At 32.8% G+C, this 288,358-nt stretch overlaps 2 protein-coding genes across 5 annotated transcripts; one reads left to right on the top strand and one right to left on the bottom strand.

Annotated features, from left to right (window-relative positions):
- Positions 1 to 132,118: 132,118 nt before the first annotated feature.
- LOC118185623 (PHD finger protein 12) lies at positions 132,119 to 211,053 on the bottom strand. Its single transcript, XM_085812541.1, has 15 exons — positions 210,878 to 211,053; positions 210,551 to 210,732; positions 197,278 to 197,350; positions 190,956 to 191,205; positions 180,329 to 180,443; positions 175,685 to 175,817; positions 168,805 to 168,975; positions 162,864 to 162,998; positions 156,019 to 156,553; positions 152,507 to 152,596; positions 149,667 to 149,795; positions 142,797 to 142,892; positions 139,680 to 139,762; positions 137,415 to 137,630; positions 132,119 to 135,440 (listed from the first exon to the last, which is right to left on the bottom strand). Exons 1-15 carry the CDS (start codon positions 210,923 to 210,925, stop codon positions 135,231 to 135,233), a joined length of 2,466 nt encoding a protein of 821 aa, XP_085668667.1. The 5' UTR covers positions 210,926 to 211,053; the 3' UTR covers positions 132,119 to 135,230.
- A 2,537-nt stretch (positions 211,054 to 213,590) lies between these two features.
- Positions 213,591 to 282,158, top strand: Osbp (oxysterol binding protein). Of its 4 annotated transcripts, XM_085812540.1 has the most exons (14): positions 213,688 to 213,748; positions 222,419 to 222,505; positions 224,427 to 224,567; positions 231,873 to 232,078; positions 241,348 to 241,601; positions 244,300 to 244,468; positions 247,991 to 248,078; positions 248,205 to 248,346; positions 249,604 to 249,867; positions 255,323 to 255,568; positions 264,505 to 264,822; positions 271,377 to 271,546; positions 273,530 to 273,750; positions 278,406 to 282,158. In XM_085812540.1, exons 3-14 carry the CDS (start codon positions 224,443 to 224,445, stop codon positions 278,549 to 278,551), a joined length of 2,349 nt encoding a protein of 782 aa, XP_085668666.1. In that variant the 5' UTR covers positions 213,688 to 213,748; positions 222,419 to 222,505; positions 224,427 to 224,442; the 3' UTR covers positions 278,552 to 282,158. The 4 variants fall into 4 exon arrangements, with proteins under 4 accessions (XP_035211365.1, XP_085668666.1, XP_035211373.1 ...); XM_035355474.2 differs by lacking the exon at positions 222,419 to 222,505 and having other exon boundaries at positions 213,591 to 213,748; XM_035355482.2 differs by lacking the exons at positions 213,688 to 213,748; positions 222,419 to 222,505 and adding an exon at positions 213,753 to 213,883.
- The last annotated feature ends 6,200 nt before the right edge of the window (positions 282,159 to 288,358 follow it).

The raw sequence follows: 288,358 nt of genomic DNA, 5'->3' as shown, positions 1-288,358 counted from the left end.
TAATCATTTTGTTCCAAAATTATTTTCACAAATATTTACTAGGTGTTTTTGTTTAGATGTCAAAACGGGATTTTCTGCAAATTTACTTTTATCAGTCAACGAATGTGAGTGAATATGGGGTGAGGAAAGTGTTAATGAATCTACAGTTCAACGGTGATACCAAAAGTTTCGTCGTGGAGAATTTGACCTGGAAGATCAAGAGCATCGTCGACACTCTTCAGCTGTTGATGACGATGATTTGAAGACTTTAATTGAAACAAACCCGTGCATAACTGTTCGAGAGCTTGGCGTAAGCAAAACAACGATTTCTGATCACTTGAATCGTATAGGAAAGTTAAAGAAGCTCGATAAGTGGGTGGCTCACGAATTGAAGCGAAAATAAAAAAATCGTCGTTTTGAAATGTCGTCTGCTCTTCTTCTCCGCAACAAAAACGACCTTTTTCTTGATCAAATTGTTACGTGAGATGAAAAGTGGATTCTCTCTAACGACTGGCGACATTCAGCTCAGTGGTTAGTCTGCGAGGTGCCTCACGAACTGAAGTGAAAATCAAAGAAATCGTCGTTTCGAAGTGTCGTCTGCTCTTCTTCTCCGCAACAAAAACGATCTTTTTCTTGATCGAATTGTTACGTGCGATGAAAAGTGAATTCTCTCCAACGACTGGCGACATTCAGCTCAGTGGTTAGTCTGCGAGGTGCCTCACGAACTGAAGTGAAAATCAAAAAAATCGTCGTTTTGAAGTGTCGTCTGCTCTTCTTCTCCGCAACAAAAACGACCTTTTTCTTGATCGAATTGTTGCGTGCGATGAAAAGTGGATTCTCTCCAACGACTGGCGACATTCAGCTCAGTGGTTAGTCTGCGAGGTGCCTCACGAATTGAAGCGAAAATCAAAAAATTCAAAAAATTTTATTCTTACCGGTATAAATAAACTTGTATCTCATTAGCAAAAATGCATTGATTCGGCTGCTGCATATTTTGATTAATAAAATTGTTGGTTAATCTTTGGAATATTGTAACAGGTAGTTTGGCGACATTTTGGTAAGGCGATAAAGGTTACTAGCTAGGACTTTATCAGTATACATGGATAAAGTCAAGAGTGTGCGCAAGCGATTTTTGTGCATTTCTGGGATGTTTTTTTTAAGTGAAAATATGTCGACGTGTACATGGATGATACCGTGTATGTGCAATTCTTAAAAACGCGGCAAGCAGTGCGCGATTCTGCACTTTCTCCCAATTTCGCACCTAATCTTTTTCATGATTAAGCACTTTTGTTCCATAAAAGTTCTAGCATAAGCGTAATTCGGCTAGCAGATTGTTGGGAAAAAACGTTGAGTTAAAAAAAAAAAAAAATGCCTGTACTTCGTGAAAACAAAATGGCGTCCAAACAAAAACTAGCAAGTTGCTGTAGCAGGGTTGGTCGCCAAAGTTTCGCCAAAAAATCGTCATGTTACCATAATCCAAAGATTAGCCAAATTGTTTTTGAGTTGAGTTATGATACTTTAAAGATGTAGGTTAAAAACCTGCATTATTTTCCGGACAACCTAATATGTTCGAAACTACAAATATTATAGTCAAACAATATTACAGTCAATGTTCTATATTTTGAGATTCGTCAAAGGTTCTTTTACCACCATCCTTCGTGTCTGTAATACTTTTTCCAAGACTTATCAATACGTCGGTACGCAATATCAATTAGGAGTTTAGTTAGTGTGCTATCAATACACATTAAACTCCATAAATATAAATGTTTGACTCAGGTACGCCAAATGTAGGCCCAGAAGATTAATTGTAAAATTGGACACTTAATTTAGGAATCACACACAAATCAAAGAGCGAAAAGCTTGCATTTGACTCTGTAGATATTTTTTGAAAGCAGGAGTAACGAAAAATGAGCAACGCCCTCGCCGGGAATCGAACCACGGACCTCTGGAATACGCGCCCAGCTTGCAGACCACTACACTACGAAGACATGCTAAGAAGGCGGGAGAAATACCTTATAACTCAACTAAACATAAAAATGTCAGTTCAGGAAATATCTGATATTAATTAGCAAGCATTTCTATGTATATCATTATAAAAAATGTAGCCCACCAGCGGCCGAGCGGTAAAGTCGCTGAACACTGGTAGTTCGGTCCGAGGTTCGAATCCCGCGAACGGGCTGGCTGCATGGGTGTTTTCGTGGTTTTCCCCATGTGTAACGTGTATACGAGCCAGTTTCCCTTAGAAATTCCTCCACGAAGGCATCCCCCCAGGCAGATAGCCCTAGTGTGCTTTGCCATAATTAAATACACCAACTAAAAAATGTATTTTCTGTTTTTCAAATTCAAAATTTGATTTATATCAAATTTAAAAATCAAAATTTGATTTTATCAAATTTCCTTACTCAGGAAATTTTACAGAATTTTTGTTATAAGAAACGCTGGCAGGTTTCGGTGTTATCATATTGGCAACCCTTTTGCATGCATCAAAAAGGAAAAATATGTTTACTTTAATGAATGTTTTGTACGACTTTTAGGAACATTTGATTCTAAGGTAATACAATTAATCAGCATTTGGAATAAAATAATAAGCATTTAGAATTCTAAAATAATAAAATTTAATGAGAGAAGACACCCATTGTAGAAAAGAGTTCGCACTTAGAGCCATCAAATTTGAATATACATAGTGCTCTACCGTAAAATGTACACTTGGAACCCGACTTTTGAATTTATAAATTATTTTTGTTTACTAATATTTTGGGCGAATTTAAGAAACTTCTGACCGAAAACTCACAGCGATTTAAAAGTTTTTCGTTGTTGCCATTCTTCAAAGCGTAATTGTAATTTTATCAGAAAAATCAGCAATATGAAAATAATGTCACCACCTGGCAAACCCAATATAGTATTTTTCTTTCAAATTTAATCAGATATGAGTGTAATTGGATATGTGTTGCCACCGTCCGAGTTAAAATATTTATCTTTCACGCCGCAGTGTATTGTCGTTCGGCAAAGATCTTTGCTATTTCTTTTAAATTTATTCTGTTGTTAATTAACAAACTAAGCGACATAAAAGCAATACTCATTTCAGTTACTAGCTGGAAATATTCATTATTTCTTTTTTTAATAACTATTTTAAGCAGTTAGTTAATAAAAGTTTAGTTTTATGAGAATAATATTAATTTTCTTGAATTATTTACTTGCTGGCAACTTGTACACGCGCGTATTTTCTCATTTTATAAGTTCTTCAGACACAAACGATACTACGCCACTTATGTTCGAATTCTTTCTTATTTCGGGCAATTCCGTTACCGGAACGAACATATGAGATTTCCGCCCCCCCCACACACACACACATACACTGCTGCCGTCGCCAGACCCCAAGCAAGACTCGTTAACTTTAAATGATACCAGAGAAATAAATGGATTTATCAACGCTTTTCTATCTTCTTTCCCGACTTGACGTTTCACTCCCAAACGAAGGAAAGTATTTTTTATTCTTAATTTAATTTTGCCTTTAGGGAATGTTCTAATGAGTGACTTCATGTCAAATCATAATTCACGGTGAGTTTTGAATCCACAGATCATGCAGAAAGTCTCCTATGGCTAATGCCCCCCCCCTTCTCTTTGTATGAAGTTTGCACGAAAAATGATTTGATATGAAAGTTTAAAATTTCCCCGAAAGTTGAAGATATAACAAGTTGTATTCAAATCCAAAATGCATTAGATATTCATTATTCCAAATATCGAATTGATTTGGAAGTTGCAATAAATCCTCAAACTTCTTTAAAAGCGGTGATGTTTAACGCTTCTACAATTAACAAATCCTTAAAATTTATAAAGGTTATTCGTTTTATTCTAGTATAGATTTCTACTCATTTGCTGTAATCAATAAAAAAAAACTATTCTTTAGTTAAAAAATATTCGTTAACACTCACATTTTCAACAGCTCTGAAAAGCAGTAAATCCTTAAATTTAAAGTTTATATAAGAAATATTAATTTTACTCACATATAAATTTTAATTCATTTGCCGTAATTACTAAAGGAATATTCTCCAGTATTATTCGTTAACACTCACATTTGCAAAAGTATTGAAATACAGATAACTTTGAATGTCTCTGTATGGACAAACAAAATTTCACACTCAAATTGGCCAAGGGCTCCAAGCACATATATATACTTATTTAAAGATAGTTCAAAAATATTCTAGGACGCATGTGTATACACTCTGTCACAAAAGAAGTATATGCTATAAGGTATTTCTTCCGCCATCCTAGCATGCCTTCGTGGTGTGGTGGTCTGCACGCTGGGCGCGTATTCCAGAGGTCCGTGGTTCGATTCCCGGGGAAGGTATTGCTAATTTTTCATCTCGCCTGCTTCCAAAAATACCTAATATCTCTACAATGCACACATAAGAAATCGAGCCACAATCACGAAACTCGGCAGGAATGTAGTCTGGTAACAGATACGGAAATGATTTAAATTTCGACTTCAAATGAGACAACAGTAAGCGCGCTAGGTGCATATGAGATGCGCAGCTAGGAGAGTTAAAAGCATGATTTCTCCTGCCATACAGATATTCAAACGAATCCGTCGAATTGGATGGGCGGTATTGTGATCAGAGATGCCTCTTAGATGTAACGAGCGACTGTACGAACATTTCTTTGAGAATGGGCATACAGTAGGCCTCAAAGAAGCAGGTTGGTCGCACAAGCGTATCAGCTACCATCTCGGTCGGAACAATATGGTAGTTGTTTGTTGTTGGTAACAATGGATTACGGAACGGATAGTCTACCATCGCGGAGGGTCAAGGCGTCCAAGGAACACAAATGAGCGACAGCATCGCGCAATCATAAGACCCAAGGACGTCGCTAACATCGATACGACGCAATTTACCACATTCCTGGCATCTGGTCATATCAAAGGAAACCATTCGGATACGATTGGCCGAAGCTGGTATATGCTGCCGACGTCCATCAAGGCGCCTTTCACTGACACCACATCATAGGCAGTGTCGATTGGAGTTTTGCCGAGCTCGGGCAAGCTGGAGTATGACCGACTGGAGGCGTGCGATTTTCAGTTTCAGTGCTGATGACTAACGCACACATGTGTGGGGGCGACCAGGCCAGCGGTCCGATCCAGCATTTGTTGTCGAGCGGCATACGGCTGTTACCCAATGTGTGACAGTGTGGAGAGCGATTTGTTGGGAAACGTGATCGCCTCTAGACGTCCTTCAGGCACTAACTATGAGGGCTCGCAGTTACGTAGACGACATTTTAACGCCGGCTGTATTACTTATGCTATCAAGTTGCCCAGGTGCCATATATCATCAAGACAACAATCTTCCACATACTGCGCGATTCTCCCAACAAAGGGATATAACGCATTCCGGTGGGCGTGATGGCAAACCGCATATTGAGTTAATCGTTGTTAATGAATTTTTCTTACTGCGCATGCTCAATGGTCTACCGTTGGCGTGGGAGGAAATACTGGCGACAAAGGGGCATAAGCAGCCTGTTCGTCATGTAGGTCTTATCGACTGTTTACAACTATAATACTACGGAAATTTGTTTGTGGTTAATGTATTTGTGTCAGTTTTATTTCATTTTGGTTTATTTTGTTCATAAACATTACATTTAATATCAATTATTTATAATAATTTCTTTGACTTTAATTCAGTAATTGAAACTGGATTTATTTCTTAATTTCTTAAAGCATATACGAACTGATTGTATGATAAATACTCAGTTCCTTTTATTCCTCAGAAGTATAATCAACAAACATTAATATATCTTATAATGTTTCTTGTTTTGGTAATCCTTCTTAAACAAAAATTTGCGTAGTTTACAATCGATATTTATACTCTATTTAATGAAGCAACTTACAATCTAACAAAGGTTTAAACTAAGTTTTAAAACTCCAAACTGTTTACGCCCAGATAACAGAATATCAACCATATACCGTAGTTATCTTCTTTTAAAATTGCGTCAAAGTCGTTAATTGAGCCAAATTCTGTTCTAGGCATGTGCAGTATACGAAATTGGTTTAACATTGATCAACTGAATGTGCGGTCTGCCATTACGCTTCCGGTAGCCTTCTAGGTCACAAGACCACTCGCCAATAGACCACGTTTGAGACATGCTTAAAAGGTAATTACAGTCGTCAGTGATATTGGGGAATTAACTGCCCAGTTGCAAACAATATGGCATGATCTTCCGCAGGGGGTCATAGGACTTACTAGATTCGATGCCACGCTTTGTTTCGGCTCATATAGCTGCCGAGGTGGATATACCACTTACCGAATTGTAACCTTTTTTCATGCAATAACTTCTTAATAAAACGGTCTTCTGTTTTGATTTTGTAATCATTTGTTTATCTACACTATATACATTTTATGCTCCGTGATAGTAGTTTGTTTCCTTCTGAGTGCACATATTTTTTGTGACAGCTGTGATTTGTTGGCTGTGTGTATATATGTTACCGTGAAAGACCGAAATTGGAGAATGTCGACTTTCACCGGAGAATATCAACATTTACCAAATACGTCGGTGAAAGACCGAATATTTCACTACATTCTTGTATATTCGGACCCTCACCGGTGTATGTCGACAATCACAGATATGCTCTGTTGAAAGTCGAAAAGAGAGGTCGTAAAGTGCCGTAATAGTTTAAGTTGTTGCAATAAATAAGATTTGAATCACATAATTTAGTAAGTTTTTTATTACTGTTGTTTTATTTTCTCATTTAGAACGTACTGTATAATTAAATAAGTTTATAACTTCTATTATTTTCCTTTCTCATTTTGAATGTATTGTGTGTTTTAGGTTCTCATGTTCTTAAGTTCTTATTTCAAGTCTCAAATGCGTTTATTCGCGACTGAATAACGGGGAAGAAAATATAATATTGTTATATGTTCAACATTCACCATTAGTACATGGTGAATGTCGACATTGACCGGTGTAAGTCAGAAATAAGAGTATTTGAAAAATATTTCGGACATACACCAAGAGACTATGTGAATGTTGACATTCACATGTGAAAGTCGACATTCTCCAGATTTCGGTGTTTCACCGTAACATGTACACACACAGCCTAGCTGGCTGCAGGGTTTTAAACACATACGCGTGATAACCGATTTCATTCTGTGCAATAGTTTTAATAGTCAGAATACAAACAATCAAAGTTTCTGGCAATTATTAATAGGATAAAAGCTTCACAAAATTGTAACTTATAGCAGTCCTTTTAACACATTTCTTCAGTTCTAACAGTAGATTCAACTTTTGTAGATGCAATGTCATAGTTTTCTGACATCGAAAAACACCTAATAACTTTACAACATAAAAAGCTTTTATTTAAAATAGATACGAGAATGAAAGTATCGAAAACAGAAAAATAATTTATCGCATAAAAGAGTGGGATTAATAGATTAAACATATATTTTATAAAGCAAGTAATCAATATATTTGATAAAGCAATTAAATTAATAAACTTCGCTATTTAGGCGCTCCGCGCATTTTTTATTCGTGTATAAATCTGTAGATGAATTCTGTCAATAGAACTATTGAAATCTATTGTTCCGTTAAAATGCAACTTTTATTCTTAAATATTAGAATTAAATAAATTTATAAACTATTTTTTTTTCCTTTCAATCCAGTAATTATGATATTCTTAATGCATTGTATAAGTATACTGCGGGAGGGAAAAATGGGACAGTTCTATATCTCCCGTTCTCCTCAGCCGATTCAAACTGCGTGACAAAATTCAAACTGCATTTTTCATGTCGAAAGCGCAACTTGAGATATATATTAGATTTATATATAGCGTTGTTCTAACATGGGTATTTTGACACAAAATCTGGCATTTTCTGAAATAACATACCAATTTTTCTTTTTTTCAATATTTCTATTCAACGACTCAAATTATGCCTAGATATTAAGGTTTGTAAAATTTAGTGCGAAATTTACGATGAAATTCAAAAATTTATCTTGGCGCAATTTTTTCAGTTTTGCGCCAAAAAAAAATCGCATCGTTCCTACCTTGCCATGAAATTACATTGGTTTCCAAAAGTTGAGCAATAAGCGGAAAACTGCTAGGAACTCAAAAAGCAGAGAAGCAAACTGGACGAAACATAGTGATAATATTTACTTTATCACTTGTACCTTTAAAACACAAGAAAAAATTATACATTTTTAAATTATACATTTAAAAATTTTTTAAATTGATTACTTAACCTATTGTTCCCATTAAATTGTCTTTTTTTCGTTCATTTGTAGAGTCATTAGGTTAGGAAGCAGAAAAGATGAAAAATCTGCAACCGCCTTCGCCGGGAATCGAACCACGGATCTCTGGAATATCGGCCTGGAATGCCTTCGTTACACCACGAAGGCACGTTAGGGAAGTGGGAGAAATTCCTTATAACGTAACACACCACTCTTCTACCAAATTTAAAAAATAAATAAAAAAAGGGACTAAAACGAAAATATGAATTGTACAGATCCGCGTAATTCCCTTTAAAAGTCCCTCACTCCTCGTAGGTTAGCTCATGGTAGGAAGAAAATAGAACGCAATACCTCAGAATGTTTGAAACTTCATGAGCACTGGGCAGGGGAAAAAACGGCCAATGGACGACCAGAAGCGCTCCCTGGGGTGCCGTTGACACGACTATAAAGCTATTACGAGACACACCGTCCACTGCTGGCAACCCAGGACTAAAGAGACTATTTATCCCTGCTGGTAACCTAGAAAAAACTCGAACGTAGAATAAAGAATAGGTAGAGCTTGTTGGAGCCACCGTTCCTTACGAAAGGTAAAATAAAAGACTGAATCCATTAAAAAGATTGAATCCGTTAGAAAATGAATAAATATACGTAGGTTTGGAAATGTAATCAGAAATCTGCAAAAGATTTATAACCGGGAAATTAACACTAAAATGGAAACGCAATAGGATTTACGATGTTCGAATGGCTTATGTCCATTAGCCTCGGTTTCTTCAACATATATAAGTGGGGGCTATTTTCATAAATTAGAATGTTCTGCGGAAAACCTTCCTCTTGTCCATATCGAAAAGACCCCAACTTGGGTTTACACATATAGTACAGTAGTGTTCAAACTTTTTCGATTTACGATACTCTTAGAATTAAAAGGTTCTTCGCAGAATCCCATTCCACCTTTAGAAACATTTATCTTAAAATAATATTTAATGTAGATCAATATGTTATAGGCACTATACGTAAAGACAAAAAAAGTAAGGAATTTTTTATTAAAAAATTTTACCGTGAAATTAATGCAATTTATTGATCAATAACAAGCGTTTAACTCTTGCTCTAGGTGTCATCTATCCTTGCATTATATTAAGGGGACTCATACACCTTAAAACCCATAAGATATTCGAATAGGTGACTGTTGCAAGAATTGAGATAACTTATTTATTTTAAAAGCAATTACTTCCAACTTTTTACAGCTGACTACATAATATAGCTGCTTTCTGAAATAGTCATCAGAAATTTGTGTTGCCACAAATATTTTGATAATTTAATCCGCTTTGTGACAACATTTTTCGTCATGTTTCCACCTTGCGCGCACAGTTTAAAACATTCTATTACATAATTTAATTCCATATTTAATATATAGCTTTTAAAAGATTTGGAAACTACTGTGAACCTAAAATTCTAAATATTTCATGTTCAATTTTTATTTTATTTGGAGTTGAGTTTATAAAATGTATTTTATTAACAAAATTTGTAATGTTTTCCTCCATAAAATTTTTCAATAGTAAAATATTTATCAGATTGTTGGTTCCGTTCGAAAATAGTGCCCATATAAAGAATTCCATCAAATTTCAAGTATGTACCATTAGCCATTTTTAAAATATCACGCGCGCAAGATGGAAACACGGCGAAATATTTTGTCACAAAGAGGATTAAATTGCAAAAATATTTGTGGCAACACAAACTTTCTGGTTACTAGTTTCGAAAGCAGCTATATTATGCAGTCAGCTGTGAAAGGTTGGAAGTAATTGCTTTTAAAATAAATAAAATATCTAAATTCTTGCAACAGTTCCATATTCGAAGATCATGAGGGGTTTTTAGGTGTATGAGTCCCCTTAAGCGACTGCGGTGTTACGTTTTTCTTAACCGTCAAGGTCCAGCTCTACTGATGCTATCTCCATTGCATTTCATATTCCGCCTTCAAATATTTTCTGTATTTTATTTTTGTTGCCTCATACATGGAGAAGGATTTTAACTTAAATGTTCTTACATCACACTTAATTGCTCCGAATATCATTGAAAAAGCTGGGTATACATTTATGTATATGTTACGGTGAAACACCGAAATCTGGAGAATGTCGACTTTCACCGGTGAATGTCAACATTCCTATAGTCGCTTGGTGTATGTCCGAAATATTTTCCAAATACTCTTATTTCTGACTTACACCGGTGAATGTCGACATTTACCATGTACTAATGGTGAATGTTGAACATATAACAATATTATATTTTCCTCTTCGTAATTCGGTCGCGAATAAACGCGCTTGAGACTTGAACTTAAGAACAGGACAACCTAAAACACACAATACATTCAAAATGAGAAAGGAAAATAATAAAAGTTATAAACTTATTTAATTATACAAGTACATTCTAAATAAGAAAATAAAATAACAGTCATAAAAAACGTACTAAATTATGTGATTCAAATCTTATTTATTGCAACAACTTAAACTATTACGGCACTTTATGACCTCTCTTTTCGACTTTCACCAGATTATATCTGTGATTGTCGACATACACCGGTGAGGTTCCGAATAGACAAGAATGTAGTGAAATATTCGGTCTTTCACCGACGTATTTGGTGAATGTTGATATTCTCCGGTGAAAGTCGACATTCTCCAATTTCGGTTGCTGTGTATATCGATATGGAAAACTTCTTGATATTCCGCATAAATATGCAATCAAAAATTTAGGAGATGTTTTTGCTTAAATTTTAACATCGAATCTGTTCATATGTCGATAGGTGTTTGCTTTCCTTCACCGGCCAGCCAGGTTGGATTCATCGTAATAGTCGAACGGATTTTTAGCCAGTCATACTTAGATTTTTTTTTCTTGGCAAATATTCTCTTACACTTTCCTTCAATAGAAAACTAAACTAAATGTATCTTTATATTTTTCGGTTAATAAACACTAGTCAACTAGAGTGAGTTAGACATAGTTTTCTTTCCGAATTCTCATTTTGAGCTTTCGGAACCCTAGGTTTGATTAGTGGTAGTCTCCAGTTTCGAGAAATATAGTCTGAACACGAATAATATAACAAAACTGCCGCGATGTTTCCAAATTTCAGAGCAGAGATTCCCAGCCTTTTCTTAGCATCGCTTTAAAAATGGTTTTCTTCATCGACCTCTTTCATCTCTACTTGCTTGTACGAAGTAAAAAGGAAGTATTGTAATCGCGAAAGGTTTCATGCAGCATATTTCAACGAAAATATCCATTTTGACCGCTTTCGAACGCTATTTAACGATGTTTTTGCGTGATATCTGTACGTAAGGACAGAATAAAAGACTCGTTTCCTCCAAAAAAATTATAAAACTTCTTTAAAATTAGTTCTGAAGAGAATTTTTCGTGGCGTCTGTACGAACGTATGTACATACGAGGGTACATACGTGCACACGTATCTCGCATAACTCAAAAACCAGCAGCCTCCGTTGAAATTTTTTATATAGGACTGCTATAACATGTAGATCTGCACCTCGTATTTTGGTTGCAATCGGTCGCACCAAACATATATAAATATATATATATATATATATATATATATATCCACTCTGTTACCCGGCTCAGTGACCTCAGTTTTACTCATATATGTTTGTAAATTGTACATTTTTTGCTTTAAAAATGATTGAATTATGTTGTTTTTATCTTCCGGTTAAGGTTTCTATGCCCTTAGTAAATCTGTGTGCAATATTTTTAGAATTATCAACAATTTTAAAGTTGTTTAAGTGCCGCTAAGCCTTTTTTTTTTACGGAGGCACATTGATTGTTTACATTTGAAACAGCAGACTAGTGGATTTGTTGCCAATCTAGAGAAACTTAGCTTCGCAACAACAAAGATAACGCCTTCATTTATTATTGCCAATTAAATCATAATTAATCCTTTCTGGAATTTTTTCGAGGAAATAAGCGTTTAAGATTTACTTCGCAATTTTTAATACAGATATTTTGAGTTTTTATGTATTTTTGCCTTCTCGCGAAGTGAGAACTGAATTAATTGAATGAGAAATACTCAATCATCTGTAAAAAAATGTTTCTTTTTTGTTTTGTTTTCTTCATTTCTTTTATACATCATTGTGGCTTTATTATAGTATTTGAATAGAACATGTGGGAACGATTAGAGATTTCTATTCTTTAAATGATATAAATTTTGTGCATTATGAGTTATAATATGAACGAAATATAATACTGTTAAGTGAATCTAGCGCCAGAGTGTCGCTATGGTAAATAAATACTAGAGTGAGTTTTAAAGAATGCATTTATTCTATTGTGGTTTATGCGCTGTCGGCGAAGTAGATTTAATTCAATCCAATAAGTTTAAATGAAATACAAGAAAAAATGCATATAATTTAATATTCCTTACAAGGAAGTCATGTGGTGGACAAATCAGATTTTTTTTTATCATAATACCAATAACTGCACGTAAGTAACTTAAAGATAACAATTAGACTAAGAATTTGGAGAAAAGTTTTTAAAAATGGTTTATTTCATTTACATTACATTGTTTTGTGTGTCACTATAATTTTTATTTTACTAACACGAATTTCCTGGAATAAAATTGTCAATTAGTGTTGTCTAAAAGTTCCATTTTTATGAATCTGAAGCTGTACTTTATACACTGATGTATTGTTTTTTTTTAATATTTGGCAGAAAATTGCTTTATTTAATTTCCAAATCACTTCTTTCGAAACATTCAAATTACTTCTAGTTTTCCGCTGTAGTTAGGGGATAGTGTTTTTTTTTTTTTTTTTTTTTTTTGTTTTGTTGGTTGTTTGCTTTTAATATACCCCTTGTGCATAAAATAATATTATTGATTTTTAAAATATATTAAATACTTGTCTTGAATTTTTCCATTATATTTATTTTATATAGTTTCTTCCTTACTGCATGATACAACTTTACTATCAATGAGAAATTATGAATTTTATTTTGAACATTTTATGTAATCAATAGAATCTTGAGTATGCAGATCCTGATGCTTGAGATTGCTGATCAATTGAGTAGGCTGAGGTTCGTCTATCGACCCCCAGTCGACCTCCTAATCATCATTGGCTCTCTGTCGGCAAGTTAGGGGGTAAATTCCATGGAGGTAGGAAAGGGAGGAGGGGCCAACCCGCGCTAAAAGTGAAGCACTGCTTTGAAGCTTGGGTCACCAGATGGGGTGTTCTTTGTTTACATTCAGAAGCTCACTTGACAAGATTCTGATAGTATTTCGACACACGACAGTTCCATAGAAATCGAGAAATTCCATAACAAGAGCGATTTTGATTATGAATTTGTTTTATAAAATTCTAAGCTGTTGCACTACAAAAATATAGATTTTAAGAAAAATGTTATGCTTAAAGAATGAAAAATACCTTTAAACGAAAAATATAGTGCATGCACAGAAATTAAAGATTTGCACATGCCGGAAATGATAAATAGGAAATATGTATGGGTATTTATGCATGTGCTTGCAAAAAGCATGTATCTGACTTTGACAAAATACTTAAATATTCATTAAATTATTTATAAATGTATTTTAAATGAAGAATTTATTCACTTATAAACAACTGTGAAAGTACTGTGAAGAAATCTAATTATTAAATGTATCTAATTTATAATGATTATAAATGTTATCTTAATTTATAATGATTATAAATGTTATCTAAATATATAATAAACTTAATATTGTATTGTAAACATAAATTGAAATCCTGTTGACAAATACGTTATAAAACTATTTAAGCAAGAATTGTTCGTATTGGAAAGCAATCTGTTAAAAGGTATTGTAAAGCAAATGCTACGAGATGCGCACTTAAGAACGTAATAAAGAGTTTTGGAATATGTATTGTTGAAATGAAGAGTAAAAAACAAATCTGATAAGTATAATTAAAAGAATTATTCCCCTTACATTTTATAATAACTCAGTTACAAGTTTTAAATAATACTTAAAAAAAAACTTATTTTATTCCCTTTCAGAAATGTTCAGAGAAAGTCAAGTACTATTTAAAGTATTTCGCTAATTCCTAATAATTCTCTAATTTAAAATGAACCGAATAGAGCATTAATTATAAATTGACTTACATTTTTCGATTTAAAAGAAGCCAAAAAATCATGTCATATTTAAGAAAGTATTTTAGGAAGAAGCTCTATAAATAGAAAAGAAATAATGCATAATTTTAATATTAATAATACAATAAACTTTGATCTTAATTTTTGTACCTTAACCGAATGAAATCGAATTACCTTAATTTTTTTTCTAGTGTAATTAACGAAAACTTGTGAAAATATTTCATTCAAATTAAACCATTCTGAGAAAACTGTCCTGTGAAAAGTATAGCATTTAATTCCGTTCAGAATGAAATGTTGTTTAAAAATATGTTGTTTTCACATACTTAGGACTCTGAAGTGTTGCAGAAAAAGAAAATATATACATTTATATGCATATTTACGACGTAATTACAAAATATTTACATCCGAACGCGTCAAATCCCATAAAACTCAATGGTAAATGACCTAATGTTTTGGTCACCACGTAGGGATCGCCGGTGCTTCAGAGCAGGGTACGGGAGAAACTTGTTTAGGGCGACTCCATCTTACTTCCTACCTCCATGGTAAATACCGACTCCATTCGGAAGCCTTCTTCTAAAGAAAATATTTTGCATATGATAATATCATTGTCGTTAACGTTCATTGCACTATTTGGAGCATAAATACTTCGCCGAACTGCAACACTTTTTTTAACCTCCGAGTTTGTTCTTGAAGACACCTTTATGTTGGCACTTAATATAAAATAATTGTTTTAATAAAAATTCGTAATTTTAATTTCGAACCTCCAGATGCACATATTCGGGTGAAAGGATTGGATTGCTCTAGGGACTAAGTTTTTCCGTATTGCGAAGAACTTACATACAGATTCTTGATATTTAGTAATAGAGATTCTTGATTTCTCTCAATATTTTGCACTGCTACAGATATTGATATTCCCACTACACCAAAAATTTATGATTACTTATTTTTTAGATACTAAAGACTCGTCCCGATACTTAAGGGGACTCAAATACCTTAAAACCCATAAGATCTTCGAATAGGTGACTGTTGCAAGAATTGGAGTAACTTATTTATTTTAAAAGCAATTACTACCAACTTTTTACAGCTGACTACATAATATAGCTGCTTTCTGAAATAGTCATCATAAAGTTTGTGTTGCCAAAAATATTTTGATAATTTAATCCGCTTTGTGGCAACATTTTTCGTCGTGTTTCCAACTTGCGCGCACAGTTTAAAACATTCTGTTTCATAATTTAATTCCATATTTAATATATAGCTTTTATAACATTTGGAAACTACTGTGAACCTTAAATTCTAAAAATTTCATGTTAAATTTTTATTTTATTTTGAGTTGAATTTATAAAATGCATTTTATTAACAAAATTTGTAATGTTTTCGTCCATAAAATTTTTCAATATTAGAATATTCATCAGATTGTTGGTTCAGTTAGAAAATAGTGCCCATATAAAGAATTCCATCTAATTTCAAGTATGTACCATGAACCATTTTTAAAATATCATGCGCGCAAGGTGGAAACATGGCGAAATATTTTGTCACAAAGAGAATCAAATTACAAAACTATTTGTGGCAACACAAACTTTCTGGTTACTAGTTTCCAAAGCAGCTACATTATGTAATCAGCTGTAAAAAGTTGGAAGTAATTGCTTTTAAGATAAATAAAATATCCTAATTCCTGCAACAGCCACTTATTCGAAAATCATGAGGGTTTAAGGTGTACGAGTCCCCTTAATTTTATTCCATTTCAAGTTGGTTTTCTGGTTCAGTATGTCAACCCACATGAAGGTTTTCTGCCTAAGTCACAGGAATGATTACCTTCGTAGAAGATTTTCTAATAGAAACTGGCTCGTATTCACGTTACACATGGGGAGAAAAAGGCCAGCAATTTGGGAATTACATTTTTGATGCTGTTGCGATAGCAAGAGAGCTTCCTAACGGCGACAGAGGTAAAAGCAAAGTGCGCAGCTGTCCAATATGGCAAACCACCAAGAGAAAAGTTTGAGTTCAAAATTTCGAGAACTCAAACTTTCAAATTAGTTTCAACGTTCCAAATTAGTTACGGCAAAGTTTCGGTTTAGATTCCAAATCAGTTATGTCATCAGCATTATTAAGTCATATGTATGGATTGATCTAGAAATGACGCTATCGAGAGAAATTTTGATGCGTTGTTTCTATAATGCACCAAAATATCATAATAGAAATTAATTATTTCATTATAGAAACATCATGCATTATAGAAATAACGAATCAAAATTTCTCTCGATGTTTTCATGTCCTCTTCCTAGCTTCTGCTAGTACAAGCTATATATATATCCATGTATATAAATATAATGCATGCATACATATATAATAAATAAGCACAATGCATAAAAAAGTCTAAAGATGAAATTTAAAGAGCTATTGCTAATTAAGTTAGTAATTTATTACAGATATATTTTCTTATTTTAGATTTTACATATATGGAATGCTTTACTTACCTGGAATAAATAAGTACAATGCATAAAACAGAGTATTTACGCATTTTAGGACGATTTCAGTAAAACATTTCGGAATAAAAATTTCTCACAGCAGCTTTCAAAATGTCGCATGTAAACAAGCTGTGGATGAAAGGATAGATTTTTAGGCTTTCTCAAGAGAAATATATCTGTTCCATACTTCAAAACTATTGTAAAATGCATGGCATTAAAATTTCTGAAGTGCAAAATAAGCAACATGATTAATCAGAAAAGGAAACCATCAGTCATTACTTCTACATGGGGAAGAAGATATAAGATATTTCTTCCGCCTTCTTAGCGTGCATTCGTGCATTTAGTATTCCAGAGGTCCGTGGTTCGATTCCCGGCAAGGGCGATGCTCTTTTTTACATCTTCTGCTTCCAAAAAATTCCTAATGTCTCTACAAAGATTCCAAACGAATTCCCGAAAAAGGTACGCACTCTTTCTCGAGTTAAAACTTTGGCAACAAGAGAAAACCCCTGAAGCAGAAATCACTCGCAATAACAATTTATTTGTAGTAACAATAAATAAAATAATAAACAAGGATTCACAACTTTAAAAAAAAAAAATCTGATGTGTACACCACATGACTTCCTTGTATTGGAATATTAAATTCGAATATTAAATTATACGCATTTTTTCTTGCATTTCATTTAAACTTATTGGATGGAATGAAATCTACTTCACCGACAGCGCATAAACCACAATAGAATAAATGCATTCTTTAAAATTTACTCTAGTATTTGTTTACCATAGCGACACACTGGCGCTAGATTCACTTAACAGTATTAATAATTATATAGCAGTTAACTTATATAACAATTATATAACGGAAACTAAGTTAACTCTTATATAATCGAATAATTATATAACAGTTAACATATATATTTCGTTCATTTTATGACTCATAATGCACAAAATTTATATCATTTAAAGAATAGAATTATCTAATCGTTGCCACATGTTCTATTTAAATACTATACTAAAGCTAGAATGATGTGTAAAAGAAATGAAGCAAACAAAACAAAAAAGAAACAGTTTTTCACAGACGACTGAGTATTTCTCATTCCATTAATTCAGTTCTCACTTCGCGAGAAGGCAAAAATACATAAAAACTCAAAATATCTATATTAAAAATTACGAAGTAAATTTTAAACGCTTATTTCCTCGAAAAAATTCCAGAAAGGACTAAGTATGATTTAATTGGCAATAATAAATGAAGGCGTTATCTTTGTTGTTGCGAAGCTAAGTTTCTCTAGATCGGCAACAAATCCACTAGTCTGTTGTTTCAAATGTAAACAATCAATGGCCGCCGTAAAAGAAAAAAGGCTTAGCGGCACTTAAACAACTTTAAAATTGTTGATAATTCTAAAAATATTGCACACAGATTTACTAAAGGCATAAAAACCTTAACCGGAAGATAAAAACAACATAATTTAATCATTTTTAAAGCAAAAAATGTACAATTTACAAACATATATGAGTATAACTGAGGTCACTGAGCCGGGTAACATGTATATAAATATATTTATATACATGTATATAAATATATACATATGCAATCGGCCGCACCAAACGTATATAAATATATTTATATACGTTTGGTGCGGCCGATTGCAACCAAAATACGAGGTGCACATCTACATGTTATACCAGTCCTATATACAAAATTTCAACGTTCTGAGGCTACTGGTTTTTGAGTTATGCGAGATACGTTCGTACAGACGCCACGAAAAATTCTCTTCAGAATTCATTTTAAAGCAGTTTCATAATTTTTTTGAAGGAAAAGAGTATTCTGTTCTGTCCCTTACGTACAGATATCACGCAAAAACATCGTTAAATTGCATTCGATAGCGGTCAAAATGGATATTTTCGTTGAAATATGCTGCCTGAAACTTTTCGCGATTACAATACTTCCTTTTTACTTCATAGAAGGAAGTAAAAACGTGATGGTTACCAGATTTTGACGAGGCAGAAAAATTTAAACAACCCTGCTTGAACAGTATTTAGATGGAAAAAAATGGAAGGACATTGTGACGCTGCATGAAATATGAAGTTACATAAAGGGTGCAAAGGTAACAACAAAAAGAAGGTTTATTTATCATCGGAAACAAAGAGAGAAAAATGTATTGCTTCTCTCGATGCAAAGAACATTTCAGACATTCAAAGAGTGAAATTTCATCGAGACAAAGCAACGAGTCACACTTCGAAACGTACAACTGCATTCCTCGAAGAAATGAAATCAGATACAGGTATTGCATATACAGTGGTGGCCAAAATTGTGAACACTTTTGGAAATTTTTATGTTTTTGAACTTTGTATGCTTATAGAAAACGATGCGTTTCACAAAATGCAAATTTGTATATATCATTTTAAAGAGAATTTATTACTGAATTCAATACAAAACACAAAATTCAATTATTTGCAATACAAAAAAAGTTAAACGATAAGAGTTATCGATATACATTAGATAGTGATGATTGCAGTGAGTTATCAGTACTTAGTAGGGTACCCTTTATTTTTTATTACAGCTTCACATCGACGTTTCATTAAGCACTTCTTTCGTTATTACATGATGCCACGAAACAATTATAGCCTCAATTAGTTCCCTTTTATTTGATGGATGCCCCATTCGGACAAGAATTTTCAAACGGTGCCACAATTTTTCGATAGGATTGAGGTGAGGACTGTTTCCTGGCCATGACAACAATTTAATGCTCTTTGTACGAAACCACTCTTTCGATAGTTTGGCCGTGTGGCAAAGAGCAGAATCCTGCTGAAAAATAAACGAAGCATTGTTGGGAAAGAGATCTCCGATGGAAGGTAGAAGTTTTGGTTCTAGAATAGTGTCAATGCATTTTCCGGCATTCAATGTCCCATCGATGACGTGAAGGCGACCCATACCATCTGCTGACATGCATGACCAAATCATAACACTAACTGGGTTCTTCACAGTTGCTTGCATTCAAGCAACAGGATGTAGCTCTTCTCCTATTCTACGTCTTACATATTTTCGCCCATCACTACCGAATAACGATATCTTAGTATCATCACTCCATATAACTTGTGACCACTGATCATCTGTCCAATTAATGTGTTCCTTTGCCCACTGTAGTCTTTTTTTTTTTTTTTTTTTTTCGTTGCTGAAAATTCCTGAGAAGCTCCTAGACGTTTCAAATAGGCAGTATTGTGTTTCTCGTCTCTCGAAAGGAGCTCTTTCTGAGCGCAAACCCACCACGAGTTGGGAAAATAATGGAAGATGAATGGTATGAAGTAGTCCAGAAGAAAGGCCATTAGACCGAACATTAAACCGGTAACATTAAACAGGTAATCTGGAAGTACTCGATTTCAGCACACGTAATCACATCAAAGCACTTCAAAGTAGACCCGTTTTCAGATTGCATAAAGTATAGGCACCGAAAGAAATCGTAAAAGGTTAGACTTGATCATTTTGATACAATTAATTTCTTAATTCTTTAATTAAAATTCTTTCTTGTTAAAACATGAATATTGCTGTTATTTAAAACATTTTTATGACTGGAAATTTATGTCTACGCGCGACGGTTGCGTAAAGTAAGGCCGGGTAAGGACTCTATTTTTGCGTAAGTTATTCGCTATTCGCAAAAAGTCTGATGAATGGTAAGGTCCCATTGCTGCCTGTTAAGGAAGATTTTACTGTAGTATAAGAAAGAAAGAAAAGCACGTAAAAGCCTGCCGACCAGTGGCGTAGCTAGAACTCTTGGGCCTCTGTGCAAAAACTTTTCCTCCCCCACCCAAAAAAAAATAAATTTACTGTGCTTAAAAAAGGGGGGAAGAAACTCTAGATTTGCGGAGATTTTTTTTATAAAATCCAATAGGTTTTACATGCAAGTATATTTCGAGTTTCTATATAAAACCTGCGCCAATCGAAGTTTTTTTTTTTTTTTTTTTGCTTAATTTAGCAAGCTAGTAAATGACAGTCAGTTTATAACATGACCAGTCAGTTTGACATGACCAGTTTTATAACATGACCAGACACATTATGACCATTATGTTTTAACATGACCAGTTGGTCATGTTATAAACTGACAGACAACATGATAGGTAAACGTACGAAAAAGAAATTACACTAATATACAGCGCTCTGTGATCAACTGAGCTTACGAACGTGACTTACGCAACAATATACAAGTCATAAATAAGAACTTTTATATTCTAAATGATACATTTGTTAAATATAAAACATATTTATCATAAATTTTATAAAGAAAACTATTTGAATATACAATTTTTGTAGAAAATATGCATGGTAAGGTTTTTCCCCCTTTCTTTTAAAACTTTTTGGTACACTAAACTACTCGAATACATGTTTTTTATGTGTTTTAAGTTTGAATATGTAAATGTCAGCAGGACATTCGTGGACCCCCTAAGCCTTCGGGCCCCTATGAGACTGCATTCCTTGCATACCCTTATTTACGCCACTGCTGCCGACATAGATCTTCATCTTTTCCCTTCTAGACATAGCGTCAGTTATGATAAGAACACCTGAGGCTGAATTTGTGTGCCCTCCTTTTACAAATCTTTCCATAAGTAAAATCCCCCAAAATGCTTCGAACATCCATCCGAACATCTGAATTCGTCTTAAAACCCTCAATTTTCCTTAACTTGCAGTTTCATGTTTTGGACTAAAACCGCACGATAATCGCAATTTCGAAAGCCGAAACAGAAAGGGAAAAGAAAACAACATGGATATAAATAAATAGACTACCAAAAACTTCGAAATAAAGCTAAGTGGTGGCATTTTGCTGAGCCTGCGCGTCCGCCTGAGGGATGCAACAGAAACCAGAGTGGAACAACCCCTTCAAAAAAGAACGGGGTGGAGGTTGGGGGGGGATCGAAACCTTCTGGGATCGGATCTATTCGGTATGGATGTCCCTTTTTATCTCCATCTTTCCCCTTTCGCCATTTTTATTTAACTTCTTCCTCTCGCGAAGATTTTCTTTCCCATTTCCCCGAAGAGCAGAGAGGCTTGTCATTTAGAATTTAACTTGGTAATGGTAGTTTGAGAGTTCTGGGATGGCAACGATCCGGCAGAAATGTATGAATCCGGAATAAGAAAGGGGATCTTTTTCCTCTACCATTTCTTTCCCTAATGCGTCGAGGGAAGCATTGTAAAAGACACATTGGACTTAATTGGGTGGCCATAAATTATGCCTGTAGGGTTTTTAGGGTAAACAATCCCACTGGAAATACACATGTTTTGTTCAACTAAAAAGACAAAGCCTTGTATCGGTGAAAGTATATTTCTTAGAGTTTGTTTCAGAGTGAGAGCGACAAAGTAGGTAGTTTAGGGAAATTCAGTCTCCTATTAATTCTTCAAGATTATAATTATAAGTCATAATTTTTTTTTCGAAAAGAACTTGATATAGCCAATAATTAATACTAACTACCTGACATCCTCCCTTCTTCTACCTGTACCTGTATAGCGGTTAGTGATGCTAAACGCCTTACAGAAAGGTATCTAGGAAGTTTGTAAGAGTATGTTATCTGTGTGACAATGCGGCATTCAAAATACGTAGCGAGCAGAAAGTCCTCTCGAGAGGTTGGGGTAGGGGAAGATGGTTGGCAAAGCCTCGAACCGCCTCCCGAGGCGTTCGCTCTAAAAACCGGACAGTTAATGCGGAGCGATTATACCTGTGCGACCAATGATGAAATTCCGATGTCCCGCCTATTTCTACCTTCTTCCCTATGTGCCCATATGTCTGTGTGTCCATGTTTCTCTCTGCATGTGTGTGTGTCTTTTTCCCTTTTGTACTACGTGCCTTCGAGGTGGTGTAACTGGAAAGCATGTCCGGTAAGCAGTCGGAAGTCCGGAGTTCGAGTCCCAGGAAGTGTGTGTGTGGGGGGGGATTATGGCAAAGCCTCGAGGGCTATCTGCCTAAGGGGAGGGATGCCTTCGTGGAGGATTTTCTAAGGGAAACTGGCTCGTATACACGTTACACATGGGGAAAACCACGAAAACGCCCATGCAGCCAGCCCGTTCGCGGGATTCCAACCTCGGACCGAACTACCAGTGTTCAGCGACTTTACCGCTCGGCCGCTGGTGGGCCCCGAGTCCCAGGAAGAGCACTGCAGATCTTTCATCGCGTTTTCTCCTTCGAAAAAATCTACGACTTTACAATGTAAAGAATTGTAAGAATTGGAGACTCCTTCAGCCCACCTGGACACGACTGTCCCCATAGCTCAAAAGAAGGGGCCCCGTATCTCCACAAACGAGGGCAGCCAGTAACCCAGCCATCCCCAAACAACAAACAAAAATACTAAATCAAAACTAAATAAGCACATCTAACACAAAATTACAGACTAACAAACAAAAAAAAAAATCCATAAACATAAATTCACAACATAGAACAAACACCACAGATATCCAAAACCCATACAAATACAAAATTCAATTTTAACAGAAGATTCCTACTAGCGCCCTATTTTCATTCATAAACTTCATTAGAGCAATAGAATATGATTTAAAAACTTTAAAATGCGACTTTACAGTGTGCGCATGCATGTATGGTACCAGCGACGAACGATAGACGGCGCAGGATGCCATTGGATGGAATTGTCTTGTCATTAAACGACAAAAACGGCTTTAAAATGAAAGACGTGTGTGAGACAGCGTTCTGTAAAGAGATGTGAACTTCCCTACATCTGTAAATAATTCTCATCCATTTCCATCTACATATGTAATCAAATCGTTGATAATCTTTATTAAATGTATTGATTTAACAGTCACTTTGGCACAAAATGTGTTTTTACCCATAGACTCCGCAAACAGTTAAGCTTCATTCCATGAAGTTATAAGATATTTCTCCCGCCTTCGTGGTGTAGTGGTCTGCACGCTAGGCGCGTATTCCACAGGTCCGTGAATCGATTCCCGGCGAAGGCGTTGCTCATTTTTCATCTTACCTGCTTCCAAAAATACTTAATGTCTCTACAAAGTAAATTCAAGAAACGTTAAGATGAAATCAACATATATATATGTGATGTACCAGCTTTTGTCCAGAATAAAAGATTGGTGAAGAAACATAAATGTAGTCATAGCTTAAATTATCGGACGATAAGTTTAAAAAACAGGATCCATTTATTATTATTCAGGAGAAATAGCAGTTACAAAATCAGATATCCGGAGTAAATAAAAAGAATTACTAATAACTTTTTGTATGAAGTCTACTGCATCGTGACATTTAAGAAAAAGCCCCCGATATTCCTTTGCGAGTCCTTTTATAGCCTCTGGAAAGGCGGAGCTTCCAATTAATGACGTCAGCCTCGTCAGCCAATCCAATTCGCTTTAAATATTTCCAGAACATTCTATAAGTGTACGTGTAGAAAAGGCGGGAAAAACAACTTGACTACGGGGCTGTGGATTTAATTCCACGTACTTTCAAATAAGAGAACGTCGCCATTAAAAATGAAAAGAACATACAATTAGAACTTTAAGTGTAATTTTGATTATGGAATTTTATTATTACATATATATATGTAAGTTCCATGCATTTTGCATAGACAATGACGCTTAAAGGTTTATTTAAAAGCTTTAATCGTGCACCTGAACATACACATTTCGATGTCAGAATTTGGAATTTCTTTCCGCACGTTTCCTACGTGCGAGCCTAATAACATTTCGACTAACAAATTCAGCGATATAAAATTAATAAACTACTACTCGGCAAGGGTGCAATAAAACAAGATTCCAACCAGAAAGCTGGCAACAGCCATGTGAGTGGCAAAAACAGTACAACGCCAGTTATCGTAACTGTTAATTTTATATACGAATCGTTTCTAATCTGACCATCAATGACACCATGAATTCCTTTTTAAGGCCTATTTTTGTCTTACACCATCAAAATTACCGAAACTTGGAAAAGATATATACATACAATACTAATAATTTAACAAATACTGAATAAGAAAACTTAAAACTGTCCCTAACATATGAATCATCTCATTTCGTACATCTTAGGCAAAATTCAAGCTTTAATAAAGGTTCAAATAATAGGATACCTTTATATTTTCAGAGTATTAGAAAACCCCATGAAAAATTTCTAACACAGAGGCGACTTTATGAATTAGCGACGAATACTTATTTGACTACCTTTACATCTTATAAAGTTTTATTCTGCTTAAAAATAGAAAAAATAATTGACGTAAACACCACATGACTTTCTCTTACTACGGCCTATTAAATTATGCATATTTTTGCTGCATTTCATTTAAACGTATTTCTTCGAATTTCATAAGATATATATTTCCCATTCAATTAATTCAGTTCTCACTTCGCGGCAACGCAAAAATAGATAAAATTTCAAAACTTCTGCATTAAGAACTGAAAAATATAGAAAAACATAAAACACCAAATACATTTAAAAACAGTTAAAAAATTTTTACAATTAAAATTAGAGTTTCTACGCCAAAACTAACAATTCGGCCAACGGGTAAGAAGTTCAAATTTTCAGTGCATAAAGTTGAAAGCTAACTTTTGGTCCCACTGAGCAACACTCTTCTTCTTAGAGTTTCAAATAGAAACAAACAGCGGCCTCGTTAGACCTAGCGCCACTTAAATTGTTGATAATTCTACAACTATTGCATGCAGATTAACTAAAAATATAACCGGAAATCCAGAGCCCACCGAACCGGGTAATAGAGTGGGAATATACATGTATCATATATATATATATATTGAATGTTTGGTGCGGCCGATTACAACGGAAAGGGGAGATACACAACTACATGTTATAGCAGTCCCATATAGGAAATTTCAACGTTATAGAACTACTCATTTTTGAGCTATGAGAGATACATACATACATACATAAGTGCCAACAGAGGTCGAGAAAAAAAGTCTCCTTTGAATTCCTTTTAAATCCATTTTACAATCCGTTTTGGAGAAAAGAGTCCTTCACTCAATGCGCAATGCATATTCAATGTGTATCGAACGTAGGCATACGCACTTATTCATGCAAATATATACCCCCGTATGTATATCTAATATAAGTGACCTTATTTATCCAAGTCAACACATTGTAACCTTCATTATATGTTTGTAAGTATGCGTGTTTACTCAATCTTGTTTATGAATTAATTTAATTACCCCGATTAGTGTAACGTCTGGATGTACTATATACTTAATGCATAATGCGCCTCCAACATGCATTTAATGTTTGCATATTTACTTATCCCTGTATCAGTATTTCTTTACCTATCTATGCATGTGCAATGTTAGTGTGATCCAAGTTATAGGCGATTTTATATATCCAAGACAAATCACTATCATCATAACATTTGGCGACGAGTCCTGTATTCTCTACTATGTGCTAATGTATCCTGAACCGCATAATGTTATGTACAGTGGATGGACAAAAATATGGAAACACTTTGTGAAATGCATGTTTGAAAAGAAAGATTGATTTTAATGAAATATGTAGGTGGCGCTGGCGTTTATGACTACTGACGCCACCTATACAACTTCGTAAATGTGCTAAACAGTTCAGTGGTTGTCGGAGTACTGTTATGTGAGGTTGTCATTGCATTATGTCAGAGTTAACAGACTTCGAACGTGGGCAAATTGTTGGAGCACGTATGGTAGGTGCTTCCGTAAGCAAGGTAGCCGAGGTGTTTAGTGTTTCAAGAGGTACTGTATCGAAGATTTATTACGCATATTTGAAAAGCGGAAAAACATCATCTGCTAAATCACAGCGCGGACGAAAGTGTGTCCTGAGTGATCGTGACAGACGATCATTAAGGGCAATTGTGACGAAAAATAAGAAGACCACAGCTGCAAAAGTTACTCTGAAATGAATGTTGTGTTACCGAACCCTGTGAGTACCAAAACAATTAGAAGGGAGCTTCATAAACAGGGATTTGCTGGCCGTGCTGCAATTGAGAAGCCACTCATCAGTGATGCTAATGCCCGTAACAGGAAAAGGTGGTGTTCAAGTCATAAAGCCTGGACTATAGAGCAGTGGAAGCGAGTAATATGGTCTGACGAGTCTTCTTTCACATTGTTTCCCACTTCTGGCCGAGTTTACGTTTGGAGAACGCCAGCTCAAGTCTATAATACAGACTGCTTGTTGCCAAGAGTGAAACATGGCGGGGGTTCTGTTATGGTTTGGGCAGCCATATCGTGATTCTCTGCTAGCCCCATGATAACTGTGTCAGGGCACATGACGGCCAAGACTTATGTGAACATTTTGGCCGATCAAGTTCATCCCATGGTACAAACTTTGTTCCCCGATGGTGATGGTGTCTTCCAAGACGACAAAGCCCCTGTTCACACAGCTCACATTGCCCAGGACTGGTTTTCTGAGCACGAGGATGAGTTGTCCCATCTCCCCTGGCCACCACAGTCACCAGACCTGAATATTACGAACCTTTGTGGTCTACATTGGAACGGAAAGTGCGTTCTCGTTATCCACCGCCAACATCGTTATCTGAACTTGCCACCGTTTTGCAGGAAGAATGGTATAATATTCCCTTGGCAAACATACAGGAACTGTATTTATCCATTCCGAGAAGACTGCAAGCTGTTTTGGACGCCAACAGGTTTCCGACACCATATTAAGCAAAGAAACATGTTTTTTTAAAGGTGTTTCCATATTTTTGTCCAACCCCTGTATTTACCCTGTATTATATTAAGTAGCTACTGCATATATATGTAATGTATATATTCAGTGTTATATCATGCGTATCAATGTTCATATTTCTATGCATATTTTATACGTACTTCAAGGTATATTTTAAGCAAGTCATATATTGTCAAATATTATTCAATGTAACAATATGTGTAACTATAATTTGTGCGGGTAATTATAATTGTTATCCAGGTCACCGTAGGAAATCTTGTAATATGTATCTTCAACGACGTATAAGACCCTGTATTTATAAATATAATCAATACATACTAAATCGGCGAGGTGCCAATGTGCCCCCTTCTTGACATCTGGGGCTGTTCGAGTTAAAGGTGGACGTGGTGCTGTACTGATTAACCAGTATGGTAGAGGCACAGTGCCCACGTCCTCCGTCACTTGCATATTAAACAAAGCCTACAGACTATTTCTGTACGGGCTGCTCTCATTGGAGAAAAAATCTGCTTGGCGTTCATATTTGGAATGGCGAGTTATCACCCTGTAGGCGTGGTAATTAACGCCAAACAAAAGGAAACAGCGTTTATTTCATTTGATATTTTTTTAGTTTATGAAGGAAAGCTTAGAAGAATTGTGTGGAATATATTTTAAATAACCTACTGGTCTTATTAGTAGTTTATTTGTATTTGAATTGAAACTTTTAAAAGTATGTAATTGTTTTACAAGAAAAAGGTGTTTACATGGAGATAGCATATGCACTTTTTCGTCATTTCTGTTAGAAAGAGACTGTTGTGTAAATTTCCATAACACATTAAATTATACAAAAAAAAAAAAAAAAAAAATCTGAAATGTTTCAGATTTTAAATTACGTCCAAAGGGGCGTTTTTTAACATTTTGTGTGTTACCTTTCTTTATTAAATATCATGTTCCTCGCACTTAAACCATAAGAACCAGTGCAACAGCAATATCGCAAAATAGTTTTAAAACGAGCCTATCTTTAGAATTTCCGATACAGAGACTCACGCGCTGGAGATAAAAATGTTTTTTCTGCACAACGTTGCCATTGCTCGCTTTGAAATCCTTGAGTTTGTTAATCAAAAATTCGTCAAAGTTTTAAAAAATAGGAAATCGATCATAAAACAAATTTCAAATTTCACATGCTCATATTCGTTACGTTATTCAAAATTCGATGACTCTATGTACCGTTGTTTTGTCACAATACGAGAAATATACATACATTTATGCAGATTTTTCATTATTTAATTTCTTCAAATATAATGCAGGACTCTAACATTTTGTGGCAACAGTTTGAAAAGTGAACCGACATTTATGAGTACGACGCAAAATGCCAAAACGAAACTAATAGTCCTTCGGGATTCAAATCCCTTTGGATTAATAAAGGAATATTAAAAAATTAACCAAATGAAAACATTCAGTAAACATTTAAGGACGTCGGATACCTACTTATTCGTTTTACCTAAATTATGAGTAAGTATAACTAAAATTATATTTTATTCCATTATGCGCTATTTCTATTGAAACGCGTTTCGGGATCTTGGATCGTAATCTTGCTACTGGTACCTACTACAAAGAGTACAAACCAGTAAATAAAAATAAGAAAAATTAACATTAACAAAAATAGAAAAAATAAAGGCGTTTAATTTTTAACACCGCACCCGAAGACGAAAAGACAAATAATGATAAAGTCATTCAATAAAGTTAAAATAAAAATTAATCAGTGCAGAGAAGAGTTTATGATAGCTACGAGCGGGAATACAACCGGGGACCTTAGAAATTTTCCCGCGCTCGTTACCTCTGAGCTGCGGTTTCTCCGGGTGAGTTATGCACACTTTTTGGTACACGACGTTCACATACAAATTGTGAAGGCGATGAACCAAAAGTCGCCAAGCACTAGATTCTGTAACCCTACGTTTCTTGTTTTAACCAATCGGAGCAAACAGCAGTAGAAACGGTCTGTAGGCTTTGTGAATAAGCCCGTCACTTGCACATTGTACTTGTCCATACGTAGAAATGTCAGTCGAAAAAATTATTTAAATGGTTCCTAGTGTTGTGAAATTAGATATTTTCGTTGAAATGTGAAACCCGAAATTTTGAGCGATTACAATACTTCCTTTTTACTTCGTACAAGGAAGTAAAAAGAGAGGGGGAAAAAAGAGAAATAATGGCAATTCTTTTCGACATACAGTAAACAAACTCTGCAGCAGAATCGAGCTATGGATCTCCCGGTAAACTCCTGCGGGATTTTAAGAGCTTTTCTGCATGCCTGCTTCAGTCATATATATCCACAAAATCCATGTGTCGTTTGTGATTGAGGACATTGCATCCGTTCGCCCCTCCCCAATTCATTTTATCCCTCTGCGTCCATAAGAAGATGTCTTCGTAAAGCAAATCCCGAATACACCAAAGAGATACAAAACAATTTTTATGGAAAGTGTGTTCGGCTTTGATTGACGAAACCTCGACAAATTTTATATCTCGAAACGTGATGAGGGTTTTGATCAATAAGCCAGTAAAGTCTCGCTGAAGATAGAACGAACTTTAATCTCGGGATTTCTATAAAAACGCCGCTTCATTTATGTAGTAAATAAATTGGGGAAAATAAGATTCAAAGCAGGTACTACGATGGAATCCATGTGCAAGACGCTGTGCTCGGGATCGATAATAAAAAATTGTGAATATAAAGTTTTCGGAAATAATGAAAGCGGATGCTTTGTTTCAAACCGCTTGCTTATCTTTACTCTTGTACTTTAGCTGGAATTTTATTACTCATATTACATTGTATTCATTTAAGTTATACGCTCGAATTCCGAAACAGAAAAAACTTCAAGTAACTGGATATATAAAAACAGATAAAAATAAAAAACCTGATGTGTCTCGCACAAAACCGCCCGCCAATTCCGAAAAATTGTCAGAACAGCAACGAGTTTTAAGTAAACTATTAATTTCCGCTCGACCACTTCGAAATAAAATGAGGTTTGTTTATAAATTTTAACTCTCAGTGTTAACTACAAACATGCATGTTTGTAGTTAACACTGAGAGTGTACAAACTAGCCATGTTTTTACGTTTTTAGTCCAAAGGGGCAATTTGCCCTGAAGGACTATTATTTTCGTTTTGGCATTTGGCGTTGTAAACTTCAAAAGGCTGTATCACTTTTAAATTGTTGCCACCTAATATTATCGCACTGTATTATGTTTAAAGAAATTAAATAATGGTGTTGATGTATTTAATTATGGCAAAGCACACGAGGGCTATCTGCCTAAGGGAAGGGATGCCTTAGTGGAGGACTTTTTAAGGGAAACTGGCTCGTATACACGTTACACATGGTGAAAATCACGAAAACACCCATGCTGCCAGTCCGTTCGCGGGATTCGAACCTCGAACAGAACTACCAGTGTTCAGCAACTTAACGATCGGCCGCTGGTGGGCCACTTTCATCATTATTTAAACAATGTTTAAACAATGAAGCAATGTTTGTAGTGAAGCACAGTATTGAATTTTTTTTAAATTTTAACCTACGTTGGTTTTCATAAAATCCGTATAAATCTCTGCGCTGAGCGAGTACGTTACGAAACAGAAGGAAAGAATCCTGAGTGATACGTTGGAAGTACTCAAATAAAATATCCCACAGTTATTGTGATCAAAATTACCATTACGAAAAATTTGTTTACATGCGCTGATGAATTTCTGTTAATTCCATCTCTAGCGAGAATGTCTTTATAGAGGCGCTGCGCAGAAATTCATATAGAACTTGACTGATCTATAGAAATGCTTCTGAAAAAAAATTATCAGAACTTTTTTTAAAGCTCTCCCGGAACAGGTCTCTGTAAAAATGTTGCTTTGTAAAATCATAGCGAAATCACAGGTTTTACAGAATTGGAATTCTCTAGAAATCTGCGAAATTTTCGAACTTTAATCAATGGGAACTTTTAATTTCTGATATATAAGGCGTATAGAAGAGGAAAACAAATACTTTACATTGACGGTGGTGTTGGTGTATTTAATTATGGCAAAGCACACGAGGGCTATCTGCCTAAGGGGAGGGATGCCTTTCGTGGAGGACTTTCTAAGGGAAACTGGCTCGTATACACGTTACACATGGGGAAAACCACGAAAACGCCCATGCAGTCAGCCCGTTCGCGAGATTCGAACTTCGGACCGAACTACCAGTGTTCAGCGACTTTACCGCTCAGCCGCTGGTGGGCGAAATTAAATAATGAAGAATCTGCATAAATGTACGTATGTGTCTCGCATTGCGATAAAACGACGGTACCTAGAGGCATCTAAATTTGAATAGCATAATCTCCCATAGAATATGGGCATGTGGAAGCCCTAATTTGAATTTGAAATTTGTTGTATTATCGATTTCAGATTTTGTAACACTTCAACGAATTTTTGATTAAAAAACTAAACGATTTCAAAGCGAGCCATGTACGAAAAAAAAAAAACATTTTTATCTCCAGCGCGCGAGACTCTGTATCGGAAATTCTATAGATATGATCATTTTAAAATTATTTTGCGATATTGCTCTTGAACTGAATTTTATGGTTTAAGTGTAAAGAACATGATATTTAATAAATAAAGGTAACACAAAATGTTAAAAAACGCCCCTTTGGACGTAATTTAAAATCTGAAAATTTTCAGATATGTCAGCTTGATATAAAATGTATTTTCACAAAAAGAACACTTTACAGTTCTGGAACTTATCACAAAAGTACTCGCGCAGCTCTTTTCGGTATAACACAGCAGAATCAGTAGTAACCATTTCAAAATGCTAATATTTAAGTTAAACATAATAATTAAGTTAAGCATAATAAGTTAAACATAACATAATGAAAAGTGCATCCAAAGAGCGAAGCTGGCATGATGTCTCAATACTCTGAAAAGAAATCTGAACTAAAAAAACTGAGAAGTGACGCTCCTGTCTTATGATTTTCTCCCGGCCGTTGAAAAATCTTCATTTCACAAAATTACTGGGAGGCAGATACGGTTAAAGTTATATATATGGGTCGGGTACCCAAATTAGATACACAGCGACACAAAATCTCTTCTTTTTATTTTCTTCTTTTTCTTTTTGCTACCCAGATTAAAGGAGGAACCGCGGATCGCTGGTTGCCGTCGTTTTGGTTTTGTGGGGGTCGACCCTTTATAATCATATGGTCCAGTGGGATTAGGAGGATTGGGTCTTCCCTGTATTATGATTATGACTATTATGACACAGGGACCGGACCTAAATATTGCCTAATGGTCCCCAATTTTGGAGACGTTTGGCGATTTCTCACCAAGTTTGGCAAAATGTGTATCGCTAAAACCATTGCCATCTTGGCGATATCTCGCCAATATCGATCACTATATCTCACTATCTCGCCAATATCTATACTCGCCAATATCTATACTATATATATATACTATACTCGCCAATATCTCACTATATTGGCGATATCTCGCATCGCCAATATAGTGAGATAGCCATTCACATCAATGTTAAATAGTAGATTGCCCCTGTAACCTTATTTTTTCGGCAGATTTCCACTCTCTCAAACAATTCATGTTATATTATATAAAAAATACTTAATTTCACATATAATTCACTAAAATTATTTACATTTATGCAATATTCCTAACTGTATTAATTAATGTTTAAGCTTGATGTGTCTTCCAAAACAATTCTAACGTGTTTAATTCATCATCCAATAACTTAATTTAATTAAAACAGAAAATAAATTATGCTATGATTTCAGAGAAAATTTACCAAATGGAACGATACTTGAGAATTAATAGTAATAATTTATTCTTTACCTCTTACTTATTGTGTAGAGACACTAGGTTAATTGGAAGCAGAAAAGATGAAAAATATACAACCGCCTTCGCCGGGAATTGAACCACGGACCTCTGGAATACCGGCCCAGCGTGCTACCGTTACACCACGAAGGCATGCTAGGGAAGGGAGAGAAATACCTTATATACTCCCCTTTTTAAAGGGCGACTATGGTTTTAGGGGACCTAGTCGCAAAATCCTGGGTGCGGAGAATCATCATCCACAACCCTTTTAGTTCGGGCTCCACTTGTTGTAGTCATTAGGTTAATTGGAAGCAGAAAAGATGAAAAATATGCAACCGCCTTCGCCGGGAATTGAACCACGGACCTCTGAAATACCGGCTCAGTGTGCAGAACCACTACACCACGAAGGCACGCTAGGGAAGTGGGAGAAATACCTTATAATTGAATACCGTTTCGACGCATGAATATAGAATTCCTATGCTTGTAGACAAATAATTATAAACATTTTTTTACTTCTTACTGCAACTTGGCGCTCCATTATGTTTCTAGTCTGATGAAGTCTTGCAGAGAAATTAGTTCATCGCGGACAATAGATGCTCATACAAGCGATAATACGGTGCATAGGCTGAAAATTTTAGTTCCAAGGAGACGGCAGTAAATGCAAGTGACCCTTCACTTTAAAAAAGTTTGATGCACATTAGATGAGAGATCAAAAATACTCTGTTGATAATTTTTGGCAGCAGTTGGTCTGCCAAAGAAGTTAAACACATTACTTTTAGAGTAAGAATAGCTGAAATACTCTCTTATAGACAGTGTCCGCAAAAGTCTTTACCCAGCCTTTATTTTTCCAGCAGTTGGTCCCAGCAGTTTTCCAGCAGACGCAGACTTTGTTTCAAAAATCATTGCAAAGATTCACGTTTTGGCATATTTAAATGTAAAGAAATCATTTTTCTAAAAATTACAAAATGTAGCTTCTTAATCCTGTCCCCATACGCAGATTTAGAAATGTAATTTTATACCCGCTACAAAAAAATAAAACGCAGAAAGTTTGATTCCCAAACGACAGAGATATAACACGTTGAGCGCCAAGCGTATTTCTTAGGCAATCCCGTTCAGGCCCAACACGTTACGCTCCAAGTCTGTTTTGTAAATGGTTATAATTGGTAATGTAATTAGTATTGTAATGTATAATAATTGTATAATTGGTAATGTTTCTATTATTCATCGTAACATACACTGTAAAATCTATGTGTGTACTGCATAATTAGTATTATAATGTATTGAAATTGCATAATTAGTACTCTAATGTATAATTGGTAATGTATGAATTGTATAAATCAGTATCGTAATATATAGTGCATGCTGCAAAATTAGTTTTTAAATGTATTATAATTGAATCATTAGTATCGTAACGTATTGTAAAAGTAGCATGTTAAAAAAGCCCCTGTATGGCCATGTCCTTATATTTTTCTCAGATATCAACAAACACTGGGACCCGGGCAGTTGGACGGCAGCGAACCCCATTGGCGGCTCTGGATAATGGCGAACGTGGTGCTGTACTGATTAACCATTAAGGTAAAGGGACAGTGCCCACGTCCTCCGTCACTTATCACTTATCACTTTGTAAATGGGTACATTCTATGCAAAGATACTACGAAGCAGAAAATTAGCATTACTGAAGTCCGGAAAGAATGAGCGCTATCCCTGACAAGTTGTGAAAAAGAAGATATTCCATCGAACAGAAAGGCAAGAATATCTAAAAAAACGACAGCATAAACTCCAAAGAAAACCGGAAAAAGCCTCTGAAGTACGGAAATATTATAAATTATGTTATGATAAAAATGCAACTGAAGCTGGCAGAGTAATGGCTAGAAAAAAAAGACTAAGACAGTTGTCACAATTTGTAATAGCTGTCATGGAGAACCGTTTTTATGCTTACCGTGTTTTAATGAAATCCATTAGTCCTGTAATGAATCAAAATTAAGTAAATTTTAAATAATTTTTCCTTAATTTATCAGGACTTAATGTTCTGTGCATACTTTTGGCAAACATAATGGTGCTAGTATCAATGTCCTCAATTCGAACAGTGAGCTGAATGCAGCTATGTTCTAAAGAGTGCTAGAAGAATTACAACGTAAGAAGGGTGTAAAAGACCCTTTTATTGAAATCACTATTTACAGCAACTCCCAACTCGGAAGAGATAACAGAAAAAATAATAATCGCTCTTGGGTCTTGAACAATCAAGCAATTTAAAAGTAAAACTTCAGTAAACATTTAAATAGTGGCTGTCACAGAGCTTAAATGCGAGATTGGCCTATTTATGGTGCGTAGCAAGCCTTTGCTAAGTACTAACGCACTTAAATCACTTCCATCAGTATTTGAGGAATAGCACTAAGGCGTAAGAATTTAAATACTAACTATTCTGGCGAACGTCCACCGAGCCGACGTGGTCCGAGACTAAAAGCTCTCTCACACTTCAGAAGTTTCTCACTAACCTTTAACCCTTTAACTGTCATGCCCGAGATAATCTCGGGCACAGCACTGGTGTTCGAAAATGTCACGCCCGAGTATTACTCGGGGTATTTTTGAGTGCATCGTATTGTTATACCCGAATATATATCGAGAGACGTTTATTTCGGCTTCATCTCTTTGTCAAACCCGACTGTATCTCGGTAAAAGTTAATGTGCGCTCAGTTCAATAGATGACAGCACTTTACTGAAGATTTAAAAGATTTTAGAGGTTATAAGTTGTTTGGTTCAAAGTGCATGGGATGTTTTTGTTGTAAAATGGCGTCCAGTTCTTTGAAACGTTATATAGATGATTTAGATTCTTCAACCGAAGATGAAGAATATGTGTTTGATGAGCAGTATTAATGATGCATCCAGGGTCAGCCTCAAAAATAAAAAAATGGAGATATACTCAAGCCGAAGATTGTTTCTAATTACAGTCTAACTATGGGTGGTGTAGATCGCTGTGATTAGGAAATATCCTTTCATCCAATAATCCGAAAACGTCAGAAAAAATATTATAAAAAGATATTTTTACATTTACTAGACAAGGTACTCTGGAACTCACATTTGCTCTATAAAAATGTAGTTGGGAAACGTATTACATTTTTAGAATTTCGAATCCAAGTTGTAGAAGAGCTTTTACATAAATATGATGATGCAGCTTCTGGACAAAAGAATGTTGGCAGACGACCTACAATAGATAACCCTGCCCGTCTTACCGAACGACATTTTATATCCCATATTCCTCCTACTCCTGCGAAACGTGAGCCTACAAGACAGTGCAAAGTGTGTTTGTTCGAAAAAGGATAAAAATGGGGAAGAGATAAGAAAGGAATCACGATTCTGGTGTAGTGATTGTGGAGTTGGTTTGTGCTTGGAAAAGTGTTTCCAGTTGTACCACACAAGACTGAATCACTGAACTACTAATAGGTATTCACTTATATTTATTTATTTTTTAGAAAATAATTAAATTTTTTCTTTTTTAGAAAATAATGCTCCACTAGAAGCGAACTTTACAACTGCCATGTTGAGTGGCAGCCGCTTCAAGCAAATATGCATTTTCTACAAAACTTTAAAAATTTTACCTATGTATTTCAAAATATCAATTTTTAACTACTTAAGTATATTTTATTTTGTACTAAACATTTGATTTTTGCAATAAAAAAATTTGACATTTTGTGTACCCAAATCATCAAAATAACTTGACAGTTAAAGGGTTAAATACAATTTGGCTCCAACACAAATTAGCATAAAGCTGAACCGTGCGCTCATTCTGAAGGGAAGTTGAAATAAGAGTTCACAGGAAAGGGTAACTTAAAATAAAAAGAAACTTGGTTAGTTTAACTTAAAACCTTACAAATTCCATAAAACAGTGTAAATTGTATAGTTATATATCATGTTACACGCTGTCAGCCAGCGGCGGTCGACGCGGCCTAAACGGAAAGTTGTCAGCCACAGATGGATGACGCGGCCTAAACGGAAAATCTAGTGTCAGCCACAGATGGATGACGCGGCCTAAACGGAAAGTCTAGTGTCAGCCACAAATGGCTGACGCGGTCTAAACAGAAAGTCTAGCGTCAGCCACAGATGGCTGACGCGGCCTAAACGGAAAGTCTAGTGTCAGCCACAGATGGCTGACATGGTGCTCAACGTGTTAAGTATTTTTGCTATATTCAGAAAAACCGCGAATCATAATGAGGGCCGTACATTAAGAAGTGTGTGCATTTTTACATAATTTACAAAAAAGCTTTCTGAGATTAAGAGAACAGTATTTCTATGCAGATTTCTGTGAAAAACGTTGACCAATATTTTAATCCTGTTGTCAGTATCTTCAGAATAGAATAGTATAGAATTCAGTATAGAATTCATGTTCTAGAAACCATTGGAAGGCTTAGGTATTTGCACGTAGCCGACTGGAAATAATATTTGGTAACAATAAATAAAAATGAAACAATTTTGTACTTTAATGAATGCTTTATGACTACCAGAAGAAATATTAAAATTTCGTGAGAATAAGGTATTTTTATTTTTGGAGAACTTATAAATTACTTGTGCCAGAATTCTTTCAAAGTACCGTGTGTAACAAAATAAATTTGGTATATTATAAATATAGTAAAAAATGATAGAAAAGGGGAAAAGTTCAATCTAGGTGGATTCTAATTTATTTAATAACCGACCGCTCAATGCAAATTCAAAATAACCCCTTAGATATCGCAAATTTGGAAATTAAATTTCTCGATCAATTTTTGTCCTATTGGGAGTCAAAATTTATGCAGTTTATTTTTGATAACGAGTGCAAAAGTTTCCTAAATGCTACATAAATCACCGGAGAAACGTAAAAAACTTAATTGCTTGTTTTATATTAAATTTCTTTAATTTTAAAATACGTATTTCTAGGTATTTTAAAATTAAAGAAATTTAATTGAAGAAACTTTGCGTTATTTGAAACATTTTTGTAACTGGAATTATGCCTACCACCAACGGATACGAAAGTAAAGGCTTTTGTGGAGACGGTTTATGTGACATTCAGACACTGAATTTACAAATGTTCAGTGCTTTAGTTTCGCCCAGAATCCCAAATATTCCTTTAAAGTATTCCATTTTTATATACTTCCATGCAAACCCTCATACAAAGTAGTGGGCAGGATCAATCATAGCAGCTTTTAGCCTAAAGGGATTTTCTTCGATACAAGACCTAAAGTTGAAAATATCAGTACTGAGCATTAAGAACAGCATTTTTTCCCTCATCCGAATTCTCGTTTCTTCAGAACATTTAGGATGTCTCATAAAGTAAGCAAGTCTGATATCGATAGACGGAAAAAATGTTAAGTAAATAACTGAAAAAACACTGAAAGTTATTTTCCATTAAGTTCGAAATCATCTTCGTTTTAGTCTTCTTCTGTCTCCTCCCCTACATGCCACAGGCGTCGTAAATGTTTCCCAAATAGCAGCATCACGTGACTCGGTGTTCTTTCGAACGAGATTCAACGAGATTTTTTAGAACATTGAAACGCTGCTCAAAGTGGGAAAAATAATAATATAATAACAAAAGTAAAAGCATAATCTAAACTGTATGTGTACAGCATTACTGACAACGATGCTTGCCTAAAAATAGTGGAGAAAAAATATTTTTTGTGTTGTTTGGTAACATAAAAATTCAAAACTTTTATTCTTAAAGTACCAGTTATAGGCAATAAAAGTAAAATTTTCACATACACGAATTGAAAAGGCTTCTTCGGGTAATTTTGTCGCGCTAACAAATACAGATTATTCAAATTGCTTATAAATCAAATTTTAGGCATATTTAAAGTATTAGGCATTAAATATATCTGAAACTTAATGTTTGAAAAAGATTTTCATAATTGTGATCACACGAAGTTTACCTAAAAGTATAACTTTTTATCCTGACAGTAATTTTTATCAGTAAAGCGAGAAAAAAAGCACTTTAAATTTATATATAGCATATAAACAGTTTATAGACAATATATAAACATAATGTATATTTTATACAATTTATAGACAAAACAAGTTGTAGGCAACAGCAACCTTACGTTTATCGTAGATTTTAATCAAATCTTTGTCGATTTCTATGAAGTCCTTCTCCGTCAGGAGCAAAAAGAAAGAAAAAGAAAAGAAGAAGTTTGCCAGGAGAACTTTTTCTCCTGACGAAGAGGCCCCACCAGCGGCCGAACGGTAAAGTCGCTGAACACTAGTAGTTCGGTCCGAGGTTCGAATCCCGCGAACGGGCTGGCTGCATGGGTGTTTTTGTGGTTTTCCCCATGTGTAACGTGTATACGAGCCAGTTTCCCTTAGAAAGTCCTCCACGAAGGCATCCCTTCCCTTAGGCAGATAGCCCTAGTGTGTTTTGCCATAATTAAATACACCACATCACACCATCTCCTGACGAAGACAATGTCTCACCACTGGTGACCGTCAATAGTAAGATAGACTGGATCACTCGTGTTATGCATGAATGTTTTTATACTAACAAGTCGTGTTTATTTTGAATATTTTTGTTAATCATAATTTGAGAAATAAATTAAAATTTTTATTTTTCATGGATTGAAAAAAAACATTATACCCAAAGTAATTAATAAAAAATATTATTTAAAGTAAATACTTGTTGCATGTTGTGTACCTTTTATTTTTATATGAGGTATTTACGTATTATCCTGTCGACCTGAAAACGCCGCCAAGCGGTGCTACTAAGCACCAGTTATAGATAAGCGTGACGTAACATATGCGCTTTCATTTGATGTAACCCTATTGATTCTCTATAAGCCACCTTTCATTTTTATGATAGGATACCAAAAACAAAGCGGATGCAATAGTTATTGTTTATAAAATTGAGAGGCGTAAAGGAGGGCCGGGTTCGAGTCCAGCCGAGGGCACTGCTCACTTTTCACGTCTCCAGTATCAAAAATACCCTAATAACATAACAGTATCGCACTTCAAAGAAATGTGGTATTTTTAACATGTCTCTGAGGGGGTATTAGGATCTACTTATTAAAGAGCAAAACGGTAAGCCAATATTTAGTACAGGTAAATGATTTCTAGTGAAGTAAAAGTGAAATTTCTGTCTTCTTTCATGTTTTAAAAAACTAATGTGTACACCACATGACTTCCTTGTACGAAATATTAAATTATACGCATTTTTTCTTTAATTTCGTTTAAATTGATTGGATTGAATTAAATCTACTTCGTCAACAGAGCATAAACCACAATAGAATAAATGCACTCTTTAAAATTCACTGTATTTGTTTACTATAACGACACTCTGAATGCACAAAATTTATATCATTTGAAGAATTATCGTTGCCAGATGTTCTATTCAAATATTATAATAAAGCTAAAACGATGTATGAAAGAAATTAAGAAACAAAACAGAAAAGAAACAGTTTTTTCAGACGATTCAGTATTTCTCATTCAATTAATTCAGTTCTCACTTCGCTACAAGGCAAAAACACATAAAAACTCAAAATATCTGCATTAAAAATTGCGAAGTAAATCTTAAACACTTATTTCCTCGAAAAAATTCCAGAAAGGATTAAGCATGATTTAATTCGCAATAATAAATGAAGGCGCTATTTTTGTGTTGCGAAGTTTAGTCTCTCTAGATTGGCAACAAATCTACAATTCTGCTGTTTCAAATGTAAACAAATATGTCCGCCATGTTATTTAAAACTTAACCGCATGTAAACAGCTTTTAAATTGTTGATAATTGTACAAATATTGCTTCCAGAATTACGAAAGGCATCAAAACCTTAACCGAAAGATAAAAACAACATAATTCAATCACTTTTAAAGCAAAAAATGTACAATTTACAAACATATAAGAGTGAAGAAACTGAGATCACTGAGCCGGGTAACAGAGTGGATATATATATATAAATATATTTATATACGTTTGGCGCTGCCGATTGAAACCAAAATACGAGGTGGACATCTACATGTTATAGCAGTCCTATATACAAAATTTCAACGTTCTGAGGCTACTCGTTTTTGAGTTTTTGAGTTATGCGAGATACGTACGTTCATATGTTCGTACGGACGCCACGAAAAATTCTCTTCAGAATTCATTTTAAAGCAGTTTTATAATTTTTTTGGAGGAAGCGAGTCTTTTATTCTGTCCTTAAGTACAGATATCACGCAAAAACATCGTTAAATTGCATTCGATAGCGGTCAAAATAGATATTTTCGTTGAAATATGTTGCCTGAAACTTTTCGCGATTACAATACTTCCTTTTTACTTCGTACAAGGAAGTAAAAAACATTAATTACGTTTTTTGCAAATTTCGAAATTAGGCTGATAATAATTTGCTATTCTAATGCTCTCTTCCTTTAAAATTGATTATTTTAAACCTGTGGGTGTATTATAAGTGTATATGCATACATTATAAAGTTTAATATTACATATAGATATCAAAAGTCAGAAAACAAGACTATGAAATAGCTCAAAAAACTACATTTGTAAAACGAATAATAACCATGATTTTGTAAGAAATATGCCTTAGCAAAAATTCATATTCATTGCCATTCTAAGCACATGTTTGCTGTACCAACAATTTCGTAAACGTTTCTGCAAGGTTTTTTAAACCAAATTTAATTAACGAACTTTTTAAAAATAAAATTTTTAATTCTAATAAAGATACGAGAAAAAATCCTCAGCATGCAAGCTTATTAATTCATTCTTAGAAAAACTAGCTCAAAATACACTTCTTTAAAACAACTTTTCGAAATGGCAAAAACATTCAGACCATAAATGCATCTCTAATGATTTAGCATTTTATCCACTTCTGCAAACTTTCTCTTCCATTTTTTTATGTTTTTCATTTTAAATAATTTAACTTTTCATTCGCTTTTCTGTCATGCGAAAAGCAGTTTTTCCGCATTCTAAACTGTTTAGTCTTCTAACGCAATTTGCAGTTTTAGAAATCGTTTGCATGAAAGTTCAGCCATTTGTGGCAAAGTTTTAGCAAAATGAATGCCAAAAAACATCTGCAAATGAAATAATTCTGAATCTCTCTGTTGGCTGCATTGAAAAGTTGTATATGACTCCAAAATCGATTTGTTTACCAGGAAAAAGGCGTATTTTCTTTCTTCTTCTTCTTCTTTTTTTTTTTTTTTTTTTTTTTTTTTTTTTGACAAATCTGTTTGAATTGTTGCAGCGAGCAAAGACCAAAACTGATGAGACAATCACGCGAAACAGCCATTTATGCAGCTTAACGTTAAAACATTTGTTTTTATGTTTTTCTGTTTTCTTTTGCTTTTTTTAATCTACAATCATTTTCTATTTCACCATATATTTTGCAAATTTAGCTTGGAATGAAAAATTGATAAATTAGATCAGCAGAATTTTTTTTAATTATGAAAATATCCTTTCTATAAAAGGGTAATTTAGGGCGCTTGATATTTTTTATTTTTTTTCTTTCGTTCCATGGCCTGTTTCATTAATTATTAACAATATTTTCTACCTCCTACCTTTGTCATCGCTTAATTAAAAAGCAAACAGATGGGTATCGGACATATTTTTTTTTTTTTTTTTTTTTTTTGTTCGATTACGTTTATCACTTTATTTTCCTCCTCTTCCCTCCACAGCGTATAATCATAAACTATTCAATGATCTGACAGACCTTTTTCTTCGAAAGTAAAGGATAATTTTGTCTAGTCACGTGATCTATCAGTAATTTAAAAGAACTTCATTAAGTGTTTCATTCTATTCAAATACATTTTACCATTCTGCAAAGGAAATTTATTCGACTGTCTTTACTGCACGCGAACTCTGTGATAATTTATACCTCTTTTAATCACCAACAAACTTAACGAATGCAGATAAAACCTAAATTATGGCTCAACAATTTGGTTAATTACTTTTTTTAAGTCATTCACAAAAGAAAAGTTCGGAATATTTATTTCAAATTTTTACGAAATTGCTGATGTTAAAAAGAGCAATAACTTGAAAGGAAGTCTGGGGAAAAAAATGTCAAAAGATTCAAATTTTAACATTGCTCCAGAAAGTTTGTTATGATTTTTATGCTTCTCGCTGAGCTCTCAGCTTACGCTGTTGGGCTCATTCCTGTCGCGACAGCTTTTTTCTCTTTTAAAGTTCATTATTAAATATCTCTTTCCTTGCAACATACGCCACATAAAATTAAACAGCAAAATGGGAAAAAAAATTAAGAGTTCCCGATGGAGTGTCAAGGGTCGTCATTTATATTTTTTTAGCACAGAAGGGATATTATTCTCGAACCTCACTTTTGCGACAAACCACTTTTGTTGCCCATTTCCCTTTTCAAATGAGTAACCGCCGACACGGCCAGCCCCCTAAAATAGTTACTATGACAACGAAATATGTCATGCTTTCATTATTTTTAGCTATTAGTTTCATTTCACGAATCCAACTAGTAATTAATAAAAAAGATAAAGAACTACTTTTTCTGTTTCACAAATCGCTTAGTTTGTTAACCAATAACATGGAGATGAAATTTGAAAGTAAAATCAAATATATTACACTTCGGCAAATGGCAACAAACTGCCGTGTGCAAGTTAAAAGTATTTTATATCGGATACCTTTAGATTTCTCCATAAAGTGTCAAATGTTGCCAAACATGTCTTTTATACTCGCTATATTTTGTTTTTAAAAATAACATATGGAAGTAACATTGGGTGGCAACAAACTTTTATTTCTGTTGCCATGCTTTTTTTTTTTTTTTTTTTTTTTTTTTTTATTTGCTGTGCTATTTCCTTAAAAACAAGACATTTAATAGAAACATTTGAAACGTGATGCGACAAAAAAAGTGAAGTTTGAGACTATTTCTTGGTCTAAAAAGAAAATTTCAGATTTTTACTTCCTTGTATGAAGTAAAAAGGAAGTATTGTAATCGCGAAAAGTTTCAGGCAGCATATTTCAACGAAAATATCCCATTTTGACCTCTTTCAAATGCAATTTAACGATGTATTTCCGTGATATCTGTACGTAAGGACAGAATAAAACACTCTTTTCCTCCAAAAAAATTATAAAACTTCTTTCAAATGAATTCTGAAGAGAATTTTTCGTGGCGTCTGTATGAACGTATGTACGTACGCGTACGTATCTCGCATAACTCAAAAACAAGTAGCCTCAGAACGTTGAAATTTTGTATATAGGACTGCTATAACATGTAGATGTGTACCTCGTATTTTGGTTGCAATCCGCCGCACCAAACGTTTATAAATATATTTATATATATATCCACTATGTTACCCGGCTCAGTGATCTCAGTTGCTTTATTCTTATATGTTTGTAAGTTGTACATTTTTTGCTTTAAAAATGATTGAGTTATGTTGTTCTTATCTTCCGGTTAAGGTTTTTATGCCTTTAGTAAATCTGTATGCAATATTTTTAGAATTATCAACAATTTTAAAGTTCTTTAAGTGCCGCTAAGAGTAATAATGTTTTTGATGGCGGCCATTGCTCTTGTTTACATTTGAAACAGCAGGATAGCGAATTTGTTGCCAATCTAGAGAAACTTAGCTTCGCAACAAAAAAGATAAACGCCTTCATTTATTATCATGCTTAATCCTTTCTGGAATTTTTTCGAGGAAATAAGCGTTTAAGATTTACTTCCTAATTTTTAATACATATATTTTGAGTTTTTATGTATTTTTGCCTTGTCGCGAAGTGAAAACTTAATTAATTGAACGAGAAATACTCAATCGTCTGTAAGAAACTGTTTCTTTTTTGTTTTGTTTGCTTAATTTCTTTTATACATCGTTCTAGCTTTATTACAGTATTTGAATAGAACATGTGACAACGATTAGATAATACTTTAAATGATACAAATTTTGTGCATTCTGAGTTACAATATAAACGAAATAAAATACTGTTAAGTAAACCTAGCGCCAGAGTGTCGCTATGGTAAACAAAGTGAATTTTAAAGAATGCATTTATTCTATTGTGGTTTATGCGCTGTCGACGAAGTAGGTTTAATTCAATCTAATAAGTTTAAATGAAATGCACTACTATGTAGACATCAGATTTTTTTAATTTTAAATTCGCACTAGAGGGTTTCTTAAGTTTTTTATAGTGTCGCTAAGCTTGTTGTTTACCAATCTGTTTTGGGGTTTCCCTTTCTGCTGGCAAAACGTTTTTCTTTTTAACTTTATTATAATACACCACTGCATAAAACTGAGTCTTAAAATAACAAATGCTTTATATTAACTTAAAGAAATAATGTGCATTTAGAAGATTTGCAGGCAATAATATCTTTAAGATTTAGCTAAACTATAATTTTCCTTCCACGCACATGATTTATCTAAAACCTTTGGTCAGAATTTCAAAAACTTTAGATCAGTTATGTAGACTCAGTGTGAAGATGATCAAATCTTGCTAAAAAATTTCAGATATTATCTTTCATTTTATATTTAAAAATACATCGACGTCTTAAAAGTAAACAATATTATTTTTAAGAACATTTTTCAAAGTTACATTACTTTTCTAATTTGTAAAAAAGAAAATTACTTAAAAATAATTATTCGTTTCATGCTGCGTGGGATGCATAGTACAATTTTATGTCAAACAAAGAAGGTGTCGTATATAAAATATTTCAATATCCGGAATATACTGCAGACGCAGTATCAGTGATATTCTCATTATTAGGTTATATCGATGCCCCTGGATTCGAAATCCGGATCCGTTGAGAGTGCTTCCAGCTACACCACGAAAGCATGCGTAAAAGGAGGGAGAAATTTGTTTTAACGAAAAGACCTCCAGAAATCTATTATATCTTTATACTTATCAATATGGTAGCTATTGCACATTTAAAGATATGCATAATCAGGAAATACAATTTTTTCTTCATTTTCTAATTTAAAAAATACATTAATACACTCAGAGATAATCTCAATAATACTCATAAAAATTTAAAGTACGGATTTTGCGATACTTAAACATAGGAATTTACTAGTAACGCCCAATTCTCAAACGAATCGAATAAAGCTTTAAATTACCTATTGTTACGTTTTTTTTTCTGACACCAGTTGTAATGTTATTTTCTTCCTTCAAGTTCGTACGGGGTTCGTGTGGATTTGAAGCGAATAACAACGACACTTGATGAAATATCGAAACACATTTTATTTGCCAGTATTGTCAGGACAGCTCCAAAACACGTTTTTACAGTCGTCGATAGACACGCTGACACGATCAGCGACACAGCCTTCAGGTTATCAGACTAACACGGTGGAGACAGCTTCCTGCAAAGCACCCGACTCTGCTTTCCGGAGTACAGCTCCCGACTCTGCTCGGTCGTTCTCGGAACTCCACGTACTCTCGAGACTCTCCACGCTACAACTCACGATGCACTCGACAACACACGAGCACAGCTCCCGACAAGATATTGAAATTAACATAATCGAATGTTTAAACTTTAACATTCTATTATGTTAATTTCAATATCTTCAGTGGAGCAAGCTGCGCCTATTCTCTTCAGTTTAGGATAAGTATTCATGAGTGTGGCACCTCGAAGCCCGAATTTTAATTTCCGAATAATCTTTTTTATTTATTTCATAATTTGGGCGAACTTAATAAATGTTTTATTAAGGAATTCAAAGATTTAAAAACAATATATGTGTTACACTTGACAAAGAATAAGATATTGTTGCGTTATTTCTTTTCTGACACCAGTTTTACGTTATTTTCTTCCTTCACGTTCGTATGGATTTGGAGTGAAAAATGACGACACTACTTGATGAAGTATCGAAACACACTTTATTTGCCAGTATTGTCGGGACAGATCCAAAACACGTTTTACAGTCGTCGATGAAGTACTATAAACACGCTGACACGATCAGCGACACAGCCTTCAGGTTATCAGGCTCTCACGGTGGAGACAGCTTCACTGCCAAGCACCAGAGTACAGCTCCCGACTCTGCTCGGTCGTTCTCGGAACTCCAATTACTCTCGAGACTCTCCACGCTACAACTCATGATGCACTCGACGACACACGAGCACAGCTCCCGACTCTTCGGCTCAGTCGTACTCGGAGCTTAACACGCTCTCTCGACGATGCACTAACCGCGATATACTAACAGACTCCTTCGGTACACTCGACGACCCACTCGGCACTCGCTGCCCGGCTGTCAAGTCGATCGACTCCGCAGGGATTGACTCGCTAGACGAGGCACACTCACTCAATGAGAGACACACACACTGACTGACTGCGCATCAGTAGGGTTTATATAGCTTTCGGCCTGTATTCGAGAATATTCTGGGCTAAGCCGGTAAGAATTCGTTCCGGAAGGTTCTCCAACCGTCCATGGTATATCGCCACTTTTGTCGCCAAATGGGCGCTTTCTCGACAAATGGGGCAACCCTGTCGTCCTTATATCTTATGGCAACCCTAAAACAGCTTTGCGGGGAAGCCATCTTACCGCGCCTGTACATTTGGTAACACTATCAACATACCTGCTTTTAACCTTTGTTATTAGGCCCTCAATGATCTGTCTGGAATCATTCCTTCGAGCTCATCGGAAGGAGTAAAATTTGGGACTGATCAGTGATTGTTTTTGATTACTCTCATTTTCAAAAACATTAACTGCAAATGTTAACATTAGTTAGCCAATTTCGGCCACGTCATGTACACTCAGAAAAAAAAAGGGGGGACAGCTCTATATCTCTCGTTCTACTCGGCCGATTGACAAAATTGAAACTACGTTTTTCATGTCTCGAAAGCGCGACATAGGATATGCATTATGTTAGCATTGTTCTAACATAAGTATTTTGACACAAAATTGGACTTTTTCTGAATTAACAAACCATTTTATTATTATTATTATTATTATTATTATTATTATTATTATTATATATTTCAATTCTACGACTGAAATTACGCCTAGGTAATAAACTTTGTACAATTTAGTACGAAATTTACGGAAAAATTAAATAATTTATCTTGGCGGAATTTTTACAGTTTGCGCCAAGAATTATTCCCTTGGCGAACTTCTTAATATATGGCAACCAATTTTCCTTTCCCTTCCATTATGTCGGAGCGGAGAAAAAGGCACCTCGTTCCTACCTTTTTACGGTACTTTTCCGTTTCGCCGGCGCAAATCTCGCCAAGCAAACTTTATTGGCGACAACATACAGTATGCACATAAAAACTGTTAACAAATGTTAGTAAGATTCTAAGATTTTTTTTATTTTGAAGGCATAAACATTTTAATATAGTTTAAAATTTTGTAAAAAGCCAATAAATAATGACAATAAATTTGTAAAAAAGCATAAATTTAAGAATTTACTATGCTTTCATGGTTCAACATCCTAATTCGCCGGTTCCTATCACGTGATCCCAAATGATCTCATCTCACGCAAACTACGCTACAAAAATCTAATTCTCCCAGTAATTATCTACATTAATTTCAAGTTAAATCTTGATTTGGAATGCAAGAATTATTTCAATTCGTACGAATAGCTTACTCAGAAATTTTGTAAAACCGCAGTACTTTACTTCGCTAGTGCATTCTCATTAGAATTCATGCATTCAACCCTTAACTTTGCCTTTTCTATATTTTCGCCTTCGGGTGAGGGGTGTGATTGCATCCTAATTGACTTAATTACCGTGAATGGCTTTAGGGCACAAAATTGAACTATCTGGTAAAAACTGTATCTAACTGTATGCAGTATTGAAAGAAACAGTGAATCTGATAAGAAATGGCTGCGACTTGTTTTGAAAATGAGGCGTAAAGGTTACCAGCGAGGATATTCCGTTTGGCATCAGTTGTACCATTATTGGCGACTTTATCGACTGCACCGGCAAAAAGGAAAAGTACCCTTTTTACATTGTGCATGAGCAGAAAAAAAGTCACTTCGTTTCTATTTCCAAATAATTTTCGCAAAAGTGTCTAAATCACATTTGCTGTTTTATCGCTTTCAACAAATATGCCAAATTTCAAAACGCGCCAATATATAAATTCAGGTATATCTTCGAAAATTTTGAATAAAAAACTGTAATATTTTTGCAGGTATGCTTAGAAATACGTCTACTTTAAGATGATGGTCAAAATTTTATAGATTATAATTCAAAATGTTTTTGGAAAATTTATAAAAATTATTTAAAAATACAAATTTTTAAAATAAATCATAAAAAGTGGGTGAATTTTATTTGGAATGAACCTGAATTTCGAAGTTTGTAAGTAAAGACTCAAATAAGTTTAATAAAAAAAAGAGAATATAAATACATACCAAACTCGATTAACATTGAGGAGCTAAAATTTTTAGAGCTAATTTTTTTTTAAATCTACTCGTGCGATTTTTACAAAACTTGTAGTTTAGCATAATTTGAGTCAAAGAATCGAAATATAGGAAAAAAATTGGTATGTTATTTCAGAAAAAGTCCGATTTTGTGTCAAAATACCTATATTAGAACAATGCTATATTCTAAGTCGCGCTTTCGAGACATGAAAAACGCAATTTGAATTTTGTCAATCGGCCCAGTAGAACTAGAGATATAGAACTGTCCCCCCCCTTTTTTTTTTCGCTGTGTACATTTCACTGATGAAGAAAGAAATTCCAGCGAGAAAAAAATAATGAGATAAAAGGGCATATTTTTTTTTCGCAGTGTACATTTTCTTCTATATGCACTTTTTTTGGCCTTGAAGTAACCACAAATAATGAAAAACGAGGCATGAATTGCCTACTTCAGTTAAAGTAGACAACTCATGCCTTAAAGCTCATTCATTTTAAAATAAAGCTTATAATTAAGACACAATAATACCGTAAACTTTCATCGGTTTGCCTTCCACCACACTTTAAATCGTGTCATCCGACTAAACAAAAGTTAGCTTCATTTTATTCCTATGTTTTCCGTGCTCTTCAAGTTTGCTCCTCCAAACTATCCCTTCATGAGGAACTAAATTATTTAAAAGCAATAGCTATTGACAGTGGCTTTTCACCCAACATTATCAATCAAGCAGTTAAAAAATTCTAATCTCAACACACTAAAAGGCACACTCTTGTTTTAGGAGATTATAAAAATTCTGTTGTCATTCCCTTCTTTCCATCAATTAGCTATAAAGTTGCACATATTTTGCAGAAATTTAACTTTCGGGTCGTTTATTCTCCCATCAATAAAATTCCGAGTTCCATACTCAAGGACCCCATTCCGGATATGAATTCCTTGGGTATTTATAGGATTCCTTGCCAGTGTGGTTTAATTTACATTGGCCAAACTAAGAGAGCCTTAAAATTTCGCATCAAGGAACATGAGGCTTATGTTAGAAAAAAGGAAACACAGAAGTCTTCTGTTGCTCAACATTGTTGGTCCGAAAATCACACTTTCAATTTGTCTGCTGCCAAAATTATTCAAAAAACATCTTCCATTGGATAACTGGATTTTCTAGAGGCATTTCACATTAAAAAAAAATCGTTCTGTTCTAGTTAACGATTCTAATTCCAATCCAGCTTTGCCTTCGGCCTTTAAAGAAATTATGTTTCAGTTCTGGTTTCACCAACAGATGGCGCCACTTGCTTACTCTTGTCCAGGCTTTCTTATCTTATCTAATCATTATTTTCTATCTTGTTCATTTGCGGTTTTGCAGCTGAGGATGCTGGTTCGGTAAAACCATCGAAACTAGTCCTGTGAAAATTTTGAAAATATAACGCTGATTTTTGTTGTTTGACTTCTGAATTAGTAAAGCTTATAACTCAACATAATAACATTTGTAAAATTAAACTGATTTTATTTTAAATTTCGCAGTTTCAAATTTATAAAAATAGCATTTCATTTCTTTTCCGGAATACATGTAGTATTCAAATTTAAATCCTTGCCACCCCCAGCTTCAAAACAAAGAACAAGTCAATTAAGAATTTTGATATTTCCAGTGTTTTCAACTACAGAGTTAGTATACTGGCATGTTAACTTTTCATGCAAACTTTGTAAATCAATTTACCGTAACAGTCACGCCATAATACATGCCATTAGGGCAAAAAATATGAACCAAAAATTTAGAATGTTTTTTACAGCTCCAATAACAATTTTTACATGTGAAGAAAGTCGGACATTTTCGTCAACCAAATATTTTCATATTCATTTCATACTTCAGCATTGATCAGCTGAGTGCGTTCACTGTAAACACTTTTTTACTTCCTTGTACGAAGTAAAAAGGAAGTATTGTAATCGCTAAAAGTTTCAGGCAGCGTATTTCAACGAAAATATCCCATTTTGGCCTCTTTCAAATGCAATTTAACGATGCATTTCCGTGATAGGACAGAATAAAACACTCTTTTCCTCCAAAAAAATTATAAAACTGCTTTAAAATGAATTCTGAAGAGAAGTTTTCGTGGCGTCTGTACGTACATATGTATCTCGCATAACTCTAAAATGAGTAGCCTCAGAACGTTATTATAGGACTGCTATAACATGCAGATGTGAACCTCGTATTTTGGTTGCAATCGGCTGCACCGAACGTATATAAATATATTTATATATATATCTACTCAGTGATATCAGTTTTTTTACTCGTATATGTTTATAAATTGTACATTTTTTGCTTTAAAATTGATTGAATTATGTTGTTCTTATCTTCCGGTTAAGGTTTTTATGCCTTTAGTAAATCTGTATGCAATATTTTTAGAATTATCAACAATTTTAAAATTGTTTAAGTTCCGCTAAGCCTAATAATGTTTTTGATGGCGGCCATTGCTCTTGTTTACATTTGAAACAGCAGGATAGCGGATTTGTTGCCTATCTAGAGAAACTTAGCTTCGCAACAACAAAGATAACGCCTTCATTTATTATTTAAATCATGCTTAATCCTTTCTGGAATTTTTTCAAGGAAATAAGTGTTTAAGATTTACTTCGTAATTTTTAATATAGATATTTTGAGTTTTTATGTATTTTTGCCTTCTCGCGAAGTGAAAACTTAATTAATTGAACGAGAAATACTCAATCGTCTGTGAAAAACTGTTTCTTTTTGTTTTGTTTTGTTTGCTTATATTCTTTTATACATCGGTCTAGCTTTATTATAATATTTGAATAGCATGGCATTTGAATGGCAAAGATTAGATGATTCTTTAAATGATATAAATTTTGTGCATTCTGAGTTATAATGTGAACGAAATATAATACTGTTAAGTGAACCTAGTGCCGGAGTGTCGTTATAGTAAACAAATCGAGTGAATTTCAAAGAATGCATTTATTCTATTGTGGTTTATCCGCTGTCGTCGAAGTAGATTTAATTCAATCCAATAAGTTTAAACGAAATGCAAGAAAAAAGGCGTAGAATTTAATATTCCGTACAAAGAAGTCATGTGGTGTACACATCAGATTTTTTTTTTGGGGGGGAGGGGTCTTACATTTTTCGTTGATTTACTTTTGCGTCGTATCACTCTTAGATACAAATAATTTCTTAAATATAACTATGTTGCCACCAAATATTATCACCATGCATTATTTTTAAAGAAATAACACAGCGGATACGATTTTGTTTTTAAATTTCCAATGGCGGGCGCTAGCAGTTATATAGGCATTGGCCACTACTAAGATCGAAAGCGGTGGTCACTTTATTATGGAGACACCTAGCAGGTAGGCCACTCTTGCCTCCTATGAAGGGAAAGACAATTTATATCCATCCATTCTCCGGTATTCGAACCCAGGCCCTTCGAATATTCGGTATTCGAACCAGGCAATCGGAGTCACTAACCATTTTCTTGTCTGGGCGGCAGTGCATATAAAATAAAAGTAGAGAAATGCAAATGCAAGAACGCTGCCACCCAAATGTTATCGTCACGTATTATTTTAAAGATGTAATATTGCGAGCATAAAAATAATACATAGCAACACTTAACACTCTATCGACAGTTCTAAAGATATAATATTTTTAAATATTTTGTGAGTTTGCTGCTGAGTTTTATGTGGCATACGGCCAAAAACGTTATGTTTAATGAATGAAATTTAAAAACAAAACAAAATATAAATTATGCAAATGTAAAAACATTGTGCAAGTCATCATATTAAGAAAATAAAACATTGGTATGTGTGTTTGTGTGATTATGGCAAAGCCTCGAGGGCTATGTGCCTAAGGGGAGGGATGCCTTCGTGGAAGACTTTCTAAGGGAAACTGGCTCGTATACACGTTACACATGGGGAAAACAACGAAAACGCCCATGCAGCCAGCCCGTTCGCGGGATTCGAACCTCGGACCGAACTACCAGTGTTCAGCGACTTTACCGCTCGGCCGCTGGTGGGCTAAACATTCGTATGATAAAGTGAAAATGACTTTAAAAATTGAGCAGCAAATATTTCATACTATGTCGGGAATTCTAAAAATAAAAAATTTGATGTGAAATCTGAAAAATAAAAAATCTGATGTGTACACCCCGACTTCCTTGTACTGAATATTAAATTATACGCACTTTCTCTTGCATTTCATTTAAGCTTATTTCATTAAAGATATATTTCTCATTTAATTAAATTCATTCCTCACTTCGCGACAAGGCAAAAATTTGTAATTTATAATTTTGAAATTTTTAAATAGCAAAAAGGTACAACTGTATATTACGGTCCAGTATGCGCACTGCTTGGTTTTTAAGAATTGAACATACTCGGTATCCATGTACACATCGACCTATTTTCACTTAAAAAAGCATCCCAAAATTGCACAAAAATGGCATTGCGCGCTCACTTCACTTTATCTATGTACACATTGACTTATTTTCACTTAAAAAGTCAAAGAAAATTGACAAAGATCCAGTTCTTCTAACTCTTGTAAAAAGCGGCAAAAAAATAAGTGGGCCATTCTGCACTTTACCCCCAAAAACAGGCGCGATTTCGCTTCATTTGGCGACTGGATCGTAATCTCCAGTCTAGCCGCCAAAAATACATAAAAACTCAAAATATCTATATTAAAAATTGAAAGATATAGAAAAATATAAAAATCCAAATACAGTTAAAACGATTAAAAAACAATTTTTACAATTAAAATTTTTAAAGTTTCTACGCAAAAACAGGCAATTTGGCCAGAAAGTAATAAGGCACATTTTTCCGTGCACAAAACTGCCATTCCATAGTAATTTGTACATTTTTCTAACTATAGTCCAAGTAAATTTTTAGTTTATTTAGAATATGAATCATTTTTGAATGAAGTTTTTCCTTAACATTTTTAACGTTAATTTTTCCTTTCATTGACGTTTTTTAGCTTCTTAATTTATGTAAAATTTTCTGCAATTTTGTGTTCAGTACTTCTTATACAATACGAAAATTAAATTCCGTTTACTTTTTTTGGTCTTACTCGGCAAAAAGGCACTTAAGCGTGGAAACTGACTTAAATTGTTATGGACGCTATGCTGAATCAATACATGAGATAATTTAACGACTTAAATGATAGTTCCAGAATGGATTAAGCATAATTTAATTCGCAATAATAAAAGAGTTTCAAATGTAAACAAATATGGCTGCTATGATAAAAAAAATTAGGCTTAGCCGCATTTAAGCAGCTTTTAAATTGGAGATAATTCTACAACTATAACATGCAGATTAACTAAAGGCATAAGAACCTTAACCGGAAGATAAGAACAATATAATTAAATCCTCTTAAAAGCAAAAAAAACGCATAATTTACCAACATGTAAGAATAAAGAACTGAGCTCATTGAGACGAGTAACAGAGTGGATGTGTATATACACGCACACACCCACACACAAAAAACAAAACTTTTGGTGCGACCGGTTGCAACCAAAATGAGAGTTGTACATCTCACATGTTATAGTAGCCCCCTATAGACAAAATTCCAACGTTCTAAAGCTATTCGTTTTTGAGTTATGCGAGATACATACATACACACATACGTAGGTACGTACAAACGCCAGGAAAAGATCTCTTCTGAATCCACTTGAAATCAGTTTCATAATTCGATTGGGCGAAAAGAGTTCATTATTATGTCCTTACGTACAGATTTCACGCAAAAACATCGTCAAAATGGATATTTTCGTTGAAATATGGTAACCGGAATTTTTCGCGATTACAATATTTTCTTTACTTCGTGCAAGAAAGTGAAAAGCAGAAGTTAGTCATAGAACAGATTTGTAAGCACAACGACAGCCCATTAAACCTTAACAAACCTTCTGGGGTGACACTAATCCTTAAATCCTTTCAGACTTTTTATTATTATACTTATTTAATTTCATAAAAATGCACGTTTATTAATTTAATACTATTTGAACTCTTAAGAAATGGTAATCAAATCTTAAGAAATTGCAGAGAAATTTTGACTATTTGAACTCTTAAGAAATGGTAATCATGACTAATATTTTTCGCTTAGGAAATCTGTAAGGAAAAAAAAATCGTGGTGAAAAAGCGGATACTTTTGAAAAATGGCAGATATGATATCTGCGTTAACGTTTGAATTTCAGTTCCCTTTTTATAAACATACATTTTCTTAAAATAAATCGCTTCGAAAGCAAACTCCGCTCGCATTCATTTCTCATTCGCATTTACTCCAGATTCAGATCATCGAATATTCCATTTCATGAATAGCTTTCTGTGTGATTCATGACAGTAATTTTAAGACCACAATAACGAAAGCATCATTACGTTTTTGTTTTTTTGCCATGCACTTTCGCACGTGTAAATTATCATTTAAGGATTTCGCAATTTTATGAGTTTTCTACTCCAACAGTGCTTCCTCGAAACGCAAGTAAATCGTTGAGCAAAACATAATGCCACTTTTGGCGAAATTATCGTCTGCATGGCTTATGATGGGCGCCATTATTGTTCGCCAAATCAGAATCTATGATGACAACGGGATTTTACCTTAGCTTCGTTAGAATATTTTTGGAAAGTGGATTTTTAAGTGGAATTTCGAGGCGAAGATGATTATTCCACAATGGCCTGGCTTTAATGCATTTTTAGCTCAAGGCCTTAACGGAAATGCTTTAAACGAATTCAGCCGCCATCATGTTAGTTATATGAAGATTATAACATGAATGAATTCAACACGAAAAAGTTTAATTCTAAAGATGAGCTTTAAAAGACTACCCTAATTTTTTTTTTTTTTTCATAGAGGTTGATTGAGGTTTGCTGAAATTCCTATGGAACTCTGTAGGTAATCCTATCGAACTGCTTTTCTATGAAATTGTAAAGACGTTTTATGAAGCTTTCGGAGAATAGAATCCTGTAGAGATTTTTTTTTTTTTTTTTTTTTTTTTTTTTTTTTTTTTTGAAAAATCATGTGGAAATTTTATAAGGCCTCTAGAGAACGACTTTCCATAGTAATTTGTACAATTTTCTAACTATAGTTCAAGTAAATTTTTAGTTTATTTAGAATATGAATCATTTTTGAATGAAGTTTTTCCTTAACATTTTTAACGTTAATTTTTCCTTTCATTGACGTTTTTTAATTTCTTAATTTATGTAAAATTTTCTGCAATTTTGTGTTCAGTACTTCTTATACAATACGAAAATTAAATTCCGTAAAAGTTTAAAACCAAATTAAATCATAAAATAAATTAAAAGATAAAATTTTATAATTAATATAAATTTAATTTCTTGAAATGAATTCTGTCAATTATTGTATATGAACCCTTGATAAGATAAATGATTGCTCAGTTTTTAATTAAACTGAACTATTATTTAAAAGGTTAATAAAACTGGACTATTATTAACTATTATTTTATTTTTCTTTAAATATATATTAAAATCAAAAAAGCTGCTAAAATATTCTTAGAATAAAATCACATTTGTTACGAAAGCTTTCGTATCCCTCCTTTCGGTTTATGTTATAAATTACTTCAAAATTCAGACAAGGTTAAAAATTCTTTCAAAAAAGGAAAATTTAATTTATTCTTTTTAATATCAAAATAAGGTTTAGTTGATTTTATAACAATTTAAATAATCAAAAGCTACTGTAAGATTTTTTATAGAAAATTAAATAAAAAACTTGCTTACATTAATTTAGAATTTGGCCCAGTTTTTATCAGCTGAATTCTATACACATAGATTCTATACATTTTCAATAAATTCTCTACACAATATATAAGATTGTATACGCGTTATCTTTAGTAACTCTGTAAACATTTTATAGAATCTCTGCAAACACTCACTGTTCTTAACCCTACAAGCAAATACACTTTTTGCACTCCAAACTCTGATACAGGACCTTACTTAGATGGAAACACAAGTCATCTGACAGGGAAAATAGTTTAACAGCACAAATTAGATTACTTGGCACATCGGAGGCTGATAATCATCAATGGCATTTATTCTCCTCCTAAACCACAACTAATCCAAAACTAGTCAATGAGTGACCATAAAATAATTACTTATATCCAGCACAGTCCCGACACTCAAACTAAGATTAAAAACAACCTATGGCGGTCGCTCAAAATAAGCAAAACGTATAACTGCATATATAACAGAACTGCACTCAGCTTATGTGACACTATGTTATGTTATGTAGAAGTGAGGGGGCCACCTAATATTTACCCTAAGTAAGCAGGTATTAGCCGCACACACTAACTAGAAAACTAACAACATTCTGGCATCATTCTTCGAATCGTGGTGGAAATTGTGACTCCAGCGAGCACTACAAGTACTGACACCGGCGGCGGCATCAACGGTACTCCTAACCTTTCAGCGTTAAATTAGCTCAAGTAAGGGATTAAATTACATGATATACATTGCAATATACATAGTTGTGCAGGTTCATATTTCAAGATGTTATCTATTGTAGTGGGTACAGGCAACATATTTCAGGACATTATATATTGCATTAGAAACAGGCATGTTGTTCCCACGTTACAAATCATTTTTGTAAACATGATCGGTTTACTCTCAGAATTAATTAAGAACTATAAAAATGTTTACAAAGCTTACATATAAGTACTGTTGTAAAGTTGTGCTGAAACTTTAACAGCTCAATTTTGACGATTCGTTATTTGTTTTAACATACCTTTTTATGTTAATTGATTTTCAGAAATTATATTATTGTCTAGTAGTACATTGTTATTTGCATGTAAAAATTGATCATGACATTATAAATTGTAGTGGCTAGAAGCAACTTATTTCTAGCGTATAGATCATGCCTACAATCATGACTTGTTTACATAATTTTTTTTTTTTTTTTTTACAAACAGCTGTCAAAATTTGAGAAGAATATAAAGTAATAAAAAAGACATAAATATATCTGAAAACGAAAGAAAAAAAAAGAGCTTCACTACGCATTGCAATCCCTATGTCCTCAGAGCTAGATATACTATGGAACATGCATTACTACTACAGCTGATAATGGGCGAAACACTATGATCATATCATTTCGTATTAAAGGTGCATTTGCTTCACTGTAGTTACCGAATATAATCAGCAGCCTGTTGCAACATTCATTGCAACATATAGTGAACTATAATGAACAGTTACTATACTGAACATTATATAACACCATATAACGACAGGGTGTCTTCATGGCTACGTTGTGGAACATTGTTTCCTTATTTCTGAGAACAATGACGACACTCCCCTGATATCTTATGTTGATGATTTCTTGCTGGTTAGCAATGTGCAAACAAAAGCACAAGAATGTGTGGTTAATCTTTGGATTATGGTAACTTGGCGGTTTTTTGGCGAAAATTTGGCGACCAAACCTACTACAGCAACCTGCTAGTTTTGTTTTGGACGCCATTTTGTTTTCACGAAGTAAAGGCTTTTTTTTTTTTTTTTTACTCAACATTTTTTCCAACAATCTGCTAGCCGAATTACGCTTATACTAGAACTTTTATGGGACAAAAATGCTTAATCATGACGAAGATTAGGTGCGAAATTGGGAGAAAGTGCAGAATCGCCCACTGCTTGCCGCGTTTTTAGGAATTGCACATACACGGTATCATCCGTGTACACGTCGACCTATTTTCACTTAAAAAAACATCTCAGAATTGCACAAAAATGGCATTGCGCACACTCTTGACTTTATCCATGTACACTGCTAAAGTCCTAGCTAGTAACCTTTATCGCCTTACCAAAATGTCGCCAAACTACCTGTTACCTGCATGTTCGCCACTTAATCCATTAACATGAAAAATCTTTTTCTAAACTGATATTTTATTTTTAGTTATGTACCGCATGCAAACATTTAGGTCTTCAATTTGTTAACGGGCCCTGAATACGATATCAAATTTTAAAATTAGATATTTCGGTCATTTTTTTTGTCGTCTATATGAACCAGAATGTAAGATTGCGTGAATTTACAAAGATTTTCTTTAATCTCAAAAACGACCAAACCTGATCATTTAAAACATTTTTATGTGTCTGCGATCACTGGTTGCGAAAATAAAGGCACTTGTGGAAACTTTGTTCGCATATCATTCACCTTATTGTTTTATAACTACAGTATGTTTAATGCAAACGTATAGAATTTCAAGAAATGTAATCTCTGAATTCGCTTCCCAGTCTTAAGAGGCTTTGTTCTCAAATTATTCCTTAGCTAATGTTTGATTTTACGTCATAAAAGTTTGGTTTGTAAATTTCAAATTATTTTTGAATGAGCTTATTAAATCTATAGTTTTATGAGCAAATAATTGCGCTTTTTTCGCCAAGGATGCCTACAAATTCTAGTTTCCGAAACGATAGTAAATCAAAATTATTGCCCTCGTTTATAACCACTGACAATGCGCAGTATTTTTGTCCCATAATTAGGTCGCGCTTTCGAGACATGAAAAACGCAAGTTGAATTTCGTCAATCGGCCCCGTAGAACGGGAGATATAGAACTGCCCGCCCCCTTTTTTTTTCGCAGTATACCCTCAATACTAATAAAATGCAGAAGATACAGCAAATGGCAATTGTTTATCGCCATGGTTACCGATTGATAAGCTATTTTTAGGTACCCCCAGAAAAAAGTGATTAATAGGCTATCGGTCGTCAGGCGTTGGCGAAAAAAAGCCGATTAATAGACTATCGGACGGTAGGCTTTGGCGAGAAAAAGCCGATTAATAGGCGTTCGGTCGTTACGCGTTGGCGATAAAAAGCCAATTAATAGGCGAACGATCGGTAGGCTTTGGCGAGAAAAAGCCGATTAATAGACGATCGGTCCTTAGGCGTTGGCGGGAAAAAGCCGATTAATAGGAGATCGGTCGTTAGGCGTTGGCGATAAAAAGCCGATTAATAGGGGTTCGGTCAGTAAAGTGTTTTGCTACTAAGCACTTCTTCCCAAAGCAACTGTAGAGTTCCTTACGAAGCCTGAAAATGTACCTCACGTCAGAGGCCTTGTATGCTGAGAAAAAGGTGAGGCGCTTTGGCTCTGCAGCAGTTACAGTCGCCAGGCATTTGTTGCCAACTATAGCACCAGCAGAAAATCCAGCTAGCCACTAGGAAAGATAAGTGTTTCTAACTGTGAGAGAGAGTACAGTCAGCTTACAGGTGGAGTTGTCCAATCCAGGGATGGCACGACATAGGAAAATATACACTATTTAAGAATTTACATCATGAAGCGTAACACGTAGTTCGGCTATGTTTAGGGGAGGAGTGAAACCACATGCCAGATAGCAAATCCTTCTTGCTTTAGAAGATGTGCAGCGTACGGACGAATGAAAAAAATCGTCCACTAAGATGATATAATTTAGAAGTGCAGTGTTGTTATATAATTTCACATTAAGCTTGTGCAGGTATTCCTTTATCGTGAGAATTTTCAAATTTTCATTTCGTGTGAAGTAAGGGGCATCAGTGGTAATCCGCGATTGTAGAACTTGCAATTTCTTGAGTTCATTTCCTTGCGCACATGCTCAGACTGATGAAACTTAAGTAAAGATCGGGGTCGATGATAGCCTTATAAAGACGTCAAAAAGTATCTTAGGGCAAGATCGAGTCCTGGATCTTTCGAGAGTACTGGAAAAAGTTTGCGAAAGATACCGTATCATTTTTCCCGTACACTGTTAATATGCGTAGACAAAGTGAATGATCTATTGAACCAAACTCCGAAGTAGTATTAGCCGAATGTACAAGCGGAATTTGCTTTCTGAAGTGAGTCGCTTTACAATCTAGTTTATCTTGAACCTTATACTTCCTGATAATTAAGATTTGGGGCTCATCTGGGTTAAATTTTTATCATTCATTTTTGGCACTATTTTTCAGTCTCCGGAATCTGATCCTGCGATACTTGTTGCCTGATCGGAGAGTATTTATAAAAACTTGAGCAACAAAGTTAGAATAATTCACTGAAGTGCTTCAGCAGAAGCGAAAAGCGAACGTTGTGAGAAAATAGAATCTTCCAAAACACGAATTTCGAATTCAGTTACTAAAAACATTTCTTTAGTGCGATAAAATTCCAGTGCCTCTTTACTTTTGATTCGAGATACAATTGATTGGATGAATATGATATTTATGAAAACAGAAAAAAAAAGGAGCAAGAAATTTTTCCAAATAAACCCTGAAACTTGAAACGAGGCGTTAAATTCTTAGTGCTGATAGAGAAGTTTCAAATTTCGGGCGAATTCAATTTCTTTAGGAGTTCGGATAAATCTTATTTCCTCTATCTATATCTCTTCTTCTTCGAGTTCTCAAAATTCAGTTAGTTGTTTGAAAAATAGAAAATGAATTCTTTTTTTACGCTACGCAATTTTTTATCGACTATCTTTCTCAAATTCGATCGCAATTCTTTCTCAAATTGTTATTCGCCATAAACTCGTCTTAGAAAAATAAAATTAAAAAAAAAAATAAAAAGCGATGTTAATGTTTTTCATTTTCAACCTGATTTACTGATGCTTCAAGAAATATGTTTATTTTTATTTCGCCTAGAAGTTCTGATCAAAAGGTTTTGCTTTTGCAAGGGAGTGCTTTTGATACCTGCAGATTTGAATTTTGGTGGGAAGATAGCTCTGTAAAAACTCTATAAAAATCTTTTCATTAAAAGTTGTTTTAAGTGGCTATATTTTTCTCTTTCCTTTTCCTAGTCATAAAGGTATCACGAAAAGTTAATCATTCCCTGACTCAGAATTTGAGAGCATTTGTTTATGCTTCAACTGTTGCTTTCGAAAAGCAGAAACTGTGCCTTTTTTATCCATTCATAGGAGGAGAAACTAACTAGAGATTATCCTTCTGTCGTGTTTGTTCTTCTTTCGTTAAGTCATTTTTTTTTTTTTTTTTTCATTTTGTAAAATTTGCCAAAGAACGTCAAGAACAGCTTTCTGTTTCTTTTCGTAATTAGTGGTTGACATAGGAATGATTGTAATTAATTATTGTCCATACGCTGCTCTGTAAACTGTTAGTGCCATATGGATCGCTCTGTTCTCTGAGTTATCTAACAAAAGTATTACAGAACATAATAACTAACTAGTAGCTTAAGAGTGTTGAACTGAAAAGTAGTAGAAAAATACATTCCACAATATGTTATGCGAATCTGGATTGATTCTTATGACACATGAGTAAATTTATAACTCTGTGGTATGAAAGAAACTTAAAAATTAGGAACTTGAAAGCATTGAGTTTTACCCTCTAGGTACTTCTTACCTCTCCCCAACTTATATATGTATAAGAAATATCATAATAATATATGTACGAGTATATGTTACGGTGAAACACCGAAAGCTGGAGGATGTCGACTTTCTCCGGTGAATGTCAACATTCACATAGTCGCTTGGTGTATGTCCGAAATTTTTTCCAAATACTCTTATTTCTGACTTACACCGGTAAACGTCGACATTCACCACGTACTAATGGTCAATGTTGAACATATAAGAATATTATTATATTTTCTTCTCCGTAATTCAGCCGCGAAAAAACGGACTTGAGACTTGAAATAAGAACTTAAGAACATAAGAACTTAAAACACATAGTACATTCAAAATGAGAAAGGAAAATAATAGAAGTTAAAAACTTACTAAATTATGGGATTCAAATCTTATTTATTGCAATAACTTAAACTATTATGACACTTTGAATTGCACAAGTGGCCCTTGCTTTTTCAACTGCATTTATTTCTGGAACACTTCCCTTTTGCAATGACAGTGTGTACATATACTCCTCTCTTTTCGACTTATACCAGAGCATATCTGTGATCGTCGACATACACCGGTGAGGGTTCGAATGTACAAGAATGCAATGCAATATTCGATCTTTCACCGACGTATTTGGTGAATGTTGACATTCTCCGGTGAAAGTCGACATTCTCCAATTTCGGTCTTTCACGGTAACATATATATAATGTAAAAGGAAGGTAAGGATTTTGCTTCAAAAATTTGGGAGTGAGTTTTCAATGAATAAGCACCAATATGGGTCTCCACAACATTTAATTAATTTTACGTTTTTATTAATTTTACGAAGATTTCTGTCTGCTGAGACGATCTTTTTGTCTTATACAAATTTCCGTGTTTACGTTTTTTTTTTTTTTTTTTTTCATTCATCTCAAGAGTTGATTGGATTTTGGCTAAAGAGGGTATTTTACTTCTTCAAGTCCATAACATTTTCTAATAAAACAGAATGTTCAAATATGATCCAAACTTTTTGAATTTTAGTATACTTGGAAGGGAAGCTCTGAAGAAATTTAAAAGTATATTATGACATAATTTTAATTCTAAAAACTCATACCTAAATATCACGGGATTATACGTGAATTTAGATTTTTTGATATAACACAGAAAAATTAAATTACGATATTTGTTTCCCTTTATTTTCTTCAATTAGAAACCAATCAAATTATATGTCATTCAACTACCCAATATGCCCTATAATTTATATGATGAAAACTACTGGCAGATATGACGAAAATTGCTAGAGTAAAACATTTGCAGAGAAGATCATTGTAAAGGACCAAAGACAACACAGGACAGGGGAAAGAACTTTTACTGGAATTACAAGTACTGAACGTGCTCACCTTCGCATACGATAACGCATTGCATACGAGAGATAACTGATAATAATGACGAACGTAACATCGCAGGAAGAATCTGGTAACTTCGTGTTTCATACAATCTTTCGATGCTGACAAATATCGTAGATTTGAGGTGTACACTTAAATTTCAGGTAGTTACAGAACCAAAAAAATTCATCCCAATGCGGTGGCCACGAAACGGCGAAGGTTTGAGAGACGTCTCACACTTGAAACATTGTGCACACTGCAAACTCGCAATTATAATAAAGTTTTTTTCTTTCCTCTCTTGCATTGTCATTGCTTGCAATACTATTCTTTGCAAATGTTTTACACGGGCAATTTTTATCGTACGTATCATAAGCTATTTAGGATTTTTCAAAGCGCTGATCAATTTGCGCAGGAAAAAAGTGGGTGTTGCTATTCCAAAATTTCGAAATTTTTTCACTGTAACCATAACTCAAAAAGCTCTATTGTTTTAAATCATGATAATCTCTAGCGGATGCCTTCAAATAACAATATATTTAGGAAGCTTTTTGACCACCCTGTAGAAAGTTTATAGATTTCTATAGAATAACTCTGTAAAGTTTTCAAACTGTTATCAAAGCACGTTTATAGTTTCTTGATACAGTTTCAACAAAGTACAAAAGTAAGCTATTTTTTTTTAATAAATATGGATTTACTTATGTTCATTCTCTTTAAATAAGTTTTAAAATTTTAACGCCTAAAATGAATACTTTAATATTAATACTTCTATAAACTTATATATAACTTTAACTTATATAAACTTATATATAAATTTACTCATATATAAGTAAGGTTATATACAAGTAAGTACAAGTACTTACTTGTATAAACTTATATATAACTTCAATATTAATAATTGTATATGCACTTCTTATCAGGGAAATCTTATATTAATTTTAATTAACTGTTATAGCTATCATTTAAAATTTATTTATATCTATTTAAATATTTTTTAATCAAAGTGATATTGAAATTTTTTTATTAGGAAAAAACACATCTATTCTGAAAGTTTTTGTTCTCATTCTCCATTTCATAGATAATTTCGAAATTTAGTCTAAAAATTATATCCGAAAATGAAAACTTGCTTCATTTTTCCGACACGAAAAGAAAATGTCTTTGATTTTTTTTAAATATTCAAAAGCTTCTAGAGATTCTTTAATAGAAAATTAAGTCAAGTAAAATTGCAGAATTCTTTAAAATTTAAGCCTAATTTCCTATGAACTGGATCTCATATTTTCAATAGAATTCAATTCGCTGTTTCTGTACACGTTAACATAAGAACTAAGTTATTGAACTAAGCAATAAGAATAATTTTTACTGCGTATTAAAACATTTTATCTGAGATCTTCGAACTATTAATTTAGAAGTTAAACAACAAAAATCAGCGTTATATTTTCAAATTAAAAATTTTCAAGTTTGCTTCGCGTGTTACTGTAAGAATTATAAGAATTTGAGGCTCCCTTCAGCCCACCTGGACACGAGGGTCCCCATAGCTCAAAAGAAGAGGCCCCGTATCTCCACAAACGAGGGCAGCCAGTAACCCAGCCACACCCAAATAACAAACAAAAATACTAAATCAAAAATAAGTAAGCACATCTAACACAAAATTACAGACCAACAAACAAAAAAAAAATCCATAACCACAAATTCATAATATAGAACACCACAAATATCTAAAAGTCATATAGGTACTTACATATTAACGCAACCAGGCCAAAATTCGCATAAATCGCCAAATTTGGTGACCCTACTTACGGCAACCTTACGTGTTTAGACGAAAGTTTATTTGTAAAAAGAAAAAATAACACTGGGCGTGTACTACCACAGCAATGGGTTTTCGGCGGAATTTGCCGAGAAAAGAAAGAGACTCTTTTTTGTTTACTGTACCTAACAGAAGCGCCGTTACCCTCATGGAAACAATTTGCGAAAATATCAAGGAAGGAAGCATCATTTATTCGGATTGCTGGAAAGGATACGATACAAGTGAGTTCGAAAATGCTGGATCTCTGCATGGAACTGTTGATCACAAATACAACTTTGTGGATCCCAACACGGGCGTTCACACACAACATGTAGAGCGCATGTACGGCTCAGCCAAATGGCGCAACAAAAAACATCATCAGCCCGTCATCATCTTGACTCATACCTTATCGAATTTATATGGCGCCAAGCTCAAGCTGTTAATGGCGAAGACGGTTTTCAATCAGTGCTAAAAGCAATAGCCAAAAGATTTCCGCCGAAAAAATAATTCTGCAACTTATTCAAATTCGAAACCGGAAGGGTTTAATTGCTATTTTATATTTTAAAACAAAATAATATAAAAAACTATATTAAAAATTATCTGTAATTAATAAATGTACATTTTCTTTCTATTCATACTTTTTTACTCAAACTTACAAATCGCGCCAACCTGGTTGCGATAATACGTAAGTACCCTAATGGTAAATACAAAATTCAATTTTAACAGAAGATTCCTACCATCGCCCTATTTTCATTGATCAATTTCATTAGATCATTTCATTCATGCGTGTTACTGTATCTTAATCTTCGAACTATGTTTTACGATGATCTGGTAGCATTTTAACCCTCCTTACGGGTATGTGATTCTGCACCATTTGCTAAAACGAGATTTTCTAAGTGAATATTCTTTACAAAAATATCTTGTTTCATTTTGTTTTTATTTCTTGCGTATACGATAAAAAAAAAAAAGAAAAGATTTTTCCGAAACTACTATTACTGTTTTCCTCCGTTATTTTAATTAAAACCATTCGCAAATTTTCAAGTTATTAGAAATCAAAAGTAACAGAAGACATACCGATCTCAATCTCGAGAGTTTGTTTAAGACATTATTTGAAAATTTGCGTAATTTTTCACGACAGTGATCCGAGGATTAAATATAATAACTTGAAACTTTCTGAAACACTGTTATAAATTTTACGGTAAGTATAGTGAAACCTATTCACGGATATACAATAGGCGCCGTTTAAAAAATTTCCAACTAACGTGAGTTATGAAGAATTGAAACGCTTGGGTGGACATTAATGAAAAAAAATTCAAGTAGCGGTATCAATGACAGAAGTTCTTTCGACATAAATTTTTGAGAAACATTATGAATGAATAGTTCGTAAATGAATGTTTGTATATTCGTAATGTTTGTATTCGTGTGTGTGTGTGATTATGGCAAAGCCTCGAGGGCTATCTGCCTAAGGGAAGGGATGCCTTCGTGGAGGACTTTCTAAGGGAAACTGGCTCGTATACACGTTACACATGGGGAAAACCACGAAAACCCCCATGCAGCCAGCCCGTTCGCGGGATTCGAACCTCGGCCCGAACTACCAGTGTTTAGCGACTTTACCACTCGGCCGCTGGTGGGCCCTGTTTGTATTCGAGATAATCGACTATTAATGATTTTTTTTGCTAACTAAAATACTGTGACAAAAAGTATTTATATGCTTTTAATTATAATTATATTAAACTTGAGTTCATTGCTGTTTTGAGGGATATTTTTTCTCGCCATTTAATGTTGTAAAAAACGTTATGGACCAAACGTGATCATATTGAACGACGCCTACTAGGATTCTTTCCTAAAGGTCGTTCGTTCATCCGAAATGTTCGTAAACCGTTCGTTTTCTTCCTCGAAATTAATGCAGAGTGAACTTTGACCACAGACGATGGCTCATTTAAAGTTTACTACAGGACTTGTGACCCAAACCAATGGAAATCCTTAAAAGAAAATGAAAAGGGTATTAAGACAAATATTAAATTGATAAAAAGCGACGAAAATTACTCCTTACTGTTAAATATTTGCATAATCGCCTGTAGTAACGGCAACCGCCGGCAATAAAAGGAGGTGCTTTCCTTAGTGGCACCGCAGTTCCTTTTAGTTCGAGCCAGAATAGACCTGCCCGGGGAGAAGCCAGGGGATGAGAGATTCCGGTTCCCGCCCTGTTCCGGTTCCCGTCTTGTTGCGAATCCAGTCCTGTTCCTCTTCCCGTCTTGTTCCAGTCCTGTTCCGGCCCTGATCCAGTCCTATTCCAGTTCCAGTCTGGCCGTTTAAGTCCAAAACACGTAGGAGCGGAAGTCTGAATCCAGCGAATGGAGATATATGCCGAAAGGGATAGATGGATTCTGTCTTTTAAAGGAAAGTGTTCTTCACCGTGCCTGCATAGCTGTTACTTTAAAGCATTTTGAATGTTTTCCGCCCAAGATGTTAAGTTTTCGTTTATGATGTTAAGTTTTCATCAGTGTTGAAGTTCCAGTTAAATAAACCTTTAAGTTTTAGACAAGGTTTTTGTGTTCTTCAGAAAATTTTAGATTCGAAGTCAGATATATCACATAAGATTTAGTGGAAAAATCAACACTTACAATGAGGAGCGATATTTCAGATAGAACTTTAATTAATTTAACCTATCATAGAAGTTTCATCTTCTGCTGATTATGGTACGATATTTTATTCACAAAATGCGACCATTAAATTTTATTTTGAAGAAAGAAATGCCGATGATATTTGAACTAGTCGTTGATGCATACAATCTTTCCCGGCGTTCCGATCGCGAATTTAAAGCTATCATTGAACATTCTTCTTCACAAAGTGAACTATATTTATGAGACATATGAGCTAATGAACTCTTGCAATGAGAGGAAACACTAACTAAAAATTTTTGCTGATGCTTTTGGTCAATATTGCAGAATAGTCCTCTAAAATGACAATTTATTACTGTTGCGAGCAGTGCTGAAACCGATGAGAAATGCAACGCTAATAATAAACCAAAGCTATCCTAATGCCGTGTGGCGTTGTGATGGCGTAGATTTTGCTGTAGAACGCGAAAGGAGTTGATCAGAATGTCAAATATCAATATCTACACGAAAAGCAATGCATCGACTCGTAATCAAATACCTGACGATGGAAAAAGTAATCAGAACTTCTCATTTTTCCCCTGTCATTTCTTTTTCGCTGTCTTCATATCTCATGCCTTGTTCATCTGTTCTGAAGGAGGCTCATACACCTTAAACCCCTTATGAGCTTCGAATTATGTGACTGTTGCAAGAATTGAGATATTTTATTTATTTGAAAAGTAATTTACCTCCAACCTTTTACAGCTGACTACATAATACAGCTGCTTTGGAAACTAGTAACCAGAAAGTTTGTGTTGCCACAAATATTTTTGTAATTTAATCAGCTTTGTCACAAACGTTTTCGTCATTTTTCCACCTTGCGCGCATGATATTTTAAAAATGGCTAATGGTACATACTTGAAATTGGATGGAATTCTTCATATGGGCACTATTTTCTAACTGAACCAAAAATCTGATGAATATTTTAATATTAAAAAATTTTATGCACGAAAACATTACAGACTTTTTTAATAAAATCCATTTTATAAACTCAACTCCAAATAAAATAAAAATTTAACATGAAATTCTCAGTTTTTTTGGTTTACGGTAGTTTCCAAATGTTATAAAAGCTATATATAAACTATGGAATTAAATAATGCAACAGATAATTTTAAACTGTGCGCGCAAGGTGAAAACATGACGAAAATTTTCGTCACAAAGCGGATTAAATTATAAAAATATCTGTGGCAACACAAACTTTCTGATTACGATTTCAGAAAGCAGGTATGTTATGTAGTCAGCCATAAAAAGTTGGAAGTAATTACTTTTAAAATAAATAAGTTATCCCAATTCTTGCAACAGCCACGTATTCGAAGATCATAAGGGGTTTAAGGTGTATGAGGCTAAGGACATTTACATCCAACATTCTCTTTTGGATTCAACAAACCCGCTTATAAATAATACTAAAATTCATAAAAATGTAAATAATTCAAGGATAGCGCGGACATTTAAGCTATTCCTCCTCTAGTGCATCATAAATATCGTTATTTCCCAAAACTTTAAAATGAATTCAGCTGTTATCTATCTACCGCAAGAAGAGCTCTCGATAGAAAGTCTACATCTGCCTGTTGCCCTAGAAACAAGCCCTAAGCCATTTTTCTTAGGCGTGTCTTGGAAGAAATTTATTTGAATTTGCCATATTGGCTCACTTCATGACGAGGCTTAATGAGCGCACTTAATGATTAGACGTCGTTGGTGCATTCAAATATGGTAGTCAATGATGTCACTTTAGCGATAGCCTTCAATTAGAGATGCTAACGAAAATAATTCTCGTAATAGACAGACTGTGTCTCTTTTAACCGCTAACACTCACACTTGTTAAATAAGTAGCTCGTTCTGTTTTCCGAGCCGTATTTACATGTCTTCGGGATGCTTCGGGAAAAGTCGGTTGCAGAGCTTTGAAAATGCGTTTTCCTAAATCTTTCAAAAAACTGCTAAATTGGCGACAAATCTGCAAGTATCTCTAACTTGCTAACAAATACTCTCGCTAAGGCTTTTGTTTATGTATTGCACTCTTTTTGCCTCCACAGTGTCGGGCACAAGTAATCATAGACATTCGCCGGATAAGGCCAGAAGCGGTGGTCGCTTTACTATGGAAACACCTAATACTAGGTAGGCCATCTTTGCCTCCTATGAACCTTACCTTCTCCGGAATTCGAACCCGGGCCTTTTGGTATCGCAGTCGATTCCCCTTGACCACTATACCGCTTGAGCGACTCTTGTGTGTGTGGAGGTCGTTTTACAATTTATATGTTGTTGAACTCGGAATTAAAAGCTACCCTACAATTCCGTATAATAAATAAACCCTTATTTGCGAAACATATGACTACACATTCAGTTACGCGTAAAATAAACTCTAAATTATGGGTTACCAACCGGGTCGATAAAATTTTAAAAGGGCCAATTGTGATCAAGGGGTTGATTGGGGATGAGAGGTAAATATGATCGACATAATCAAGATCCCGTTCATTATAAAAAATTTACTAATACAATTAATTATTTATTTTTTAGCAACATAAAGCTAGATCATTACGATATCATCTAAAAATATAAAAGAAAATATACTAAAATTATATTTTAAAATCATATAAATTTTATATAAAAATACATTTTAAAATCAATAGTATTTTTTAAAAATTTCTGCATTAAGTGCAATAAAAAATGTAAGGATTACTGTTTTGCAGCGTTTTATAGACACTTTTAATACCCTGAGAGAATTTTTCCTTGAAGTTGACAACCTTATGGTGACAGAATTATAAATATTCTTAAAATATACATTCTGTTTAATAATTTAAACAAATTTAAATTTAAATTTAAATTTTAACAAACACGTATAAAGTAAAAAAGCAAATTTAAAGCCAAAATAAAGAAAAAAAGCCAAAATAATTTTTAAAAAATTTTTTTAAAAATGTGCAAGACTTATATATGTTTGCACATTTTTAAAAAAAATTTTTTAAATTATTTTGGCTTTTTTTTTATTTTGGCTTTAAATTTGCTTTTTTACTTTATACGTGTTTGTTAAAATTTAAATTTAAATTTGTTTATATTTAATTAAATTTGTATTTAAATTAAATTTATTTAATTCAGTTCAATTTATTCTTATGAAACAATTTTGTTTGTACTTAGCAGCTTTAGCGCTATTTACCTGGTTTGTTTCTCTTTTTTATTATAATTTTAAATACAACTTTCTTTTTCTAATAGTTTTTATTTTAAACTCGCTCTTTAAATAATTTAGTTTAATTAACTTAAATAGTTTAATGCAATAGTTCATTTTTTATTAATTAATTTAGTGAATTAATTAGCAATAACATTTAAATTCCCAGTTTTTTATTTGCTTATGCTTCTGAATTTAAATGATATTGTAGATTAGTTCGAGAATTAAATCATTTATATGTTTGCACATTTTCTTTAAATTTTTTTAAAAATTATTTTGGCTTTTTTTCTTTATTTTGGCTTTAAATTTGCTTTTTTACTTTATACGTGTTTGTTAAATTTAAATTTCATTCCTTGCAGCAATAGCGCAAAGAATATTTAATTAAATTTGTATTTAAATTAAATTTATTTAATTAAATTCAATTTATTCTTATGAAACAATTCTGTTTGATATATATTCATTGTTCAACGCCACATAAACCTCAAGGCTCATTACTCTGAATTTTGATTTGCCATTATTTACTCGGAAAATATACTGTTATAAAACCATCTGCAAAATTTGGATGAAGATTTTAATATTCGTTTCCAAGATTTGAGTCAATAATTTACTTCGGAAAACAAGAATAATGTTCCACACTCCTCATTCAAAAATATTCAACAGCTTTAGACGTTGAATGTTTTTGAATGAGTTGATTTAAGAATTAAGTAAAGTAATTTTATGCTAAACGGTAAAAAAAAAAAAAAAAAAAAAAAAAAAAAAAAAAAAAAAAAAAATTAATTTCAGCAATCCATCGAGTGCAGCCAAACACTTTTATTAAAACTCAACATTTACGCAATTAGAAGCTATGATTTGTTTTCTGAAAACTTGTTTGTATTTGTGAAATTAAAAATAATACAGAAACCATAAAACTTTCCTTTTTTTTTCAAAAGCTTTTCTCCATAACAATAGCACTGACTGAAAAAATATCATCTTTTTTTTTTTTTTTTTTTTTTTTTTTTTTTTTTTTTTTTTTAAGAAAGAAAGAAAGAAAAAGGGAAAAAGAATAGAAAAAATGTCTGAAAGGATTAAGCGATTAACCAAACGGGTTTCTTTCAAAGATTAATAGAGCTTGTCAGTACAGACTATCAGTAGTACTGACTATGTAGAATAGCAAATATTACAGGGTACTAGGTGAATATGCATATAGACTAACACGGAAACGTTCTATATATTCTGCATATTTGAAAAGTGAAAATACATAACGTAATTCTATAAAAAGTGCGAACTTTTTTAATTATGTATATCACGAATAAAACGCACATTTATTTAAATGTATCAGATTTAAGATGTAAAAGAGGAATACTCTCAGGAATTGCATGTATAACCTTTAAACTGCTTATTTTAATAATCCATAACAGGCAGATTTAATTTATAAGATAAATCTTATATTTTATCAGCCGGGTAGACTCAAATGAGATGTGGAACAACGCATTTACAGCGGATGACGTTTAACGTGAATCATACAAAATCGTGTTTCGAGACTAAATAATGTTTTTAGCCTAGCAGAACAATGCACACTTTAGCAACAGTAAAATGGCAAGTGTAATATAATTATCATTATATTAATTTAATACATCATTATGTTAACAGAATGAAATCTAATGGCGAATTAATATGAAATCATTTTTCTTTTAAACTGAATCAGTCTATTATTTAATAATAAACTAAGCGATTTAAAGGCGCAAAAATCTTCATCTCTATAATTATTAATTACAAATTAAGATACCCAACTTTGCCAGGGCTTTACGCAGAGTGAAGAGGCTTCATTTGGGAAGATATAAGCATTTTTTTTTTTTTTTTTAGATCTCAGGCTGACAGTGGTTTTCCTTTTATTTTGGTTCATGGTTAATAGGGCAAAATTTTACCAAGTTCGAACAGCGGGAACGCAACAACGACGACGGGAATCTCAGAAGGGCGATGTAATTTTAATTTTAAAATCGAAACTGCCTATAAATACTATTTTGGGAGGGGGTAAAAAAACAATTATAATTTCCTTAGTATGAATGACTTCTACCGACAGGGCGATAACAACGACGGTGTGATGTGTAATGAATGACGGTCAAGTGTGATGAACACTAATCTTAGTTTCACGTCGCCGTCGTTAGCTTTCTCATATAAACGTCCTGTGGACCCCCAGGGAGTGGTTATCCGAAATTTCGGAATAAAAATGTATATTTTTATGAATTACACTCAACAGACGTTCTTTACTTATAGAGATTATCTGGTCCGGTGAAATGACACATTAAAATCATTATATATATTTTTTCACACTAAAATAATAGTAAAGTTAAATAAATAATTAAAGAATTCTCTTGCGCCATTGCTGCAAGGAATGAAATTTGAATTTAACAAATATTCTCTATTATATAAAGCTAATTTGCAATATCATTTAAATTCGGAAAATTAATTTGCAGCAATAATTAATCATTTATTTGTATACAAATGAATTTTCCTAATTTAAAATTTAAATTAGCTTTATATAATAGAGAATACAGAAAAATAAAGAATATGTAAAAGATTAAATTAGCAGAGAAAATTAATTCCCTTCTGTATTCTAAAAATAGTAACCTCTATTTGCACTGCGTCATTTCGAGAAAAATCTATGTCATATGACTCTTACATAATTTTGATGATGTCAATGAAACTGAAGCTAAAGAAGCCAATAATAATTTTACAGAAGTATTAAGCATCCAATCAAAATGCATTGAAAACCAAAACTAATTCAGTCTGAATTAAGATTTCACCCTGGACATAACACACTCGCTTTGGCATAGCTAGACTGCTATCTGTCTGCTGCTTCTTTCTTGCTACAAAGTTATCAAAAATGGGAATTTTTTCAAATAGGCACAATAAATGTGCCAACTGGATTGCGGCCACAACATATTTACTGCAATAAAAGTTGAATTAACTGTACCTTGACTGCCAAATTTCTTATTCATTGCGGATCGTCGTTTCAACATTCTAAGACATCAAAATTCTAGCTGTTCATTACGAATATAACCGCCTGCGTTCTACTACAGAATTTATTTTATATATACCGGGTGATCAAAAAGTCAGTATAAATTTGAAAACTTAATAAATCACAGAATAATGTAGATAGAGAGGTAAAAATTGACACACATACTTAGAGTGACATGGGGTTTTATTAGAACCAAAATAAAGTTACTGTTATCGGACCTTTTTTCTTCGAGGAAATGCGTGATTCTGGTTTTGTAACTGCTACCGTGACGGGTGAAAGGTACGCCGATATGTTATAGAATCGCATCGTCCCCAGCCTGGCTGATAAACACCTGCTGGAACGTACGATTATTATGCAGGATGCCGCTCCACCCCATATTGCTAGACGCGTGAAAGATCTCTTGCGCGCGTCGTTTGGTGATTATCGTGTGCTCAGCTGCCACTTTCGTCATGCTTGGCCTCCCAGGTCCCCAGACCTCAGTCCGTGCCATTATTGGCTTTGGGGTTACCTGAAGTTCTAAGTGTATCGTGATCGACCGACATCTCTAGGGATGCTGAAAGACAACATCCGACGCCAATGCCTCACCATAACTCCGGACATGCTTTACAGTGCTGTTCACAACATTATTCTTCGACTACAGCTATTGTTGAGAAATGATGGTGAAATATTGAGCATTTCTTGTAAAGATCATCATCTTTGCTTTGTCTTAATTTGTTATGCTAATTATTGCTTTTCTGATCAGATTATTACTTTTCTAATTATTGCTTTTCTAATAAAACCCCATGTCATTCTAAGTATGTGTGTCAATTTTTACCTCTCTATCTACATTATTCCGTGATTTATTAAGTTTTTCAAATTTATACTGACTTTTTGTTCACCCTGTATATATATATATCGTTTTAATAATAACTATCTGAGGCGGCTGGCCACGTAAGCAGCTAGTAGCAGCAAAATAATTACAAACCAGAAGTAAAATAAACAAATCTGCTGAGACACTCACAAAAATAAAAACGTAAGGAATTGTCACTTATAAAATTGCGAATTCAACGTAGCATAGAACTGTTTTTTTCCTCTGCTGACGCAACCTTTGTGGAGAAGGGAGGGAGTAAATGTTGGTATACCTTTGGGGATAACTATGGACCGCCGGTGGTGCAAAATGAGTGTAACTGGCACTAGATTTAGAAGAAAAATTGATCGCCTTCCCCCTTTTCTAAAAGCACTGCGTTGTTTTCCAACTTTCTTCCATCTGTAAGTGAAACGATTTGGAGGCAAAAATAATGAACCTTTGTTTCCGTGAAAGATGGAACTGAGTGATAAAGATGGATTGTTTTAATCTGATTTTTATAACCCCTTCTCGATTTCGCTCACTCAAGTTCTTTCCGACTTTTAATGGAGCAATAAGAAAAGCTCCGGAGGTTCTTATTTTTTGCGACTGTCAAAAGTGAAGAGAGGAGGACTATCTGTCATTTCTGACCACTTCTTACTTCTGCTAGACTTAACGCTAATATCGAAAGTTGATGTTAGAAGGTATAAATTTCTCCCCGTACTGAATTAAGAGCTGATATACCGACTTCTTTTAAATTGATGGCTTTATAAAGAAACGATTGCTCCAGTCGAAGGGAATGGATAACTTTATTGATGCTTCATATTGTAACGTATTTGCGTTGCTATGCTACCAACATAATTCCACTAAGAAATGTAAATTACCGCAGACGATTATCCGCAAAGAATATCTGCAGACTATGCGCGCGCTTAAAAATGTTTTTCAGTTATATTGTAAGTTTTGACTAGTAAAATTGGTTGTTCGTTCCAAAATGGCGAGGTTTCTTTAAAACATCATTACAATATGTAAAAATTCATATTTATTATCATTTGACTAATTGTTTATCTTTCATGCTTATCTTTTCGTTATTTTACCGAAACTTCTGCTCGATATCGAGTCGGCAATCTCCAATTTTTACGGAAGGTTTACGAAAATGAACTGGTAATTAATTTTTATATATAAAGAGCGTATTTCTTTTGGCGATTTGATACTATCTGATATTCTTCTAGCACGAATTTTCCATGACGGAAAACATTTTCTTAGGACAGTCGTGTCAATTTTGCCCCGCTCTTTTAGAGTCATTTTCCATTCCGTGTTCTCCTTTTTAACAAACCGAATCCTTAAGAGAAGCGTTAAGTGATTTTACAGGTACTGAATTTACTGGGATACATTTTATTCCTGTCTGTAATTCTCTCTTTGCAATCCAAATCGCAAAGAGAATTGTAAATCTCTTTGCAAACAAAGCTGGAATTGCTTCTTCAAAAATTCTGTTAATTGCATAGTGAATTCATTTAGTCTTACTTGAGACTTTTTTCAGTTTGAATTTATCGTCAAAACAAAATCCTACAACTATCATGAATCTACATTGACGAGGCCATTTCGTATTGTCATTTTGGATTTACCCATGCATCATCGGGTGCTAGCAGGAATTTCGATTTATCAGCAGCTAGGTATTCTACAGTTTGTTTTATCTTTCCACAATATGCTTTCGCAAAAGAAGATGTCCAAACTTCCTTTTTTAACTTCGAATCTGTATGAATGACTTTACTTACAGTACAAAAAGAACATCCCCAGTGCCAGTGCAATAGATCTTTTCTTTTAGGGTCAGGGACTTCCTTTTCTTGATATTTACCCACGTTCGAACTATCCTCGGATGCGATTTTGTGGTCATTTCTCATTTTTACTTTCAGCTCCTCTTCAAATTTATCTATTGAAAAGGACAAATCTTTATCTCAAAGTGCTAACGAGAAAAATTAAATATAAAACCGCTTTAAATTTGAAACATAAATATCTTACGCTCTGCAGAATGGCAACACATTTCCCTTAAACTGAAGAGTTTAGCTTTTTATTTAAATTTGTAACATTGATATCTAATGTTTTGCCGATTGGTAACACATTGCTTCTAAACAGCTGAATCGGTGATTTAAAATTTCATTAATTTTGCTCAAAATATATAAAAAAAAATTTTAAATTCGGGCTTTTAAGTATGCAAATTCCAGCGGAGGAATTTGCTTAGCATGTGAGGGTATTGGGTTTCCATGCATATTCTTTATTATTTAGTAATATAAATAGATGTAAAGAAATGGGCATAAACTATGCAAGTTTATTGGATCGCTCGCGCAAGAGACTTGCAAAAATATTTCTATAAAGTGGCATTTCCTTCTAGTTTATGAAGACCCGAAGTCCGACGACTAAATGCAATAAATACCACAGAAAAGATTTCATTCGAGATGTTTTAAGAACGCTTAAATTGAAACGGAAAGACTGCTTTTAGAATAAAATTAATTAAGAATCGGATTAAATACCTTAAAGTTAATTCATATACGGATCATTTCATAGTTAAAGTGGATAGACCCAAGGTTTAATACTTCGAGAAATTTAAGTTTCTGCTAAGAATGAATTATCCAAATGCATTCCGATTCTTTCGGAAATTTAATTTAAAAGTTCTTTCCTAGTTTTACTTATTGAAGAAAATCTCGGAACTGCAAAGTATCATTTTAGACAATCAGGGACTGTAACGGCGTCCTGTGAACAAAAGCTAGTGCGTAAGCTTGTAGAGTCATTAGGAATTTTTTAGAGGCAGAAAAGATGAAAAATAGCAAACGCCTTCGCCGGGAATTGAACCACGAACCTCTGGAATACCGGCCCAGCGTGCAAAACCACTACACTACGAAGGACGCTAGGAAAGTTGGGAGAAATACCTTATAAGCTAACGGTCATTTAAGCATATAAACAAGTATTCAAACTGAGAAGACTGTTTTCTGTCACTGTTGGCTTGAAGAAACTGCGAAGCAACTGCAAGAGATTTAGTTTTAGACCTTCAGGGCTGCTGCAGGAACTCATTAGCCATTCTACTGCTTAACGAAAGCTTAAATGTATGCTAGAAAACCAATGTTTTGTGTCCCACTCACTCCAACTTCCAGAGGGGACCGTTTAAACTGGTGCCGTCGTCATGTTCAATGGAGCCAAGATGACTGGGATCGAGTATTCTTTGCTGACGAGTCCAGATATAGTCTGAACAGTAATTCTAAACGTGTTTTGATTTGGTGAGAAAAAGGAACGCTCAATTTGCCTTCCCTTGCCCGTGAAATACTCCGTTTCAACAACCGTGGTTGAATGGTTTTGGGAGGAATCATAACAAGTAGCCGCAACAAGCTACATAGTGTTACAAAATGTCAAGGCCTGGTGAGATGGCTTCCCCGCAAAGCAGTTTTAAGATTGCCATAAAAAGGCAAGGGAAGGCATGTTTGCCACATTTGGCGAGAAATCGCTCATTTGGCGACAAAATTGGCGATATACCATGAACGGATGGAGAACCTTCTGGAACGAATTCTTACCGGTTTAGCCCAGAATGTTCTTGATCACAAGCCGAAAGCTATATAAACCTTGCTGGTCCGCAGTCAGTTAGTATGTGCGTGCCTCGTCTAGCGAGCTGATAGTCAGTCATTGAGCGAGTGTCTCGAAGTCTAGCGCCGAGTTGGTCGTCGAATGCATCGAGAGAGTCTTTTAGTGCATCGTCGACAGAGCGTGTTGAACTCCGGGAACGACTGAACCGAAGAGTCGGGAGCTGTGCTCTGTGTGTCGTCGAGTGCATCGCGAGTTGTAGCGTGGAGAGTCTCGAGAGTACGTGGAGTTCCGAGAACGACCGAGGAGAGTCGGGAGCTGTATTCTGGTGCTTTGCAGTGAAGCTTTCTCCACCGTGATAGCCGGATAATCTGAAGGCTGAGTCGCTGATTATTCCAGCGAGTGTATATAGTAGATCTCCGACGACTGTAAAACGTGACTTTGGAGCTGTCCTGATAATACTGGCAAATAAAGTGTATTTCGATACTTGATCAAGTCGTCGTTATTCACTCCAAATCCACACGAACCCCGTACGAACGTGAAGGAAGAAGATAACGTAATAACTGGCGTCAGAAGAAAAGAAAAACGCAACAGTATTGTTCAAGGAGGTTCTGTAACCACTCGAAGATTTGTCGTCGAGCTACTGGAACCACAAGTTATATTGTTTAAAAGTGCTTTTGTACTTGATGACAATGCTCGACCTCATCGAGCATATGTGTCGTCAAAATATTTGCCGACAGAAGATATCACTCGAATTCATTGGCCATCTTACTTACCCGACTGAACCTGATTGCTCATGTGTGGGATGCGTTACGACGCCGAATTTCAGAGTGCCAAATTCCTTCCCGGCCCTTCCAGGAGCTGAAAAGTGCACTTTTAGAAGAGTGGTGTGCAACTCCACAAGACATGATCAGCAAAGTCTATGAAATCAAGATGTGAAGTATGCGCATCTGTCCGAGGTGACCATGCATCATTGTGTTACGGATTTCGTATTTAAATAGCTAATGTTAGTTGAATTGTAAATTAAATGGTTTTATTCCCCGCGCAGTGCAGCGCGTGAAGAATATTAAAAGAAAGCTAAGCCATAAAATTAAAAATACAAGAGCACGTGCATTTAACATGGATGGATAAATAAATATCTCTTTCGATAAAGTTCCAGAAAATTCCCGCGCGCGATTTAAAATCTTATAAAAGGAGGAAAACCTCTCAGTTCGTGTGACCCAGGGTGGGCAATTGCCAATAAGATGGATAGAAGAAAACTAGAAGTCCTTCAAAACAAAATTTTGAGAGCCATCACTAATGCGCCCTGGTTTGTACGAAATAGCATCATTCATGCAGACTTGAAAATAAAGCCCATTCCTGAACAAATCCTCATGGAGGCGCACAACTTCTTTGAAAAAATGGATGATTCTCCAGTGCACACGCTAAGAGAACTCGGTAATTATGACCCTACGGTGGACAGCGTGGTGAAGAGACCTCGGTCAATTCACCATAATGCGCGGTGGTGATGTAAATATGTAAATAGTGTACATATGAAGTTGTGTTTTGTGCTCTATCTAACCTTATTTAACCAAGTACTGTGTTACTGTCAAAATTAGCTATTTGCCTGGAAGCAGGCTAGAGACTCTGAATTAATTACTATGTGTTAAGGACTGTGTATTGTGTGATCTCACCACGCCCACTGCTGTGGTTCTACTCCTGATTACCTGCTGGACTGCGCACCCTATCTCAGTAACCTTACGCTACTATCCTGACCGAACGCATCATGCAAGAACTTGAATGCTGGATGCTTTTGTTTTCCAAGTACTAATTTCCCAATTTTCGTATATTCAGCTTGACTTCGCCACGGAATGATTGCACCTTGTTCTAATGTCACGAGGCCGGGTGAGGTGCAGTTGCACCTTAATGTACTAAAAACCGTGAATGGCCTTCATTAGGCTGCACAGATTGAACAGGTCAAAACTCAAAGTAGTTGTATACCTGAGGTGAATCAGAAATAAATAAATAAATAAAATTTCGTGTGATTTTAGTTTGTTGTTGCTTTAAGAATTTGTTTAGAAAACTCTCTGTTGACTGATTCGCGGATTAGCTTTCACTAGCTGTTTTGAATTATGTTCTCTTGAACATTTGAGCAGTTAAAAGATAACTACTGTGAGATATTGTAATTCTGTACGAATATTTGAGAAAATTGAAGTATTGTGTTTTATTTTTGTGATAATAATAAAGCTTATTCATTTTTCATCGGACTTGTGCATTCAATTCCAAACGAACCCGTACGCACGCAACAATATTAAAGAAAAATATTTTCCACAATGGGTGACTTGATTTTTCCATCATTTTCCAGTTTCCATAAATTTGGTTTTAATTTCAATATTTTGAGAATAATTAACTGTGATACATTGTAATTTATGTTAATTAATGCTTTTGTACAAGCTTCTATTAATAACTTTTCATTAAGTATCAGTTACGTTTTATTTCTGTCATCATCCTTTAATTTGGATGATCAATGCAACTGATATTTATAACATCCTTTTTCAGAAAATTTAATACTTCTGACAAAAAGCACTTAATCTTGAGGAATAAAAAAAGGCATTTCCGGGTTTAAGGTTAAATCTCAGCTATTAAAAATTTGCTTACAATCTGCAAAATTCGCTGCTAAAATCGTTGCGACGAGTTTGCGAGAAAAACTCAAGACAAACTACGAAATTCTTTCAGCTTGAACGAGATAAGAATGCTGCGTAAAAATTATTTCTCAAAAATAAATAAATAGAAAAACTGAAAGATATTTAGAGAGTCATCCCATCGAAGTTTCTGTGCACTTTTTATGTCTGCGTCGAATCGATGAAGACACTTGACATACACTTATCGTTCTAATTAAAAATTAATGCCCTGGTAATTAGGGTGTTAATTTGATAGTTCTGCATGGCCTCCTTCTGGTTAAAGCAGCCTTTTTTTTTAACTTCATTTTATTTTCTTTTCATTTTATTTTCTTTCTATTGCTGCTTTCTTCTTCGTTTTTTGAGCTCTTTTAACTTTTTTCGTCTTTAAATTTCGAGTGAAAAATACACTTTTATTTTCATGACTCCGAAATAAAGTTTAATCCCTACTTTATCAATGTTCTCTCTAGAAGAATTAAAACAAAATGAAGTTTTAAAAGGGGTTACCTGTATCAACATCTGCAGCGGGACTTTTCAACTGTAACAAAATCGTTTGCTAGGCAATTTCAGTTGCATTAAGCTGTTTAATGAGAATTTAATTACGGTATTGAAAATTATACGTGATAGATAAATCAAGGCTGATGAAGAGTGTTAGAAATTTAAGAGGTCATTCATCCTGATTATGTATTTCCATTCTCTTTCACTACTTTCCAGAGATCATCCATCTTATTCTTTTGCGCTTAAAAAGAGTTTTTTTAAAGAGAACTAATTACAAAGTTCTAGTTCATTTACGTCTCCTTGGTTACAAGAACTTCAGTGAAATGTCTAGCGACTATTCGCTGGTCTTCTTACAGCTACAAAATATAAGGAAGGGTTAAAATACCCTTTTATTCACTCAAAGAAACTCTCGCTCATATTCATATATACATCTATGCATCAATACAAAGAGGATGGCTTCTGATTATCACTAGATGCTTTAGAACAGTTTCATCTGAAGTCGCTTGTATTTTGGCCGGGGTTCCCCCTCTCTCCATTCATTATAAATTTTTCTACAATAAATTCCTATTACAATATTCAATAGAAAGGTCTCTTATTCTGGATGGAATCCAGATTCAAAGCAACGCATTTGCCCAAATTGACAATAATTCGATTCATCCAAGACAGAGACATGGTATTTTATTTGATTGCAATGTATTGACTACCAGCGAATATGAAATCTATACAGATGGGTCCGATTTCGAGATGGGGAGGTGTGGGATGTGCGTTTGTCGTATATTTTTATGGTTTGGAGATCCATTATCAAAAATACATACTGGATAAACATAATTCAGTTTATCAATCAGAGCTATACGCCATAAAGCCTTGGAATGGATTAAATCCAATTTGATCTATAAATGTACAGTTCATATATACTCGGATGCCTATTCAGCACTCGTCGCCCTCGCTCGGCCGGACCATAAAAATGATATCATGAATAAAATTAAAAATGATTATATGAATTTAAAATATAAAATGTCAATCAATATTCATTGGGTAAAGGCCCATATTGGTATCATTGGGAATGAGAGGGTGGATTCCCTGGCAAAGGAGGCTGTCCTGGGGGATGGGATCTCTGAAGGTGATCTACAACATTCTAAAAAAGTTACAATTAGCAAAATGAAAGATCACATGTATAAAACCTGGTCTGATCAATGGAATGTGTCTCCTAGAAGATCAGAGGCCTTGTCAAATATAATAATTAAGAAGAATATGCCTGTATTTTGCGATAAAGACTATATCAATTAGTAACAGGGCATGGACGCTTTCCTATGTACTTACAGAGATTCCACCTCCAGGGGGTAAATTTATGCCTTAAATGTGATACTGCCGGTGACTGCATTCATTTTATTGAAAGTTGTACACTCACCGGGGGGTAAGAGCCTTACATGGAATCGGAAGTGTAAGAGAAATGATTCAAAATTATAAAAAAGGAATAAAATTTGCACAAGACATTATGAAAGTCATCAATTCTCATAAACATGTCATCGGTATCTCTGATTGATCGAGCTAACATACTGAAAGCGTTCAATTTATGGAAACTACCCTTAAAGGGAGAGAAAGGATCCAGCAAATGCAAAAGGTCCAGGGACAGCTTAAATGTTTTTGTGTTTTTATGTGCCGTGTTATTCTTTTTAGTATACTAACCTAATTTTCTTTTCTTTCTGTTAAGCTGCTATTTTTATTTTATTTATTTATTTATTTATTTATTTATTTATTTATTTTTGACACGGCCGGCTCGCCGGCTCGTGTCGTTTGTTGTTGGAAGGGTTGCGCCCGCTTTTCTTCATAAGGTTCAACAAACCAGGCGGAAGGGCTGCGCCCGCGTAAAACAAAAACAAAACATCTATGCATATACGTTATCATGATAGTTAAAGTTTACATGAAGCATGCCATTGAGGTACGCGTGATCCTTAGTATAAATTAGGTACCATAAATAAAAGATATAAACATGTACAGATACAGTACGAAATTTGTGTCTGAAAAAATGGCACAGCACAAATACAAAATTACATATTGAACATACATATCACATACTCTGTTGCTGACATATTAAACTAGCTTATATAGACTTTATGACTACTATCTTCCAGCGTCAGAAGAGTAATTGCTAGTACAATAGTCAATTATTGTTTTCAGTTTCCGCTGGGCAACTCTGTTACTTTGTAGATTCTGGAAAAAATTTGGCCAGAATCTGGCTCCTGGTTGCTTGAGGCTGTTAAGTGCTGTGTGTGCAGGAGAACACAAAATGGTCTGGATGACGCTCCTCCCCACATTCAACAGTTACCATTCTCTCTCAAGCCAAAGCGGCAGATGTATGAAGGGAAGGGCCCATTAACCAGTGAAGAAATACGTCATGTAATTGCTATTAGTTTGGATTGTTGTCTTGACCTTTCCTACTGTGGTGCCGAAGACACCGGGCTCGAATCCCAGAAAAGGCATGAATGTTTGTAAATGTATAGTGTCTGTGCGGCATGTGGAGCACTCTAAATATACGGCGAGCCTCTCGAGTGGATTGGTGGTAGGGAAGAGGAGTGGGAGACCTGCATTCTGCGAACTTCACTGCTCGTTTTAAGATATGAGATGAAGGAGATGCCTACTTTAGTTATTATTTCCTGTGTTGGCAGTGATATCAAAGTCTGGGTTAATATCATTTAAAGAGGAAAAAATCTGGGGGGGGAGGTTACTTTACAAGTAATGTTTTCGAAAATGAGAGTAATCAAAAATAATCTGAGAGAGCATCTCCGTACGCTCGACAAATTAACGTCAGCAATGAGCAAAAAAAAAGCTTCATTTCTCCAAGCGCACGACCACTTTTGAGACAGATCATTGGGTTGAACGCCGGACGTTGGTCACTTAAATTTAAAGCATTATTCGATTCATTAAGGAATAGGAAGCTTACCTGCTATTACTATCAAGTGACGTCACCTCTGACGTCATCACAGAGTCACCTTGTGCTATATTAAGTTACGGACTATAATTTTATTCTTGTTCGTTACGTATGTGACCTCAGAGATGTGATTTTTGTGACTTTTGATGAAACTTTGTGACTTTCAACTTCATAGGTTCAAAAACTCACGTGAGCTCTGACGTCATCAAAAAGTTCTGTCGTTTACTGATTGTTATTCGATTCTTGTCGTTATATTATGTATATCAGTTTTAACGAAAATGTTGAAATTATATTGCCTATTTTACGCAACGGAAGTCTCCATTTCTTCCTTTAATTTCTCTTAGGTAGCACAAACTAACGGGTTCTAAAAAGACTGTATGAGAAATTATTCCCAAGTCTTAATACAAAGCCCTTTAGCCAATCCAATATAATTTCATAGATGGCTCCACTTGAGCTTGCATAAAGCTAAGACTTCTGGCTCATCTCAAACAGTTCAAGTTGAACTTCAAATAAAATGTAATTAAATTAACTACAAGAAAAATTAACACCCAGGAACGCTCTGATTCGTAGAAGCCGGCAGAAACAAGCTTGATGGCTAGAAGCACTCAACGCCACAGAATCAAATCGCTAGTAATTAAAAATAACAACGTGGCTTTCAAGCAGGCATAACACGCTCTAAAATCACCTTCAAAAATCTTCGCTACTGTAGCACTTCTTTCGGCCTAAATTTGAATACACGTGCGGCTAGCTGATCAGCATTCTGGCAGGAAAGCGTGGGTGAAAACAAGGCTGAAAGGTTTGGTTTGGTTTATTGAGATTTCTTAATGTTAAAAAGAAATTCTATAATAAGTCTTTTTCGACGTATTACACTATAACCTGCAATTTTTAAATTAGAAATTGATTTTCTTTTTTATCGCTTACTAACCAATATATAGTAGGTTTTACTTAATTGTGGCAAAGCACACTAGGGCTATCTGCCTAAGGGGAGGGATGCCTTCGTGGAGGACTTTCTAAGGGAAACTGGCTCGTATACACCCCAAGGCTGAAAGGAAAGTTACTTTACAGTAAATATTAACTATTTATCAAACTAAATAAATCCTCACAAATTCTTTCTCGGTTAATTTTAAGTTGCTATACTTTAATTAATCTTTAAATAATCCATTGTTAGGTGCGTTCTCAGATTTGGAGTTCACATTTACATTTGGAGTTCACATTTACATAGCTTGTAATATGCTTTTGTGTTGTCTATTTTCATTCTTTGTAGCCAGTTCTCAACATGGGAGTTTTAAGCAAAGTGTTTTTAAAGATGATGGTGAATTTTTGTCACGTTACTCGTAATTTATACTTTAATTAACTCAGCAGCTCATTCACAGATTACCAAGACAAAGCAGTCAATCCAATAGGGGAAAGACTTGTGTTGAAAACATGTGTTTAAACCAAATGAGAATATTCAAACAAAGCAAGATAATGTGCTTCTATTGCGATATTGCTTGCAAGTGAAATATGTAAAGGCAATTAAGGCAAAGGTAGCGAGTTAATAATTCCGTTTTATAGGCGGAGGTAATTAAAAACCGCGGAATTTCGTGAGCGATGCAACAATTGAATGAAAATTACTTCCCGACAAAATATCGATACAAAACGGAATTTTTGAAGCAGTTTTCCTTTCCTTCTTTCCGTTGATTTTACTGTTTAATTATGACGTTCAGCTGCAACACCCTGACTGTGACAACTAATTAGTAACACAGCGAAACTACATCGAATTAATTCTTTTGCGGTGAGAAAGATGAAAATTAACGTTCCTGGGAGATAGTTATTGTTGCTGTCTGGGAATTGTTCGATCTCGGGTTATTATGAGACTGTCGTTTGAGAGAAAATTGAAAAGTGAGTGAATTCAAAAAGATGTAATGAGTTTTCAGAGATGTTTGCAGTTAAGTATTATAGTTATTAGGATCGTAGGATGAATCAGTGGTTGAATTTTTATAAAATGAATTTATGTTGTTTCTTAATATTTTTGCTATTTAAATTTTAAAGTCGCACCAGAGTGTTTGTTAAAATTTTTTGGTACTATTCGGTTTTGAAGGCCGTAAAAAATCGCCAAACTATTGTTGATGCCAGTGCTGCCAAAAATAATTGCGGCAACCCAAACGCAAGAAAGGAAGTATAATAGTAAATAACTATCTAAGATTGATGTTTTAATTTAGATGAAAAGTTAATTTCATATAATACTTTTTTATTATTATAATTTATATAAAAAAGACGAAACGTGACTGAATGGAAGCATAAGAGTCAATAACTATTTCAGATCATTATTATAATTTATATTAAAATTGTTAAACATAACTGAATGTGTGCATCGCTATTTCGCTACCGACTAATCAACTTAGCATAATCTCATCTCGTTAGTTGTTCAAACGTAATTTTCTATAATGAATGATGCCTTTTCTTTGAAAATCTTCTCGGTAAAGTGCAGAATCACCCACTTATTTGTTTGCCTCTTTTTACAAGACAATTGGATTTTTGTCAATTTTCTTTTACTTTTTAAGTGAAAATAGGTCGATGTGTACATAGATAAAGTCAAGGGTGTGCGCAGTGCCATTTTCGTGCAATTCTAGGATTTTTTTTTTTTTTTTAAGTGAAAATAGGCCGATGTGCACATGGATACCGAGTATGTGCAATTCTTAAAAATGCGTCAAGCAGTGGGTAATTCTGCACTTTACCCAAAATTCTATTGCAGACTTTTCGTCATGGGCAGTTCTCAAATTGTTAAATCCATAGGATATCAAAAAAGGATTTAAAATCAAAAAAGGATTTAAAAATTAAAATAGTATTCAATGGCGTCTTAAATATAGAACTATATAAACTTACGCAATCTGAAATCAGCGCGTACGCTAGATTTGGCGCGCTGTTAAATGGGCGCCTTTGCTAGATTTGGCACTTTTGCGCATACATTTTCGCTGCAATTTTTTTTATGTCCTCAAAACGGAATAGTACCGATTTCTTTTTTTTTTTTTTTTTTTTTTTTTTTTTTCCTCTCGCTGAGCTTACAGTTTAAGAAACTGCTCTTACACTCATTCCTGCCAACATAAAGTTCTGTGTCTTTTTTTTTTTTTTTTTTTCTTTATTATTAAGCACTGCTTCCTTCGCCACATAGAATTCAACAATATACATATTCTGTGATATATTCCAGAATATATCATAGAATATGTATAAGCATATCCTATCATAGAATATGTTCCTCACTATTTTAAATTGCAATTACTCATTAGCATTGCTTCATGCATTCATGAAATAAATGAACTCAAATCTGTGTATAAAGTGTGAAAGCTTGCAATTTAAGAAACTGCTCTTACACTCATTACTGGCAACATAAAGTTCTGTGTCTTTTTTTTTTTTTTTTTTTTTTTTTTTCTTTATTATTAAGCACTGCTTCCTCCGCCACATAGAATTCAACAATATACATATTCTGTGATATATTCCAGAATATATCATAGAATATGTATAAGCATATCCTATCATAGAATATGTTCCTCACTATTTTAAATTGCAATTACTCATTAGCATTGCTTCATGCATTCATGAAATAAATGAACTCAAATCTGTGTATAAAGTGTGAAAGCTTGCAATTTAAGAAACTGCTCTTACACTCATTACTGGCAACATAAAGTTCTGTGTCTTTTTTTTTTTTTTTTTTTTTTTCTTTATTATTAAGCACTGCTTCCTTCGCCACATAGAATTCAACAATATACATATTCTATGATATATTCCAGAATATATCATAGAGTATGTATAAGCATATCCTATCATAGAATATGTTCCTCACTATTTTAAATTGCAATTACTCATTAGCATTGCTTCATGCATTCATGAAATAAATGAACTCAAATCTGTGTATAAAGTGTGAAAAATATTGTACCGGATTATGTGACAAACATTCACGAACTTCGAGACTTTCCACAGTGATTTGTGATTTTCATGAACTTTATCATGCGCTCCATGAAAATAGAAACAACTTCAAAGTAATATTAGCATAACTTATCTAGTTTGTGCTCTAAATTACAGAATTTAAACATAACAGGACTCTACATGTAAACACATTTAACATGATAAATCAAGTTTATTATTTTTTATGTTTTTACAAGCATTACAGTACGCATAGTGTATTGTCACAAATTTCAAGATAAAGAAACAGTCTTAATTATCATATTTTACATAACTTACCCATCTTCACTTGCTTGCCAAGTATACTCGTACATTACTGTAAATATCACAGTATTTAATATGTATTATTCATTCATTATATTAACAGGGTTAATCTTTGAATTATGGCAATTTGGCGATTTTTTGGCGAAAATTTGGCGACCAACCCTGCTACAGCAACCTGCTAATTCTTTTTGGACGGCATTTTTTTTTCACGAAGTAAAGGGATTTTTTTTTTTTTTTTTTTTTTTTTTTTTTTTACTCAACATTTTTTTTCCAATAATCTGCTAGCCGAATTACGCTTATGCTGGAACTTTTATACACTATTTATGGAACAAAAGTGCTTAATCATGACGAAGATTAGGTGCGAAATTGGGAGAAAGTTCAGAATCGCCCACTACTTGCCGCGTTTTTAAGAATTGCACATACACGGTATCATCCATGTACACGTCGACCTATTTTCACTGAAAAAAAATCCCAGAATTGCACAAAAATGGCATTGCGCACACTCTTGACTTTATCCATGTACACTGCTAAAGTCCTAGTACTAACCTTTGTATGTACACTAACCTTTATCGCCTTACCAAAATGTCGCCAAATTACCTGTTACCATATTCCAAAGATTAGCCATTAACAGTACTCACTTATTATATAATATCCATAATTGTCTTTACGTAACATATATTACACTCAAGTTATCATAAATTCAATTAAAACCATCACTTACGACTCTAAGTTCCGTCGCAAAGACCAGCTCGAACGGCGTCATGGCTTGTTTACATTTCACGACTACAAGATTACTTCATCCTCGATTCGGCGCGAGATTCTAGCTCTTAAACGAAATCACCGCCAACACCTTTTGGCTACTCTGCCAGGATTAGAGGTACCGTATTTGACGGCATATAAGACTCACCCTTATTTAAAAGACCACACACAAGGAAAAAAAGTTTCAATAGTCCTCGCGATAGCGTGGTACCACAATAACTTAAAATGTAATTTCTTTCAGTTCTCACGTTTCATAAAAGCCAAATAAACAATCATTGAATGCAATTATCAAACATATTTTTATTAAAGAAAATTAACAAGCGGAAAGCTATTTTTTTTTTTTTTTTTTTTTTTTTTTCCGGTAGGTGATGGACCGAAATGCCTTGCTGCTGCTCTATTTCCATGCGCTTCGGCGTAATTTAACACTCCTAGTTTATACTGAATTGTATAGCTTAATCTCTTGTTTCCTTAGTCATATTTTCCAGTGTATTTTTTATAAACAAACAGTTTTAAGCACTGATACCGACACGTTTATACAGACTAGCACCGATACCGACACGTGTGTCGGCTGAGTCAAAGAAAGTCTATGTAAAGAAGGAAAGGCTCCATAGACGGAATGTGACCGTCACACCTGTTCGAACTTCGACATCAGCTTCGAGCTTTGGCGCTTTTTGGCGACAGATATTTCACGCATGCGCAAAATAATTATGACAGATGTAGAAAAAGTTATGCGTGTCTAGACCTTTATCCGGGCTAAAAATAGCGTTCAGTATTGAAAGTTAACCTGTGTCCTTCACATATAAGACGCAGGTAACTTTTTGAGACCAAATTTAGGGAAAAAAGTGCCGTCAAATACGATAAATAGCAGGCACAGTGGCTAGCGCGTCGCGCAGCAGCAATACAGGTCCGGGGTTCGATCTACGGGCTGGGCAAAGTTGACTCATAATATGGGTACCACGTTCGCTTGGAGTCTAAGTACCAGGGGTCCTTCTGGGGGCTTCTTTGGTCTTTTGGACTGCCACCTGGATGGCCTGGTCGCTGGGTTTCGGTGTATGGTGCGAGGCGCCTGTGTGGCCCATCTGGCTCAAGATAGAGGTGGACGTGTTGCATATGCCAATTAACCATTACGGTAAAGGGATGGTGCACACGTCCCCCGTCAACTATCAACTATCAACTACCAGGGGTCCTGCGACAAGATGACCACTTGTCCAGGCCAAATGCACAAGCACCCCGGAGCACAGGGTCTAGAAAGCAGATATTAGGGCACTACCGACCATGGCTCTCTAAGAATTGTATGTGCCGCCGAGTTTAGTTTAGTTTTAGCAGCACTGCTAAAATGCCTATAATACCATCATTATCAACAATCTATATCTCATACATTACAGCAACGCCGCCCAGACGGGAAAGCGGTCAGTTACTTTGACTACCGTACCGAAGGGCACGGGTTCGAATCCCGGAGGAGGCATGGATGTAAATTGTCTGTGCCTTCATAGGAGGTAACGGTGGCCGCGTGTGAGGTACCTACATAATAAAATCACCACCACTTCCTGAAGTCTAGGATGGCTAGTGCCACTTAAAAAAAATGGATTCCTTACACGGGATATTAAATTATTAATTTCATTTAAACTTATTTCCTCGATTCTCTTTAGAGATATATTTCTCATTCAATTAATTTAGTTCTCACTTCGCGGCAAGGCAAAAATACATAAAATTCAAAATATTTTCGTTAAAAATTGAAAGATATATGAAAGCATGAAACACCAAATACAGTTAAAACAATTTTTACAGCTAAAATTACAGTTTCTACGCAAAAACAAGCAATTCGGCCAGCAGGAAAGAAAGTAGATTTTTCGATGCACAAAACTAAAAGTTTCATTCTGGTCCCACTCGGTAAAAAGATACTGGAAGCGCTGAAAGAATTAATTCCCTATTCTGCGAAGTTTCAAATGTAAACAAATATGGCTGCTATTAATTTACAAAATCAAACAACAAAACTCAGCGTTATATTTTGAAATTTTCACAGAACTAGTTTCGATGGTTTTACCGAACCATCTTCCTCAGCTGCAGAAGCGCAAAAGAAAAAAAAAAAAAAAAAAATACTAGTCCTGGGAAAATATCAAAATATAACACTGATTTTTGTTGTTTGACTTCTAAATTAATACTTGTTCGGCGTGTTATTGTATCTTAATTGTTACTCTGGTAAAAAATAAATAAATAAATAAATAAATAAAAAAGGCTTCCCGACAATTAAACAACTTTTAAATTGTTGACAATTCTGTAAATATTGCATGCAGATTAACTAAAGGCATAACACCTTAACCGGAAAATAAGAACATAATTCAATCATTTTTAAACAAAAAGTGCGCAATTTACCAACATATAAGAATAAAAAAAAACTGAGTTCAGCTCACGGAGCCGAATAGCAGATTGCGTATACATATATATTTATATACTTTTGTGCGGCCGATTGCAACTAAAATGGCAAGTTCACAACTACATGTTATAGCAAGTCTGAAGGCTTTCAGATTTTATATTACGTCCAAAGGGGTAGTTTTTAACGCTATGTGTGTTACCATTACTTTTTAAATATCATGTTCTTCACAATTAAAGCACACAGAATTCGGTTCAACAGTAATATCACAAAATATTTAAAAATAGTATATCTTTAGAATTTCCGATAAACAGTCTTTCGTGCTAAAGATATAAATATTTTTCCTGGATAATGTTGCCATTGCTCGCTTTGAAATCGTTGAGTTTCTTAATCGAAATTTCGTTAAAGTTTTACAAAATGTGAAATAGGTAATAAGAAAAATTGGAAAGTAAAAATTCGAGCCTCCAAGATATCCATGTTCGGGTGGAGGATTACGTAATTCAAAATTTCATGTCCCTAGGTAACGTTGTTTTTTCACAATGCGAGAAACATACCTACATTCATGCACATTCTCCTTTATTTAATTTCTTTTAGAATAGCACAGGGTTATGAAATAATAAAGGTTGGTGGCAACAATTTGACAAGTGATTCAGGCTTTTACAGTGATGCAACTCAAAATTCCGTTTTGAGACTGATAGCTGTTCTGAGCTAAAGCTAAAATATTACGGCTACTGGAGTAATCCAACAGAGCTGTACAACATCATTTGGGATTTTCCAAAAAAAGAGGGGGGCATTAAAATTTTCTTCGAAAGTAAACATAAACATAGAGGTATTTTCCTGTACGTCACTGTGACTTTTTTTTTAGTTCTTTGTTTGCATATGAAGAGGGAAGGAAAATTCATGGACCGTTTCAGGCGTCAAAAGCTCAAGCTACCCATTAAATGCAACACTATTTGGGGATTTCACGAAATTTCAAAATGTTGTTACCTAAACATGCTCTTGTTCGTGACTCGGAGCGCTAATATAAAATATATACACGGAATCTTAATTTGCATATACATATTAATTTGTGTTTCACTCCTCTGTTATATTTATTAATCGCGCATCTCGGATTGACTTTATCAGTCACATGGAACCCGTTTATGTTCGGGTAGGGCCGTTCCTAAGTTATTGGCTGCCCGCGTACTTTACAGCCCCCTCAGTTAAAAAAAAAAAAAAAAAAAAAAAAAAAATCTGAAATGTTTCAGATTTTAAATTACGTCCGAAGGGGCGTTTTTTAACATTTTGTGAGTTACCTTTCTTTATTAAATATCATGTTCCTCGCACTTAAACCATAAGATCCAGTGCAACAGCAATATCGCAAAATAGTTTTAAAACGAGCGTATCTTTAGAATTTCCGATACAGAGACTCACGCGCTGGAGATAAAAATGTTTTTTCTGCACAACGTTGCCATTGCTCGCTTTGAAATCCTTGAGTTTGTTAATCAGAAATTCGTCAAAGTTTTAAAAAATAGGAAATCGATCATAAAACAAATTTCAAATTTCAAATTGGGTCTTCCACATGCTCATATTCGTTGGAGGATTACGTTATTCAAAATTCGATGACTCTATGTACCGTTGTTTTATCACAATACGAGAAATATACATACATTCATGCAGATTTTTCATTATTTAATTTCTTCAAATATAATGCAGGACTCTAACATTTTGTGGCAACAGTTTGAAAAGTGAACCGACATTTATGAGACCGACGCAAAATGCCAAAACGAAACTAATAGTCCTTCGGGATTCAAATCACCTTTGGACTTAAAAAAAAAAAAAAAATGCTCAATGATTAATAAAATTTTTATTTCATACTCACGAAGTACTTACATATGACAAATTGTGTAAAAAAGTACGGTACTATTCGGTTTCGAGGGCCGTAAAAAATCGCCAAACTATAGTTGATGCCAATGCTGCCAAAAATAATTGCGGCAACCCTAATAATCGCGGCAAGAAAGGAAGTATAATAGTAAATAACTATCTAAGACGGATGTTTTAATTTAGATGAAAGGTTAATTTCATATAATACTTTTTTATTATTATAATTTATATAAAAAAGACGAAACGTGACTGAATGGAAGCATAAGAGTCAATAACTATTTCAGATCATTATTATAATTTATATTAAAATTGTTAAACATAACTGAATGTGTGCATCGCTATTTCGCTACCGACTAATCAACTTAGCATAATCTCATCTCGTTAGTTGTTCAAACGTAATTTTCTATAATGAATGATGCCTTTTCTTTGAAAATCTTCTCGGTAAAGTGCAGAATCGCTCAGTTATTTGTTTGCCGCTTTTTACAAGCGTAAAAACAATTGAATTTTTGTCAATTTTCTTTTACTTTTTAAGTGAAAATAGGTCGATGTGTACATAGATAAAGTCAAGGGTGTGCGCGCAGTGCCATTTTTGTGCAATTCTAAGATTTTTTTTTTTAAGAGTGAAAATAGGTCGATGTGCACATGGATACCGAATATGTGCAATTCTTAAAAACTCGTCAAGCAGTGGGTGATTCTGCACTTTAACCAAAATTCTATTGCCGACTTTTCGTCATGGGCAATTCCCAAATTGTTAAATCCATAGGATATCAAAAAAGGATTAAAAATTAAACTAGTATGTCAATGGCGTCTTAAGAAATATAAAACTATATAAACTTCAATCTGAAATCAACGCGTACGCTAGATTTGGCGCGCTGTTAAATGGGCGCGTTTACTAGATTTGGCGCTTTTGCGCATACATTTTCGCTGCAATTTTTTTACGACCCTCAAAACCGAATAGTACCAAAAGTACTTACATATGACAAGTACTTACAATGAATTTTAAATATTTATGGGTGGTATCGCCAGAGTCCGGGTGCCCCTGATTTTGGCCACCCGCATACCCTTACGCGCTGATATACGCCTCGCGTACTCTTACGCGTATGGATTAACCTACTAGGGACGGCCCTGTGTTCGGGCAAAGATATGAAAATTATTGTGTATAACTGAGTGTACTCGAAAACAATTCGCGGCATTTTCTAGCGCATGACATAATATATGTTATATTAGACTAAAATAATGTCCCGTGCTAAAGAAACATTTTTCCTCGCAACCGCGAAATATTTAAAATTTGCGAGAGACTTTAGTTAAGCTACTGATCAACAGATGGTGCCACTAAACTACAAATATTGTTTAGGTTGCGATGTTTATTTCCGGTATTTATTTACCCAAGTCGAATCCATTCACTTTACATGGCCCGTTAAGGATATTTTACACTGTTATTGTATGCATTCAAAATGTCAGATGACAAAAGTCAATGTAAATATTCACATGTGTCAGATATTGAGTAAGATTTCGATGTTAGTGAGAATGAATTGTCTAGCTCGTCAGATGAATTAGAACCAAATACGAGTTCTGGTCGTTGATGGTTTATCCTAAATGCATATGCGTTGATTCTGCCTATATTTCCCTCTGCTGAAAATCCAAAAATTATATTTTCCAAAAGAAAACGGTACCACTTTCTATCTATTTCACCGTATTCTTGCGTACGTATGGATTCGCAGATTCAATGCACACAGACCCGATGACAGCTTGATAAACTTTTTTTTTACCAAAAGAAACTGTTTACATTTCTGCAGCTACCCAGAAAAGCACTCGCACAACTCTTCTCACTATTACAGACTGCAATCAGAAGTTATACTTCAAATTATGTGTGTGTGTATTTAATTATGGCAAAGCACACTAGAGCTATCTGCCTAAGGGGAGGGATGCCTTCGTGGAGTACTTTCTAAGGGAAACTGGCTCGTATACAAGTTACACATGGGGAAAATCACGAAAAATACATGCAGCAAGCCCGTTCGCGGGATTCGAACCTCGGGCCGAACTACCAGTGTTCAGCGACTTTACCGCTCGGCCGCTGGTAGGCTATACTTCAAATTAATAACAGTGCAATGCAAAGTGCAAAGGCGAACCTCCTTCATACTCCGGAACTCACCCTGAACTAAAAAAACGACACGCAACTGCTGCTGTCCTTTCTCTAATACGGTTTTCTATCGGATGCCGAGAAATCTGTATTATCTTCCATTTCTCAACGGTTAAAACTGCATATAAGAGGCGAATGCGGTTAGAGTTACATAAAAGGATCAATTACAGTTACTCAAGACGCAAGAGAAACACGCCGACTTGGAAAATAAAACAGGCAAATCGACAACCTTGTATTCGGCGTAGATTCTGGAAAATCCCAATCGATTTCGAAGATAAAACGAGTGCCACATCATCAGGAGCAAAACATTCTGCAATGTAAAGTATAAGCCTCTCAAGGATCTTCCCTAAAATACACTCATGTCCATAAATTAAGCATAATGCAAAATCAGACAAAGGAAGAAATAGAAGCAAAACAAACTTGACTTATTTGTAAAGCTTATTTATTAAACAAAAGGTTATAACGTTGCGCGCCTCCAACTTGCACGCAACCAAGAGGTGACTGTGAAAACTTGTATAAAAGATAGAGCCTTGTGAAGGGTTTAAGTCCCTTTTTATTCAACGTAATAAAATTACAATTGCGTGCTCTTGACGCTCGCAGACTGTGCCAACTTGGCAGTCAAAATAAAAATAATAACCTGAAAAGAAAGTAAAGACAAGATTCTAACTACGAGACTCTCTAAAATAACTAACTCACCGCATTTTACAATACCGCTGCTAATTCAGCAGACTTGAAGCTCACTGGAACGATTACCACTACTTCCCGCCAAGCACATAGGCCGCAACGCGGGGTTCTTCAATTCTCGCTAACTACCTCCGCGCTCGTGCAGTAAGAATATCACACACCGAACTTGTTTCCTTCCTATTTAAATCATAATACTTCCGCTGATAATTTGAATGCTTGCGCGTTCTACTCAAATTTACATATTCTGGCATTGGCAGTTCCAGGGAAAAGTAAGGCTTGACAGGAAAGATAGTTTAAACTTAAAATAAATGTTAGTTAAAATAAATATAAACCCTACATTTGCCGCTGCCAGAATTTGGAAAACTTGGAAGCAGGTCCTACAAACGACCTGTTGTAAGTTTCTCTAATTCTGAACTAACTGGCGAGAACCTCGTTTACACAAAAAAAATCTTATGTAACAATTATATACTAAAATTCTGTTGCTCGTTATAACTTTCTTCTTACAGCAACTTTTCCTGGACTTCATCAATCAATCTTGGTCTTTCCTTCCAGCATCTGGAAGGAATAAGTATCAGTATCTTTCTAAATACATTATAATTTACACTTTCTTGACACAATAAATTTTTGTTTTTAAACGATTCGTTTTTCTTAGTTATTGCTTACTTCACATTCATTCAATTTTTCAAGCATTAATTTAACTTTACCCTGGCTCTCCACCGTGTGTGGTGTCAAACGGGAATATTCGTGTTTTAGTCTTACAACACTTCCCCTAACCACCATGATTTGTTAGAATTCAGCGACCAAATAGACACACCTTACTCGACATTCTACAACTCAATGAGCTATTTTAATATTCTTAAAAATCCAAATGTAGGTGGAGAACCCTACAAAACACATTCATTCTAACTTCCCCCTCATTCATCTTTAAACATGCAGGCTTTCGCTCTAAAGCATGACTTTATCTACAATTTACTACTTAAATTTTGACTTCATTGCTTTCAAGCATTCACTTTTAGCATCTACAATTTTATGCTTCTAGACTAAATTCTACTTTTACATAACCTTCGAGGATTTACATACATTTACAAAATTTTAATACATATGCTTTTTACAATTTACCATAAAATGAATAAGAGAAAATAAATTTTTACTTTACTCATTCTTCGCCAAGCTGGCGGCACTGAAACTAAAATTCTTATTAATACAAGAATACGAAGTTATTTTTATCTTCGGCCAAATTTTGGCTTTAACATAACAGAATTAGTCTTTCGACCAACAGAAAATGCTTGTTTTTAGCTTTTACACTTAAAGAAAATAATACTTTTGCCTTAGCTAAATAAAGTAAAACAAAACTAAGTCTCAACCGAGACATATTGACTTTCGTCAAAACATAGAATTTCGTACTTATGCATAACATTTCGGAACAAAAGAGAGAGAAAAAAAATTATAGAAGGTTTTAACTTATCTTTGAGTTTTCGATGCTTGAAACTCCGTCATCCGTTTTTGGCAAAATTGATCCCAAGTTAGAGGTTTCATGGATGTCAATCTTCTCCTTATTGATCTCCGAGTGTCGTCCACGTTGCTTTTTCTTTTGCGTCCTCTACATGCTGGCCTCTTGACGGAGTAATCGTCTGGTTGTTGGCCTTTCCGTTTCTGCCTGGGACGGCTGGTCTTGACGTCCTCCGGTCTGGAGTCCTTCTTGAATTTCTTCTGTTCCTCGTATTTTTGTGCCTCCTGCTGGCGTTTCAGTTTCCGGAACGGCGGCCTTGCTGGCACCTGACTCTGTGGCCGTGTGCGCGTTCTCCTTGATGTGTAATTTCTCCTGCTATCCTTTGTAGGTGGTGTTTTTCTCTTTACCACGGTTTCTTTACCCGGTGCATCTGTATTTTTGTTTTTCTTAAACGCTGGAGTTTGAAAATTATTTTTTCTTTTTGATACCGACGTCCGGGTTGTAGAAGTGCTAGGTCTCTCTTCAGTTCTCTGTTTCTTGGGTGGTGGAATAGTTGTTGTAGTCTCTGATTCTTCTACTTCGTTTAGACTTGAGTCCTGCAAGAAACTTTTAAGGATTTCAAAATCATTTGGATTATAGTATTTTTTCACCTGGTCGGGACTTGCTTTACAGATTTCCCCTCTCTCGTTCTTAAGATATAAGACTACTCCTTTGATTTCCTGAATTACATAGGGGCCTTCAAACTTTGGAGCTAGCTTTGCCATAAAATTGTCTGGGGCACTTAATAAAGAGAATTTCCGCTTCAATACTTTATCCCCAACTTTAAAATCTGCTTCACGGCGTTTTCTATCGTAATATAGTTTCTGCCTATTTCTTGCCGTATCCGAGGTTTTAAGCGCCTGATCAATTAGCTTTTGCACATCTTTTTGTTTAAACTCCTGCTCTCTTTGTTGCACAAAGAATAATTTATCTAAAGGCGTAATTAACTTTCTGCCTAAAAATAATTCTGCTGGAGTTTTTCCCGTAGTATCATGATGTGCCGTTCTTAAAGCATAAGCTAATTCATTTATGTAGCCATCCCAGCGCTTGTGATGTGTGCTCACGTAACTGCGAATTATTTTTACTATGTTTTTATTAACTGTTTCTGCTATGTTAGCCTGTGGTCTATACGGAACCATTTTGATATGGCGTATGCCAAGTCCATTGCATATGTTTTCAAATATTTGACTAATGAATTGTTTTCCGTTATCGCTAATGACTTTTATCGGTGCACCGTATTTTAAAATGTATCTGTGTAAGAATGCATCTGCGACTGTTTTGGCTGACGCGCGTTTAAGTGGAACAATTTCTATCCATTTTGAAAAATGATCTACTATTACTAAAAGAAAACGATTTTTATTTAACTCGCTCTGGGGGAAGGGACCAAGGAGATCTATGCCTAAAATTTCATTCGGAAATGTAGCGCGAATGCTATTTAAGTACCCGGCCGGGCTGTAATTAATATCATTTATTAACTGACATTGATTGCAGGACCTGACATACGCCGTTACTATTTTGTATAATTGCGGGAAATATACCGCCTCGCGTTCCCTTTTTATAGTCTTTCTGACCCCGAGGTGGCCCGCTGTTTTTTCTTCGTGCAACTCCTTCAAAATGCTTAATCGAAGCGAGGCTGGGATGACTGGCTTATACTCAAGATTTTCGTTTGTTGTTTTCGTATAGAATAATAAATTATCTATTATTTCATAGTTTATTGCTCTATTTCTTATCGCATCGATATCTGTATGCTCAAAGCTTTCGGGGTCTTTCAAATAAGCATAGATATTTCCAAATTCAGGATCAGCTTTCAGTTCAGTAATAACCGTATCTCTAGAATCTAAAATTTTTGAAGTCAACACAGCGCATTTAAGTTCATTTCCTTCATCGTCCAGTTTTATACGAGAAAGTGCGTCAGCTACATTGTTTTCCTTACCCGGTTTATATTTTATTGTGATATTATATTCTTGGAGTTTTAAGGCCCATCTTATTAACCTGGGCGTTAGGTTTTTTCCCGAGTAAAGTCTACCAACAGCCGCATGATCCGAAAAGACTGTTACTGGCGATTTGCCGAAATAAACTCGAAATTTGTGTACAGCCATTAATACGGCTAATGTTTCTCTTTCTGTAGCTGTATAATTCCTTTGTGTCTGATTCAATGTTTTACTAAAAAATGCCATCGGATGGTTATTTTGAATAAGAATCACACCCACCGCATAGTCTGACGCATCTGCTGCAATTTCCAGGTTTTCGTCCCCCTCAGGGAATTTTAAAACAGGGGCATTAATAAGCGCTTCTTTTAATCTTTCAAAAGCTGTGTTAGCTTCCGCTGTCCACGTAAACTTACTCTTTTTTCTTTTGATTACTAAGAGTGGTTCAACAATATTAGCGAAATCTTTTATGAAAGATCGATAGTAAGAACATAATCCAAGGAAAGAAGAAAGTTTCTTGGCGGTGTTGGGCGGTGGGAAATTCTTAATAGCTTTTATTTTTGAATCTTGCGTTTCTATACCCTTTTGCGAAATTTTATAACCGAGATATTTAAGTTCTTTAGTTGCGAACTTGCATTTTGAGGCGTTAATTGTAAGACCGGCCTCTTTTAATAATTTAAAAACTTGTTCGAGGTCATTAATGTGTTGTTCCAACGTACTACTCGTTATAATTATATCATCTAGATAAATTAAAGTTGATTTTCCTAGGACAGGCTTTAGAACAATGTCCATAGCTCTCTGGAATGTTGATGGGGCCCCACACAACCCAAAGGGCATGCGTAAAAATGCATAAGTGCCCGATTTTGTTATAAACGCGGTTTTATGTATATCTTCGGGTCTCATAGCTATTTGATAGTAGCCAGACGTTAAGTCCAAAGTAGACATATATCTTGTCAATTTGATCTGTCTAATGATCTCGTCTATAACCGGCAAAGGGTAAACTGGAAATTTAGTAATACTATTTAGTTTTCTGTAATCAATAGCAAACCTCCAAGCCCTTTTATCCGAAGGAGGAAACTCGTTCTTTTTCCTACATAGTACGACTGGACTCGCGTACTCACTATTTATGGGCGTTATTATTTTATTCTTTAACATCTCCTGAATATGTTCTTCGATGATTAGGTCTTTTTGTTTATCATAACGATACGGTTTAGTCCAACAAGGTTTTTCGGCATTTAATTGAATCTTGTCAATTTCACGATTGGCAGTTTCACGATTTGGCAGTTTCCTGGTTTTTCTGAAAACAAATGAGAAAAATTACTCACCACTTGCTGTATTGCTTTACTTTCATGGTCATTCAGATGGCTAAGGTCCAATTCAGGTGTCTCCACAGGTTCCACCACCCTCTGGTCCATCTCCAACACCACGGAACTATCTTGAAAATTTAATTTGGCCCTCGCGGCCCTTAGAAAGTCCATACCTAAAATAAGAGAGTGTTGCAGGTCTTTCACCACAAAAATTAATACTTTGAGATTTTTCTCTTTTACCTGTAAGTTTAATGATAATTTCCCGATGCAGTGACATGTTTTTCCTTGCGCTGCTATAATTTCCGTATTTCTGGTTTTAAATAGTCGTATCCTATAAAAATTCTTTTTGAAGAAATTTTCACTCAAAAATTTCCTTCTGCTCCTGTATCTATGAGGGCTTCTACTGGTACATCGCCAACCAGGACTTGTATAATTGGTAGCTGTGAGTTTTTTACGATGACCGTGTTCAAATGTCTATTTGAGGGTTTTTCTAAAACTTCCGGGGTCTGGACCCTCCCTTTCACAGGCCCCTCTAGTCGTTTAAAGCTTTCCTTTCAATCTGTGTCTTCTGGGTACGCGGATGCTTATTTTCAAATTTTCTTTTTGGGCCTTGACCTTCGAGTTTCGATGCGTTAGCTTGATAGTTCTTTCCCCCATATGAGCGATTTCCATTTCTGGTTTCCTCCTTCCTTCGGGTATGTTGAGAATATGTTTCCCCTCTCGCTTTTTCCGCTATTCTGCGATTTTGAAACTTCACCGCCAATTCGAAAAGTTCCTGCAATGTGGTTGGGTTTCTAATTTCAAAGTAGTCTTGAACAGCGGGTAACAATCTTGGTAATATTATTTCAATTATCTCCGCATCGGGTTTTTTTCCATACAGCATATCCGTTAGCTTGATTTTTCGTAAAATAAAGTCCGTCAATTCTGCTGTATCCCGTTGGTAGAAACTATATAGTTCGGCTTCCAGCCGTGCGTGATCTTTCACTATGGGGAAGGCCTTTACTAACGATTTTTTGAAATTGTCAAATATATATGTCGGGCTTCCAAATTCACCTAATAGAAATTTTCCTATGTTTTTCCACCATAGCGCGGCCTGTCCTCTTAGTGCTGATGTGGCGATGGCAACTTTTTGTCTTTCAGGCACAGGGTAGAGCTGAAAGTGGTTTTCTAGACCTTCTAATAATACGGACACCGAATTTTTTCCGTCGAAATAGACGTTTGGCTTGATTGACGCTCTCAAAGTCTGGACCAGGTATCCAAATTCTTCTAACTGACTTGTCATTTCTTGGTGTTGTCCAGCGGCTTCCATCCAGTTTTCGGCCATTTCAGTTCGATAAGTGTTCGGGCGCCAATATAACGTTGCGCGCCTCCAACTTGCACGCAACCAAGAGGTGACTGTGAAAACTTGTATAAAAGATAGAGCCTTGTGAAGGGTTTAAGTCCCTTTTTATTCAACGTAATAAAATTACAATTGCGTGCTCTTGACGCTCGCAGACTGTGCCAACTTGGCAGTCAAAATAAAAATAATAACCTGAAAAGAAAGTAAAGACAAGATTCTAACTACGAGGCTCTCTAAAATAACTAACTCACCGCGTTTTACAATACCGCTGCTAATTCAGCAGACTTGAAGCTCACTGGAACGATTACCACTACTTCCCGCCGAGCACATAGGCCGCAACGCGGGGTTCTTCAATTCTCGCTAACTACCTCCGCGCTCGTGCAGTAAGAATATCACACACCGAACTTGTTTCCTTCCTATTTAAATCATAATACTTCCGCTGATAATTTGAATGCTTGCGCGTTCTACTCAAATTTACATATTCTGGCATTGGCAGTTCCAGGGGAAAGTAAGGCTTGACAGGAAAGATAGTTTAAACTTAAAATAAATGTTGGTTAAAATAAATATAAACCTTACAAGATAAAGAGCAAAAAAAGATGCTATATGTTTGATATTATTAAAAAAATAGCGATTTTTTCTCCCTGGAGCAAATTACAAAAAAAAACCTATTTACAAAAAAAAACAATATTACTCGGTTGGTATGATTGTTAATACATTGTATGTCACCCAGACGATGCAATACAGTCCGTACAACGCCTAGGCATGCTGAGTATCAAATTATCGATCTGATCTTGGGGAATATTACAACACTCAAAAAGCAATGCTCTCCGAAGTTCCGGTAGACATGTAGGAGGAGGTTGACGGGCTGCAACTCGTCGGCCAAGCATGTCCCATACGTGCTCTACTGGATTCAAGTCCGGTGAAAATGCTGGCCAGTCCATACGGGTGATATCCTCCGATTGAAGGCATTCGCTTACGATGTTTGCACGGTGAGGACGGGCGTTGTCATCCATAAATACAAATTGTGCGCCCATGGCGCCCTGAAACAAACGTACATGTTGTTCCAGAATGACGTCCCGACCGTCTAATGAAATTCGAGGAAATATGTTTAAATGAAATGCAGCAAAAAATGCGTATAATTTAATATCCCGTACAAGGTGTACGCATCAGATTTTTTTTTTATTTGATATTATATGCAATCTGAAATAATAAACATAACACACGAATTACAATAAACATTACAGACCAGTTACAATAAACATAACAGACCCTAGAAAGTTTAGTCCAAATACACACTATCATTTTTTTTATAATGGTTAAGACTGCTGAATACCAATAGTTCGATTTGGGTTTAAGCCGATGCGAACGGGCTACTTACATGTTTGGTTTTCGTGAATTTTCCTTTGGGTGAATTTCCTTTTGCATAACACGAATATGAGTCAGTTTTTCTTATATCGTACCCTCAAAGTACGTATCATAATACTTGAATGTTTCTCCTGATTTATTTTGTTTTTAATTTGAATCACAGTATAATACACATTTATGAATACTTTATCGGTTTATACATGAGAAGTTGCTAATTTTAAGAAAAAAATATAGGATATAATGAACATTCGTAATTCTAACTCATATTATGTTTTTTAAAGCAATTTGTTTTTGTAAAGTGTTACTTTTATCAATGTTTATTAATGTTTTTGTTACTTTTATCAATAGTTTAAAAGTTGTTAAAGTGCCACTAAGCCGAACGAAGCCGTCATTTGTTTACATTTGAAACTTTTAGTAGAATAGCGAATTAAGTCAGTTTCTGCACCAACTCCAGTGCCATTTTATAGAGTGGCACAAAAGTTAAGTGCACCGAAACAAAATCTATCTTTCTGGCCGCTGGTCGAGTTTTTGCGTAGAAACCTACTTTTTGTAAAACTGTTTTTACTGTATGTGGTGTTTTATATTTTCTGTATTTTTCAATTTTTAATGAGAGTTTTTAATTATTTTTGCCTTGTCGCGAAGTGAGAACTAAATTGATTGAATGAGAAAAATACCTGTGGCGAAATTTAAAGAAATAAGTTTAAATGAAATGCAGTGAAAAATGTCTTTAATTAAGTAGGCCGTACAAGGAAGTCGTGAGTTGTCCACATCAGATATTTTAATACTGAAACATACGTATAATTAGTCTTAGGCATATGACGTTAAAAATAGCGTTTGAGGAACTTCACAACGATATTTTCCGTTTTCAAACATACACAAAGTAAATAAGAGAATGAAAATTTAAAAATATATATATATATAAATAATAAATACAATTTTCATGTTTATCATTGAAACATAACATCTAACCAATTAATCTGAAATGGATGATAGTGAAATGTGGATGGTAGTGTTCTTATGGATTCCACTACTCTTCAGGACATTTGTCCTGTTTTGATCACACAAGATAATATTTCGAATTATTTATGTGACGAAATCCAAGAGCTGGATAATTGAACATGCTATGTCTTCTGATAAAATCCAAGAGTTGAACTTGGCAGGTTGTCCAAGAGTTGGACCACTGAACATGTTAAATCTTCGATCAAGATATATCAGCAGCTACAATCAGTTAGTTACAGATGACGATACCGCCACCGCACCGTTGATCAAAATCCTGCAGCGCCTTAAGAATCAAGCAGCAGAATTCAGAGGTAAGGGCAGTCTTCTTAGCTCTTTAGTCATTGTTCCCCCCCTCCAAAACTAATAAGGTTAATTATCTTAGAATGTTATTCATTTTTGGAGGTTTTATGGTGCTATAGATAAAATAATTATCCATATTTATTAGTAATTTAAATTAAATAACAGAACAATGATATTATTGCTAAGGGAGTTATCGTTAAAAGTTATTACCGTATAGCCTTTAAAAATCTAAACATTTTAAGATTTTTTCCCTCCCTGTGATTCGCTATTTAATTATTTAAATTTACACGTTTTTCTGAGATAATTCCTTTTTCTTATGTAATTGGATGTAGCGAACCACCAATTATACCGAAGCAAATCTCCGTAATACCCAATTTTCTGTTTCCTACCCCAAAAATGAATAAAAATGCAGTTATCTTAACCATAGAGTTTCTGCCAAAACAACTTCCATCTACAGAAATTATCTTCATTTATACAGAATAAATTCTTACGCAGCGTCTGGATGTCTGTGAACTAGTTGAAGTACTTGTTTATCAAGCCTGCGAGTGATGATGATAGGCAATATCTATCCTTGTGACCTTGAAGATATCGTGCTGATCTTCCACTGATATTGATTGCGGACGGGGAGCATCCATAAGGGGGTCACCTAACCGGCAGACGAGAGAGGTTTCATGCTCCGCCGACCCCAGTTTTCTGCTCGGTCTTGGATCTATAAAAATGTCCGGCGATATCTCATTTTGGCAGATGCGCTATTTTTTATGGAAGTTGCACCCGATGGCTCGATAAGGATTCTGAAAGGTAGAAAATGGGAAAAGGTTTGAATAAAATGGCAATACACTCAATCTCTACTATAGCGAAACCGGCCTATAACGAATACTCGGATATAACGAACTAACATTTTGGTCCCGTCCTATTTCCTGAACACTTCCAGTGCTATTTTATACTGCTACTAAGCCTCCTATTCTCAACTTTTTTTCTTTCGCCTACCCTTTAAAAAGCTCACATAGCCTTTACGGAGAAAATACCCTAACCTTCCCCTTAAGAACTATGACCCATCCGATACTCTTGCAATATTTCTCACAATGCTTTTATTTTAATAGAATAAAATCAACAAACTGGGATAAATAAAACATGTTCTTGAAAACAAGAAAAGACTTGAAGGAGTTTTCATCGATAATCGCTGAAAATCGAATCTGAAATCATTTTCACTTTATTTCTGGAAGTAACGCTTGAAGGCATTTTAGGTAGGTTATAAACTTATGCTCTCTTTTACTTCATTTGTAAATGGAGTGGTGTTTTTTTTTTTTTTTTTTTTTTTTTTTTGACAAGAATTTGTAATGTGTCTCAAAAATTTCAGTCTACTTTAGTTTCAGTACATGTTTTCCATAAATCTAACAGAATCAACTTCGTCACAGGCTTTGAAAACAGTAATGGAACCTGTTCGTCTGTATTCACAGCGCACACATTCGTTTATAAGGTATTTTTCCTCTCCTTTCCGCATGCCTTCGTGGTGTAATAGGAAGCATACTTGGTGCGTATTCGAAAGTCCACAGCTCGAGTCCCGGCGAGGGTACTGCCCATTTTTGGAAAGGAAAAAATGTTGTTGTAAGTTAAGAAGTTAGCCAAGTTATTTATTCTTGGCGCAACCTAAAAAAAATACGCCAAGATAAATTTTTAAATTTCTCCATAAATTTTTGACCAAAATTTACAAAATTGAATATGTAAGTATAATTTTAGTGGCAGAATCTAAATATGGAAAACAAATTGGTATGTTATTTCAGAAAAAGTCGGATTTTGTGTTAAAGTTCTTATGCTACAAGAATGCTATATATAAATCTAATGTATATCCTAAGTCGCACATTCGAGACATCAAAAACGCAAGAACGGGAGATATAAAACTGTACCCTTTTTTTCGCAGTGTACATACAGATTTTTCATTGCCTAACAAATAATTGATATTATTTTATGTCGGGTAAAGGGATTTCTTTTAAATCGCTGAATTTTCTGATCAAATCTGAAATGGAAATATCTTACTCATTGCTGATTGATAGCACAGTGCTCTTAACATGTCCACTGCCGAAGCTGATATGGTGCCTCCGTTCACATGCACCAATATCCTATCTGCATTTTAATCTTTTAAATTATTTTCTGTTGTTTCATTATTTAAATTTAGGTATCACAAATTATTTTTAGCAATAAATAAATCCACACGATCACATGAGTGCACTCAGAGTTGGGATATGAAATACACTCTGTCACAAAAAAATATATGCATCCACAAGGAAACGAACTACTATCACGAAATCTAACATGTATGTAGTGTATGAGGGGATAAACAAATCAATACAAATGCAGATTAAAAGATCATTTTATTAAGAAGTTACGGCATGAAAAACGTTACAAACCCGAAGTAGCATAGCCATCTCTGGCAGCTATAAAAGCCGAAACTCGCCATAGCATCAAGTCAAGTAGGTCACCTATGACCCCCTGAGGAGGATCATGGCAGAATCTTTGCAAGTGGTCAGTTAATTCACCGAATTTTAGGACGGCTGCAGTTGCCTTCCAAGCGTGTCTCAGACATGCTCTATTGGCGAGAGCTCTGGTGACTTTGCATGCCACGGGAGTACGTCATATCCTTGAAGACACTGTTACTGTTTGATTACGCAGTATGTGGACGAGAGTTGTCTTGCTGATAAATGGCACCTAAACGACTTGTTAGCATAGGCAGTACAACCGTCGTTAAAATTTCTTCCACGTAACCGTGAGCCGTCATAGTCCAACCAAGGACGACTAGAGGTGATCAGGTGTCCCAACAAATCGCTCCCCACACTGCCACACTTTGTGTAATCGCTGCATGCCAGATCCACAGGCGTGAGCGTTGTTCATTAGCTATGAGAATGAATAGGGATTCATCGCTGAAGATCACACGCCTCCAGTCGGTCACAGTGCAGCTGTAGAACCTCAGCTCGGAGGTCCATGCGACGATGTTTCGGTCAGAGTGTAGCTTGCTGGAAGTACGGCAAAAATTCAGTCGACACCGCCTATGATGTGGGGTCAGTTGTAGAGGTCTTAATGGACGTCGGCAGCATATACCAGTGTCGGCCAGTCCTTTCTGAATGGTTTCTTTTGAAACCATCAGATGCCTAGAAAGTGGTAAATGGCGTCGAATCTATGCTAGCGATGTTGTTGCTGTGGAAGTGGCCGCTCATATGATTGCACGATCCTCATGCCCATTTGTGTTTCTGGGACGGTCTGACCTTCCGCGACGGTAGATCATCCTTTCCGTGATCCATTGTCGCCAACACAGAGCAACTACCAATATCGCTCATGCAGATAGGAAGTAAGAAAGCAAAGAATCTCTGAGGAGAAGAATGAAAGCTTCCATAGACGCAATGTAAACCTGTTTCGCCTCTGCGCCCCTGTACCGAAGAGCCACGGCTATGCAGTGAAACACCAGCGCAGGGTGGAATTTAAGGATGAGTGGATTAAGGATGGTGTTTTATGAGCAAAAGGATGTTAGTTGGAATTTTGGGCGAATTATAGAAATCCTGTCCAATTTTTACTTTCAATTTAAACAGCGAGCCGTACGAAGACAAAATTTAAATGAAATAAATTTCTTAATTCTTTTCTTCTGTAAACTTAAAAAGGGGGAAACACATGCCATATAAAACGTAATAAATTTTTATGAATCCATAGTTAAAATTTTACAGTGAAATTTTAAAAGCAAAATTTGCAATAACTAACTGAAACAGAAAAAATAATTAAAGACAATTAAAGGCACCCCTAAATAAATTGAAAAGACTGAAATACATTAGAATTATCCGACAACAACTTTAAAAAAAAATTACCATGAAAAATTTTAGACAATTATTTGGAATGACCATTGTGAAAACCAAGAGCACAGTTTTCACCCAATAGCCAAAACCATTTCACTTACAGCATTACATTTAAAAAGTCTTTAAAAGAATTTCACATAACTAAAACCAAGTACTTCTGACTACAACAACAAAGAACCTTTTCGAAAAACGTGGTAAAAGATTGCTAATACGGCCGACGGCATGCTGCTTTGTTGCCTCCTGATGTTATTTCGCACATGCGCAGTGAGGTACGGAGGGTGGATAGCTTTGGGATGGTTTGCCCCTTTAAAGTAAGCTTTAGGGATATACATAATGTGTCTCTTCAGTCTGACGGAGCCACATTTGCCTCGAAGAACCTTTACTTCTTCTCCTTAGAGATTCTTTGTAAGAAAGAGAGGCTCTTACCAGTTTCCCCCATACACTGCTTTGTAGCACTGGCGGTCCCTTCGTGGTGACCAAAAGATTCTGTGTCTTACCATAAGGATCAATGGGTTTTGACACGGAATTAAATGCTATACTTTTCACAGAACAGTTTGCTCAGAACGGTTTAATTTGAATAAAATATTTTCACAAGTTTTCGTTAATTACATTAGAAAAAAAAATTAAGGTAATTCGATTTTATTCGGTTAAGGATTGCAAAAAATAAGATCAAAGTTTACTGTATTATTAATATTAAAATTACGCATTATTTCTTTTCTATTTATGGAACTTCTTCCTAAAATACTTTCTCAAACATGACATGATATTTTAGCTTCTGAGGCATCTTTTAAATCGAAAAATCCAAGTCAATTTATAATTAATGCTCTATTCGGTCCATTTCAAATTAGAACACCTTTTATTTTAATAGTGAAATAAGTTAAATATTGGTGTTCATTTCCATTTTAAATTTTTTACCCCCTCCACCCCCCCAAAAAAAGTTTAACGTTTTAAATATTTAGTTACTGTATCTACGTCTCGAGAAAAAAATGATCCATTTTTTAGTACACCAACTGTATTATTTAGTCCCTTCTCGTATGCCAAACACTTAAACATTGTATGCGTTTGCCAAGGAGGCACACAGTGATTTAGTTAAGGTGATTAATAACGAGTTATCTCATAGCTGGCAAGTAAACTCATTTTGCCAAACTACAAGTATTCTCGTGGATGGCAGCAAATACTATATTAAATCACTGAGTTTTCTGATTTAATTTAAAACACAAATACCTAAAGCTTTGGCGAGTATCAACTATTTCTTTTAAATCGCTGAAATTCTTGGTCTAATTTGAAGACAAATATCTTATATTTTGCCAATTGGCAGCCAACATCTTTCAAGTCACAATATATCCTGATAAAATTTGAAATATGAATATGTACCGCTTTGTCGAATTTCAACGCATTTCTTTTAAATCGTGATTTTGTAAGGTATATAGACAGAGCGGGGACAATGGACACTAGAAGGGGCGCCAAATTGACCATACGAATTCGAAAAAATTAATTACGTTTTAAATTTGTCAGTTATTATTAGGGGAAATAAGCTTTAGCATTAAAATTGTAAAAACAACCTTGTATTTAGCGTAAGTATAATTTGTGCTATCAACCGGCATTTTCGATAATGTTTTACTGTTTATTGTTTTACCACGTGCACCATTTTATTTACTTCTTTCCACGTGGCTATTAGTTTTTCGGATTTGGTTTATGCTATCAACCGGCATTTTCGAGGAAATTCTACTTTATATCGGTTTACCACGTGCACGATTTTGACTTTCGTTGCTTCTTTCCACGTGGCTATTGGTTTTCAGTATTGGATGTTTCTCTCCTTTTGGAATGTTTTTGTCATATGTTGATGAAAATTGTCTTCTTTATTTATTATACTTACGCTAAATACAAGGTTGTTTTTACGATTTTGATTGTCACATTAGCGTGTTTCTCTTCTAGTCTAAAGCTTTAGCATACTAAAATTAATAAAACAATAGGAAGAATTGCAAGAAACTCTGGAAACTAACGCAATGTGCATTTCGATGTTATTTCTTATTTATCAAAAAAGAATTTTTTAACATTTTCATTTGAAAGTCATAAATAAGTGGCTATATTATTTTTCTGAATTTATAAAGCTAAGCATAAAAAATACTTTAAGAATTATGGTTAGTACTATGGTTTTATTCACATCGTTATAAATATTTTTACTTTCAAAACATTATTTAGTTTATATTTTCATACTCAGACTTGTATTTGCATTCATGTGCTAATAACTTTCCTTATCGTTTGGAGTGTAATGAAGAAATATTATTTTTGAAAAAATGCTAAAGCTGGCATTACCTGAAACTCGAATGTCGATTCTCGAAAATTAATGTGAATTAAAGAACTGCTAAATTGCAGTTTATAAAGGTAAAACTCATGACCGGGAAAAATTAAACCGTTAAATGTTCGTACACTTAGCATTAATAAATTTTTCGCTATCGATCTCGCAGCTAGTCACGAGATTTTAATTAAGTTTTGGAGAGTTTCCCCACAACGACCGGCAAAAAAAAAAAAAAAAAAAAAGAAATTTTCAAATAAAGAACTTTTCTACGAAATCAAGATTTTTTTTTTAATTTTTTTATTTTAAAAAAATCTATACCCCTTTTTTAACACTGTGTAAACTAATTTAATATTTTCCCTATCAAAAGCGTGAATGAGAGCAGCAGAAGAGGTAAAAATGTTATTTTTCGCGTAATAGCGAAAACAGAAATTCAATTAGAAACTGTTTAAAAACAAACTTTTTTTTCTTCCCCAATTTCCGATTGATGAAAGGTTTGATGAAAATCTTCTGCTAAAAAAAAAAAAAAAAAAAAAAAGTCGAAAAAAAAAAAAGAGGGAAGAGGAAGAAGGGGGGAAGTTGCTAACTTTTTTTCGGGGGGGAGGTAGCCTGAGGCTTCCCGAAGCGATGAACAAACAAACAGCTTTCAATGAAAGTCGGCTTTCCTTCAATTATGGTATAAGTAAACGGTTTTTAACACTGTATTAAAGAAGGTTCTTTAAAAGCTCGATCTTCATCATAAGTTTCCGATAACTTCAGTCTCCTTTTCAGAAAAGTGTTTTAATTGCTGATGCTTTCCGCGGGGCTCAGCAGCGTGGAGAGTGCTTTTCAAGATCCAGTTTCCATTACGTTCGCTTTTCAAACGCACTTTCAATAGCTAACATATTTTGTTTTTCTTAATAGAAATTTGTAACGGAAAATTTTGTAACTCACATTCAACGTTGAAGTTCATTTTTAAAATGTGTATTTAATAACATCAAAGTACTATTTATGGTAATGGTGCAAATGGAATTTCAAATTTCAAACTACAGAAAAAACGTTTTCTTTTATTTGTCTAACTTAGTGGAATCGGAATTTTCATTTGTGTATTTTTAATTTTCCGTGTGTTCTTCATATTTAAAAATAGCGTTTTAGTGCCGCCATCTAGGAGACAACCAATTGCATACTAAGTCATTACTAATCCACCTAATGTAATTTCACGGATGCGGCTGATAATTAATAATAATTTAATAGAATGTGTTTATTTTAAATCGCTTAACTCATTTATTAATAACAGAATAAATTTGAAAGAAAAATTAAATATTTTACGCTGTTCCGTACGTCAGCACTCTACGGCATGGAAGATAAAAATATTTGGCACAATGTCGTTATCGGAACCATAAAAATCACCGAACTGTTCTCGACGCTAATGATTCTAACGATAATTATAGTAACTTTAAAATAAGGAAAGAAGCATAATAGCTATTTAAAATAGCAAAATGACTATTTAAGAACATTATTTTAATTTAGAAGAAAAGAATTAACTTCATGCGCTACATTTTTTATTACAATACATAAAATAGTATAAACTGGCTAAAGATAAATGAAATTAAACAGTAGGCATACAAGTTTTATCTCTTCTAACATCATAGAGAATATTTCAGTTCTTCCATGTAAACGTCTCCACATAAATTCGGATAAAAAAGGATCGAGATGCTGCCCAGCATTCCCCCGATGGCGGTTGCTCTATTGTTTCTGTTATGACACCCACTTTCGGGGTCCATGAAATTATATTTGTGGTTGACAGTAAAATGTTGAAAGCCAGCATCTAATAATTCACCCAAATTACATGCTTTTCAGCAATCGGTATAAATGATGCTTCCTTTTATGATTTTCCTTTGTGGCATTTAATACTTCAAGTGAAGTTAATAGAATTCAATAGATGCCATCTTCTGATCTAAAATTAAATTAGGAAAGTAATGTTAATTAGGTAAGTTCCTGTAAGGAAGGGGATTTTTCGAAACTATGAACCAATTTTGTGATTTTAATCCTTTCTTCTCAATGCAGGATTTCTTCCTGCAGCGCCATTTCGCTGTTGAGTTATCGATAAAACACAATATCATCTCATGGCTCTTCTTTCTTAGCATAAGTTTTCATGAATGATGAAAAAAAAAAAAAAAAAAAAAAAAAAAAAAGCCCGTAGCAGATTTTTTTGTCCTTCTATAATTCCCAAATTGTTAAAGCCACGACTTTATCAAAAAATTATACCAGTATTTCAGTGGCCACTTAACAATTAAATGGCCACTTTTGTTTATATATTTTCGCTGCGATTTCATACAGTCCTGATTTGGGAATTACAGCACATATTTTAATTCAGACAGTGACAACACATTGCTTTTAAATCGCTAAATTTTTCATTAAATTCGAAAGACAAATCTACTTGTTTTGCAAAAACTGTTTTTCGGGTGGCAACACACTTCTTTCCTATTTCTGAGTTTTCTGATAAAATTTAAAATATCACACTTTGTAGAGCAGCAACACGCCGCTTTTAATTCCTTGAATTTTTAGCAAAAGTTCATTGAATTCCAAGAAAATGCAAAAGAAATTTAAAAACTAAAATTCGAAATTCCGGTTTTGAGTTGCACATGTTTGGGTGCACGGCCATGTGTGTTTGGGTGCAGGGCCAAAATGTGGTGGCTGGTGCTGTTGTTTTTCGACAGTGTGAGAAACATACATGTACACAGATTATATATTATTTAATAGGCGCGATAAGAAACAATAAATTAATCGACATTGCTAATTCTAATACGAAACTAAGGATAGGTTAGAACTATCATGATAAAAAATGTTTAATGAATTTTTAACATTTTTTACCAACTTTTCTGTTTTCTCTTTTCGAACAATAAGAGTACTTCTTTTTCCATTGTTTTAATTATTTAAGTTTTTGCTTACATTTCGCATATTAAGCCTAACAGACTGCGAAAACCGGGTTTTCTCACTAAAATATTTTGGCCATAAATTTCTGTCAGTGCGGGGCCTCTGGTACACCTATTCCTTAAAGATGTGCAACAGTAGACTTTTTTATAGAATTCCATGAGATCTTGAATGAATTAAAAAATACCTTCTATTAGGTCTAAACTATCAGTTTAAGTTTTTATGTCTAACTACTATTTACATCTTTTCTAACTCTTCTTAAGCTGTTTTAGTGGTTTTAATTTATCATTTCTATCACAAGTATGTGAATACTGTAAATAAACACGACAGCTCAAATAAGCAAAAAAACTTATCATAACACTTAAGTCCACAAATAACGAAGAAAATGTAATTAATAGCTAGCTTGATAATTTAACACTATAAAAGTACGCTTTGGTGTAATAAATAAATACAAAATTTTACAGCAAAATAGAAAAATGTAAACATAACTTACCATTAAATCTTTAGAACTCTAAACTCTTGTTGCCATTTTCAAAACGGCAATCTTTAAAAAATACATAGATGAGAGATATTTTCAAAAAGATATTCTTTAAAAAATAAATGGCGTTTAATTGGCAGACGATTAGTTATGCGTTTTATTATTCTTGCGTATATTTTTGCAAAACAAGAACTTATTTAGTTTAGATGTAATTTCACAATATTAAACAACAAAATAGAACGAATCGTTTTTGCTATTGCAGCTGTAATTGTTATTAACGCTATTCATCTTTTGTCCTGCAAAGTATACCATGACATTTACAGAAGGAAATTATAGCATTAAGGTAATAAATACTAAATAAAACATAATATCACTATAAAAAGAATCTGATGTCGCCAGCATACAACTTCCCGCCAATTCCATGCGAGCTTTGAGTAAAGTATAACGAGCTAAAGTATCTCTGAGCTTTGAGTTATCATATAATCAAGTGTTTATAATATATTTAAAATAAATACTTTGAAACGATACAATGCTTTAGCTTTTTCCTATGTGATTCCTATAGTATTGGCAAAAACGGATATGTACACTACGAAGGAATAATAATAAAAAAAAAAAAGACAGCTCTATATCTCCCGTTCTACTGGGTCGATTCACGAAATTCATATTGCGTTTTTCATGTCTCGGAAGCGCGACTTATTATATATATTGGATATATATATATATATAGCTTTGTTCTAACATAAGGATTTTAACACAAAATCGAACATTTTCTGAAATGGCATTGTCATGTCATTTCAGAAATGACCGATTTTTTTTCCATATTTCGATTCTACGACTCAAATTCTGACTAGATATTACATTTTTCAATTTTTGGTGAGTAATTTCAAAATTATCTTCGTGAATTTTTTTCAGCTTACGCCAAGAATAATTCAGTTGGCTAACTTCTTAATTTATAGCAACCTATTTTCCTATCCTTTTTCTTCATGTTCTTCGCACTTAAACCATAAAATTCAGTTCAAGAGCAATAATTTTAAATAGCGTAGCAAAATAATTTTAAATTGAGAATATCTTTAGAATTTCCGATACACAGTCTCGCGCGCTGGAGATAAAAATGTTTTTCCTGTACAACGTTGTCATGGCTCGCTTCGAAATCCTTGAGTTTGTTTATCAAAATTTCGTTAAAGATTTACAAACTATGAAATCGATAATAAAAAATTTCCAAATTTCAAATTTGGGCTTCCGCATTCCCATATTCGCAGTAGGATTACGTCATTCAAAATTCGATGGCTCTAGGTACCGTTGTTTTATCCCAATCCGAGAAATATCCATACATTTATGCAGATTTTTCATTATTTAATTTCTTCAAATATAATGCAAGACTCTAACATTGCGTGGCAACAGTTGAAAAAGTGAAACGGACATTTACAGTGAACCAACGCAAAATCGCAAAACGAAAACAATAGTCCCTCAAGGATAAAGCCATTTTGGACTAAAAAAATTATGGCACGACTTAACCCTCTATTGGGAATTCTAAACGTGCTGATTTTAAAAATGCTGTGGTTTTACTGTTGAATTATAGGCGGTGTAAGTGCAAGAAAACGGATATGCACTAATAAAGTTAAAAAGACAAAAAAAAAAAGTGTTAATAAGGGCGAGTCATGAAGTGGATTGGTAACCTGCAGTGTTCAGAGAGAGCATAGAAAATCTTAACAAATCTTCTGGCACAACGTTGAAATTTGAAACCTTTCAGATTTTCTTTCTTTTTCTTTTCTCTCACCCCCCTCCTTTTTGCCTACCAGCAGCCAAGCGGTAAAGTCACTGAACACTGGTAGTTCGGTCCGAGGTTCGAATCCCGCGAACGGGCTGGCTGTATGGGTGTTTTCGTGGTTTTCCCCATGTGTAACGTGTAAACGAGCCAGTTTCCCTTAGAAAGTCCTCTACGAAGGATCCCTCCCCTTAGGCAGATAGCCCTAGTGTGCTTTGCCATAATTAAATACACCACCACCACCACCCCCTCCTTTTGTTTTTCTGTACAACGTTGCCATTGCTCGCTTTGAAATGCTTGAGTGTGTTAATCAAAAATTCGTCAAAGTTTTACAAAATATGAAATCGATCATAAAACAAATTCCAAATTCAAATTTGGGCTTCCGGAAGCCCATATTCGCAATAGGATTACGTCATTAAAATTGGATGGCCCTAAGTACCATTGCTTTATCACAATGCGAGAAACATACATACATTTATGCAGATTCTTCATTATTTAATTTCTTCAAATATAATACAGGGCGATAATATTTGATGGCAACAGCTTGAAAAGTGAAACGGGCATTCAGAGTGATTCGAGATAAAATCGCAAAACGAAAACAACAGTCCCTCAGGGATAAAGCCCCTTTGGACTAAAAATAGGCGAATTTTATTTGGAATGAAGCTAAATTTCACAATGTGAAAGGAAGAATGAAATAAGTTTAATAAAAAAAAAAAGATATATTAATAAATATATATCAAATTCAATTAACACTGAGGAGCTAAAATTTTGAAAACTAATTTTTTATCAACTACTCGTGCGAATTTTACAAAACGTGGCAGTTTGGCATAATTCGAGTCGTAGAATCGAAATATGGAAAAAAATTGGCATGTCATTTCAGAAAAAGTCCGATTTTGTGTCAAAATACCTATATTAGAACAATGTGCTATATATAAATCTAATGCATATTCCAAGTCGCGCTTTCGAGACATGAAAAACACAAGTTGAATTTTGTCAACCGGCCCAGCAGAACAGGAGATATAGAACTGTCTTTTATATTTTATATGAACAATTAAAGTTACAATTTTCCATTCTATGGGAGAATAAAATTATTAAAAAAAAATGATGTAGACACCGCAAGAATTTCTTGTACGGCCTATTAAATTACACGCATTTTCAAAGAAAATACATAAAACACTTCGAAATATCTTCATTAAAAACAGTTTAATTTTTTTCAATTAAAATTAGAGTTTCTATATAAAAACAAAGCAATTCGGCCAGCTGGCAAAAAAGCAGACATTTCGGGACACAATTGAAAGTTTACTTTTGGTCTCACTCGGCAAAAAGACACTGAAGGTGCAAAAACTTACTGAATTCACTATTCTGCTTAGTTTCAAATACAAACAAATGGCTCCTCGTTTGGTTTAGTCGCACTTTTAAATTTTTGATAATTCTACAACTATTGCATGCAAGTTAACTAAAGGCATAAAAACCTTAACCGGAACATCAGAAAAACATAATTCAATCATTTCTAAAGTAAAAAGTGCACATTTTGCCAACATATAACATTAAAAAAAAAAAAAAAAAAACTGACCTCACCCAGCCAAGTAACAGAATAGTGTATATATATATCACTATCTATATGTATGCTTTTAGTGCGGCCGATTGCAATCAAAAAGGGATGTGCACAACTACATATTATAGCAGTCCCATATGCGAAATTTCGACTTTCTGAGGCTGCTTGTTTTTGATTAATGCGGGATACATACATGTACGTGCATACGTAGAATGTAAACCTTTTCAGATTTTTTTTTTTTTTTTCTTTTTTTTTTTTAATTTTAGTGAATTTTTACTTCCTTCCTTTTGCTGTGCCAAAAGAACGGTTATCGCTTATAAAACCAACAGAACCTGGCATTTTTTAAACTCGAAACCACGTTTGAAAGAAAGATTATGTTTTTCAAATGTGATTGGTCGCCTCCAATCGAAATCTGAATATAATGTAACTAATCACCAAGGGGCACAATCTGACAAACGCATCTGCGAAACTCTTATTCTAGTGATTCTATTATTTTCCCACAACAATGTGTATTAAGCATTCCAAGTAAAGTTCCACTGCCGGTTAATCAAATATAGTCAAAATTTAATATATTGTTAGTAGTCTTATACGAATTTTAAATACCAAATTTGAAAAATTTTGGATTATATCTTAAAAAAGTTTTCATGAAAATCTGTTCAGAGCTTCCAGTAAAATATCACTTCCGGTTTACTTATTTTAGCCAAAAGCTAACATATTGTTCCCATTGATAAGTACTAAAATGTTATTACTTCTAATTTTCATGAAGTACTACTTCCGATAATTGTACTAATATTGAAAAGTGTCAGGTTATATTGTAAAATAGTTTTTCATTAAATTTGTTATGAGCTCTAAGTAAAGTACCGTTTCCGGTTGTCCATTAAAGACTTGTTTTGGACTTGCTGTCACTTTTACCCAAAATTTAATCAGCAAATCAACACTTTATATTAATGCAGAGAGATTATAAATACGAGAAACAGAAATTTTAAGAAGTTAGATATCAGAGTTATCGTGGGCAAAACCATTGTAGTGTAGTGGCCGAATCCGGAGCTCCTGATGCAGTCTAGGATTGAAATAAACTTCTAACTCAGGTTCTAACAATAACATAAATTTTAATGAAAAAAAAAAAATCTTAACAATTTCGGTTCACATCGTTGTGGTACTTTGACACATTCAATCCCGTAATTTCAGAAATTTATTAAACAAGAATGCGCGTGATCAACAGCATACCAGAGCTGAGGAGTCGGTAGGGAAAATGACCAACTCCAACTCCTGGAATTTAAAAGACTCCGACTTTGACTCCCTCATATACTATGTAATGTAAACAATACACATGGGTTACAGCTTATTTTTTAATATAAAAAATGTAACAGATGCTACAGAAAAAAAAATTGATGGCATAGCAAAATATTTATATTAATTAGCATTTAATATGAAATGGAAAAACTGGCATTAGTTATTTCTAAGAAACAGTATAGCTTCGGCAAGATCTTTGTTGGAGGGCCATAGATCGGATTTGATAAACTTCAGAACTGAGAAGAGTCTTTCCACACTAACTTGAAATAGGAGGAAGAGCTCTTACTGTTAGGGCTACTTCTTGTAACTTTTCGAGACAGATTTTATAAGTTCTAAAAGAGGTTTCTTGCAAGAGCAATCATATTTCTCTATTTCTTCAAATGCTGTGTATAAATCTTGTTTGTATTTTTCCATTTTTATATCTAAAGACTCTTGGTTCTTTATTTTTATTCGCTTTGCCTTTTCAATATTACCCAAATATTTCTCAAAATCTAATTCCTCAGTGGAAGAGGATGATAGAGACTCAGCTGCAATGTCTGCCCTGATTCGAATTCTCTAATAGTTCTGGAAATAATTTCATTCTTAATGAAAGTTCATAGAGGGCTTTCTTTGCCTTATAATTTGTTTGCCATCCAAGAACATTCAGTGTTTCGGATCTACATATATTGAACGCAGCAAGATCTCATTGTCAAGCAAACTAGTTTCTTTATTTTGTCTCATTGTCAAGCAAACTAGTTTTTATTGCAGAAGGAAGCATTTCTTCATTGAAGAAATTATTTCTTTTGCAAAAAACCCTCCATTTCAGAAAGAACAAATATCACATTCTTCCATTCTCGCCTTTTTTGTGGCTTATACGGTGTAGAAAGAAGTGTTTCCAATCCTACAAGGTCATTCCACAGTCTTTCTGTTAGTGAAACATTAGGGTTATCTACATCATCTAAAAACGTTCTTAATTCTAACAACCTCTTTATCATCAAATATGTACTTCCTCATCGCGTTGCTTGATGAATTGCTTCTGCTTGCTTCCTAAAAATGGCATCATTTTTGGGAGTTCTTACTACTATTGCTGCTTACCTAAATTTACCAGCGAAATTTGTAACTAAATGAATCAGTTTAATCACTAATGGAAAATATCACATCCATCCTCCTCCCTTATATTTATTTATTAATATGTCAATAAAATAGAAAATAACTATTTATTAATGTATATAGTTCATAAATAAAAATAATAACTCAGCTTGTCATTAATTTTTTTCCAATTCATTCTAATTTCATTTCAAATTCAAACTGTCCAACAAAAACTGGAGTCGGAATCGACCTGTTTTTAGCGACTCAAGCTCCGACTTCTTTTACCCCAAAATCTGCTCGACTCCGATTCCGACTTCACACCCCTTCAGCATACACGATGAATCATAGCTCTAGCGGGCCAAAATGCCCATAGCTCCATCAGGAAGGTCCTGGCTCTTCTCAGAAAACAACCTTCCTTTCTCGCTGCCAAAACTTTTCTAACTCATGGTGTCGTTACCTCAGCTTAACTCCGGAAGGGCAGAATTCCTCCATTCGTATATAACAATGGTGTCTATATTCCGACTCCAGTGACAGACTTCTTAATTTCCTTGAGCCTTTAGACTGACTCTTTAGGCTGAAACCAGAATCAACGGAATCTCGACAGCAACAGGATTTCTCCTCTGGTTTGAAAGAGGAACCACTGCATTCGGAAATCAGTCCCCCTGGATAACCAAAAAACGTCTATGCGACCTTGTCACACCATCGTCACAAAGAGAAGGAAGGCATCACTGTAAAACTACCAAACATGTTGTGGGAGTCCGAACTCGCGATTATTCCCCGAAAACTCCTTACGAATTTTTGGACCGAAAACATTCTTCCTTATACATATAGGTTATCGGGCAGTTAAAGAAAAGAAAGGAATTGAAAAAAAAAAAAAAAAAAAAAAAAAAAATTAAAGCAAATAAAAAAAAAATAAAGAAACCTTAAAAATACTTTAAAAAATGAACACAAATACCGTAATGAGAACTAGAAAAGAAATATAATAGCCTAGTCCTTCATAGTTTACACAAGCCTGTTTGATTTTTCCACATAAACAAATAAGTTTAGTTGAATTTCTGAAGTCATGCAGTAATTCAAGAAATTTCTAGCAAACTGTTTGACTCCGAGGGAAATTTGCCAGAAATCGTTAAAAGTAAAGTGGGAGGGAGGGCATCATAACTGGGATCATGATGCTAATCTAAACAGCGCTCAACCAATCCTTAATTAGACGTTATTCTATTACCAGAATTAAAAATTAATGATGAAATTTAGAAAACGCTAATTATTTTGAAACAAAAAGAGAGAGATAAATGAGCATGCTAGGATCCCGATTTTTAATAAACCCATCAAAGGATCTTTTTTTTTTTTTTTTTTTTTGGCTCTGTTCGCTATCAACGGATCTTGAACACTTTCCTCATCGAGCATCAAAGACTCTTAAAAGCCACTAAAAATGACTCTCGCATCGGCTTTTGAATATTTAATTAGAAGCGGATATGAAGTACCGGGTAATGCCTGTCAATGAAGTCTGTTTTCAAGGCAAATCGGGCGAGTATAGATTTTTTTTTTTTTTTTTTTCCTTTTCTTCACTTTACTCATGGATGACATAAATGCAAGAATAAATGCAGTAAACAAATTTACTTTTCGCCTGTGAATAAACATAATTAGTCTCAAAATTTCTTCATTTATAGCTGTTATTAAATAATGGAAAATCTGTATGTATGTTTTAATTGTAACCGGCAATATATGAAACGCCGGTAGGCATTCTACAGAATGACAAATGCAGACTATGAAAAAAGGTCATGATTAAGGTATAATTTAAAAGACGTACAATCAGACGCAAATACAAATGTTATTTTGAAAAAAAATAATAAAAAAGTGTCAGTAAAAAACTTTTATTCAAAATACAATAAGAAAAATGAAAATGGTACAAAACAAAATTTATGCCTTTCTTCTTATTAAAGAAAACAATGTTTGAAATTGTATGAAATGTATGGAATTATGGAATGAAGGTGTTAAATATATGGATTATGCATGAATGTATTAAATGTGTGATATTCGAAATGAATTGGAGATGCATTTCATATACTGCCGCTTTGTGATTTGGCATTCTGTAAAATACCTAAAAAATGAATGGAAATATTAATTGTTTCATAGACTGGCCACCCAGTTTTCGGCATTCTATAAAATGCCTAAAATGCCTAGGTATTTTACAGAATACCGGCTTTTATACATTGCTGGTAACATATATAGAGACCCATGTCTGATCATGCGAAAGACTAGTTGATTAAATAAGCAAACAATATAATAATAATCTCAATAAAATAAAAAAAACTATTCAATGATTATCACATCTGTTATTTCCATGGTATACTATAAACTTCTTCTCCATGAACTGAAATTTTGAAAAGAGGCTGATCATCTTTATTTTTATTATACAAATTGTCTTCTTCCCAAATGATTTATTTTTCATACACTTTTCGCTTTTCTTTGCATATTTTAAATTGCGAAGAAAAAGACAATATTCAGATTTTATATGAAATAGAACAACATCACTAATAAATAATATGTGGATTAAAAAAGTGGAAATGAATCAAACTAGTCTGTGTTATAGCATTCACAATGAAGGCAAATGATTAAAAATATACTTTATGTCCATATTAAACGATAAAAAATAACTATAATAGAGACTATAATACAAAAGTTTCACCACACAACCAATGAGATATTCGAGTTAATGTTTCTTGAAATCAATTCAGAAAATGAGACAAAGTGCGTAACTTGAAAAAAGATTAGAGTTGGCCACAACTGTTTTGGTGATGTAATTCCCCTCTTCGATGCATTTTGGCTCAATCAATCCTGACAGCTGGGAGTATTGCATCACTGAGTGAACATGTATAACTGCATTCTGCTGGGAAAATGTCTAGTATAAAAACTGTAAAGTGAATCAACATCAAGCCTTCTGTGAAACTTAAGAAATCAGCCACAGAAACATTTTAAATGTTTTTAGATGAAACTTCCGGGCAGGTGTGTTTGAATGGCATAAAAGTTTTCGGAAATAAGGAATAAAATCAAAATCAAAATTCACAGCAAAGTTGATTTTCTTCTTTGACATAAACGGAATTTTATTGAATGAGTGGGTTCGCAGTGGTCAGACTATTACTCAGCACTTCTACATTGAAGTACTATAAAAACACTTTGGGAAAAATCAGGAAGAAAAGGCCAGAATTTTGGAGTGATTTGTGGTTGTTGCACCAGGACAATGCACTTGCTCGTAAAGCCCTTATTTGTCATAGCAAAAACATTACTGTGAAGGACATCCACCTTATTCACCAGGTGTGGCTTCATATGAAACAGAAATCTCCTAAAGGGCCTTCTCGGAAGCTTATTCCAGGAATATTACCAGCAACAGCAGCACCGAATGCAGAAGTGTGTGAATGCTGACTAGGACTACTTTGAAGGTGATAACATCACAAAGAACTAGTTCTGTAAGTACACTGATTTATTGAAATGATTTTTTTTTTATTTCACACCTCTGTAATTCAAACATATCAACAGGTAAGTATTAAATTTTATTTCATGTAATTCCAGTGTGTTAAATTAGTCACTAAATAACTTACCTTTAAACACAAAAAAATAAATAAATAAATAAATAAATAAATTTTAAAAACTGAAGCTCTGTACTGATAAACTAAATTTGCTCACTGTACTAATATGAGAAAGTCTTTCACCTTACCTTAGTAATCTAGTAGTTACCAACAAGGTAGTTTCTCCTACCTTACCTGACCTGGCGTACAAGCATACAGTGACTAGAGAAAGCCCAACCTATTCATTCTTTTTTACATAATGTTATATCATGCATGCATATAATATCGTTATATCATACATATGAACACTTCACATCTCTTTGTCTCTTAAATTATAAATACTGTTTAGCACGAACAGGTAACTGAAATGTATTCACTGCTTCAGGGGCCGCAAGTTCCAGACCACTGTTCATAAAGTCTCCAGAATGCAGTTCCAAATACTGTAATACTACTGTAAACTATCCTCACAATTCCTTAAGTACTGTTTGTTGTGACAGAATTTTTTCTTATTACGAAAATAATTGTTTGAATGGTTTTGATATCAAGATACTGCAAGTACTACCATATCCCTTTTCTTTTACTAATTTTACATACAAAAATCAAAAGGGGAAAATTATGTGAATAATTTAATTTCCGAAGAATGCGGTTACAATAAAAACGTAACAAATAAAAAAAGAATCACGGATAAATTAATGACTATCAAAGCATTATTTCTTCAAGAGAAACCAGCATTTCAATAAGAATATATAGTAATATTGATATTACAATATCTAATAAAGTACCCTCATTTCTACTTCCCCATGCCCAGGCCTCAAATCATTCAGTGCTTGTCTGTGTAGTCCGCTACAGCTTACAAGTTGTTATCATCACTACCACTGTGGTCTTTATCAGCATTCAATCTTTCTGACCCCTCATACAATGAATTTTAGAATCATCAAGAACATCAGATTTTTTTTTTTTTTTTTTTTTTTTTTTTTTTAAACTCTTTACTGCATTCCTTCATCAGACAGAACTCAAACACCAGACAAAACAATTAGCAAGAAGAAAACAACCATTATGTGAACGAATCCATTGCAAAATTCAGGGAACTAACTTTCTGAATGCCTTGGGGAATGTGAAAATTACGTAAATATTTAAAAAGTTTCCAGAACATTGTACTAAATATATAGAAATAGGGGGAATACATGAGTAAATACAGTATTTTGTGAATATGTATGGTTGAATTATATGTATTTGCAACAAATCTGGATACTGGACTTATATTTTTACATTATGATTTTAGAATTGTAATGGCATTATCATTTTCTTATTTTATATTTAGACGATATACCAGTGTTTTAAAAAAATCAGTACTCATTTGTTCACTTTTAGAATGTTTCACTTACAAAATGGTGTTTTCATTTTGTTAACTGATGTTTTACACTCAGTTCAACTATTAATCTCCCAATTTTCAGACTTCTTTTAAATCCCTTTATGTGAAAGTTACACACAATTTTCAAATCAATGACAAATTCCTTGACAGTTATTTAACAATACTGTCGAGATTAAACTTGTTAATTTGCATGTAAATAAATTCATACCTGACAGAATATTTTAACCGGATGAAAGTTTTCCAAAATATGAATATATGACCAAAAGAAACTGCATAATTCCATCATAATAATGTCCCCTCATAGCAATTAAATTTTGTCTACTGATTTGCAATAAAATAGAAAATACAAGGGGAAAACAGCAATATATTTTGTTAATAGATAAGATTTGTTATTTTAATAATAAAAGAGTTTGATAGGTAACAGTTAGCAATGAAAAGTTTTTCAGATATTCACGGTCCATACTGTGCGGCAACGCTTCAACTAGTGGTCTGCCCATGTAGCGGCTTGGAACCAATATACTTTTTAATGCTTGCAACCTAATACCCACTAACTGATTCGAATAGACCGAATTTCCAAAATCCTCACCTAGCTCGTGCGTGGTCTGGCCTGCTGATAGGACCCACGGTGGTCAGTCGCATGAATTAGGAAAAACCCTCATTCGGTTTTTATGACCATAAGCCCAGTCGATAGGCAAACAACGCATATGGTCAATGCGGTACTAGGAAAAAGAAACAGTCTTGTGTTTGTCGTAAATTATGTTGAATGCGAGCAACAGTTTCATCGAACCTACGTCTGACAATTTTCAGACAGCCAGGCACTCAAAGCCCCAATAGTACTATTTGGTTTCTTAAGCCGCTGACAAAAGATATATATTGCCGGGCTAAGTGGCCAAGGACTGTCGCGTGGCCCTCGGAGTGGGCTTTAGTTGGGCAAACATTGACCCGCATCTGGATCTTTGGGGGCCCAGTTAGAAGTACAAGACCGTTTGTGCATAGTGGAGAAAATCTGCGACTTTTTGAGAAATGAATACGCCCCAGTCGACACTTTTTGAACATATAGTGCATGGGCTAGCAATGAGGGACCATTATCAAACATTTAGACAATGACGTGAGTTTTACTAAATTTAGAGTTGACGGCATGAGAGAAAGAGTACTGTTAGTGTGCAAGTATTCTGTGTGAAGTGCCTGTGAGGTGCGAGGTCAGTAGAGTTCTGACATAACAAATTATCTGAGCATACATTTCTTCCGATAAGTGTAACAGTAGTAAAAAGTTCCTTTCCTTCTAAAAAGGCGGTTAGTAATTTTCATTTTTAATTTTTGCCCATCTAAATATTAGATATAATGGATATGGAATTCAGTAATTCGTCTGATGAATCCATATGTTGGTCCTAGTTCCCTGTGCATGTTAACTACTTCGAGATCATACAATTGCGCCATTATTCGTGGAAAAGATGATAAATTAAAATCAGATACAGTTTTTTCTTACAATAGTGCAAAAAAGAGAGTTGATGTATCTGACCAAATGTGTTCCAATTATAAATGTTTACGGAAAACAGTAAAATGGTATCGAAAAGTTGTCACGGAGCTAATATGCTAGATCTCTTTAGTAAATGCGTGGTACATCCACAAAAAGTGAGGAACCAAGCGTTACCAAATTTTAAAATTTAGAGAAAAAATTATTGATTATCTATTGAAGAGTGTTGAGAATTCCCTAGTGGAGAATTAATAGTAAGTAGATGGAAAAAAATTTTTTTTTAAATTCACACCAAGCATATGCGAGGAAGATGAGGAAAAGATATAAAGAGTCTTACAAATGCTTAACAAACTTAAAGGTACACCACAAACAAAACTCAAAAAAAGTAATGACCTTTTGTAGTAGTTGTCCGGATGAGGCAGCACTTAGTTTAAAATGTTTAAAAAATTGCATCGGTAACATAAGTAGTTATATTTTGTTAATGTATTGATTAAATTATAAGTTATGCCAGTGGGTCATGCCGGCGTAAACATGTAAATGCCTACATTAGCAGGGAAAATATGAATGAATGCATTTGAAAAATATCTTTAAAAAAAGGGTACTTTCTCATTATCCAGAACTTCTTGTGAAAAAGTATTGATTGGGACAATGTGCCACATTGCCAAAAAAATATTTAAAGTTTACTTTTCCCCTTTATGAATTCCCCCCCCATAGTGATGTTCTTTTGTGATTAACCAGTACAGGAGTTCTCAACAAAGGGGATATTTTATAGTTTCAGGGAGGAAATGAGATCATCCTTTTATTTAGCTGTTTAGTTTATAAAAAACTGCTTTTATTCAAATTTAGATATTTATCAACAATTTTTTGCTTAGTTTACAAAATGTGTAAAAACATTTTCTAAGACTAAATAAATGCATGTATTAGTGTTTGAGTTTTAGAAGGGCAAACAATCCAACGACAGTGAAACTTGTTGAAATTCTTTTGAAGCAGTATCTAACATTCTTTAGCTTATAATTTTATTACAAATGGAGAATTTCCAAAACAGTTTACTCATGCGTAATTTATAAGTTTTAAACGCTAAAAATGCATTATTAACATTTTCATGTAGTTTTATTACTTCAGAATCACAATCTAAACCTTATAAAAATTATTAAACTAGAAATATTTTAATTTATGAAGCAGACAACTCTTGATCGTTTACTATAACACAAATTCTATAAGATTTTAAAAACTTTAAAATTGAAGGATCTTGGTAAATTCTTATTGTACGAAAATCACATTTTTTGCACTTTATAATGAGTAGAAAATTTCCTTAATACAGACTGCAACAGTTGTTAATTTAAACTCAAAATGCAAGAGTTGTAAAAGTTATTTTCATAATTTTCACAAAATTAACTGTTAAATTATAAAATGCCATCCTTTAAAACATGTTTTTTTAGTTAGAAATATATCTCTACAATGATTGCAAAAACTAATGGTTTGATTGCTAAAACCTTCTATGACACAATATACATTAGAAATCTGATAGCAAGATATAAATTTATTGCAATAGAATGACAATGTTTTCTAGATACAGTTCTTTCATGTCAATGTTTTCTCAAAGGATCACTCAAAAGAAAAAATGTTACTCAATTTATTATGATAACAAGCTGGATGTATAGTTTTCTGTAAAGAAGATAATGCCAAAAAAAAAAATTGCGGACTGCTGTTCCAGAGAATCAGTATACAGTATGAATAAATTTTAAGTACTAAGATTAAATTCATACTTGCATTATGAATAAATTTTCCAAACAAAAAAAGCCATGGATGATGCATGATACCTCAGAATACCCTTTCCCCTCCCCGTCGCAAAAAAAAAGTGGGATATAATTTCTCCACCGCATATCATGCCAAATATGATAAATCAGGGTTTCTTGAACTGTGCTTCGTGGGAACTGCAGCAGGGGGTCGCCAAATAGCAGTTTTGATATTTCTTTAACTTATTATAATAATTTTACAATTACCAAATACTTTTACACAATGTACCTGAAAATAGATAAAGATAAGACAATACAGACAAAGAAAAAAACTATCGTTTTTCGATGCATTCTTTTTATAATATAAAGGTTCATTTTCCTTGTTTTGCACATAACGCTGTAATTTTGTTTATTACTCATTAAAAATTTTCACATTGTTTTGTCTTAAAATTAGAAATTTAAGTTAATGACTTAAAACTGCAATAGAATATTACAGTACAAGTGAAAAAATTGACAGTTTCACTCACACGTGTGTCGGATTTGCACAATACTTATGGGGGTCTCGCAAAATTTTTGTAAATATTATGGGGTCCTGGGAGTCGCGAAACAATCTCAGTAATAAAAAAGGAGTTGTGACTGAAAAAAGTTTAAGAAACCCTGATATAAATGATACTCCAAAACATAGTCAAAGCAGGGGAGGAAATGTTTTCAGAAGATGGAATGGAAGATCTGGAAAATGTTTGCAAAATGGAGCAAGGACAATGTTTCATAGAACATTATCAAAGCAGTAATAAGTTGACAATAATTTATTTGAAATAAATTGACAATGCCACATCATGCTTCAGAAACATTTTAAAATGCAGAAAGGTACAAATCAAGGTAGACAAATTCTTAAATAGGAGAAAGCAAACTTCAGAGAAAAAAGGGAAGAAAAAGCTATTTGATATTTTTACAGAATAAGATTTCCATTTAAACACCATTATTTTGCATTTTTGGTTCCTCCATCATTTTCCATTTTTTTGTAGAGAAAAGGTAAAATTTAATTTGTTTTTCTATTTTTGTATGTTTACTATGTTAAATACTGCATGTGTGATAGATTTAATTTGATTGATATTATGGTGATGAATTTCACCATAACATCATGTGACCTCGGAAAAATGAGAACATTTCATTTTTTTTTTGTTTAATAGAATTTGCAAATATTTCCTCTTTTCCTTCTCTGGAAATTATAAACTTAAATATCAATATCAGCATAATAATGATTTAGTTTTAAGGTAAGTATTACATGCTGCAATATTTTATATATCATACGATATGACAAAATATCATTTTGATGCTTGTATTCAATACTCTAAACTTGTGGTCCAAAACTAGCAGCCTCTGAAGTTTTATGCAGCCCACAAATACATTTCAAATATGTATTTGTGTCAAATACAATACTGAAGATAACAGTTAGTTTGAAGTCCCAAGTTTATATTATCATTAAAAACAAACCTGTACAGCACACCAGAAAATCTATAAATTGAGCATTGAGCTAATTAATTTATAATGTGATATAAATCTTATTCAAAAATTTGAAGATGCATATTTTTTGTACTTGTCAAAAAATAAGTATACATAGTTACAAATTTTTGTACTAAGAATAATCACTTCAATTTGGGAAACAGTTCCTTTCCACAAATGAAAAATAAGAAAAAAAGAACCACAATCTGTGATGAAAATAATTTCTCTCCAAGGCTACAAACTGTGTCACAATCAAAATGCCATTAAATGTTCAGTTGCAATAAAAAATAAAGAAGCTTATAATTTACACACAAATATAATTTTTTTGTTTGTTTATGTGCCACAAACAAATTTTATAAATAAAAGAAACAAGTTGGCCATTATTCATAAGTTTTGTCCAACTTAGAAAGTTTTTAGTTTTTTTTTTTTTTTTTTTTATTATTATTTTGAGTTTAAATAAAAGTAAGTTATTTAATGATTAATTAAACATGTTAGAATTATCTGTAATAAATATCAGTCTGAAAATGTAACATTTCTTTAAGTTAAAAAGTGTAATGAAAAAAAATTTGTGGCAAACATAATATTTCAAACAAATTTGAATATTTTTTCTTTGGATATTATTGTTTATGTTTATATATATACATCTGTAATATAACTGCTCCATTATTGTTATAAGACTCACTTGGTGATATAAGATTGCAACGGATTAACAATGATTCTCGTCTTATAACTGCATGCTTGGCAAGCTGAGACTCGAAGATCTCACATAACAATGAATTCCACACATAATGTTATTCCTTGATAATGCACATCATCACTGTGGGTGCGCTATGCACCCTCCATTCTATACAACTTACATTTCTTAAACAATGGAAGAAATTTAGTAAACTCTGCGTAGCTAGTGGCAAGGCAACACCAAGCGTCTAGAAGCACATATGAAGAGCGAGAGTTGCGATGCAGTTGACCTTTTTATACCGAATTCCATTTCAGATCACATGACAGATTAATGTCTAGATGTTGGGTTAAGGTTTCATCGATAGGTGCACATCAGAATTGCAGGAAGTTTAATTAGAAAAATTATTGCTCTGTTATTCAGAATGAAAATGGGAGTTAAAAGGCTATTATTAATTTATTATTTGAAAGATAAATATTTTACATATATATATATTGATAAATATTTAGTAAGAGAAGTATTTAACTTATTTAAAATATTTTCGGTTTTGTAAATTCAAAATTTTCATTTTGTTTTTAAAAAAATTCTGTCACATCAGCTGTTTTTAGGTTCGGCATTGAGTTTCAGCTTTACTTAAAAAACTCTTTCTCTTTTACCTTTGCAACAAAGAGTATGCACTGAAATTCAAATTTTCTAAATGAAAGTCTATATTTAAATCAAACAAAAACAACCCTAAAGAAAATAGAAACTTAAGAAACAATAAAATAGATCATAAACATTTCATAAGCATTTATTTTAAATGTATTTAAACTCTAAAAACACATCAGTACATTGCTGACATCTTGAGAAATGCATTTCATTAATAATACAAACATATATGAAAATAGGCATTAAATTTTAATCAATAAATAATTCAAAAAGAATTGTACTGGTATAATCCTCCAATGAGTAGCACACTGAGTATCCAAAAGAAAAATCAGATTTCAAAGCATAAAAATATTAGTTTTTTTTTTTTTAATTATAAATACATTATATAACATCTTTACACCTTCCCCCCCACACACACAAAAAAAACTTGCAATTTTAAACTGGATTGTTCTTAGCTTTAATTATCTTACCTGTATATTACATATAACTATTTTAAAAGAATTTAAATGCTGGTAGATTTGAAATCAACAAGCTTGCATAGAATTCATAATACAAAACTCCAGTTAAAATGAAAATATTTTGATTTCACAACTGCAGTTTTTTTTTTTTTTTTTTTTTTTTTTTTTTGCATAGTAGCAGTTTTTCTCCTGAATTCAATCATTATATAAAATGCAAGTCAAAAATCACAAATGTTAGTTTGATTTTTTAATGTCAGTTTTTTTCCCTCTTTTAATTCTGCTTCATATTTACACAGAAAATTCTAAAGACAAAACATAGATGTAATTAATTGTATTAAGTCGTGTATTTAACTATGAAATTATTAAAGATTTAACAATAATTATTATAATATGAATTAACTTTTAACCCTTTCAGCCTTGCAAGTGGCATTTCCCACCTTCATGTGTAAAGATCTATTTTATCAGTACTGGAAACTGTTTTATTATCCATCACCATAGGTCTCATCTGTCAGCTTTACTGCATGTGTTTTCCCACTTGACTGTTTACTCTGAAACCTGATGGTGGCAATTGCCACAACATCGCAGTTTCTAGAACTGAAGTAGGAACTGGTTTGCAAGGGAGTTCTTTGGATACCTATAAAGAATACTTTGTAGACTTTCATTCCACGTCTCAAAGTCCATGACTGAAAGGGTTAATATGATCTTAAAAAGAAAAAAGGCCTGCTTTTCTAAATAGAAAATCAGTCAAAAATGAGCAGCCTAACTTGGAAGATAACAAAATATTCTTCAATTTTCCAAAATTTAGTAAAATAAATCAATTTGAAGTCAAAAATAAATGCGATAAAGCATAACTTTGTCTGGTCTTCAAAAAATAATGTTTCTAAAAATGATGTAATAGCATGCAAATAACATGTAATAAAATAGTATCACTGCTAGTTCATACACAAATAATACATGAAAACTCCTTCTTTCAGGTTAGGCAATTAAAAAAATAAAGTGGTACTTATGTATTCATGCAACCAATTTAGTAGAAATCACCAAATTTTTCAGAATGCTCTGACAACCATGTGCATAATAGCACTTCAGTTTCAGCAAAAAAAAAAAAAAAAAAAAAAAAAAAAAAAAAAAAAAAAAAATCGCAAGTTTTCATAGGCATTCTTTTTGTTGTAATTGAAAAATTTTTATAGAAAAACGGTGATTTATTTAATCTTAAAATCAATTTTAATAAGTATGGGTTACAACATTTCCCAAAGATGGAAGAAATTTGCTGGATAATTTCTGAAAAAGTACAGTAATTTTTCACAAAATCACTAAAAGGAAGAACTGCTTTGAATTTATTTTTAAAGGAATCACCTGAAATTTCTTTTTAACAATTTTATCGATCGATTCTTGAGAAAAATTTTAACGTGCATAATAGTTTTATAAAACAATAGGTTTATTTGTAATTTTTTTTAAATTATATGTCATCATTCTTTTTTTCCCATAAAGAATCCCCAAACTGTGCCAAGGTGGTCACGCTAATACACAAGTACCAAAAAAAAAAAAAAAATAATAATGCTTTTCAAGATGCTGATTTTTTAATATGCACCTCCTAAAAATTGTATCTCAAACTGCTTTTGTTGTGCAGTCAATAACAGGCATGCAAGTAATGAGAAATCATTATAACAAGAATTCTCATGGTTGCTGAACTGATTCTTCATAAAGCTTTATTTACACAAACTAATTGTTTTTAATGATTGATGCTTTTTTAAAAAAATACAAACACACATATGCCCATATAATTTAAAGTAAAAAGGCTTTCATACTAATTACATTTTAAAAAATGCCTTTTATTTATAGTAATGATATATATATATATATATATATATACACATATATATATATAGTTAGTCAGACCGACAATGCATATGCGTATCACACAACAATGGAAGTGAAATGAATATCTTTCTACAAAATTATGTACAACTTAACAAATAATACATTATTAGACATCTTTTTACAAATATTGGGCATCTTAAAATCCCAGGTAAATACAATTCCACAGGGAATAAAAGTTTTAAAATCCTGCCTTTAGTGTACGAAGACTTTGCGGATAGATGCGCAGATGAGTGTGCTGCACTCTATCAGCATATAAAATATTTGTACAATTTTAATTAGTATGACTACATGTACAGAGAAACTGTCCTGGCACTTAACTTGCATTTAAAGCGCATTTCATTCATAGTTTTTTTTTAGGCTAAAAACATTGTTCAACCCTATAAATGCATCTCAGAAACACACTGGAGGTCATCATAAAGCTACTTACACTCAGAAACAGGCAATAAACAATAAATAAGTGGAAAGCAAAGTTTTTTTGTTACTTAGTTGTGTATTGCAATGCATGAGAGACTGTACTGCAATGGGAACGGGCCACTTCCTGCTAAACTTCCACATACGATTTCCCAGTAATTATTCAAATAAAAACTTATTTTAGCTAATAACAAACCCCAACTAGTCAGTATTTCAAAACTGTACATAAATTGAGAGAGGGGAAAGAAAGAAAGAAAAGAAAAAACTATGCACTCTTTTTTTCAATGGTCAACCGATGGCACGCAATTAAGGACAAACATCGTGAATTCAGTCAAACTCTTGTAGCACCCCTTTAATGGAACAAGATTTTTCTTGAGATTCTCTCCACATCACAGAGATTTGTGAGACTGAAATATTTGCAATTAGTTTATCATAAACTTACTGCTGTTCATTTTTCTTTCACCGGCTTATAAAGTTTTCAGTTTGTAGTTTTATGAAGCTTTTTTGAAAATGTTAGGCAGAAAATCTTTTTCTTTCACATTTTCGATTCGAAATCCATATTCTGTGACACTAAATACAAACTGCAAACAGCCACATTTGATGTAGCTTCCATGATGTAATAATGCCGTTCCTTCCCAGCCTGCTCCATTTCCTTCAACTAAGCTTGAGCTGTTGACATTGCAGTTACAAGGCTTCGAGTACTGAAGGGAGGAAATTAATTATCAGAAAAAAAATAACATAAGTATCAATATATAAATTTGAATAATAAAAAATAAATTGGAGATATTTAAATTTGTGCAAATAAAATTACACATCTATTTTCAAACTAGAAAAGCAAGGAATATAATTTTGTTTCATTTATTAAAAATTGATTTATGGTTCAGTTAATCAATTCAGACATTTGCCACACATTTGATATTTCAATATTATTTAAATAAATATTAAGCTTGCTTTTTTGATGGAGATGGTTTACATTATGGGTAACTGCTGCTTATATTTTTCTTTGCTAACAACTATAAATTCAGTATGGTCAGCAAGGCATTTGAAAATAGAGCATGGCTTTTAATTTAATTGTTTAAATATTAAAATCAGAATTTGCAGTAGGTGTAACTACAGATTTTCAAGAAGAGAATGGTTCATGGAAATGTTTAAGAAAATATTTACTTTACTAGTAAGAAAACACATTACCTAAGGAAAGTAACAAAATACTTTTTAACACAATATATCCAAATGCACAAGGAGCAATTCAAAGGACAATACAGAACAGCTATTTTTTTTGGGGGGGGGAAGTTGATTGCTTTAAAAATGAATTCTGTCTCATGGATACCTAATTCTGTTTTAACACAATACCTAATGAATACAAAATTTTTTAAAAAAGACATTGTGTCTATGGCTACTTGTTTTTTAGTTATGTGAGATACATACAGTCGTCTATACAAAAAAAAAAAAAAAAAAAAAAAAAACTCTTCTCAATCCATTTTACAATCAGTTTTGGGAAAAAGAGTTCTTAATATTGTGCTTACATACAGATGACATGCAAAAACATTGTTAAATTGCATTTGATAGCGGTCATAATGAATATTTTCGTTGAAATATGATACCTGAAATTTTTCGTGATCACAATACTTCCTTTACTTCATACAAGGAAGTAAAAAATCATCGAAAAGAAACCTCTTTTATACATAACATTTTATTCATTTGACCTCTGATATTAAATGGCATTTGCATATGAATGGAACATCACAGCTATCTCTAGAAATGTTGAGGACATTATTATCTTGCTCTATTAGTGAAATTCTTACTATGGTCTGAGCAAAATTGGAATGAATCTTCTCTGGCATTGATGTTTCACCAGTTTTACAAATTATTTTAGTTATTAAACACTATGTTTCAATCTGGTTAGAGCATTATACAATTCCATGTAAAAAGCTGTCAGCAACTTTACTTCATGCTGAAACTTCCCAATACATTTCTTTTTTATAACAATCATTTCAGGTAATTGGCCATACAAGCAGCTAGTATTTAATAAAACCAAGCTATTTGCATTTAAAATTTTAATAAAATGTCAAAAATTATACCTTTAATATGACAAAAGAATGAAAATTGGCTAACTCAATTGGTGTAATGTACTGCAATAAAAACTCACAAAAACAGCAATGCATGCTTCAAAGATCTTGACCATATTTTCTTTTTCAGCAGCGAGGGAAGCATTTATTTAATGGGTCACGATTCCCATAGTCTTAAGATCAAAAAGCATTAACTTCATTTACATCCATGGAAGAAAGTATAAGGCACAGTAAAGGTAAATTTGTTATGTGTACAGGCAACAAAGCGAAACTGTGGACCTGATGCCAGCTTGCGCCTGCTTCGCCATGATGAGTCAGTTTTTGGCATGAAGTTGAAAAGTTAGAAGATTTAGATGAAATGTGTTAATCAATTATTAAGATATAAAAAGGTTTAGTTGACAAGCAAAGTATATAGACGTTGCTATAGCTTACAAGATGACAATAGCACAAAAATTTTTACTACAAATGTATTTGTTTACTAGCATCAAAACCTTTTAACAATGTACTCTACATATTTTGAAATACATAATGTCAATTTTCATTGCTAATTTCTCCTTTTTCTAATTAATATCATTTTGCATATATTTCTTCAGCACAGTAACTGATTACCTGTTTCCCTCGTGCACTCATCATGGGTTTGTCATTTGGAGTTATTGGAGATGGAAGATCAGCCAATCTTAAGGTACTCTTTGCTAATCTTCTTACAGCTGCAGTCAAAGAGTTTGGAGTAGAAGGCTTCTTCTCTGACAGATCAGAAGAATATACTACATTGTCGACTGTAGTGCCATAACAACTGTAGTTTAACAATTCATAACGCTTGGTGACCTTATACACACAAAAAAGGGGGAAATATTAAAAATTAGGCAAAAAATTCAATAATATATGTTCTTAAATCAACATTTAAAATTTAATACTGACTGTATTAAAAAGAATATAAACTAGACACATCATTCAGAGTATACATGCAGTTATTTTTAATCCTTAAAAGTCTGACTGAGTACTATTATTTTATGATGTTAAATATAAAATAAACTACTTAACTTAATGCTGTTACTATAAACAAGAAAAATATGTAATGGTTTCCATGAATCTAGCTAGTGTCATTTCACAAGTTCAACTGATCCTTCCTGATTAAATTGAATGATCTATGATTAAATTACCTTTCTACTAATATATAATTTTATGGTATTACTCTAAAAAATGTTGTGTTATAAGCTATCAAATTTCAAAAATAAACTTTCTTCAAAAGCATTCAACAATTCTGTACTTTACAGAAAGAAAAAAAAAAATTTGGCTACAAGCTTTATTTTCAAATGATTTGAAATATTTGAAGTATTGCTTTTCAAATACTTTCAAAATTTCTCAAAATAAAGTGAAGAATTTTATGAAAAAGTTCAAATCCTGTAAATGATGACCTCAATGAATGTCATAAAATCTAACAGTTTACTCAACTCAACAGAGCAGATATTCCAACTAGTAAAATATTCATTATGCTTTAACCTTACAAATGCAAGTTCAGTTATACATTCATTGAAATATGCATAACTGCTATTCCAATAAACAATTTAATGATGGGTTTTAATGTCACAAAAGATGAAATCATTAATAATCAAGAGAAAAGATACAAAACCCAAGATTTCACCTAAGATGAAATCATTAATCATAATTAAATGCAGGAACAAACTTGGCAGCAAACGTGAAAAAATGATTTACATCAGTAAAATCATTACTAATTTTACCTTTATTTATTTTGCATGTAAAAATTTGGAAAGTTCCATATTAATTCATCAAAACATAAAAAATGTTTTCACTACTCAGAATGTTTCCTGAAGCAGACCATGTAAGCTATGACTTTATATTACATCCGATGCTGAAATTTCTACAATATTCTACCTTGATTTGACAAACTTTATAAGTACATGTCTAGAATTAATACTTAAGGATATAAAATCCTATAGCCACCCTTTTGTTTAATATTTAATTCCTACATCTTATTTAATATTAACAACAAAATGAACTGAAAACCCCACAAAATACAGTGCACAGTCCGAAATCTGGACGTCCAATATCCAGAATGATACAATATCAGCACCTCTGGACAATCAGCTGAATAAATAAACAAATAAAATGAACGGTCCCACCCCTTAGGAAAAGTTTAGGAAATGAGAATATAATATTCAACAAAAGGGCGCCGTAAATGGAGTTTCTCTCCCAAATGAGATTCCTGCATATCATTTTCGAGCACCTGTTGTCTAAGGAGCCCCACTCTAGCCGATAACAATACAATAATTGAGGTTACATTGTGTCTACTAGGATTCCTCTTCTGATCCTTAATTTGGCGTGCAGAAGGGGGGGAAGTCAGCACTAAGCATTTTCTTGCCTAGAACCTCCTAAAAATTGTAAAAAGTTTTTCACCATTAATTTTCGCTGCTCCACTACATTCTAAAAATTTCGCCTGCCAAATGGGGGTTAGCATTTTTATATGGCCCACCAGCGGCCGAGCGGTAATGTCGCTGAACACTAGTAGTTCGGTCCGAGGTTCGAATCCCGAGAACAAGCTAGTTGCATGGGCGTTTTCGTGGTTTTCATCATGTGTAACGCGCATACGAGCCAGTTTCCCTTAGAAAGTCCTCCACGAAGGCATCCCTCCTCTTAGGCAGATAGCCCTAGTGTGCTTTGCCATAATTAAATACACCAACACACCATTTTTATGTTATCATGACTATATGTCACATTACTAGATTTAAAACAATGATCTAAAATCCCAAAACTTCCAAAGTCCTGACCATTTTGTACTGTACAATTATTATGAACATTATGCTAATGATACTTAAACGATGCAAAAAACAAATTAAAAGTAGGAAAAGAACTTACTTCATCATAAAATATAGATGCATGTTTTCCCGATACGTAATTACAGTGCCCATAATTTGAAAAACATATATCCATGTCAGCACCTATTAAAATAGATTTCAATATATATGCATTGTTACTTAGAAAATGCCATACACTGAAATAAAGAAAAGCAAACTAACAAATTCACTGCTGACTAAATGAAAACAAAGTGTCAACATATACTTTAGCTCATGCTGGTAAGTGATAAGTAAGATTTTTACAAAAACCGACTTTTTGAAAAACCAGTTTTCGAATTCAATATTGCCAAGAAAAAAGGGTTTTAACCGGCTTTCGAATTTTTGTCCAAAAAAATAGAATAGATAAAAATATTTGATTTAATTTATATAAAATAACAAAACGAAATCAATATCAAAATATAAAAAAATTAAAGATTACATATACATAATACTTACCCAAAATAACAAAATCAATATCAAAGTCAAAATTAAAAAACATTAAGGATTATATATACATATTACTGACACAAAATAACGAAAACTTAAAGAAAAATTTCAAATAATATTTACATTACTTTCACTAATTTTAATTCCTAAAAGAAAAGAGAATTAAAAAAGAAAAAAAAAATTATCCAATGAACAGTGGCTAAGTCTTCTTATTTTGGACACAATATTGCCTGAAATTGAAAATACTCGTTCACTAGTTATTGAGCTTGGTTTTATAATTTTCAGTTCATCAAATAATAAGTTCTTTGTTCTTTTATTCATTATCTCAAATAATGAAAAGTCAGCTTTCAGTGTAATTGGATTTGTAAGTTTTTCTTCAGGGTTTTCAAGAAACTTATGAATAAGATTTTGCGATGGCTTCTTTTAAAAAATCATTACTCTGATAATCTACTATAGTTTCCTAAATTTGCTCTTCGGTAATCGGTTTCCACATAAGAATTTGGAAATATTCCAAATAACTTCATAATTTCGCTTTCTGAAGTTAAAGAAAGGACACTAGATTTCTTAGCTGAACTAGAAATGTTTTGCAGATTTTGCAAATACAGCAGAAGAGTTGCCAATTCTACTCATCTTCTTTCTTGAATTATTTCTTTTAAAGCATATAATAATTTCAAACTTATTTCAGTGTTTAAATCTTTTACTTCATTTAAGAGAAATTTAAATATATCTTCACTTGTTGGTAAATTGGCATATTGTCGCCCTAAGCCTTCACAGCTACTAGATCAAACAGTCCCACGACTGAAGTTCTAAAAGTTTAGACAGTGAGCTTCATTCCACACAGAAGAACCAATATCAATCAATGCTAAAACAACGCATTTTTTTACTGCCAGAAATGTTCCAATCATGGCATCCATAATATTCCACCTTATTTTGCAGTCAAGAACAAAAAATCAAAAAAAAAAAAAAAAAAAAAAAAAATCTGCGCACTTTGAACTTTAACCTCTATTCTTTGAAACCTTTAATCAAATGTTGCCATCTGTTCAAATGAAGCCGAAATAAACTTCTCACGATATATATTCGGGTATAACAATACGGTGCACTCAAAAAAAAAATTAGCCTGAATAATATTCGGGCGTGACATTTTGGAATACCAGTGCTGTGCCCGAGATTCAGGCATAACAGTTAAAAGGTTAATATAATTTTGAAGAATGGTGTTTCGTACTGGAGATTTTCTAAAAAACTTACAAATTTTTCTAATTTGTAAAACTAATTGTTTGTAACTGTCAGATAAAATAGGAATAGAATGTTCTTGGTTACAAGAATAAATAAATAAAGAGAATCTTCATAATCGTTATACTCGTATTCGTACAATTCTTTGATAATAACTTCCATTTTTTATAGCAATTTTGTTGATTTTAGCACAAAAAATATTTTACCGAAGCTATTCATCTGTTACAATTTGCGACGGACTTGTGGCAAATTGTAACAGATCTGGGGAAAATAATAAAAATAACCATATTTAAAAAACATTTGATGATTATTATTACCCAACAGAATGACACTGAATGATATCAAGTGATTTGCAGTAAAACAAAGGTAGAATTATTTCACCAATCATCATCTGAATAATATCAAGTGGCTTACAGTAAAACAAAGAAAGAATTATTTTACCAATCAACATAACAGTCGGTCTTCAACAGAACTTCAGTTAACAGAAACAAATGATATGATTGCTTTCTCTCACACATTTAGAAGACTAAACTCTGCAACCATTCTTCTTCAAAAGTGTTGTAAGCATCGTTGCAAATTAAGTAAAAAGACTATTTATTTATAGCCTTTTCTTCCCAAATTTTATACCTTTATTTTTCCATTCTTTTTTTGTTTCTTATTATCTCCTCATATCCTTTATCCAATGCTTCCTTTTTGGGCGTGTCAGGTTGAATGGCAGATTTCTTTTTGCATTGGCTTCCGACTGCTTTCAAGATGAAGCCTTAAGGAGAGGTGAAATCTTTGAGGATGAAAAATCGATTTTTTATATTTTAGAAATGAAAACCAAACAGAAGAAAAGTAATTTGCATGCTTCCATTTAGAGAACAAAGTCTAACTACATGAAATAAAATTGCTGGTTGTAACATGATACAACTTGCTCCATGTAAGGTAGTATCAGACATTTTTGTTGATTTATAAAAAAATATTGCGATGAGTAAAAAAATTTAAGCAGCATTTTAAAACTTATTACATACACAAAATAAATATATAAAACCCATTTTAAATATAACAATTAACTTACTTTACACTAAAATTTATGAATCCCTCAGTAACTAACCAAAACGTGCATGAAACCTCACAGTACCCATTTCAGAAGACCGTTTACATACCCGTGCTTATGTAACAAGGCCTGTCATAAAAATCATGTTTATTGAAAATTCCAAGCGCGAATTTTAAAAACCATTGCCATTTACCCCCATTATAACTAGCTCCTAGTTATAACTACAGACAAAAGCTCATACATATGGAAATTCAATTAAAAAAATAAAAGAGACAGAGAATATTAGAGAGTACAAAAGCAATTGGTGATTTTAAAAAAAAAGTTGTTCAAAATGATTACAGAAATGCAAAATTTTCACAGTAACAAATTATCGTCACAATTAAATACTTATTTACTTTAGCAGAAAAAAGAAACATTGATTACCAAGGCCTAGGTGTAATGAACGATAACACATTGCAACAGGTAAACCTTGTTTGAGTAATGGACAAACTACAGCTCTGCCTCTGATTTCAGAAATCCCTGTTAAAAAAAAAAAAAAAAAAAAAAAAAAAAACTGTTCTTTAGCCATTTATTACTATCAGTAAAAACATTTATTACAATTCATTACCATTTCTTATAATAGTTAATGGAATAAGAACACATATATATATTCAGGTTGATACACAATTTGAATTCTCTCTCATTTCTTAGAAACCAGTCACTAGATTTCCTTATGCAAAAACTCAACTACTTAACTGATTTGCCTATGCACTGTATGTGGGTCACTACTCTCTTGATTTGCCTGTTTAGCATAAGGGCTAGAAGAGTTTATGTACTCCATTAAAGTTTTGCCTGTGTTTTAGTTTCTTATTAATTAACAATTTTGTCAAAAGCAGTCTACTGAAACATGATCACCATTCTAGAACGCCCTCCCTGATTCCGTGGGAAGACATTTTCATGCGAAATACATAAATTTTCCTGAAACATAAAAGTGCTGCTGGGAATGAAATTTCATATTAATAAATAATAATGAAATTATGTTACATATAAGAAATGTATATTTTTTATATGTATGTGATAGTAAAGTGGTCCAAAGAGAAAATTTATAGAACAATTCACTAATAATCATAGCTGGAAGTTGTGTTAAATGTAACTGGAAAATGCGGACATTCTGGTGTCATCTTACTAGATGCAGCATTTGAAGAACCACAAAATCTTGATAATCCAAAACATATCTTTTATTACTTTCTGAAACTTTATTTAGACACATGGAATGGCACAGCACACTGGGGGCAATCCACACCCCCACAATTTTAACTAACACATATTATATTTTTAATAATGAATAGAAACAGCAAAAGAAGAGACATCTTTTAACTAGTAAGCATAGGTATCAAAAGATAGTGCATATATCTGGCTGTGATGTGTTTTCTGCCAAAATACGTTCTTAATAAAGTTTAAAAAAAAAAAAAAAAAAACATGAAAGCAGTACCTACATGACTACTAGCATTAAAGCAGTAATCACAGCTGAAATCTATGATTTTCTGCCAACATTTTAGTAGTTTTTCCTTATGTCCCAAACAGATCAACCTCATTTTGGACACCCTGTATATAATGGAAGGTAGCACCAGCAAGATGTAGCTGCAGATGTGAAAAAAAAGGTAGAAGTCCGAAGGAACAATATCTCATTCGAGTCTGTACAGAGTCTATTCAGTGAATGACATGTGTGGTCTTGCATGATCTTGATGGAACATAACCTTTTTCCCCCATAACTCAGTTCAATTTTTTCCTTGACAGCAGCGTTAACACAGAGTAGAACCTCGCTGTACACCTTGCTGTCGAGAGTTTTACCTTTCTCCAGATACTCTTGTGAATAATACCATGGCAATCCCACCAGATACATAATTTTTGTCAGTGAAATTGTGCTTTGCGATGCTGCTAACTGGCTCCCCGAGCACAGACCAACCCCCTTTTTGACCTGTGTTGTTAAAGTAAATCTACTTTTCATCACAAATGACAATCCGGTCCAGAATTTTGTTTTTGTGTTTATATTTGAGCAGATTAGTATGTCTGTCCTTATCTGCTTGAGTTAGCTCATGTGGCACCCAACAACTGAACATGTAGTCAAATTTATGCGAAGCTCAACATGATTAATGGACATGGCACTAACGTCTAACTCCTTAGCAAGCTCTTGAGTTGTTGCACACCGATCTTCTTCCACATGTTCTCGCTCGACCTCTTGAATATCATAGTCCTTGTTTTTGAAATTTCAATACCAAACCTTCACAGTGTCATATGATATAACACTAGTACCTATAGCTGTACACATGGATTTGGTGACATTCTGTAGCTGACTTTTGGCAACAGAACTGGAAGTAAATGATTGTTCTAATCCGGTAGCATGATGTAAAAAATCATTTGACAACATTATGTCAAACAGTGCAACGCAAATTGCGCAGACAAAATTTGCAGTGGCAGGAAACGTTTGCTAAAATCCGATATCATGGTTGAGGTACCTATAATTTCAGAGTGCTTTGTTTTAATCCTGCACAGTGATTGGTAATGAGTTTTCACATTGCACTTACTGCAGCGAAAGTGTGATGTAAAATAGCGCAACAAGAAGCCTTGAAAGGGGGATGTGTGTAATTAAAACCACAAATTTAAAAAACCCTTCCAATTAAGTTTAACTTGTTAATAATTTTTCTTCATATTTTGGATTCTTATATATATTTTAATTATTTATTTTCATGTAGCCATGAACAACAAGTAAAGTAATATATATATATATATATATATATATATATTTTTTTTTTTTTTTAGTTTTTGAAGTTGCTTTAAATGTTTAAATTTAACAGATTAAATTAAAATTAATTAATTTCTGAAGATATTTAAATTGAAATTTACCTCTTTTGAAGTTGAACTTTAAACGAAATTTTAATCTAAAAAATCTGAAAAATCTGATGTGTACACCACATGTCTTCCTTGTACGAAATATTAAGTTATACACATTTTTGCTGCATTTCATTTAAAGTTGCTTCCTCAAATTTCGTTAGAGATATTTTTCTCATTCAACTAATTCTAAACTCAAAATACCTTCATTAAAATTTGACAGATATAGAAAAACATAAAACACCAAATACTTTTTTTTTTTTTTTTAAACAATTAAAATTACAGTTTATACGCAAAAACAAGCAATTCGGCCAGTAGGCAAGAAGGCAGATTTTTCAGTGTCCAAAACTAAAAGTTTCTTTTTGGTCCCACTCGACAAAAAGACACTGGAGGGGCAGAAAGACATAATTCACTATAATGTTAAGTTTAAAATGTAAACAAATATGGCTGCTATGGGGAAAAAATAGGCTTAGCAGCACTTAAACAACTTTTAAACTGTAGATAATTCTACAACTACTGTATGCAGATTAACTAAAAGCATAAAAACCTTAATCAGAAGATAAGAACAGCATAATTCAATTATGTTTAAAGCAAAAAATGCACAATTTACCAACATATAAGAAAGAGTTAAAAGAACTGAGCTCACTGAGTCGAGTAGAAGAGTGGGTGTACATACATACTTTTGGTGTGGCTAATTGCAACCAAAAACGGAGGTGCACAACTACATGTTATAACAGACCTATATTAAAAATTTCAATGCTCTGAGGCTACTTGTTTTTGAGTTATGCAAGATACATGTATAAAGATATGTATGTACAGACGCAACGAAAAAATCTCTTCTGAATCCATTTTAAATCAGTTTTATAATTGGTTTGGAGAAAAAGAGTCCTTTTATTCTGTCCTTGCTTACAGGTGTCACGCAAAAGCATCATTAAATTGCACTCGACAGTGGTCAAAATGGATATTTTCATTGAAATATGATACCCCATATTTATAGTGATTACAATACTTCCTTTACTTCATACAAGGAAGTAAAAAGTGACATCTTTTGAATCAGTACAGGAAAAAAAAAAAAACAGGCGAACCAAGCACGGCAGAAGGGAAAAAAAGTATCGGTGTATTCAACAGCACCCACTTTCTTGGAACCAGTGCACTCGGTTTCCACACCTGACAGGACTGTCTCCAAGGATTTATGACCTGCATGGTTAAATAATCTATTTAAGTGTTATGTCTGAAAGGCAAGTTTTACCTAAGCGCAGTGCACAGAATATGTGAAATGCCATTACAAACATTCCCTGGGACAAATTAAAGCAAGTCAAACTGAGTGTGATTTATTATGCCAAACTGTGCCCAGACCATAACAGTCAATGTTTCCCATAACAGTACCCATAGAGTAGGAACTCTTATAAATAGTTAACTTGTCTTTCTCACATAATATCACCTTAGAGTTCATGTATTTTTCACCTGCTTAGAGTTCAATTTATCTTCAGCCACCATTTATAACAATCAGAAATGTGAATCAAGTGGCATTAAAGATGCCTGATCCAAAGCAAGTCAGATACTTTCTGACCAAATCATGAAAATCTGATCCAGAAAATATGTTACAACTATCTTTTAAACATATGATACAATTTATACAGGAGAGGGAAGTCTTTAATTATAGAAATAATAACTTCCTGAAAGCAATATATTATCATAATGTGCTATGATCTAATATATGCAGATGTGAATCCAATCCCATTACAAAAATTCTGAAAAATAGTGTGCAACAAAAATTCTGATTAATTTCAGAAAATTTCTTAATATTATTCTGAAACACTTACATACATGCATACAAATTTATTTTCAAACTGCCTGATCAGTAAAGCAAATTTAAAAAAAAATTAAGAAATTAATTTATGTTTCACAGCATCATTCATACAGTTGCCCAAACTGGTTGCATTTGGAAAATCAAAAAGGCAAGTGCTTGGAAAAGTGCAGAATGGATATCTGTTACCTGGAAGAAAGTTTCCAATAAGACTATAATACATTCTTTTAAAAAATGTTCCATAACAAATGCATTGGATGGCTTGGAAGGTGACACCGTGTGGGAAAACGGCCAAGCCAGCACCAGTTCCGAAGTCAGCTGTGACAGTGGGAGTGACGAATCATTTTCAGAAAGTGATACTGATGGTTAGAGCAATTACATGTTCATGTATGTATTTAAAATTTTTTAATACTGGTGAAATGAAATAATTATTATTCACTTATTAAAAGTTTTCATCCTATTTTTTTTTAATTTCATAAATATCGGATATCGATAAACCTTTTTATATTACTTTTATTTTTTTACAAAAATGTTTAGAATTTGGGGTGCAGGCTTAGAATTGATGGTGGCTTAGATTCAAATAAATACAATACCAATACATGGAAATATTGTCTTCTTATATTATTAATTCTGTTAGTTTTTATTAAAATATTATTATGGATGAAACACAAGAGAAAGGGAACAGAAAATAGCACAACAGAGAAGCCTTCAAATCAACAGTGACTTTACTCAGAAGCAATAGCTGTTAAGAAGAGAATGGTGAATCATAAGAATGCAATAATTTATTAGAGATTTATATGTAAATATGCAGTTATTTGTAACCTTTATGTTAATTTTATTGCTATTAAAAGATAGATAATTAAGTTTTGAGCCAACTGTTTGCTGATGGAGTGTGTTGAACTATTTAAAACTAAAGAGAGGTTCAACAAGAAGACTCTATGACTAGGATAGCAGATAGACAGATAAGTCTTTTTTTTTTTTTTTTTTTTTTGCTTAAACCTTGAAGTTGTTCTAGCCATAATTTTTTTTTTGGAGAGGAGGGGACGTATTACAATAATACTTCTTTGGTTACTACAAATTCCAATTCTTACACCCATTTTCTTTCGACAAACCTTTTGTAATTAAAAGTATTCTCATTTAATATCATAAATTTCACTTTACTTTACCTTTTTTTAAAGTTTAATGAAAATCAAAATTTTATAGCATCAAATTTAGTTTGGTTATTATTAAAAAGAATAAACATTACAACAAAATCAAAACACAAATTTCTCTAATATGACTATCTACAGTTTAATGTGCAGTTTGTTAATACCATAGCAGTTCAAATTTACAAGCCAGCTACAAAGACAAATAATTTATAATGTAAATAAAGGAATACTAATAAAAATTTACCTCCCGCTTAATTTTCTGAAATTATGTGAGCAGGTAAACCAAAATTACAAAAACTTTCTATCTTAAATTTCATCTAAATTTCAAAAATACTTCCTTCTTTTTAAGCAGGATTGTATTATTTCTTTAAAAATAATACATGAGATAACATTCTGTTGTGTGCATGTGGGTTCATAACAGACTGAACGATGATAGGTTAATAAAATTTATTTTAACAAAAGAAACACTTCAGAGTTCTGGAACTTTCCACGAAAATGCTTGTACAGGCATTCACAGTATCACATAGTTGTCAGTAGTGACACTTCAAACTACTAAATATTAAACACAATGCCAGCAAAGTGCATCTAAAAGGCGAAGCTTCCAATACTCCAAAGATGCTCTGAACTAAAAACTCCCAACAACAACTGAGATCTGATGCTCTCTTATATAAGTTTTATCCAGCCACCAAGATATTTCTAGTACTTTTTGCTTCTTGAAATAACTGGAAGGCATACCAGTCCCAGAAACGGTTACAGGTAATACAGTGATCAATTATAGTTTTTCAGTTACAAGTAATACGGGGATAATAGTTATAGTAATATGGGGACTGGACAAAAGTGTTACCAGATTTGAGAAATTTGGCAATAAAAATTAATCGTCACAACTGCTTCCAACCTGGCGATATCTCACCAAATTAGTAAGACAGCCATTTACTAAATGTTAAATAGACTTGCCCCTGTATTATTATTTTTCCAGTAGAGCATCCTGTCTCCAGATTTTCGTGTTACATTATACAGAAAAAATAAAACAATTTCACAAATACTTTTATAAAACTATATAAGTATGTACAAAATTTGTAACAATTATTTTTCTTGAAAAGTGAGGACTAAAACTGATTCTGCTGTTAAAAATTGAAAAACATTATGGGTAAATGATAGAAAATGGAGTCTCCGTAAATTTTTAAGTCTTAAAAAATTAGCAGCAAAGGGGGGCTTTGGAGTAAGGACCCTTCATCAAAACCGAGGCTTCTTACAAATATGAAATACCTCCAGGAAACACTTACATTGCCATATGAAAACATTTTTCAAATGTTGCAGAGAAATGGGAAATACAACCAGCTGTGGTGGGCAATAGAGAATTTAGGAATTTCTTTTCTCCACACATAGGTCTTGGTTCAAAATTTCAAATTATAAAAAAACCAAGAGTTTTAAAAAAATGCAGAAAATACACCAAGAGTTAAAAATATTTACCATCTGCAGTTGAATCACCAAGTAATTTCTCTTCCGTTGAAACATATTTTCTTTTGGGAATAAGCTGCTGTAACCTTTGATATGCTAAAATATGAAGAAGCCTCTCATCCAGTTTGTTTACTTCAATATCTAAAAAAGAAGGGGGTATTAATTCATTTTATAATACACACCGTCTTTTCTGAATAAATATATAAAATGAATTTTATTAACCTTTATATAAACTTTGCATATTCATACAGCAAGACAAGTCTATAAAAGCATACTTAAATGCTTCAATGAAAATTACTATAAAAGCGCTGTTTATTAAAAAACTGAATATGTAAAACATTACAAAAATAAAGTTAATGCAGTGCATGTTTCACATTACTTCATATTTTGTCATTAGTTTTGCACCAAAATTAGGCCAAATAATAATAGTATAATTGTCTATAAAGTAATGTAATCTGCACTAATGAGATCGGTATGGGCCTGTTTGTTTGTGACATCATCTCCTTCGGAAAGGTGGAGAGTTGAGTTTCGAGAGAGGTATTTCCGGATTCTGAAAATTCTTGGGAAGCCAATTCAACCATTCTCATCTTTGTATGACTTTAATCAGCAGAGATATTAATTAAAAACTCTGAAAGCATTAATTTTCACACTCATTTGTTCTGAGTCGCAACAGTCTTGTAAGCTGGAGATAAAAACACTTTATTTCGAAAAAGGTTGCCATCGCTTGCTTTCAAATCATAGAATTAGTTAATAAAAAAATTTAAGTTTTATGAAATATGAAATAAAAATAGCATTGCCAAACATTAAATATTTTGTCACTATATAAGGTCATATTCTGATGTCGAAGAAAGCATGTGACCGCATGCGACATCATTGTATGTCAAAAATTTTTAGTTAATGATAGCATTTTAAATAAAAAGCTGCTATTGACAACTTTTTTGTTTCAAGTTAAGATAACTGACATATATTTTGTTTCAAGTTAAGATAAATGACATTATAATAAACTTAACAGTTTCTTGCCGACTTAATTATTAAATTTAAATTGTGATGTCATATGTATACCTGAAGTTTCAAAAGTTTTTGCTTCCCGATTCGACAACAAACAAATTATTCATGAACTGGTTGTTGCTTGGAAAGAATGTACTGATTTCATTCATATTGAAATGATTTTATATATTTTCTTTTTAGGAGTACATAGAACATTTGCTTTAGCCGCAGCCTACTCATCAGGTGGGCTTGCTCGCTACTGTACAGTACTAATACTGCATTTCTTGTTTAAAATACTAAAAAGGCTACACATTTATTTGATCTTGTCTGGGGTTAAAACTTTGAATTTCATCAACATCTCTCCCCTTCCCAGAATATAAATTTTAAACAAGTAATACATAAACTATTCATTCTCACAATATTTCAAATATTTTCCACATTATTTTTTATGTTAAATTGCAATTAAGATTATTCATACATATTCCAGTGCAACAATTAAAGGAAAGGTTATACTAGTCTTATATTGAAGTTATAATAACATCTTCAAGGGAAGGAAAATGTTAAATCCAAGATAGGTTATAAAAAGTTCCACCTTCTTATATAAAAATGTAATAAAGATGAGCTGTAAATACAATATTCTTGAAAAAAATTCTAAATACTATTCAAATGCATACAGCTAATAAGAAAGTTATACAGCCTTACTGCTTTATAGACGAAGGTATGTATAATGTAAACAAGCAGTTCTTGAACTACGGTATACATACTTCCAGCAGTAAGCAAATATTTATGCTTCGCTTTCTTTTAAATTTTAAACAAAACTAAAATATGCTTTTTTGCCAGAAGTTTTTTTCAGGCTGTTGACCATGCTTTTATGATGCCTTTCTCAACAATGTGTTCATATGAAAATACATGATATATTTTCGATGTTTTTTTATATGAACACCTACATGGTATATTTTTATAAATAGCATTACAAAAAAATATTGTAACCAGATTGTTTTATTTCATTGACTGAGAGAAAATTACATTAACCCTATTAGCGACAAAGCCGTATATATACGGCCTTGTCGCTTAGAATATTTAGCCTAGAAATATAGGCCTAGAATATTTTTTGTGATATCTAAGACCCTATATATACATGCATATTAAAATATGTCAAAGAAATTAAGGCAATATATCAAAAGAACAGAAATCCAGGTATGGAATACCAGAAGAGTTTTTACATTAAAATAAAAATAAAAAAATTGTTCTCATAGTAGTTTTGGGAAATTTGTGCTTTCTTAGCGAAAACTCTGGCCGCTCAGAGGGTTAAGATAATAAAAATAAAATTATTAAGTAGCTTTAAGGTACCTTAGGGAAAAAAATGTTTTTAGAATATTACAAAAACTACTTCAGGCAGTCAAAAATGTTTCTAAGATATTTACCTTTGTTTTCTAATTTTATTCTGCTTAAAAATTATATTTGAAACATAGCAGACAACAGAAAAATATAAAAATTCTTAAAATTAAACACAGGTATTCAATTTTTAACTAATTTTCACATAATTCCTTTTTACATTAAATCACTTCCTTTTTATTGTATTTACATAACATTTTTTACTGTGAAAAAATATATAATAATAAATAATTTAAGCCAATTTAGCATTAAGTACATCAATTAATTAATTATTAATGAATTTCCACATTTGCAAATAACATAACCACAATCCATTAATTTTAAAAATTTGCTCGCTTCCTACAATCCCAGGGTTTAAGAAACGGATTAATATAAAATCTAAAACTAGCAACAACAAAAACTACAACCTTAGTATGTCATGGTCCAGAATATAATATTTAAAATATAAAATCCATAATGTTAAAAATTACCTTCTGAACCTTCAAAATTGGCTTGAAGATTGTTAAAAAGTTTTGTTAAAATTTGTGGGCTGGCATCACAATTACTCATATGTAGTTTATCTGAAAATTGAATAAAATCAAATTATGGCATAATCCAGTTGAATAATTATAAAGTGATACAAAAATATGTAGTTCTTTATTAAATGGAAATATAAAACCTAAAAGGTAAATTTGAATTAAGTTGCTTAGATAAAGTTAGTACCTTTCACTAATGACTTACATCAGAAAAAATTTTGAATTCATTTGAAACACATTTCCTTTACATTTAGTCAAACCTCACTATAATGAACTCTCAAGAGACTGAAAGTTTGGTTTGCTATATCCGATCTGATAAGAAAAAATAGATCAACTGTACAAAAATGGATTGATGAATCACTCAGAAAAAGCAATTAGCATTGTCACATCTCCGAAAAGATATTACAGCAACTTTATTTATTATTATTTTTTTTAATATTACAATTATTACTAAGTGCAATTACTACACTTATTTTTCACTACTTTTAATTTCACAAAAAAATTACTTAGGATAAAAGTCATGTCCCTCAATTGCACATTTCCATATAAAATATATTTTTACATGAATAAGCATCAACCCAAAATGCAGTTCTGCCTTACAGCTCAATCAAAGAACTGATTCAAGCTCTTTGGCTCAATATGTGATACAGTAGGGTCTTCAAAGGTGTATGTATTGTTTCCAAGGATTGAGTGCTACACCTGCCTCATTCACTTTTTTATTTAGAAGACAGAAAATAGTGAGGCTGTTGACCATGCTTTTATGGTAGCTTCAAATGTATATTTATTGTGTGTCCTGATTTTTCAAGGATTGAGTGCTACACCTGCCTTGTTCAGTTTTTAATTTAGAAGATGGAAAAAAAAGATGGAAAACAGCAACCTAAAGGTGTCTTTTATTATTCAAACCCATTACACAGGATGAATGTAAGGGTTAGTAATTTTTTGGTTGAAAACTGCAAAAATTGCAGGAAAAAAGTTTGAAAAACACAAACAATTTTTGCTATAGAAAATTGGACATGACCAAGAAGTTCATTTGTTGTACCTTCAAGTTGGGTTTGCAAGAGAAGAAATTTGACTGTTTAAAATTTATATACATTACATCCACCTCTTAAAAATGTTCACAAAGGCCTGCAATGCATAACTTAAAAAAAAAAAAAAAAAAAAAAAAAAAAAAAAAAAAAAAAAATTGGAACAATGTTATTTAAAATGAAGTAAATCCAAAATCTGTAGACAAAGTGCAATAGCAAACATGAAAGAAAAGCTTCTGCAAATTTAAGTATAAAAGCAGCAAGTAGACATGCAATTTATACAGGTAACTAACTGTGACTACATGACACAACACTAAAATCAAATTACCCTAGCTCTGAGTAGATCCACATTTATACTGATGACTCTGCATGTAAAAAAAGTACTGGTACTAGATTGTACTGTGACGGATATTTTGGAAAATCCTATGCTTTTGGTCTCAGTGCCTCTAACTTCGAAGCATAGATTTTTTTCCATGGGAAAAGCAATTTAAAATCTTCTCGGACTTGATACTAACTTAGGCAAAGCAGTTATATGCTGCAATTATGGCAGCTGTCTCCTCCTAGTGATTACTTTCTTGTTGTATCCATAGCAATTACCTCTCACTGAGAGCTTGTTTTTAATGAATTCCCAGACACTGTGGGGTGCTTGGAAACAAAAAAGCCGATCTTTTAGCAAAAAATGGCTATAAGCTAACCCAGCCACATTTTCCTCTATCCAGCCATCACTTTTAGTTCTGAGGTAAAGATGAAAATACCCCACTCTTAAAACAAAAGTATAAACTCCTTTCAAATGATAAAGTGTGAAATACTCTTGCATATTTGCCTATCCCAATGGACATGCCTGTGCAGATTTTATGGCAAATTTTGGTATCTTGTATATTGGAAGAAAAAGAATCCAGGTTATAAAAAAAATTCCACTCATTCCTGGCGTTTAGGGAAACAAAGTATTCACAGTCAACCCTGTAATGTTCGGAAGATTAAAGCAACATACACAAAATAGCTATTCAACTACAAAAAAACTAAGAAATAAAGCACTGATACCAATCTTATGAAGCTGATTCAATATATACAATTAACTGTACTCCTGATCAATATTCCTGTGTGATTATGTATACCTGTGAGGATGGAGTTATAAACATGGTATGTCATATTGATCATTCTCTCCCAAAATGAGTTATATGTCTACTGTGCATACAGGAACATCATTAAATGGTCAAACACATAAATGCAATCAGATTTCTGCAACTAAAAGGCCCACTAATTCTTGATATCCACTGCCAGTTTGCAGAACAATATGAAGCTAATGTTATGCCATGGAAAGAGGCATAATTTCAGTGCAAAGGTTTCAATAATGGCAAGACAGACATGTAAGATGAACAGCAATCTAAGTCGCCAAGCATGTCCACAACAATCTGTGCTGCACTGAAGGTCTGATTCAGGAGGTCAGATGCATTTGATTTTGCAACAGAATTAAATACTTCTCTAAGAATTATCTGCTGTAAAATAAATTTTGAAAGAGAAGGAAATGGATCTGACATAAAAGCATTATCACACTATGGTTTTCTATGGTTTTAAAGTGCCTCTAAATTAGAAGAATGCCTTCAATATTAACAATTAGCAGATGAAAATGAAGTACCATCTTAACCACATTCAGATGCCAACTGTATTCATAGGCAGAATTTCTTAGGGGTCAAATCTCTCCCCCTAAAAACTATTGCTTATTATTATTTTTATATTATATTTATATATTAATATATTTAATTTTTTAAAATTTCTTTTTATATCTTTTAAATTGCTTCATTTGTTAACAAACAAATTCAATTGCAAGTTAAATAACTTATACTTTTTAAAATGGCAGCATGCTGGCACATGGAAGATGAAAGTATTTTGTATCAGGTTGTGGCAACACATCACTTAAATAGTCAAGTTTGTTGACTAAAGAAAAAAGATCTTTTAAATTGCTGAGTCTATTAATCAAAAATTCATTAAAGTCATAAAAATATTAAATAAATTAAAAACAAATTCAAAATTCTGGCATCAAGGTGAACATGTTAGGGTGCAGAACTATAAGTATACAAAATTGACTGGTCTAGATGTTACCAAATTTCCACAGGACAATACATATAGGATAATACATATAGGACAATACGCAGAATAATACATATAGATTCTTCACTATTCATCAATAATAGAAAACAGCCAAAATTCAACACAAAGTTTGCAAATGACATGCTTAGGTGTACCACTGGAAAGAATGTTTAGACAAATATGCACATCATGTATAAAAATAAACTGCCCCTTAATAATGCTAATAAGGCTAAGTTACAAGTTATAAAAAGTTAAGCAATGAGAGGGATCTTGTTAGCTTACTTAGAAAAGCACCAATATATATAAAAAAAAAGTACAGAATATCCAAAATTTATGGACAAACTGTTAACTGACCTTGAAAAGAAGATTTCACCGATAGTCCTCTAACACCAGGTGTACTGGAAACATTAAAAGATGAAGATAGGTTTGATGATGAAGGCTTGGTTTGGAGAACACTGATGGGTGTTGAGCATTGATTTGACACACAAGATGTGCTTTTTGATGAGCTTTTATGAGTTCTTGAAGCGGACACAGTATTGGGCTTACTGACAAGAGGAAATTTACAAGATGAATTTACATTATTTGATGATGATGATAACACACACGACGAGTTAGAATTATAATATTCATATTTAACACTGGGCTCCAAATTTGTAGATTCGCCTTCTCCATTTGTGGATGCCGAAGCAAAATGGGGACCATTCTGCAACACGCGTAAGTTATTAGAATGATTTAGGATCGAACTGTTCGCACTCATAGTACTATCAGATGAAATATCGTTATTACTATCTAACGATAAAGAAACAGTTGAATCTGAATTCAGTGAACTATGACAGTTTGCCACATGCTTCGCAACATTTGTTTGAAAAGAAACCACACTGGCAAGCCACTGAAAGATAAAAATATGAATATTTCAATATTGAAATTTTAGAGAATAAAAATATATCTAACCTAAAAAAGAACAATATCAATGAAGTTATTTTTAGAGGGAAAATACTGAAAATAAAAAAGAATTCTATATTTATTTAATAGGAAAATTTGACATAATAGCATAATTTCTGAAGGAATTGATAATAAGATACAAAATGTCTTTTATAAAAATTTACATTTTCAGATTATGCTTTATAGCACAGTAATTATAATGAATAATCTGAAACATATATTATATACAAATCTATACTATTTAAACATATAAAATTCTTATAGCTTGTTATATTTAGTTTAAATGACCCCCCCCCAAAAAGTGACTATACTAATACTAAATACAGTGGTATAAAATTACTAAATTAAAATCGGTAGTACTTCGGTATGCATCATAAACCTCTTCGCACACTCAACAGAATTGACTCCAATACACCAAACTCAACTAACTATATCTCCGCACCCGAGTAAATACGTTCCAAAAATCTTTTTTTAGTCCCCCCCCCCAGATATGAATAAAACAGAATATATGCGTTAAAAGAGATTAAAAGAGGCTGGTTAAAATAAAGAATAAAAAAATTGGCAGATAGATCACCTTCTGAATTTTTATTGAGGAATTAAGGGATTAATCCATTCCATATCTTTAGATGTATATACCACTCACACTTTTCCAATAAGAAAAACATTTGATGTGGACACTACATGACTTCCTTGTTAGACCTATTAAATTACACACATTTTTTGATGCATTTCATTTAAACTTATTTTATAGAATTTCAATAGAGATATAATTCTCATTCAATTAATTCAGTTCTCATTGCAAGGGGAAAATACATAAAACCTCAGAGCATCTTCATTAGAAATTGTAGAGTACATACAGAAAAAATACAGCTAAAACAATTTTAGAGTTACTATGTAAAAACAAGCAATTCAGCCAGCAGGCAGGAAGACAGATTTTTCGGTACACAAAATTGAAAGTTTACTTTTGGTCCTACTCAGCAAAAAGACACTGAAGTTTGTGCACAAACTGACTTAATTCACTACTGTCTATGAAGAGAACAACTCCCACCATAGTGTTTGGCAGTCACCATAGCAAGTACCCTAGCTAGTATATTATTATATAGCTAGTATATTTCAAGTAATAGCGAACCAAGAGAATGCTTTTTTTGGGAGGATAACTGATGGCTGAGGGAAAAACAGTTTACAATTTGTCTAGTTGGTTTCGTCCCAATTGCAGGTGTCTTTTCAGCTTTATATTACCTTTATTTATTCTCCTTGTTATTCCTTTTGTACTGTTATTTGTTAAAATTTTTATTTATTTATCTTGCTTTTAGTAGTGCACTAATAATCGCCATTTTTTACAAATGCTCTTCCAGTTTAAGATATGTCAACCTTTCAAATCTCAGACACATCAAATCATGTATAATATTGCAGAATAAATATAATATTGCAGAATTTTGTGCTTCTGATGCTTCAACAAACTCTCTAATAGTTCCTCTCGCTCAAACTTTAAAGAGACCATCTCAAGTTACTGGAATATTGTAGTAAACAATCAAAAAAAATTAAGCATGAAGAATCGACAATGGGTGAAAATCAATTTCTAAGTACACCTGGAAAGAACCGTAAAAGATCTACCGATCAAAACTGCAAAATTGATCATTTTGTTAAATGTGTTGTACGGCAGACATACGGAAATGATTGCTTGTGTTAAGGGCAGAAAAACAGATTTCTCGTGGTAAAAAGACATTTTGTGTACAGTTTTGTGTTCAATCAATTTTCCCTGGAAGAAATACATGAATAAAAGAAAAATTGTTATTAAAAGTTCTGATATTGTATTTTAGAGGATTAGTTATTTGCAAGAAACAAGGAAACTCAAGGAAGGTGAACACCACATCCTTTACAATGACAAAACATGATAGACAGCAATTTAATGTTTAAGAAATGTTAACATGATATGGTTTTTGGTACACAAATGAATGTCAATTAAAAAAATAGACTAATTGTTGTCCATGCTGGCTCCTCTGCAGGATTGTTCTGTTTTTATGTTCCCATCCATGAAGGTATCCCTCTTCTTCTATATATGTTGATATATCCCTCTCTTGTTCTGCAATAATCAGATAAGCCAAATCAAATCTCTCAGATATTAGGAGCAAACCAGAGAGAAGATATATTCAAATTGTGGCTGCTGAGAACTTAATGGATAATATTTCTAGATTCAGCAACTTATTTGCCACAATATAAATGAAAGATTACCAAAAGTAACAATGAGCCTTCGGCAGAAGCGAAACACCCCTTTGTTGATAATAAGGAACACTGTATGGTTATTTTATTTCCCATTATTGTGTTCTTGGGAACCCACATGCCATGGCATACTTTGCATAAAAATGAATCTTTAATGAAAATTAAGTAAGTTTCATTAAAAATATTAATACAAAATTATGTTAATGCTACAAATGCAACTAGTTATAAAATCCAAATTTTGTATAATTTTAAATATAAAACACATAACTGAATAACTTTAAGATCTTAACTTTGTTTTCTGATTTTAATATTTTATTATGTTACTCTTCATTGCAATGTCTTTAAAAACCAGCACAATACGTAAATGGAAACTGGTAATTCAGATAACAGCAGTTTTGATTTTAACTCAACTTCCATATTTGCTTTCCCATTAGGACCAGCTTTTGATTCAGTCTGAAGTTATGAGAAAAGAAATAATGTTCATAAAAAGTATTTAATGAGAGCATGATATGTAAATAAACACTTTTACTTTCAGATGCTTCCATATCCATTTAATGATGAAATTCAACTAAATTGTAATGACAAAATTCAATTAAATACCAACTAAATTCAGATCACAGTGACATTAATAAGGAAGAATGCTTTGTATTAATAAGGAAGAATGCTTTGTACACCTGCAGACTAGCTGGCAAAAGTATTTCTTCTGACAGACAGCCAAACTACTAAGAGTTTCAAATGTAAACAAATGACAGCCTCGTTAGTCTTAACACCATTTACACTTTTAAATTATTGACAATTTTACAACTATTACATGCAGATTAACTTAAAGCATAAAAACTTGAACATAATAATTCAATCCTTTCTAAGCAAAAACTGCATTATTTACCAACAAATAAGAATAAAAAAAAATTGAGCCCACTGAGTAGGATAACAAGGCATACTTTGCATGCATGCATGCACACACATAGATACCATGAAAAAAATCTCTTCTGAATCCTTTTTGGAAAAAGAGTCCTTTATTCTCCCATACATACAGACGACATGCAAAAACTTCCTTCAAATGGATTCCAGAATTGAAATATGATACCCGAAATCTTTCACATTTTTACTTCATACACGAAAGTAAAAGGATAATAATTCATCCAGTCTTATAACAAAATACTTTTGTTTTAACACTGTTTAATACTAAAATACCATTACAGTAGATGAAATATACACTGTACATAAATTAAGCACTACACGATTTGTTACGTATGCTTTCTTTTTTCTATCTAAATCAAAAACAATTTTTCAACATGTTTTAATGTCTCTGATCTTTCTTTGGTAATCAATTTCACCTCCTCACAACGTTAGTCAACTTAAATAGCATCTTTATTTTCTGAAATCGTAAACACCATCATAGTAAGCCATACGGTGTGCAATGCCAAGTCCCAGATATGCCATCTTCATACCTTTCAACAATCTCTTTTTCACATCCATGGTGATCCTAACATTTTCATTGCTGCTGACTTTTCTCATTAATTTTCTGAAACTTACTGCTAATGAGTTTACAAAAAAATTTACAGAAAAAAAGCACTAAATCACAGGTAAATTTATTTATAGTGTGGGTTGTTCAAATTTTAATTAAGTCCATTTAATTTTTCTTTACATGTGGACTATTTTCTGATTAAATAAATTACAGGGTTTCTTCCATGTTCAAAAGCTATTGTTTATATTCTTACAGGCATTATTTTATTCTAAAATACGATCTCCAAGTTTCATTTCCATTATTTTATTCTAAAATACGATCTCCAATACAAATTCTAAATATTGTAATACTATTCTGAGCTTTCCTCATAACCGTTGCAAGCACTGCTGGTTGTAAGAAAAGTTTTCTAAATGAAAATCTTTTCGAAAGTATTTTCAAATTATAAATGTTATTTTGCATTTCTGAAATGTGTCTATACTAAATTACAGAAAATGGGGCGATCAATTAGACCACTAAAATCTCATCGATGGCTCTGCAAACAAACAAACAAAAAAGCAAAACAATAGCATTACTTTAAAATGTTGGAATTAAAATTTTTCTTTAAAAATAAGTAGAGTTTAAATTTATTTCCCTATTCTGATATATTTTTACTCATTTGTACATCAAGAACAACAGCAAATTCAGCTACTGCCTCAAGTGGCAAAATCAGACTGTTTCTCGCTGCAAAAGCTATCTACACTGAATGTTCATTTTCAAAAATTGGATGTTGGGATTCACGACAAAGGGCAATTTGCCTTTTACTTAAAAATGAATATCACCAATTTATCGTTAAATGCACCAATTTGGCAAACTGAAAAGTAATTCTTCAAGAAACCCCTACGAAAAATTGGTTATGGCTCATTTCTACGATAAAAGACACCTGCAGACTAGCTGGCAAAAGTATTTCTTCTGACAGACAGCCAAACTACTAAGAGTTTCAAATGTAAACAAATGACAGCCTCGTTAGTCTTAACACCATTTACACTTTTAAATTATTGACAATTTTACAACTATTACATGCAGATTAACTTAAAGCATAAAAACTTGAACATAATAATTCAATCCTTTCTAAGCAAAAACTGCATTATTTACCAACAAATAAGAATAAAAAAAAATTGAGCCCACTGAGTAGGATAACAAGGCATACTTTGCATGCATGCATGCACACACATAGATACCATGAAAAAAATCTCTTCTGAATCCTTTTTGGAAAAAGAGTCCTTTATTCTCCCATACATACAGACGACATGCAAAAACTTCCTTCAAATGGATTCCAGAATTGAAATATGATACCCGAAATCTTTCACATTTTTACTTCATACACGAAAGTAAAAGGATAATAATTCATCCAGTCTTATAACAAAATACTTTTGTTTTAACACTGTTTAATACTAAAATACCATTACAGTAGATGAAATATACACTGTACATAAATTAAGCACTACACGATTTGTTACGTATGCTTTCTTTTTTCTATCTAAATCAAAAACAATTTTTCAACATGTTTTAATGTCTCTGATCTTTCTTTGGTAATCAATTTCACCTCCTCACAACGTTAGTCAACTTAAATAGCATCTTTATTTTCTGAAATCGTAAACACCATCATAGTAAGCCATACGGTGTGCAATGCCAAGTCCCAGATATGCCATCTTCATACCTTTCAACAATCTCTTTTTCACATCCATGGTGATCCTAACATTTTCATTGCTGCTGACTTTTCTCATTAATTTTCTGAAACTTACTGCTAATGAGTTTACAAAAAAATTTACAGAAAAAAAGCACTAAATCACAGGTAAATTTATTTATAGTGTGGGTTGTTCAAATTTTAATTAAGTCCATTTAATTTTTCTTTACATGTGGACTATTTTCTGATTAAATAAATTACAGGGTTTCTTCCATGTTCAAAAGCTATTGTTTATATTCTTACAGGCATTACTTGACTGGAAACAAATTATCATAATGACAAGTCTTAAAATGGTTAAAATAAGCCTTTTATTTAACTCTTAAATGAACAGAAAACTCTACTTAGGTGATAGACGAATCCCCGCTACTTGCAGATATTTAAAATTGCATGTGATAAACTTAAATTCAAACGTAGTTAATGCAGTCCAAGACACACCAGACTATTTAAACTGGTTCAAGATAATTATTAGTGTATATTTTAAACGTTGGCTAGAAAGATACTAAAGACGGGATAAATCTTTAGCAGAACTGGTGATAGCAAGTAATAGCAAGATGAAGGTGACAAAAGCTCTTAACTCTAAACATTCCAACCCTTGTCTTAAATACACAACTAATTTGCACTCCGATGAGGATTATGGAAAGAAAAGGTTATCATAAAGGTTCAACTCATAATAACTTCAATAATTAAAAAAAATCGTAATAACTTAGCTACTTAACATAAAATCTTCAAAATTTTAGATTAATAATTTTCATCAATAAAAAGAACATGCTAAAGAAAATAATGAACAAGCAACATAATTTATCACTACACTTCACTAGAAATAAAAATAAATGATTAAAAACCAACCTCATTTTGCTCATCCGTAGAACAGACAGCAGAAAATGACATAAGAGATAAACCTTCGTTTGAAACTGAAGGTTCGGTCACACGTGGAAGTAATAATGGAGGGCAACTATAATGTTCAGCTACAGCATTTGGAACCTTAAATTACACACAAATAATTTAATTAGCAGTCACTTTTCATGTGATATACAGAGGATCACAATATATTCAGTCTACCGAAAAGATCTATCCGTTTTTGGAATCACACAAAATAAAAATTTTTCTTACTGTCAATAAACTTTATTAAATAATATATTGCCATTATTATTAATGACTTCTTGCCAGCGTGAGGGCAATTTGTATATCCCATTTTTGGAAAATGTGTCTTTTGATGTGAAAAATTGAACTAATGCTTTTTTGATAGCTTCTCCATTTTTGAATGTTTTGCCCTTCAAAAAATTTTGTTAAGGACAAAAACAAATCATTTTCAGTGAGTCCTAACAAATCATTTTCAGTAAGTCCTAAGTCTAGGAAATATGGTGGATGTGATAGAACTTCCGCAGTTTTTTGACAACTCCCCAAAGTAGCATGTGGCCTGGCATTATTATGATGCAATATTATATACTTACTACTGAACATTGGTGGCCTCGTTTCTTGGACTGCTATCTTTAAATTATCCAGTTGCTGACAATACTTCTCCAAAATGAGCTTTTCGTTGGGTTTTAAAAGATCATAATATATTGGTCCTCAAATGTCCCACCATATACACAGCATTCTTTTATTCACAGTCAAATTTGGTTTAGAGGTGGAAGGGCTAGGTTTTCCGGGCTCACAACATACCCTTTTCCTTATGATGTTTTCGTAAGTAATCCACTTTTCATCCTCAGTTATCATCAAGTTCAAGAAGGGCTCAATTTTGTTTCGATTAGGCAGAGATGTGCATATGACAACCCTATCATCCAAATTCTTCTGACTTGATTCATGTGACACCCATCTTGAATATTTCCACACCAATCCTATCTTCCGAATCTGGCCCGAAACGGTTTGCTGAGCTAAATCAAGCCTCTCTGCCATCTCCGATGCTGTCGGAAAAGGATCTCGCTCCAATATGGTCTCAACGACATCATCGTCGATCAAAGATGGTCGCCCAGAACGTGGCTTATCAGGAAGGTCGAAATCACTTTTTTCAAATTTTTCAAACCATCTTCTGTGTGTCCTATCAGAAACTGCACCTTCACCAAACACTTTCAATAAATTTCTACCTGCTTCTGTAGTTCTTCCTTGTTGGAATTCATATGAAATACAGTGGCGTAAATGAACTTTATCAGTAGCCATGGGTACACTATCACTTCACAAAGACTCATTTGAATCAACTTTGTTTTTTAGTTAATTTGCTACATTAGTATACATACATTAAGTGATAAATATAGAGAGCCGAACATACGCCAAATAAACATGCGCTTACATACCAAAAATTGTTGTCATCGAAACGGAACAGAACTTTCCGGTAGACTGAATATATGATTTTCATTCATATATACATACAATTACTTTCAAAAAGCTACACAGAATTCTTAAATGTTCATATGAAACTAAGAGCATACAAATTAGGTGAATAACAATGAATTATACCACAAAAAATTTTAACGATATCTTTAAATCTTTGATTATACCCATAAGGTATTTTTATTTAAGTATCTTTTACTTATTTAAAACACACATAACGAAATCATTTCCAGGTCAGTAAAATTAAAGTTGCCAGTTACGTTATATAAGTTATGGGTATTATGATAATATTGTATATTAGTACCATATGTTTACAATATAATTCCTCAGCTCTGGGCATTTCTTTTGCAAAGTGTCTTGTTGTTTCATTAGATGCTGACAGTCGAGCCTCCACCAAGCCTAATCGGCACCGTCGTGCATTGTCTAGCGCGCGCCTTTATGTAGTGACGATATTAAAGAGACATTGCTTATGGTTAATATTTAAAATGCAGCATTATTAACATAATAATATGAAAAATCAAAAATTACATTTTATCTTTTGTCTAAATGTACAAACATTTTGTGCTTTGTTAAAATCCACACTCAAACATTTATTGAAGAATCATACATACACTTATATTATAAAAAGACGCCCAACTGGTAGAGTGGTTAGCGTTGCTGACTGCCATGCTGAAGAACCCGGGTTTGAGTCCCAGAGAAGAGATGGATGTTTTTAAATCTATACTGTCCGTGCGGCATGGGGGAACTCTAAATATGCCAGGCGAAAGTCCTCTTAAAAGGTTGGTGGTAGGGAAAGAAGGGTGGGAGATGCTCAGACTCGTCCGGGCAGGGTGCTCTCTATCAAAATTGAAGGCGAAACTGAGCTAAACTGCACTGTTACCAGTAAAACCCTTATCACATACGATATTTGTTGCCGGAACAAAGGTTTGGTGGAACAGTTCTGAGAAACGCTCTTGGGCAAAATAGGGTTACCATCTTCACTTGGTAAACAGGCTGAAAGCCAAACAAGAATCAGTTATCGCTCAGATTGGCGAAAGCGACGTTTCCTTTCAAGTGACGTTTGCTTCTTCGTGTTGTTTGGTATTGCTCACACTCTTTTCGTTTTAAACTTTATTGTTAGTAATGGAAGATAATAGAAAGGTGATTGCTATCAAGTTAATCACCTTGATCTCCACTCTGGCACTTCAAGTAACAGATAAACACACTTCTGGTTACAGCAATCAATTACATCAGTAATAGCCAAATTCTGTATACACTAAAAATAGTTTAAAAACGTGTGATGGATATGTCTATTTATCAGACATCACTTATGTGTATTTTCTATTGTCTGCATTTCAATAAAAATTTGATGGCTCAATGGAAAATTTGTGACCTGGTGAAAGCATTTTCCTGACTAACTTTATGGCTCATAATTACTGTTCTGTCCATTCAAAACAAACAGACAACAAAAAACAAAAAAAAAAAAAAACTTCTATGACAAAAATCTATATGGCTGATATTTACATCCTAACAGCCAGCAGGTACTATTCAGCAAAATGAAGATCAAATAAAGCACATGAATACATGAGCACTCAAACATGTGCGAGCTGTTTACTGTCCCATAGAACACTCTGTAATATACCTAAAACGCATTAATTATACCAACTCTAGAAATTAGGTGTGCACATCATGAGTTTGTTTTATGTGATTACGGCGAAGCCTCGAGGGATATCTGCTTAACAGGAGGGATCCCTTTGTAGAAGATTTTTTTAAACTGGCTAGTATACCAGTTACAAATGGGGAAAACCAAGAAAACGCCCATGTAGTCAGCCCGTTTGCGGCATTCTAACCTGAGACAGAACTACCAGTGTTCAACGACACTTCAGCCACTAGTAGGCCCGTGCACTTAATTGGAAAGTACAATTCATTATGTAAACAGACATATGAAGGTGATAATCAGTTGTGTACTGTTTTAAATAATCAAATGTTATAAATGCACAGCTGTTACATTTCTTATTATTTATTAGTCATGTTTATATTACGTAGATCACACATATGATATAATTATGAGTTAACCCAATAACAAAATGTGTACACGCTTTAGTACTTAAATGCTCATCGATTATTTTTCAACTGATGATTACATGTCCATAATAATTTGCAAATAATTGATGACTACAGTTGTTATACAATTACATGATTGTTATATGAATTAAAAGTAACTTCAAATAAACTTTTTGGCAATGTTCATTTTTGTATTCATACATACATATATATACACATCTAATAAGTCATATATTTACATACAGATAGAGAGATGCGATGGTTTAGAAGTTGTTAATATATATTTATTAGTATTAATGTAATGAATAAGATTTATATTAATGAATGTTTGTGACCTGGCTCATAATTACTGTTCTGTCCATTCAAACAAACAGACCAAAAAAAAAAAGGACCTTCTATGACAAATGTTTTTCATCATGAATAATAATAAATCCATAAATTTCCAATGTTTCAAAATGTAGCATTTACAATAAAAGTATAGTTTCTAATGTATTTATAATCAAAAAAGTATTTCATTAATAACATGAAAATAATAGACAAATTTAATGAGTATTCTCATTATTACATAAGCTATGCTTTTTGTTTTTATGCTATGCATCTTTTATGCTGTTTAAAATGTGTCACTGATTATGCAATTAACAATTTAAAAAATAAGTAATTAGGAGAAAAGCCGTGCATATACAAACGGATTTTAAAAAATTATTCAACTTAAATTTAAGAAATAAAATTTTATTAAAAATCATTTAAAGGCTCACTGAATTCGCCAACTCCATCGACTGAGGTGTTTCTCCCCAGACTAACATGACTATGTGACTATATAGCTCCACCAAAACGAGCGAAACGAACAAGACAGTACCATACGGTCCCTGTCGAGCCTGAAACAGCCATCGCTAACGATAACTCCAGTCCTATGGAGACTGATTTTAAACACCCATGGCTCAGACTGCCTAAGTACAAATCCTAATCAGTAACTTCCGAGGTTTTGCCCAAGTCGAGCTCCAGAGGGGCGATCAAATAAGACATGAATTTTTAATGTTCATACAGGTAGCCAGACGAAATGCTTGTTTTAATGATTGCCCGATGCCTTTTGACTCGGCGCTGCCATGTGTCTTATGACCTTGCACCTATTGTTGGCGTGGACCTGCTGACAGTACACATTGGAACTGATTGACATGTTTCTTTAAAAAAAAAAAAAAAGCTGAAAACTGTCAGTTCTTTGACAATACCAACAATCTGATCATGACTTTCTTCTGATAATTAACCACTTTTGAAATGGTTGGACCATGATCTTTTACATTAATTGTTACCTTAAACTAGCCATTCCTAAACTGTGTTCCACACACAGTTGCTAAGCATTCCATGAAAAAATATGAAAATGAGGTTAGCGGACAACAAAACATCATCTGCTTTTATATACACTAGTGTGCAAAATTAAGAGAATTTCCCCATTATGTCGAACTTCTGAAAAATCAACGGACAGGATTTAAATGAAATTTGGTATGAATATAGATTTATAACAGAAAAAGAGATGCACCATTCAAAAATGCATGCATGATTATCAGTAAAGTTCATAGTGCAGGGGTGTCCTGAATCCACATTTGTGATATCAAACTGAAAATGAGCCTAATATGGTCCAATATCACAGCCAGGCAGGTCGGTCATGCAGCATGACAGTATACTGGACAGGAGGCAATTGAAGAGTCCCTGTGGCAGACAATCTCACTCCTGCAGCATGACAATTTACAACTACAGGATGGTTCCCAGAGTGGAATGGTGATATAAAACTGCCCTCCCGAGAATACCTGAGACAGGTTAAGGTCAGGAGGCCTGGTGGGCCAATCCATGCAGTGAATATCTTTACTTTTTGGGTAACCAATGACCAGCTTAGACCTTGCGGACGAACATTGTCATCCATTCAAAGAAACCCAGGACAAGTCAAATATAAGGTCTAAGATTTCCTTACTGTATCTCATAGCACTCAGGGAGCCTTTGCTAAATGCATGTGTGGCTGTGCAACATAATCTCTACCCAAACCACTACACTTCCATCATCATAATAAAGCTCCCCCCCCCCCCGATGAGGGAGGGATGATATTGAGTTTTAGGCTACTGCAGTGAGCTGGATGCAAGCATCAAGTCTCCTGGCATACAGTCCTATCTCATGAAGCCTTCGGGCTACTGTAGGTTGTGAAACTCAGATTTCGGTGGTAGCATACAGACTGATGTGTCTTTTCATAACATTAAAACCTGAAAAATATTTCTTTTATATGTATAATACAAACTATATCTAATAAATCAGAGTTTAAATTTATTTGCAAAATATTGCCTTACACAATTCCTTTTTATGTACAATGTGCATGTATAACAAATAATTAATTAACGCATTAGTAATTCTTATAATGAAAATTTCAACTCACAACAATATTTTTTCTTGATGGCAATTTGAGTTTGCGTCGAAAAGGAGGATTCCTTTTATTAACTTTATTGAGAAAATGCAATTTCACAGCATCTTGTGACACTGGGCATGAAAATTTATCCCACAGTTTGACTCTTTCTGATAAACTTACAGATGTCAACATTTTCTGATCCTGGAAAAGGAGAAAAAAATATCAAGCATAGAGTTCTATATTCTCTGTATACATTAATAAAAAAGAAAAAATCAAGATATTAAACATCTTACATAAATTTCTACGAAGAAAGCATACATTACAGTTCATTAAAGTATATAACAAATGGAAGATATCATACATACAAATACAATACATACATAATATATTTCAGTTAAATTTAGCACCGATTGAAAAAACAATCAGCTTTCAAGAAATGTTTAAAAGACAAGAATTTGTGGCACTATGAGTTTCAATAGCAATGTTTATTTAATATGCATCTTTCTTATCACCTCATTTTACCATTAGATTCATTCATTTCAGAATTGAGTGACAAGCAGTTTTTTTATAAAGTTAGAGCAGGGGTTCACAACAAGGTTAATAATGATTCACTGGAGCTCGAAGAAATTTTAAAAGGGCTTGATTATCAAGGGATCGACAACCAAACATGAACAAGTGATTGGCATAATGAAGATCCCATTAGTTACAAAAAATCATTAATACAGTCAAAAGTCGTTAATCCGAACACCCATAATCCAGAATGATCTATAATCCAGACCTCAAAGCTAAAAGCTCTCTGCGCATGCGTTAACGCATGCACATAGGCGTTTACGCATGTGCGTAATACCTTTACACACGTGCATATGCACATGTGCATAATATGTTTATGCATGCGTGTTTAATGTATAACGAACGGTATAAGCTATGCTAAAATTATCTAATTATCTATTTCAGTTAATGTTGCTAGGACTGCGTTGTTCCTTAATCTTCTAATTGGATCCGGCTTATTATTTTTTGCTGACTGTTAGAGCTATTTTATAAGTAAGCTTGAACTTTCGATTATGTCAAATAGAATTTCCGATGCTCGAGCTGCCAAAGGATCTGCAAAGCAAAAGTATGTTTCGATGTCCATCAAACAAAAAGTGGAACTGCTGCAAAAAATGGATAAAGGCATGAAGAAAGTGACAGAGAGGTGATTTGTTTCTCTAACCATTCCGAAATCTGTTTATCAATTTCATGCTGCTCTGCGGAACGGGGAGGGGGGGATGCGCAATGAACTGGAAGTTGATCTGTCAGCACTATCCTCATCTTCAGGGCAGATGTTTTTATTTTATTCGGCTTATAATTCCTCACTAAATGTAGCGTTTCATCTCGATGTACTCCGATATAATTTAAACCAATTTCCTCGTCATTTAAATATCACGAATATACATCAAATAGATTTCTTGTTGCAATTTTCTAATTTCGACTAAGCGCAATGCTTTGCGCCTGCGCACATTGAAAGAAATGTTTAATAAAGTAAACAAATAGATATTAAGCTTTTTTTTTTTTTTTTTTTTTTTTTTTGTAAATTTTGATACCCTTTAGATCATAATTGCTCTTTATTTCATAAATTACAGTTTCATATTTTTAATTTTATAATTTCTGCATGCCATCTTACCAGATTGAAACTGATGATCTATAATCCAGAAAAACCGATAATCCGGAATCGCCGAAGTCCCGACGAGTCCGGATTAAAGACTTTTAACTGTACTGTTAAACTGATATAAAGCTATATAAAGTATCTTATAAAATAAATATAAGGGGACAAATATACAAAACTATTTAATATACTTTAAAAATCAATTACAGTATAAAGTTTGAGATTTGAATGTCCAATATCCAGAATGATCTAAAATCCGGACCTCAAAACTGCCAACAACTTTTTTTTAAATGCTTTACGCATGCAAAATTTGATTTTTTCCCCCGCATTTAAAGCATGTGTAGATTCCTGATTCTTAATTTCCTTTCACCACTAAAGCACTAAATAAATACTTCGTTACTGAAAAAAATATATTTTAGCATAAATTTGTGTGATCAATAATTTGGCTCCGTAGCTGCATATCTGCTTGGCATACATCTCAAAACGAAACATTCTAGATAGAAACGTTGTTAATTTTAGTCCTACTATATTTTATATCCCTGACACAACCTGGCGAATCATTATTTATTATATTTTACTTTATTACTGCATGTTTATGAACACATGAAAACTTGAATAATGACTCATGCAGTGATGTCCAAACATTTTTTTTTTTTTTTTTTTTAATTATTTGTAAAAAGAGTATGGTAACCTTTTATGTTGACATTATTACTCTTAGCAATCTTAGCAATACAGATTTATGTTAAATGCACTAAGAAATTTTGAGGTAAAATTTAACCAAAATTTCTTGCCATATGGAAGGATCAGCCTTTCTAGAATTCTAATATCTCTACTGGCCCTACATAAAAAATAATAATAATAATAATAATAATAATAATAATAATAATAATAAATCCTGGGCATTAACCTTCAAGATAAATGTCCGTACAATGAAATGGTATACATACACTCTAACCTGCAGCAAAACTTATCAGTAGTCAATGCATAAACGACATTTTTACAACTTTGAAAATGCACACGTACAGCATATTTTTTATAATAATTTAATTTTTAAATAATCATTAACTTTAATCAATTTTATTACATTTAATTTAAAATCCAATATATATGACTGAACACTTAAAAATATTCCTTATAAATTATATGCATCTTTAACTAGAAATTTTCATTTTACTCCTTAAGCATATATTTCACTAAATTTACCAATATATGATTGAAGCAAATATTTTAAATTACTACTAACCACAAAGAAAATCAGAATCGATAAATCATATAGCTTTATATGGTTTCTGGATTTGATTTCTACAGGGAAATAACATTTTTAAAAATTCAATTTTAGCTAACCAAGAGTAATACATATAATTACCAAAAAAAAAAAAAAAAATACAGTGGTACTTTGATATATACAAGTGCCCTAATATACGAGAGTTTTGAGATACGAGCCGCCAAGCGAGCGATATTTTGCTTTGAGATGAGAGCAAAATTTGAAAAATGAGGAATCGCATACTAAACTGCTGCCCACGACCGCAACATGAGTGCGCATGTTGGTGTCGTGTGCAGCGTCTAACAGCTTTTCCCACTGTCTGTGTGCTTGTTTCTCTCATTTTCGAAGCATTTTTGTTAAGTTGAGTTCGCATGTTTTGCTTTTTGTACATTTACAAAACATTATCACATTCATTTTTATAACGATGGGTCCGAAGAAGAAGATGATGTCTATTGAATTAAAGTGTGAAAATATAGAAAAACATGAGTAAGGTGTGCGAGTAATCGACTTGGCAAGGATGTACAGGCATAGAACATCAATGATATGAGTTGATAAAGGGTATAATGCCAGCTAAGGGCGTTACAATAATTTCTAAGCTCCGTACCTCTCTCCATGAAAAGATGGAGAAACTACTGATGGTGCGGGTGACAAAGAAGCAGCTTCAAGGAGGAACCTTAACACAAAGCATCATATGTGAGACGGCATGAGCAACTTATGGTGATTTGCTGAAGCAGATCCCACACACTTCCACAAGCGAGGAAACGGAAGACTCGTTTAAAGCCAATTCGGGCTGGTTTGACAACTTTAGGAAAAGGACCGGCATTCACTCCATCGTCAGGCATGGTGAGGCAGCAAGTTCGGATGTGAAGGCAGCTGAGGTTTACATCAAAACGTTTTCCAAACTGATAGAAGCCAATACTTTCCCCAGCAAGTCTTCAACTGTGATGAGACAGGGCTTTTCTGGAAAAGGATGCCGAATAGGACTTACATAACGGCAGAGGAGAAGACGATGCCAGGTCACAAACCCATGAAGGACAGATTAACTCTAGCACTTTGTGCCAATGCGAGTGGCGACTGCAAAAATCAAGCCACTGCTAGTATACCATTTGGAAAATCTCAGAGCCTTTAAGTCACATAAGATTTTAAAAGAAAAACTGCCAGTTATATGGAGGGCAAATCCGAAGGCGTAGGTCACAAGGAAATTCTTTGTGAAGTGGATAAATATGGTGTTTTGCCATTCTGTTAAAAAATATCTACAAGAAAACAACCTACCCATGCAAGCCTTTCTCGTCCTCGACAATGCCCCTGCTCACCCACCAAATCTCGAAGATGATTTACTCGAAGAGTTCAAGTTTATAAAGGTTCTCTACCTACCACCCAACACCACTCCTATCCTGCAGCCCATGGATCAGCAGGTGATTTCTAATTTTAAGAAGTTGTACACCAAACACATTTTTCGGCGCTGCTTTGAGATGACGGAGAACACAAACCTTACCCTTCAAGAGTTCTGGTGTGTGTGTGTGTATAATTAAGGCAAAGCACACGAGGGCTATATGCCTAAGGGGAGGGATGCCTTCGTGGAGGACTTTCTAAGGGAAACTGGCTCGTATACATGTTACACATGGGGAAAACCATGAAAACGCCCATGCAGCCAGCCCGTTCGCGGGGTTCGAACCTCGGACCGAAATACCAGTGTTCAGCGAATTTACCGCTCGGCAGCTGGTGGGCCCTCAAGAGTTCTGGAAGGACCACTTTAACATCGTGATATGACTAAGAATTATTGATCAGGCCTGGCTGGGTGTTACAACGAGAACCTTAACCTCTGCATGGAAGAAGCTGTGGCTGCAGCTGAAAGGGCCTTTGAAGGATTGGAACCTGAAGTGTCAGTGGTAGAGGAGATTGTTTTTCTGGGAAAATCCATAGGGTCTAGAGGTGGATGAGTGAGATGTGAACGAACTCGTTGAGGAACAGTCTCAAGAGCTGACAACTGAGGAGTTATACGATCTACATTTGCAGCAGCATACGATGGTTCAACGAAAAATTAGTTTTCAAGGAGAGCCAGAGATGGAGGAGGTTATCCCTACAAGAGATATAAAGAAGATCTTAGGAATATGGGAGAACGTTGTAGAGCTAGTGGATAAAAATCACCACGAAAAAGTTGACACTGGTCGTGTATAGGAGTTGTTCAACGAAACTTGCCTAACTCATTTCCGCAATATCCTGACAGGGAAGAAGAAACAAACCTCCTTAAACAGTTTTTTTAAATGATCTGCAGGTGAAAATGAGCAAAGCGTGACGAAAAAAACGAAGACCAGTGACGAAAATTAAGCGCTTCTGTAAGCACTTCACTTTTCCTTTTAATTATGTTTCTATAGAATATGTATTTATTATTTATAAATAAATTATTCTTCTTGTAAATACATTTTTCTTATTCAAAAACACAACAAAAACAACTGAGGTGGTGTTTTGGGAGCTGGAACGGATTAATGGCATTTCAATTAATTTGATTGGGGAAAACTGCTTTGAGATATGAGCAATTTGACATATGAGCAAGGTTACGGAACGAATTAAACTTGTATGTCGAGGTACCACTGTATAATTATCAAAAAAATATTTATAATTTATTTATAAATTATGAGTGCAATGATTTATATGTAGCATGCTTAGCAAGCTCAAGTTTTGAATACAAGACATTTTTTTTTATATAACAATTTTTCATTTGCTTGCATGCTAAATCTTTTCATCCAGAACTGCTTCAAGAGTTTTAGAAAATAAATTTGGTTGAAATTCAGTCTGATTTTTTTTTTTAGAATAGAAAAAAATTCTTCCACACACTTTATTTGAATGGTATTATTAAAATAAGTATTACAATAAGCAACACTTTGTATTTAATACACCATTCATATTTTTAATTTGGCAATTTCTCCCCATGCTATATCAATACGCAAATACATAATTTCTTTCAAATTATCTACTTGATACACAGAAAACTCAATTTCCACTTGATTATGATATATTCGTCAATAACGGATGGGAAAGTATTCATCAAGAAATGAACAGATAAAACGTCACAAACTTCAGCATGTTTTAGAAATGGATAATTTAGATTAAATTTATATCTTATATATAAGCATACAGTTACCAAAAAAGCTCGTACTGAATTGAAAAATAATTTCACTTCCATTTAACCGGTATTTTTAAAATATAACCTTGTTTCTGCACCAGTCACTGAATTTTTATTTTCTTTTTAAATTATATTTCTGAAATGGAATAGAAGTTCATTTTATTTGGAAATTACTGATGGTTTATGAATCAAATGAATAAATTCGTTAGCAGTTGCTTAACAGCTTGTTATTGCAAATTAATATACTGTTAAGACACAATAACACACCGAACAAATAATAATTCAGAAATCAAACAACAAAAATCAGCGTTATATATTCAAAATTTTCACAGGACTAGTTTCGACGGTTTATCGAACCACCATCCTCAGCTGCAAAACCGCAAATGAACAAGATAGGAAATAATGATTAGATAAGATAAGAAAGCCTGGGCAAGACTAAGTAAGTGGCGCCATCTGTTGATGAAACCAGAACTAAAACATAATTTCTTTAAAGGCCGAATGCAAAGATGGATTGGAATTAGGATCGTTAACTAGAATAGAAAGATTTTTTTGAAAGCTTTCTTGCTATAAAATCCATATTGCATACTAGTTCCCCTACGCTCTTTCTATAAAACCCATAGTTTTCCTCCACACATTTCATAGCTCATAGTTTTTCAGGAATTTCTATAGAAACTATGCAGAATGCACATCCATAGTAGTTGAAGTCTATAGGTATATAACAAAGATTACATATATGGACAAATTCTCAAAATTGGAATTTCTAGTTTTGAGAAAATAAAAATAAAAAAAAAAAAATAATAATAAATAAAAAATCAGAAATTATGTCTATATCTGGAATTCAAACAGGCCTGTCATAGCATGAAAACAAAATCTGTATTACCACTAAATGTTCTGCATGGTTAGGGCACATCCATCTTCCAGTTGGTAAAGTTGTCAAAGGAGGATCTAAACAGTCAGCGTGGAAAAGTAGAGGACAGTAGTCACACTGGATAAGGGGAGCTTTTCGACAACTCCTAAATATAAACGCACATATATCACATATTGTTATTATAATACATTAAATGCAGGTTACGTATATACATAAAAATTTACGATGCAAATTTACATAGCTTTCAAATCAAACTTTCCTGAAAATAAAACAAAAAGTATGCTGAACATAATTTACACTTCAGTTAAAGTATAGGATCTCTTATTAGACATTATGATGCTTATACATTTTTTAACAATTTTAATTATGCTAATGGTGGGCCATTCTTTTATGAGATGAGATAAGAATGTTCACTCACTGAACTGAATCAGTTCATTTTTATGACTCAGTGTTCACTAACAACAATATTGGTGAATAAGATCAGGAAAAGGGAGAGAATCAAGAGTGTTGGCAATGTTGAAGCTAGGAGGAGGAAGAATCCAAAGAGCACGGGGAAGGGGGGGTCAGAAGAATCAACTTGATCTAACTGCCAATTCCCTAGACAGTTTTATTTATTTTATCTTTGATTCCCTAAAGCCTCATTTCTGCAAAGGACTAACAAGATTTAAAGATTAAGATTCTAGAATTAAAATAATAATAATAATAATAAAGTTGGGACTTTTTTTTTAATTTTAATTTTTTATTTCCAGTGGTTAAGCAAAACGTTACAAAGAACCTTACAAACAACAGAATTAAAAACAAAAAGAATAAAGTCATTGCCTAAGGAGCACTCTTGCCTACCAGTAGCTGGACTCTTCTGTAAGACCACAAAGAGCCACACATCAAAGCAGGTGGTTCCTGTCCATTTCTTCTCCAGAATCACAAAGTGGGCAAATAAGATCGCTTGAAATGGCCGAGTGATGCAGGTGGGCAGCAAAGCAATCATGCCCTGTAGACAGACAGAAAGCCAGCACTGCACTGTGTCTTGGACTATCAGGAATAAGAGAAGGACTTACCATTCTCCAACTTTTTAAAGCTATACGAGTCTGAAGATTTCGTAAGATATTAGATGTAGATAAACTTTTTAAAAACAGTTTAATCCTCCAATAAAAAAATGGCTGTATTAAGATACTGTAGTAAGCTGGCACCTCTTTTTGCAAAGAAGTCCGCATGTTCATTGCCCCAAAGCCCACGATGGTCGGGCACCCACTGGAGAAAGATTTATTAATTTAAATCATTTTGCTGGGTATTCCCCCCCCCCTTAGGGTAAGAAGTTAAGCCATGGAGGTAGTTAGATGGAGTAGCCCTAAACCGGTTTCCCCATACACTGCTTTGAAGCACTGGCGATCCCTTCTTTGGTGACCAAAACATTGGGTAATTTACCATCGAGTTCAATGGGTTTTGACACGATTGGATGTAAATATTTTGTAATTACGTCGTAAATATGCATATAAATGTATATATTTTCTTTTTCTACAATACTTCAGAGTCCTAAGTAATTTTAAATAAATTTAAGTAAAAGAATTCATTTTTAAACAACATTTCATTCTGAACGGAATTAAATACTATATTTTTCACAGAACAGTTTGCTCAAAATGGTTTAATTTAAAATAATTTCACAAGTTTTCGTTAATCGCATTAGAAAAAAAATTTAAGGTACTTCGATTTGATTTGGTTAAGGATTACAAAAATTAAGATCAAAGTTTATTGTATTATTAAAATTATGCATTATTTCTAAAATACTTTCCTAAAATTCCTAAAATACTTTCTCAAATATGACATGATTTTTTAGCTTCTAAGTCATCTTTTAAATCGAAAACTATAAGTCAGTTTATAATTAATACTCTATTTAGTCCATTGCAAATTACAGCATCTTTTAATTTAATAGCGAAATACTTTAAATAGTACTTAACTTTCTCTGAATATTTCTGAAAGGGAATAAAGTAAGGATTATTTTTTAAATACTATTTAAAACTTGTAACTGACTTATTATAAAATGTAAGGGGAATCATTCTTTTAATTATACTTATTAGATTTTTTTACCCTTCATTTCAACAATACATATTCCAAACCTCTTCTTTATTACTTTCTTAAATATGCATCTCATAGAAATTGCTTTAACCTTTTAACAGATTGCTTTCCAGTACGAACAATTCTTGCTTAAATAGTTTTATAAGATATTTGTCAACAGGATGTCAATTTATGCTTACAATTCAATGTCAATTTATGCTTACAATTCAATGTTAAGGTTATTATATATTTAGATAATATTTATAATCATTATAAATTTAGATACATTTAATAATTAGATTTCTTCACAGTAACTTTTACAGTTATTTATGAATGAATAAATCCTTCATTTCAAATACATTTATAAAAATTTAATAAATATTTACGTATTTTGTTAAAGGCAGATACATGACTTTTGTAAGCACATGCATATTTCATATTTTTCATTTCTGGCATGTAGAAATCTTTAATTTCTGTGCATTCACTATATTTTACGAGTAAAGTAATTTACACTAATTTTAAAAAGTACATGTTACAATAATACGTGGATGTGAAAAAAAAATTATTTTATTTAAAACATTCTGGCATCTGGAACATAAAATAAAAGTAGCGAATACTGTATTAAGGGTATCGTAAAATGTATACAATTTTAAAGGTACGGTGAGGTATTTTTCATTCTTTAAGCATAACTTTTTTGCTAAAATCTATATTTTATAGTTCAACAGCTTAGAATTTTATGAAACAAATTCATAATCAAAATCGCTATTGTTAATTATCGAAAAATAACCAAGATGTGATTTTTGCATAAATGTCACTAAACTATATAAATTGCTATTATCCATCATCATACTAGGAATGTTTCTTTTATGTGGAGGTGTCCCGTTTTTCGATTTGTATGGAACTGTCGTGTGTCGAAATACTATCAGAGTGCTGTCAAGCGAGCTTCTGAATGTAAACAAGAAAACACCCCATCTGGTGACTGAAGCTTCGGAACAGTGCTTCATTTCTAATGCTGATTTGGCCACTCCTTCCTTTCTTACCTCCATGGTGAAAGCTAAAAATTAAACACCAAGAGACCCAATGATCTATCAGGAGATGCAATGAGAAATCAGGAGTCTCCCAGTTTCAAAGATAAATTTTTATGGAATGCCTATGGTTTAGAACCATCCATCTCTACAAAGGGAATGCCTGTGGCTACCTTCATATCATAAGCATAAATAGCAAGCAAAAATAGGAAAAATGCATAAAAAGAATTCCAGGAAAAGCTAGAGGAAGTAAAATCAATTCAGAAAATTTAAGGAGAAGTAAGAAATTTTAAATTTACATGTGTGTGTATATATATATTGTAAAATTATTTATTTATTTATTTTTGGTATGCATAATGTTTAAGATTTTTAACATGAACAACACATACATATTGAGATAAAAGTGAATGGTAAAATGATCAAGATTAATAGGGTCCTAGGTCACCTGGTCTAAAATCAGAATGCAATGCTGATTACTAAATGCAGGAAAACATGTGCTGCAAAATTTAAAATGCAGGAATTAATGTGATTTTGATCATGGACAGATTGATAATATGCATGATGGTCTCTTCAGATGATGGTTGGTGAAGGATTAGATTTTACCCTTAGCCATCTCTAAGACAAGTAAGAAAGAACTCAAGGAACGTCATCTGTCCTAAGTAGCATCTCTGCTGGAACTGAGACTGTAGATATTATCTTTTGGGTGACAAAGTCCCATATTCCTGGCCAATGATAGAACTCACTCGCTTCATCAAATGAGGTACTGCTGGATCATTTACTGGTAAATTCTGTAGGATTGTAATACTGTTGGAAATTCGTAAATAAATTTTGTCTAACATAACGATTTAAATTTTGTCTAACATAACTATTTAAAGATGAAATGTAACTCTATTTTTTTTTTTTTTTTTTTTTTTTTTTTTAAATTTGAGATTTATGTTTAAAATCTAGATTCACATCAAAATATAGAATGGTACTTAGTTTATCAGGGTCAATGTTCCTTCTAACCTTCTTCGGGAACATACAAGGACTTGACTCAGAACAGAGAGCTTACTAAAGCTATGTTCACTAATTGTGGTAAGTAGACAGGATACAGACGAAGGGTATACAAAACCCTTTATTTTTCTCTATATACAATAACTTCCGTACTTCGGAATACACTGACCCGCCACTTGGGGTCTAACGTAAAAGCATAAAAATAAAACTAAACTCTAATTTAACTTTAGAATAATAAACGTGGAAGATTCGCCTTATATTAACAGGAAGCGTATGTAGTACAGAGACTGTGAACACTACAATACGTTTAAATTTATCAAGAGGATTAAAACCTCTGGTCTGGAAGGCAAACAGCAACTAAGTAACTTCTAAGGTAAGCGGCCTGCTTCGAACTCACTGCTTCCTCTCTCTCGCTTGGCAAAAAGCCACAACTTAAATACTTGGCGTTCGCCAGACAAACTTTGCATAAAAACCTTAACGCTTATAATTCTGGCCGGAAGTAGAAAATAAGAAGTGATAGTAAAGATTTAAAATAAAATAAACGTTAGTAAAACTTAAGATCCTTACAAGTTTATATCAATTAATATACCTTTTACACTGATAACATAATTTTGCAGGCAGATGCAATAATCCGTTGTCTAATTCATGAGCCATCTTCTTAGAACATCTATTAGCTTCCCTAGGTCTCAGTCGCTTACTTGAACCTATGTAGTAAATATATAAAAAGAATATAATTAAGTATACTGTTTCATGTCAAATTAAGTATTCAATTTTAAGCATTATTTGCTAAATAATCTACATTAGCATAATACTTAATATATTTACCGTAAATATGTTTTAACTACTCACATAGCATAAATGCTGATGCAACAATGACTTACTATACTAATATTTTAAACCAAAATAAAAAAAGAATAAATGTAAAAAGATTTATCATATATTACAACCTTCTTGATAGCACAGCTAAAAAAAAAAAAACTAAATACTGTCTTGAAAGTTGCACCATATAAATATCTAAACTATGTATAAATAATAATAAAAAATCAAAAAATTAAATTATTATTCACACATTGCAAAATCTCCCCAAGTCAATTAAAGTCACAAATTATTCAATATAGCAAGGAGATGAATGCTTTTAGATTTTACAAGATACACAGATACTCATATTTAAATTATTCAGATAATTTCTTAATTCATCAAATATTCTCAATTATTTTCAATCCTAAAGGAAATGTAGCTTTTTAGAAATAATTTAGAGTTTCCACAATTGACAAGAGAACAAAAAATTCACACCAAAAAAAATTCAAAATTTATACTTTTGATTGTTGCAACTGATTGCTTTCTATGACAATAAAAACAAAAAAGAAAGAATAAAAAAGAAACAAAAACTTTAATAAAAAATTTAAAAACTGTTTTTATAAAATAAGCTCTTATTTAAAATTAAGGGAACAATTAATGAACTAAAAGTAGAAAAATAAATTATTATACAGTTTAATGGAAGCAAGAGATTAAATACCGTATTTGCCGGCATATAAAAAGCATATTTTTTTCTTTGAAAATAGGTCTGAGAAACTGGCTGTGTCTTATAGGTCAATACTCAGTTTTTGATTACATTCATTTCTGGAAATTTCCTCTATTCGGAGTAAAGCGATTTTTTCTTGTTTCATTGCGGAGTGTGGGAATGTTACAGTTACGCAGAGTTCAGTGAACGTACATGCGCTGTCATCGATGATCACAGCTGGGTTCATTTAAACTTTCCAGGTTTCGTGAACGACTTTTAAGAGTGTGAAATTTCTACTGCTAAGTTTTCTTAAATTTGTTGGCAAGTTTCAGCTCCAAAAACAACATCGGCATTGCTATAACATAGCATACAAGCTATGTGTGATTGCATGTGCTATTATAAAGAACGTGGAAACAGGGCTGTAGAAAGGCATTTTGGGTCACCCCAACTGAGAAAATGATAATAACTGTGAACTGAGATGCTGTGAAACCAGAGACAGTGGTTAAATCATTCAAGAAGTGTGGCATTAGTAATGCACTGGATGATACAGAGGACAATTTATTGTATGAGGCCTCAGATGCTGATTTAGAAGAGGTTTCAAGTGAATCTTCATTTAGTTCTGCAGATGACAGTCTGGGTTTTGACGAAGAAATGTTTCAAGAACAGTAAAAGAAACAGTAAAATCATTTTATCCTTCAAAAATGTGTATAAAATAGAAATTTCAAAATCTATCTACAATATTTTATCGTGAATAATAAAAGCATAGGACATCCTTGATATATTTAAAATGATAATGGCTTATGTTGTTGTTGTTACTAATCTCCATGTCTAGGAATATACTAGAAGAGGTCCACGAGTCCATTCACCTTCAGAAAATCGAAAACAAGCTTAGGAGACTTCTAAAGGTCCTCAAGAGACAACTCCAGGCACTTACGGATATTGACTCATGGGTGGAGGAAAAGGGCAGCCTCTGTAAGTCGTGAGACACGAGCACCAATGGTAGAGGACTGACTTAGCTCAGATGCCTGTAAGCTTTAGCTGGGTATAGTGGAATAGCCTTCACGCCTTGGGTGGCCCTACTAGGAGCATACACTTCCGACGTACTTCCACCCAGTGCCACCCCCTCGCCACATTGATTTAATTTGTTCGTCATCCAAGAAAATTCGGTGTTTTGGATCTACATATATTGAACCCAGCAAGATCTTATTGTCTAGCAAACTAGTTTCTCTTTTCTACACTGAAGAAATGATTCCTTCTGTAATAAACCCTTCATTTCAGAAAGAACAAACATCACTTTCTTCCATTCTCGCCTCCTGTCAATTCTTCAGATTGCAGCTTTTTTGTGGCTTATACGGTGTAGAAAGAAGTGTTTCCAATTCTGAAACATCATTCCACAGTCTTTCTGTTAGTGAAACATTAGGGTTATCAACATCTTCTAAAAATGTTCTTAATTCTAAAAACCTCTTTATCATCAAATATGTACTTCCTTATCACATTGCTTGATCAATAATTGCTGCTTTTCCTGCTCGCTTCCTGAGAATGGCATCAATTTTACGAATGGCATCAACTTGCTATTATTGCTGCTTACCTAAATTTACCAGTGAGATTTGTAACTAAATGAGGTAACTAAATTAATCAGATTGAGCACTAATGGCAAATATCACATCCATCCTCCTTCCTTATATTTATTTATTAATAGGTCAATAAAACAGAAAATAACTATATATTAATGTAGACAGTCGATAAATAAAAATAATAACTTAGCTTTTCATTAATTTTTTCAATTCAATTTAATTTCATTTCAAATTGAAACTGTCCAACGAAAACTGGAGTTGGAGTCGAAGTCGATCTGTTTTTAGCGACTCCAGCTCCGACTCCTTTTACCCCAAAATCTGCCCGACTCGGATTCCGACTCCACAGCATTGGATAAAAGTATATGAAATGAAAATTTAAATGGCACATACTTCCTCACAATGCGGTAACATCATAACCTTGAAACCAAGTTTCACAACAATGCTGAAGAAGTATTTCAATTCGAGTTTCTTCATTTATATAATTTTTAGCATTCTTGCTGAAAAAGGGGGCGAAGAGTTTGTTTACAGTTGTAAAGTTCCGAATTTTGCAACCACTACATTTTCAAATGTTGAAATTTTAAAATCATAAATGTCAAATAATCAAGGGAAAAAATTACCTATCATTCACCAAAAAATCAGAAACAAAGTCAAAAATTTCACACAAATTTCATTCAGAAGATTTTAATTTTTTTCTCTTTGTGTGTCATTCCACGGAATAAATTTATGAGATTTTTAGTTTGTTCGTTAAATGAAGATATGTGCAAATCATTTTTTCACTAAATTTTAAAATACTTTAATTTTTTTTTAAAATTGCACCACTACATTGCATTATCATTTATAAACTGTGCATGTACAAAAGCTTATTAGTAAGTAGGTTGAAAACTAATGACAAACTCCTGAACCAACAATATGAGATTATAATAGCTACCAATCTAAAAATTAAATAGAAAATTCATAATTTTAAAACTTCAGAATACAATCAATATTGAAAAGAAAAGTGAAGCATTATATATTTTTAAATATACAAAAAAAATCTTTTAATATAAAAATTGTCAATATTTCATTTTTCTTAAATAAAATTAATATTAAGGAAAAAAGCAACCTAATTTTGGCACAGATTTTTTATAAAATATATAATAATAAAAATAACGCAAGTTTGTTTTCTACCGAAAAAGGACCTGTGACTGATTGAGCTGGAAATTCATAGAGTTTTGTTCAAAATTTAGGCCAATCTGGCTGCACGTTTGCTTTTTAAGTTTTACATTGGTATGGTTCTCTCTCTTCTGTTTGAAAATTAATACCGTTGCCAACCCATAAGATTAAATTTTTACTTGATTCAAAAGTAAAAATTTAATCTTATGGGTTGGCAACAGTATTAAATTAAAATGGACTTAAAATAAAAGAAGCTCCTGTGCTTCTTTCACCTCCTTTTCAAGTGTATAAACAAAAACTTTGATACAAACGAAAACTATCAAAGCATTAAAAAATTGTACTACTTTTTGTATAAAATAATATACATACATAAAGCCATGCAATGAACCTACTTTTACGACAGCCATAATATAAAATAATACTTGCTGCAAAATGCTGTAAAAGTCCAGATGAAAATCCTTTTTATATTAAGTTTACTTCAGTAATTACACAGTATGTTTATAATACCAAAAGTAATGAAAGATCTCATGCATTATAAATTGGCAACAATGTCTACTTATGAGGGACATGATTTTATCTCAAATTGCAAATAATACCACTTTGAGTTATTTAAAAAAAGATCGAAAATTAAACATATATTTATCACTGATGTTTTTTTAACAGCTTGGGAACAGGGTGCTTATTTTCACAATGTGAATTTTATAACCATGTAAAAGAGAAATTAATACACTATTACCAAATTTCCTTGCAAATTTTTCCCTTTAGCTTATGAGCACCAGATTTTGAAAATTTTTAATTATTTGTGCAATCTTCCCCTTCCTTAATAAGTTAAAAGAACGAGCTCCCAAAATTTTTAAATTAATTAGTCCATAGTGTTTGTTGTTGTCATACTAACAAAAACTAACCCTTACAAACTACCTGCACAGATAATACAACATCTGCACAATAAGAAGTACTTAGAAGGGCTAAGTACTGAATTTTATACTGCCTAATACAAGCACCAACCCACCACAGCAAAGCAAACACAAACCTGCAGTCAATCTACAATTTTGCCCAGTAGGCTGTACATTCTAAATATTTATTCTAAATATTTATGGATGATTTTAAGCCTGAGCAGTAGCAGAGACAGCAATAAGAACAGTCGAGATTCAAGTTATACGGAAGTAGAAATGAAGATTTTTTTATTAAATATTGTAATCCTAATATTACTACTTATTCTTATTGAAATGTAAGTTTTCAGCCCCTCCCCAAGGAAATGATAATGCGATAGTTACCTGTAGCTTATGCAGAACATTTTTTACTTACTTCGGTTCTTACTTCAGTTCTTTTCTTATTAATTTTTAACAGTGAATGAAAGATATTCACATATAAATATATTCCCAAACAAAGCAATTATTCTTAATGCTAAAATTTATAGCTGAGTGTTTTTATTTTTCCACAAGTACGAATAAAAATTAATAAAAAACAGTACCATCACAACTCTGAATAAGATTTATACTACACTGTAATTAGCTCCATTTATAGAATTTTTTGGTGTGTTATTCATGCTTGTTTATAATGGTAACGAAAATAATACAGGGTGATCCTTTTAGAGCTGGCCTATTTCACTGGGCTGTAGTTTTGCTAAAATGCACCCGATTTTACTGCAATTTGCGGAAAATTTAGTGGTCTGTCCTATTTTTTAGGTGCAATGCTGAAAAAAGAAGAAATAAGAAATAACGAAAGCGGCGAAATGCTACACAAGGAGGGATGGCTTGCGCCTATAAAATGTTGTTAAAAACTCTGATTGCCATGTGGCATACCAAACGTGACTAGTACAGGGTTCGTGCACATTTCTGCACACAGAAATTAAGTACTTTTAAGGACCATTAATGAAAAAAATTAAGGACCTATGAGCAAATGGGAACTGAATAAATTCAATTAAAAATATTATCCATGCCTGAATTTCCCTTTTGTAATACCATCCTAAAAATGAAATAGATCCCTAAGTAGTATGCATTATTACTAAACATGAATTAACATAATTATTAATAAGTTTGAGAATAAAATAAACTTTATGCAATTTATCAAGTAGCATTAAATATTTTACACTTATAATAGTTGGACATATTTGAAATAAATACGTGACATTTACGTTTTACTAACAGTTAGCTTTATGTTGATTTTTTTTTTTTTTTTTTTTGCATGTGTGTGTGTGTCTTATTTTGTCACATACTTGGTCAGTCTAGAGGTTTAAATAGCAGGTAGATTTTATGTCTAATGGCATAGGTTAACATGAGAAGTAAGATCATAATCAGCATGATTCTTAACAAAAGACTGAATGTTGTCACCACTGCCGCTTGCCAAGAGAGAGACCTGCTGATTAGAACAAACCTGAAAGGCCTGACGTAGGCACGATTGCCAAGTGTTGAAAGTTAGTCAGGCTCTGTTTGATGCAGTTAGTGTTGTAGCTTCGTGTACAGTTCCAGGGGTTGTAACCCAGTTGATATACTTTAAGGTTCCAATAAACCATTAAAGCACCAGAGGTGATAAACCGTTTTGTATTATTTTAAGTCTCGCTAGAAGCAAAGAATAAGTTTTACTTGAATTTTTACATTTTTTTTTAATTTTATCTAGTGACAACAGTGAATATTAATGAAAGGCAATAACTCACTTTAATATGTAAGAATAATTTTTAAGGGTAAGCAGTTAGTTATAAATAATTAAATTAGGTAGTTTGATAACCTTAGTCATTATGGATTTACATGGCCACTATCAAATTTTATTTTTTAACAATATTTGTTAAAAAAAAAAACACTATTAAAATCAAAATTTAATAACATTTCACAGTTTAAAATACATGTAATTTATGACATTAGGATAATTACACTTTAAAAGCTACAAAACATTTATGTCTTCTAACATCAACACTCAAAAAATATTTATCCTTCATTTTAATTTGAAGCCTTCCCAAACATTTTGGCAACTTTATACTGATTTCCTTCTCTTTAAGCATCTTTTCTAACAATTAAAGATTTGTTTCTCTATGCAAACCAATGCTCTCGCTAGTTTCTGCATGCTTTATGTCCTAACTTGTCAACCTCTCCACAATGTACCTATGAGGGTTTATTTGATCTGGTAAAAGTTAAATAGTCCGAAACCTCCGACGGATGTGAAGCATATTATCGCTATGTCTGAAAGTATTTACAATATCAGATAAAAGTTTAAATAAGCTTCTTATTTAAAAAGAACTTAGAACATAAAGGCATTTTTTGATGCTAACAAAATCAATTACAACTCACAGTGACGTAATTAAACAATAGTCTAATTCAAACTAAAAATGTGGACTAGTAGTCAAAGATTGTACAATTTAATTTGGCTCAGTAACTCTATCATATGAGGAAATAGAAGTAGGAAATTATAGTAAAGGCTCAAATCATAAACTATTGGGTAATCTACATAATAATAACTGCACAAATTCTTTGAAGAATAATTTTCTTTATGTATTCAGTTTCTTTCTTCAACACATTTCATTTTTCATTTTAGAATTTTTGAATTTAATTAAGGATTTCTGTTATTCTAAAAAGCACTAAATGCATTTAGAATTTATACAAAAGGCAGCAATTTTATTTCTTTAGTAATTTGAACATTCAAAAGAAATATAAAATATATATTGTAAAGGCCGGTTACAGAGCTGATATGACAGAATTTTTAGAATTTAGTGACACACCGAACAACAAAATCTAGAAATGGCAAAACTTTTAGAATTTAGAGCAGACATTGGAAGCAGAACTTAAAAGAGCACTAGGCAGCAGAATTTAGGATCCACAGAGATTGCATCAGGTGGGAAATTGTGTACCAGCTCTGTGTATGATGCATTAAGACATATTAGGTTAATCTTTGAAATTGTTAAGTTTTCAATTTATTTATTAATAAAAACATCTCTATCTATAATTGCCTGCCCATGTGATAAGATTAGAAGTGTTTTTGATATTTTCTATGCTTGTGTCTAGTGAGACATAGAGAAAATAAAGGGAAGACAAATGTTAAGATAAACATGTTAAGATTCTAGTATCAGAAGTAAAACATTCAAATATTAAGTTTTCATTGTCCTTCCAGACATTCTCCAAAAAGTAAGAAATTCATTGCAAACTTTCTGTAAAATACATCGATTACGTGCTGATACCATGCAGACATTTTTCATTTTGTCACATATTTCTCGAATCTTCTAGAATCGTGGGTTTATAAATCTTGCCTTCAAATCCTTCTAAACTTTAAAAGCTGCAATGCCTAAAATCCTAATGAAAAATTATACCTACCGATTCTGCAAGAGCAAAAAGCCAGAAATATTTTGGAAATAAAAGGAGGGAAAAAGTGTAAAATTAATTTTATAGAGAAAACTGGTGCATATTCTGAGAATTTTAAATATTCTGAGACAATCACATGGGAAAAACTCTTACTATGAAAAAATTAAAAAGAAGACATTTTTAATTAATTACATAGCTAATTTTGCTTTTCCTAAGAGCTGTTTCGTAAATTGTGCTTTATAGCATTATACCTTATTTATTTTTCAGATTAAAAATATTGTATAATAAGTTGCCAAAATGAAACTTTATAATATGACAGCAAAAATAATAATGTTTTATTTCAATCTTATTTTTTAAATATAATTTCAATATATTACTATTATTTTAATAAAATTTATCAATGTTACGATGTTTTAAAAAAAAAAAAAATCGTTGAAAAATTCTCAGATCTCGGAATAAAAATTTTCTCTAGAAACTAATCTTAAAATCGCCAAATTTAGAACCGTTTAATAAAAGAATTCACATCCCCAAAGCGAGAAGTTGTTTACGAGTTATTAGAAAAAATGAATTTCAAAACGCTTATGTTTCACTTCTTGCTTAGAAATTCGAGTATCCCATCATTTCTATTAGAAATAGATACAAATTATAAACCATGAACCCATTCAAAAGATAACCATATATGTCAGTGAATCGCCAAAAATATTCCTCCAAAATGCTAATTCACACTCAAAATGACAGTCGTAAAAACAGATAGAAATTTCAGATGATTAAAATTAAGGACCTTCTACTGATTTTGGCCAAAATTAAGGACTTTTAAGGACCAAAAATCGATTCCAAAAAATCGAAGGACTTTTAAGGACTCTTAAGGACCGTACAAACCTTGTAGTAAAGGTTTGTAAAGGTTATAAAGGTTTATAATCACTTACCCTACAATAGGGATTGAAAATGACCACCCTCCTGTCGTAGGCATAACCAAACTCGTTGCTCCATGTTGGTTGTGGTTTATCATAATAGACACGACCCTTTAGAAAACCACAAAGAAATCTGGGGACAATAGATCTGGCTACAACAGAGGCCAGAAACCTTTGGAAATAACGTGATCCGTAAAGAAACTTCTGATCAAATCCATACTTTGTTTTGGCAGGTGGCATGTGGCACCATCATGCTGGTAATACCCTGCAGTCAGTTCCACGTCATCAAAGCTGCTCTACAAATTCATTAAAAATGTGCATGTAGCGCTCACTATTCCCTCGAAAAATATTGGTCCCCATTGTGCGACAGACAGAATGCACAAGACTCTTCAACTTGGAACTTGGTCTGAATGGAGCGGCATCTCCATTATGGCATGTGTATTTTCAGTCGATCAGATGCGCGTCTTCTGGGAATTCACATATCTGGACAAGTGAAATCAAGCTTCATCTGTGAACCATGTCAGCTCTAAAATGTTATGAATATGGTTGATGGACAAAAAGAACTGCTCACAATAATGCACACGCTTTCGCTCCATCTAGGTCTTGCAATTGCTGCATCATCGTTACTACGTATGGTTTCATTCCAGATGATTTGGCAGCTCTCCTAAAGTAAAGTACCTGTATCCAGTCTCCCAAGATAAACGTCAGACAGATTTCTTTGGTAACCTAAGCAAGCATTCTCTAATCCATTACACCTTCACGCATTGATTAGTAAAGGTTCTGCTTTCCCTTTTCAGACAGCAGAGAACCATAGTTTCCAGTTTCTGTATAATGGCTAATATTGTATTTTTGGTGGGTCCATGAAACTCTTCTCCACGAAATTCTTTCCGATATGCTCATTCTGAAAATTCTTCTCCATGAAATTCTTCCTGATATGCTTATTGGGTTTGAACAATGGACTCTGTTTTCCAATACATCTTCACTACGAACCCACGTCCCACTAATAGATATGACATGATGACCAATATCACTTTACCCAATGAGAAAACTCACATGCAATGCACAACACTCAACTAACCTGGGAAGTGTGCACGGACCCGTTGCACAGCCTTGGCAGATCACACACTCCATGGAGACGACGCTGATTACATCTATTAGCGAAACGTCAAACTGTTCTGACTTACACAGTATACAGTCCCTCTTATATGGAATTTCGCAGAATGTTTTTGTTATATCTTATTTCTTCATTTGTTTTGACGTTGCATATCAAAAAAGGGACGGACGACTAAATTTTTTGTCACACACACAGCATTAAAATCGGATACCCTTTAACAAAAACTACAGCCCGATGAAATAGGTCAGTTCTAAAACAATCGCCCTGTATAAACATGGACTTCAACTAAAATCTTGAAATCTTTGCAACACTGTATTTGTAGTACATACATTAACGAACTGCATTCGCAGACCATATAAAGTTGCTTCAGAAGCTGTGCGCGGGCCAAGGTTTGAGACCACGGTTCTAGTCATTCTACTTTGCTCTATGTCCTAATTTTACTTTCTTTTCTATTCTTTATTTCAAATATCAGACAATATAAAACGTCAATTCATTAAGATGATATATAAAGAAAGTAGGAAAGCAAAAGATTTTAAATTATAATTTAACATATGACAAGTAATAAAATATCTCATCGCCAGATAAATGTGGTCTGCATTCAGTCAAGTTTGTTAAGCGAGTTTTCACTTATTTCATAATGGAGCATTAGTATTCCATGCATATAAAATAAAAATTTACCAGGCAGTTGAACTGTGCAGGCTAGTTCAGTCGGTAACTGATACTGAGAGGGATTCCTTGTAGCAGCTGCGGATATAAGAACATTGAGAGGATTTGCAGATTCCTGCTCAATATCCAGTGTTGACATTTGTAGAGAAGTTTCAACGAATCTCCCTGTCTCTTTGAAAGATATACCTTCTGAAATGTCTGCAGCTCCACAGACAGTACCAGACATTAAATGCAAATTAGAAGATGCGAAAATATCTTCATTCTGAAAAACATGTCTATATTAAAGCATTACTTTGATGCATAATATTTCATTTAACAATAAGCACTTCATAGGCAAATGAGGAACATGTCAAAATGAAACATAAAATTAGGCAAAGAAATAACTTTGTGTTTTGAGTAGACTTAGTCAAGATTTTGAGGGCTAATAGGCACACATCAGAAGCAAGAAATCTGCAGATTGAAAAGCGACCTGTATATGACTGCCCTCGAAATCGGGAGTCTTGACTAAATCAATGCCATACATAAAGCTTGCTGCTTTACTTAATTTTTATGAAGCACTTCATAGTTACATTTATCATCAGTTTATCTTTAAATTATGAGAAGCATTAACCATTACTATCAGCCGTGCATCTATTGGGTTGGCAACTAAGTAATTGCAAATTTCACTCATAGATGGCTTCGGTTGAATTTTTAGGGTTGCAGACGTAATACAAATGTAAAACACATTTTATTATTTGATAGTTGGCAATTCAGCTGCCAATCAGTAAAAAAAGTTTTTTTTTGATCGGTTGCGTAGTTTTCGTTTGGCGTTCGTTGAAAAATGGAAAATTAAAGGAACATTTTCGTCATATTTTGCTTTTTCATTTCCGCAAAGGAAAAAACGCATCGCAAGCTCATAAAAAGTTCTGTGCTGTTTATGGTGACGAAGCCTTAAAAGAACAGCAGTGTCAAAATTGGTTTGCCAAATTTCGTTCTGGTGATTTTTCACTCAAAGATGAAAAACGCTCTGGTCGTCCAGTTGAAGTTGATGACGACTTAATCAAAGCAATAATCGATTCGGATCGTCACAGTACAATACGCGAGATTGCAGAGAAGCTTCATGTATCACATACATGCATTGAAAATCACTTAAAACAACTTGGCTATGTTCAAAAACTCGATACGTAGGTTCCTCACGAGCTGAAAGAAACGTATTTAACGCAACGCATTAACAGCTGCAATTTGCTAAAGAAACGTAATGAAAATGATCCATTTTTAAAACGACTGATAACTGGCGATGAAAAATGGGTTGTTTACAACAATATCAAGCGGAAAAGATCGTGGAGCAGACCAGGTGAACCAACTCAAACAACATCAAAAGCTGATATTTGTCAAAAGAAGGTTTTGTTATCATTTTGGTGGGATTACAACGGAATTGTCTACTTTGAACTCTTACCACCCAACCGAACGATCAATTCTGATGTCTACATTGAACAGCTAACGAAATTAAACAATGCAGTTGAAGAAAAGCGGCCCGAATTGACAAATCGAAAAGGTGTTGTATTCCATCATGACAATGCAAGGCCACACACATCTTTGGTCACTCGGCAAAAATTATTGGAGCTTGGTTGGGATGTTTAGCCACATCCACCATACAGTCCTGATCTTGCACCGATTACTTTTTGTTTCGATCTTTACAAAACTCCTTGAATGGTAAAAATTTCAATAATGATGATGATCTCAAATCGTACTTGATTCAGTTTTTTGCTAATAAAAACCAGAAATTTTATGAACGTGGGATTATGATGCTGCCTGAAAGATGGCAAAAGATCATTCATCAAAATGGGCAATACATTACAGAATAAAGTTATTTAGTTCCATGAAAAAATTTTCTTTGATTTTCTAAAAAAAATCCGCAATTACTTAGTTGCCAAGCCAATATAATCTTGCATCCATAATCTGTTCATGCATCCATAATCTGATATAACAGCAAGCTGTATAGATCAAACTATAGATGCACGAAACACATTAGACACATATTGTTTCTGAGATTTCACATATGTTTTTATATTTAACATAAAATTAATTTAAATATCCATTTCTCTGCATTCTCATCATTTAACAATTTTCAAAGTACACACTCCCCTTTCCATAATCGTTCTATAACAAAATAGTTTATAGTTTTGATTTCATGAGAGTTATTAAACTTAGAAAGATAATCTAAAGCAAACTTTGACAGCAAAACTAACCCTTACTTTTTTACTTAAACCTGTATGATGTAAAAAATGTTGCCCTTTTTTAATTAAAGTTTGGCTTCAACAGAGTTCATCTAAATGCCCTCAACTATTAAATTTAAGTATTTAAATATTTATGAAGAAATTTCTGAACATTATATTAATTAAAATTTACATGCTGTTCATAATTATATAGCCAAACAATAATTATATATTAATATATATACAAAAAGTAAGAAATTTAGAACCTATTTTACACAAAGACCCAAAAAAGTGAAATTCAATACCAATAAATTTCAAAATATCCAATAAATATACAAAATAAGAATTAAAGAAATGTGAAATTAAAAACCTAAAAATTATAAAAGCCTAAAAATGTATACCAAAACCAGAAAAATAAAGAGGAATTCAATAAAATCTGATGCAACATTATCCAAAGGAAAATACATCAGACTCAATTACAAAACCCTTGCATTTCTGTATTCAAAATTAACTGATGAACTGTTCTTAAGTTTTTAATCATAACAGTTCATCCAAAAATTTTGAAGTCCTGCTTAATTATAAAAGTTCACCTGAAAATTTTGGAGTCCTCCTATTAGTCCTATTTTGTTTTGTCCATATCAGAAAAACTTTTCGAATATTTTCCCACAAAGTTGAGGGAAAAAATACTAGAATAGTGATAATGTTTCAATGGATTGTTTTTGCCATTCCTCCACAAAACTGTATACTAACACAAAACAAAAATAACAAAAAACATTAAAGGAGCACATACATCGTTCAGGCACATCAAGCGAGTCCTGGAAGTGATACACATACAGAATGAGGGCAAATCAGTTCGGTGGTTAAGAACACCAGTGAATATAAATGAAAGTATTAGCAAAATACTACTATTATTTTACAATACTCCTCTCCATTATTAAATGATAAAGAATCTGTATGCATGTTCCTTCAATATTCTTCTATTGCAGAAAAACAGCAGCACCCAGAGCCAACCAATTTTAAACTCCATCCAAATATGTACACCTCCAAAACAGAGTTTTGAATTTGTTTTTCCTTTTTTAGATATTTTGCATAAATGAAATAACTTTTTATTACAAATTCAACGATTTAAAAGCTTTGTATTGCCACCATGCAAATATTTCAAAATTTAATCAGAAGACTTGGCGATACAAAAGTGTGTTGCCACACAGCAAAATGCAATACATTTATCTTTCAAATTCAATAAACAAGCTCAATGACTTTAAAGAAATATGTTGTCACTGCACAAATTAAATATGATTATCTTCCACATTGCAGTGTATGTTGTTCAATAAAGCATAAGATATTTTTTCTTTCAAATTCATTCTGTTATTTATTTACAAACTGAGCGATTTAAAAATATTAAATTTAGATTTAACAGAAATTTTTTTTTTTTTTTGTTTTTTTTTGTTTTCAATAACCTCTTTGTCACCTTCTTTTCTACTGGTAGCGATATTTTCTGGATCTAGAACCATACTAATTGCCTTCCGTTAATTGATTGTGATTGGAGCATTACCATTGCAATGAAAAACTTCTGTTATATCTTCATTTAATACCTCCTCTCCACATTTCTTTACAAAATCCATTATTTGAAAAATTTCACCAGTGGTTTGAAATATACTAAAACCTTCAAATTCGCAGGTATCATCTTTATCATCATGAAATATGGTAGCTGGACATAAATTATGCCAAACAGTTTTTGAAGGCACATACTCCCACGATCTTGCGATGCTCCACGCAACAAAATTTATGCTAAGATATTTTTTTAATTATTGAAGCCTTGCCATTATTCAAGAAATTTAACATGGATTTTAAAAATACTACTTTGTATTTGCATCTGAGCGCGAGTACTATTCCAATATCCGTAGGCTGAATGATGGAAGTACAGTTTGAAGGAAAGAGTAATATGGATACATTCTCTTTCACTAAAGCTTTAAGTGAAGTATGAGTCGAACAGTTATCTACATTCAGGACAATTTTTGCGACATGAGGTAAACCAAGTACTAAATTTTTTCTGCCCCTTAATTTTGGGTCCCAGTGCTTTCCCTAAATTCTAAAAATTTTATCATCCCTTAATTTTTTCTTCTCTAAATTCCAAAAATGTTGTCTTCCCTAAATCATACTTGCCAACCTACGACACTCAAAAATCAGGAGATTTTTTAAAGAAATCAGGAGATTTTTCATAATGTTAAAAAGACTTTAAATGATAAAAATATAGTTTTTAATAATGAATTAACTTTAAATAGTTACTAATTCTTAAATGCAAGCAATACAAAAATACCTTACATATAAAAAACATTTTTAAAACATTTTTATATTACTTGCATCGTTAAAAAAAAAAAAAAAAAAAAAAAAGACACTTTCATCAGGTTTTGTACAAATGTTATGAACAGTGGCAGATTTTGCTTTCGTTAAGAAAGAAACTTGATAATTTTGTTCACAGCAATTGCCACGTAGGCCTGCTTTCGCTAATAAAAGTTTTTCTAATGTGTCATCACTAATATTAGATCTAAATTTAGTCCTCATTTTCACAACAACACTGAAAATCCTCTCGCACTCTGCATTACTATGGGGAACTGTCAAGATGGCCAACATAATTCTAGACAGTTCACTATATTTTAAAATTCCATCAGCTCCTTTCAGTTTTCCAATTAAACTCCACTAGGTGTCAATCCTAGCTGATTTTATAACTTCATCCAAGTTTTCTAATTGTAAACTGCAAAATTACGACTGCAATATTATCAGTGGCAACATCAATATCATCATGTTCCATGACTAAATGAAGTAACACAGGAAATCTGTTCAAAAATTTTTTGTTCATATAACAAGGTATTAAGCCAAGTTCCATAAAAATCGTGAGACATTTTATGAATAAGAAAAAGTCGGGAGAAATATATTGTAAATCGGGAGGGCGGTCGAAAATCGGGAGTCTCCCGCCTAAATCGGGACAGTTGGCAATTCTGCTAAATTCTATCACCCGGTGTGCCCCTATGAGCTCTGGTGCTGGATCTGGGTTTAAGTGAATAAAAAAATCTGTTATTCTTAATTCAAATAGAGGTAAATGTAATCTTTTGGCCTATGAGTATCATTAACAAATTTTTTTTAGCATCTGAAGAGAAACTTTTGTTAAATTTTTCCTCATCAACATTTAGCGCAACTTAAATCTGCAATCATCGCCAAGCGTAATGTCAACATGAAAGGTTTCCATATGCTTTGTTATGCGTTGATAAACATGTGGTGATAAAAGGAAAATATAATAAATAATGATTCGTCAGGTTGGCATCAGGGATATAAAATATTAGTAGTTGTAAAATCTACATGTTTCTATGTTTATGATCTACAATGTTTATGATGTAGAATGTTTCATACTGAGATGTATGCCAAGCAGATATGCAGATAAGGAGCAAAATTCTCAATCACACAAATTTATGCTTAAATGATTGTTTCTTCAAAAACAAGGTTTTTTTATTTAGTGCCAAAGTGAAATTAAGAATCGTGATTCTCTATGTTTTATTATGGGGAAAAATCAAATTCACAGGCGTAAAGTATAAAAAAATTCTCTTATTGGTGGCTTTAAGGTCCAGATTTTAGATCATTCCAAATACTGGATGTCCGGATCTCTGACTTTGTACTGTATAGAATTATTATAAATTAGAAGTTTATGTTTCAATATTTAACACAAGTTAATTAATAAAGTTATTTCAATATTTTATGCAAATAAATTTCAAAAAGACAAATGTCCAAAAACAAATTAGCCACTTTAAACTGAGAAGCTGTATCAAAAATAAACTGAAAGTTTTGCTTGAAATAGGGTACAGCCATAAACCTGCTAATAGCTAACAAGAGAAAGTAGTATTCCAGACTCTTCACATGAGGATTAAGAAAAATGCAGGATTTTTTTTTTTTTTTTTTTTTTTTTTTTTTCTTTTTCTTTAGTACATTTAATATTATTGTACAAATCAGACAATAAAAACCTAACTTACTCCATTTACAGTTCAACACTTTTAAAAGGTACATAATTCTTTAAAAGTTATAAAGTATATAATTCTTTTATGTATATTCTTTAAAGGTAATAAGTATTTTTAAATGTTTTGAAAACTTACATCTGGTGCAGTTTTACATTTATGACACAGCCAATCACCAGACGGCAAATCATCATCAGACAAAGGTGGGTCACTAAGAATGAGAAAGAAATATTCATTTACATTGATTCAAAAAAGATTAATTAATTTACCAGTAAAAGCTTCCTTTTAATACCATACTCCAATTTTAATGACATTCACAAAAATAAAACTTTAATAATAAAATATTTTAAATATTTTAAAAAAAAAAAAAAGAAAAGAAAAAAGTTCTGAAAAGATTCAGATTGTGTCACACCAGAGGATTTATTAAATTTTTTTATCCTCTCATTGAGCCAGTCTTGTGCTCACTCCTGTTGACACAGATTCTCTCCTCATTTTACCTTTAAAATAAATTAAACATCAACCACTCCCGCCATACAAAATTCAACAGCAAATTTTTTATAAGCAGCATATTTTAAGAACTCCCAATACAGTGTTAAATGTTGCCTAGAAGAGCTATTACGCTTGAATTTAACTTTTGTCGTCTGTTTTACTTTTCAGATAACTAGCTACTGGTGCGACCAAACACCTAATGTAGTTATTATAAAATATATATACAGTAAAAGTCTTTAATCCGGACTCGTCGGGACTTCAGCGATTCCGGATTAGGGATTTTTCCGGTTTATAGATCATCAATTTAAATCTGGTAGTTTAAATCTGAAACCGTAATTTATGAAATAAAGAGCAATTATGATCTAAACGGTATCAAAATTTACAAAAAAAAAAGCTTAATATTTATTTGTTTACTTTATTAAAGATTTCTTTCAATGTAAGTTGTTTAAGTTGCTTCATTTTATGTGCTAATACTTTCTCTTTAATTCTACAAACAGACATAATTTCTTGTTCAGTTACAAAGTTCCGCTGTTCAAGTCCTGTAATTGCTGGGCCGAGAATACCAACTAACTTGTCAATCGAAATTTTTTCGTTTTTCACTAACCTCTCTGTCACTTTCTTTATGCCTTTATCCATTTTTTGCACGAATTCCACTTTTTGTTTGATGAACATCGAAACATGTTTTCGCCTTGGCAGCTCCAGAATCGGAAACTCTTTTTGACATAATCGAAAGGTCAAGCTTACTTTTTATAAAATTGCTCCAACAATCTGCAAAAAATAATAAGCTGGATCCAATTAGAAGATAAAGGAACAATGCAATCTGCAACATTAACTGAAATAGATAATTAGATCATTTTAGCTTAGCTTATACCGTCTGTTATACATTAAATGCGGATGCGTAAACATATTATGCACATGCATGAATGCATTTGCACAAGCGTAAAGGTATTATGCGCATGCGTAAACGCTACGCATGCGTAGAAAGTTTGTAGCTTTGAGGTCCGGATTAAAGACTTTGTACTGTATATATAATGTCTTTTAATAAATCCAGTTAGTAATTAATAAAAGAGATAAAGAACTATTTAATGCTTTTGAAGTATTTATTGCATTTGAATCAATAAGAGGGCGGCTAAATTTAAAAGAAAAATTAAACACTGCCAAATGGCAACAAACTGCATCTTAACTTGGCCACCAATGGTTAACTTTTCGGGCTGGGATATCAGGCCCGAAAAAATCAGAAAGTACAGAGAAAAGATATTTTATACATCATGTTTAAAAACATCATTCAAACATGAAATTTATAGCTAAGTACTTACATATTATCCCATCGACTGTGAAAGCTGGCAGAGATCCAAGTAAATTTGTGCCAATCCTTCCTCCAGAATTCTGAAGGAACTGATGCCTTTTTATTTAATAAATTAGCAGTAATTGACACACTTCATAAAAAAGGCTTTTGTCAATTACTACTATTTTGTTAGCTTTCTGATTTTAAAGGAAGCTTAACATGGAATGTTATGAGAAGTAATTGTTCCAATTATTATTGCAGGTAATTATTCCAATCTATTACTGTTTTATCAGTCATACTCAGCTTATAATATCACTTCCATTAATACATACTTTTTTGATGGTAGGATCCCATAACTCATTAATAAAAATCATCAATCATAAAAATCATAAAAACGCATAATAATCACAAAAATCATCCTTTGCTTACTGTTCTGTAGAAGGCATGTTCCAAATGTTAATCATTTTTTTAAAAATGCACGAAAAATACAACAGCAACAGTTTATTCATATTATTCTTCATAAAAACAATGAATCAATCAGGGTTACATCAAATGAAAGTGCAAATGTTCTGAGTGTGTTGTAATATCATGCTTAGCCATAACTGGAACTAAATCACATTGTTTGGCTACAGTTTTCATACTCAAAGGTAAAATGTAAAACCATCTTATACTTCAACACTTTTAATATCTTATTTTTCTTTCTTATAATTGAAAATTTTTTATATCTAAGTTCTTAAAATAACTGTACATTATAATAGCTTCTTGTACAATTCTTCTCTGTTTGGAAAAGCTAACTTCTGTTTAATTTATTAAATATTGTATACAAGTAAAATAAGATTTCTACAACATGACACTAAGTTTCCTTCAAAAGATCTTGTTCAGTAAATTATTCACATTGTTAAAGATGCTAAATTAATACACAAGCAGGAAAAATCAACAAATAAAGTAACTTTTATCGATATAATACGAGACTGCTTATATAATATAATGATTTTTTTAATGTCTCATTTGAATTTAAGAAAAACAAATTTTGTAACTTCCTTATACACCTCAAGTTTTTTAAAAGGCAACAATATTACTGTTAAATTACAAAACAAAGCATCTTCAAATAACTGGTAGTTCTGATGATGATCATTTTATAGTTTGCACATGGTGAGAAGACCCCCAAGTAAACCACATGTTATCGTATTTTCTTTTTCATATAAATGTAAATAATTCACGATGACTCAATTCTGTCGTCACGAAAAGAACTCTGAACTCGTGCATTGACTTTTTTCCCTTTAGTTAAAACATTTATCAAGATGTATGCTGAGAAATTGGTGAATTCCTCCCTACTCAGATTCTCAGTGGAGGGGCAATCCATGCTCAAGTAAAAAATTGTTCACCATATACAAGCATGACTGACAAATTATTCAGGCTATTAGTGAGAATATAAAACAAAAAAATTGGAAAAAACAGATTAGAGATATTTCACTATGAACCACAAATTTTATTTTGTTGACCCAATAACACCTACTCATACACAAAATGCTGAGACTGTAGCACTCTGTTAAATGGCCACCTAAAAATCAACGGAGTAAAGCTCACATACGTGACAAAAGTTCTTAGAGGACAGGACAAGTTTTGATGGTTTTACTAAACCACCATCCTCAGCTGCCAAAGTGCGAATGAACGAGATAAGATTTAGTGATAAGTTAAGAATAGATGGACAGGAGTTAAGCTACTAGCACCATCTATTGATGAAACAAGAAAACTAGAACATAATTTCCTTAAAGGCTGAAGGTAAAGATGAATTTGAATTAGGGTTGTTAACTAGAACAGAAAGATTTTTTTTGAATATGAAATGCCTCTAGGAAATCTAATTCACCCATCAAAGTTTTTTTTTTTTTTTTTTTTTTTTGAATAATAATGGATAATTCTTATCGTATTACTATATTTTATCTCGTTCATTTGCACTTTGGCAGCTGAGGGTGATGGTTCGGTAAAACTATTGAAACCAGTCTGTGAAAATTTGCAAATATAACGCTGATTTTTGTTGTTTGACTCTTAATTAATGCTTATTTGGCCGGTTATTTTAACCTAAAGAGTAGTCATTATAATAAGGAAGTAACCAAATTTTACAGAATAGGAAATCAAAATCAATGCAGTTGACTAACAAAACAAATACATGATTTCTGAACAAAAAGCACCTTGGAAGATAAATGTAGTTTGGAGTTATGAACACTTGAATTCGCTAAATGCAATTTTCAAAAGTGTTTTAAGGTAACATGGGCCACATATTTAACCCTCAGAGCCTTCTGGAAAAATCCTGTTTAATATTTTCCATTGCTTGATTCTCATAAACCTTTTAACTGTCAAGTTATTTTGATGATTTGGAGGCATAAATTGTCGATTTTTTTTTTTCAAATACGAAATGTTTGCCATGCAATCAAAAAAAATTTTTTTAATGCCACGTACTTTTGAACTTTAACATCTATCCTTTCAAAACCCTCAGTAAAGTGCTGCCATCTGTTGAATTGAAGTCAAAATAATCTCACAACATATATTCAGGTATAACAATACGCATTCAAAATTAATTAGCCCGAATAATATTCAGGCATGACATTTTGGAATAACAGTGCTGTGCCCAAGATTATTTCGGGCATGACAGTTAAAAGATTAACAAAGCCTAACACTAAATGACTTGCAGGACGACTTCGACTTCAGCCTGGATGAAATTGGTCAGACTTATTTGCACGCAGACACCTTGGCCACTTAAAAGTTTTTTTGTTCTTGTGGATATCATATTGATAAAGTTATAGCATAAACATTTTCAACGATAATGCTTTGTCTAATTTTAAAACCATTTAAAAAAGTAAACAAAAAACTAGATTGGAAAAACTGAGTGACGCAGAAACTCATCAACAAAGCAGAATCACATAGTGTTAACAAACAAAGAAAAGATGAAAAAAGACACTCTTGAAAGAAAGTTATCTGATGTTTTAATAAAAGAAAAGTTCACAGCCAAGCAATATCATCTACTCATCATTTTCTACTTACGCTGTCTCCTCTGTACACTCTCCTTTGCATAGGTACAGTAATATTAAAATTTTCATCTTTTTACCTATTTAATACAGTACAAAGTCCGTAATCCAGACTCGTCGGGACTTCGACGATTCCAGATTAGGGTTTTTTCCAGACTATAGACCATCAATTATAATCTGGTAAGATGGCATGCAGAAATTATACAATTAAAAATATGAAACTGTAATTTATGAAATAAAGAGCAATTATGATCTAAAGGGTATCAAAATTTACAAAAAAAAAAGCTTAATATTTATTTGTTTACTTTATTAAACATTTCCTTCAATGTAAATTGTTTAAGTTGCTTCGTTTTTTATGCTAATACTTTCTTCTATAAACATACATAACTTCTTGTTCAGTTACAAAGTTCCGCTGTTCAAATCCTGTAATTGCTGTGTCAAGAATACCGACTAATTTGTAAATCAAAATTTTTTCATTTTCAACAACCTCTCTGTCACTTTCTTCACTACCGGAAGCACGCATGTGTAAATGCTTTACTAACTTTGCGCGCATGCGTAGCGGACGCGTGCATTAAACGTATTATGCACATGCAGAAGTTTGTGGCTTTGAGGTCCGGATTATAGATCATTCCGGATAATGGATGTCCGGATTATGGACTTTGTACTGTATCATGTTTATTTTTTTATATCTTACTTCCATTGTTTTGAGGTTATGAATTTGCATACAAACTACTGTTGTAAATCAAATAATAAGCAAAATAAGCAATCATCTGCAATCCAGAAAAGAATTCATCCACTTTACATTAATTTCTATGGCGGAGTGGTTTTTGTTTCCAAGCAAGTCAACTGATGAATGGCTGTTAGGAATGAATTAGGTTTGTGAATCAAAGTTTTACTGTAATTTATTCAGTACTATTCCATTATGAGGATGGTATGAAATCACAGCAAATATATAAGAGCAAAAGTGACAAGCAAACATATCCATTTATTTGCAAATTGTACATAAATTAAAATTTCTTTAAATGTGCGTGAATTTAGAATACGCAGAAAATTTAGCTACTTCTAGGTTTTGAAGTCACTATCAAAATACTGGTTTCATTTTTAAATTTGTTGATAATGCTACAGACCTAACAACTTAGGATTGCCCAAGGACAAAATGACTGCAATAGAATTATTTCAAAGGAAAGATATTAGTCATGATAGAAAATTATGCTAAAAAATCTCAAAATGAAAATGTGTTCTCAACAGCAAAATGGTGCTGCAAGAATCCTTCAATGAGAAGAAAGTATTAAGAACACAAAATTTGTTCGAAAATCCCCTTTCTTATAGCATGAGGTTCATTCATTTAGGGTTTCAAAAGATGACATCTATTTAATTTAATAAACTTTATCTGAATATGAACAACAACACAACTATAGACTGGGACAGTACACGTTTAAGATGTGTGTCAAAGCTTCAATTGTTTTGCCTACATTGAAAATCAGTGGATGTGACAATGATATTTAAGTATTAACCAACCACCTTTATAGAAATCGCCAAATTCTCAGAATGGATCAAACTCTGGCAACCATGCTTATAATGATCCTTGAAGTCAAGCAACACCACCATCTTTTTATGCATTCTTTTTTGTAGTCCAAATTCCAACAGGTTTTATAAACAAATCGTGATATTTTTTAGATTAAACTCAGTTTTAAAATATGATCTTGTAGAATTTTCCAGCAATGGAAGAAACTGCAGTAAAATTTCTACATGAATACAGAATATGACTGAATGTTTTCTAACGTAAGCAACTAGGAAATGTATTTCCTAGATAGCAACTGTCTCCGTAGTTCTCCAATGTCTTTTTTAAGCAAATACAGATCACTGTATACTTGAGGAGAAGAACAGTGCAAAAAAATTATAGAGAAGAGAATAATGCATTTTATTTCTTTAACATATCATACAATCCTTATTTAATAATACAGATTACTAATTTAAATTTTTAATGTTTACAATATTTATCGACTTATGATAAATATCGATAATTTGGGAATCTTTCTTAAAATAAAAAGAAGGAGTATAAAGAACATCAACTTAGTAATTTCTTTTCATCTGCAAAAAATTGCAAATTATGGCAAGGTGGGTTGCATTAATACTTTAATACAGTGACAAGATTATTGGAGCAGATGAAAATCTTTTCACTTAAAAAAAGAACAATATTAGGCTACAATGGGTTTTTGGCAGACTGTAAAGAGAATCAAACGAACGTTTCTTAATCAATTGGTAACATTGCTGAAAAGCAATAAGTATAATGCATTGGTGCATTAGATTTGTTGCTGGAAAGTATATTAAGTCGGATGAATTGCGAGCAGGGTTGTGGAGTCAATAGGGAAAATTACAGACTCCTGGAATTTTAAAGACTCTGACTCGACTCCCTCATATATATGTAAACATATACACATGGGTTACAGCTTATATATATGTAAACATATACACATGGGTTACAGCTTAATTTTTAATACAGTCAAAAGTCGTTAATTCGGACACCCATAATCTGGAACGATCTATAATCCGGACCTCAAAGCTACAAACTTTCTGCGCATGCGTCGCGTTCAAGCATGCGCACAGCCGTTTACGAGAGCGCTTACGGCTGCGAATATGTTTGTGCGCATGCGCGCTTAATGTGTAACGGAGTTATACGCTAAGCTAAAGTTATCTAATTCAGTTAATGTTGCAGATAGCGTTGTTCCTTAATCTTCGAATTGGATCCGGCTTATTATTTTTTGCAGACTGTTAGAGCAATTTTATAAAAGTAAGCTTGAACTTTCGATGTCAAATAGAATTTCCGATATATATTTACTACAAAGCGAAAGTATGTTTTGAAATCCGAAATCTGTTTATCAATTTCACGCTGCTCTGCGGCAGAGGGGGGGGGGCAGAAACGTCATTATTAGATTATGATAGATTAGAAAGATAATGTCAAATAGAATTTCCAATATATATTTACTAATATGTAATTTGTATCTACAAAGCGAAAGTATGTTTTGAAATCCGAAATCTGTTTATCACGCTGCGGATTGGAAGTTGATCTCTCAACACTATCCTTATCTTCAAAGCAGATGTTTTTATTTTATTTGGATTATAATTCCGTACTAAGTTTAGTATTTCATCTCGATGTACTCCGTCTTTGATATGATTTAAATCAAGTTCCACGAAAACATTTCGATTGACAAATTAGTCAGTATTCTCAACACAGCAATTATAGGACTTGAACAGCGGAACTTAGTAACTAAACAAGAAATTATGTCTGTTTAATAGAATTAAAGAGAAAGTATTATCACATGAAACGAAGCAACTTACATTGAAGGAAATGTTTATTAAAGTATACAAATAAATATTAAGCTTTTTCTTTTTGTAAATTTTGATACCCTTTAGATCATAATTGTTCTTTATTTCATAAATTACGGTTTCATATTTTTAATTTTGTAATTTTTGCATGCCATCTTACCAGATTTAAACTGATGATCTATAATCCGGAAAAATCGATAATCCGGAATCGCCGAAGTCCCGACGAGTCCGGATTAACGACTTTTGACTGTATAAAAGAAGTAATAGATGCTACAGAAAAAAAATTTATGGCATAGCAAATTACTTATATTAATTAGCATTTATTATGAAATGGTAAAACTGGCATTAGTTATTTCTAAGAAATGGTATAGATTCAGCAAGATCTTCTTTGTTGGAAGGCCATAGATCCGATTTGATAAACTTCAGAGCTGAGAAGAGTTTTCCCACACTAACTTGAGTAGGAGGAAGAGCTGTTACTGTTAGAGCTACTTCTTTTAACTTTTCGGGATAAAGTTCTAAAAGAGGTGTCTTGCAAGTGCAAACATATTTCTCTATTTCTTCAAAGGTTGTGTAGAAATCTTTTTGTATTTTTTCATTTTTATATCTAAAGGCTCTTGGTTCTTTATCTTCATTTGCTTTGTTGTAGTCTTTTCAATATTATCCAAAAATATTTCTCAAAATTTAATTCATCACTGGAAGAGGATGATAGAGACTCAGATGCAATGTCTACAGTTTGATTGTCCTGATTCGAATTCTCCAATTGTTCTGAGAATAATTTCATTCTTAATGAAAGTTCATAGATGGCTTTCTTAGCCTTTTAATTTGTTTGTCATCCAAGAAAATTCAGTATTTCAGATCTACATATATTGAACACAGCAAGATCTCACTGTCTAGCAAACTAGTTTCTCTTTTCTACATTGAAGAAATGATTCCTTCTGCAATAAATCCTTCATTTCATAAAGAACAAACATTCCATTCTTCCATTCTTGCCTCTTGTCAGTTCTTCAGATTGCAGCTTTTTTGTGGCAATAAACAATGTAGAAAGAAGAGTTTCCAGTTCTACAAGATCATTCCACAGTCTTTCTGTTAGTGAAACATTAGGGTTATCTACATCATCTTCTAAAAAAGTTTTTAATTCTAAAAACGTCTTTATCATCAAACATGTACTTCCTTATTGCATTGCTTGATCAATAATTGCTCCTTTTCCTGCTCGCTTCTCAAGAATGGCATCAATTTTGGGAGTTCTTGCTGCTTACCTAAATTTACCAGCGAGATTTGTAACTAAATGAATCAATTTAATTACTAATGGCAAATATCACATTCATCCTCCTTCCTTATATTTATTTATTAATATGTCATTAAAATAGAAAATAACTATTTATTAATGTATATAGTTCATTAATAAAAATAATAACTAATCTTGTCATTATTTTTTTTCAACTGATTTTCAATTTCATTTCAAATTCAAACTTCCAACAAAAACTGGAGTCGGAGTCTGAGTCGACCTATTTTTAGTGACTCCAGCTCCGGCTCCTTTTACCCCAAAATCTGTCCGACTCCACAGCCCTGATTGCAAAATAAAGGCTTTGAACATTTTACTGCCAATTTGAATATATTTTCATAGACTACAAAAATAAGTGTCATAAACAAACAAAAGAACGGCGTAAGGCCGTGCTAAATGACGTATTAAGTGCTATTATGGCATTACTTGAGAGTACCTCAATTCTTAACAGTCTAGATTTACATGGAGATGTTACACAAAAAAAGTGAAATTTTCTCTGTGCTTTTAGAATGTTCAAAAACTCCGGTTTAATTTCACTTTATTTTATTGACTAGATTGGAGATCACGGGCCTATGTCACAAAGTTGCAACACCTTGCCAAATCTGACATTGTTTTTTTATTGAAATCATGTTAAGTTGCAAAACAATTAGTGTTTAGGGTTACTATTAATACTATTTAAAGGGGCTTTTTGAATATTCATCATTTCATTCGCACAGTTATCCATGAGAATCGTGGATTCTGATTCGGTTGGAAGATACGGGCAAAAAGCACGTGACAGATTGATGCATAAATTTTGGCTTGATTTTTAATGTATACGAGTGTCCTAGGAGCAAAGATAGTATGAAATTAGTTGAAAGAATATGAATGTGACATATCTATGTGAATGGCAGTGTTGTGTATCTGAACCTTCCAAGTTGAAAAGGCTCTTGGTAACATATTTGAAGGGTCAGAAATACACGAATCAGTTTACTATGGATGAGGTGAATGTGAATTGTCACGCTCTAATAGATTAGAAGATATTTTGTCAAGAGTGACATACTTACTGGGTCCAGAAGTATAGTTGAAACTGATGAAAGTAAGTTTGGAAAAAGAAAGTTTCATCATATAAAGTACATGGAAGGTAAATGGGCATTTCCAGGTATTGAAAGGAGATCGAACAAATGTTTTCTCCAAGTGGTTGAGGAGCGAAAGAAAGAATGTCTGTAGAAGATTATAAAAGAATTTGGACTATTGGAAGTCGCAAGGTTGTCTTAACAGTGAAGAATTCGTACACTTTCACATAAATCACAGTCTTGTTTTTAAAGAGCTTGAGACAGGTTCTCGCATAAATTCTATTGAGGGCACACATATGCTACAAAAAGAAGATGTTTGAACGGCACTCGGCAAGGAAAAGATAAATTTGATTCATGCCTGGTCGAGCGCATGTGGCGGAGAAAGCATACAAATTTATCACCGAGTGACTGTTTCCGAGAATTCTTGAAAGTAATAAAGGTTATTTATCTGCCACAGTCATCAGATAGATGACTCAAAAAGTTAAAGATTCATTTTTATAGATTTGTTAAACTTTCTGAATCAATTAATACAGATTTTGATTTAAATAAAAACCACAATCAAAATAATTCTTGTTAGATGTGGTTGAAATGAGTGACATTTTGAATTTTATCTTTCTTTTTTCTCCTTATATTGCAAGCTTTATTATTGATATGAACGTCTTTCTAATATTTATTACAAATCAAAATTTTTTTTAAAATATAAATCACATATAAAAATTATATAGCTACAGTTTTTTTTTTTTTTTTTTAACACTTATTTACACTCATAGTTCAGATGATCGCAATTCTGAAATTTTATCTCAGTTTTTCTTCTGCACTTTGTTAAAGTTTTAGCTTAGATATAAATAAATATGTTTTTTCATTATTTATTGGTCATTTACTACACACTACAATTTTTTAATTTTCTATTATGTTGCTACTGTTTTAAAAATGCGATATATATACAACATGAAAAGTTCCTAATACTGTTGCTCCCATAATATGTACGATATGTCGTATATTAATTAACTTTAAAATACAGTCCTTTTTGGTTGATTTCCTTGAATTTTTTATTTTGACTACGAGTTCTTTACTTGTTAAACAAGTTTCATTCAAACTCGCGTTATTTTCCTTGAACTTTTGTTTTAGATATTAGTTTTTTACATGTTTACAGGTTTCATTTGAAATCACAAGAATCTATTACAGCGATTTGACAAGTTAGCGATTTCTGAACCATTCTGAAATACAAAAGGAAAAACATACTTTCAAAACTAAATTAAAATTCCACTTCTTCATTCAAAATAATAATTCAGCGTTAAAATAACACAGCTCCAAGCCATCGATTATAGAAGTTTGCGAGTTCACTAGAATATGTCAAAGTTAAAAATAGAAAATAAGAAAAACGCATCACATGCTTAAAATATTATTTCCACATGCTAAAGAAGTTTGCTTTTATCTGAATATATTTCTGATTAAATCAAAATTTAGTTTACTTGGTTCTGTATGCCCGTGTTTGAAATACTAACTCTGAAACTGATAAATTTTGTTTCTTAATTTTTATCCATCACTACCTGTAAAGTAATAAAATTTAGACACAACTCCCAAGCAGTCAAAAAGAACAAAAATAATCAGATTTAAAGATCCTAACTTTAAAGTAGTAATTTTTTTTCTGAAAAAGGTGAAAAGAATTACTTAGTTTAGTCCTTGTGTTTGCGCATTAATGGAATGTTTACAGATAGTAAATACTGGCAAGTGTGCTTGATTTTTTTTTTTTTTTTTTTTTTTTTTTTCGTGATGATAACAGAATGATTCAAATTCAGCTCATCAAAATTAGAACAAAAATCTTAGAAAATTAATAAAGGTGAATCTGAAATTCTTATAGATTTCAGGAATAAAACATTTCCCTTTCCACTTTCTTTTAGGAACACATTGCGTTTCTTAGTTTATTAACACTAGCCTTTTTCTTTAAGGATGCAAACAATTTCTTCAAACTCTCATTTTTCTATAGCTAGTAACATATAAAATGCTGCCACGGTAACTTTCAATGCAAAACATAAAGGCCTTTCATTTGCCAGGTGATTTTAATCAGCATATTTTAACAATAAAAATAGTGAAATGCTAATAAAAAAACAAAGTGGTATATGCTGAAAATGATTTTAAAGAACACATGAAGCTTATCTTCAGATTAATTGGTACTTGCTATTATAAGAGCCATAACAATAAAACCCAAATCTCTGCATCCCACAACTAGTGATGTTAAGTGCCATGAACTGGAAGGTTAGGAGTGGCTTAAGGGATAAAAATTATTACAGTCATATTTTGCAAGGAAAAAAATATATATATATATTGGAAACCGTAATTTAAACTGTTTACAATTTTGCTAATTTTGTTTCAAAAAGTTAAAATGGAAAGTTATGACACTTAAAAATGGACATAATATGTATTAAAAGAGAAGTCTGAAAATAAAAACAACTTCAAGAATTTGAAGGTACTAGAAATGCAACTGAATTTTATAATTTAGTCTGCGGTTTTTAAATGCATGAAGTTCTATGATGGAACAAAATGGCCAAACATCGCTGCTGTATACAGACGTTTTAAAAATTCTTGAGCTGCATTAAATGATAACTAACACGATAAAGAAAAACTAATGTGATAAACAATAAACCACATTGTATAACATTTAACTTCACATGAAAATAAAGTAAAAATTCATTTGTATCGTGTTAATTATTCAAAATTCCTGTTACTGACAACACATTCAACACTTACAAAAATTTATTTTAAGTATAGTTGAATGTGTAGAATTTAAAATATATATATATATTCTATATAATTCATTTGAATAAATAACTGTAAGAAAGTTCATTTCGGGAAAAATCGATATGACTTTCAACCTTTCATAATTTCCAACATGAAAAAATAAAAGATGAGACAGTAATTTATATCTTCGCAAAACAAAATGTTTTAACCTTACTGGCATGTAAGATGAAAAGCAGCAGGACAACGATCACAACAAATTAAATCACCGCCTTCTTTGCAACTATCACAAGAATCATGGTTAACTGTTCTACCAGGTCTTCGATACCTTCGTTCCCGATCTTTTTTCTTTTTCGCTGAATCTTCTAGTATTGGTGGTGCAATAATTGCTTGAATTTGCTGAAATACAAACACAGACTTTTATTTAGGATCCCTTATTACTGAAGCTCATAAATAAAATGACAGGTAACATAATCAACATTGCACCCAAAGAAGCCATCTTAAATAAATAGATCGTTGATTATGTGGAAGTTCTAGGTCTTACCGGCATCAAGCCGCCTGAAGTATCCAAATCATACTCTATAGATGTCATGTTTATACAGTATAACAGCAAGATAATTGTATAAATGACATGTCAAGCATTTTTTTACGCTCTTATACAAATACAGGAGCTCATTATCTCCATTTTGAACTAAACTCATTCATTGAGCGCTACCTAGAGAAATTTTCACATAACCTCTACTCCGTACTTTAAAATATTTTGTCTGGTAAATTCAAAATTTATGTTTCTTTCAGATTTTTACTTAAAAATTGCTTTTTACTGAAAATCTGAAACGCTAATTAAATTTTACCTTATAAAAAGGTTCAGTGCTTTCATAAAATTTAAAAGTCTAAGCTGAAAGTATTTTTATATATTTTTCATAAGCAGATTTTTCTGACGAAATAAAAATAAATATATGATGCTAAAATTCTACTTTAAATAACGGATGATATAAATAAAAATTTTAAAAAACATACCTTTTTAAAAAAAATTCCAAAACAAATGAACGATGATGAAATACTTTAAATATCGATAATCCCAAACATTGTCTAGCCGTGTCTAGAGTTCGAAGGGTTGTGTCTACCCATCCGACCGCAGACGGTTAGCTAGTCGCAACTAGTCAGACATTTAACATTCCTACTGCGCTTGAGCTAACTGTTCGATGTCGGACATATAGACATTTCGATGGCCTTCGATTCAATTCCACACTTGATTATTGCGCCTAGACAGGCGCCAGGATTTTCTCAAGCAAAAAAAAGTAGCTTATGAGATCAGTAAGCAATATAATAGGCATATTTTGAAAGATCCAATTCTTTGGATATATAAATCATTAAAACGAATATGGATCCAACTATTAGGTCTTGGAAGTTTATCATGGACATCAATAAATTGGCTAAAAAATTTTGGAATTCTTTTCAATAAAAACAAATGAAATGAAAAACGTTTATGAGTTTTTCGGCTGATATTCATTAATTGAATACCATATTGTTAATATTCTCCATTCTGCATTCTCATTACATTCGAAAACAGAAAAGTTTTTCAATTGGATACTTTAATACATATTAGCCTCAGCATTCAGATTTAATCAATCTATTTCTCGTTTGTTTTTCATGTTTTGCCCCTGTAACACTTAATTAAAATTAAAGCATCGTTAAAGCGAGAAGGAGTCAATGTTCAATGTGACGTTTTATCTGTTTCACGAATTCTGGAATTAAAGCAGTCTTTTTCGAATTTTCCACTCCTGATGTAGCCTAATTTTTCACTAGTACACTTAATGAAATAAGGGAAGCCCCTACTTCTGTTGACAAGATGTTTGTATTTAGTATACTTGAAGAATTCTTCAATGGAGGAGCTTTGGAGAGTTCAATTTAAAATATTTCTACCCTTAATATGGTTACTTCATGTGTGCTGAAGTTTCAGTAGTTGATTGTTTTTGCATCGTATCTGGTTTTTGGTGTGAATTTGTACCAAGATATTCCGTTTTGCATTTTGAATTCGTTTAGGATTTTGTATGATTTACTAAAATATATTATGATGCCCTTAAGACTCGCACTGTTTTAACATATGTAAAAACAGTGTTTATATGCTCACTAGTTCGACAGCTCCCCTTAGATGGTCCATTCGTAAGAGAAGTGGTATGTTGCTGTTATACTGTTATGGTAAGAGAAGCGGTATTTTTATGCTTAGAACTATTTTATATTTACTATTTTATGTAATCCCTTAGCATTTAGAAGCAGCTATTCTACGATCACTGGATCTCATCTAGTATAGCGCGTACAATATTGACACAAAATAACCAGTATCGTATACCACCTCTAACTAACGGAGAAAACCATTCTGTGGTCCTTGGTTGATACGTGGTCGGGTGCATTTGACTTCATTGAGAGAGGGCAAGTCTTCAGGCAGCTTTAGACTAATCACAGTACAGAGAAGAGAGGCAGATTAAAGAGCGCGGCTCTAGGAGTATTTATTTGAAAGCGTTTTTCCATCAATTTGTTGTTGACAGGTCAGTGGTGTAGCTAGACATTTTGTCGCTCGAAGCGATCCCGGAATTTACCGCCTAACTAAAAAAGGATATATACGGAAATAAATTTACATTAATTTTTGAAGAAAAATTTTAATTCAGGGAAACTGTGCAAAAAATTAATATCACGATTGCAACTATGTTCCCACTTCTTGGCAGAAGTAGTCATTTGGGCACTTCAAATAAACTCCTCTTGTATAAAACTGTACTGCAACAGCATTACTCAATGCTAGTCCTGTCTGGGGTCACGCTGCCAAAACTCACCTTTAACATATTCAAGTTCAAACAAATCACTTAGCTAGATTATCAAAACAAAGCACTTACACACATTATCAACTCTCCATGGTTCATTCCATTAGTTTATCTACCGTGATCTCAAAGTACACACAACTCAAAATTATATTAAAAAACTTGCCAGAAATTTCTTCTATTCAGTTCTCACTCATACTAAGAACTGCACTTTGCTTGAACTAGAAAGACGAATGAATCGGATCGGATTGCATCTATTTGGAGAACTGGAATGATACAATTGCGAATTAAGACGCAAAAAGTTAGTCGCCTTTCCTTTAGTACTTTTTCAAGGAGTTTAGAATAGATCTGTTTTAACATCCTTGACTTTATTAAATGGGAGATTATAATTAATTTATTGGGAAATAAAATGAGACTATAAGCTTTGCAAAATTTATAGAAAAATGTGGAAATTGAATCGGCTAACACGTCTCTGGCAACCCTTTAAAGAATTTGAGATTTGAGTATGGTTACGTAGAATGGATTTGGCTGTTTTTACCGCACCCAGCCATATTCTTTCATAATGTAAATACGGGAAGGTTTACCACAGATATCGCTCTAATGTGAGTTGTTTTGAAAAAATAAAATTTGGGGATTCATTCATTGGTTATCGCAATGTATATGTCATCCGTCCAAAATGTGAATTGTTTCCTTGAAAATTTTCCTTACTCATTAAACCATTGTTATTCTTTTTAAGGGTAATCTGTACATTCTCAATTATTATTTCAAACTTCTGTCGTCTGAAACAGCCTTCTAAAGGCTGTAGCAATATGTTTATTATAGGCATATTTGACACTAATAATTTTTATCAGTCTGATAAGTTTACGTGATAGTAACTTGTCCTTCCTTTTTCCTCCTAAACATAATAATTAAAGATCCGGTATTGAGGAGATAAAAAATTTAGCTATTAATTTTACGTTTTTTGGATGTTAGTTTCCCCTGGATAATTTTTGTTAGAATTCTTAAAGGTAGGTTTTTCGTGGCGTGATAATGGTTTAGGAAAGCAACTGTAAATGTGCCAACTGCTTTCTGTAATTTTCAAAATGATTATTTTAGGATTTGAATTTATTTGCCGTAACTGAGTAAAAACAAGCAAAAATGTGTTTTTAATTGCATGGGTTAGTGCCCTCCCTTTTTTTGCTACATGAACGATAATATTTATAATTTTCTTATATTATTCAAATATTCTTATTGTTCCGATTCTGTGAAAAATATTTCGTAATAACTCATCTGTGTTAGAATTTTTACTCTACTTTTGTAATCATGACTTAAATATAGATGTATTTATTAATGTTTTCAGATTTTTATTAATTTTTTACTTACTTTTCAGCGTGTTTATTTGATAAGTCTAATTTTAAATATAAGAACAATGATCTGAGCTAATTCCTGATCAAATTCTTTTTTTTTTTTTTTTCCTTCTTTAATCTTAGCTTCATAAGCCTGCAGTTATAACACTTTGAAGCTTTTACATTGCAATACAAGAATTAGTTATATATTAATTTGATATTTAGCATGTAAAAATGTTTTTTGAATATATGCATGTTAAATTTACACAAAATAACACTAGATATGATTTTTACACATTTTCCTCATCTTTTCTACACTGTTTTCCTCTCAATATCCCATGTATGGCTTCTTAGTGACTTGGGTAGTTCATAATCATTGCTGTTTTATAGCATATATGTATATTTTATCTGTTAGTGAGGTTTCTTAGTCACTTGGATAATATGTAGTTATTGTAATTTCATAGTGTTTATGTTTTACATTTTATCTCTTATAACCTAAGCATAGACTGCATATTGTAACTATAGTAAGAATGTTATTTCTTTGTAATTTAATTCTGAAAAGGTATGCAGTATTATTGCATAATGTGATTGTGGTTAATGTTATTATTCAGGTACTGTTATTGAATCACTGAAGTAATGCCCATTTGTATACAGAAACATGGAGAATGCATTGCTTCTTGTGATCGACATTTCAGTTAATATTATCAAAATATTGGACAATAAATTTTTGAAACGAAAATTAATTCACTAAGTGAAAATAAAAATTAAAAATTGTCAAGTGACTGAAAAATATAACCAAATAAGAGATTAGTTGATCCTGCTGCTTGGTTTCTATTTTAGTCAACTGTTTAAAACTCAACAATTACCTTTAGCTTAATTTGTCACAAATTTTGAATAACTCTGTTGATTTCAAGAGGGATCAGGCACAGGTCTCTCTTCTTGTGACAGAAGATATCTGCCCGTGACTTTCTGGAGCAAGTCCAAACTGATCGTGTAAAAAATTGCTAGAGAACATAAAGATCAAATCTGTGAATTTCCTATAAATGCTGATATAAGGAAGGCCATACAAGTATTAATATTAGGTGGCATTGCATCAGTCAAATAATTTTCAGAAAAATTAGAAATATTTTATAAATTAACTTTTCCATAATACTTGCAAACAGTTCATTAGAAAAATTCTGTAAAAGTAAGAATTTGTATATTTCCACTCTTATATTTATATGAAATTATATAAATTCTATTGCTAATTTGAAGGATATTTTGGTACTATTCGGTTTCGAGGGTAAAAAAATCGCCAAACTATTGTTGATGCCAGTGCTGCCAAAAGTAATTGCAGCAACCCTTACGAAAAAGGGAAGTATAATAGTAAAAAACTATCTAAATATTGATGTTTTAATTTAGATAAAAGGTTAATTTCATATAATATTTTGCTGCCGAGTTATCGCTAAAGCATAATGTCATCTCGTTAGTTGTTCAAACATAATTTTCTATAATGAATGATGCCTTTTCTTTGAAAACATTTTCGGTAAAGTGCAGAATCGCCTGCTTATTTCTTTGCTGCTTTTTACAAGGGTTAAAAACAATTGGATTTTTGTAAATTTTCTTTTACTTTTTAAGCGAAAATAGGTCGATGTGTACATAGATAAAGTCAAGTGTGTGCACAGTGTCATTTTTGTGCAATTCTGGGATTTTTTTAAAGTTAAAATAAGTCGATGTGTACATGGATACCGAGTATGTGCAATACTTAAAAACACGTCAAGCAGTGGGTGATTCTGCACTTTACCCAAAATTCAATCGCAGACTTTTCATTGTAGGCAATTTCGGTTGATCTTTGGATTATGGTAACTTCGTGATTTTTTGGCGACCAACTTTGCTACAGCAACCCTCTATTTTTTTTTTTTTTTCCGCCGCCATATTGTCTTCAAAGACATGTTTCTTTTTATTTACTGAACACTTTTTCCAACAATCTACTAGCCAAATTACACTTATACTAGAAATTTTATCTAACAAAACTGCTTAATCATGACAAATATTCACTGCAAAATTGAGAAAAAGTGCACAATCGCAAACTCCTTGCGCGTTTTCCACAATAACACATACACATAAACCATGTACACGTCAACTTATTTTTACTTAAAAAAACATCCCAGAATTGCACAAAAATGGCATTGCGCACACTGTTCACTATATCTATGTATACTGCTTTTTTCTCATAAATTAGAAAAATTTCACGAAAATGCATGACAATTTTCTGAATCTTTAAACCCGGTAAAAAGAACATATATGAAATTACCTTATTGCGAAAAAGTATATACCCTTTCCAAACATGAACATTTCCACGTATAAAATAAATAAAATATCTAAAAACTTTTACCTCTAAATTATCTATTATATTATAAACGTTACCAACGAATTCATACCCCAAACATTACAAATACTTAGTGTCAAATATTTAAATTATTTCCATGCACGTTTACTTCAACTAAAACATATACCAAATTCCTACAAACATAAAATTCACAAAATAACTCATTTAATTAAAATATCACTAAACCATGTACACGTCGACTTATTTTTACTTAAAAAAAATCCCAGAATTGCACAAAAATGGCATTGCGCACACTCTTCACTATATCCATGTACACTGTTTCTCATAAATTAGAAAAATTTCACGAAAATGCATGAAAATATTCAATGTATACTACTCAAACATATAACTCACAAAATCATGATCATTAAATTAAAATATAATTAAATTAAAAAACACTACTTAAAATATAAATAAGCACATACATTAAATTAATAAAAATTAGATTACAATCCTAATTACTTTAAACTAAATCATTGCTAATAACAATTTTCAAATAATACCATTTTAATTTATTTACTCCTTACATTTAGAACAATGCATAAAAATAATATCCTCAAATGATTAAAAATACTAACTTACCTAATCTTTTTCAGAATCTTCATTACGTCACTGCAGTATTACTGCTAATTTCTAAATCCTAAATCCAGTAGTCAACTGGAAGTCTGTTCACCAAGTAATAAGAAATTAATAAAATTTCACCTATTTTCAAACTACTTTCAGCAAACCACGTACCCTTCCTTACACTCCTTTTCACAAAATGTCCATTTTCACCATATTTCTTGCACCACCATTTAAACTTGTAATATCCTTCCTTTCACACAATCTCAACTTATTATCAGATAAACGCATTAAAAATTTAGAATTCACTTTACATAGTGCCATGCAATCCAAAAATTAATCAACACTATTTCACACAACACACAATGAAGCTTTTCCAAATTAAGCCCCTTTTCCGATTAAAGAACTGTAATTCGTCCATTAATGTCACGTTTCACACAACACGGAATATAGCTAAATACGAAATTTCCAGATTTCCCCCCTTTTCCGATTAAACAACTGTAATTCGTCCATTAATGTCACATGACATATGTCATGATCTCTCATTTCCCTCACACAAAATAATGCATAATCGGAACTGAGTGCTTCTCACATTATTACCAAAGTCCTAGGTAGTAACCTTTATCACCTCCAAAATGTCGCCAAACTACCAGTTACCATATTCCAAAGACCAGCCACAATTTCTAAATTCTTAAATCCATAGGATACCAAAAACGGAATTAAAAATTAAACTAGTATTTCAATAGCGTCTTAAGAAATATAGAACTATATAAACTTACACAATCTGAAATCAGTGCGTACACGAGATTCGGCACGCTGTTGTTTTTGAAAGCAGGAGAGATGAACAATGCCCTTGTGGGAATTTGAACTATGGTGCTCTCAAATATGCATCTAGTGTTGCACTACACCAAGTGACCACTATACCACGAAAGCATGTTAAGAAGGTGGGAGAAATACCTTATAAGGGATCTACATTGCATTACAGATAATGAAAATAGAAACTTGGCAACCATTGGCAGTTGCTAAGTATTGTTGCTTGAGAGTGTGAGAATATGACAAACTGTTCGAAAAGAGAAGGACGAGCTTTTAGATGGATTAGAGCAATTTTAATTACCTCAACTTCACCATCAAATGCTTTCTTGTCAGTTCCCTAGAGAAAGATAGTATGAGAAATGCTCACAGAAAATTCCGGCTTCTGCAATTCTATTTATATCGAGCTTTGAGCCATCAGTATAGATATGGAACCAAACATCAGGAGGAAAACGATTGTAGAGATAGTTTCCATATCTGCGCTGAACAAAGCTGCAGTACAATCTTGAGTCTTTGAAACAGTTCAAAAGATCCAAAAAATAGAAAGTCATTATAGCTTCCATTAGTCATAGCCATTCCATATTCTTTTTAGCTTATTAAGTGGTTAATAATGGCTCAGTGCGAGTCGAAATCTCATTCTATCCGTTTCTCTCAAGACAGCTCACAGGAAGCTCTCCTGAGTGTTCAGTCTGCAGGGTCAGCCCAGAATTAATCCAAGGTTCAGTATGCAGTAAACTTATTGATTTTTATGAAGTTTTAAAGCAGCGTTCTTTATTTCATACTGCATACAAAATTCATCAGTATATAATAATAAGGTGTTAATAGGTGGCCCATTTTCAAATTTAGCTGTCCCAGAAGAAAAGAAAGAAAATTCAAGATAAATTATATTTAAAGTTTAATTTGAGTATGCATTGCATAAAGATGAGTATAAATATATTTCTACATTTTAAAATATAAAAAAGTGAATTTGGATTTTGTAGCTATAAATCTTAAAATGTGTGATCGTAGGCAAAAATATCTGTCCCTTTCAAGTCGATGGCTAGGATTGACTAAACGGAAAAATGATGATTCACAATTGATGGATCCAGAACAATCTACTAGCACTAAGACTATTGAAAAGAAAAGAGTTTGGAGAAAATATAAGGAAAATTATTTAACATTTGGGTTTACTTAGAATGGAGATGAAAATGACCCACAACCTCAGTGTATTTGTTTAAGGTGAACTGTTATCCAATCAAAGTATGAAACCATCACTTCTTAAAAGACATCTTGAATCTAAGAAAGCCAATTTAAAGGATAAATCTGAAGAATGTTTTAAGAGAAAATTATTGGAATTCAAAAATAGTAAACGCGTAATGAAGGGTTTTTGTTACTTTAATCCTTTCGTCCCGAACGGTTCATATGTTTACCACTGATATTTAAAAATACCTGCAGAATACATTTACCATTATAACTAAATGCAAAGTATACCACTACGGTAGTTTAAGTACAATGACATCAACCCAGTGTATAACACCATGCGGATTTCACTATGTGTAAAGTTATGTTAGTTAATATACCACTGAGTACCTGTATTGTACATTTTACAGTAAATTTGTGCAAGAATAAGCTTGATTTTGTACATAATTTTATTCTGTAATACTTATAATACATTTAGAAAAGAAATAGAATATCAAATATGTATGAATTACTTAGAGTTTAGAAATTATTTATCTTTTTGTTTATCTGGTATATACAGTACAAAGTCTCTAATCCGGACATCCATTATCCGAAATGATCTATAATCCGGATCTCAAAGCCACAAACTTATGCATGCACGTAAAGGCAGTAAAGCATTTATCCATATGCGCTTCCGATAGTGAAGAAAGTAACAGTACACATGTGTACCACTGATGTTTAAAAATACCTGCAGAATACATTTACCATTAATGCAAAGTATACCACTACGGTAATTTAAGTACCATGACATCAATCCAGTGTATAACACCATGCGGATTTCACTATATGTAAGGTTATGTTTATTAATAAAACGTTATTGAAAATGAAGAAATTTTGATTGACAAGTTAGTCAGTATTCTCGACACAGCAATTACAGGACTTGAACAGTGGAACTTTGTAACTTAACAAAAAATTATGTCTGTTTATAGAATTAAAGAAAAAGTATTAGCACATAAAATGAAACAACTTACATTGAAAGAAATGTTTAATAAAGTAAATAAATAAATATTAAGCTTTTTTTTTTTGTAAATTTTGATACCATTTAGATCATAATTGCTCTTTATTTCATAAATTACGGTTTCATATTTTTAATTGCATGATTTCTGCATGCCATCTTACCAGATTTAAATTGATGCTCTATAATCCGGAATCGCCGAAGTCCTGACGAGTCCAGATTATGGACTTTTTACCGTATATGAAAGATCTAAATATAATATGGCAATATTCCACCTATGCACCAATGATACACAGGAACATCCTTTGGCTCCTTACTGGAAATCAAATATGACCATTGCTCCCAGACCATTCTGACTAAACTAACTATTGGCCACTTTCCTTTGATAGTGGCAGAAGAATCCACCTCGTTCGTAAAAAATGCTGTGTTGCATCGCATACTGGGTTGCATCGTACTTTCTAAGGAGGACTTAACATCCAATCTCCTCACTGTTGTTGATTTTTTGACGGTCAACAACCTTCTGGAGCTGGACCTTTCGAGGATAAGCAACAACAATAGCATATGTACCAACCCATATTATTACTGGTACATATGCATACTATTAGTCTTGTATGTAAGATTTTTATTTTAACTCTAAAATTTCTCATCCATTGATGCCAAAACATCTAGAACCTGAAGCTGAAAAATGAAGATCAGATTCATGGATTCAGGGACAAAAAGGTTAAATGAAAAGTCTTTGGAAGCCAGTTACCTAGTAAGCCTAAAATTTGCCAAGACTGGCAGGCTCACACTATTGGATCAAAACTTATGTTGTTACCAGCAGCTAAAGCTATTTCTTTCCGTTATTCAATGAAAAAGGTGACTAATAAACGTAATGATATCCTGTTAGCGAATGATACAGTAAGTCGACAAATTAATGAAATGGCAAATTCCATAAAAGAGACACTTTTTTCAAAAAATTAAACAAAGTGAGCGTTTCGCATTGCAGTTCGATGAAAGTATTGATATAGAGAATTTTATTCAATTATTAGTTTACATATGTTTCGAAGAAGATAAATGAAATACAAAATATAATTTATTTTGTGAATCTTTTCATTATAGAGCAATTGCAAATCAAATTTTCAAAGTAATTGACAATTTTATGTCTGAGAATGATATTACTTGGAATAAGTTCATTGCCATATGCAGAGAGGAGCTCGGGCTTTAACAGCTGGTGTTATTTTTCAAATAAAGAAAATTGCACCATTCATCGTGGAGCTTTAGTAGCCAAAGCAATCTTCAAAACCTGAAATTGCTTTGAATCAATCTGTGAAAATTGTTAATTTTATTAAAAGCTGAGCTTTAAATTGTAGAATATTTACGAATTTTTGCCAAGAGATGGGCAGTGAACATGAAACGCTTTTGTTACATTATGAAGTAACGTAGTTAATTATTTAGAGTCAGAGTTTTAAATTGTCTTTTTGAACTTTGATCAGAAATTCAAATTTTCTTTTGTGATAAAAATTGGAATTGCAAAAATGTTTATTTAGTGAATTATGGTTGGCATGTGTAGCATATTTAACTGGTATTTTTGGAAACTTAAATGAATTAAATTTAAGATTACAAGGCCAGATTGTTAATTTTTTTACCATTAGAGATAAAATAAATGCAATGATAAAAAAAAAACTCAAGCTGATAATCAAAGAATTGGATAATAATATTTCAAGCTTTTTACCACTTTAAGAAAGTTTTCTAACTGAAAATAATTTGAAAATAAAAGAATCAGCATCCCGCAGTAAAAAACATTGTTTTTCAATAATAATTTTAACATGTACAGTCAAAAGTCGTTAATTTGGACACCCATAATCTGGAATGATCTATAATCCGGACCTCAAAGCTACAAACTTTCTTTCAATGTAAGCGTTGACGCATGCGCAGAAGACCTTTGCGTCTGCGAATATGTGTGTGCGCGTGCGCAAAATACGTTTACGAATGCGCGTTTAATGTATAACGAATAGTATAAGCTAAGCTAAAATTATCTAATTATCTATTTCAGTTAATGTTGCAGATTGCGTTGTTCCTAAATCTTCGAACTGGATCCAGCTTATTATATTTTGCAGACTGTTAGAGCAATTTTATAAAAGTAAGCTTGAACTTTCGATTATGTCAAATAGAATTTCTGATATATATTTACTAATATGTAAAGGATGCACAACGCGAAAGTATGTTTCGAAGTCTATTAAACAAAAAGTGAAATTGCTGCAAAAAATGGATAAAGGCATATCCTTTGTTTATCTAAACTTTAACGTTTGTTTATCTTTAACGCCGTGCACGCAATGAATTGGAAGTTGATTTGTCAGCACTATCCTTATCTTCAGGGCAGATGTTTTTATTTTATTTGGCTTATAATTCCTTACTAAATGTAGTATTTCATCTCGATGTACTCCGTCTTTGATATGATTTAAATCAAGTTCCTCATCATTATAATCCGCTTCCGATAGTGAAGAAAGTGACAGAGAGGTTATTGAAAACGAAAACATTTCGATTGACAAATTAGTCGGCATTCTCAACACAGCAATTATAGGACCTGAACAGCGGAACTTTGTAACTGAACAAGAAATTATGTCTGTTTATAGAATTAAATAAAATGTATTATCACATTAAAAACAAAGCAACTTAAACAACTTACATTGAAAGAAATGTTTAATAAAATAAACAAATAAATATTAAGCTTTTTTTTTTTTTTTTTTTTTTTTTTTGTAAATTTTGATACCCTTTAGATCATAATTGTTCTTTATTTCATAAATTACGGTTTCATATTTTTAATTTTATAATTTCTGCATGCCGTCTTACCAGATTTAAACTGATGATCTGTAATCCGGAATCGCCGAAGTCCCGACGAGTCCAGATTAACGACTTTTGACTGTATTTTCGAGAGGATTATGAAAAGAAAATTGGATTAAAGATCTATTTTGTTCAAATGTACCTGAAATTTTATCTCGTGAAGGTAAAGAACAATTGATAGAAATTTCTTGTGATCAAACTTCAACTAAAGATTTCAAAAATAAAACCCTTTTGAAATTTTGGCTGAACCGAAAAAAAGATTTTGAAAGCATTTCAAATAAAGCTATTAAACTTTTATTCCTTTTTCACATAACCTGTTTGTGTAAACAAAGATTTTCTTCCATGTTATATTTGAAAAATAACTAAGTGAAATATGACTAGACATGAAAATAAAAAATGATGTCTCTTAAAGACAACCAAATTTCACACTAAATTTTAGTATATTTAAGTGTTATAACTTAAATTTTGATAATTAAATTAACTGATTTTTAGGTACTATTCGGTTTTGAGGGCCGTAAAAAATCGCCAAACTATTGTTGATGCCAATGGCTTCACTGAAATCCATGCTTATTTTTTTGCTTAATATTAAATTTTACATTGGCATGTGTTCTTCCAATGAGAGGTGTCCTCTGTTTATTAAGGTTAGAGACAAATAATTTAATTTAGGGATAGAGAATCGGTCAAATAATTTCTGGAAATGTTATGAACATTTCATAAGCAAACTTTTGCAATTCCATAATTAAAATTCTGTGGACATACCTATTTATATGTTTCTAATTATGTTAATATTAAATTGTTAAATTCCATTGCTGATCTAAAAAATATTTTTTCCTCATCATTTAATGTTATTATTTGATTAATGTAATTGAAATAGCTACGGACAAATGTGATTCTATTAAACAGCGCCTACTGTAGTGAAACTGCTCTTAAGAAAGTAACTATTTTTATTAATCACCTTGTTGCCATTGAGAATAATGGAAATATTTTTCATTCAGATAAATAATAAATCAAAAATGGAAAATATATTAATACCACCCTATAATTAACTAAGTTCACTAGTTTTTGGTCCCACTGTTTTATTTTTTCTTTCATTTGCCAAAGTTAAAGTGTGTAATCAAAAATCTATCTTGGTGATTATGAGTATATTATTTTTTATAAAGCAAGTACATATAACTTTGCATTTATCAGTCTGATAAGCTTTATTCTTTCCCCCCCCCTAGCTAAAAATCTGTTGATATGGCTGAGGTTAAATCTGCTCCAGAGCCAGAAATGAAAGGCTGGTTGTATAAGTGGACAAATTATCTGAAAGGTTATCAGAAACGCTGGTTTGTATTATATAATGGCCTTCTCTCATACTATAGGTAAGTGGCATGTGTAATTTAATCTATTTTTATAGTTGTTTAAGTATTTTGAAATCTCCATATTATTGAATTATATATCTAACTTCAAGTTATTTGTAATGTGTGTTTAGCTCTTTGTGATTGAAAACATTTTACATCGCATTTTCAGTGCAGATTGTATCTTTAATCTAGTTCTCTATTAATCTGGCAATCCATATGATTTGGGATGTTGCATCTTAAATCTAGTTCTCAGTAATCTGCCAATCCACATGATCTGTTGCATTGCATCTTTAAATCTAGTTCTCTTTAATCCAGCAATTGACATGATCTTTCACATTATGTCTTTAAAATAGTTCTGTGTAATTTGGTACATCAAATCTTGAATCCAGTTCTTTGTAATCTGCCAATCCACCTGATTCGACACATTGTGTCTTAAATCTAGTTCTCTGTAATCTGTCTTATCCTGGATCTGCTGTTATTTTTTCTGAATTTGTCATTAGATATGCACCTCCTCCTCAGTCCAGGAAAAGTTAGAGTATCAATTCTTGATTGTTGCAGTGCTGCTAGAACATATAAAATCATTATGATAGTAATAAATATTTAATCTCAGAGCTGTTAAAAGAAGGAAAATGAATTCTCTAATCTACCAAAATAAGTGTGAAATAGTATAAACCTTGTTTAGAAGTATTACAGGGTTCATATGGTCCTTAAGAGTTCTTAAAAATTTTTAAGTTTTTTGGAATCGATTTTTGGTCCTTAAAAGTCCTTAATTTCGGCCAAAATTGTCATTAGGTCCATAACTTTAATCATCTGAAATTTCTGTCTGTTTTTAGGACTGCCATTTTGAGTGTGAATTAACATTTTGGAGTAATATTTTTGGCAATTTGGTGACAAATATGGTTATCTTTTGAATGGATTCATGGGTTATAATTTGTTCCTATTTCTAATATAAATGGTGGGATACTCAAGTTTCTGAGCAAGAAGTGAAACATAAGCATTTCAAAATTATTTCGTTTTTTCTAATGAAGAGCTCTTAAACAACTTTTCGCTATTTGTGATGTGAATTCTTTAATTCTAAATTTGGTGACTTATCAACGTTTTGGTGATTTTAAGATCTGTTTCTATAGAAAATTTTTAATTCCGAGATCTAGGAATTTTTCAACAGTTTTTTTTTTTTAGAACATTGTAACATTTATAAATTTCATTTAAATAATGGTAATATTTTTGAATTATATTTATGAGATAAGATTAAAATAAAGTATTTTTATTTTTTGCTGTGATATTATAAATTTTCATTTCGGCCATTTATTGCATGTGGAAAATAAGCAAGGTGTACAGCACCATTTACGAAAGAGTTCTTAGCAAAGCAAACTAGCTATGTAATTAATTAAAAATGTATTTTTAATATTTTCATGGTAAGAGTTTTTCCCCATGTAATTGTCTCAAAATATTAGATCAGTTTCCTCCAGTGCTTAAATTGCGCCCTAGCCCTGCTCCTGTACTTCTTAGTTTTGGAAATAAATTGTAAGTCTACCTGGAGCCCTAAATAAGAAAGCTGCAACACTTCTTTTTGGTACCTGAACAAAATTTCAGTAGAAATTTGATATTGAAAATTTTATTTTTAGTAATAAAATTATATTAAAAATCGCTTGTTAAATTTTAATTTATCTCCTCATATTTTTAATTATTTAAACTATTTAATTTCTTTAAGCATTAATTATTGAATTATTTTAATAATTAATATTTAATTTTTTAATTATTAGTGATTTTATTAGTCATTTTTATTTATTTATTTTTGTACCTCTTTCGTAACGGTGTTCCACGGGGCTCCAGCACATCTAATTTTAGAGATTAAGCCCTGTTTTTCTTTATAAAATTAATTTTACACTTTTTTCTTCCGATTTTTTTCAAAATATTTCTGGCTTAATGCTGTTACAGAATTGATAGGGGTAACTTTTTTTTTTAGGATTTTACACATTGCAGCTTGAAAAGTTTAGAAAGATATGAAGGCAAGATTTATAGACCCACGATTCTTGAAGATTCCAGAAAAATGAAAAATGTCTCCATAGTATTAACACATAATTTCTTACTTTTTGGTGAATGTCTGGAAGAACAATGAAAACATTATAGTTAAATGTTTTACTTCTGATACTAGAATCTTTTTCTTAACATTTTAATCTTCCCTTTATTTTCTCTACTTTTCACTAGACACAAACATGGAAAGTATCAAAAATGCTTCTAATCTTATCATATGGACAGGCATTTTAGAAAGGAATTCTTTTACTAATAAAGGTATTGAAAACTGACAATTTAAAAGATTCATCTAACATGTCTTAATGCATCATACACAGGGCTGGGGCATTAAGCATTTTCCCATCTGATGCAGTCTCTGTGGATCTGAAATTCAGCTGCCCGGTGCCTTTCTAAATTCTGCTTCCAATGCCTGTTCTAAATTTTAAAAGTTTTACTTTATTGCTCAGCGTGTCACTAAATTCTAAAAATCATGCCACATCAGCTCTCTAACCGAAGCGTACCATATATATTTAATATTTCTTCTGAATGTACATATTACTAAAGAAATAAAATTAGCAGCTTTTTCTATGCATTCTAAATGCATTTAATTTATTTAGAATATCAGAAATCTTTAATTAAATTCAGAAATTTTAAAATGAAAAGGAAACATTGAAGAAAGAAACTGAATACATAAAGAAAAAGAAAATTATTCTTCAAAGATACGTACAGTTATTATTATGTAAATTACCTAATTGTATACAATTTCAGCCCTTACTCTTAATTTCCCATTTCTATTTTCTCAGTAAAATGCAAATCACTTAGACAGTTTTTAAACAGGTTTTTGGAGTGTAGGACAAGAGTGTGTTTCTGACCTCCACTTACTTCCTGCATTAGGTTCTGCCAGCTCTGATAATTTTGTAATTATTCGTCTTTGCATTACCTAATTGACATTTGAATGACATTTGAATTTGTTATGATGATAGAGTTATTGAGCCAGCTTAAAATGAAATTAAAGTGTATAGTCTTTGACCGCTAATCCATATTTTTAGTTTGAATTTGACTCTTCTTGTTTCATTACATCACTATGAGCTGTAATTGATTTTGTCAGCATAAACCTTTATTTTTTAAGTTCTTTTTAAATAAGAATCTTATTTAAACCTTTGTCGGACATTGTAGTTACTTTCAGACACAGCAATAAATGCTGTCTTTTTAGTCTTAAAAATGTAGCATTATTCATTCACTTCTTTTGGGAGATGTGACAGTGGTAATGAGCTTTTTTTTTTTTGTGACTTATCAATGTAATTTTTGCACTGTTGGCAGAGGCAATCATTTTTTCTCATAGATCATATATAGCATACAAATATTCAGTCCATTAAATTACTGTTATAGTGTGGTTTGAAAGAAGTGCTGCTTCCCTCTTAGAACAATTTAATTTTAGATTTTTTAATAAGTTATTTACATTTTTGGAAGCAGTCAGCTAAAATAGCTTCTAAAAAACAAAAATTTGTAAATTTGCCATTAATTCAGTAACTAAATCCGTAGCTTTTAAAAATTAGAGCAGTTTACTCAGAAAGTTTCCGTTTATTTAAACATGATCATTTAGTTTGACAGTTTTGAAAAGAAATTGAGAATAAAAATTAATTTGAAACTGAAATTTTCAAGAAAATTTATTTTGATTTGGTGGTGTGTTGGTGTATTTAATTATGGCAAAGCGCACTAGGGCTATCTGCCTAATGGGAGGGATGCCTTCGTGGAGGGCTTTCTAAGGGAAACTGGCTTGTATACACGTTACACATGGGGAAAACCACGAAAACACCCATGCAGCCAGCCTGTTCGCGGGATTCGAACCTCGGACCGAACTACCAGTGTTCAGCAACTTTTTGGATTTATTGCATTGATCAGTTATGACTGCCTTGCTAAGTTTACATATGCTTGTTAATTTCTTCAAGATTTGTTTTTACTTTTTCTGTGTTTGGTTGAATTTATTTAATATTTCACTGCTCATTCCTTTTAGTTTCCTGTGCAGTTTAAAATTATTGTTTTTTTTTTTATAAATCAGTAATATATTTGCTAGGTTCTGATGACATTTAAATTGTAAGAGATCTAAACTTTTAAAGCATAGTTTAAATTCCTAAAGCAAAAAGAAATTTTTTATCCAATTGTTATTTAATTTCTAAAAATGTTTGCATATTTGTCTATCATTATTTTTAATGTACTTTTTTAAGTATATGTTTTTATTTTTAAAACTGTATTGTACTTAAATTCAAAATATCTGTTAAATTTGAAAAAAAAAAAAAAATGTTTTATTCTGTGAGTAAGCCAATTTTAATTTTTAGTTCTGAAATTTGATTTATAAAAATCCATATGACAGTCATGCATATAATAAAATAACTCAAAAAATCTAAATTTTCAATACTTCCTTCTTAAAGTGGCCTTTGCAATTTACATAACACAGATTGGAGAATTAAGGAGACTTTCTAAAAAACCGTACTTGGTCGAAAAGTCATAAAAATGTATTCACAAGGCAAAGCAGTACATTTCCAAAACAGTTGTGGGGCAATGTCACCAAATAAATATGTATCAACCCAGGTGTGCATGTAGCACATGTTTGTTTTGTCTGGAGCATGATGCTGATGTAGCACAGTGTACCAGAGTATTGTGAAGATGAGGAAAACATAGATAATTCTTCTAGGGTTTCTCGAAGGCAGTGCAACTGTTGCTGCCACACTGGGTAGCAATATTATTTTTAAAATGTATTGAAGCAGCAAGTTGCAAAATTATGACAAAAAGTATCACAATGTACCTTAGGTATGACGAAATTTTTTTAATATAGGGGAAGCCCTGAGCAGCAGAATTTAGGGGTGGGAAAACTTGTAGAATTTAGGAGGGCAATGGGGCACAGAATTGAAGACCTGCAGAGACTATACTGGTTAGCAAAATTCCTAGCACTGGCTCTGCAGTAAATGTATTTTATTACCAATATACACTGCTCAAAACAATTAAAGGATATTGCGGTTTTAGGTGGATCTTGTGGCTGGGAAACTTTTTAGCTGATTGATACATGGTCGACAGACGTAGTAGGTTATATGAGAATAAATTACACATGTTTGGTAGAAAAAAATGCATTTTATTGCACATTTGTGTACAAAAGGAAAAAAACACAATTTGTGCATATGAGGAAAAAAAATAAGAAAATGTGTTTTCTTCAAAGGAAATTATTTTCAGTAGGGGGTATGGTTTCCACGGATGACCAGCAACGTTGAACACCTTTGAGGCATGGAGTCAGTGAGGCTATTAATCAGAAGTTGGGGCATTCTGTCCCACTCTTCCAGAAGAGCTCTTTCCAGTTCTTGGAGAGTTTGTGGGGGTGATTGGAGGTCAGCAACTCGTCTTCCTAGAGCGTCCCAAAAATGCTCTATTGGATTCATGTCTGGAGAACACACTGGCCATTCCATTCATACGATTCCTTCCTCGAAAACAAAATCCTCCACCAGGTTAGCACGATGTGGCCTGCAGTTATCGTCCATTAAAATGAAGTCATCTCCGATTGCTGCAGCGTAAGGGACTACAATAGGTCTGAGGATCTCATCCCTATATCGGTGACTAGTCATAGGTCCATCTTGAATGATGTAGAGGTCTGTGCGCCCGTCAATGGAGATGCCATTATACACCAACACTTCCTCACCGCCAAATCTGACACTTTCGTGCACGAACGCAGGATTATTCCTACTGCCATGGTCCCTCCAGATGAAAATACGCCTATTATCGGGATGAATAGAAAAACAGGACTCGTCAGAAAAAATAACATTGCTCCATTCATTTCTCCTCCAGTTCACATGCTCTGTTGCCCATTCCCTGCGGTCGCGATGATGCCTTGATGTTAGTCTAACACATACCATTGGTCGGCGAGCATACAGACCTACACCATGGAGCCGGTTTCGGACAGTCTGAGTTGAAACCGTGGTGCCAGTAGCCGAGTGAAGGTGCTGTTGGAGAAGAGTAGTATTCATATTTTGGTGTCTCCGAGCTGTTAACACTAAATAACGATCTTCATTGGGCGTTGTTGCCTGTCTATGACCTTGCCCTGGTCTTCGGCCTGCACTTCCAGTTTCCAAAACACGGTTTCAGATCCTGGAAATCACACTTTGTTATACTCCAATGGCTTGCGCTACTTCGGCTTGAGTTTGGCCCCCTTCTAACCTACCAACAACTCTCCAAGCTTCTGAATCGGTTAAATGACTTCGCTGAGACATCGTACTCATCGAAACAAAGCAGTCACTGAATGCCAATCATCCTTGTCTTCATTGTCTTTTATTTAGTTGAAAATCAAATTTCATTCGCTGCCGCTGAAGCGACGTTTTTGACGTCGAACTCAAAATTAGCATACTCCACAGTTTGAAAATCAGAAAAATTTGCATTTGTGATTCTCTTCTTCCATTTTCGGCAAAAAAAAAAAAAAAAAATTCGCTTATATCTTTATTTTATATAAAACTTACAATATCCTTTAATTGTTTTGAGCAGTTTAGTTTGCCTTTTCAATTTTTTTGATCGATTGCTCTTACAAACATTTTTAGTGCACCATCAGTTAGAAAAGAATGATAGTTCCCTTTTAGTTCCCTTGAGTAGGCAACTATGGCCCACTGTGTTTGTTTTTCTACTCAGTCAGACTACTCCTACTGTCAGTTGCTTGGACAGGATAGTGACTAGTGCTTGTGGCTGTCATACCAAGGGTCCTGGGTTTGAATCCTGGAGAAGGAACATATACTGTATGTATGGCAAGGGAGCACTCAAAATACATGGTGAACGAAGTCCTCTTCAGAGGATGGAGGTAGGGGAAAGAAAGGTGGTAGACCCTTGGACTGTCTCTGGTGTATTCTCCCTCGAAATTCCAATTGGAGAGGAAGCTTAGCAGTTAGCAAGGCATGGCAATAGCTAGTATGACTACATGGATGCACATATGCTGGCCTTGCTTCAACCTGTATATCACCATTTTGAAAGTGTGTTGCTTTTCACGTATTAGCTTGCGAAAAATTAGTTGCTGATGAGTTAGTGACTTTTCTATATGGGTGCCAATAATCAGAAAGTACCAAATCAAATTTGCCAACTTTAGTCTGCTTTAACCCAAAAAAAAAAAAAAAAAAAAAAAAATTCCCCTGAACATTTTTTGTTATTATACTAAAGGAAAATTCAGATCATTTTCTGCAGTTTTCAGTATGAAGGTTTGCAATGGAATCGTATGGAGAATTTTATATATGACAACCTTAAGTTATGTAAACATACCAGTTGATTATACCAGATTTTATTCTTTTTTAGGAATCCTGCGGAAGTTGCTCATACGTGTCGTGGAACCATAAATTTAGTTAGTGCCGTTATACATACAGTGGATTCAAGTAATTTTGTTATTTCAAATGGAGGAACTCAAACATTCCACTTAAAAGCAGCAAACGAAATCGAGAGGCAGCGATGGGTTACTGCTTTAGAGCTTGCAAAAGCTAGAGCAATTAGAATCACTGAATCTGGTACTTTTCTCAATTCTTGTTATATTTCCTTAATAATTTCTCTCTATTATGTATATGTAAGATTGAATTAATTAATTGAAATTAATTGAAATCGAAATTAATTTTCTAATACTTTCGCAATAGCTGCAAAGTAGGATAATAATTATTTATTTACTAAAGTAATATTGATTATATTATCTCCTAATATAAAGTTTGTAGAATATATCTGAATGAAGTAACCCGGAAGCACTGAAATTTAATCCCAAAAATGATATTTTTAAAGGAACATGAAAAATAGAAACGGACACTTTTAAAATAAATATTAATAAACTAAGTAATAATTTTCTTCATTGATCGGAAATTAGTTGACTTTTCAAGGAGAAATAAACCAACCCCCATTCAATTAACAATAATGAATAAATGCAAAGGTGTTTCATCTGTTACTCAAGTAAGAAGCATGATGCCAAACTGGCAATTTGAGTTAAAGCCAAACTTGTAAGTCGAGTTTTAATCCAATTAGTGAGATGAATTAAAGTGAACTACTATAAAGAATTAATTTTAAATGTAGCAGTTCCATTAAGTTAATGAATTGTTTAGAAATCTTGAGATATTATTGCCAAATTGAGTAGGAGTAAATAATTTCTCTGCTAGATAGTGGTAGTAAAAAATTTTTTATCATTTGTTTGAGTAAAGTGTCCTCAACACCCTCGCTTTCATGCATAATCATGCATAATTCAAATCTATTTTTATAAATGTAATAAACAGAATTTATTCTTTGCTATATTTATGAAATGGAATTCAAAGTAATCCTTAAAAACATAATAAACATAAACAACGCAATCTTTTCAAAATTAATGAAATAGAAGTTGAAAAATTGAAATATATTTATAAAATAAGGTACAAGGAAATGTACAAATTCAAATGCACATAATATACATAAAAGGCCAGAATATGAATTAATTAACTTACGTTCTTTTTAGTGTTTGTCTGTTTTCTTACTGAGAAGGAGTGTGGTATGCTATGCTTTCTGAGATGTAGGGAGCAGCAGTGGGGACCATTTAAATTATTTATATACTAAGAAATTATTAGTTTTTTTTTTTAATTTTTAAAAAGGATTATTCTATCCCCTAGGGGAAAATTGTATAGAGAATTAAATGTACTACTATGCAGTTGGGACTAAGAATGCATTATTACTTATACTGTTAAAATTGAAAAATATTTGGAAAATTTGATTCTTAAAAGGGCAATATGAATAGTAATTAAAATGTCAAAAATATACAGTAGGATAAGTGAATTTAAAAAAAAAAAAAACTGTTATTCAGCCTTTGCTTAATGTTTCAAATAGAACTTTTCAAGGGGCAATTATATAAAACATTAAACCTGGATAATTAATGAGTGCCGAATACACTTTTCATTCTTCCTGTCATTTAGTAAACCATGCCGCGACTAACTAATCTTTCAAAAATGTTAAATAATATTCCTTTTTATTTCAAAATTACACAAAAGATATATATATATGTCTGTGTAATAAGATGAGTTGGTGAAAGTAAGTTGCAACGGATTGGAGTTGGAGAGGTTTTACTGCGTAGTTAGAAAGTTGGATGCATAAACCAAAAAACTTTCAGATGTTCATTGGGAAACATAATTTTATTCCATGATAATGCACATCATCACTATGGGTGTGCTATGAACATTCCAATTTTGTACAGCTTACATTTTGTTAAACAATGGATGAAATTAGAAAAGTAAACTCTCTGTGGCTAGCAGCAAAGTGATGCAGCGAAAAAAGCAGAAGAGAAGAGCGGAGGAGTTGGGATGCAGTTACCTTTTATACCATTTCAGATCACGTGACAGATTAATGTCCAGATGCTGGGTTCAGATTTCATCAATAAGTGCACATCAGAACTGCAGGGAGTTTAGTTAGAAAAATTATTGTTATTTTTAGAATGAAAACAGAAGTTAAAAGGCTATTATTAATTCATTATTTGAAAGATAGAAATATTTTATATTTTAAACATCTCTGTGCTGCTATGCTTAATTGTTCTCCTTTTTGTAGTATTATATCTTAACCCATGTACATAAAAATTATTGTAGTTAAATATGATATAGAAGAATAAATATTGTGAACCTTCGAATTCAGTTTTGTCAGTATTATCATTTTGCCTTTACACTCAGCCATTATGACTGATTAAGTAGCGCACAGTAAAATATCACATAAATGTATATATAATAGACAAAAAGTTATAAATTTCAAACTAATACCACAAAGACATGAAGGAAATGAAATATAAAATCAGTACAATCCTGAAACGTCCCAATAAAAAATGTAAGAAATCCCATCAACCCAGTATTTTTAAACCAGAAGAAATCATAAAAAAAAAAAAAAAAAAAAAAAAAAAAAATAGAAATGCATAAAAATATATAAAAAAAAAAGGAGAAAAATAAGAGGAATACATATGTATGTTACACACATAACATACTTAATTTTTTATTGTTATTTGTATACTTGGATGCTTGTTAGTAATTTATTGCTAAAATTTGAGTGTCCAGTATCAGGAATGATGTAATGTTTAAACTTTTGCTCTATATTGCATGTATGTATGTGTATTATATGTATATATGTGCCTATATTTGTTATATACGAGGCATATTCAGAAACTAAGTACCGTTTTAAAAAAAAAAATAGTAAAACAATTTTTTCGAATCCAACTTTATTTTTACATGAAAATACATGTCTTAAACTATTTTTCAACATAGTTTCCGCCAATGATCAAACACTTGTCATAGCGGGTGACCAGTTTTTGTGTACCATCGTCAAAGAAACTTCCCGCCAGTTTCGATAACCACGACTCCACAGCATTTTTCGTGTCATCATCAGATCCAAAGCGCTTGCCACCAAGCTCGCGCTTTATGTGCAGGAACAAGCGATAGTCGAACGGCGCCAAGTCCGGGCTGTACGACGGGTGATCGAACTGCTCCCAATGAAACTGTCGAATTAACGATTGAGTGACACCAGCAGTATGGGGCCGAGCATTGTCATGGAGCAACACAATTCCTTTACTGAGAATTCCTCTTCGTTTGTTTTGAATGGCACACCTTAGTTTTGTTAAAGTCTCACAATATCGTGCCGCATTAATGGTTTCACCTCTGGGAAGAAATTCAGTAAGCAAAACGCCTTTCCTATCCCAGAAGACAGTGCACATGATTTTTTGTGATGACATTGTCACTTTGAACTTTTGGTTTTTCGGAGAATGAGTGTGTCTCCACTCCATCGATTGTTGTTTCGATTCTCGTGTGAAATGACGCACCCAAGTTTCATCACCCGTCACAATTTGGTTTAAAAAGTTTTCTCCCTCATCACTGTATCGCGTGAGAAATGTCAGGGCACTACCAAGTCGCTTTGTTTTGTGAACATCAGTGAGCGTTTTTGGAACCCATCGGGAACACAGTTTGTGATAATTCAAGCAGTCAGACACAATTTCGAACAAAACAGTACGTGAAATTTGTGGAAATGCCTCTGAAAGAGTTGTCATTGTGAAGCGTCTGTTCTCATGAATTGCTTCATCAACTTTCCTTACCAAATCATCGGTGACAACAGAAGGCCGACCACTCCGAGCCTCGGCGTGAACATTTGTTCGACCTGCATTAAGCATTCTTACCCACTTTCTCACCATTCCATCACTTATCGCTTATTCACCGTAAACTTCTGTCACTTGACGATAAATTTCGGCCGGCTTAACATTCCTCGCGTTCAAAAATTTAATCACGGCACAAATCTCGCATTCAGCGGGAGAACTAATTGTCTTAAACATTTTGAATGTGCACAGCAAACTGAAAACACAACATAGAGCAACTAAAATGGCGACAGTTGAAAGTCAGTGAACAAGAAAGACTAGTGCGCATGCTCGGGACGCCTACCATAGTGCTGTGACGGCGCTAGAATGAAACGGTACTTCCGAATACACTACGTATATCAGCACATGCATATATACACATACATATATGTATGGCTCCCAATATCATACATATGTATAGGTGCCTGAAGTTACTGTGTATATATGTGCCTTATATATATGTGTGTATATGTGTACACACACACACACATATACATGTGTTAGAAAAATAAAGTATATATAAAAGATTAAATTAGAAACATAAATTTCCCTTCTCTATTCTGAAAATAGTAACCTGCACTGCGCGATTTCAAGACTATTCTATGTCATATGACTCTTATATAATTCTGGTGATGTTCTGGTGATTCTGGTAAATTAAACTAAAACTCAAGCAGCCAATGGTAATTTTACAGCAATATTAACTATCCAATCAAAATGCTTTGAGAACCAAAACTAACTCAGTTTGACTTAAGATTTCATCCTGAACATTACACACTTGTTTTCTACACTTTGCCTTAACTGGACTGAAGTCTGTCTGCTTCTTCTTTTTTGCTCCAAATCTATAAAAAATGTAAGCCCTTTAGAACAGGCACATTTAATATGCCGATATGTTGCTGAAAATAAAACTGAAGATTTAATCTGCCTTTGCCTCCAATTTCCTAGTCATTATGGATCAACACTTCTACGCCATCCAAATTCTGCTCGTCATTACTTCTAAGTTTGTTTCTGCTTCTGAATATATTACATATATATGAATTAATAGTAAATTAAAAAGAAGTAAAAGTCGGAATGTAAATTAGATATGAATTCAGTTCCGAAAATTATAAAGATCTATGTATATATATATGTGTGGGGGGGGGATTTTGTTTTGGGTAATCACAAACCATCTTGAAACAAAACACATTTAATGAAACTTTAATACATATACAACGTTCATTTCACTTTTATGAAACAAAGTGGTGAGAGTTCCATCAATTTCACTCATGCAGTAAGCAGTTAAAAATGAGATGCCTTGCAAGAAAAATGTTGGGCTGTGGAGTTAGAATCCCACATTTGGCCTTCCTGCTATGTGTCAACCTCAATGACATTATTCTACTCTCGACATCAAGAATTACCGGTCATCTTACATCATCGTTGTCTTTGGTAAAAGGAACCATCATCATGAATAAACTGAAATCTGAAAATTCAAAAAAATACAATGAGAGAGGGTGAGATTTTTTTTTTTTTTTTTTTTTTTTCTCCCAAAAATCTTCATCTAAAAGAAAAAACTCCAACTTTAACATTTTTGGAAAACTTCATTTCACCGTAAAATAAAGTTAGCTGAAATAAAAGTCATTATTAGGTGAAAGATCACAGTTCAGATATCATTTGTATCACTTCAGGTTTAAATAGCATAATCAGTATTATTTTCTGTTTGGGCCTATGGTTTTTTTGTATTCAACGCATGTAGTTGTTTTTGTGGGTCCTTCATGATCTTCTTCTTTTACAACATCATAGGTGCCATTATTCTTTATTTTGACAACTTTATATGGGCCTAAATACTTTAATTTTAACTTAAGGTTTGGTCCAATTTGAGTTCTTTTGATTGCTACTAAATCATTAATTTTGTAACATTTTGGAGAATGTTTTTCAAAGGTTATATGTTTTTTTATTTTCTTCCTGTACCTTGAATATTTGTTTCTTCATATCTTTTCGAAAATCTTCTCGGTAAGTTTCAAAAGTATTTTGAATTTCTGCATTAGTTATTTCTTTCAGTTTATTTATTTATTTATCTATTTATTTATTTATTTTTTCCCCAGAAGTATAATTGGTATCTGCTTGAAAAGTGGAACCATTCTGTTTGCCAATTCCAAGTATGAAATTAAGAGCTGATTTTACTTTGGGAAATCTTGTTTCTGAAGGTTCTTCAACGAAAGATTTATGCCTCTTATATGACCTTGTCTTAAATTTAGTTGATTCGTAAGTTGATGTCACACCAAATGGTGTTGAAAAAGCAGCAGCATTCCACAGGTCTCCATAATATTGCCAATCATCAGCATTAAGAATTTCCCACAACTGACAAAGTTCTTCATTTATGATACGCACTTTTCTTTCCAATTCTGCTTGTTTAGCAGATAATCTCTTCTCCATAATTTTTCTCATGCGATACTTTTCAAAAGCTAGCTTTTCTTGCATTTTCAGTTTAACATGATGAACTTATTTTTCTTGCTCAGAGAAGATTTTATCTTTGGTGCTTATTTGAAATTTTGCAGCTTCTACTTCATTCTGGGCATCAGTTAGTTCTTCTGTAACATTTCTACACTCTTCTGATACAGAAAGTTTTTTTCCAAAGATCTAACTTGTTGTTCACGAGCATTGAAATCCATTTTTGAAATGGGTTTTTCATGTATTAGTTGAACACTTTTGTTATCCATAATTGGTAAATGTCTGGGACTTCAAGAAATAGGTTGGTCATCTTTTTAAATAATATGCATTTCAATATTAGTAGAGTTTCCTTTGGCTTGTCTTCCTTTAAGTTTTTCTAACATACCAGGATCCAGTTCTTTAGTTAGAAGTTTCTCTTGCTGTTTACTCTTTTTAATTATTGATATTTCTGTTTCATCATTATATTCAACTAATTTCTCAGATTTTGAATTCTTTCTTTTTCTAGAACTCTTTGCTCTGAAGCGAGTTTTTTGAAATCATTAATTTTTTCATTACTCTCTTTGATTTCCTGAACTTTCTTAAGTGGATTTTTTCTTCTTCCGTTTGCATGCTTTCCTTCAACATTTTGCACATTTTCTTCTCCACGTTTAACATTGCTTTTTTCTTCTAATTCATCTTCAACATAATGTGTTTCTTCTATAGAGTTTTTAGTTTTATTAGGAATATAACTTTCAGTTAAGTATTTTGCTTTCGACCTATCTGCTTTATTAATATCTGAACAATTATCTTCTTGATTAAATTTTGCTTGATCTTCTACATTAAATTTGCTTCATTTTCATCTTCTACTACTTTAGATGTGCCATTATTGTTTATAATGATATACATTTGCGAAAACATTTTTCATTTTTTTCTTGAGGTGCAACATAAATATTTGATTTAATTTCACAATCATCGATTTGTATGGAACCTTTAAAATAACCAATAGATTTTATTTTACGATTACCAAAGCCTATCAGAATCAAATCGGAAGAATTAGTACTAGGTGAACCAATTACTTTGAGCTTTTACTTTTACATTATCTATCAATACAATTTTATGCATATCATTTAACTGCTTGTTTACAAATATATGAACCACATTCGCACAGATTGCAATACACACATGCGAACATTTGATGCTGCAGTATTCTTCTGTTAGGGTATCAGTCTACGTAAACTTGCCTAGCTTGGCAGCTGCTTTTGCCAGCTGCCCCGCGTGTGATATGCAGATCCGATAGCTCTTGATGCATAAAACGATTCATTTTATCACTACTAAGTCAACTCATACACTGATGACAGTGGGAGTGGTTGAGCGAGCTGTACGCTGGTTGGGTACGCACAGTGCCCTCACATACATTTGCCGACATACTTTCTTATGTGAAATCGGTTTCCTGACATATTTCTTACTCTCCACCAAATTTGAACAATAAATTTTGAATCACCCTGTATATATATGTAATGTAATTTATGTAAATTTGAGTTTTATAACAGAGTTAATTGCATTCTTTTAGTCAAGTGTGATACATTTCTCTAATTCTTTGTATTGCTTCTTTTCTAATTTTTTGCGGAACTCTTTGTGTCCCGAATCAGGAATGATCTAATATTTGGACATCTGCCCAAAATAAATATATATATTTTTTTAATCTGAAAGGTTTCAGATTTTAAATTATGTCCAAAGTTTTTTTTTTTTTTTTTTTTTTTTTAAACATTTTGTGTGTTACCTTTATTTATTAAATATCATCTTCTTTCCACTTAAACCATACAATTCAGTTCAAGAAAAATATCATAAAATAATTTTAAAAAGAGCATATTTTTAGAATTTCTGATACAAAGTCTTGTGCACTGGAAATAATACAACATTGTCATTGCTCACTTTGAAATCCTTGAGTTTGTTAATCAAAAATTCATTAAAGTTTTACAAAATATGAAATTGATTATAAAACAAATTCCAAATTTCATTCCAAATTTCTCTTTGGACTGACAAAATCCTTCCTCCCTTCCTCCTTTACAAAATCTAGGAATGGAGAATATAATTCTCAGCAAAAAAGAAACAGATGTTCCATTCTCCTGACTGACTGAAATTCTTACATGTCACTTTCAAACACCTTGATGTGTAGGGAATCTCACCATAGCCAATAGTAATACTTTGATTGGTGTTGTCGGATTGATATTGGCCAGAATTGCAATTTTGACCCTTCTATGGGTGTGTGGGAAGACAGGGCCATTGCTACACAGTTTCTATCATGTGAAATTTCTGCATGTTCTAAGCTGCCTGATACCTCCTAAAATTCTACAAATTTTACCCTTTTAAATTCTGCTGCCTATGGTGATTTTTGTCTTTCCTAATTTTTGTTGCTCTCTGCTCCTTTAAATTCTAAAATTTGTGTCACCCCCTATATACATGATTCCTAAAATTTAATATTACTATGTCAATTTGCTATTTATCTATGTTTTGTTGTAAAATCATTAGAAAACAAAGGTTACGTTATTCTGTAAAATTCTATGGAATTTTAAAATTAAGGTAATATAAAGGTTAGACTAGTTAGATTAAGATAATATAAATGTTAGACTGGTTTTAGATTTAGGAATATAATAAGTAGTTAGATAACACAATATTATACTGCTAATTCTCATTCTAGACCTTAGTTACTAAGAACTGTTGGTACTGTTCTGTGATCAGGACCGGATTCAGAAATGTATGAATGTGTATACACATACATTCATAGTTACATATACGTATGCATATATATGTAAAAACAAAGTATGCACTGATAATTCGGTACTGTGTTGTTATCAGGACCAGGCTCAGAAATGTATGCATGCATACATGAACACATGCATGCATACATACATACATTTCTGAGCCTGATCCTGATAACAAAACAGTACCAAATTATCAGTGCATATGTTTTACATGCCTGTGTTCATTTGTTATAGCAGTGTTTTGTAAAGTTTAACTGTTAAAGTAATAATTTGTAATGTGAAAAACTGCATACATTTGTATGATTTTTTAGGGGGAAAGGGGAAAACTGTAAAACTGAAAAATGAAAGGAAAAATTTAGTAATTATGATCCATTTTTCCCTCGTCAGATCATTTATAGCTAACCAAATTTTTTGGTCCCTTGAAGTTGGTTTTAGTAGGATTCGACTGTTGTTTATAAAATTGTCAAATGGTTGAAATGTGATTTTAGCTTTTTTTCCCCCCCAATTTTAGATGATGATGAAGATTTCAATATTTTACCTGCTCAATCTGAAAAGAATGAACTCCAATCCATATTAAAAACATTAAATGCTAAATTAGAAGATTTAAATACATGCAATGACCTAATCATCAAGCATGGGACTGCACTTCAACGTTCTTTGTCTGAACTCGAAACTCTGGAAACTGCTAGCGATGCTGTGAACAAGATTAAGAGTGTAAATGAAAGAGCTACATTATTTCGCATAACATCTAATGCCATGATAAATGTAAGTAGCATTTATTGCTCAATAAATGTCTCCATTACTTTAGTTTTGCTCTCCAGTTGCTAAGATTCCAAGGTCCTTGTTTTCTGTAGCAGCTTTGGAGAGAAATAAACAATTGATAAGCTGACTGCTTTTTTTATAATTGCATTTTTTCATTGTAAAATACACCATTATGCTGAATATTGGGTGTTCCAAAATAAGCTGAACCCAGAGAATGTAAAGTCTCCCATGTCCAGTGTGCCTGTTTGAGGTCACCCTATATTTTCAATCTACCATCAGTAGAAAAGAAGCTATAATTGATGTCTGAGGCATTATTAGCAACAATGTGGCCACCAGAAAGAGCCTGTAAAAAATGAATGAATGAAAAATTAAATGTTTATTTTGTGTGTATATTAATAAATTGCTAACAAAATCGTATTCAGTAAAATAATAAATAGAATTTTCTACCATGTTTATTTATATAACTTGCTTATATAATTGTATTAAATACCATAATTAATGTATGTATTAAGTTCTGTTGAATTATGTTGTTATTTTAAATATTAAATTGCTGACAAAATTGTATTATGTACCATAATAAATACATATTTGAGTTAAATTACTTCTACATGTATGTATATATATTTTAAATGGCTTATTGTGTACATATTGAATAAATTACCAATTTTTCATTTATCATGAATGTTTACAACATTTGACAACAAACTGCACTTTCTTTAGGCCAAATTGTGCTATATTCATTTTAGTTTTTTTTTTTTTTTTTTTCCCCTTTTCTTTTAGGTGTTTTTTATCATTGCGGTAAATTATCATTTGGCAGCTTCATCATGTTCAGTTGAAAAAAATAAAATCCTTGATGCATATGGAGGGGTGGACTGCCACATGCATCTGATTGGGGGGGTTGCTCGGAAAAACTTCAGATTTTTTAGCATCTGTTTCGGTTGCTTTTTTGTAAGAGAATCTTTTTGAAGTTGATTAAGATGTTTTTAATCAACAGTGAGCCAAGTAAGTGAGCCTTAACAGATTTTGGGTCTTTACCATTGAAAATGAGGTACCTAAAAACAGTAATTTTGATAAAGCTGTAAAAAATTCAAAGCCAAAGCTTTCAAAAAACATTTTTAGTGTATTTTGCTATCTGAAAAGTTACAAAAAAATTTTTTAAACCAAAAATGGCAGATTAATAAGCTTTTTTTAAAGATATGTTTGTTTGCTAGTATAAGTTTTTATTTATTTATTTTTCGAATCTTAATTTTTTTTCCATATAATTTTAATCAAATAAATGACAATTATATTTTTGGGTTGACATTTTATTTGTTGATTATTCCAATAAGTGAGGGAGATTTCCATCATAGGTTTTGATATCCATAGGTATGTCGCTGTGTATACGTGCTATGTATATAATGAATGGCAAGTAAATTGTTCTTTTTTCCTTTTTTTTTTAATAATGAAAAATACAGGAAGTTAAATGAGTATTCTGCTTGCTAGTGCACTAATTGTGCTAATTAAAATATTCTGTACCTCTTTTCTTCAAAGTTAAGATTTTGTAATATTGTATTTACTCATGTATTCCACCTTTTTTTTTTTTTTTTTCTCTTATTTTATCATATGAAAATCGAGAGGGGAGAATTATGCGAATCATTTAATTTCTGAAGGTTGCAGTGCAATAAAAACATAACAAATTAAAAGTATTCATGGATAAATTAGCGGGAACTATACGTTATCTAATCAAATATCTTCATTTCTGCTTCCCTGCATCTTGAATCTAACCTGCTCTTGTAGTTGTCCATAGCTATTCTGCAGGCCTGTAATCATCCAGTATATAGTATAATTGCTTCATCAATAAGAAACCATGCATACAAAATCCACAAACAAATTAGTTAATTTAAAAAAAAAAAAAAAAAAAAAAAAAAAAAAAAAAAAAACCTCCTAGAGGGGGCAAATAAATTCATTTTAAAATTTTGGGGGAGCTTCCTTTCTGAATGTCTTAAACAGAAAAGGGAAATTATGTAAATGCTTCAAAAAATTTCAGAGTCTTGCTTTAAAAAGCTATGCGAGAAATATGCAAGTAATTGCAGTATATCTTTTTCCCAGTCTCTGTGTATTTTTGCTTTCAGGTATTATATGATGAAGCAATAAATTTAGTAGTAGTGATGTTGTAGAAATATTGACTGCACAGAATGTTGATCCATAATGAAGAGCAAGCTGGCAGCTGAGGCAGATCAAATATTCACCTTTATTTTAAAGAACATGTTGCAGCCATAAACAACTTGGCAAACTATGCTTGCCTATTTCAAAACGTTTACATTTTTGATAGCTTTGCAATAAGAAGAGAGAAGCAATCCAGCTAGCCTGAAGTGTAGAAAGCAAGTAAGTTGTGTTCAAGATGAAATCTTAATTAAAAAGGAGTTAATTTTGGTTCTGAATGCATTCAATTGGATAATTAATACTGCTGTAAAATTATTATTGGCTGTTTGTTCCATTTACAGCATCAGTAATCACTACATGATCAATCCCACTTGATCATGTAGGAGTGATCTGACATGGATTAGTCTCAAAATGATCTAGTGCAGAAAAAGATTACTATTTTTAGAATAGAGAGAGGAAATGAACAAATTTAAACTAAGCATTAAGGGACTATTGCTAATTTAAATTATAATTTATATTTATATATTTATTTATTTCATGTCTGCTTCTTATATTCTAGGCTTGTCAAGATTATATGCAACTAGCACAATCCCAGGGACGCAAATGGCAAAAAATGTTACAACATGAGCACGAGCAGCGGTTACGATTGGAAGAGATGGTAGAACAACTTGCTAAACAACATTCTCATTTAGAAAGAGCTGCAAAAGAGGCATCTGCAAATTCACCGGGTAAGAAGAAAATCATTGCTACATTGACTTGTCATTGCAGACTTCTCATTGCTGGCCTACATAGTATTATTTACTAAACCAATTAGAGCAGTAGTCTCAGGGCTTAGAAGAGAAGGAATGTTCATAGAGCTTTTCCCACTGAAACAAGAAGTGAGGAGTGATGGCATAGTCATGGTGATACTTACCATGAAAACTCAATTCTAAGAAATGAAATTAACATTTTTAATTTGAAAAACCACCCATAAAATGAACTATGCATGAAAAAATAGTTATAATTGTGATGTGGTTTAGTGTTACTAACTGCCGTTCCGAAGAGCCCAGATTCAAATCCCGGAGAAGGCATGGATGTTTATAAATGTAATAGTATTGGTGAGGCATTGTGTTGTTCTAAATATGCAGCGAGCCAAAAGTCCCCTCATGTGGTTTGGTGGAAGACCCTTGCCTTTTGTTTTTTGCATTGCTGTGTTGTTCTAAATATGCAGTGAGCCAAAAGTCCCCTCATGTGGTTTGATGGAAGACCCTTGCCTTTTGTTTTTTGCATTGCTAACGGGATGTAAATTGACCCATACCTTATCACCTGGTGAATAAGACACTTGTCATCTTCCTTTATCATATTGCTTTTTACGTGGATCTTCAATACGCTCTCGTATGTCCTTTGTAGTAGTTGTGAATCGTTTAAAATAAGGTTTGATTTCAGGCCAGAATTTACATCATCATCTGTGAGTTCTGTTTTAAAATCGTTCATACCTGATTTATTATTTCTATTATAGTTTTCATATTCAGCTTCAAAATGAATTTTCATAAGACTTACTTTATGTAGTCTATCATAAGCATTCTGTGTTATTTTTCTTTTCACGTCACAGCAGTGAATTTTATCAGTTTCTTTTGCAGTAATCCAAGCAAGCTATTTTTCATGCCGTCTTCATAATCACTGCATAGAAAATGTTCTGAAAATTCTTGTGTTCTTCACTTTAATAGAATCCTGTCTTCAACACATGTAGCCATTTTTTTCTCCAAAAGCAATTTGTCCTTTGGAAAAACATGAAATACAATAACCCTTCCTTTCTTAACAGATTATTGAATTAAAAAGGTTTTACTGTATATTTATCAAAACATGCATATAAAAAATGCAAAGAACAAAATTCAATTTTGTGCCTATATTTTGCCTGAAATCTAAAAATTTGTCTGCAAGAAATTTCTGTTGGTCACAATTTATAATTCAGATGCGCGGACAGCTAAATATTAAAATTTCCAGCTTGACATTTATTCCAGTAATTGTAATAGATTGAAATAATTACCAAATAATTTACTTTAAATTTAAACTAAAAAGAAATACATGAAAGTTTCTCAAGATAATCTAATAAACAAAAGAAAGATAATAGACAGTGAGAATAATGACAACTATTCTCTTCCTTTCAGATTTTTCTGTGACTTATACAGGAAAATTAAAATTTTTTTGTAAATAATTGTAAACATCTTTGTTTTTTGCTACACCTTTCAGCTACAACAGCTCGTGATGTTTCGATTTTCATGAGGTTTCCAGTCTTAGAGGGAAATTACTAGAAAGTATCGTCACAAATTGTAGATACTCATTAGCAGTCTGGTTCTTTTCATAGACTTATTAATTTTCAACTATGAAGAAACTGTTCTCATGTAAATTTACTCAGAAACAAGGCAAGTATTCTTGTTGCAAAAATTCGTAACTGAAGATAAATATCTTTTGATGAGTAATAAAAATGAATTAAATTTGTGTCTTAAAATCTTTACATCATAGTATGAATTAATTAGTTCTGTTTCTCAGTTTTCCAAAGAGTTACGTTTGTTTTTGGTAGTGAAAATAATGTAAAACTGGATTCCAAACCATTAAAATCTTAAATTTATTCTTCAAATTTTTTTCATAATAATGCTAACTTATTTACAGGAAATGTATTTGTGGGCCACATAAAATTATTTCGAGAACTACCGGTTTGGGACCACTGCTTTACTAGAAAACAAATATATGTGATTAAATTTAATTTGGGAGGCTTTGCTAGAATATAGCTTTGCAGCAGAATGGAACTACAGTTTTATATAAGCAAAGTCATAGCTGATGCAACATGGTTACATCAGACTACTTCCTGTTCATTCTTCCTATGAAGATCGCATCAGTGTGTGGTCATTCAAGGGAATGACCTAGCCGTTGTCTTTAACCCTGAGTAGTCTCAAACTCCAATTGCATCCCAAAATACTTATCATAATACTTATCAAAATACTTATACCCATAAATATTTATCAAAATTTATATAAACAATAATAATAATAATGATATCCCAAAGGAAAAAAATTAAAATATGTATGTATTTTCTATATGAAATTTAAAATATGGTACCTGCGGTTGTTAATTAAGCTCTGTTTTTCAAATATTTGATGGCTGTGTGTTAAATTTTCAGACTGATATTTATTTAAAATAGTTTTAACATGTTAATTAAATAAGAAACTTCTTTAATATAAACAGATTATGAAAATTACTTTTAGTTTTCAAAGAAAAACTTTTTAAATAGTACAAAACTCAAATATAAATTGTAACAGCATAAGCCTCTTTGTCCTATTTATTAAATTTTTCTTCAGTTCATAAATAAAAATACACATGTTTGTGTATAAATAATGTTGTGTTTTTATGTAAATAATTATAAACTTTGTTTATTGCTACAATTTGACACTTGATGATGGTTCTGCTCCAAATTTTTTAGCCTTGGAGACAAATTTTCTTCATCATGGATCGTAGATGCTCTTTGAACAATCGTTCTTTTCTTATTAATTCTTAATGGTGAAAAAGGCTGTTCATTCATAAATGTACTCCCAAGCAAAGTGATTGTTTTTGAGTGCAGAAATTCATAACAGAGTTTATTTTTTAACAATAAGTGTTAATCAAATCTTTCTCCTTTAAATAAGATAAAGTTCTTTAAATAAGATTTTTATTATAAGTTAATTAGCTCGAATTATAGTTTTCTGGTTTATGTTAATTAATTAATTACCATCAATAATTGATGATGAGGTGTTGAACCTAAGTTGATGGTAAATACTTAATTAACATCAACTTAGGCTGCAAATAACTAAAATCTTTGGATCACTATATTTGTAACAAATGCATAATTGAAAGGTATTTGTGGGCCATATAAAATTGCTTTGAGTGCTCTGTATAGCTAGTAGGCCGCCAATTTGAGACTGCCGGAATGGAGAATATTTTGAACTACCTGTTGTATGATACGAAAATCTTTTTGATTTCCATTAAAACCACTGTTTATTGACTTGATTATTTTAGGCACAAATTAACTGAAATACTGATCAGGAATATGCCACAAAAAATATTGTTGTCATTAAATATAAAGGGTGCTTTTTACAATTCTGAACTAAAGTTTCTATATATTTGGTATACATTTATAGAAATATATATGTATATATATATATACACACAGACACATATACATGTATAGAAATAAAGTTCCTGTGGTGTAAATTTCTGAGATGAAGCATTCATTTCAGGTATACACTCTGATGATGAAGAATTTTATGATGCTGAGGAAGAAACGGGTGCAGATTTTGTTATTACTATTCCTGGCAAAGGTCACAGGTAAAGATTTTTATGTATTTTGATCTTGGAAAAGATATTTTTTATAAAAATTTTTTTTGAAAAGCTGTCTTTTTTTTTTTTTTTTTTTTTTTTTTTTAATGGTTAAAATTTTTGCTTCTATAACAGGAGAACGCCAAGTGGTTTTAGTCTTCAAAGTGAAGGTCAGGGATTCCAGGATGGTGGGGCCTCTTCTGACACTGATCCTGAAGGAGCAAATGGAGCAAAGGAAGACATTATTGCCCGAAGAAAGAAGACAAAACGGAATAGAGTATGTTAAGTTCTCTATATGAGAAACAGAAATCTTTTACAATGAATAAATTTTTACTTCATATTCATTTGCAGTATTTCTGCTCACTGCTGTGACAGGTCTTACAAACATAAACTCCTGATTTAGGATTTTAAAAATGTCTATAAAATTCTGCTGATTTTAATTTAGGATTATTAGTATAACAGTTGAAGCCTGCTTTGTCAAACCTCAGAGGACTGAACCTCAGAGAACAGATAAAGGACCAATTTGGTCCTTTATCTGTTCTGATAAGATAAAAATGCGTCATCTCACAAAATAGAGTAAAAATTGCAGAAAGTCTTTAGCATTATCATATCTGTCAAAAAATTTTATTAGTAATTTTAATTTAATTAAAAGTTAATTACAATTATTACCATTAATGAGTCAATTTGGTTTTCATATTCAGTTTCACCACACATTAATAATTTTACATGAAAAATTACTAAGCATAAAAATCATCCTTTAAATCTTTCCCTCCAGAGACTCATTTCCGTCTAAAATGTGCATTTAGAGTTATGAATAAATATTAGTCTTGAATGGAGACAAATATTTGACAGCTCGATCCACGAACTCAAATGGAATCAAAGAATTGATTCAAGTACTTTGTCTCAACTGATAAGTGTTTCTTTGGTGCTTTCACTGTGTGATACTGTAGGTTCACCAAAAGTATGTTTATTGTGTGTCCTGCTTTTCCAAGGAGAGTGCTACACCAGCATCTCATAGAGAAAGATGAAGATAAAAGAATGGTAACCTAAAGTTGTTTCTCATTATTCTAAACCCTAATTAGGATGAATTTAATTATTAGTAATTTTTAAGTTGAAAGTTGTCAAGATTCTATAAAAGTCTGACAAATACAAAACGCTTTGTGTTTAAGATATTTATGCAGTTTGTTCTATCCAATTTTTGTACATTTGGAAGTGTACTATAGCCATATGAAATAACATAAGTCTAGAAAAATGAACAAGACACTAAAGTTTGTTCATTATAAGCCAGAATGGAGTTTGACTGTAAGTGTATTGAAAATGTTAAATTAGTTATATAAGTTACAAATTATCATGTTTAGACAGAGAATGCTTAAAAGAAAATATATCTTTAATTTACTTCTTTACTTTTTCAATGATTAAACAAGATTTAACACATTCCTGGCAGATTTATGAAATAATTTTTCTTTTAAACTTAATTTGAGAATTAAATTTTAACAGTTTCATTTATAGCATGCCCCCCCCTTTTTTTTTTCAGATGTTAGTAGAACAAGGAAAAGTACATTCTGTATGTGTATCCAATTTTGAAGAAGACAATAATTCTGATTCCGAAAACAAGTCCTCAAGTGCTCCTGGAACACCTAATTGTTCCAGCTACAGAGTCCCTCGAGATACCAACAGAAGTATGGTACCTGTTAAAAAAAGACGCATGACAGTTCCTGAAAAGCCCAATTACAGTCTGAATCTGTGGTCAATAATGAAGAATTGCATTGGTAAAGAGTTAACAAAAATTCCCATGCCTGTAAGTTTCATGCTTCTTCATGTCAAAATTTTTATTAATTATGTATTACATTTATAATATTTCTAAGGCGGTTTTTTTTTCCCCCACTTTGTGTCTGAATAATTTATTAGTTCTTTTCAAACGGTTTGAGGTATGCGATATATTGTGTTCTGTAATAGCCTGTAACCAGTAAAACACAAAATAAACTTACATATCTTTAGGTTCTTCTTGATAATTTACGTAATGTAAAAGTTTTTTTTTTTTTTTTTTTTTTTTTTTTGCATACATTTTTGAAATTATTGATAATCTGCTTTATAGCATCTGTTCAGCAGTGATTACAGTCCGGATATAGCTGGAATTCTAAATTCTTAATCGTTCTGGATCCAAAATTTCTGGATTTGTATAATGCAGATTCATTATCTTTCTTTCATTAATTGCTTATATCATTCAAAGATAATGCGACTTTAAAACTGTTGACAGAAGACACACAGACTGTTAACAGAAGTCAAGCAGTAGCTGAGGCTTTCAGGTTAAACAAAATGGAAAGCAAAGGTATCCAGTATTGACAAAACTGATTAGATTTATTTTAATTTCATTCCATGGCCCTTTGTTGAAAGTTCATTTAACTAACTCATTGCATGTGAGAAGTGTACTTTTATGTTTATTGCTGTCTTTTACTTGAGCACAAGTCACATAAAAGTATGCATTTAGCGGATTTGTGCTGGAAAGCGGATGTCGTAAAAATATGAAAGAGCATTGTAAATGTATATGGTGTTTGTGTGTATCGATTTATTTCGATTTTACTGAATGAGCAAACTCTGTTAAATTCAAGCTAAAAAGCTCACTGCACATCCAATTCTACAGCAAAATATACTCGCATACAGTGTTTTAAATTGGTGATATTATAATAGAATGTGGAGCATTGGTAACCTAAATGTATTGCAGATTAAGATTTTTTTTGCTTTCATTACATAAAATTACAAATGAATGTTTTGGAACCAGAAAATCCCTTTGACGACCTATTGTAAAAGATCTCAAAGATAATTTAGTGAATAATTAATGACTAATAATCACAATAACTTATCAAATTTCTTTGCAATCAATGAACAATTATTTTCCTTCTAGCATTTCTTCATATCTTCTTCAGAAGCTCCACAGCCTGTTACAAACCAAGGCTGTCTCCAAGTTTCCTCCACCTGACCCCATGCAGTGCAATAGCTCTCCATTTGTTAACACCAATTAACCTTAAATCTTCCTCGACATCATCTATCCATCTAATGGGTGGTCTTCCTTTTCGTCTTACTCCCTCAGTTCACGAAAAGGTTATCGTTTTGGTTGGAAATGTATCATCATATCTAAACACGTGGCCCAGCCATCTGATACAAGATGCCTTTACGATTCTCATAATATCAGTTTCACCATATTTTCCCTATAGTTTATGATTATAGAGCCTCCACATACCATTTTGTTGTACTGGCACAAAGATCTTAGGTTTTTTTTTTTTTTTTTTTTTTTTTTTTTTTTTCAAAAGTTCATGTCAGGTCTTTCGCTGCTCTGTTAAGTATCCAACATTCACATCCATAAAGGGCAACAGCCCTTATTAAAGTTTTATATACATTTAATTTAGTTTTTATGTTGATTAGTTTGGATTTAAGTTATATTTAACATCTATTAGCCATAAATATTCTATTGTATATTTCAATTTTTATATCATTGCAACTTGTGATCAGTGTGCCCAGATATTTAAATTGTTTTACGGTTTGTAAAAAATCAGTGTGCCCAGATATTGTGTTAGGGTAAAAGTATAACTATTTATTTTCAAGGAGGATAAATCGACAGTTTTATTAAATGCAATCGTAAATTTAGTTTTGTATTCATGAATGATTAGGCCCATCTCTCTTGCTGCATTTTCAGGTGAGACAAATGTCTTGACCACAGCTTGTTTCGATCACCCAGTGATATCAATATCATCGGCAAAAGACAGCAGTTGAATGGTTCTGTGCAAGATGTTTCTACTTATGTTTATTCCAGAGTCTCTTATGGCCTTCTCTAGAGTTATATTAAAGAACAGGCATTTCTCAGTATAAAAAAGGTTCTGAGAGAATATGTGTAAATTTTTATTCTATGTATAACTTTTTTAAGAGTCATCCTTGTGAGGCTTATCAGTTTTTTGTTCTTCATATCTAGCACCTGTTAATATACATACTTCAAGTTCGTGTCTGATACTTAAGTGAAAAGCCAAAATGTATTGCTGATTATACTGAACTTTTATTTGTTAACAAAGAAAACTGTTATTGCGGCAGTTCCAAAAATTAAGCTTGATGTGAAACATAACTTAATTTTTTAATAAATTTTAAAAATTACATATATTTGCTTCTTCAATGAATTTGTTTGAAAGTATGTGCTTTATGCAGATATACTGAATTGTTTAAAATTGTGTCAGATTTTTTACTCTGTGGTAGTTTTCCATATTTTTGACTTGGGGATCTCATAAATGTAAATACTGTTGTGCATGTAATCAAGCAATACATAGTTTTTGGATGTGATGACTAAGGAAGATAAAATCAAGCAGCTTTGTTTTCCAAATGTTACTTATAAATTATGTTTTTGTATGTAGTATAATCGAGATGAAGAATACTTTATTTATTGTATTAATAATAAAAAAAATTTCATGTAGATACCATGACTTCCTTGTACAGCCTATTAAATTTTAGACAATTTTTGTTGTATTTCATTTAAGCTTAATTCTTCGGATTATTCTACTTAATTAACCTATCTTTCAATAAGTTGAAAATGGCATCAAAATAAATAATTATGAAATTAAATAATACCCTGGTCAATTTTTGAGTCAAACTTCTTTCAATTTTATTTTTTTCGTAACAGGTACAAAACTTCACAAAATATAATTATAGGAACTGGATGACTGCATTAAAAGTTAGATTTCGTTATTTGTAAAAAAAAAAAAAAATTTATTTTGATATTTCCAAAACATGAATATCATCATTTAACACATTTTTATAATTGGAAGTATATGACTACGACCAGTGATTTTTTTTTTAAATAAAGGCCGTAGAAGGAGGTAGGTGTACGTGTGTTTGTGTATATATGTGTGTATATATACATATCGGGTTTTAATGAAAGTTTTCTGCTATCGCATATTTCTTCTGCGCAAACAGTTTGTGTTGGCTTGTTTGATCACTTGTTGTCAAACAATTTTTTTACATTTGAAAGAAAGATACTTGCTTTAGAACACTGCGTTGTGAAATTTGTTAAAAAAATATTGTTTTCATTAAGTACAAGGTGTCTAAAATGGAACTATCATGCTATCAGATTAGAACCATCATTTACTTCCAGTTCTATTGCAAAAATTCAGCTACAGAATGTTCAGTTAACATAAATGATAATGTTTGGCTGTTGATTATTTCCAAAATATTGAAATTTTATTTATAAAAATGCCGAACATTTGGCCACTAAGCCATTAATCTTGATCTTCCTTCCTAGTATTCAGAATTAAAAGATAATAGTGCAGTACATTCATCAATATGCTCCTTATCCATTTATTGTCAAGGGTTACAAAGAGTCCGTAAGTCAAATTTTAAAAAGATGGGCATTCATACAATAGTGCTTGAATTCCATGCAGAGTGCAACATCTGAAGAGCATCTATAAATTAATTGAGAAATCTTCATTTGCTTCGTTCTTGAGTAAATATTTTCAAAGCAATTGCTTCCGTTATAAAGATATCATGTTTTGTATAATCCCTTGATCACAAGACACTTATTGTATTCGAAAGCAAAAAGATAAGCTTTATAGCTTTCAATACAATGTTGAGATGAACTGGACAGTTATCAGTTATCATTGCAACCTTACGCTTTTCTTGTAAGAATCTCTCACCTAACTGTATGATCCAATAGGTGAACATTGTAGCTGCCATTTATGCCTTTTTGTTTGCTGTGTATTCAACTAGTAATGTTTGTACATTCATAAAACACCACAGTTTCAAACTTTTCCCAATAACAAATAGGGGCAGTTTTTTAGAACCATTCGAATTACATCCTACCAATATCACAAACCGTTCTTTAGACAGTTTCCCCCTGAGCACAATTGTCCCTTAAACAATAAAATTTTATTGCATAAGCAGCAGTAAAATAACCCAGTTTTATCCGTGTTGAAGACATCTTTTGCTTCATATTCTTCAGGCATAGAAGAAGGCAACATAGACTGAAACCAATTTACTGTCATGGTCAGCAAAACTTGATTAGCTTCACTGTAAATATTTTTTAGTACTATGCCATTTCTTTTCTTGAAATGTTCCAACTTTTTAAATATTTTTTAGTACTATGCCATTTCTTCTCTTGAAATTTTCTGGCTTTGCAGAAAATTTAATACCTATTCTTTTAGCAAGTTCATTGATTCCTTGTAGCATTATGGGGCCTGATATGGGAGCATTCCGAGATCTTGCTTGTTTGAACCAAAAAGTATAGCCATCTCCAAATCCTTGTGTTTCCATTTCTAAACTATGGCATTTTCAACTTATTGAAAAATAGGTTGATTAAGTAGAATAATCCGAAGAATTAAGTTTAAATGACATACAACAAAAATTGTCTAAAATTTAATAGGCCGTACAAGGAAGTCATGGTGTCTACATGAGATTTTTTTTATTATTAATACAATAAATAAAGTATTCTTCATCTCGATTATACTACATACAGAAATATAATTTATAAGTAACATTTGGAAAACAAAGCTGCTTGATTTTATCTTCCTTAGTCATCATATCCAAAAACTATGTTTTGCATGATTACATGCACAACAGTATTTACATTTATTTCTCATCCATTTCTGCTGTGTCTACTTCATCAAAACATTTCCATAATTTTCTTTCTTTTTTTTTTTTTTTTTAATTATTGTTGATAATGTAGAATTAACAATACCAAAATCTTTACAGATTTCTGTTTTCGTCGTCTGTTTTTGATCAACAGCCTTAAGAAGCTCCATCTTCATTTTAAGTTAAGTAGCAGTTTGCTTTCCTCCTGAGCTCTTTGCCATTGTGCTCATAAAAAAAAAAAAAAAAAAAAAAAAAAAAAAAAAAAAAAAAAAAATCCTAAAATGGGGGGGGGTGTGGAAACCCACAAACAAAACTCACTGATTTTTACTTACACTGCAGTATACTCATCACAGGCTATTCCGAGTGTATTTCAAAGCTAAGTTAGCCTCCTTTCTATGAAACATGTGATGCCACCCCTCTTAAATCTCGCCTGCGCGGCTGGTGTTTTTCATATTTTCTTCATTCCAGAAGGGAAATCTTTTCGTGTTAAGCAATTTTTGTTTCGTGTTGTGAGGGGGAAAAATACATGATAGTTTGTCAGGCTGGTTGTATTATTTCGTGTTAACCTATATTTCATCTTAAGTGTTTTCCCGTTAAACTGTATGTGTTGTTTCCTTTGTATTTCATTGTATGTTGTGTTTCCTTTGCAGGTCAATTTCAATGAACCTTTATCGACACTTCAGCGTCTTACTGAAGAATATGAGTATTCTGATTTGTTGGATAAAGCTGCAGAATGTACAGACAGTTGTGAACAAATGACGTATGTTGCTGCATATACAGTATCTGCATATGCTACTACAAGTAACAGAACTGGAAAGCCTTTCAATCCTCTCTTAGGGGAAACATATGAATGTGATCGTACAGATGACTACGGCTGGCGGTGTATTTCCGAACAGGTACGAACATGCTGAATTAATTTGAAGTGTCTTTTATTAAAGATATGTAATAATTATAGATGTTCTTCCAATAAGAATGATATCATTTTAAAACAAAGTAAAATAAAAACTATATCAGATACAACTGATCAACAGCAAATTCCGTGAACCCAATTTTAAATGACTTTGCAATAACTTGGGCCTAATGTCACAAATGCAGTGTTTATTCTTAATGTTTCAATGGTTTATTGAAATAGCCCCCACAAAAATTAATCTAAAATCACAACTTCTGTGAAGTCAACTAACAGTTGCATCTTGTGAAATTATCCTTTCACCAGACTCTTTTTGCAGTATGTCAATAGTGGCATTAGCAATGTGAAATTTGTCACCATCTTTCTGTAACCATATGCCTTCCAGGTTTGGTCGCAAATTATTTGTCATCATCAATCAGTATCGCTCACCAGTCAACAGTGACTGCATCACCTACCTTGTTTTGGAAAAAAAAAAAAGTGGTTTGATGGTGCTTTTATGACATAAACCATACCCCGTAGTGATCTTTTGCAAAAGCAAGAGCTTCTTATGCATTACAGTAATTTTGTTTCATTAACATATCCATTCGAGCAGCTATTTATCTCTTATTTTTGATTTGATTATTGTAAAACGTCAAGATTTTTTTTAATGATTTGTAAAGGTTATAGGAAGTAAAGTCATTCAGAATCAGATTATGGCACTACATCTAATTCTGTTTTTACACAAATTCAAAATAAATATTTAATTCTGTCTGTTCTGCATGTCATTTTGATTTAAAAGCCAACTTCTAAGAATTTCCTCTCTCACAAAATTCTAAGAAAGAGAATATTTAAATTGGAGAGTAGTACATGTATGCATGAATAGATTGCCTAACAGCTAATGGAAGAGGATGAAACACCTCCTCACAACAAAGTAAAACATCACATGATTAAATGTGCTAAATTTTTCTTTTGTTTCCAAGCTGTGTATATTTAGAGTTTGGAATTGAAACCTACATTTTGTACCTTCAAAAATGTAGACAGGCCAAGCCTAATCGGGGCTGTCGTGCAAATGTATAGTGAGTGACGATAATATTAATGAGAAATTATTTATGGTTAACACTTAAAATTGAAGTATTATTAACATAATAATATGAAAAACCAAAAAAAAAAAAAAAAAATACATTTTATTTTTCAATTTTTCTAAATGTGCAAACATTTTGTGTTTTGTTTAAACTCACTCTCAGACATATTTATTGAAGAGTTATATATTTATATTATAAAAAATAACATCGTAAGTGAACCTAAAATAAATGCTGAAAGCATTAAATATCAAATATACTGATTAACACTATTTATTATCTTAAAATTAAAAACAAATTAATTTACATATCTAATGAGTTAAATATTGGGAACTATAAAGCTAAAGATGTAGAAGTGTATTAATATGTAGAAGTGTAGACAAATAGATATTTAGTTTTAATTATTTATTAACACATTAAGGGTTAAAAATTCCATCATAAAGCTACCAAAAGTACTAAACTGAAGGGGCAAATGTATGCCACAGAAATTGGGTGAAAAATGGCAAAAGGTAGAGTTTTCGTAATGCGTTTTAGATTTAAAGTCTTAAAAATCTTAAAACGCCTTTTTCCTAAAAATAATATTTCTCATGTCGACGTACATTGTATATCGTTTAATTTTGATCTGTTTTGCTTCAAACTTTGCATGCGTATTCTCAGACACATTATCTTTGGAAGCAGTAAGTGCCCATGATTTTTTAAATGAATCTTATTTTCTCACCAATCCACGTTTAAAAAACAGAAAGATAAAAATTGGGACCACAAAGATGTACGTCAATTGGTTCTGCAGAAAATGAGGGTTCCACTTCAACGGCAGTTTTTGAATAATTTTTTGATATTCAGGAAGAAAAATATTGTTTTTAACAAGTTCAATAAAATCGATTTGTGTTTGTTTTGAAAGCAACCCTCCAGCAAGCTCGAAAGCTGAATCTGCCTTTAAAGCACCTCAAGTGGCCTAAATCCTTGAATCCATTTTCACATAAATTGTGTTCGATCAAATGTTAGCAAAACATATAATACTAACATATAATAAACAAATGAACTGAAACAAAATAATTTCAATATTTGGAATGAGTAAAATTACAGAAATTGAAATTTTCGGGCTTTGTTTTTCGAAAATTGATTTATAAGTAAATTTATATCTAATTTTTATAAAATATCACTTTCAATGGAAATAATTGCAAAATTTGCCAATCTTCCTTGACCCATGGACCTCAGGTAATTTTTAATAATTTTCAATTTTGAAAATGATCACTCTGCTGTAGTTACTGAGACTGGAATTGTTAATAAAATACGTAAAGTAATATAAATATAGGGAAAGGAGTGAGTTAAATGTGTGATAACTATGTAGCTTTGAGTTTCAGCCAGCGATGCTAGATTTTTTTCGAAAAGTTTGCAAAAACTGTAGTTCATGCAAAAGATCTACAATATTTATATCGCTTTGATTTTTATCAGTTAATGCTTTTTGCAGTTTTTGACATAAATTGAGCTGATCTTGTTCAGCGTATTTAGTAAAATCAGAAATATTTCACAAAAATTTAACAACTTAAGAATTTGAAGAAAAGATATCATTTAAAGATGATATCGCAACATCTAAAATCCCCCCCCCAAAAAAATACTATGTTACTTCGTTTCGCATAGGCTGGTCTTGGCCTTTGTAAAAGAATTTTTTTTTTAATTATTATTTTCGGGAGTCTTAATGTTTCTTGACTTTTAAAATTTGTATCAACATCTGAAGAAGATGCCAGTTCTTTACTTTCTGTGACCATATCATTAAAGCCTTTAACAGATCTATAAACTTGATTATAGATCTGATAAAATCTGAGCCTTTTTGAACCTCATATAAACTGATATCTGCTCTTGATGGCTGTCATCAGTTTTACAATCAAGTTTAATTTATTTAAACTTTCAGAACTCTGAGAAATATTAAAATTTTTAGTTTGGAGAATATTGCGTTTTGAATTTTTTCCCCTAAAGATGTGGCCTGATTTTTTTGTATTGTTTATAAAAAAAATTTTTGGCTGTTTCATAGAGGAAATCAAAAGCCTCTATTGATTGAAATTTTAACAGGCTTATTGCATACATACGGATCAACCACCTCGTATCTGACAAAGGTTTCAGTGTTAAATTTTAAAACAGATGAGAGATCAGTTGAAGCCGAAAAAAAATTGTAAAGCTCTTGAACAATCCAAAACATTTTGCAACTTATAAATTGTTCGGAGCGTCATTCAACAAGGTTCAAACTGTGATTACAACAGGGCACAAAAAATGCTCTAGCTTGATATCCAAAATTCTTTTGGGCACACCGCTATGTTTACTTCTCATGTTTGAACCATTGTCGTATCCTTGGCCTCTTAAATTACTAATATCTAAACTATTTTCCTCTAAAGTCTTTAAAAAGAATGTTGTTAGTCCTTCAGCGGTCGTATCTGTTGTAGGACCAAAATACTAAAAACCTTTCTTCAACACTAATTCTGTATTTTCTAAATTAAGATACCTCATATGAACTGATATCTGCTCTTGATGGTTGGCATCAGAGGTACAATCAACTAAACTAGAAAAATACTTTGCCTGTTTGGTGTTATTTAAAGTAATTTGTTTAAATTATTCCCTAATAAGCTAATTTTTTCAATTTTATCCCAGAGGTAATGAGGCATATTTTTTTAGTTTTATTAATATGTATAGACGTGATAGGGTCAAATTTTGCGACAATTTCTGTACACATTAAAAAATTACCATTCTTTCTTTCAATTTGTTACTGGAACCACGAAAGGCGAAGTTTTGTTTGGCTAAAAACTGAATTACATGGGTAACACTTTCAAAAACATTATACCAATGCTTAGTTTTTTTTTCTGTAATAAATTTTGAAATTCCGAATCTACAGTTTTATCCTTTTGTAATCGGTCTAAAAAAATCGGACCAAAGACGTAGGTTCTGGAAATGTATTTACATTTTACGTGAAGTTTTAAGTGCTGACTGAAGTGTTTCTAGCCATTAAATCCAGAACTACTCAATTTTATGTTGCTAAAATTGTTAAAAATTTTGCACCAAAAACAATAAACAGAATTTTTTTCAATGGCATACAGCAACCAATTCCTTTTAACTCTTTTGTTGTTTGGCAAAAGTACATCTTAGAAAATTTACGTTCATTTTTGTCTTTTGGGGAACTAAAACTAGAAGCCAAGTTTTGATAATATCTAAGATCATTTTCTAAGGCTTGCACTTGGGATGGCAATAATGAATGGACTTTGCCATAATCTGGGTTCATCAGGCACAGACAAATGCATATCTACTGCAGAAATTGTACATTTTACTATTATTTGTGATAATATTTACTTATTTTCAATTCCATTCTGTTAAATTTGAAATAGCTAGGATTTCTAGCTTTGCTGTATCTTTAGCTTATCATGATACAGCTTGTAGATGCAAAGCTGTATCTTTCTTCATGATAGAGCTTTGCATCTTTCGAATGGCAGACCTCGGAATGTACTCTTTTCTAGACCACGACTTGTTCCTGATTTACCTCATGCGGCTGCAATTGCAGCTTTTAGAATGTTAACTGAGCCTGATTGCCTCCGTGCTTATCGTTTTCCTTTTAACATTGTGGACTCTCCCTACGTATTCTCTTTGTATGACTGAACAAGATATGACTGCTTGGATGAGTGCCCTGCACTATCTGCTCTTTCTTGCCATGTGGCAAGATGGAGAGCCTGTTGTCTAATGGCCTAGAGGCCAAACGACAGACATTTGATAAATAAAATAGAAGATTTTTCCATTATTTCTTCAGATGTTTAGACCAGCTGCATTGAAGTGGAAAATAATGCCAGGATAAAAACACCTTCTGATTATTAGGTTCCTTTTAGGAAAATTGTGTTAATTAACTGAGATGCTGATGGACAACTAGTGACGGTAGCGTCAGCTTGGGTATTCTCTGGGTTTTAGAAAAAGTGAGTATTTTTTAAATTCCGGTTTACTACATCTTCCTCTCACTTTCTTTTCTTCAGTAAATTCTTATACCCAGACAGTTTTTCTTCTGAAATCTGGGAAAAAGTGGAAGTAAAATAAAAAAAGTAACTGTTATAAGAACTATTGCGTAAAACACTTCTTATTAAAAACACTCAGAAAGTCATTGTTTGAAATACTTCTTCTGAAAAACTGAGTATATCTTAAACCACTACTGAAAAAAATTATGAACTATTAGATCAATACCAAATAATTGAAGGAGCTGGTGGTACTCTTTTGTTTATTAAATGAAATAAATCAAATTTAAAGTATGTATTTAAGATGTAATGAAATAACGAAACATTTTTCTTCAGTTTTCCATATAGGTAAAAATGAGAAAATGATCAATTTTTAATTTCAGAACCCCTTGTATATTTTTATTCCACTTCAAATCTCAAATAGGTATATTTTAAATTCAGTGATATTCCATAATATGTCAATCTTTTCTTCTCGAAAGCTAATAATTTTCAATTTAATAAACAAATGTTTCGCGTAGAAAAGCATTTTTCGAGTAATTAGCCTCAAATTGTCGCTTTTCTGAATTAAAAAGCTAACCTAAGTGTAACATAGTATGTAATTGCACTTACCTTTTTTTATGTAGAATAACAATTGCAACAAGCAATTATTTAAAAAGTGAGATTTTACTCTACACACTGTATTTTCACATCACAATAAAACGTAGGCACTTAGCTATTTTACGAATTTAAACTAAATTTTGTGTTTCAATAAATCAATTAAATACGAATTTATTTAACAAAGAAAGCTTAACACCTTTTCAACTGGTTTTTTTCTAAAAAAGCTTATTTTAAAAAATGTACAGTTTATTTTTCTTTGATTTTTGGACACGTTAAACTTTTATCCTTGCGACTGCTTTTACAAAAAGAATTTTGAAAAAGTGATAATATTTTGTATTTTAATTTTTTTTTTTAAATAAAGCTTCCGAGTACACTTCTCATATCTCACATCTTTAAAAATGTGATTTTGGCAACAATTTTCCTGTCTTAGTGTTGTTGATAGATTTTTGATGAAATCGCATCATTTTGAATAGTTTCATTCTTTTAGAAATATGGGTTTGGCAACAATTTTTCATCGTATTTCTTATGTCACTGTTTTTAAGAGATTGGCATATTTCTTTGTCATTTTTATATATAATACATTTTTATAGATTTTTTTTTTTTTTTTTTTTTTTTTTGATAAAGTTGTTCTGCAGAGTAAAATGTTAAACGCAGAATTTTATGTTTTTTGAGTTGCTTTCATGTTATTTTTTTGTTTATTTCACTGTTTGAAAGATATTGAAAAGTTTTACATGATTTTTTTCCTTCAATAGAAAGTTGGTTAATTTTTTATTAGAATAATTAATATTTGTATTAAGGGATATAGCTTAATTCATTGTAATTTTTTTCTCTTGAAAATATTAGATAAAATATCAGTAATTATACTTTGCTTTTCAGAATTTTTTGTTTTTACTATTCTGTTATGTTATTTATTGCTCATTTCACTGTTTTTAAGATATTGAAAAGTTTTGAGTGATTTTTTTTTTTTTTTTAGCAAACAAAAAGTTCTTAACCTCCTTTATACCATTTGAGTCCTTAAGAGTTTGCAAAGGGAAGTTGGTTAATTTATTTATTAGGATAATTAATATATGTATTATGGGATATTGCTTATTTCATTGTAATTTTGTTATACATAATAACTTTTTTTTATGAAGTTGTTCTGCAGATTAAAATTCTATGCAGTTTTTTAATTTAATGTTTGGTGTTCCCTTCAGCTATTTTCCCAGTTCATTTAAAAGCCAGACGAAGGCTGGCAGCGCAGCTGCTAATTTGTTAAATGAAAGCTGTTATCCTGCTTAATTTTTACAGATTCAAACAAAATGTTATAAAACTTTTTCTGCATTACATCATTCATTTTCCTTCAGCAAAATTTAAAAAAAAAAAAAGCAAAATATGGTAAAATAGAAGCAAATTGCTTCTATTTTAAATCATAAGACTTCGGGCTTTTACGGTAACATAATGCACTGGTATTCATAAATTAAGGAAAAATAGTGATAACTCTATCAAAAATAAGCCAAACTGTGTAAAATTTGAATATGTTGCCAAGTAAGAGTAGCTGAGTAAGACTGCGATATGCAAATTAGTGGCGCTGCTTTCGGAATACGTCATCTGCAACATAAAAGTCCATGTTTAAGAGCAAGCCCCCATATTTCACTGTGATAGTGACATCAGAAATCTGAGATAGTCAATTCGTAACAATGACCTCCAGGCATCGCAGAACTGCGATGGAGAGCCATTGAGAGACTAGAGGCAGGACAAAGTCAAACAGAAGTGCAAGATGGCTAAATGGGAGTCCTTCTGTGGTTCATAGACTTTGGAGGCAATTTTAAACCTCAGATTTGGCATCTAGGAGGTTCAGCCAGGGACGGCCAACTGCTACGACAAGCATCGATGACCGATATTTGACATTATGTGCACGCAGGAATAGAACCGCTACTCCGACTCTCCTTAGATCCTCTCTTGCTGCAGCCACGGGAAGGTTCGTGTCAACGTCAACTGTGCGTAGAAGGCTTGACAAAAGTGGTCTGTATGCGAGGCGACAAGCCATTTGTGTGCCGCTTACGTCACGCCATAGGAAGGACCGTTTTCAGTAGGCACAACAACATGTCCACTGGACACCTAATCAATGGAGGGCGGTTTTCTTTATGGATGAGTCCAGGTTTAGTCTAGAAAGCGATAGTAGGCATTATTTAATATGGAGAGAACCTAGAATCCGTTATCATCCGTCAAACATCCGTGAAAGAGATGCATACGGAAGGGGCAGTGTCTGTGTTTGGGGTTGCATCTCTTTGGGTGGACGCACAGACCTCCATGTCTTTCCAAGGGGAGCCGTGAATGTTCAGATTTATAGAGATGACATCCTTGATGTTTATGTGCGCCCATATGCCGGGGCAATAGGTGATGCTTTCCTGTTACAGGACGACAACGCAAGACCACACAGGGTTCGCATCGTAGATGATTATCTTCAACAGGAAACAATTATGTGCATGGAGTGCCCAGTTCGATCCCCGGACTTGAATGCTATCGAGCACGTTTGGGATGCTTTAGGGAGACGTCTAGCTGCTCTTAATTGGCCCCCTCTAACCCTTGTCGCGCTTGCAACTGCTTTGCAAGAGCAATGTCTCTCGCTTCCTATGGAACTGAGAGATCGCATAATTGAAAGCATCACACATCGCTGTATATTCTGTATTGTTTCTAGAGGTGATCATATTCCATATTGAAGGTACTTTTCCTATAGCAAACTGACACCTTCGATTTGTCCATTTTATACACGTGCTAATTTCTATACTACCATATTTGTCTGGTAATTTCATTTTATGTTATTTGATACCTTACTATGTGTTGTATATTGTGGGTAAGTTTCATTGAATTCTACATGTAACTTTTTCAGTAATCATGATTTTTGTGATTTTTCCTTAATTTATGATAACCAGTGTATATCGAACAAAAAACGGAAATGGGTGTTTTGGATTTAATATGTATATGTCAGTACATCTTTGTGTAAATAACTTTAATTCTTGTATAATTTTTAATATCATAATTAAGAACAAGTATATTTTTCTAATATTAAATATTTAAAAATATTAATTTAGTATCAAAATTTTACATTTTAATTTATGGATGAATTTGTTGTATTGTATTATGAAAAATTATTTGTGAAGTGAAAACCTTCATAAGATGTGTTTAATGTCTTAAAATGATTTAGTAATAGAAAAAAATATTAAATTCATTACAGTTGCTTAAATATGTACAATTTAAGATTTTTTTATTTAGTATTTGATTGTAAATTTTTTTTTGCCTTGTTGTGTTTATAGGTCAGTCATCATCCACCTATGCTTGCTCAACATTGTGAAGGAAGAGGCTGGAAGTGTTGGCAAGAGTTTACAATGTCAAGTAAATTCAGAGGCAAATACCTACAAATTATTCCATTAGGTATTGCTCATCTCCTTTTCCCCGAGTCCGGTAATCACTATACTTGGCGAAAAGTCACAACGTTCGTACACAACATTATCGTTGGAAGACTTTGGGTTGACCACCATGGGGAAATGGAAATTGTTAATCATACTACAGAAGATAAATGCCATCTTAGGTTTATTCCTTACAGTTATTTTTCAAGAGAAGTTCCTCGAAAGGTATGTTACTAAAAAATTCTGTAATATATTGGCAATTATTCCAGTTATATATTATTACTTATAATTACTTTAATTATATTTTTTAAAATCTGACATACTTTTGTGGTTATAAAATGCTTTATGAGAGGCAAGCTTTTTAGCTGAAAAACCAAATTTGGGATTTTTAATAAAAAGTAGGCAAGCTGCAAATAAAAGTACCGTAATTTCTGGAAGAAACGCCATGGCATTTATGTGTTTAAAACTTAAATTTTCGGCAGGGGCGGCACTTAGGTGCACTAAAAAAAATATTTCCTATGATGTCATTGTGCATAGTTTGAATGATCTTGTTATTGTGTATAGTTTGGATGACCTTGTCATTGTACATAGATTAGTGCTGTTCCCATACAAAAGACCACTCAGTTGCTTTCTGCGAACTTTATTTTGTTTACATTCTTTCCCATGAATGGACCTACATGAGTTATTCACCCTAAACGGGATCTCAGAACAAAAACATTCTTCCTTCTTTCAAATCAACATTCTCATCAGTTTGAATAGTCTCTCTTCTCTGCTATTCGATGAATCTTCCAGGACCCATCCTCTTCCCACCCCTGCCTTTTCCATTGTAAATCCACAGCAATTTTATTCAAAGGAGGACACCTGGGTTGCAATAACGAATTCTGACGTATTTTCCCTTCCGCACAAATCGATTTTTCTTGGCATTCTGCCAGATACAGATCCCATCAGTTTGGGTACAAGTACTTGTTAGATAGTTTTAAGCTTAATGTAATTTCACATGCGGAACAAATTGGAAATAGAGCAGCAGCTCGAGAGTTTGAAGTGGACGAGAGATACTCCAACATTGGAGAACTGAAAAAGAACTTTAATGGATTAATAATGTTGACCATTGAACAGAAATTGAGTAATATATGAGATCTGAAAGAAGTTAGTTTGACTTTTGCAGAAAAAAGCAGCTTGAAAGAGATTATTTTAATTTAGGTTTCAACTTGGTATATTGTACTGGTATTCTTTATTCTTTGTTATTTTAAAAGTATTGTTTGTATTAGTTTTAGTTCTAAAGTTTGTGTGTTTTTAATTAAAAAAATAATTCATACTAGTTATTTAAAGAGGACTATCTCAGCATAGCCGACGTTCTGCAGTGTACTGTGTATAATTGAAATCCTTGCACTGGGCAAATTAAAGGGAGACAATTTAAGATAACGCGTACATGCAAAATTGCATTCTGCAAGTACGCATTCAACTAGGGTTTACTGTTCTATCGTATTAACTGAATTTTCTGTTGCTGTCGGAGAAGCTGCCCAGATTTCAAAAGATTGGCAGATTTTTTTAGTCTTCTACCGTATAATTTTTCTTCTTTCAGCTTAGTAAAAGAAATCCTCTCATGAAATGTAATAGAGTTCGTACGGTCCTTAAAAGTCTTTAGATTTTTTGGAATATTCCTTAATTTTAATCATCTGAAATTTCTGTCTTGTTTTTTATGACTGCTTTTTTGAGTGTGAATTATCATTTTGGATGAATATTTTTGACAATTCACTGACAAATATGATTATCTTTCGAATTTTTTCACTGACAAATATTTTGGGTTCATGAGTTATAATTGGTTCCTATTTTTAATATAAAGGATGGAATACTGGAGTTTCTGAGCAAGGAGTAAAACAGCACAACAAGCATTTCAAAATCATTTAATTTTTTTTCTAATGAAGAGCTAGGCAGATAGCCCTCGTGTGCTTTGCCATAACTCAACACACACCAACACCTAATGAAGATCTCTAAAACAACTTTTCACTTTTGGGGATGTGAATTCTTTTAATAAACAGCTTTAAATTTGGTGACTTTTAAACGTTTTGGCGATTTTAAGATCAGTTTCTCTAGAAAAATTTTATTTCGAAGGTATGGGAATTTTTTGACAATTTTTTATACATTATAACATTGATAAATTTAACTAAAATAATGGTAATATATTGAAATTATATTTAAGGGATGACATTAAAATAAAACATTTTTATTTTTATTTTATTTATTTAACTTTGGCTGTCATATTATAAAGTAATATTAATTTCCATTTTGATGACTTATACAGTATATTGAATCTGAAAAATAAATAAGGTAATAAATGCTATAAAGCACAGTTTACAAAACAGTTCATAGCAAAATGAAAATAGCTATGTAATGAAATAAAAATTTCTTTCTTTTAAATTTATGATGTTAAGAATTTTCCCCATGTACCGTAATTTCCGGAAGAAACGCCGCGGCGTTTACGTGTTTAAAACTTAAATTTTCAGCGGGTGCAGCGTTTCTACCTATGCGGCGTTTAGGTGCACTAAAAATAAAATATTTCCTATGATGGTCATTCTACATAGTTTGGATGGCGTTTAGGTGCACTAAAAATAAAATATTTCCTATGATGGTCATTGTACATAGTTTGGATGGCCTTGTCATTGTGCATAGATTGGTGCTGTTCCCACACAAAAGACCACTCAGTTGCTTTTTGCGAACGTTTATTTTGTTTACATTCTTTCCCTTGAACGGACCTACATGCCTTATTCACCCTAAATGAGATCTCAGAACAATAACATTCTTCCCCCTTTCAAATCAACATTCTCATCAGTTTGAATAGTCTCTCTTCTCTGCTATTCGATGAATCTTCCAGGACCCATCCTCTTCCCACCCCTGCCTTTTCCATTGTAAATCCACAGCAATTTTATTCAAAGGAGGACACCTGGGTTGCAATAACGAATTCTGACGTATTTTCCCTTCCGCACAAATCGATTTTTCTTGGCATTCTGCCAGATACAGATCCCATCAGTTTGGGTACAAGTACTTGTTAGATAGTTTTAAGCTTAATGTAATTTCACGTGCAGAACAAATTGGAAATAGAGCAGCAGCTCGAGAGTTTGAAGTGGACGAGAGATACTCCAACATTGGAGAACTGAAAAAGAACTTTAAAATATGCCACAACAGAAAAGAACCAAAAGAAGTGGTACTGTAAGGTGGCCAAATCTAGAGGATGACCTTGCAAACTGGATAAAGGAGCAAAGGAATTACAGTTTGCTGTAATTCCTTTGTAAGTAAAGTAAGGAAAGGGAATGGCAATTTTGACTGTAAAAATTCGCTTACAAGCAAAGTTTATGGCAAAAGAAATGAACATAAATGATTTCATAGGAGGACCTTGCTGGTGTAGCAGATTTATGAAAAGAAAAAATATTTCTGTGCGTACTAGAACAACAGATGGGCAACAATTACCAATGGACTAGCAGGATAAAAAGGCATCTTTTCTAAAATATGAGACAGATATTATTGACAAAAAAAACTTCTTCTATCCCAGATAATAAATATGAATGAAACGCCGTTAGTTTTCGACTCTCCTGCAAACAGAACTGTTGATGAAACTGGTGCAAAAACTGTTTCTGTGCTTACGGCAGGGCGTTAAAAAACGTCATTTGCCTGTGTGTTAGCTTGTGCCGCAAGAGGGTGACAAGCTGAAGCTGATGATCATTTTTAAAAAAACTATTCCGAAGGGAGATTTTCCTAACGACGTAATTATTTGTGCAAACGAGAATGGATGGATGTGCGAAACAATCATGCATGAGTGGGTACAAAAAGTTTAGCAGTGTCGTAAGAGTTCGTTTTTCCAACTAAAAGGGTTATTGATAATGGATTCCATGCATGCTCATTTACTTGATTCAGTGAAAACCAGATGTCAAAAACTGTCTATGACCGTAGCAATAATTCCTCGTGTTTTGACAAAAATCTTACAACCGTTAGATTTGTCAGGTAATAAATCCTTCAAAGCTGAATTCCAAAAGCGGTGGAAGTGTTGGACGTATACCAAAAGGATTACCCGGCAAAATGCATAGAGCATCTTATAAAGAAATTGCAAAGTGGGTAGGAAGTGCGTGGAAATCGGTGAAAACATCGTCAATAATAGCAGCGTTCAAAGAAGCTGAAAATATATCCTCAGATAAAGAGTCTCTAAGCCAAGAGGATGAATGTGATGATCTGGAAGATTTGGACTTAGATCAGGATTTACTAAATCTTTTTAATTCAGATAGTGAAGAATCAGATTTTGATGGCTTCATTTGATATACAGTTTGCTGTAATTCCTTTGTAAGTAAAATTTAAAATTTTCTTTTGTCATCCAAATTTAATATCTAGTTGTTGTTGCAACATTTTTATAATATAGTATGAGTATGACAAATGTGGACTTCTTTAGTGGGTAAATATAAGTATATTCGTGAACGTAAATATATTTTTAACATTTTTTATCTTTAATTTATTTTTGAGTTATAGTTTCATGTCATGCATTTTTCTTAACTGATATGTCATATATCAAGACATAGGTCAAGATTTTGCGTCTATACGGCCCACGACGATGTCACGCACAATTTAATCTATTGCGGTGTTTCTGTGTAATTTAAATTTCCCCCCCCATTTTTCTCAAGTGCAGCATTTATGCTGATGTAGCCTTTCTTCCAGAAATTATGGTATTTTTAGATGTAGTAACACAGATTTTTTGTCTTTTTAATTGTATTCACGACAATGTCATGCGTTTAGGCTGATGCGGCCTTTCTTCCAGAAATTACGGTATTTTTAGATATAGTAACACAGCTTTTTTTGCCTTAATTTTATTATGAAGCATATTTTTCTTTGCATTTACACCACATAAAGTTTAATACAAAGATCACAAACCTTTTAAAAAATTTAAGCTTAATTTTAAAAAATTTAAGCTTTTAAAAGCAGCATATTTTTAGAAATATATATATATATATTTATTCAGTGTCAGTCAAAATGCTGAGTTATCTTAACAAGATGCAACTTTTTTTGGTCTGTTTAACTTTATTACTAAACATTGCTTTCTTTGCATTTATACCACATAAAATTCAACAGTAAAACTGTACAATTTTTTACTGTTGAATTTTATGTGGTATTAAGTTGCATATGTTTAGAATTTCTGATACAGTGTGAAGTGTTGCCATTCATTTTTTTTCAGTCTTTTCTCAGTTCACATATTGGTGAACTTTGAGTTCTCATATCATATCTTTCCTTAGTAAGATGACCTACTTTGCTGACTTGCTGACGTTGCTAACTTTTCGTCTTTTATCTATTTCTTATTTCTTCGTACTTATGCCTCATTAAATTCACAGCAAAAATACAAAATATTTTTAAAAATGTGTAAAATTTGCAGATTACTTCATGACTGCAATTCTCTCACTGCAGTTACTGCCATAGTCTGTACTTACTGACTGTGCAGTTCTTTTATTTTACTCTAATTGTAGCTCACACGATACATTATCAGTTTTGATTTCAAACCAGATCTTGCTACATTTTTCTAATGGAAAATGATGGATTTCTAATGAAAAATGATCTGTCTGTCTTGATTTGAGCAAAATTAGAAGTTGTAAAAGTGTTTCATATGCTCAGAGATGCAAAGTGTATTGTAAATTCAAATATACTTTACTTAACGAGGCATCAAAAGATGGAAAAAATAAGCTAATTTAAGAAAGTTGATTGTTGCTTTCAGACTGCTTAGAATTGTGTGGTGAGCCTGCTTTAAAATTAGTTTATGAAATATTTTGTTTTTGATAACTGTGTTGTACCAAATGATGAACAAATGTAGTAGGTTATTTTAGGTGCTAAATACAACGCAGACAATGGAGTGTAGCTGCCGGGCTAAAAGTGTGTAGGTCTGATTCTTATGCAAGTCTTCATTATTTATGTGTTTTCTTCTGCTGATCCGTGGGTGATGTTCTCAGTGGTGGGATGGTTAAATCAAATTGGCAACTGAAGGCAATTTTACTTATCATTCATGTAAATATATTTCTCGTAAATTAATTAATATTATGACAAAAATTTAAAGTTTGAGATTTTAATGATTTGCAGTTTAATTTTACTTTATTTTCATTACCAAAAAGGAAATGTGAGTAACTCTCCAGGAAATCTAAAAATGAAACCAATTAATTTACATTGTGATATAAATCTTCTTCAAAGATTTGAACATAAATTCTGGCTAGTATGCACTGTATTGACCAGTGCCCAATTGTTGAATTTATTTTTTTATTTACTTATTTGTATATTGAAGAAATTGTGGTAGCTGAAAATTTAATAGACAAGCTAATATTTTGGAATGTGTTCTTATAATGGCAAATAAAATTATTGTTATAATTATTTAGTATTATCTTTTTCTGAGAAATAAAAGAAAGGTGTAATAAGTTCCAAATGGCATTCTTTAATGCCCTATTGAAATCTGCATTTATAATTTGAAAAGGAGTTATATCAAGAAATATATATTAGCAGCTTGTATTTCCTTAAATGTAGAATAAAACTCTGATATTTCTGTAACTTAAATGTTAGACTGTTAATATAAGATACCATTCAAAGGTTTATAGTAAAAATAAATTAAGTATTTCTTTCCATAAGTGAGTATAAATGATGCTGTACTGCATCAGAACTATAAAATTAATAGGTTTAATGATAAGAATTTCTGAATGTTGACCTGTGTTTCGCTTAGCTATTGTAGTTTATTCAGTTATCTTAAATGTTCTGCACAAATTTGTCAGGTTACAGGCGTTGTCACAGACCACGAAGGGAATGCTAAGTTTGTTCTCCAAGGCACATGGGATCACAAGATGGAAGCAGCTCGTGTTTTAAATAGTCATGGGTCAGTGAAAGGAAAACCTCTCCTGGAAACTTCTTCTCCTAAAACCATATGGCGTCGGCAATTTCCAGGGTAAGTTAAGATTTAGAAATTTTTCTTCATTTGTAGGTACAGTGAGTGATACTCCAGTATGTGTCTGCATTGAAATATGTTCAACTTGGCATATGTCCTGCTTGGACGTGCAAAGTTTCGTTTGGTAGCCATTTTCTGTTTAGAATACAGCTCTAATATGATGAGTCACAAGTGCATGCACTTCACTTGGTCATCTCTTTCAAGATAGAGTTTTGATTGCCCATGAGCATCAATGTGTCTCCTGCTGGTATATATATTAAAAAAAATGCTATAAATTTATGTGTGTGTGATATTACTTTTTTCACATAAATGTTTTGCAAATTCGTTAGCAATGAGTTTTAGGAACATTAATGAGAAGAGTCAAGCATTGAAGAAAGTTGTTATAATCACTGTGGAGATAGAAAAAGAGATTGTGAAAAGTATGAAAATGACATACATATCCCAGACTTCGTTATTGCATACTGTATGCTGAGTATGATGGTGTCTATGATTGTGAAAACAAAAACACCATTAAATCAGCTGATGTTACGAAGGAGTGAAATCGATTACCAAACAAAAATTGGAGCTGTTCCAGTACATTAAAAATGTTTTTCTATTCTGGATAGTAGGAAAATATTTCTGTACAGTAGTACTTTGTTTATGTACAGGACCTTACACCCGCTGCATTTGTATTTTAGGATTAAACAGTGTTATAATATTAGAAATATAATTTTTTTATAAGTATGGCTTTATTATTTTTCCTTTATTTCTTATTGGAAAAGGTACTTTTGGAAAAATTTGTAAAGATTGGGGATTCTTAAGTCTAACAACATCTACTGCTGATTACAGTTTATAAGCAATGGCATTTGCTATGAACAGACAATTCCTGAAGAGACAGTGCTAGGCAAAAGATAACATCATCATTAAGAGATCATCAGCATGTGAAGTGCATTGCTACTTCTAATCAGTTCCTAAGAAGGAACCAGTTTTTGTCATAGTTTATTGTTAAACGAGATTCGTCTATTTCTCGATGCGCCCGGTGCGAAGAGCTCGTGCATCTCGTGGTATTATTCAGTCCTGTAACCCATCAACATCAATGGATCACAGCTGCCCAAATGCAGAAGAGATTCCATTGGAATAAAGCATATCAATACTGAAGTGTGCTTGACTGGCAACATGTTGTGTGGCCAGATGAGCCTGGGATAAGTCTATAATCTGGATTTTCAAAGATCAGTGCATCTTGGGGGGGTGGGTGGAAGAGGGACTTTTTGAAGATTTAAATCTGCAGGTCTACATTTTAGTAAAGGCTGTATGTTACATCCCTGTCATAGAAGAATGAGTTATCTGCACATTCTTCTAGGACAGGGATCCGTGTCTGTTTTGTGATTTATCTGCATGGAGAAGACAGTATCACCAAATCCATTTTCTGAGATTGCAGTTGTTCTAATGTGTGCTAAATGTGTTTGGGACCAGTTCACAGAGCAAAGTTGATGTCTCGTAATTCGATCAGACATCCAGTTTATCTGACAAATTAGGATAATTTGGAATTTGCTAACAAGAAACGTGTTGTATGTCCCACAGTCATCTGCAGATTTGATGATTGAATGGGTGAAAAATCACTGTTAATTTTATCAAGTTCCATGTTGCACCAGTCCCTATATGTCATTAGGAATCAATACATGGTGATGTAACTGAGTTCATACTTCTTCCAATATTTTATCCAGGATGTTTGTGAACGAAGGCAAAAATAATTAAACTGATGTTGATTGTATATTTTTTTAATTCAGTATTTCTTTAATTGGTAGATCATCAATCAGAAATGGAATGTATCATCTTTTATTTGATATTATATATCATAAGAGGGAAAATCTACTGCCGATCTCTTAACTATATTTGCATATGTAGCTATAATTTGTGACATAATTAATAATGATTATCGATTATTTGTTGTCATCTATTTCTTGTGAATTAAAATGTAATATAAATGATAAGTTATGTTTTTAGGCCAGAATATGAAAAAATGTATAACTTCACTATTCTGGCCTGTCAACTAAATGAGTCAGAAGAAGGAGTTGCCCCGACGGATAGTCGATTGAGACCTGATCAAAGATTGATGGAAGATGGAGCTTGGGATGAGGCAAATCAAATCAAAGTGCAGTTAGAAGAAAAACAGCGAGCAGTTAGAAGAAAAAGAGAAGAAGAAGCAGAAAAAGCAGCAGCTGAAGGTAAGGATGTATTTTTTTTATCCCAGTATTGTGTTGAAATTTAATTGGCTTTGGTTTTTATGTTTGCAAATGAATATTGTACTCACTTTGTACATTGTGAATATTGTACTTATTGCAAATGATGTTGATTCAATGAATTGTGTTCATATGAACATGTTCATTTGAATATATATATATATGAACACAATTCATTAAATATATATATATGAACATACGCAATTCATTGAATATATGTAACTATATAACAGCTCAATTTTTGGTCCTTAAAAGTCCGTAATTTCCGCCAAAATCGGCAGAAGGTCCTTAATTTTAATCATCTGAAATTTCTGTTTGTTTTTATGTCTGCCATTTTTTGAGTGTGAATTAGCATTTCAGAGGAATATTTTTGCCGATTCGCTGATAAATATTGTTATTTTTTGAATGGGTGAATGCGTCCATGGGTTATAATTTGTTCCTATTTCTAATATAAATGTTGGGATAGAGTTTCTCATCAAGAAGTGAAACATAAGCATTTTGAAATTATTTAATTTTTTCCTAATGAAGAGCTCTTAAAGAACTTTTCGCTTTTGGGGGTGTGAATTTTTTTATTAAATGGCTCTTTTTGGCGACTTATCAACATTTTGACGATTTTAAGATCAGTCTATAGAGAATTTTTTATTCCGAGATCTGGGAAAATTTTTGACGATTTTTTTAGAACATTGTAACATTGATTTTGAATCTGAAAGACAAGGAAGGTATAATACTATAAGCACAATTTACAAAACATTTCTTAGCAAAAAGCAAAATAGCTATGTAATTAATAAAAAATGTCTTTTTAATTTTTTCATGGTAAGAGTTTTCCTATGTAATTGTCTCAAAATATGCATCAGTTTTCTCTATAAAATTAATTTTACACTTTTTCCCCCCTCTGATTTTTTTTTTTTTTTTTTTTTTTTTCAAAATATTTCTGGCTTTTTGCTGTTACCGAATTGGTAGAGGTAATTTTTCTGTTAGAATTTTGGACATTGCAGCTTGGAAAATTTAGAAAGATTTGAAGGCAAGATTTATAGACCCACAATTCACAATGTGTCACTAAATTCTAAAAATTCTACCACATCAGCTCTGTAACTGGACCTTACCATATATATTTCATAATTCTTCTGAATATTAGAGATAAGAAGTAGTTTATGAGGCGAGGAGAAGTATGATTGTACTTATATGCCTAAAGAACTAAAATTAGCAGCTTTCTCTATACATTCTAAATGCATTTAGTGATTTCAGAATAACAAATCTTTAATTAAATCCAAAAATTCTAAAATGAAAACGAAACGTGGAAGAAAGAAACTGAATACCTAACAAGAAAGAAAATTATTCTTCAAAGATGTGTACAGATATTATCACGTAAATTACCTAGTTGTTTACAATTCCAGCCTTTACTATAATTTCCCTTTTATATTTTCTCACCAGAATGCAAATCACTTAGACAGTTTGTAAACTGAGATTTTTGGATTTTATGACAAGAGTGTGTTTCTGACCTCCACTTGCTCTTTGCATTATTTCATGCCAGCTCTGATAATTTGCAATTATTCGTCTTTACATTACCGCTGCTGACATTTGAATTTGTTATTACAATAGAGTTACTGGGCCAGCTTAAAATGAAATTGTATAGTCTTTGATCACTAGTTTATTTTTAGTTTGAATTTGATTCTTGTTGCTTAATTACATCACTACAAGCTGTAATTGATTTTGTTAGCATAAGAACATACCTTTATGTTCTTCTACCGTAAGAACATCCTTTATGTAGGGTTTCTATGTTTAAATAGGAAGCTTATTTAAATCTTTGTCTGACTATGTAGTTACTTTCAGACATAGCAATAATTTGCTTTACATATGTCAGGGTAGGGGGTGAATTATTTAACTATTACCAGATCAAGTAAACCCTCATAGGTACATTTTGGAGAGGTTGATAGGTTAGGAGATAAAACATGCAGAAACTACCCAAAACATTTTCTTGCGTATTGAGACAAATTTCTAACTGTTAGAAAAGATGCTTAAAGAGAGGGAAATTGATATAAATTAGCCAAAATGTCTGGAAAGGCTTCAAATTAAAAAGACGCATGAATATTTTGTTGTTGTTGCTACAAAACATAAATGTTTTGCAGCTTTTAATGTGTAATTATCCTAATATCGTTTAAGAATCAATGTCATAAATTACATGTATTTTAAACTAAGAAATTTTATTAGTTTGTGATTTTTATAAGGCTTTTTTTAACAAATATTGTTAAAACAAATAAAATTTAATAGTGCTCATGTAAATCCGCAATGATTAAGGTTATCTAATACCTAATTTAATTACTTATAACTAACTGCCTACCTTTAAAAATTATCTCTGCATATTAAAGCGAGTTATTGCCTTTCATTAACCCTTACCGTGCATTTACAAGCATTTCTCAGCTAAAACATCACCCACTGTAACCTGTGTTGTAATTTGTGATCTCTATAATACAGTGAAACCTTGGTTCATGAACTTGAGTTATTCCTGAAGACCATTTGTCAAAAATGTTCATGAATCGGAGCAATTTTTCCTGTAGGAATGAACGTGAACTGAATTAATTTGATTCTGGAAAGCAATTGATTGCTATTTTAAACTGCACAAGTTCATAAGATAAAACCAGTGGGAATCGCAGACATATACAGTGGTGGCCAAAATTGTGGACACTTTTGAAAATTTTTATGTTTTTGAACTTTGTATGCTTATAGAAAATGCTACGTTTCGCAAAATGCAAACTTGTATATATCATTTTAAAGAGAATTTATTACTGAATTCAATACAGAACACAAAATTCAATTATTTGCAATACAAAAAAAGTTATATGTACTTATTTATAAATAAAAAACACGAAAAAAAAGACTACAGTGGGCAAAGGAACACATTAATTGGACAGATGATCAGTGGTCACAAGTTATATGGAGTGATAAAACTAAGATATTGTTAATTGGTAGTGATGGGCGAAAATATGTAAGACATAGAATAGGAGAAAAGTTACATCCTGACTGCATTCAAGCAACTGTGAAGAACCCAGTTAATGTTATCATTTGGTCATGCATGTCAGCAGATGGTATTGGTTGCCTTCATGTCATCGATGGGACACTAAATGCCAGAAAATACATTGACACTATTCTAGAACCAAAACTTCTACCTTGCATCAGAGATCTCTTTCCCAGCAATGCTTCGTTTATTTTTCAGCAGGATTCTGCTCCTTGCCACACGGCCAAAATATCACAAGAGTGGTTTCGTACAAAGAGCATTAAATTGTTGGCATGGCCAGGAAACAGTCCTGACCTCAATCCTGTCGAAAATTTGTGGCACCGTTTGAAAACTCTTGTCCGAATGAGGCGCTAATCAAATAAAAGGGAACTAATTAAGGCTATAATTGTTTCCTGGCATCATGTAATAACGAAAGAAGAGCTTAAAACTCTTGTCAGCTCAATGAAACATCGATGTGAAGCTGTAATAAAAAATAAAGGGTACCCTACTAAGTACTGATAACTCACTGCAATCATCACTATCTAATGTATATCGATAACTATTATCGTTTAACTTTTTTTTATTGCAAATAATTGAATTTTGTGTTTTGTATTGAATTCAGTAATAAATTCTCTTTAAAATGATATATACAAGTTTGCATTTTGTGAATTGAAATTTAATGTTTTCTATAAGCATACAAAGTTCAAAAACATAAAAATTTCCAAAAGTGTCCACAATTTTGACCACCACTGTATATACAGTTTAATTTTACTGTACCTACACAAAGGAGAGACTATAAAAAGTAAATGACATCAAGTGGAAATAATGTAGTTGTTTTGTTTCGATTTCCTTACATAAAAGCATCAGGTAGCTGTCTTTAGATAGTAGCATCTTTTATCTTTTCTTTGTCTCTAAATATCACTCAACTCTGCATGAGACTTGCTGGGCTTCTGTTTCGTTCCAAATTTATGCAGTGTGATTTTTCTTGTACCTACGTTTTTAAATGTTTCTAAAGTGAAACATGGCAATGTCATTAAAAAAACTTTTGCTCTAACTTGCTATTGCTTTATCAGAGTGATATCATTGAGTAAGAACTTTACATCTTATCCCGTGTTGCAGATCAAAGAACTGGGATGATTTTTGTTTTTTCCCTTCCTTTTTTTTCCCCTCATTGATGCTTCTAAAGTCATAATTCTTTCTTGTTGAGTTCGTATTTATGGTTGTCGGTAACTTTGCAGCTTTATTGTTAACTTCCTAGCCCATGGTTTTGCTAAAGACACAGTATCATAGATAACAAAAAAGGGCACAGCATCTCTGCCTGAACCCAGTCTGTCTATAATTTCCACCAGGCTGAAGTCTTGGCACTGTAAGTCATATGCTGCCATGCTTTGTTAATGAGAGTTAAGCATAAAATGTTTCGTGAAGGCCACCTTTGAAAATCATATGTTAGTGACTCAAGTGTTTGGAATTGAGACATTGTTTGTCATCCGAGGCATTTTTTGTTCTGATAAATTTTTCATGAAGTTAGGCATTAATGATCCGAAGTTCCATTCTATTTGATTTATGGATAGAGAAATATAAGTTTACTAAATTTGCATAATAGTAACTGAAGATAAATAATGCTGTATTTTTTTCTTATTTTTTATAGGACGGCCATATGAAGGCTATGAACCAGCCTGGTTCAAGAAAGAAACAGATCCTATTACAGGAAATCCTGTTCATAAATACACTGAAGAATATTGGAAATGTAAAGAAATTCAAGACTGGTCTAGATGTCCTAATATATTCTTGTGATACTGTTGAAATAGTCTAGAATCAAGCTTCATCTGTATTTTCATAGAAATTAGGATATGGAAAAGAATATACATTCAAAAAAGAAGCAGGTCACAATCACAGCCCTGCCATATAGTCTTTTATCTGTTAAAATCAACTTTTAGTCATTGAAAATGGGGCAGAACTGAGTTACAATAGTGTGTTACAGTTCATAATCTAATATAGATATTCTATAGATTATGAACTTTAAAATTTTCAATCAGATTATTACTGCTACAAATGTACAATTGAAAGTGTATTCTTTTGTAATGATTTTATATATTATTGAAAATATAATTGAAATAAAGAAAGTATTTCTTCCATATCTTGCATGACTTTGTACTCACATAAACTCTTCCTTTTTTCATTAGTATTAGACAAATATTTAAAAATAGTAAGTTTTTAAATTAAAATTCTTTGTATGTAAGATAAAAGCGCCTGACTATTATGAAATGCCTTATGATACGCAGTAGTCCCTTGACAACCATTAGTTAATCAAATACAATTTAGAATTTCTTTTTGAAATACATTTTTAATTCTGTATTTATAGTCTTTGTCATATAATTTTCAATAATGTTTTCCAAAATAATATAGAGCAATCTGCAGGTTATTTCAGAGACAAATAGCATTTTTCATATGTAGCATGCTATTTTTATGTGTACTGTTGTCATTTCTGTGTATTAATTCTGTCAGTCTTAGAGAAGAAAAATGTGAAATGGATTAAACTGTGTTTATATTGATGCCAAATCAAAGATTATTTTTAATACCAGAGTGTACTCTTTGTTTTTGGTCTTGGATTGATACTTCATTGTTTGTAATTTGTATGATATCCTTCCTTTTCCCTTGCCAATGATCTAAAAAAAAATATGGATTTATTGTTCAAGATTTATTTCTTCATGTTCCAATTGTAACTTTGAAATACTAGGCATATAGTTATTCCTGTTATATACAATAGATACAATATTTGTTTTGAATCTGAAAATGGAAGAAAATTATAATTTAGCTCTGATGTTATAATGTGTGGATATAATTTGTTACTCCTGTGTTTTTGTTAAATGCCATACTTGCATATTTTTTCACCTTTTTTTTAACTAATTTTATTTTTTTAACTAATTAATAAAATTAATGAAATAAATGCTACTGAAATGAAGATATTAGATATCAGGTAAGTAGCAACAACATACAGGGATTTGAATCTTGCTTGCTTTTATTGTTGTTCACTGCTACTCCCTAGTTCCAAAAACATTTAAGGCTGCTGGAACTATTGTATGTCCCATCTGTTACAGCAGTGGTTCTCAATCTTTTTTGTCCCATGTATCCCTTTCACTGCTGCTAGACTACCATCCCCTTCTCCTTTTCAAAACTAAAAAAAAAAAATACATTTATTTAAATTTAGATTATTTTAATGTGTTTTATAAATTAAATAAGAAAAATGTAGAAAATTTTGATAAATACCAAAACTTGAATACAAGTAGTTTTTTACATTCATAAATTAAAATTAAATACTTAGCAGATGAATAAAAAAGCTGACTTCATTTCCCCTGAAACTATGAAATCCTCCCAATTTGAGACCTGCTGTGTTACAGCTTGCAAATTATCACCATTACCATGATCTTTGTCACTGTTCAGCTTGTCTTCCCACATGCCATGATCTTCAGAGCCATCAAAAGCATTAGATGTCCCTTTTATCTTGAAGCTTTTCTCTAGTATTGCACCATCAGTCAGAGCCCATGCGCCCAAGTCTGTGCACCCGAAGTCCATGAGCAGATCAGTTTGTAAAATGAAAACAATCACTACATGGACAAATTCACTTTGAAATTTAGGAATTTTTTAATTTCAGAACCGGGGGGTGAAAATAGCTAAGTAATATGGTAATTATGACATTTTGCTGAAAGACAAATTACCGTATAACTCCATTAAATGTTATCAGTTCATCTCAGAACATAATGGAATGCTTTATTTACTTGATTTTTTTATGTGTAAAATATATTATTACTATTTAATTTGCTTCTTGTTATTTTGGAACTAATTCTCTTTTTACATGGCCTTATCTTTACAAGGCTCCCAATGTTCGTGAACGGAACTTAAAATATGCTTGTGGTTGGTGAAGGAAAACTGTGTTGCATAACTGTATCTTTTACTCTTATTTTGCTTAAAGTTCATCAGAAATAATCATATGTGATTCATTATATGCTTTCCATGACGCTGTTCAAGAAAAGCTGGTGATAACTATGGTTTGTTGTTTATAATATAAAATCGCAAAGTTATTGCATTAAGTTGTAACATTTGCAAAATTGTTACAAAATATTAATTTGTTAAAGTTACATTTGAGTCTTTTTGTATGCTTTTCTGTGATTTTAAGAGCCTGTATATCCTATTTGCCATATATTTATGGCTAGCCTTATGTATTCTGTAGAGAATATTTAAAGCAACACATGCTGCTCACATATTTGTGAAATAAATGTTTATAAGTGTGCTTATTAGAATTTTGATTCGCAATGTAAAAAATGTTGAAAGAAGTTTTAAAATCTTATTTTAAAAGCAGATTTTGTGTTTTACATTATTATATATTATATTTGTACATAAAATGAATATTTATGCAATATTAAAAGTCTTCTATTTTAGTATTTCTCAGTTTTATGTTAATAAAAAAATGTGAGTGACTTTATGATAATATTCTGTTATCATTGTTTGCAATTTTTTTAATTCATCAATTTTTCAAACTAAAAAATGTCTCAATTATAATTTCAATTTCAGGTTATTTTATATTGCAAAAATGATCTGAATTCCTGCGTATTTTATGGTCTTGAAAATTAGCTGTGATCTGTAAAATTGCTACTGTCATATAAATCTGTTTGATGAAAACATGAAATTAGGAAATTATTGTATGTAAGAGAATATTACTGCTTTTTCTATACCAATGTTTTGTAAAAAAGAAATCATTCAGATTTTATTATAATGCTTTAAGTTGAAAATTATTTATCATATACATACATTTAGTCTGTTTAATTTTATTGAATAACTTTCTACATCTTGAAGTCTCATAAAAAATTCATTTTCTAAATTTGCCATGGTGTGTTATGTTTCTGTATTACCATATTTTACTGTTTAAAGTGTTATCTCTTATTATTTCAAGTATTAACTCATCTGAATTAAATAATATATTAAATTAGCATAATGGATTAATGAAAGTATTAATATATGAACTACAGTTGTGTGCATGTTGAATGATATTCTGACTTTCAGTAGTTTATCCTCTGAAAAAAAAAAAAAAAGAAAGAAAGAAAGAAAGAAGGATGATCTGTGTCAAAACTGAAATTCAGAATGTCATTCGCAAGTTTTGTTCTCTCGGTAACGTAAGAATGTTTGCTTCCTATTACTTCTTTGTGTATTATATTCATAATATTGTGGATAAAATTTTTTTTAAATGTATCCTTGATTGTAAATGAAAATAAGAGAAATTATAAATGGTTGCTAAAATATAGTTTCTAAAGAATCTTAACAATGATTATGTATTTGTCCAGAATATTTGATTCTTTACTGTAAAAAGAGTGAAAGTATTTCATATTAAAAAAAATATAAAGTTTCATTCGTATATTTTCTGTCTAACCATACTTGTATGTACTGTTATAAATTCTTATTCTTTGGTTCTTGTGTATTATCACAACTGCTTACAGGTAGAAATCAGCAGATTTTCAGATTGTGCTAAAATTTCAACTGCACTGCAATAAACAAACAGAAAAGGGAGGGAAGAGAAGTTGAGAAAAGTACAATGTTGGGAATAGAAATGTAATGCTGTAGGATATTTTGCTCATGTGTGACTTGAGAAGCAATGACGTGATATTTTATTTTAATAGGTCAAGGGTGTCCCCCTTATCCCCGTGAAATTTGCTAGCTTACTTTAGAAAAAAAATTGAAGCATATTGTGATTATGAACCACAAGCATATTGTGATTTCTTTCTATGATATTTTGATACATTATTCTACAATACATGAGAGAAGATTCCTTGAATTCACTTTATCAGTAAAACATTCATCAAGTTCTCTTCTTTTAAATTGGCTGTACGCATATATACTGAAGAATTTTTGCACAAAATCTCTACAGATCTCTACAGGAAGAGTCTCTTTGTGTGTGTGTCTTTCGTTCGTGCTAAGCTAATAGACCCACGGCTACGACATTTGGTACATAGGGGCATCTAGACAAGAGGGAGACAGTGCACTTCGAAGCAATTTTTTCAAAATTTGAAAGAATTTTTTTAATGTTTTTTGATGAAATTGCATCAAATCCATAATTCTCTTTAATTATATCAGCAACAATGGCTGCGTGCATTGTTGCTGATACCACTCGGAAACTCACTGTTACTACTAAGAAAAATGAGGGCGAAAATTAGCATTTGAAGAATTTTTAATTAAGATCTCTGATTATTATTATTATTATTATTATTATTATTTTGAAAAAAGTGGATGTCGACCTTTTCCAGGAGCCAGAAAAGAATTGTATCAAATTGTAGGCAAAAGGTTTCATTCAAAAATGATTCAACACTTGTGAATAAAATCTTCGCTTTTGCTTGTCTATATTCCAGAACAATAAGAATTGAAAATTTGTTTTAATATAATCTGAAAACATCAAGTTCCTCTAGAATACCATTTTATAAAGATTCTATGAAAGTTTAGAAATTTGATGAGAAACTTCTATGAGATTTCAAAAAGCAGCATTTCTGTAGAGCTTTGTTCTCTGGAAGCTTTGTAAATTTTCTGTAAAGTTTTAAAAAGAAGAAGCATTTCCATAGAGAATAACCGTATAAAATTCTGGAGCTTTATCAGCCTCTATAAAACATATTTGTAACAGATAACACATCTTGTTACAGCATATGGAAGTTGTTTTTACCTGTGACAATATAAAATTTAACTGTACATAATACCAAAATATCTAAATATTATATAACAAAACAAAATTCTAGAAAGAGTCAGATTTTAATGGTCTCTGAAAAGGGCTCTTTTAAAGTATGATCTATCAATAGAGGTTGCCCAGGTGGATTAGTGAAACATTTTTATAGGATACTCAATGAATATACATTTAGACTAGGATGGGAACATTCTGTATTTTCTCTTTATTTGAAAATAAATAAATATATAATTTAATTCTTAAAAAATATATAATGTTTTATTACGTATCATGAATTAAATGCATTTATCAGTTTAGGAAGTAAGTAAAAATGATATTCATAAGAGTTGTGTCTATTGCTTTTTAAATAGCTTAGTTTTTTTAATCAATAAGAGAATCACTCTGAAAGAGAAAAGTCTTACATTTTGCCAAATGTCAGCAGACTGGAATAAAAAGTGAAACATCTGAAAATCATGATTCAAAATTAATAACCCATTTGGGTTGAAGATAAGATCAAAAAACTTTTTTATGGCAGTCATAAGAAAATTTAATTTTCATCTGAGCTTAATAATGTGATTCTTATAAGTGAAAATAATTTAATTTCTAGCTCGATATTTTAGTTTGCCATCCTGAAAACACTTTATGGCATGTGTGAAAAAATTTTTATAATATATTTAATTCCAAGTTTAAACTATGTAAAAGGTTGGTTTGATTTGTATGATTATGGCCATGCAAACTATCTTCCTAAGAGAAAGGATGCCTTCGTGGATACGTAGAGGATATTCGAAGAGAAACTGGCTCGCTGGGAAAAACCGATAAAATGCAGCCAGCCCCTTCACGTAAACCAAACCACCTGTGTTCAGTGACTTTACCATTTGGCTGCTGGATTTCACCATGGAGAGGGAAGAGGTATGAAAAGCTAGTCTTTGTTTAAAAGATCGTTACGAAACATTCACAAGCAACCTCTGAAACCACATTATGACATCAGCTGCCAATGTCTCGATAGACATTTTGGGATAATATATTTTCAAAAAATACAAGAGATAGGTCTGCTCTGCATGTTTTCATCCATATAACCATGAAATGTTATACCCGTTATTCTGAAATAGGTTAGACTAATTATTAAATAAATAATGTGGCATTCATCAGACTCAAGAAATGTTCATTTATTATGGTATGATCCTTTTTACTTCCAATTGTCATAAATTTATTTACATTTTATTTATTAGTATTTGATTTTTTATTTATTGAAAACATTGTTTTGGTATTGCATTAATTTTCCGTAGTTGTAAGTAGTATGGCTTCCTGTCCAGGGATTCCTCAGGATGTGCAGTCCTTGGGAAGGGGGCAATGCTTTGAATTTTATACATAGAAATAATTTTAGTGAAATTGTATTTCTGTGCAATTTAATATGAAAATCTAGAAGGAGGATATTCTGCTCGAAAAATAAAAAGGGTCAAGTCTATTTAACATCGAATAAATGACTATCTCGCTAATTTGGCGAGATATCGCCAAGCTGGCAATGGTTTTGGTGAGTAATTTTTGTGGTCAAATTTGGCGAGAAATAACCGAAAGTTGCCAGACTTGGCGACAATTTGGTCCCGTCCCTATTATCTGCGTAATAGGTATAGTAAATGAATAAATGTAACTGGTCACTCTATTAGCTGTAACCGTATCTGGCCATCTTATGCTTTCCAGTAAGAAGCAGAAGTTATTAGAAATATCTCGGCAGCCGGGTAAAACTATGTCTCAATAGGCCAGAGAGAGAAACTGCCTTCACTAGTTGTTATAGTTATATCGATTTTGGAGAGCTTCACCTTTTAGATGCATTTTGCATTCTGTTGTCTTTAACGTTACTAGTAGTTTCAAGTTTAACTACTGATTATGCTCTGTGATACTGTGAAGAGCTGTACTGTGTGCATTCAATCCATTACGAACCTATATAATCACCCATAAATTGTAAAATTAGTTAAAATTCCATACTAATGATAATCATACAGTTTTCTTGAATTACTCATATTTTGATGCTTTATCACACTAGGCAAGACGTGTAATATTTACTACATTAATACTCACATTATTTATCATATTCTATTCAGATTTATTAAAATTATTTTTACGAATGCTGCACATAGATAGGTAATTTTAATGAAATTATATGTAAAATTGCTGTATTTCTTTTGTATAAAGTAACATGAAAATCTAAAGGAGCGAAAGTTGCCGGAAAAATAAAAAATCTCAGACGTCAAGAAATAAAAGCCGTACAAGAAAAGCTGCAAGAGAAACTCCAACTGATGGAAGTGGAGCAAAACAAGATTAAAAGCAACATTGTGCAGCTCACAGAGGACACTGGAGCCAAAATAGAAGTTGTAAAAGAGATTTAAAGAAAAAATGAGAAAGAAGTAGATGTTTTGAAAGAAAACCGGACTGAGCCCAAGAATGAACCTGAAGATTTTAAGGTTCTCCCAGTCTCTTCTCACATGGTAATCAAACCAAGCACATACAATGGAAAATCATCATAAAGAGAATCTAAGACCCAGTTTTTGATCATGGCGGAAACTAGCAATTGGGACTCCCACATCAAGGCCTCATAGTTGGTTGCACCACTGCAGTTGGCGATGCTACAGACATCTTAGGAATCCGATCAGAAGACCAGATTTCAAACTTCAACGCCATCTCAAATGCGCTGGAACTGAGATTCGTGGGGAAATGCATAAAAGACTGCAGCCGCCTACAGTTGAAAACTCGCCAGCAGAAAATCAAGGAAAGCCATCAAGAACTAGTAACGTTACTAAATATGCTGGGAGAATCTTAACAAGCATATTTAGTAACGGACACTGATAGGTTGGCTCATTAAGTATATTCGGACTGTCCACCTGATGTCCGCGAAAATATGGCCCTGATGCATTTCGTCGATGCAGTCAATGATGTAGAACTTCAGATGCGGACCTAAAATCTGCCTTGGTCTACAACAGTGTTTCCCAAACTTTTTACATATCTGTACTCTTTCTATAATTTTCGTAACGCTGAGTACACCTCGTCAAAAAAATGGATGTATTTTAATAACAATCAAAATATATTATTTTTGTGACATACACAAAATAATAAGAAAAGAGAAATAGTAGCTCTGAAAAGTAATAAGCTGACTACACCAAATAAAATACAGAGCATTATCAAAACTCTGAAAAGGCCCCAGGCAAGGATGAAATTAACAATCAAATGCTAAATAATATGCCCACAGGACTGTTTGTAAACTAACAAGCATATTTAATGTCTGTTTACACAACTAATTGACGCTTAAATGGAAAAAAGCATGCATTCTAATGATTCCGAAACCTGGAAAACCACGGGATATTCCAGCCAACTACAGGCCAATTAGACTGTTGTCCTCTATCAGTAAAATCCTGGAGAAATTAATTTATCACAGACTGCAGAAAAACCTCGATTTCTTATCTGATCATCAACACGGATTTAGAAAGAGTCTTTCAACCACTGCCCAGCTAGTTCGTTTACCTGAATTTATAGGAGCTGCTATGCATAACTAGATGAGTGTCACAATCCTGATGCTAGACGTGGCAAAAGCTTTCGACCGCGTTTGGCATTCAGGACTCATTTTCAAGCTAATACATCTAAATTTCCTCCTAGGAAATGATTCTTACGAGCAGCTCCTTCTTGAAGAATCGAACATTCAGTTAACAGTGAATGCAATCTCTACTGCGAAGAATATCTCGGCAGGTACTCAGTAAGGCTCAGTTTTACGCTCGCTAATATGTATCATCAATACGAACAACTTCCCGAGCTTCAGGAATGATGTGAATACTCTTCTCGTCTGCTACGCCGACGACCCAACTTTAGTTGTCAAGTCCAGAAATTTGAACCATGCCCTTTTCGAAATACAGAGGAAAATCCCAGAAACTGAGGATTGGTGTAGCAGATGGAAGACCTGCATCCAGCCTGAAACATCTAAGATCCTGCTCATTAGGAAACTTCGGACTAAAAAACAACATCAACACGGTGGTCAAACTGTTCGGTGCACGCGTACCTAGGATTTAAGCCATCTATTTCGGGGTCATCCTAAATAAGAACTTTAACTGGACGGACCATATGAGTAGGATCAGTGGAAAAACATGCGGAGTTGTCTTCATTCTCTTCCTTTTTGCTCAAAAACGAAACGCTATCTCTCTACATAAAAGAGACTGTATGTATCAGTTATTCGACCAATTATGACTTATACTGTTTGGGTCAACGAGACATGAAATCTCTTAAAGTAGAAATGAAAGCGGGACAAGAAAAGATGGAAGCGCGTCAAGAATCAGTTAAAGGAGAGATAAAGCCGTTCAAAGAAAGATGGAAGCTGGTCAAAAATTTATTAAAGAAGAAAGGAAGGCTGCGAAAAAAGAAAGGAAAGCAGGTCAAGAGGAAATGCAGTAAGAAATTACCCGCATAATAGAAAACAAATTTAACGCTATGGAAGGCAGAATAGATGGAGTTGAAAATAAAGTTGGACAAATTGAAGAAAAAGTTCCTTCTGTCAGAGAACAAATAGAAGAGCGTGTTTGAGCCTTGGAACAACTAATCGATTACAGAGTTTCTTCTGTAAAAGAACAAATCGAAGGAAGAGTTTTTGCCGTCCAACAACTAATCGAACAAAAAATGAATGACAGGGTTTCTGCTGTCGCCAAAGAAGTTGATACCTTGAAGAAATACGTAACGACGTCAGGATACGGATGGTTTTAAATTTTTACCCATGCCTGCTCGTCCCTCAATGAAGTTGTCCACGTATGATGGGAAGACCTCCTGGAAGTATATAAGACACAATTTTCTATGTAGTGGCGAAAGCGAATGAATGGGATTCCCAAACCGAGGCCTGTCATCTCATCGCTTTTCTGAGAACAGACGCCACG

This window comes from Stegodyphus dumicola, chromosome 3, assembly GCF_044657685.1.
Source record: "Stegodyphus dumicola isolate Sdum_Otavi_A_Nest chromosome 3, ASM4465768v1".
Lineage (NCBI taxonomy): Eukaryota > Metazoa > Arthropoda > Arachnida > Araneae > Eresidae > Stegodyphus > Stegodyphus dumicola.
Note: the sequence above shows the minus strand (reverse complement) of the source record. Positions and strands in the feature narration are given on the sequence as shown.

What these genes read in the sequence shown, in the direction of transcription:
- Osbp (XM_035355474.2), top strand. Translation starts at nt 224,443, where the DNA reads ATGGCTGAGGTTAAATCTGCTCCAGAGCCAGAAATGAAAGGCTGGTTG. An exon ending in CATCTAATGCCATGATAAAT is followed by an intron (nt 241,602 to 244,299) that starts GTAAGTAGCATT and finishes CTTATATTCTAG; the next exon opens with GCTTGTCAAGATTATATGCA. An exon ending in TAACAAAAATTCCCATGCCT is followed by an intron (nt 249,868 to 255,322) that starts GTAAGTTTCATG and finishes TTTCCTTTGCAG; the next exon opens with GTCAATTTCAATGAACCTTT.
- LOC118185623 (XM_085812541.1), bottom strand. Translation starts at nt 210,925, where the DNA reads ATGACATCTATAGAGTATGATTTGGATACTTCAGGCGGCTTGATGCCG. An exon ending in ACCATGCAGAACATTTAGTG is followed by an intron (nt 168,976 to 175,684) that starts GTAATACAGATT and finishes CTCCTTTTCCAG; the next exon opens with GATCAGAAAATGTTGACATC. An exon ending in CAATTTTGAAGGTTCAGAAG is followed by an intron (nt 149,796 to 152,506) that starts GTAATTTTTAAC and finishes CTTCTTTTTTAG; the next exon opens with ATATTGAAGTAAACAAACTG.